Here is a 243,793-nt window from a genome sequence, read left to right as displayed (position 1 = left end):
TACTGTTTCTCTTTTTCAGTGTGCATTATAATTTTTCATATGCATTATAATATATTTTTCATATAATTAAAAGAAAGTTTGTATTGGTATTATATATTGTGTGAATTCTTGGAAAAGATCACATTCAAAAAGGAGAGGTAGGTTCTAAGTATGAAAGGAAAACCTTAATACACAAAGCTAAATTAAACCTGAAAATCCTATTTAGACCACAAAAATTTAAATCTAATTTTTTACATCTTGGGACTACTTTAGCTAAATAATACAATTTTTTGAGATGGTAATTTCTAGCAATGCTAGAAAATAATTGAATTGAGGTATGTGAGTGATATGTAGTTTTAAAAATACATAAGATCAAAACTTTTGGGCGGGCCGCGGTGGCTCAGCGGGCAAAGTGCTTGCCTGCTATGCCGGAGGACCTCGGTTCGATTCCCGGCCCCAGCCCATGTAACAAAAACGGAGAAACAGAATACAATAAAAACAAGAAAAAAAAAAAAAAGTTTCCCTTTCTTCCTTCCTTCCTTCCTTCTATCCTTCCTTCCTTCTCTCTGTCTTTCCTTTAAAAAAAAAAAAAAAAAAAAAATACATAAGATCAAAACTTTTAAATCAGTTATGATTGTAATAGTGATAATGAAATAGGGTTGGCCACACAATAGATAAGGTATATATTTTTGAGTGAGTGAACTGTTAACTTTAAAGTAGTTTTGGCTTGCACTGGACAAACACACTTTATCTTTAGTTTGTAGAAACAATCATAGAAAGCATAGAGCCCTCCTCCAACCCAACTGGCCTGTGATTTCTATTTTCAACTCCAAGAGGATTATGTGCTTACATTCTCAGCTCTGAAATCAGCAAAATGTAGGGTTCCTGTGATTGAAAAAAATGATGTGGCATTTGTTCACTGACCTTGAGCCTACCTTGTTAAGGCTGTCAACACAAGACAAAGCTCATAAATGTTTCCGTTTACATTTTATCATTCCTAATGGGCTTTATTGTCTCAGTAGTAAAATGGCCATTTATATACCTGCCAGCTTAGAGGACAATTACAGATTCCAGTGTTCCTTATTTAAACATTCTTAAACTTTTTATTACAAATTTCATATGGTATTTAGATTGAAATGTGGTGTGATAGTTTTTACACTTGGTTGGAATGCTCATTTTTCTACTTATGCAAGAGATATTAGAACAAACCAACTTTGAGCCATTATGCCAAAATAACTGGCAATTCCACTGAAGCTTAAGTTGGTAGAAACCTTTCTGAATATGTCCCTACATTTTCCTTTTAATAGTTAGGTACCTGTTTTCTTACCTATTTTTCTGTAGTGGACTTACTCTCCCAGTAAGTTTTTTCTTTTTTTCTTTTTTCTGATCTGTTCTCATGCTCCAGTTCCTTCTTAATCCCATTCCATCATTTTTTAACCCCTGATTATTTATTTCTCACTGCACGCATATGAATACTGCTTTAAGATTCTATCAATTCCACTTTGTACATTTGTGTGTAAGTAACCCATTATTTTTATTTTTTATACACTTCATAAAAGGTCTGTCTTTCAATAATCAAAGCAACACATTGGGGGGCCACGGTGGCTCAGCAGGCAGGAATGCTTGCCTGTGATGCCAGAGGACCCGGGTTCGATTCCCAGTGCCTGTCCATGTTAAAAAAAAAAAAAAAAAAAAAACAACAACACATTGGGATCCACTTCCATTTATGATAAAATGATCATGAATCCCATTAAATAAGAAAGAAAATACTGTCATTAAAATGTGGTAGACGCATTAAAGTGTAAATTCCAGCCAGGAATAAGTTCTTCATAGACGGTTAAAGAGCACTAGCTTTTTTCATACCTGGAATCATTGCCTAGTCTTCTTACTGACAGAAGATAGTAGATCTGCCTTAAACAGAGAGATTTTGCTGGATAAAGAGAAGCAAGCCAAAGTTTTAATGGCAAAATGATCTGGCATGATGGGTAGGAGTGTAGGAAAGCCTAGACTCGAAAATTAAATTCTCATTCTGAAAATCCTTACCCTCAGAATCTTATTAAGTAGTAGCCAGGGAATAGTAGGAAAGCAGGTAGATCTCACATCACAAGTAGGAGTGGAGTTAATCTAGAGGTGAATCAAAATTAACCCAACCTCCTTTTAGTTCAATTTCTGATAAGGTCAAAGATGTGGGTCCTTCAGAGGTCTTATGGGTAAGCCAGGAGTTGGGCTATAAGGCACAGGAAACTTGATGTAATTTCATTTGAAGCCAGATGTAAACTGAAATTAATTAAAACTGTGGCCAATGATGGGATCTAAATGGTCAGCCTTATTGTAACTGTCTTGCAGAGGAACTTGCTTATTCTTTCTGGGAAAACAAAACAAGGCAAAATGAAAACATATTACCTACTTCAGCCTCTACTGATAATTCCTACAAAATGTTTAGCATACAATGTCAAATTATTGAATTTAAAAATAAACAGGAAAATACAACCCATGATCGATAGAAAAGACAATCAATTGAGGTGGCCTCATAGATTGCTTTGCATTTAGCAAATAAGCAAATAAGAAATTTAGAATAATTATCATGTATTAATTTTAAAAATGTAGGAAATGGTTGATAAAATGCACATATAAATACGAGACTTCAGTAGAGAAATGGAAACTTTAATAATTAACTAAATATTAGTTCTAGAACTAGAAATTATAGCATATGAAATTAAAAATTAAAAATTCACTGGAAAGGCTTAATGTAACTCTGGATAGCAAATGAAGCAATGAACTCAAAGGGCATCCAATAGAAAATCAGAGTAAATATATAGAGATCACATCTAGGCCCATCATAGTAATACTCCTGAAAACCAATGAAAACACAGAAATAGGAGAAATAGCCAAAGAAGCAGTGACATTTTGTTCAGGGGAACAGCAATAAGAATTGCTATTCTACTGGTTTCTCATGAATAACAATAGAAAGGAGAACAGTGAAAATGGAAAAAAAAAGATTCACTAGTTCAACATTCTACATCTAGCAAAAATATGAACAAAAATGAACATAAAATAGAAACATTTACAGATAGACAAAAAGTAAGAGAATTTATTGCAAACAAATTTGTATTATAAGAAATGCTATAGGAAGATAATACGAATGAAGGTAGATACTGTCAAAGGAAACCTGGATCTCCAGGAAGAAAAAAAGAGTACCAGAAATGGTAAATATGTAGGTGAATACTTATTATTATTATTTTGCCTGGGCAGGTACTGGGACTCGAACCCGGGTCTCTGGCATGGCAGGTGAGAACTTTTCCTGCTGAGCCACCATGGCTTGCCCCACCCACCATGGCCTGCCCTGAATACTTATTTTTAAGAGATGATTGTTTGTAAGGTAAAATAACAATGTGGTGTGGGGGAATCAGAGGAGAAAAGGAGAATTTTTTTAAGTTCTTAAATTAAATGTGAGTTATGTAATAATTAAGGTAGAATGTGATAAGTTAAGATGTATATGGTAGCCCCTAGAGAAACCATTAAAAATGAACACAAAATGGTAAGCCTAAAAAGTTGATAGTGGAGATAAAATGGAATAATAAAAAGTGTATGATTAGTGTAAAAGAAGTTAAGAAAGGTACACATACTTGATGTGAACGACAATGAACAGATAGTAAGATGGTAGATTTGAAACCAGCTATACAAATAACATTAAACGTAAATGAACTAAGCACTTCAATTAGAGGACAGAGATGTGTGTACATTAAAAAATACCCAAATATATATGCTCTTTAACAACCAAGGCATTTTAAAACAAACACGTCAAATGTAAATGAATGAAACACTCCAAATAAAGGGCAGAGATTTTGTGAGTGGATTAAAAGATCCCCAAATATATATGTTCTTTATAACAGAGGCATTTAGATATAAATATATTTAAACTGGATGTAAAAATATGGTAAAACCATGCAAATCATAAGAAAACTGAGATTATTTTAATATAAAACGTAGTAGACTTCAAGTCAAACAATATCATTATTTTAAAAGGAGGTAACACCTGTAGCGATTAAAGGAAAATTCACCAAGAGATTATAAAAATTCTAAATGTATATGTCCCTAATAACACAGCTTCATAAAATGGAACAACATTTCATAAAACTAAAGGACACTACACAAATCCCCAGTCATACTGAAGTATTCTTATTTCAGTAATTGATAGGCAAAATTTCTTTAAGAATTTCAGCAACACTTTTAACCAAATTGACACAATTGAGATTTATATAATACTTCCCATGTGGAATAGAAATTCTTTTCAATTGCTTCTGGAACATTTACCAAAGTAAATTTAGATCAGCTTATAAAGCAGTTCTCAATAAATTTCAAAGAATTGAAAACTGCACAGGTTTATATTCTGGCACCAATAGAATTAAATGAGAAACCAATTAAAAAAAAAGGATAAGTAAAAATTCCCCAAATTTGGGAAATTAGAAAAAAAACTTCTAAATAACCCATGAGTCAAAGAAGAAATCTGAAGGGAAATTAGAAAATATTTTGAACTAAAGAGTAATGAAAACTCAACATATCAAAGTCTGTTTGATACAGTTAGATCAGTGCTTAGTGGAGAGTTTATAGCTTTAAATGTGTATATTAGAAAATAATAACATTAAAAATCAATGTTCTAAGCTTTTATTTCAGGAAGCTAGAAAATGAAGAGCAATTAAACCCAAATAATTAGACAGAAGTGAATGGTAATGAATAAGAAGCAATTAAATAAAAAGTATGAGTGGAGAAAATTTTTTTTTTTTTTTTACATGGGCAGGCACTAGGAATCGAACCCGGGTCCTCGGGCATGGCAGGCAAGCATTCTTACCTGCTGAGCCACCGTGGCCCAGAAAATTTTTTAAAGGCAAAAACAAAGTCAATATTTGGTTCCTTGAAAATATTAATAAAATTGATAAGTCCCTAGCAAAGTGATCAACAAAAAAAAAGAAGAGAGAAAATATGTCACCAATTTCTGTAATGAAAGAGGAACCTCATTACAGAGTCTCAAGACTTTAAAAAGATAATACGTTGCTATTATGAACAAATTCATGCCCACAAACTCAATAATTAAAAGTAATGAACAAATTCTTTTAAAACTCTCTTATGAAGCTATTGCATAAAGAAATGAAAAATTTGAATAGCTTTATATTTTAAGAATATGGCATTAGTGATTAAAAAACTTTTCCTCAAAGACAACTCTAGGCTCTGAAGATCTAATTACTAAATCTACTAACCATTTAAGGAAAAAGAAATACCAAGGAAATATTACCAATAAACATTTTCAGAGAGAGAAAATGTGGAAATACTTCTTAACTATGAGGGCAGCATAATCCTGATGCTAAAACTTGACTTATGGTTTTATAAGAAAGGGAAATTATGAGCAAGGACACTTTTGAGCATAGATTAAAAAATCACTAACAAAATGTGTTCTCAAATTGAATCAAGCCAACATCTAAAATGTGTAAAATAGTATAACGAAGTGGGATTTATTCCATGCATGCAAGTTTTGTTATTATTGATGTGGTTTTTGCAAGGTTGTTTTAATATTACAAAATCAATTGGTTCCAATCACCACACTGACACACAGACATACATACACACCACAAAAAAGATGAGAACAAAAATGTTATGGTCAATTGAATAGATGCAGAAGAACTATTTGGTAAAATTAAAAATCCATTAATGTTGAAAAGTCACCAGTAAAACGTAAATAGTTGGGAGTTTCCTCAATCTGGTAAAGCATATCTATGCAAAATCTACTGATAATAGCATACTGAATGGTATTAACACTTTTCATCTAAGGTCTTTAATAAGGCAAGGATATCTGCTCTCACCAGTTTATCCAACATTGGATTGCAGGTCCTAGCCAGTTCAGTAAAACAAATAAAAGCAATAATAGGCAAAGTGATTAAAAAGGATGAATTAACTGTATTTATTTGTAGACCACATAGTTATATATGTAAAAAATCCAAAGTAAAGTGTTAAGAAAAAAGCCTATAACAAGTGAATTTAGTAAGGACAGGATACAAGGTCAATATAAAAAATGTATTTCTATATGCTAGCTATAAACAAATTGAAAAAGTTATGAAAACAAAACCATTTGCTGTAACACAAAACATCAAATTCCTAGGGAAGAATACAGTGAATGATGAATAACAACTCCATGTTACTTTATCAGGACTATTATAAAAAATACCACTGATGGGTTTAAACAACGGGAATCAAAGATTCCAGCACTCTTTTGTAGTGATTGATTTAAAATTTCATGTACAATTCCAAAGGGTTGAGATAGGCAAGACATTCTTAAAGACAAAGAACAAAGTCAGAGTGGCACAACCTGATTTACTGTGTGATTCTGTTTATATAAAGTGTATAAATGCATATAAACAAGAAATCATCTGAGCGATTGCCTCCAAAGGAGGGATTTTCTGGGATGGAGCAAGAAGGAACAGTGTGATGCTTGAATTTTGCACTTCAGAACTGTGCATACTACTGCATGTAAATTCTACCTCAATAACAAAACAAAACATAGAAAAGGTGACATTCTAGTTTCTATTACCCATATTTCCTTAACCAAAGTGACAAACACTGCAGTTAGAGGAGCTGGAACTCAAAATCAGGTCATTTCACTGCATTCAAAGTTCTTTCCACCACTTTATCGGTCTTTCCATGATTCAGTATCCTTAATTTTATTAACTCCTCCTTTCTTCTTTCTGTCTCCCAACTAATTCATTCAGTGAAACAATAAAGAACCATAATTGTTTCAAAATAAAAATGTCAGCAAGTAATTTAAGAGTGCTCTGCAGAATGAGTCTTCTGGGTTAATGGCAGCCATGAATATTAAAAATTCACAAATGCTAAGAACGTCCCTGTCTTTCTAGAAGCTTCAAATCTCATTAAAATTTCCTTCTTTGGTTTCAAGTTTTGTTTTGGTTAAGCAAAGCATGAGACATCTTCTCAGTCATTTATAGTTCAGTGAGAACTGGTTTTAAGGATATTAAGGATATTAGACTGCTGGAGTTAGCAGGAGCGAAGGTAGAGACTGTAACTTAAAATATCATGTGGCTACTTGGGAAGCAAAGGCGCATAAAATATGATGGCTATGAATTTTGTGATGGCAGCAAAGCCCCGATCTTCTAGAACAATGGTTCTTAAGGTGTAGTCCCCAGCGTGTTGCCGGTCAGTGAAATGTTTTTTACCGAAATGTATTGCAATGAAACAGAGATCTTGCTTCAAAATGAAAATCAGACATTTAGCACTGAAATATGCTAAGGACACTTAGCACTAACTGCTAAGGACACTTAGGACGCTAAGGACACTGTTTATTTTAGCTGATATATTGCTTTCTTTATGGGTAAAAATTACCGATGAAAGAGGCAACACCGTGATACAGATTTTGGCACACCCTCCAGTGTAAGTTTCTCTGATTGGCATAACTTGTGCGGTGCTGTGCTACATAACACAGCCCCAGGCAAAGATTAGAATGTTTCCTCTCCATTCGGGAGAGCAAGCCCAGCACAGCAAGGAAGAGGGCAAAGTGAAGGGAGGCAAGGAAAGATGCAGTCAGCTTCTTTAATCTGTGGGTTTATGTCTTTTGTAAAAATCGGATACATTTTCAAGCATTGTTTAAGTATTTTTCAGCATTGCACACTTTCTCGTCTCCTTTTGAGACTCCAATGATGTGAATCTTTATATTTTTTGGCATCATCTCTGGGGGTCTGCTCATTTTTTTTTTCTGTGTTATTCAGGTTGGATGATTTATACTGAGCTATCTTCAAGTTCACAAATCTGTCATCTCCATTCTACTCTTCCAAGAATCCAGTGATTTCTAAATTTCAGCGTTGTATTACTGAGTTCTAAAATTTCCATTCTTTTTCTTTTTATGATCTACTTTTCTTCTGAAATTTTCTTGATTTCGTTTGTTTCAAGAATGCTTACCTTACTTCTTAAAGCAGTTTTGTAATGGCTGCTTTAAATCTTTGTCAAGTCATTCCCATACGTGTGTCTTCTTGTCACAGACATACACTGATTGTCGTGTGAGTTGAAATTGTTCTGGCCCGTTTCATGTTAATTCATTTTAGATTGTAACCTGGGCATTTGGATAGTATTTTATGAATCTCCAGCTCCTGTTAAATAGATTTTACAAGAATTTTAAATAAATCTTAGATAACACAGTCTGAGGCAAAGATGAAAATGTTTTCTCTCCATTTGAGAGTGCAAGGAAGAGGAAAAAGTGAAGTGAGGAGAAGGTTGATATTTTTGTTTCAGCAGACAATTGAATCAATTGTGCTCATGTGAATTCCAAGAAGCCATCTGTGGGTTGTGGTTTCTATGTGAGTCCCATGTTCAAAGCTTTTCCAGTACTCTTTGGCCGTGTCTCAAATGAGCACTTCCCAGTGGCCAGTGTGGGATCTCTGTGGTTGTCTGTTCCTTAACCAGTTCTCAAAATGGTAGGTATTCAGTTTAGTGTCAGATCTAGGGGCTCACAGGTCAGCAATGAGCCCAGGACTTTGTAGCCAGTCTATGGGGTCAATTAGCCAAGCTCATTCCTCTCTGTAATCTTCCTGGTATTTTCCAATTCCCTGGGTTTCCTTATTTAGGTTGGGAATTTAGTTCATTTGCTTGTCACATACATCCCTGCCTCTGCCCACATTTGGGCCAGCAGCAGCAGAACAGAAAGATGCAGAAAACAAAGCTCACTTGATGCTATTGAGATCACAGCTCCTTCGGTTGGAGAGGGAGTTCTTCTCTCTAAGAACATTTGGCCCCCACAGGTCCCTGCTGTCACTGCCATCCTCTGGGACTGGGATTGAGAGAATGGGGACAATAAAAACAAAGAGACAGTCCTTATACTACTCTGTAGCAGGAGCCCTTTTCTCCTGCTCAAACCGGAAATTAAAGAGCTCCTTCTGAAGCCCACTTCTAGCTTTCCAGCTACCTTGAGTCCAGGCTGGTGGATACCAGCAGGAAAAAATGGGGACTCACCAACAGTTTGGTAGTACTTCAAATTATATTATTTTTACTAATCCACCAGCTTTTCTTTTCAAATTATATTCTTCTTACTAATCCACCAGCTTTTCTTTACTGATTCATGTATTCTGTCCAGATTTTATAACTGCATTTAGTTAACAATACAGGTTTAGTCCATTTTACCTCATTACTTAATCCATTTTACCTGAAAATGAAACCCTCATATCACTTTTTAAAGGGAATTGTTTGGATAAAAGCACTTAGCATAGGCATTAAGCCCTAAGTACTCAACACATGTTCTCCACTATTGTTTTTATTTTTGTTACCTTTAAATGCATGGCTGCAGGCTTTGATTTGGCATATTCTAGCCACTTCTTATTGAATGAATGATTCATTCCCAAAATCAAATGCTTTCCACTTTGTAATTTTGCCTGGGATTCTAGCCACCATATAAACTAAGAAAACCTAATGTAGAAAAAGTAACCAGAATACATTAAGTCCCCAGTTGGTGCTGATCAGGTGGAAAAAATAAAATAAACACTGCTCATTCCACAAAAGAGTTAGGGAAGAGAGATGATCCATATCAATTTACAGTCTTTTTTTTCAATTAAGACTGACCTTTTATTCCTCTCTTGGACTAATCCAGTAGTTTAAAATGAGTTGAATAAATAATGAGGAACAAGCACAGTCATTAAACAACAGAGATTGAGTGGAATCCTTGTTCTCTTTCAAACATGTTTCTAAGATTACTTTCTTTCTGCACTCACCCAGCCTCTTTTAATGTTCTTTTGCTGCAATTTCATGAAGAAGAAGAGAAGTTTCTCTAACTTTCTGAACTATTTGTTCCTCAGTGTAGCAGTTTCAAAAGCAAAGTAGGTGTTTTAGTTTCTTAGCTGCTAAAACAAATGGCATTTAATGGGTTGGTTTGACAACAGGGTTTTTTTGGCTTATGGTTTTAGAGGCTAGAAGGCTTGCTTCCTTGTGGGGTTGGTGGTGTTTCCTGGATGGCAGAACTTCTCTGGGGCTCCTGGCTTTTCTGCCACATAGCAATGCACATGGTGATATCTTCTTCTTTTTCAGGATTCCATTGACTTCCAACTTCTGACTGCTGCCCGGCCTCTCTCTGTGGCCTTCCCTATAAGGACTTCAGGAGCAAGATTAAGTCCCATCCTGATTACTTGGCCCACACCTTTACTGATGTAGCCTCTTCAAAAAGTCCCATTTACATTGGGTTTCCACTTACAGGATTGGATTAAGATTGCCGCTGATAGCTTCAGCCGGGCCGCGCGACCGGTACACTGGGTGGGTTTGGGGCGAGCTCGCAGGGAATTAACCTGGGTAAGCTGAAGCCGGCGCTTTCCCCAGCCGGCGGTCGCGAGAAGTCGTTACTCAGGCCAGATGCGGGTTTTAAGCTTTTATTGTTACACTCCGGGATGGGCCACCCGGGAACCCGAGGAGTGAGAAGTCTGGGGTTCGAAGACCCCGGGGCTCGGACGACCTAGAGCGGGGTAAGCGTGGGGCTTAAGTACTCTCGGGGAGGGGTGGAGTCTTGGGCGCACACGTCAGGAAGAGACAGCCAATCACACAAGCCAGGCGGCAGTTGCTAAGCTTTAGGCAGGTGTGGAGCTAGAATTAGACATAGAGAAGCGAGGAGAAAAACAGGAAAGGCTGCGGGTTTGTGGCGAGCTACGGAAATGGGCGGTCTACAACAAGAGGGGGAAGGGGGGAACAAAGAGGGGGGTTACAGGTACGGAGGGCAGAGAGTGGATGTAGAGAGGGAGAGAAGGATTAAAAAATTTTAAGCATGGCTAGGCTCCAGTCCCTGAGAAATATGCCACAAAGATTAAGAGCATGTTTTTCTGGGGTAAACAACTCCAAACCACCACTGTAGGATTTTGTGAATTCTACTGATGAAACCTCAACTGAAGACAAGTTTCATTTATAGCAGACTGGATACTAATGACCAACTGGTGCTAAATATAATGTATAGAATAGTTGTTATCTATTGTCCCTCTCAAAATGTAAATAGACACCACTTCTACATCTTGTGTCTTCTCATGAATCTTGTGTCTCTTCTGTGTTAAGTGGTGCCAAGCATTAAGGCTGGCTGAAGGAAAAGCCAGAGTTTCAAGACCTAAATGCACTGGACAAATCAGAGGTTGAAACATTGGACTTAACTCAAAAGTTAGAACAGAGAGGTAGATAATTAGAACAAAAATTATGTTTGAAATGAACCACTAACCAAAAAGTATGGAATGTACTGAAGATTTAAAAACTTTTTTAAGAAAAGAATTTAACACAGTTAAAAACTTATATTGGCCTGGCAGTTGCAGAAAAATTCCTGGTAATGTTTCATTATTTAATGCATCTCATTGGTGCTAATCAGATGTTATAAATTACCCACCAACATTTTTACGTCTGGCCTGTGCCTATTTGTAGCAATATCCCTAAATCATAGTTATTGGTTTCTTAATGTTTTTCATCACAAATCTTGTAAGGAGAGAGCACAGTTCATTGACTTCCACCCATATTTTCCTTTTATCCATTCTGATTCCAGATTAGACTTAAAAAACTATATCACAGGAAAATTTTGGAAGTTTTGCATTCCATATATTTTGCCAGGGAATATTTACTTGGGTCATAGACAATCTGTTATTTGATCCCTGTTGTTGTCATTTCTTCTTAAACTATCCAAGCACATCCATTTGGGCATTAAGGATCATATCTAAGCATCATGATCAGCCTTGTGTTGCATTTTTTTCATGCAACTGCTGATATAGAATCTCAGTGATCAAGATAAAGGTAAAAATTAAAGAAAAGCCTAATACAATTCATACCTTGAATTCTAAATACTGGGACCATTTGACAGATCTTTTCTAGTAAATTCATATCTAGATTATGTACTCAGTGAATTCCAAGAAAGGAAAGGAATTGTGATCAGTGCCACATGAGTATTGGAGAATGTAGGTGCTGTAGTATAATTTCAATTTTGCATTTAAAATACCTCCCAATTTGTATTATCTAGTGGTATGCTTTTTTCTCTCTATGTGCCCTGACTTCAGCTAAGACTGCAATAAAGCCTCTGTTAGACAAGAAGTGAAAAGAGAAAGCTCACCTTTTCTCGGAGTTTTAAGGAGAGAGACAGAGATAGGAAAGAAAGGGCAGATAAAATATAGTTGGTACCTCTAGGAGACCCTCCATGTGGCCATGTCCAGCATGGAATGGGAACATTAATCTGGGGACAGTGGCAGGAGGTGGTTGAGTATGAGACTGAGATGGGACTGCTGACTTCCCCATGGCCTGTTTACTGGGGGAAATCACGAATCTAAAATGTTCTGACTGTTCCAGTGGGAAGATACAGAGGAAGAGAGAAAGACGACAGACCAATAGGAGCCTGGGCTCAAGACAAAGCAATGGGGCAATTGACCAGAACCACAGAATCCAGTAATGCATTCCAAAGAAAACTCAAAGGCCAGCCCTGGCCATTGAATCTTCCAGTGTTTACCATTCCAGAGAGCAAACCAGACACACTGCTCCATAGCATCCATCTGTGAGGATGTAGAAAAGGCCAATGAGGGCAAAGAAAGACTTCTACTCTTCAGTCCCACCACAGGTGACCTTAACATACAGCCAGACATCATCTTGGAGATGACTACTAGGGACAAGATAGAAACACCAAAAAATTGCTTTAGATTGAAAAGAGATTGAAAGATGATTATACAAGAGGACAATGAGATAATATACATTGATACATATATTTTTTATTGTTTAGTAGCATAGGGACTTGTGAAAAATATCAGAACAATTATATGATTTTTCTAAAAGCTATGTTTTCTTTGAGCAGCTAAGAGTAGCGTAAGTCAATTTGTGACCTGACCACATAAAAATAGAAAAAAAAAATAAAACAAAAAAACCGCAACAACTTCAAGGTAATTGTCTATAATATTAACTCTAGGAGTCTTTGTCCTATAGGTCAATAAGAATTTTCTTTATTTCTTCAATTGAGAGGCAGTGCAGTGTAATAGTAGGTGAGAGTATGGATTCTGGAGCCAGTTTCCTCATCTGCGAAATAAGGGTAAAAACGGTATTTATTTCTATAAAGTTGTGAAAATTAGAGGAGCTAATTTTCTTAATTTTCTTAATGCACATAAGATATAAAATACAGTACCACCATGTAAGCACTCCAGAAATGTTGGTGATTCCCATTTAAAAATATAAACAAAATAAATGCTCTAGGGGTTGAGAAACACAAAGAAAGATCAACGAAGACTTCATTAGGAATTGGGGCTTAAGCTGCATTTTCAAAGATAAGAAAACCCACGGGGCTAGAGTTAGCAGGAGGGGAAATTTTCCCATTTATTTGAAGAGCTTAAGACATAGGGGTTTAGATAGAATTAAGAATTCAGGAATTATGCCAACTCTTAAAACACTTCAGCATTTCAAGGCAGGCCCCAGGAGCATATATCACCAATATGATAAGAGTCAGCCAGACTTTGTCCTAGATTGTCCTCAGCCTTGGAGTGTAAGAGTTAAAATTCACCACCCATTAAGCTTTGGGTTCCCACCACTTCCCACAATGTAGATGCCGGGCTTTGTACATCCGTCAGCAGGGCAAGTTCACAGGGAATAAGTCATCTTTGCTTATGATTCAAGGCATGCATGAAAAGACTAGGAACAAAAATGTAATAGATGCATTAAAAATATGTATCTATTAAATACATAAATAAAAATACATATTTTGGAAGAAAAGGATTTCTTTTTGCTCATGTGTCTTTTTTGTTAAATTTCATCCTTCAAATTGTGTGTTGGTACAACCCAATCACTCTTTATTAATGAGTGAATGAAAGAGTAGAAAACAAGGAATCAAGTTAGGAAATAGAGATCTCATGAATCCAGTACAATAAGTAGTCTTTATTTTTAATTCAACCTGCCCTTATGAATATAGGCTATAGATGAGGTTAATAAGATAAACCAAGGTTTGACCTTCAGTTTGGTCCTGCTTGCCCCCAGTCCTCTAAGGGGACATTAACCACACTTGGAATGAGTAATAGCTCTCTTTCTCTAGAATCCACCAGCTGACCTTTCCATTAGCCTGATTGTCCCCCGGCTTCTTGAGTTCATTATTCTGCCTATCCAGGCATCTTTGGCTTGTACTTTGGCTCCTTCACATCCATTTGGTGGTCAATTTGGATCAATTTCTCCAAAATCCTGACCTTATTTCTCCTGCACTTGACTGCTGATTTTAAGAGAACATCCATTGAATTAAGGCTGTAGGAATGGAGGAAACTGTGAAAGACAATTTTGACAGTACAAACTGCAGGACTTAGCAACTGATTGGATGTGGAGTATAAAGGTAAGGTGAACACTCATGATTAACAGAGGATTCTGGTTTCAAATCAGGGAAAGTGTTTAAGAGTAGGAAGAAATGATGATCTAGTTAGAGAGGGGGGCAAATAGCAATCTGATATAGAGAAGTGAATAATCTCTCTGCCATATTTTTGTCAATGCTTTCACATGTATAGCTTATAATATTTGTGTGAATTAAACACTATCATTACCACTTTATAAGGGACAAAATTGAGGTTCCGTGAGCGTAAATGATTGTCCAAGATTCAAAGACAAGTAGGTAGTATATGCAGATTTTAATTTCACACTGACTGAATTGTCCAACTTATTAAAGTCATTTACTGTACATGGCAGATAAAAGGAGTGAGCAGCTTATAGTTCTGTTACATTAATTCAGATATGCTGTCCACTAATTCAAAGAGGCTCAAGGATGTATTGGAAAGAAGAAAATTCCAAGTGTTAGGAAACCCACTTACTTTTTTAGGTTCACTTCTTAAATATGTGATCTTATCAGTGTACTCCTTTCTTTGTGTAGGAAAGTCTTATTCACAATTGGTGATGTGACCATGCCATACTCTCCAAACTCTCCCTGCTCTAACAGTTCAAGATTCATTAAACATGATGTCCAATAAAAGTTATATATAGGGCAATTGGCATATAAGACAGAAGGACTCTGAAAAGGCTCTGAAAGATGTTCTTTTAGTCTTGACATTTTCAAAGTGCTAACAAACATAAGAAATCTCTAAATAACATGGAAACACATGAGAGGTGAGTGTTTTGTCCCAAATTACACCAAAGTCCAAGGAAGGGCCTGGCACACAACACATCAGAATTCAGAATTCCCCTTGTAACTACTGGAACACTCTACTACTGATGTATTAGCCATCAAAATAAAAACAGCTGGAGTCTATTGATATTTGGACCCTGTTTGGAATTCCTTTGCATCTAATGTAGTCTAAAAGTATATTTAAAAAAATCTTTCTTAATTCAGGGCACTGGCAATGTTTTCTGTGGGCTGTTTATAGATGTGGTATTTGATACACATCTGCAAGATACATGATGAATTATGTTTGCATTGTTTGCTCCACATTTATCACCTTCTCAATCTGATGTTTTGGAAAAAGTCTGTATCCTGAGGTCTTGTGTGTTTGCTAGTGTTGCTCAGCTTGTTTAAATTATCAGATGTTTTCACTAAATTATAATTATCTTTTATTAAGGCCAAAGCATAATTTGGCTTGAAGCAAGAATCATCTGCCTGGTGAATCATGAGGGCATGATTTTGACTCTTCAATGGATTACAGAGAAGGCATTACTTTATAGTTTTCATAGCCAACATGTTTTAGTTTCCTAGGGTGCTCAAGCAAATACTATAAAATGGGTTGGCTAAAACAATGGGAATTTTTTAGCTGAGAGTTTTGAGGCCAGGAGAATGTCCAAATCAAGGCATCATCAGGGCTATACTTTGTGCTGAATGCCAGCTGCCAGCAGCCCACATGATAAAGCTTATGGTGGCATCTGTTGGTCTCTCCCTTCGCTTCTGGGTTTCATAGATTCAGCCTCTTGCTTCCATGACTTTTCTCTCTGTCTGCATCTCATTCTCTTCTAAGAATTCCAGTAATAGGATTAAAATCCATCCTGATTGAGTATGGCCACACCTTAACTGAAGTAGCCTCATCCAAAGGTCCTGCTTACAATGTGGCCACACCCACAGGAATGGATTAAATTTAAGAACATGTTTTTCTGGGCTAAATGCAACTCAAATTGCCACACAACACTTTTGGTATTTCATCATAGCATTAATAAATTGATATTTACAAGAGCTGATGAGGTGCCAATTTAACCAAACCTTATCTAAAACACTTGCACTAACTAGAAATTATATTTGATTTAAAAATCTAATGATTTTTAGAAGTATTAGGTGAGTAATGAAGCCATTCATATCTTCAACCGAAGAACAGGTCTGCAACTGAGAGTCTGTTTTTGTTTTTGATGAGGAGCAGCTTTCTGAGATATATAAAGATCTCCAGAACATTTAGTGAAGGAGAGAGACAAAAACCTTTCCAATCAGCTCAACTAACTGAGTTGGTCCTTGCAGAAAATGGGGTCATGAAGTCCAGCCATTGATCAATTCTTGTACAAGCATGTCTTTTGGAGAAGTCTTTCTATGCTTGTCATGTAATCTTTATTGCATGCACTTAGTAGAAACACATTGAGGACAAACTATAGGAAGGGCATGGTGATAGGTACATCGCGTAAAAAAGTGTAAGATGTCACCCTGTCTTTAGGAGGTAAGCTGACAGTGACTGCAGTAGGTGGCAATAATGAAAAGAACCAAATGGGAATGGGGATAAAGTAACAGACCTAAAGAACAGTCACACATCAGAAGGGTACAGAAAGCAACGTTTTATTTTGTTTACAGATCTCAAAAACAGCAAGTGCCTATTCTGGCTCAGCGGTAGAAAACTTTCAGAGCATGATCTCAGATAAAAATTCGATCTATTTCATGTATTTATTTTTTCCAGTCTACTTCAGCCCACTGTTCAATTCCAAGCTCTGTGGCCCGTGCTGGTGTTGTACAGCAGCCCATGTACACTGGAGTTTCCTTGTTTGGCCCAGCAGATGACTGATTTCACTTTTTCATAGGAAGGGCGAGCTGGTCTTCTGGCACTCATCAAGCCTCTGATCAGCTTCCTGGGTGGGTGCTACCCCAGAGGCAGAATTGCTTCCTCTTTCATTCCCAGCAAACAATGCTTCCCACGACCCCCTTATACTAAATGAAGTCTGTGACATGATCGCGCTGGACTTTCCTATCTCCGTACTTTCCTGCTCTAATAGTCCATGTTTCATTAAACATGATGTCCAGTAAGAGTTAGAGGTAGGACAATTGACTTATTCAAGACAGGATAAGAACTCATCTCCAAGGATCTGAAAGATGTTCCTTTAGTTCTAACATTGTCAAGACTCTAACAACCATCAGAAATTCCTAAATTACAAAGAAACCCGTGAGAGGTGAGTGACATGTCCTTGATGACACCCCAAGTCAAAGGAAAGTCTTTACACACACCACTAATCAGAATTCAGAATTCTGCTCGTAAGATGGTTTAGGATCATAACCAAACTCATCTACGGAAGCTCAGGCACCCGCATGCTGACAACACAGCTCTGGGGAAAATGTAGCTGGACTTTGTCTTTTCCCATCTAACTATGTTACTTTCCTATTTCTCTGCCATTTTTCTCCACACCCAAGCAACAGTGGCTAGATTTGCATGCTTTGTCACTCTCTGCAAATTTGAGCCATGAAACAATCCTGAGTCACTTATGTTCAAAGTTGTCCTAAAAGGGACCTTCTTAGTTGCCCTCCCATGCTCCCTTCAGCTAGGGGTGTGTTCACGGTTTCCTTCACAGATGCCCCTGCTCCTCTCTTGCAGTCTGCTTTTATAGAAGCTTTTCCAGTGAGAGAAATTATTTTTGATGATTTAAAACAACTGGATAGATCTCTATTAAATGTAGTAGTTTTCATTCTTAGTTGCAAGCTGTCTCCATAGCAATCCATGAACGTGTGGCAGGTAGGTGGAAGATTAGATAAGTGGCAGAAAGAATGGACAGGTCTATAATTTAGGGAGCAAGAAAAGGAATGCTCCATTATATTTTATGTGATTACATCACAATAATGATTTCTTGATGTTTAGAAGGTGGGCAACCTTACATTCTAGTTTGTTTGGGAGAGACCCACTTTCCACCTTTTGCTCTTGGCTATTCTTAATTCACATATCAAAATGTCTTGGATTGGATGATGAATTACATGAAGACGCTATTCAGTGGGTAACTTCTTGAAGGAAATGGAATTTGGATATAGATCAAGATGAGCAAATTGTTTTCAACTCCTCTACCTGCTCCAAACAGCGGTTAAGGGATCTGTAGAGGGCAGATGTGAGAAGATTCCGAGGCTGTGTTAGGGCACGACAGAGAAGATCAGAGCTTTCTTCCATTGATGTGAGAGAGGTGAGTGTATAAATTATTCCTGTTTTCCAACATTATCTAATTTTCCAGGTCATTCACTGTGTCCTCCCAATTTAAAATTTGCAGGACTTGGATCCTTTGATGGTAAACACTAGGACAGATTGATTTAAAACATATCACAGTCAAGTAGAGATCGATTCACTTGTACCCTGAGGTTCAAAAGCTCAAAAAGTACACAGCCTAAATTTTAATCTCTCTCTTTTCCATCTCTCTCACTATCATTTATGTACACTCTCTCTCTTCTGGTTAAGGTCAAAATGTTGCTCTAAATAGTGGGACTACGTAGTGAATGTTGTTCCTGTCCCTCGAAAATCTCTTTCTCCCACCCTTGTTTCATAGCAGACATTGCCGGGTGGGTACTGGAGAAGGAGGAGGGGCCCAAGTCTGTTGTCAATTATTGCCAAACTGTAGTGGTAGAAGAAATTTTCTTCATTACCATTACTCTTGTGAACCCGTTATGTCCAATTTTTGGTCAAACATTCACTTCTTTGTTGAGGGAAAATCACAGTGCATAGATGATTACATGTGTCAGGACTAGAAAAGAAACGTAGAATCAATAAATGGAAAATGGAATGACAGTTTGGAGAGTTAGGCAGGAGCCAGATCATATGAGCATCGTGGGTCATGGACAGGGAGTGGGACTATAGACCAATGGGAAGGCACTGAAATTATTTCAACAGGGCAGATTGCCATTTCTTTTTCTAATGTTATAGAAATCAACCTTATTGAGATATTATTACATATAATTAAAGCCACTTACTTAAGTGGCTACTATGTAGAGTGACACTATTTCCCCTGCCTCCTTCCTTTGTTAGTTTTATTTAAGAATGTCTTTGCCTATCTCAAAAGTGAGAATTAATATCTTATTTCAACGAGCATTTCTCCAACTGCGAGACTGATCCCTTTTCCTTTTCTCATCTTGATTGGTGACTTAAGTTTATTTTTCTCTGCAATATCTGCTTCTGGCCTTTGTCCAATTCTCTGTAGGATGTATGTATGTGCACACATGTGTACATACATGTTCATTTGTAGCGCTTACTTTTTGTAGTACATTAAAGAAATACACTTATATGTGTGTTGGACACATTTTCCCTAGTACAAAATTTCTCTTTTAATTTTGGCTTTAGTATTTTCCTCAAAACTTTAAAAAATTTTGATATAAATGAAACAATCCTTTGCTATATGGCAGTGGGTTTTGTGCACCATGTTAGAGTAGTCTTATGCAGATATCTGTGGTTGGGGGACTGCCCAGAATCAACCTGAATCCCCTCACTGTGTTTGGTAATTCTGTGTCATCTAACTTGTGCTGTCAACCAGAGGTCCGAGCCCACTTCCTAATCTATAGCCGTAGAGACGACATGCTTGCTTTTCCCACCCCCCTTGCCACCAGAATACTGGTACATGGACCTAGAGTTAATCAGCGAGAGCCTCCCACCCCGGACATTGCATCAGAAGCCAGTGAAGTAAACGCATACCCTGAGGTAGTAGCAGCTGCAGCAACATTCTTAGCTCGGAGTCATTGATGGCAACTGTGCCCATGGGAGACCCTGCCCAGTGCTTGAAGCCGGGGGCTGCAAACATCTGAGGCTCAGGTGGCAAACGTAAGCTCACAGGCTGGTTCTGGTGTGTGCCTATGGCTGTGCTTTGTCTGCCTGGTTTTCCTTTATTCTTGCTCATTTGCCAACTCTGCTTCTCCTGCCCACCCAGTTAGTATGTGAATTTCATTTATTATTTTACAGTTTCCGTTGAGCAGTTACTTTCTTTTAATTGCGAAGGGTTCTGGCCAATACGTTTCTCCAGTCAAGCTTTTCAGAAATGTTCCAATATTTTCTCCCATTGTTTTTATGGCTTATTTAAATACCTTTAAACTCTCTTACCATTTTGCTTGACTTACGATTTATTTGGAATGCAAAGTCGGATAGGGACTCCAGTTTCAGTCTTCTTCTTCTTTTTTTTTTTTTCGCCCTAAATAGTCCCAGTACTCTCACCGAACAATTTATTTTTTCTCACAATTTTAAAATGCAAACTTAGTCGTATAGAAAGTCTCAGATGTATTTCTGTATTCAATTTTGTTTCATTGATCACTTTGTGTTATTTCTTCAAACATGTCTAAATTTTAATTGGTAGGGTTTTCTCTCATTTTAATAAGTGCTACCACCATGTGCTGCTCTCTTTCTCTCATTTTTTAGAATTCTTCAAGTGTTAATAATAGCTCATTTTCCCCGGTAAACTTCAATATCATGCTGCAAATTCCTTTATGAATTCTTGAAGTTATTTGGATTGGAATTGCCTTATTATTATAAGCTAAAAGAATGAGGATTTGAAGAATTGACCTATTAATAATATTGTGTCATCCTATTTCAGAGCAAGGCAAATCTCTTCCTATTCTCTGTGAAGAGGAACATTCTTTCCACCTCTCCCTCTTTCTGAGTAATATGATTCACTCATGGTTTTCTTTTTTTTTTTTTTATTGTGCATGTTGTGATTCATCACTGTCATTCTGTTTGATGCTCATATATTTTTCCATTTGGCCAATGGGAGCCCCTGCAAGCTGGCTCCTGTGTCCTTTTGACATGACTCCATTAATCTTTGAACACTGCACCCATTAATCCTTCAAGCTGCATTGCTACCATGGATGGGAAGGTGAGTTACATGTGACTAAATTATGTAATGGGGTAAAATGAAATTGGTTCCTGTTGTCACCTTACTTTATGCAATGCTACACCTTATACTCCATGCATGTCTTCCAAGATTGCTTTTTCCTATTCTGCCTTAATAACCTCAGTTTATTGCAGGCTTGAGATTACACTTCTGCTCTTACTCTGATCCAATATATCTAAAGCATTCAACAATAATGCTAGCTGTTCATTCTGAAGATCTTTATGACTTATCGCTCCTCAGGCTTCACTTCCCTGGGATTTTGCCTGATTTTGAAGTCAAACTTTATCATCTGCTGCTCTTCTCAGAGAGGTTTTGACTGGGATAAACCAAAGCTCTAACTTATATTTGTACATGATACAGAGATCTATTTTACAAAAATTGAAATTCTGGTTACTTGAGATTTAGTCTGAAATGTTGATTTAAAAAGATGCTGAAATGAATGGTATTTTAATTCACTTAAAAATTTAGTCAAAGTAATAAATGCCATGATCAAAAAAACCTATTAATATGAAAAGACATTTAGTGAAAAGCAACAGTTTTCTGCTCCATTATTTCCCACCCACTCACAGTCCTGTCTTCAGAGAAAACTAATTGTGTCTGTTTCTAATTTTTCATAAAGTAGTCCTATCTCTATAAATATGCATTTAACACGGTTTTTAAAAATCTATATTAGACATTATCTCTTGGCTTCTTGCTTTGAAGAAGCAAGAAAAAGGTCATGTGGATAGAAAGTATCTTCTCCTCCCCTCCAACTTTTTGTTTTTTATTTTGCATGGGCAGGCACCAGGAATCAAACCCCGGCATGGCAGGCGAGAACTCTGCTTACTGAGCCACCATGGCCAGCTCTTCCCCCCTTTTTTTTCAATATAGGGGTAACACTATTTTCAGGGTCTCCATTGATTTACATTTGTAATCTCAAGAAATATGATTATATATTTATTTACCAAACCAACAAGATCAGAAGTTCTCACTGCACACTCCACTTTGTAAAAGGGCACTTTATAATCCCTCCCTTTCCCTTAAGATTTCCTAAGCCCTCCATCTCTTAATATCTGTCTTCTCTCTTTTTACTTTTAAACTGGCAAAGGTGATGAAGCTCATATCCTTTTCTATAACCATATTGGAACTTCCTAAGATGTTTCTTTAGCTTGAATCCAAAATTTGAAATTCCACAAAGATTTTTCATACTACAACTGTGTAAAAGGCATTCACTGTAGAACCAGGTAATGTACTCCAATTACACTTCCCCTGAGTTTTTCCTGGATTTTATAATTGATCTTGCAGGGTCTGCCCTTACTGCCTTCTGACATTCTTCTCGAGGTGCTCACATATAAGAAGGTAGAAGCTGCATGGCTTAAAATCCCAGCTCCACAAGAAACCAGCTCTGTGACCTTGGGCTACTGATTGACTCCTCAGTTTCTCAGTTTACTCATTTTAAAAATGAAGGCAATGATTTTAACAGTAGCTAACTTGATAGGGTTGAATTGTTAATACTTGGGGTGGCTTGAAGCTGTATGTATCCCAGATAATTATGTCCTTAAATTTAATCCATTCCTGTAAGTGTCACCCCATTATAGGTATGACTTTTGGCAAGGGAGATCTTAAGTTAATCCTCTTGCTAGAGTCCTTTGTAAAAGGACGAAATTCAGAGAAAGAAACAGAGAAAGCCACTGAAGCCAGAAGCTGGAAGCAATGAAACCCGGAAAGGAAGGGAGGGACCAGCAAATGTCATCATGTTCCCTGCCATGTGACAAAGGAATCCTGGACTGCTGACAGCCTGTTTTCTGAAAGAAAGTACTGTCTTGATGATGCCTCAATTTGGACATTTTCATGGCTTCGGCACTGTCAGCTTATAGACTAATAAATTCCCATTGTAAAAGTCAACCCATTTCTGCTACATTGCGTTTTGACAGCCAAGTTGATTAAAATGACACATATACATAGCTGTGAGAGCAGTACAGATGCATACTAAATCCTCGACATGTTTTAGTTAATAGTTTTTAAACTTTTCGTGGATAGTATTAAATCTCTAAAATGCCCCTTTAGCCAGACTTCTGATGTGGGACCTGTCCACCTCCATTCCCTTAACCTGGCTCCACTCTGACCACATCGTCCTTCAAGTCTGTGACGTAACCCACATGGGGTGATTGTCCTTTCTCACTCTCTGGCACTAGAGCTCTCATTTTCTGGATCGCATCTTCTATCTTGGTTTCCTTACTAATATTCTGACATACAATCACAAGTAGCTTCTGCAGAGGGTATTTGCAGGCAAAATTTTCTGAGTTTCTATTCTGTCTTCGTAATTTATTCATAGATTGGCTAAATAATTCACAATTGAAAATATTTTTCCCTCAGAAATTTTCCTCAATTATTTAGGAAACATTAAGATGCTTCTTTCTTATTATTTGATGAGGAATCTTCTTTTTTTTGCTCAGAGGTTTATTTACTATTGTTGTCATTAATCTGGAAGGATTTAGACTCTTTTCTTTCTATGTTCTTAGCTCACGGTGTCTAACATAGGTTTCTGTAGCTATTTTTCTACCCATTTAGTGTGTTCTCTTAATCTAAGGACATATATCATTCATACGAGGAGTTTGTAAGGGCTCCCAGAAGCCAAATTTAGGTTTGAGTATCCAAAATTATAATGGCAATAGTGGATAAAATTACACTGGTTAACAGTTAAGAAATACCTATGACTTCTTAGTAAAACTTAAAGAGAGAGAGGAGGGAAGGCATGGGGGGGGGGGGGGGAGAAAGAGAAAGAGTAGGAGAGAGAGAGAGAAGGAAAGAGAAAGAGAATATCCCAGATAACAAATGTTACAGGACCGAGTAGAATTTGAAAATCACCATTTTGCCACCTTCAACTTAATGACTGATTCAGGAAAAGATCACCAATGGATGCTAAAGTCCCTGATTGGAGGAAGATATTTGTAAAATAAGATAAAGCTACTCCATTCACCACTCCTCCAGCCACTTTCCCTGGTCCAGAAATTATTAAGACTTGTTATCCTCACATGGCCTTTCTCTAGCTCTTTTGATTGTTGTGGGCTCGTAGATTCCCCCCCCCCCCTTTATTGTTGTTTGTTCAGCTGGCTTTCACTGCTGTAACCACTAACCACATTAACTCAGTGGTTTATGACAAAGGCTTATTTCCCGTTTACATTGAATGAGGACTCTGGAGCAGCAGCTGCTCTGCTCAGCAGTGATGAGTTTAGCTGGGCTCAGCAGTGGGCTGGGCTCCCAGCGTGAAGGGATGGGCCCCACCTGAGCCTCGCTGTTCTCATAGCAGAAGGCAGGCACCCAAGAGAGGCAGTGTCACACCACCTAAGTCCATTTAAAATTTCTGCTTGGAATGTGACATTAAAACTTCCATCCATGTTCTCTTGGCCAAGGCAAATCATGTACATGGCCAAGCATGAAATTTCCAGACAGCTCAGCACAGTCCATCTAGATGGAAGCATGCCAAGGATGGGGCAGGAATGAATGAGTGTGAACGAATAATACAGCCTTTCACATGCTTTCGGTGGATTTGGGGAGGAAGGGAAGAGAAGAACAGTTCTCATGTGTGATCATATCATGTCAATGAAGCCATTTGATTTCTCTGTGCCTCCGTTTCTTTGTCATTAAGATGAAGATGAAAATAGTGTTTATATCAAAGGATTGCTGTGAAGATGAAATGAATAAATGTAGAGAAAGGGCTTAGATCTGTTCCTAGCACAGAGTAAACAATAATTTTTGATACCACCCATTGTGGCTGGCCATGACTGATTTCTTAAAGAAGAACAACTTTATGGAAGATTTAAAATATTTCTTTGTGAAAAATACTCCTCCAAAAGAACTGAGAGATTTTATTAACAGAAAACTATGTCACATGAAATATGTATAAAGCCTGCATGCATGCTCACACTTCCAAAGCCACTCCACTTTTCATCACCACTGAAATTACAGTGAGAAACACTCAAAAGAGCTGGGGGAACATGTAGATTCTTTTCTATTTTCAGAAAATACAGGAATCAGTTAAAAATGATTTAAATTCAGAACCCCCAGCACTGGCAATGCTTTTTGCTTCTTTAGTTTACATTGTATGAAACTTAAATGTTAAACAAAGTTGACAGTTTGGTAGAGAAGCAAAGCTTTATTCTGCATCTGGTTTCTCTGGACCAAAGTATGTAGAGGAAAAGGAATGCAATTCTTTTTACTCCATTATTCCAAAGATAACATCAAATAAATGTTTGAGAGTTAAAATGATTTTTCCCAGCTTGAGGATGTATTTGTTCCTTTTCATTTCTTGTTGGCTTTTGTTAAATGAAATTTATTTATTGTAGTTTAATGAGTTTACTATTTTTAGCATGTGTTTATCATGTCTGAGTCTTTATGTTATGCACCCAGATTATCTGACTTTGTGATGTCTCTGGGAAAAGGTTTGCTCTCACTAAGACCCATTTCTAAAAAACTCAAAGAGCTCATGAAGTTCATAACCCAAAATGTATAGCATCCCTAATTCCTGTTCCAGAAGGAAGAAATATATATTTGGGGATGCAAAAATATTTTTATAGAAAAATATTTAGAAATTTAAATGTCAAATCACTCCTGATTGTTTGTTCCTGATATAACATTACTTTCTCTTGGTAAAAAATGGCAAATTATTTGTAAATATTTGAGGATAATAATTAACCAAAATATTATTAGTCCTTTAGCTCTGGGGGTCTTAGTGGACAGGGCTAAAATTATGGTCCAGGTATTTAAAAATCCAGTAGAGTTTTCAGAAGACTTGGAGGAAGGGGAACTGAATAAACATAACCACTTCTAATATGGGGGAAAAGGATCTGAAATGGGAAAGAAGCAAAAGTCAATCCTAATTTAGAAATTTCTAAAGTCCAGAGGTTATTTTCATTCACTAAATATCTTGGTGAATTAAGCATCTAATGATGACAGAAACTGTTCATAATATGCAAATCATCTGGTCATAATGCAATTTCTGTGAACTTGCAATCACTTATCTGGGAATAATGAGTGGACTGGAGCTCAGCAGAAAGGAGTGCAAAAACTTTCTGTTCTAAAACACAGAAATAGGGGAAGAGTCAAGGATTATGTTTGGGTCAGGACAGGCAGGGTCTGCCTCGTATATGAAGTGGCATGCTAAGTGACACAAGTCAGACTTCAGCTTGCCATCAAATATGACCATGGCAGATGTTTAAAATGATTGCAATAGTATTTTCCAATTACGCCACATGGTATGTGGCGTAATTGATCATTATGGATTTGAGTTTCACTTTCTAGAGGAAAATCCCAGAGCTATGCAAACATATAGCTTGACCAAATTCACAGCAGTAGCTAGTAGATATTGTTCCTCTAAACTCATTTACATCTCAAGTTTGCATTTCCTGACATGAAACGTGCACAGCTTGCAAGCTTAGTCTGTTACAGGTACTTAAGTCAATCTAGGTTAGAACCCTGCAATTATCACATTTTCTTATACACCCACCCACTCCTCCCCTCAAATGAAAAGATACATACATAATCACAGTAATTGCAGTCAGGGAGTCTACCCTCCTTCGAGGTTTTCCCTCAGTTTATAGGGACAGGGAAACATTTGAGTCAGTTGTGGACATCTGGTAGTTCACAGGGTCTTGAAACAATCACATTAGCCTTGCAGCAGTGTAATTGAATGCAGACAGAGGTCTCTCACTGCATAACTATGCATCCTGCAGTAAAGTTTTCAGAAGAGAGATCTGGCAGCTTCTGTCCCGGATGAAGCATTTCAGCTGCACTTGTCTCTGAGCTTTGGTAAGAGACAGAGTGTCTGCCTTAGAGGCTAAGGATGTGGGAAATCAAAGGGGAGAGAGCTACTGTATTTAAAGAACATAGGACACAAAGTGCTCTTGGAATGGAATAAACTAGAGCAGGCTTCTGGGTTTATTTTATATTCTGCTGGGCCTACTTGAGAAACAGTCTGCTTGTCTGTTGCATGGGTCACAAAGAACAAGGAAATAAGCCACATGCCTGCACTTGTAAAGCATGACCACATACAGATGCCCAAGCCTCAGGCCTGAGGTACGGCAGGGAATAGGTATTTGCTGCAGGCCATCAACACTGTGCTAGGCACAGCAGGGCACAATGAAGCAGAAATAAAACCTGACAAGTTAGAGTAAGAGGGAAAGGGCCCTCTTATGCTCAGCTGGGAAATTGGCGCATACAATTAGAGAGCATTTTGACTACACCAAGAATGTGCATGTACAAAGATCCAGAAATTCCATTTTGAGAATTTACTCTAGAGCAGTTATTGCAAACAATTAACTAGGGAGAAATGAGCAAGGATGTTCATTCTATCATCATTAGTATGGGTGACCAATTGGGAACAACTTAAATGTCCACGAGTGAGAAATGGATAGATGAGACATGGCATATAAAAACATAGAACACCTCGCCTGCCATGCAGGAGACCTGGGTTCCGTTCCTGGTCCGTGCACTTCCCAAAAACCAAACAAACAAAAAATTCGACTAATGGTGCTGCACTGATGGAACACTCACGTGGAGAAATAATGAAATGTGACCCCGCCATACAACATACAAAAATAAATAAATAAATAAAAGAATACGGAACAGTTTAAATGAAAATGTTAGGTGGCAACATAGAAAGATATGTTTTAAAAAAGGATTCTGAGTTCAAAAGAAAGTAAGACACACACTAATATTATTCACATAAAGGAAACCCAAACATATCAAAACTGACTACGGTTACAGATGCATTTTTTGTGAAAGTATTAAAAACAGCTGTAAAGATGACTACTTGGTTTGTTATTGTACCTGTCTTTGGGGTAGGAAGGAATGGAATAAGATAGAATTTAAAAGCTTTGATTTTTCTGGAAGGTTACATATTTTTAAAACATAGAGGAGCTTTAATACCTCATAATTCTGTCATGGTTCTGTGGTTTTGGTGACAGCAGGCTTTGGCATCCAGAGTCCCTGCCCTCTTGGTATTTACAGTCTAGGTCAGAAGCCATGTCTACTACACGTAAAACAATCAGAAAATCACATGGTAAACTCTGCCGTGGGGTTTCCTAATACAAAAGCATTTCAGAAAAGAGAGGGACCCCTGGACGCCCCCAAGACCCTTTCAAGGAGTGCACAAATTCAAAGCTCATTCCATAATTTTAACTCTCATGACTTCACAAGTATACAGCGGAGTTCTTCAGAAGGTATACAATGTGGGATATTGCAACAAATTGAATGTCAAATCAGTTAAGACAGTCCAGCTGTCTTCTTTTAAGCCAGACATTAAAGAGAATTGTGAAAATGTAAAACAATGTCATTTTCTCAATAAAAGCATTTTTGATTTGTAAAATATAGTGCTTTTTATAAACATATTTACATTAACATGTGATGTATTTGTTCTTGCTATTTTAAAATGAATTAATAAATGCATTTTTAAAAATTTTTTCGGTTTTAGTTTCTTTTATAGTAAACATAAATAGCTAATCATGCAACTAAATCAAAGTTTTTTCAGATTCCCAATAATTTTTAAATATATAAAGTGGATCTGAGACCCACAAGGTTTGAGAATCACTTGGTCTAGATTAAGTGTGGATATGATCCTGGAGGAACTGGGATCAACATCATCAGTGGAGAGAAAGGGGTACCTTTAAAATGGGGAGACCAGTATAAGCAAACACCTTCTAGGCTGTGGCATCAAATTAAATTAGAAAGGAAAGGAAATAAGGATAATACTCATGGATAGAGTTTTGCATCTGAAAGAGTAGAATAGCCTGGAAGAAGAATAATTAGTAGTTACCAGTAAACACTTGTTTTTAAGTTCTGTGCTTGGCTTTGGGGCACGTGAAAAGAAAAGTAAGTCTGGCCCCCTGTCTGCAAAAGCTCATACTTTATTGCATGCTTAATTACAAAGTGCTATGGCAGAGGGAGGCTTCATGTGAAATGAAAGATGCAAACACATTATAAATTGGTTTTCGATTTCTCCACATGTATTTTGCTACTTTTAAAAAAAGTTCCTAGGAAAAGAAAACTCTGTGCTATAGCTTTGAGGAAAGATGTAAGTATGAAGGTCTATGTCTCTTGCTGTCCATTTGCTGCAGCCCCCATAACTAGTTCTGTTGTACTCACACCAGTGGGTGACAAGCACTCTAATGACAGGCTAGGCTAGGTTAGCTCTGTTAGAAAACAAACCCCAAATCTCAGTGACTTATAACAGCAAATGTTTATTTCCCCCTGATTCCACAAGCTGGTCACTGCAAGGCTTTGCTTCAAGTATTTATTCTACCTCCAGCCTCATTGTACATTTTCAGGGTTCCCTGCGGCAGGGGGAGAATGGGTTGGAAAGTGAAGCATTAGTGATAAAAAGTGATATAGTGATATAAAGCTTTATATATATATATTTACTTTACTTATATATATATATATAGTGATCTAAAGCTTTCCTGAAAGTGAGTTATATAACTTTCACCCATATTCCATTGGCCAAAACTGGTTTTATGACTTTACCAAACTACTGAAGGTGAGGGTGTGGGAGGCATAGCAATTCATCTAACTGGAAATAGAAGCGAGTCAGATACGAGGGAAATCTAGAATTGCCCATCCCAAGTACTACTTAAAGAAAAATAAATTACAGTAAATGTCTCATGGGAGGAGAGAATCAAATTCAAGAAAGAGATTTCTCCAGTGACTGACATTTCTTCCTGTGGAATCGAACTTCCTTTGGTGTCGGTTTCTCCTCGCCCCCTAACCCTTTCAGCTCTGTTTCTTTGCTGTCTCTTGTGGCCTCACTGCTCTTGGATTTATTAGCTCAATTCAGACTATTTACCTTTATTCCAAACAGGCAAACTGGTAGGGCGCTGTTTATGTTCATTGCCTGTCTACTCGGCATATTAAAATTGTGGACAAACGTGCTGCACTCCTTCACCCAGACGGGCCCTGCTGAGCTCCAGAATCACCACAGACCGGAGACTTAGGGCTCAGTCTCTTCTTGGACTGGAGATTATGCAGTTTCTAAGATCATTGGTGTGTGTGCCTGTGACTTCCAACTGCAGGTATGCAAACGCAATTACAATATGCTCAATATGCACATTTTTGAAAATACAAAAATGATGGCACATCCAAGATCTAAGCACATCTACAGCCCAAGACCCCTAAAGTAGCTGCAGCTTATATAGATGGAGAGCTCAGGGATTGCGGTAAATATTGGTAAGCCTCGCTTTGCAGAGCTCTATTAGCAGAACGTTTTTCCATCGCTGTACCAAAGCCAGTCTCACATGTGCATATTTGGAACACTGTGTGGGGATTCAGGACAAGGCTCTGGAGTCAGAAGGACCTGGGTTTGGTACTTGGATCTCTCTCTGGTCAGATGCAAGGTTGCCACATAAAACTGCCAATGGTTGATGGATATATTCAGGTTAGGGAAGACCTGAGACACATTCTTTTGCATCTTTCAAATTCATATCTGACCGTATCAGAAGGTTTCACAGCCTTCTCCTGAGGACTTAGGCAGGGAGTACAGGTTGGTGTTGTTTTTGCTTTTGATTCACTCTAGGGAAATAATAAAAACTTCATCCTGGAAGACGGCGTAAAGGCATGAATAACCAGAAAAAATTAAGAGAATTAGAGCATTGGATCTTGAAAATCAATTAGTCTAGTGACTCACCTAAATGATTATTTGCTTAAAATTCCCCTTTGGCAGCAACCATTTATTCTGTCTTTGGAAACATCTGCCTGCCAGAATTGTATCTTATATTGTGCCAGTATCTATGATTTAGTGATGGGAATCTACTTAGTTGAAAGGATTATGCCATTATGGTTCCTGGAAAGATCCTGTATTTTGTTATTCCATTCTCCTCATACCAGCTCCAGGGGGTAAGAATTACTATTGGTCCTTTTTTACAGATGAGAAAACTGAGGCTTGGCAAGATTAACTGACTTGGTGAAGGTGACTGAGTTGCATCTAACTATGAAAGAATGGAGGATTTACATTTCAAAATCACTGTGCCAGAGAAAATAGATATCACCTACCTACTTTGCATGATTACAAACACATAATGCATGACAGTGCTTTTTTTTTGTTTTTTGGTTTTTTTGGTAGTGCATTATTTTATCAAGAATGTGTGGATAATGGTCGGAAGTAAATCATCAATAAATACCATATTGTTTTATATTCATATTAGATTTTAAATTCTGTATGGATATTGCTCTTTCTGTTCGATTTTTTTGGTTATGCCCAGTCCCAGGCACATAAGTGCTCAAAAAAAATTGATGAATGAGTATTTGCATGAAAAACTCCTTCTAGAAGCTTTGATGAACAGTGTGATTTTTGCAGAAAAATATGTTCTTTCTTGAAATCATAACATACACATTGTGAACGTACCCTGGAGGCCAGTCATTTTCAGCTATTTTTAATTAACTGATCAACCCAAAACAATAAAATAGTCAAGCTCCATGCATCAGTATTTTCAATCTGTAAACCTTTTAACCAACTTTCAGCTGTTGCATGCATATAGTAGTGGCCTCTTGCATTCCCTGAACCCCTGTACTAAATTGATATTCCCATATCAAAGAGGTTAAAAACAAACAAGAAGAAAGGTCGAAAATTTGAACCTTAGCCTATTGTTCTTGGGACAGAATCATTTCTCCCCATGTAGGGTTAGAAATTGGATCACTTTGGCTGATTCCCCAGGAAAGCAGCCACAGGTGTGGAAGGGACCCACGGAAAAAAAGAAAGTAACACACATCTCCTTTATTCTGGCATGCAAGGAAAGCTCTGGGATTCTCACTTCATTTCTTCTTGCTTTTATTACTTCTAACATTTCTCTTTTTCAAATTCGGGTCTCTGCCATGAATTCCATACTCTGGCTGCTTCTATGCAGAGAGGTTTAGGGTTACCCCAGGGTAGTGATCCAGTGTTTCAATTTAAACCAGTACAATGTGAACTTGGTGAATGCCCATATTGTCTGGAGATTTCTGAGCCCATGGATGGAAACAGCCCGTTTTTCCCCCATCATTCTGGGACTAGAAGCACACTATCCAGTAAGGACGTGAGGTCACAAATAATCTCTTCAAAAAGTGCCCTTTTGCCCCTTGAATGATCCAAATTCAATTCCGCAAAGTCCCAGGACTGTGGGGTTTGGATACATGCCAAGCTCATTAGAAAATAAGCATTTTAGTCCTTGTCAGACTAACACCCCTTTTAAAAGGGAGGTTGACTCGGGTTATAGAAACCTGTAATCAATAACAATAGAGACATTCCATCTAAACACTCATTCAAGAAGAATTGACACAATGCGTTCTAACACCCATATGATCTAAATGCAAATTGGTGTTTTTGTTTCCACCAATATTTTTAAGAATATATTTGAAATTCACATAGCCAATTATTTTCTTTAGATGACATTCGTTCAGTAGGAAATATTTTGCATAATTCCACTTCTTTAATTATTATTATCAGAGCACTTTAGATTCCAATCCTGGCTTCCTCCTTTTGCCGTGTAAATAATTTATCTGCCTTTCATTTTATTCTTTGGAGATTTTTCACATTTTCCCCTCTTTTTTTTCTCATCATTGTGTGCTGAGAGAATGCTATGGGACAGCCAGGATTCACTGATAGGCCCATTAGAGAAACAGCAAGGGCTCAAATGAAGAGATTTGCCTTTGCATAGCCAAATTACTCATCTTCTTTATGCCTCCGATTCCTAGTCTGTAATTAAACTAATAATGTATATATCTCAAGGGGCTGTGAGGCTTTGCTGATTTGTATCAAGTGCTTTGTATAATACTGAGCTCACTGTAAACTCAATAAATATCAAGCTTATTGCTAACATTATTTTTGTCATTGTTATTCAATAACTGTTGTACAAAGCCCTGAGCTAAGTGCTGTTAGGGATACAAAAGATTAAGAGGCTGAGATTCTCGCCTTCGAGGATCATACCATCTAGTGGCAGACTTGAGACCTATGTGCAAATAGCTCAGATGAATAGCAGAACATTCTGAGAACGGTTTCATTGAAGAGCTTCAGTGATTGGGAGAAGGGTTAGGATTTTTCTCCTTTGGAGGAATCATCAAAAGCTTTAGTAAATAATGGCATTATTTATGTGATCCTAGGCAGATAGTTTGAGCATATCAACAAATCACTTGATATGTTGGGTGAAGAAAAGAATGTGAAAAGTGACATGCAAATGTGAACATATGAGACATATAGTGGGAAAGGTTTGCATATCCTATCCCCGCAAATTAAGACGCATAGAGTTGAAATTGGAGTAGCATTGTAGAGGACGTTGAATTTGAAGCTAAAGCCCTTGGAAAAGCTCATACTTATCATTATTACAGTGGAATGACCATTTTAATCATTGAAATGAGGCTGCTGTTGTGACAAGAAATAGCAGGAAATCTCTGAGTTATGGCATCAAGAGAAGAGCTTGAACAGGGCATGGAGAGAAGGCATAAAGTTGTCATTTACTTTCACTCTATCAAGTACACCTCATTGCAAATGTCATAATTGTTTTCTTTTTTTGACAGTGTCAGGTGTTGGTGTGAATGTTTTACCTATCTCTTAAAACAATTAGGAAACCTTAAATATCTTTGTGTTATCCTTGAAATTGTGATTGAATTCACCATGCAACTCACATCCCGTGGGATGTAAAGAGGATTTTGGGAGGCAGGCAATTGAATAGCCTGCCTTGATCACCATTTTGGACAAGAAATGTGTGTTCTGGCTGTTTTTGTTTAATCTTTTCCGTCTACAGGATCCACAGTAGATTTCCATGTCTCTGGCAGAGTGCTGAAACCATCTGTAGAAATTGGCTTTTTTCATTTATAAAACAGGCCCTTGGATGGGGCAATGGGGAGCTGGGATCCATTACTTCTGCTTATATTGTCAAACCTCATTTTACAGATGAGAACACTGAGGTCAAAACATTTTAGTGAATCTCCAAGGATATTTCCTGCGGAGCTGTGATAACAACCAAGGCCTCTCCACCTCCCCTGCCACCTACAGCTTTTATGTTGCATCGTATTGCATGGTACTTTCTTAGCTGGCACATTTTAGGTGGTATGGTTCAGTTACTTTAGCCCAGATAAAGAAAGTGATGTCGGCTTTGTGCCAAGCATGGAACTCAGTACAGAACTTACTTTCCAGTGATACATCCTTTCAGCAAGTGTCTCTTGAATACCTGCTTTGTTCCATGCACTATTCTAAGCACTGAAGATGCAGAAACAAACAAAATAAAGACCTGACTTATTTTGGAGAGGAGATAGTAAGCAAATGAGTAGAGAACAGACTCAAGGTTATGAGGTTGGAGCCATGCGGCTCTCTAGGGAAGAACATTGCAGGGCAGGAGACATAAGCCCCAAGGTCTTCAGACTGGAGCTTCGGCTGCCTTCAAGAACAGCAGGGAGGGCAGGCCAAAGTGGTTCAGCAGGCAGAGTTCACGCCTGCCATGCCAAAGACCAGGGTTCGATTCCCGGTGCCTGTCCATGTAAAAAATAAAATAAAATAAAATAACAGCAGGGAGGCGAATGTGGCTGAGCCAAGTGCAGAGAGCAAGAAGGGGCATGGGGGGAGGTAATAGGAGATGATGTGCAATGGGAAATTAGGAGTAGATCATATAGGGCCTTCTATCTTACTCTGAGTGAGGTGAAAGCCCTAGGATCCTTCAGAGCCAGGAGAGATGGAGCACAAAAGGTAACCCTAATGTAAAGTGGCATTATAATCTAGGAGCACAAACAATGCCAAGTATCTTTACAGTCTTTTTCAATAGGGAAATATCGGAGTTGTGTGTTAATAGAAATACTTATAAATAGGGGCTCAGCTTGAGGACATACAGTGTCTTTGCTTATACATTAAGCCAATGCTGAGGTTTAGTCATGGTTCCTTTGTCAAAAAAAATTCATCCTTCAACACACTCCCTAAACAATCTCTCTGCATTATTATAACGCATTTCATTACTTAAATGGAACTTGTCAGAAATTCAATACTTAATTAAAAATAAGTGAATTAGCATTGAAATCAATATTAATATTCTATATGGCCTCAAACACAAAGTTGTAAGATTATTTAATTTCAAGATTGATTGCTATTGCAAAACAAAGCAAAATAAAACAGAAAATGATTACATATTGGAACCTGTTCACCTTGACCATGCTTTGGAATGAAATCAAGCCCTGAGTTTTCTGTTTAATTTTGGTTTTTAGAGTACAGTCCTTGTAATACCAATTGCTCCACATGGTTTGAAGGGGAAAACGTAAGAGGCAGTCTACCCAAGTGAAATTTTTGTGATCAGATGTAATTCTCTCACCTGAGACCAAGGAATTCAGGTGGCATGCTGTGATAGAACAACTAGTTGACCAGATTGTACTACCTGCTAATAAAACGTGAACTTTGCCCTCCCTTCTGTTTGAGTGCTATATGTATCTTCAGCAGCACAGTTTTTCTTTGTCATCTTAAACCCAGGGGAATTTGAAGGGAATTGTGAGGTCATTTAAGGAATAAAAAAGAAGAAAAAATAAAGTACTGCTTCTTTGATGATGTAGAAATACATGATAAATAAATATATGTCAGGAAACCTGTTTTATTTTTGATTGGTATATTACATTTCATCTATTTGTAGCAAGTTTCAATCATGTCTGATGTCTGATCATTTTTTCTTCTTGACTACAAATTCGATGTATAATTCTAAGAAAAAGATGACAAAATTCAGAGGCACTCCTCCACAAAAGCACTGACTAAATTAAATCATTCCCGTAGTCAGTCAGCTACAAATCTTGCAGATATTCATTTCAGATAGGTTATTATTTTATCTGAGGGAAAAGTGGTGGCAAGGCTTTGACTATGCACCAAATAGTTGAGGAAGTGGTTTCCCAAAGTACCGACAATTCAGCCGCTCTGTAAAGGAAGCATTCAGGGCTCTGGGGAGAAATCGGTTAAGGATGAGGTTTTCTACTCCCCAAATGGCAAATGTATTCAACAAAAAGGAATTACGTTTTATTTTTATACTTTATCTTCTTTTATATTTTTGTGTGTCAAAATTGTTTTCCCCATGTAAAAAATAAATAAATAAAATAAAATAAAATAAATGTTTTCCTGGGTGGTGAAACAGTGGCTCAGAGGCAGAATTCTCACCAGCCATGCCAGAGACTCGGGTTCGATTCCTGGAGCCTGCCCATGCCAAATATATATATATATATATATATATATATTATGTTTTCCTTTAGGAAATGATTTGTCAGTGTTTTTTTTTAATGGAAATTTCTCTCAGCAGACTTCCTCCAGGTTCTCAAATTTGCTGAGCTTATCAACGAAGGTAGCTTCATTGATAAAGTAGCACTTGGGCTTCCATTTTCATTTCTGATCTCTTCTGCTCTTCTTTCCAGCCTGTTTCAGGTAACTTACCCATAGGAAGCAAGAAGAGGCAATGCTCTGATCTCTGTTATTCTCTTATCTCTTTGGAAGATGATATTTCTCTTGGCCAAGTATTCATTTTGCTCTCCTTGCTTAACTTCTCTGTAGGAGGTTTAAACATCCCTCCCCAGTTGGATTTGGGAGGGGTCAGATGACATGAATATGGGTGGAAGTGCTGTGTGCTATCATTTCTTCATTCCCCATTCTCTCTCTTGTTATAGTTTAGATTACCCATTTTTTTCCATATTGTGTAAGACATATTTGCCTAAGTTGAGGTGGCAAAGATATTCTCCCATGTGAATCTAGAAATTTTAAGTTGTATGTTTAGTCTGGGATACATTTCAAAATTTACACTGCATTTTAATTTGATGTTGTACAGGTAGGTGCCATGTTTTCATTTTTAATATGGATATCTGGTTGCTCCAGCAGTATTGCTTGAACAGCATTCAAATTTTGGTTATTTCTTGCTCTAGACATGCAAGGAAGGGTACTCTAAAAATCCTCACATATTTTAGAGCAATCACATTTTTCTCATGCTTAAATAACAATACACAACTCAGTATTAATGTCTCACTCTTGCATCCTGCTGATTATGTGCAAATATTAATGTACTGTTTAGTTAGGAATGGGAGGTTGGGGTGAAGGAAAAGGTAGGGGAGAGGAATTGTGTAATGGAATTAGGGGTTTAATGGAAGTTTGTACATAACACCTAAAATGACTAAATAAAAAATAGTTATTTAAATGTATAGTTTAGAAATATGGACTTCAAAGACAGAAAGTACAACTAAAACTCTCATCCATTATCTAGGGGGACCATTCTGCAACTTGGAGAAGTGAGGGGCAGAGTTTTATTTTTTGCAGTGAAAGTCTTATAGCACATTACTACTTCTAACTATTTGTGTTTGCATGCATTAGTTTAATTTTGTTTTCAAAAACAAGGGAAAAAACTTCTGGAGGGATCCACCCCAATCTGTTAGGAGTGAATCCAGGTAGGAAGCGAGGTAGATGGAGGAGAAAATTTGACTCCCTGCTGTATAAATACCGTACTTTTGAATTGTTTTCAAAGTGAAGAATTATCATTTTTATGGTAAAATTCGCATAGCCTGAAATTCGCCATTTAAATCTTTTTAACGAGTACAATCCGGTGGCATTAAGTACATTCACAATCTTGTGCAATCATGATCAGTAACTACTACCGGAACATTTTTATCATAAAAGGAAATTCCATACACATTAAGCAGCCCTTGGCAACCACTCATCTGCTTTCTATCCTGTGGATTTGCCTATTCTCGATAGCATGTTTCATTTTATGATGAAAAGATATAATTGTGGGGAAAAGAGTCTATTATAAAAGTAGCATCTTCTCATGAGAGAAAACTTGGAACGTTGTCAAGAAGAAGAGGAAATCCTAGATTTCCTTTTAGTCCTTTGTCTGTACACATTTTATATAGCTGTAATTATATTCTGTATATAATGTTTCACCTAATATCTTATTTATAATAAGGTAAATATTAATTTTAGTATGACACTTTTAAATTAAATTATAATTTAAATTGCTGCATAATTTTTAGTTGAGATTTTTTATTATAGCTTTATTATTCATTTTATTTATGGCTGAACATTTTTGTGGTTTATCATTTTTGGCTATTTTGAAAACTAGTATGGTGGCCAGGCATATGGCTTTCAAAATTTAGATTTATTTCCTAAGAATAGATTCTCAGATTTGAAATCTGAGAAAATAATAAAACGTTTTAAAAATTCTTGAAATATTTTGCCAAATTGCAAATTTGAGTGTTAGCCAATTCACAGTTCTATCAGCAATGTGTGGGAAAGCCAATTTTAGTTTACTTTTGGCAACCATTAGGCATTATTTGTTTAACATTTATCCTTAATTTATAGACAAGATTGGATTTCATTTTGTTAATTTTATGGCTCTCCAAAGCAGTTAAGATTGGAGTTTCTTAGAAGTTAGATTTATGGTTCTCAATTTGTTCCCTGGCATAGATCATTCATGAATCCATATCCATGTAAATGCTCACTAAATCTGAGGTTTGTGTTGTACGTGGAGGGGTAGCTATCTGTTTCATTAATCAATAAATGTTGACAAATGTCATGCATCTAAAATCCTAGAAAGCATTGTGAAAGAGGAAATTAGAAATAACAAGGGAAATACAGCTTTTCTTCTTGGCAGTCCCTCCCCTGAATTACCTGACATTTGTTCTAGTTGGCATCACTTCCTTCCCTATCATATTCCATTCTTTCTTTCCTGGTATAATAACTTAAGGTCATAAAAACAGGGACTCTTGTAGATAAGGGAAAAAGAGATCATCAAGAAACTGGTGTTTGGAGGATTAGGGAATGATTAGGGAAGTGAAGTTTAAAGAAAACTTACTAGCATTTAGGATATCAGGAATGATGGAAACATAGGATGCTGCTTTTAATTTCTTCTGCTGCCTGTTGATGTGGGAAATTCACAGAACTTCTAGAAGCTACTGAACTTGAAATATAGGGGAGAGTTGGAGGATAGGCATGGTACTGAGTTGGCAACAAATTTGTAAGTATAGTTGCTTATTTATTACTATTTTCCATTTCCTAGTTTATAACAGAGCACTTATTGTGTCCATGCACCCACCTCATCCCTAGCTCTAGAAAGAGGTTGTATCTGGTTCGCATGAAACATCACCCTAGTGATGGCAAGCGGTCTAGGGATGGGCATATAATTTGGAGCTTCATAGTTAATGTGTAGGGAAGGGGTTTCTATAGTTCTGTCTTCTATTTAATATGCACGAGATAACTCAGATTTCCACAGGCAGTCATTTTGAAGCCATGAAGAGACCAGGATGAAGTACATATTAAGGGAAAAAAAAAAAAAAAACAGAAGGAACAAAATTACCCATTACTTTTAATAGCATATTTTGACAATTCTTCGTATTATGCTTGAATACTGCCCTCTCTCTAAGTTCCTTAGGTGTTGTTGGAAGTTTCCTTATTGTTTAGGCTAGTATGTATCCTAGTATTTTGTTTTGTTTGGGTGCATGGTCTGGGAATTGAACCCGGGTCTCCTTCATGGAAGGTGAGCATTCTGCCACTAAACCACCTGAGCAACCTATACCCTAGTTTTGGTTACTTGTTAGTAAAAGCATCATTTCAATAACTATGACTAAATTCACACAATGTGGAACCTTTTAAACTACACTCCAGCTGACAAAGGGGATGGTAGGTGAATATTTTCAAGACTTTCTCCAGAAAACTCTATCAGTGGTGGAAATATTAGATACTACAGCAAGCCAGTACTTATTGGAGCTATTGAGTCCCTTGGTAGACTGCGGACTGGATCATACAGGCAACTACCCACTCTGTGCAGACTCAGAGCCCCACCTCTCTAAAACTTGGCACCAAGGAAGTCTCTGCTCTAAAATCTCCATATGTCCCTGCTGCATGGACTGAGTTGGAAGGCAAAAGGACCACAAGGGTCAGATGTGATCATAAAAGCTACCAGCTGTGCAATAAGACCCAGTCTTTCATGGAGTGCTTTCACAGATGCCATCTGCCACCAGTGGGTATAACAATGGTACCATAGTTTTATGGTACTTTGAAGTGGTCTAAGGAGGCAAAAATGAGATAAGCTGGGTCTACAGTGACCAGCTCATCCTGGTTTGCTCCATACTTTGCTGGTTTTAGCATCGAAAATAACATGTCTTGGAAAATCCCTCAATTTTCTGTACAACCTGGGATGTTCGACGGTCTTACCCAGGCTATGGACTTATCTATTCCTTGCCAGTCATGATTCCTGCATCCATTCCTTCACCTCTCTGGACCTTTGGGTTGAGTGAGTTGCTGTAACTGCGTATCATGAGGTCACAGGGTCAGGGCACAACAGAAACTTCCAGCAAATCATCCCTTTATCACTTGCCTGGAAAAAAAAATCCAAGAAAGTCACATCTCCTTGTGACTTACTCAGCACAAAGAATCCACATTTGCTGGGGAAGAAGTTCCATCATGGCCCATCTCTCAGGGTAGCTGAAAACTGCTCCAGGTCCAGGTGCTAATGGGATAGGAAGGAGGTTTAAACATCTGAAGTCATTGGCAAACTCAAATTAAAGAAAACACAGGTAATGGACCAAGCTTCAGATGTTCTGTAGTGTGCAATTGGCCAGCTTCACTTGAATTGCTTTCTCCTCCCCTCTCACTCTTCGAATCTGTACCTCATCTGCCTCATTTACATTTTGGGCACATGGGCAGATGGATTTCTAAGCCGGAGTGCAGAGTGATCTCTAGTTTTTTCCTGTTACTCGTGTATGATCAATAACAACAATAATGAAAAAAACCCAGCAGGAGGCATGTTTGACGGCCATTCCTTATAATCGCAAGATGAGTGCTCAGCTGTTTATGATACAAGGCTGTTCAATTTGGGGAAAATGCAACACAAAAGGGATGTCAAAGAGGAGAAATCTCAAGTGGGAGGAATTAAGGCTTTTGAACATTTCTTAAAGTAAAACTCTGGGGCTTGGTCTCTTTAGATTCATAAGCGCCAAATCTTTTATCAGGCTCCTTTTAGAAACTAGCAAAATCCCAGGTATGTTTTGAAATGCATCTAATGGGAATTCTAACTGTATTAGGAACACTTCACTCTAATAGCCCTGCCTCTGGCAGGGTATTTCTTTCCCAGATATTCCGGCAATTACTGACTCTGAATATTCTATTTTCTTATGTAAAGCATCCTTCTTCTTCAGCTACACATATTTATTAATTCCCTGATTCCTAGCTCAAAGTTAAATTAGCCCCCTACTCTTTCATTCCCTTGGAGATTGCATATTTCCTGACAGTCTGCTCTCATTCAGAAGACAGATACATTGTGATAACACATGAGATTTGTACCTCCACGGCCTCTTCTCCAAAGTCCGTCTCTTACTTTTTGATGCGCATCACCTGGAGAGCTTGTTAGAGACTGTTTCCTGGGTGCTGGCTCCAGAGATTCTGCTTCGTTAGGACCAGAGTGGGGCCTGAGACTCTGCATTTCTGCCCTATTCCCAGGTGACAGTGATGCTAATCGTTTATTAACCATGATCTTGGAGGACATGGAACTGACTTTCCATCCTGAACTTGAAGTTGATATTAAACTAACAGATCCAGAGGGTTGGTGAAATTCTATTCCAGGTAGTGTTATGTTGTACCTTGAGCACACCATTTTTTTTCTGTGACATATAGCATTGCAGGGGGCAGGAGCCAGCAGTGTTATCTTTTATCTATTTCCTCCATAGCCCTCGTCAGATAAATCCCAGAGCTCATGGTGTATCATTGGGGTGCTTTAGGCTCACAGCGGGAGGCAGGTTCACATTTTTATTTCATTAGTCAAAGAAGAGACCAAGTGCAGGAATAAGGTGGCAGAATGCTGGGGGACCCAAGAATTCACCAATTATAAAATATGAAATTCTTTATCAACATACATATACACAGAACAATCATATTTACATGTACACATATATGAATTATATATGTATAGTCATTTAAATATATATACATATGCAATCATATATATATAAATACTCCTATATATATATAAATACATACACACACACACCACACAACACACTCGAACCACGATTACACTTTCACACACATCTTTAAGTGGATGGGACTTTTCTCTTTTTCTTCTCTTTCCTCAGAGTGCTCATTTGTGTCTTAATTTTCCTTCAAAGTTATCTCTGGTATTCCTTTTTACAAATGCTTCTTCCAGTAGGAAAAGGCTGAGGAATTGGTGGTTGGAGAAGCCCAGTAGTATGATTTCCTCCAGCTGGGCACTCGTTAGTGGGGACAAACCTCATCAGGGGGGATTGCCCACATTCCTACCCAGAACAAGAGGAAGCTGAAGGGAAGAATCTGTTCTCAGAATTCTCGATGCTGCCTCTCTGCTCTGTCCTATTAGAAACATTTTCACCGAAGGGAAGTTCTCACTGAAAGCACTGCCCTTGTCTCTAGGTATCTCATTAAAGGCGGATGTGGGGAACCCTTACTTATCTTTTGTTTAGAAAGTGTACAAAGGGACGTTTGTCTGAGGGTCCTGTATCAGAGAGATGATTGTGCTCGACGATACTGGCATCAACACTCTTCTTAGAGTGTACACAGTGCCATTTTTATGGGTTCTCAGTGTACACTGTGCCATAAGGCCAAAGTGCAGTTTGTGAAAGTTGTCCTTTAGACGGCAGAATTAAAAAAGAATTGCTGAGATTATTACGATTCTTCTATTTGTTTCCATCTTCTTTGTGTAAGGTCTATTTCTGTAACAAATGTGAAACTGTGGGCTAGTTTTGGTCTTTTCTTGACATTTATAAATTGGGCTGCCTTGGGTGAAGTTCAGATGGCCTTCTCTTCAGGTATATATTCTTGTCTGACATCTCTCATTAAGAAGCTGTCAAACCAGCTGTTAGCTCTGCTCTTTTCCAAGTGTTTGTGGGGGGCTAAAACCACAACCTCTCTGCCTCCCAATGTCCGGTTAAGAGGCATCTTCTCTGAGGAGAACCTTTTGATGAATATGACTTTTGGCCTTTTCTCTAGACTCTTGAAAATCTCTCTGTGATTCAGCAACACCAACAGAGAGCTGTTATTAGATCAAGATGCTGGTAAAAATATTTTAACCTGGCCGTGGTTGTTATTTGCTAGATATTACCTTGTCTGATTTTGGAAGTGTCTCTAAGAGAAGAGGTCCATGATCCTATCAATTGCATCAGCATCAACAAGAATAAAAAGTTCTGAATCGTATCCTGGGAACTATGAAATCTAACATGTTCTCAGGATTCTCAACATTAGAGTGAATCTTTAACTTAATGAGACTTAATTTGAAACTTACATTTCTAAGTCCATCAAGTGAACTTCTATTAAGGCAGATCAACTTACTTAGGGCAATGAATTAGGAATTTAACTAATAGTAGGTGTATCAGGTTACTCATAATGAAAGTCAGAGCTCCACATGGCCCTGATTTGTAATGAAATCAGTCATTGAAAATGCAATATGGTTTAAAACATATAATTGTAGAAATGCAAATCTTTTCAAAATTATTTGGAAAAATAGACTAATAGCAATTTATTCTTAGTTCTCAATTAACTTTCCCCTAATCTTTTCTGTCTCAGCTTTCTCGATCCTTGAAGGAAATGTCAATAAAAAACTCGCTCTACTGTTAGCTTCTCTCTACTTCCCCAAACCTCCTCCAGCCCAGCCCTGAGGCTCTTGTCCCTCTTTTTCCCATATAGACCTTTCTCTCCTGCTGCTCCTCATTCTCCTTCTCAAGAAGGCTGGTGACTACTGGCTGGTTCCAACATCTGACCTTTCCCATTGTGCACAGTGCCTGGGAATTGTTCTCCTGTTCCAACTGCTTTTCAGAAAAGAAAGGCACTCTGTAATTCTGGAGAACAAAATTTTCCCTGGAACATTTTGCTCTCCCAGCCTGCGGGGCTGATTCCAAGGGGTTATGACTTTGCGATTGCATAGGCCTCCAAGCTCAAGAGAGCCTGGCTCTTGTTTTAAGGCCCTGCTGTCACCAACTTGAAATTTGTAATAATTCTTGAGCAAGGAGCCCATATTTTTATTTTTCATGGGGCCCAGAAAATTATGTCGCAAGTCCTGCCAGCATGATATCCTTTGATCCTAACAAATTTAGGGAGTAAGTTAGCAACCAGGGGTATGAGGGAGGAAAGGAAGTTTGGTTAAAACATCGGGAACATCACTGGCTCTGAGTCCAAGGGAAAGGGAAGAAGAAGGAAAGGAAGGGGAGAGGGAGAAGTTTCTCAGTGTCTGTTTATAACCCCATCCCCATAGGTTGCCTGTGCATGCTGTAGGGCTTCAGTGCTAGAAGACTGCCATTCTGCATCTGAGGCTGAACATTTAGACTTTTATCAAGAATCATTAGGGCTTGATAGCGACTTGTAAGACTTTGAAGCTCTGATGAAAGACTGGAGGAAATACTGGTTTGAATGCACACTGAAGAGGCCACAGAAACACAGCCCCCTTCAGAACTCATCCTTCTTGTTAACATTTCAAAGCGCTAAGCATCGTCATAAATTCTCTGTAAGGTTCCTCTGCTAGGAAAAAATGAGTATTTCCTTCAAACAAAATCGACTTATAATTTATTTATTTGTGAGTTGAAAATGTTGTTCCTGTTCTTTTGTTTTTTTTTAAAAAGTGATATATTTGTTTTCTGTTTTACTTTCTTTGTCTTTGATCCTTTAGAAATGGTTGGGAACTCTGTGCAGACCTGCAGAACTCAGGCGAGTGGAGTTATTCCTTCTAGATCATTGCAGTGGATTGATGGAGAATTTGTACCCCGAAGAGCATTCCCGCTAGAACAATGTTCCTCAAGAGCAGGTCCTTGTTATTTCTTTTTATAGTCACCCTGCAATACAAGGCTTGGTGCATGCACACACACACACAACATTCAATACTAGTTTATTGAAAGCAGGACATTCTAAAATTATACTTTGGAATTTTGACAACGTATTTTAAAATAATTTCAAAAATAGTTTGTTTTATAGTAACGTACTATTAACTGATGAGTACCAGACTTTTACATATATTTTCTATACTAAGCCTTATATCAAATATATAAATTATTATTATTATTAACCCCATTTCATAGATGGAAAAATTGAGGTCCAGAGAGTTTAAGAATCTTTTCCAGTTTCTTCTAGATGAAAAAAAAAGATTCTTAATACACTTTGTTTTGCAAGTATATATTATGACTATGAAAAATTCCTTTTTCTAAACAGAATCAGACCGTGGACTAATACAACATTTTACACTCAATGTAGTAAATTTAAAGCCCTGTAAGCAGATTGTAAATGATGACACTCATAGGAAAACTTATTTCCTTACCTTCAGAGAAGTACAAATAGAAAGGGAGGAAATAATGAGGAACTGTTCTTCCAAGGTATTCACTGAGTTCAAAGTTTACCTGAATCCATGGAAACACTGGCCTCAATATTCCAGGAATGTCAGAAATTAAATAATTTGGAGGAAAAAAATGACATTAATCACAATTTAAGATGTGTAGTGACTCCAGTTTGAAGTTAAGAGGTGGAGTTGATGCATATAGTGACTTCCTTCCGAAGAGTATAAGGGGGAGGAAGACAACTCTCCAGGGGATAAACCTGACTGATACTGGCTCAGTTAGGTGACCAAGGTCAATGTCAACAGTGATGAGTCATGCTGATAGGGTGTGCCCTTGACAAGCTGTGATGAGAAGGGCATGCTTCCTCCATGGTCTTTCTTCAAACAAACATCATTACAGTCTAATCATGACAAAAACATCAGCCCAGCTCAAGCTGAGAGATGTTCTACAAAACCCCTGACCAGTACTTCTCAAAACCATCAAAGAAACTGTCATAAAAAAAAGCGAGGAAAGTCTGAGAGATTTTCCCAGCCTAGAGGAGTCAATTAGAGACTAGATGTCTACATGCAACATGGCCTCTGAGATGGGATCCTGGAAGAGAAAAAGGACATAAGGCAAAAACTAAGGAAACCTGAATAAACATTAATTAATAGTAATGTATTAGTTCTGGCCCACTGCTTATGACAAATGTTCCTTACTAATATAAGTTGTTAATAATGGGGAACTGTGTGGCATGAACTATTTCTACAGTTTTTTGTAAATCTAAAACTATTCTAAAATTTTATATATATATTTTAAAAGCACATGTAAACCTTACTCTCTACTTAGTTATACTAAATTACTGGAAAGTTCCTAAATTGAGTTGTTTTTTGGATGAGGAAAAGAAAGGCAGGCTTGGTGACTCTATCATACCAATTTAATGATGACTGTCTTCTATAAAACAAGGAAAAAGCATTCAGTCCTATAATGAGCCAGCTGTCCTTAGCACACGCTCACCTGAGATTGGAGTCAGGGAAATAGAGATAGTTGGAACTTGCAAATGATGCCTGATGACCGGGCTACAACCTGAGGTCCCTAGCGCACCTGGCAGTGAGGTGCACTCCCGCCTACGTGCCTACTCCTTTCAGAGGAGAGGCTGAAACTCCTTTCAGAGCAGTGGAGTTTAATTCAGTGTGTTTCAAATTAGTTAACTTGTGACAGATATCCGTGAATATTCACCATTGCATTAATTTTAATGTATTCAACATGTCTGACATTAAAGACTCAAAATGACCTCCCAGTGTTCCTAATTAGTGCTCTCGGTACAATTTCTTTACCATTTCTTAGAAGCTAATTTTTCTTGGCAAAAAATTATAATTTATAATTTTTCATACATAACTGAGGCATTGGATGTGCAGATTTATATCTAAGTGGAATCACCACACATAAAAAATGTAAATAAAGGTAATAATGTATGAGGAAACGTTTCATGTGACTTTCTTGAAGATGAGTTGTGTGAACCACAAATCTGTGACAGAGGTGTTGGTATTTATTTTACTCACAGAACAGTGATTGAAAGATCTATGATGGATAAAATTCGAGGCAAAATGGAAAACAGGAAAGCTATTCATGTTTTTAGTGTCAAAATATAAAATTAACTGTATTTATGAATCTATCCATTTCAATTATGAAAACTATTCAAATAAACATTTTTTTTTCCTGGCATTTGAACAGTTTCAGAATTTCAGTGATATCTGAACTCCCCATATTACTATGCTTTGGATTTCTTTCCAAACCATTGGTGTTTTAGTTTGCTAATGCTGCTGGAGTGCAATATTCCAGATATGGAATGGCTTTTTTAAGTTACAAGTTTACAATTCTAAGGCCTTAAAAATGTCCAGACTAAGGCATCCAGAAAAAATGCCTTGACTCAAGAATGGCTGAATGACATCTGGAACACCTCTGTCAGCTGTGAAGACATGTGGCTGGCGTCTGCTGGTCCTTGTTCCCAGTTCTGTTGCCTTTAGTTTCTGATTCCAGTGGCTATCTCTTTAGCTGTCTATGGGTCCTGACTTAGCTGCTCTGGGGCAAAACTCTGGGTTTCATCTCTTAGCTTAGCATCTCGTGGAAAGGCACATGGCAATGCCTGCTGAGCTCTGATTCCTGTCTAGCTTTTGTCAGCTCTCTCAGCTCCTGGTGTCACCTGGAGTTTCTGTATTTCCAGTCCTCTGCATCTAAGCTTTCACTGTTGGAACTCTAAGCATCTCCAGATGTCTGTGTCTGAGCTTCCTCTGTGCTTTTCTAAAATGTCTTCACCTTTAAAGGACTCCAGAAAACTAATCAAGACCTACCTTGAATGCATGGAGTCACATCTACATCTTAATCAAAATGTCACACCCACAAGTCAGTGTGTCAACCTCCATAGGGTCAATCTCCATAGAAACAATCAACCCAAAATTTCCACCCTAAACAATAGGCCTGGCCCCACAAGATGGGATTAGACAAAGAACATGACTTTTCTAGGGTACATAACTTTCAAACTAGTACTATTGGGAACTGGTTTTCATCATATTTCTTTTAGCTAAAAGAACATTCATTTTAAAAAATCTAAAGTGAGTTATGAACATGAGCTTTTGCATGGCCTGGTGATAATTGAACTCTCAGAAAACAGGTCTGATCTTTCCCATTTTCTATGTGCTTATAACAATAAAGCATAAATAGAGAAAATTCTTGAAGGTTATACCTCAATATGTTGTTGATAACCGCATATGGATTATGAGGTTAAGAATTATTTCAGTTTTATTTTCTTATATACTTCTCCTATGTTATATTAATTTTTTTTACCTTAAATATACATAACTTTTATAATTGGAAAACAACGCTAGTTCCAAAAAGCGTAAAACATCACAACTAAATTTGTTCTGTTTAACATTTACTATTTAACATTTTTACAGTGAGGTATAATGTGAACTTGTTAACTGAGTAATAATAAGGTAAGTTTTCTTATTGACATAGTAATGATTATTGCTAAGATAGGGTTAAAACTTTTATTAACTCTGTATCTGGTAATTACCAATCAGTGGGAAGATTATCTTTGCCTTGTTTTTAATAAATAAAAGGATTTTCTAAGCAAGCTGATAGTGTTTCCAAGCTTATTGGAAGATGTTAATATACTCAAGAGGATATTGGCTTATTGAAACTCTTAATACTTTCATTTGCGTATGATTATTTTACATACATTTATTTTGTATTCTGAAGAATATGTCAAAGCACATTCCAAATCTCATTTTACTCATAAATTTCCTTATGATAGGGAAATGTGACAGAGATGACTTGTTGATTTGGCATGGATGGTGATGGGAGACTAGAAGACCAGACAGACTTTACATATAGGCCAGGGATGGTTGTTAGATTGCGAGAAAATTCCCCTTGTCTTCAGAGTTGTCCTCTACCTCTGTCTTATACTTGGGACTCCTTTGGCATGCTATATGGCCTTCCCTCTAGAACTAGAACTGTAGTTCCAAATACAAGTATAACAGGGGTGGAATTGCATGATCTAATCACATTAAAGGAGAATTTACTGATTGAAAAATTTTCTGAGAATAGTATTTACTTGTCGATTTTTTGGTTACTTGGGTCATGAGTGAGGTAGGGGAAAGCTCCTTAAGTGGATGGGTAGGAAGAATAGCAAAAACACAAGAGGGAGAAATACACACACACACACACACACACACACACACACAAGAGGTTGTTAGGCTTTTGCAGGCATTTACTTGGATCGGATTCTGATGGTTAATTCTTGAGTCATTGTGCTCAAGAATGTAAAGCAACTTCTAAAGGAAGATGGTGGAGTAAAGACAGGCTTTCTTCACTTATTCTCCTATTTAAAACCTACCCCAAACAATAAATAATGGAAAAATAGTAGAAAAATAATATATTCAATGAAATAAAGAAATGGTCATGACCTAAATTCATACCCTCTTTGAAGCATTTCTTCCAAGTAATGGGAAATGAACACTAGAATATGTGAAGAAACTCAGAGCGCACATATATCCTCAGCTCAAGAGCAGGAACCAAAATTATATTTCACAGTCTGATTGCCCATTGTGGTAGTTAGATTCAGTTGTCAACTTGGCCAGGTGAAAGCACCTAGTTCTGTTGCTGTGGACATGAGCCAATGGTAGGTGAATCTCATCTGTTGCTAATTACATCTGCAGTTGGCTAGGAGGCGTGTCTGCTGCAATGAGTGACGTTTAACTTAATTGGCTTGTGCTTAAATGAGAGAACGCAATGTAGCACAGTCTAGCAGCTTGGCATTCCTCATCTCAGCACTTGCAGCTCAGCCCGGGCCCTTGGAGATGGAGAAAGAAATCACCCCGGGAAAGTTGTTGGAACCCAGGGGCCTGGAGAGAAGACCAGCAGAGACCATCCTGTGCCTTCCACGTAAGAAGGAACCTCAGTGGAAAGTTAGCTGCCTTTCCTCTGAAGAACCAACAAAATAAATCCCCTTTTATTAAAAGCCAATCCGTCTCTGGTGTGTTGCATTCCGGCAGCTAGCAAACTAGAACACCCATACTACACTCCTTTGATTGGACCTTGGGGGTCCAGAGTCACTGTCTTCCCATGAAAGATTTGGGAGGCTGTCCTTTCAGCAACGACAGAATTGCACAGGAGTTGGAGCTGATGGTAGAGCCACACTGGCAATGCCATGTCCACTGGTCTATGACCCAGGTGCCCAACATGAGAATGCCAGAAGTCAGGTAAGGAAGAGAGGGGAGCCTGTCACCCCAAACACTTTGCTGGCTCGAAATCTCAAAATGGAGGAACATGTACTCACAGAACCAAAGAAGGAAAATGAGGGAAGATGTATGACCAGTATCTTATTTGATGAGCTGTTTGGGACAGCCAAGCCCAGGAGAGCTATGAACTGTTCCAGTTTGATTCTCCTTTCCAAAGCATAGAATGAATCAGCAGAGGACCTGTGACAGAAACAGTGAGGAAAAAGTACAAAAGGAAGGAACATAAGCAAAAGTCATAGTAAAAGATGAAACATGCATAAAAAAGGCTCATTCATTTAAAAAATAAGGAAAGTTAAGAAAAATGGTGGTTCATAGTTTCACAGTAATAACAGAAAATATGATTTCTTATTCTGACTTTTAACAGAAAAGCTCAAAGAAGAAACTCAAGGATTCAAAAGACGAGATTATAAGACAATACCAAGAGACAGAAAGCAAGCTGGCTGTGCACAGAAAAGCCAAGGAAACATAAAGCAAAAAGAATTAGAGAGATGAAAAGCACACCAGAAGCAACAGAAAATAGAATTAATTATAAATAAAACCTCTCCCCTTGGCTTATCAAGGCAAACTGAGAATAAAGAACAAAGACATAAAATGAATATGGAGAACAGGTGGATATATGACACAGGGATTCCAATACAAAGGAAATAAGGGAGCAGAACAATGGAACTAAATAAAAGTACAGTACTGAAAGGTATAATAGAAAATCTTCCTGAAGTAAATTCATGAAAGTGCAGATTGAAAATGCAGTGTCAGGGAGGGGAGGGGGGAATAATTGAAAATGAATGTTCAACAATGAGGCATGTCCTGATACTCAAGAATAAGGAAAGAATTTTATACGCATGCAAGCTAAAAGGTCACCCACAAAAAAGGAAAATATTCTCCACAGCTACACTCAGTGTTAGAAGACAATGAGTTAATATTTCTAAAAAAAATCTTTAGATCTTGGGTTGGGAATATGTGAAAGAATAGTTAAGAACTTTATACACGAACAAGCTTTATCTCAAACATGAAAGAGATCAAGGAAAACAATACCAAAGAGTTCTTTATAAAAAAAAAATACTGGTTGATGAATTCCAGTTGAAAGACTTCACACTGAAATAAATAATTGAGGAATGGGGAAGATAAAGTAAATTGAGTGGGGATGAGAATTCCAATATAACCCTAGGATTAAATCACTTCCAGAGTTACGAGTTACAAAACACAACTTAAATGTTATAAACCAAGGAATAATAATATGTGCATTAAAAATCAAGATTGGAAGTGAAAGAAGTATGCTCCTCTCTTCCTCATTTCATAACAAGAAGTCAATTGATACGTACTAAAGGAGTAAACATATTTCAACCTCTTAATGGTGTCAAGAGTCATTTTTTAATTTAAATTTGGGAGACACTTTCAGGAACAATCATTTTGTTTTATAATGAAGAGAGATGTGTCTGAATATTAGCAGTTCTTTGAGATTTACTAGAATTTGTCTCCTGTTAATTCTGTTAAATTCAAGTACAATTAAAGGTAATACCCTGTAAAGTGAGAAGAGCAGGTATCCTGTCATCTAAGTTTCTATATATTTGGCTGTGAAGAATAATGGTCTAGGGTATAGACTCTGGAGATGGATTTCAAATTATACATCCATGGATGTGTGACCTGTATCTCCCTTCACAGGCTGTTTCACCTTGCTGGGCTTCAGCTTCCTTGCTAGGAAAATGAGGATCCAGATAATGTTTACATTAGAGAATTATTCAAAAGTTGAAAATGTCCTTTTATAAAAAATGCGTGCTGTTTCATCTTTTTTTTCTTTTAATTTAACTAATTTATATTTGGAAAACAACACCATTATTCATTAAAAAATTTTTAATTGAGTAAGAGGCAAAGCTAAGATGCAACCAAATTTCCTGATACTTGGTCTTCTGCTCTATTTATTGAATAAATCTTTTTATTTATTAAATAAACCTTTTTGTTTTATTGAATATGAAATATCAAGACAATCTCTAAGATTTATTGATATAGAGCAATTCAGCACGGCAGAAAGATGTAAACCTATTGGGTCCATAAATATTTGCTCTACTTCTCTGCGTGGTTGTGGATTTAATGGAATGTCTGTGCTTGAGTTCCAAGTTACTTAGAACTGTCTCTATTACAAAGCATTGGTTTGTTCTCTGTGGGGCCGGATCCCTGACTGCCTCCCTCTTTGCCACCAAGCACATTTCCCTAAAGGTTTCTCTTAATGGGTCCCATTGCATTTGGTACTTTATCTTATTCTCTTCTCATGTCACCCACTGAAAGGATGCCAAGTGTATTCCAAAAAGGGAAGGTAAATTTCCAACAACAAAGTAAATAGGAACATTCTAGCTCTTACTGAGAATGAAGATGGATAATTCCATAGATTTACCTGGTTTATAGAGAACCTAGTTGATATGATAATGTGATAATGAAAACAATATTGGAATTGAGTACAGATACTGCCTCATTCCACAAATATTTATTAAGTGTCTACTTAGTTTAAAGTATATTCTTAAGGCATAAAGCTGTGAACAGGACTGCACAATTCCTGGCTCATGGATCTTATATACTGTTGAGCAAAACAGGGCTTAAATAATTATTTGCTGTAACAATACCTTAAGTAAATTAGCTACCTTGTAAATCAGTTTATTCATCTATAAAATAGGTGAATAATATCTACTGAATAAGGTTGTTTAGAAAAGCAAATGAGACATCATATGTAGTCTTGACATATATTTTATATGTTCAATATATGTTCACCCTCCCCTACATATATATATATATACACATTACCTGCAAGATAGGTAATTAAAGAAAAAACATTCTAAGATAATAACTTAAAGGTCATTTATAGTTCAAGAATTTTTTTTGAAATTAAATGCTACTTGGAGATCAGTTCAAATGTACAGAAACTTCCATCTGCTTCTCTAAACAGCATAGGCTCAAATTACTAACTCTTTATGACTACTGGCATTTCAAGAACAGTTTTTGAAATTAATTTCATGCTGTCATTCAGTTGTTGATTAGATATGAAGCAACTCCAAAGTATTTGGCCCTTGCAGGTGTCAGCCCATCTCATGAGAAATTCTAAAAGTAATGATTCATTCTTCTTAAAAAGTGTAGTTATATTGGCTAATGGTGTAAATAAACAATGTTCTGGGGATGTAGGCTTGCTAGCCCAACAATGAGACTATGAAGTTCTATATTAAACTGAAATTTGAATGAACAAACCATACCATTTAATGTTCGATTTCCTTCTGACTCTGAGCTCTAAAAGGGGGAAATATCTTAAGTGTATTGGTTTAGTCCAATTGTACTAATAGACTAAAGCTGAAGAGGCACAGTTAATGAAGGGAAAGATTAAAATAAGACAAGGGAAGATGAAATAAAAATAACAGAAGCAGTTCAAGATACTAAAACTGCATATTTACCTTTTCTACTTTCTCCACCCTCTAGATATTTAGGTGGGAAAATCATGACTAAAGTACCCCAAGGATCTCTCTGCTTCGGGGAAAACTAGGAGAAAATAGCAGAATGGTGGTCTTGAAAAAAATAATGGAAGGCCCATGTGGGAAAACAAATCCTTGGGAATTTGAGTTTTTCACAGGAGTGTTGAGGTTCTGAGCTGGCTTCCGTATGGAAAAAGGAATGACTGAAATGGATTCACTTATTTTTCTTTCTTGAAACTTTTCAAACCTGAGCTCCCCATCCAGTGGGCTTCAAGACTATTTCCTTTTGTGTCATTTCCTAAAAGGGTAAGTATTCAGAAACCAACCAATTCATTTAACTTGGCATAGTTCATCAAGAAACTGAACCATCCCCTCCCGGGGCCAGGAGATGGCAACTTCTCTCAGACTGTCTGGAAATGTCTATATATAGCTTTCCATCAGGTAGCTTCTTCTAATATCTTTCATGCCCATATGGTATATTAACAACAAAATAAACCAGCCACCATCTCCATGGCAACAAGCACAGATGTTTTTAAATATGCCTACAAAATGTACCCACCACTGAACAACCCTATATTTGCCTAATTAATTCAAATATTTTGCTGTCAGCTTTTTCTCTTTGAAGCCACAGATTGTTTTTTGTTCTGAGATTCATTTTCTTCCTAATAATAGAAACAGATAGATTTCTTTAGTGCTACTGTCTCAAGATTCAGAAACAAGATTCCTCTTGAAAATCCCAGGTTAGAAAGTAATTCGTCTGTAATCACCATTTGGAATATTTTAGCCACTCTATTATTAAAGGTCACATCATCATCATGTGGATGTCATTGCTTTTCTTTTGCTATAAAAAGTGTTTTCTTCTGGAAACATTTGTCCTGGCTGGGCCAAAATATATATTTCAATTTAACAAGTGTTCAGAATCTTGCATGGCTCTCTTCTAACTGTGCAAACACCACCTACAATTTTTCTTACATTCATCCAATATTCACATTTTGGGCCCCCAAATTACTGGGAACCAGAAGACCATGGATGTTCTTCTTCATTTTATTGTTCATACAGATATTATGTCTGTAAATTGATCTGGGAAATAGATTTTACCACTTGGAATCCTAAGTTGAGAATGGATTATATGTTTGCTTTTTTTGTCCTCACCCTTAGGCTTTGCTGAAAGTAATATCAATCAAGCCACAAGACAGTAGACTGAAGTTTAACATTAAAATAAATTAGCATATGGATTCACTTGATAGTATAAAGAGATTATTTGGGATAGAGAATAGTTTTATTAATAGCCTATTAAAAATTAACACATTATTGGTTGATCTTTTTAAAGTTGACCTGGTAAAATTCCTATGAACTTGAATGAGTTTGGTTCCTTAGGAAGTCACATGGATGGGGAGGGAGAAGACTCAAGGAAAATGTAGAGGGATGCACCAGGTAAGGGTGAAATTGTAATAATGCTGTCCTGTCTGCCAAATGGCAGCTCTCCAGAGAGTTCAGGGATGGGAAGGCAAGTTGGTGGCATGCATTATTCATTCATAATGCTGCCCTCCAAAAGTGCCCATTGCAAAGGAAGCTATTAGAGACCACATGATGATCTCAGGAGAAGTACTTGATAACAAGTGTGTGTGTGAATACAGACAGGAGAAGACATTACCATGTGACACGAGGCAGTGATACAAGCCAAGGGACCCCAAGGATTGCCAGCAAGCATCAAAACACTACTGACCCCTGAAAGAAACAAATCTTTTTGCCTCTGAAACCATGAGACAATAAATTCCAGTTGTATACACTAACCCATTATGTGGCATTTGGCATAGCAGCTTGGCAAATTAAGATGCTGAGAAACCCTGAGAACCTGGTGTTTAATAATGGAAAGGAACATAAGCAGCAGTCAGGTGAATGAATGAAGGAATGAATTGGCTGATGATTACACAGTGAGGTATGTGGCAGAGTTTTTATTCAAGTTGCTTTTCACTATATGTTCAGTAGATGAAATAGATGCAGAATGAACTAGTGAATTTGGCACTGGATGGAAAAGAGACCTAGGGTTTCACCACTTCTGCTGACCCTAAATACAGCATTGGCTACAGAAAGGCCTTGAATCCTTGACTTTCAGATTAAAAGTGTATTAATTTACAGATTGAAGACTTTATTCTTATTTAAGAGGAGAGTTTTGATCCCCCCTTGGTCCTTCTTTGGGCCTTACTTGAGGCTTATTAATCAGAAGAAATTGTCTCCCTGCAACTCCCCGAGTCACCCTTGTTCAAAATGCAATAATAAAATTCTCTTCAATGGAATTCTGTGATTCAACCGCTATTCTGTGATTGCCTTTCCTTCCAGTGTCTGCTGGTAGTTGGGTCAACCTCCATGATCTCTGGTAGTGATGGTGGGGGCGGGAGAAGGCAATGGACTAAATTAAATCATTAACCTTCATCGCCAGACTCTTTTTAAACTAAGGTGAAAAAAATCCGAAATGTAATTTGGTATTAATAGGAAATACAGATTTTTAAGACTTTTCATATTCCATTTTTAGAACACAGACATAATTGCCATGCCTAGCTGAGCATGCTCTAGAAGGTGAATTAATTGATAGCACTAGAAGGCATGCATAATTGGGATTAAGCCCTCTAAAGAATGTGAGGATGATTTTTATAATTCTGCCCAAATGCAAACCTCTCTCTATCGACCAGTAAGTCCAGCATTGCTTTGCATTTAGTGAGATTACTGGATCATGACAGCCCATGACTTGAGTTACTTAAGTCATATGCAGATACTTCAGTCAAGGTCATCACTGAAAATGGACTTTCACCTAATGGGAGTGGTATCTAGAGCTTAGGTAAGAGAGTGAAAAAATAAAACGAGTGGTCACCAAAGCAGCCCTGCTGACTCCGTGACTTGTAGGAGTCAGAGCTTGCAGCCAGGATCCTTCAACCTATAAACAAAGCAAGTCCATTGTGGTAGTTAGGTTCAGGTGTCAACTTGGCAGGTGATGGCACCTAGTTCTATTGCTGTGGACATGAGCCAATAGCATGTGAATCTCATCTGTTGCTGATTACATCCATGGTCGGCTAGGAGGCTTGCCTGCTGCAGTGAATGATGTTTGATTTAATTGGCTGGTGCTTAAATGAGAGAGCTCAACATAGCACAGCCCAAGCAGCTCAGCATACCTCATCTCAGCACTCACAGCTCAGCCCAGGCCTTTGGAGATGCATAAAGGAATCACCCCAGGGAAAGACATTGGAACCTAGAGGCCTGGAGAGAAGGCCAGCAGAGATCGCCCTGTGCCTTCCCATGTAAGAAAGAACCCCAGTTGTAAGTTAGCTGCCTTTTCTCTGAAGAACTATGCATTTACTAAACAAATCCTCTTTTACTGAAAGCCAATCCATTTCTAGTATGTTGCGTACCTGCAGCTAGCAAATTAGAACAGCCATCAACACCAGCTTTTCTTCTTGCCTTCTCCAAGTAATTACTCTAGGAATCTATGCTGATGGCGATTAATTTGTCTATGATATGCCGTATACCTTCCCAGGCCAAATGATGGTAGAAAAATGAGATAGATGAAACCAAGAGAAGGCATATTCCTAGTCTTGACACACCATTTACAGCAACACTTAATATGTCTTACGGTTCTATTCTGGCAATGGTTTTGAATGAGGAAGTCCTTCTTTCCCATGCAGACTCCTTTTCCTGAATGCTGATGTTAGTATGAAGAAAGGAAATGAACTTTGACAGGACACCTTTATAATCCACTTTTATAGTTACCTCATTTAATCCTCACAAGAATTCTGTGAGGCAGATATTGGTACTTCTAAATGTGTTAGAATAAGGGCTCAGAGAGAAGTTAGGGAAGCCTACCTGGTCTTCCATAGGAAGCTGGCTCTACCCACACTTCCATCTTCCTAGGAAGAGCTCCAGGAATTATGCCAGATGCCTTTTATTTCCTCAGATTGTCACCTTCACCCTTGGCAGAGTTTATATTTAGAATGTACAAGGCAGAAGTGAGGAATGTTATTGCAAAATCCAGTGTTCACAGAAGCTGTCTAATTTACAATTAACTTAAATACAAAACAGATTACCCTGCTGTAGGGTAAATCATGCAGAAAATATAGAGTTTTGAGAAATTGTGAGCTTGGAATAGAGAGACATTTGCAGAGGTGAGAGCAGTAGAAGGAAAGATTGGCCTGCCCACCTGTCTAAGCTCTATTCTCTCATATCCCTGAACTGACAGGGATTTCTTAGTTCAATGCTTCCATGTTCTGAAGCTTCAGGAAACAGAAATTCATTTAGGTTGACAGGCATCCACACTGGAAAATGCAAGCATCTGGGCAGGCGTTTTAATGGGCTATCAGTCACTGATCCATTGTGATTTAATTTTAGGAGATTGCTTTCAACCTCATATGAGAAATCAGCTGCCCTGAGGAAGCTGGAGTCAGGTTTGAATAGGAAGGGACTCAAAACATGAAATAGATTGAATCTCAGCAGGGCTAACTGCCTAACTGCTGGAGGGCTCTGGCTGCCTAGAATAATGGAGGTACACAATGCTAGTAGGAATTGTGAGGTCAGGGAAGAGGGTCAATGCTTATTTAGCCTAGAGATGGTCTGATCTGAGAAAAAGTGAACTGTCCTTATGAAATGATACAGTGAAGAAGATGCATATCCTTGGATCTTTTGTGGAGCAGTTCCATCCATGCATTGGAGTGATGACTGGAGAAGCATGAGACACCTGCAACAGCCCCTGCTCTTCTGGCACTGGTCCAGGCTACCATCTTGCTTGGCCACTCACTTGTCTCCTATGTTAAACCATCCTTGCTTTCCTCTGTCAATCTTCAGTCCTGCTCTTGAACTCAGGTGCTTGGAGCCTACCTCCTTATTTCAGAGCCTATTAAATTCTCCTCTCTGGCTCATGGATTTGACTAGCTCTTCCCAGATCTTGATATATGGTCCCTTGATTTCAACACACCCTCTATGCTGGACAACACCTCAGGGCAATCTTTAGGTTCACTGAATCTTTGGTGAATCACTGAGCCTCATCCCCCATGCCTTTAGAACTAGCCACTTCCTGGCACCCAGCCAAGCCCCAGCCTTTCCCATGTAAGGATGAAAAAAAACCACATACCTACTCTACAGTTTTTCTTTATTACTGTTTCTCCTTTGTCTTGCAGTGTTTGAATATGGCTCCCCTGCTAGTTCCATAAATTCACCTTAGGGTTAAGTGGATTGTCATGGCTCACCTTGAACCAAGCATCCATGTATAATAACGTTTCTATGGGAAACTGTGTTCTGAGTAGAAATAAATGGCTTGGAAATGAGTTTTTCTAACACAACTCAAATATAAGTCAAAGTAATCTGTTGGTGATACAGACATCTTCGCTAAATATCTTGAATCTGTTAATGAAAGGGGAAGGTGACCTGTGGATGACTGCTCTGGAAACTCATCTTAATACACTGCCATATCAAGGTGTCTCTTTATGTAAGGATGGCTGCGATTCTACATTTTTGTGGAAGCAAAGATTGTATGAGTGCCAAAAATAAATATCCCAAAATTTTGACTATAAAAAATAGAATGGCTTTTTCCTCTTATTTTGAGATTTTCTTATTTGGAAAGTCTCTTACAAAGTCTGTTCAGAAGTCTCTCTATGGGGACAGGGATATTCCTTTTAGCTTGGTACCTGAGGGAGAATTTAATAAATACAGACTTCCAGAGATTCTGATTTAACTGGACTGTGGTGGGGTCCAGTCATCAGTATTTTTAAAAGCTCCCAGGTGATTCTATTGTGCAGCTAGGATTGACAGTGTAATTCTTAAAGCCATGTAATTCTAAGAATGAGACACGAGTAGAGGACCAAAAAAAATTTAATCCACTCCTAGCATGTGAACATAAAATGTGAAACATATTTCCTTTAGCCAAGGGAAGAAACATCACCATTGCTACACTTGGATAGGAGGGAAGAGTTGGTGCTTTCAGAATGCAAGAGGTGGTAGCCACTGCCAACAAATTATAATGGAGGATGTTGGGGCAGATGTGCTTTTGACTGGACTGCATTTTCTAATCATTGGGTGGAAATTGTGTTCAACAGACTGTGTCTGACTATATCAGAGGATGGAATGGTGTGCAGAATGAATATGTGCAAAGGCTGGCTCTAGGAAAGCTGAAAAAGAATGAAAGTAAATTCAACATCTCTAGGCCAAATGTGAACAGTAGTGAGACAACAAAAAAAATAAAGCACAGTTACCAAGGGTTTATATGGGCCAGGCAGTGGCCCAGGCCCTAAGGCTCTAAAAATGATTGGGGCACAGGACATGATGATGGAGAATCCACCTCAACTGATGGATAGACAACTACACAACAAGACTCCCACATTTGTGGGATTTCTTTCAGATCTGAGGGGTTGGAGAGAATTTCACTTGGCTTGCCCTGTGCTGACAACCTCCTGGGTTGCAGTGAAGGATAAGGGGAGAGAAGCAGGTCATAGGAGGGTGCACCCATTGCTAAAGCAGATCATAGGATGCATTACTAAAATGTCCGCCCCATTTTCTAAATTGCAAAAGCAGAACTTCAATGTGAATGCACTTCCAGACATGTCTCTGCAAACCAAGCCTGGAAATGTGCTCTCCAGCAACAATCAGATGGGACAATTCATCAATGCAGGATGGTTTGGTAAGTGGGATGTGGGATTAAGGAAGTGTGAATTTTCCTTTGTTTTGTTCAAGTCAGGGACAGCTTCCTGGAAGAGCAGGAGATTTATGAAATCTGGGGGAAATAAAGAGGTTGTTTTGGTGTACTGATAGAGTAGGAAGGACACTCCAGAAAGGGTGAGGTGATTGCAAAATGTAGAGCGAAGATTTCATTATTTGTAAAGACAAATTTAAGTAGATTATCTCAGACAAGTTTGAAGTCTAATGGTGATCTAGAGTAAAACTTCAAGTAATTTATTGAATTACTTGAAGAAGGGCATTGGATTTCTGGTCACCTCAAAATAAAGATGGAAAAAAATGTAACTTAGTTATTAAATTTTTTTTTTTAATTTTTTTATTAATCAAAAAAAAGAAAAGAAATTAACACAACATTTAGAAATCATTCCATTCTACAAATGCACTCAGTAATTCTTAGTATCATCACATAGATGTATGATCATCATTTCTTAGTACATTTGCATCGATTTAGGAAAAGAACTAGCAAAACAGCAGAAAAAAATATAGAATGTTAATATAGAGAAGAGAATTAAAATAATAATACTAATAATATATATATATATATATAAAGGAAAAAGAAAAAAACAAAAACAAAAGATACAAACACACAAACAAACAAACAAAAAACCATATTTCAGGTGCAGCTTCATTCAGTGTTCCAACATAGTTACATTACACTTAGGTATTATTGTGCTGTCCATTTTTGAGTTTTTGTATCTAGTCCTGTTGCACAGTCTGTATCCCTTCAGCTCCAATTACCCATTATCTTACCCTGTTTCTAACTCCTGCTGGTCTCTGTTACCAATGATATATTCCAAGCTGATTCTCAAATGTCGGTTCACATCAGTGGGACCTTACAGTATTTGTCCTTTAGTTTTGGGCTAGACTCACTCAGCATAATGTTCTCTAGGTCCATCCATGTTATTACATGCTTCATAAGTTTAGTCTGTCTTAAAGCTGCATAATATTCCATCGTAGGTATACGCCACAGTTTGTTTAGCCACTCGTCTGTTGATGAACATTTTGGCTGTTTCCATCTCTTTGCAATTGTAGATAATGCTGCTATAAACACTGGTGTGCAAATGTCCATCTGTGTCTTTGCCCTTAAGTCCCTTGAGTAGATACTTAGCAGTGGTATTGCTGGGTCGTAATCCATTCTGCCATTCTATGTCTTTTGATTGGGAAATCCAGTTCATTAACTTTTAGTATTATTACTGTTTGGATAATATTTTCCTCTACCATTTTGGCTTTTGTATTATATATATCATATCTGATTTTCCTTCTTTCTACACTTTACTCCATACCTCTCTCTTCTGTCTTTTCGTATCTGACTCTAGTGCTCCCTTTAGTATTTCTTGCAGAGCTGGTCTCTTGGTCACAAATTCTCTCAGTGACTTTTTGTCTATAAATGTTTTAATTTCTCCTTCATTTTTGAAGGACAATTTTGCTGGATATAGGAGTCTTGCTTGGCAGTTTTTCTCTTTTAGTAATTTAAATATATCATCCCACTGTCTTCTAGCTTCCATGGTTTCTGCTGAGAAATCTACACATAGTCTTATTGGGTTTCCCTTGTATGTGACAGATTGTTTTTCTCTTGCTGCTTTCAAGATCCTCTCTTTCTCTTTGACCTCTGACATTCTAACTAGTAAGTGTCTTGGAGAACGCCTATTTGGGTCTATTCTCTTTGGGGTGCGCTGCACTTCTTGGATCTGTAAATTTAGGTCTTTCATAAGAGTTGGGAAATTTTCAGTGATAATTTCTTCCATTAGTTTTTCTCCTCCTTTTCCCTTCTCTTCTCCTTCTGGGACACCCACAACACGTATATTTGTGCGCTTCATATTGTCATTCAGTTCCCTGATCCCCTGCTCAAGTTTTTCCATTCTTTTCCCTATAGTTTCTGTTTCTTTTTGGAATTCAGATGTTCCATCCTCCAGTTCACTAATTGTAGCTTCTGCCTCTTTAGATCTACCATTGTAGGTATCCATTGTTTTTTCCATTTTTTCTTCTTTGTCCTTCACTCCCATAAGTTCTGTGATTTGTTTTTTCAGATTTTCTATTTCTTCTTTTTGTTCAGCCCATGTCTTCTTCATGTCCTCCCTCAATTTATTGATTTGGTTTTTGAAGAATTTTTCCATTTCTGTTCGTATATTCAGCATTAGTTGTCTCAGCTCCTGTATCTCATTTGAACTATTGGTTTGTTCCTTTGACTGGGCCATATCTTCAATTTTCCGAGCGTCATCCATTATTTTCTGCTGGTGTCTGGGCATTTGATCAGATTTCCCTGGGTGTGTTACGCAGCTGGTTGAAAGGTTTTTCTGTGAAATCTCTGGGCTCTGTTTTTCTTTTCCTGCCCAGTAGGTGGCGCTCGTGGCGCTCGTCTGTCTGCACCGCAGTCGGCCCGGGAAACCGCGCGTGGAGGTGGGGGTCGCTGGCCGCCGGGGCTTGGGAGAGTGCCGGTCCTAATTGCCCAGCTGGCCCGAAACGCCAAGCGTGACGGGAGGGCCCCGCTATCCAACGTCCCCAGTCAGGCCGGTGAGCCACGTGCGTGGAGGGGACCCCAGTCGCCAGCCGCCCCGGCCGGGAAAACGCGCGCCCCTCAGGTAGCTCACCGCAGCAGATTCTCCCTGCCCGTTCAGCTGTTCCAGAATGGGGTACGCTGTCTTTTTGGTCTCTGTCGTGACTCCGGGAGCTGTTTCGTATTGTTTCTGTTTCTTTAGTTGCTTTTCTGGAGGAGGAACTAAGACCCGCGCGTCTTACTAAGCCGCCATCTTCTCCGAGTTATTAAATTTTAAACTGTTCCTGCCTTGGGAAGTATATTGTAGTGGAAGTCATAAAAAGCTATTGTATTTAAGGTTTACAGGATATATTTTAGAAATTTGGTAGGGGGCTTTTTCCTAAATGTCAATTCCGAGAAACAGCACAAAACAAAACTTGATTAATTAATGGTGTTGATTAGTTGAGTTCTAGCTGATGGAAATTTTACTTTTGATTGTTCTTTACATTTTCTACCCCGTTCATAATTCCACTTTCTTGTATCAGCCTCAGCCCATTTCATAGGTCCATGCGGACCTCATGGTAGACAGGATATGGCCAAAGAATTTCTCTGGGTTTTCTAACTTTGATTTGAATAGAGGAAATTTCACACGCACTGCCTGATTTAATTTTCACAGAAGCTGCTTGCCTTTAGAAAGCATACCTCACTATCCCCATTTTAGAGGCAAGCAACCAGAGGCTTGGGTTTAAATAAGTTATCTAAGGTCACATCACTACTTTGGGGCAAAATTAGAATTTGAGTCCAAGTATTTTACCTCTAAATTCAGAATTCTTTCCTCATCTGGTACAAAAAGTCTAATTTATCTTGGGCGGTCCTAATGTCACATAACTACCTTCATACTTGCAAGAAAATGTGTAGATTATTTAGAATGCAGAAGTGCTGTGGTGATATCTGCTCTTTTCCTTGTTAAATTGTGGAAGGACTCCCAAAGGAGAAATCAGGGAGGCACTTAACTAATGGCTGCGTTGACTACCATCGCGTCCTCCCACCTTCAGAACAAAGGCTGGGGATGTCCTTGAAAACAGAAGAATAGCCGCAGCCCTGCACAGGGGCCAAGGCTCAACCTTTGGAATCATGGAAGCTCCAATTTCTGCACCTACTTCTGCCTCCGCAATGACTCTGGATCCTGAACACCTCAACTAGCTGAGGATTTATCCCCACAAAATTCGTCTAATAATCGCTAACATACTTTTTGATTTACAATATTCAACAAACATAGTTTGCATATTGAAAGAAGAGAATCTAAGCAAACAACCTAGCCTCTTACCGCATAAACAATAAAGAAGTTATCAGATATAAATTCTAATAAAATCAACGGACTTACTTGCTGTAATGGGCTTTGTACCCCAGGAAAACATATTCTTAAACTTAATCCATTTATGTGATGTGAATCCTTGTAAGTAGGACCTTTTGATAAAGTTACTTTCAACTAAGGTGTGGTACAACTGACTCAGAATGGCCTCTAATCCTATTACTAGAGTCCTTTACAAGCAGAACGAAATTCAGAGATAGAGAGAGAAAGCCAGAGGGAGGCAGCCAGAAGCTGAAAAATCAATGGAACCTGGAAAAGAGGGAAGAGGGCAGGAGAGGCTGCCATGTGCATTCCCATGTGACAAAGGAGAAATATACAAATTACTAATGGAAAACATGTTTAAATGCTTAACCATATCAGGTTAAAGTAGAAATCATTTTGTCAGCAGCATGATAACCCAGACTCCAAGTTCTGCTGCCACTGGAGGACTCAGCACACTTCATAATTAGCAAAGAAGTTTGATCATTGTTGCTTGACACCCTATCCCTTAGCTGAACAATATGTTTTGGTTTGTCCTCAGTGTGCTGACTTAGCACTGGCCATCTCAGAGCTGCTTCTGGCCAAGTGCTTTACCAGGCTTCACGAAGATCATCTTTGGTCTGCTGTGGGGAGAACTGCACACACCGGGTTTTTCTTTCCTCCCAGGTGCTCTGCAAAGGAGTAAACCGCCAAAGCAGAAGGAAACCGGTTGTTTCTTCGGGAGTGACTGGCACGAAGGAGTTACAGACCCTTCCTTCAGCCCCAGTTCAAGGGCTAAATTTGCCAGTGAGAATGAGCACTGTAGAAATAGGAAAAACAAAAGATATAGAAGCAGGAATGATTAGAGGGTGTGTGTGGTGACTGGCCCAACCCTTCATGAATGATTGCGACTGTACTTGAACCTGCCTCTTCAATTCACAGCAACAGCATTTTCATCTATTGGCATTCTAATGATAATGCATCCTTATAGTGCTCTACAGCTTGCAGACAATGCTAACATGTGTCATTTATTTCATGCTTACAAACACTATGATACCAGGGAACTGAGAATCTGAGGAATTAAAAGACTTGCTCCAGTGTGGCAAAGTCCCTTGACTTCAGAACCGAAACATTAATTGGAAGCTATGGAAAGTGATGGACTGTACAAGATACCAAATGGGTAAGGGAGGCCAGAGGACTCATTGGGATTCTGTTCTCATAAATGACAGGTTGATTAAAAACTAAAGAATAGCCAGAAAGGGCAGGGAAAGAGTGAAAGTGATCAGAGACCTAGGGGAAAGCAGGATGAAGAACAAGCTCAGGATATGTAAGGGAGTAAGGAAAATGACAAATGAACTATATGCCAGAGAGAAGGAATGCCAGCTTAGCCATCACTCACGGGGAATAACATGTTTCAATTATCCAATATCAATTTGGCCTTCCTCTGCTTCGCATGGCCATGTGGTAACAACAACCTTTCAAATCAATCCAGCCCTCCTGTGGAACTGTCACAGTCTCCTCACAGGTGGTTCAGACCACATTTCTAGCATTTCTGGGAACTTGACGCTAATGAGCCAAAGCATCAGCCCTCCCTTGGCTTCAGTCTCATGCAGCAGCTGTTACAGTGAAAGGACCTCAGCATCCCAAAGAGAGGCACTGCCCTCTGCGTGATCTGAGCAAAAGTGTTCGAGTTCTCAGCCTAAGCATCATCTAAGAGTGGAACTGAGTCCTCAAATACTGTGTCAAATATTCCCCCAGCTTATGTCCAAAAATGACAGCAGAAGGGAATTATTTATAAATATATATATATTTTTTAACATGGGCAGGCACTGGGAATCAAACCCGCCTCCTCTAGCATGGCAGCATTCTTGCCTGCTGAGCCACCGTGGCCTGCCCTTATAAATATTTTTGAAGCAAAGCTGCTTCCGAGAGTGAACGGAAGGAAAGAATGGATAGAGGCTTACTTGATATATTTGTGTGTGTGTATCTGTGTTTGTGTGTTAGATTTTAGTCCTATTAAGATTTTTTAGCTCAACATATGTACTATTTTGAGAAAAACTTGAAATAAACTTAATAAATTAAAAAAAGAAGAGTGGAATATGAGACAAATGAAAGGTGAGATGAATTACAGAAATATGTCAGAAGTCAAATTAATACTGGTCCAAACGTGAATCTAGGGAACTATCTATAGTACTGCAATCTTAAAAGAGAGGAGGATTGGCATTGTAGGACTTTTGCTATTTCCTTATGGGCAGCATATGATGAAGAGTACTCTATTAAGAAATAGAAAATCTGCATTTGAATCCCCATTCATGCACTCAAGCATTCATTCATTCACTCAATTAGAGTTCCCTAATCAGTTGGCTAAGTTAAACAAAAGGAAGATTACCCCGTTGATCAGAATGTATCACCTAATCAGGTGAGCCCTTTAAAAGGGTTCAGGTCTTCCCAGAAGTCAGAGAGAGACACTGACAGGCACTCTCCTGTCCACCTGGAAAAAGGCACAAGGCCTGGTTTTGAATTGGCCATGTAGGGAATCTAACAGCTAGGGCCTGGGGACAATCGCTAGTTGGCTGAGAGCAACTCCTGGCTGACAGCCAGAGAGAAAATGGCCTACAATCTCAGCCCTACAACCGGGAGAAACTAAATTCTTTTAACAACCTGCATGAGTGTGGAAGAGGACCCCATTCTCCAGATGAAAACGTAGCCAACATTTTGATCTCTATCCTGTGAGGCCCTGAACAGAGAGTCCAGTTACGCTGTGCTGGACTTCCAAGCTACAGAATTTGTGAAATTATAGAATATTGTTGTGTTAGGCTGTGAAGTTTATGGTAATTGTTTATGAAGCAAGAGAAAACTAATGTAGCATTATGTTAGCAGTCACCGGTTTTGCTTTCCCAAAAGTCAAACTATCTACTCAACATCTTTTTAACATTCCTTCCTAAGTCTCGTCTCCAAGCTTCAGAATTTCACGTTCGAGGGAAAAGGGTTATAGGTTATATAAACCAAAGAGAGAGTCATATGGGATTTTCTTTCCATAAGCGTGCTGGGAGCACCAGGCTGCTTGGATGATGGCTGTCCACTGGAGCAGAACCCTGTCCTTAGTCAACAAGCCTTGGCTCACTACTTCTTGGGGAGTGGCTGCTTAACAAACACTTGGAGCATAATAATGTGGCAGACGCTAACTGCTGACTTGAGAAGGGGAATGAATTGTCTTCCTTTGTCTCAAAGCTCCTTAGTGTAATGATGCTGTATGGCTCTTTATGATAGCTCATTACCCCAAAATGAAAGGAGGATAGCAGAAAATGAATATTTTATTGGCTTCTGTACAGTGGGCATGGCCTGAAGTAAAAATAAATGTTCTATGACATTCATCTTCATAAAATGCATTCTCCCCAGCCATAAAATTGGATCTAACGATTCATCTCTTTGTATTTTTCTCAGACATAATGTAAAATTTTGTGGTCATTTTTTCAAATGCTCCATGTGCTGGGGAAAGTCATACCCAGATAGTAGCAATTTTCTCTTGTAAAAAGGAAAATTATGAACACTTTGTTTAGGGATCCACTTCATTTCAAAATGGCTGTTACATTTCTCTTAATCATTTAAGGACTACATCTTTTTTGAGGAATAGTCTAGAGTTCACTGCAGAATAATGACTTTAATGTCTGGGTTTTTCAGGAAAGAATATAAAATAACCAGTGAAACACCCCAAGCATTAAAAATTTATTTTACTACAAGTGATTGTGGAAAGGATACAAATGTAATTGCAGGAGTCTGGAAAGGGTTCCAAGGAGATTCCCTAATTACAGTGAAAACACAGAGAAACAATAGAACAGGATCAAGTTAAGGGAAAAACCGTTTATCAGAAAGGATGCATTCATATCACAGTATGGGTTGAAGGTTTGATTGGGACAGATTTTGATCTTTATCTGACCAACTTATTAAACTCTCCTGTATATTATATTAATCTTTCTATGTTTATCTTGGATTTTCTATGTGAAAAATATTTATTAATTTCTCAATACCATTTAAAATGATGTTTATAAACCATTCCTCCTTATTGTTCTCTTCTCTCATGTATTCTCTTGCCACACTGTCAATTTTGTTTCAACGTCTCAGTTTATTTTTTGAACACTTCCTTCCCTAATTAGCTATTAAATTTAGAAGCTGCTTAGGATTTGTGTTAAAAGTATTCATTTCTCTCTCTCTATTCTCCTTTTCTGTTTCTCCAACTCGTATCTGCTCCCAATTGCTTCAATTGACACATCAGTAATGTGATTGTCTGTAAATAGGGAAAATGATAAACATTGGCTTTAAAAGGTGTTTAATTAAAAAAAGACAAGAAAAGAAGCAGCCCAGGTCATAAATGGCTGCAATGGTAGAGCAATGACCTGGAGCTCCTTCTATTATCCTCATCTACCACACTTCTTATGTGGTTTAGTTCTCGTAGTTGCAATACAGCTTCTGTATCTTCAGATAAAGCATGGTTTATAGGCGGGAAGAAAAGGGAAAGCATGTGAGCAAAAGAGGGATGATGCATGTGTCATGAAATAAAGACCTTCCCTGCAGACCTTTGAAGAGTTCCTCTGAAGCAAGTGTCACTTGACCAACCATATATTTGGAAGGGTTGCAGTTGAATGTATTTTTACTTGAGTACATGACCTCTTTGAACAAAATTCAGGCCCTGCTACCAATGGAGAAGAAAATAATTAATATTGGATAGGCCAATGATGCCCAAATCTACATCTTCTGTCTCCATATAATTTCTGAAATCCAAACTCATATCTCAAATATCTATTTAACATGTTCAATTGGTTTGGTAGTCGAAAGTTGTATGCATCCCTCAAAAACAAACAAACATGTTCTTAAGTCTAACCATTCCTATGCATGTAAACCCATGGTATGTAGGGTATTTTCATTAGGCTACTTCAGTTAAGGTGTGACTCTCATCATTCAAGATGGGTCTTAGTCCTGTTACTGGAGTCCTTTATAAACTAAATGAAGACAGCGAGAAAGAGAAATAGCCATAGAAGCAAGATGCTGAAAAGAAACCAGAAAGAAAAGGGAGAGACCAGCAGACACCACCATGTGCCTTGCCCTGGGACAGAGAAGCCGGGATTACTGACAGCCAGCACCAGAATGCCAGTCTTGGGAAAGAAAGCATTGCCTTGATTATGCTTTGATTTGGGCATTTTTCAAGTCTCCAACTATAAGGGGATAAATTCCCATTTAAGCTGAACCATTTCATGGTGTTTGCTTTGAGCAGTATGGGAAACAAAAACAAATGGATACCCTTGAACACCACAAAATGAACTTTTCCACAATGGTATTCTCTGTCTAACTTTTCCTGCCTTCAGTTTTTCCAACATCAGGAAATGGTACTATTGATCATTTAATTACTTAAAGCCAAAATTTAGGCATCATCTGTACTTCTTCCTTCTTCCTCAGCAGTTTCCCCCATCCACAGGAACATGCCTACTTCTCTCTAATTGTAATTTGCCCTCCCTACTCCAGGTTACCATACTCTCTTGCCTAAAATACTGGAATAGCCTACTTACTAATCTCTTTTCAACAGTTTTTGCCCATATCCAAAAATTTTTTGCATGCTTTTACTTCTAGCAATTTTTTAACAGTATAAATATGATCATAACCCTTCCCTGGTAAAAGTCAATTAATAGTTTCCAAAATCATTGACATGGTTGTATTAGTAAGGGTTTTCTAGAGAAACAGAACCAAGGGAGATATCTGTAAATATGAGATTTTATAAAAGTGTCTCATGCAACTGTGGGTGGGGGTGCATGAGTCTAAATTCCACAGGCCAGGTCCCAAGCTGGCAACAATGTTGAAGGTCTTTGATGAACTCCCAGGAGAGGCTGGCTGGCTGAAATAAAGACAGAAGTTCTCTCCATTGACTCCTGAAATTGTCACTTCTCCCTTAAACAATTTCAACCAATTGGATTTTATCCAACTGATTGGATTAAATCCAGCTGATTGGATTCTCTCATTGCAGAAGACACTCCCCTTAGTTGATCACAGATGCAATCAGCCATAGATGCAATTAACTGATTGATGATTTAAGTTCACAATATATCCTTGCAGTAACAGCTAGCCCAGTATTTGCTTGACCAGACAACTGGGCACCATCCCCCGGCCAAGTTGACACAATAGCCTAACTATCACAATGGCCTAACACTCCTATGTAACCTGGACCTTACTTTCCTTTCCCAACTCCTATTGCACTATGATTCTCTCTCCACTTTAGCCATATAGGATTTTTCTGAATTATTTGAAAATGACATGCAATGCTTTATTAGTAAACAGTTTATTATGGGAATTAAGCTAATATATGATTATACGAGTCACCGTGAATATTGCTCTTGATAACTTACTATTATGAAATTTTCTTTACTTCATATATGACTTTTCTTTCATGGGTAGTCTTTAGGTTAGTCCAATGTTGAAGCAAAACTCAGCCCTTTTCATACTAACCACCCACCCTCCACATCATACCACTGTGTATACAGACATATATACTCTCATTTCTCAAAACAGTAGTAAGTAAGGTAAATTTTGACGAGTATTTGTGGGGAAGAGGAAGAGAAGACTTACATCGACTACACTACACAATAAGCTACTTAAGAAATCCACCTAGATTCATCTTTTAGTTAAGAATATTATTTCTTTGAACAAAATTGGGGTCATGTCATCAAGGGATATAGGGGGAATGAATATTAGCTAGGCAAAGACTTCTGTCATCAGCTATCTAGGTGTCCTCTTCTCCCTGACCATGAGACCATGCAGCACTCACCTCTTGTTCCTTGATTGCTTGTGGCACTATTGTTTATCCCACATTAGGATTATTAACCTTTCAAGGAAACTCCATGTTGTTGCTATGTGTTCATAGCCTGGCTCTCTGGACTTAAAAAAGATGTTCAAGCTTTTATCTTCAATAATTAAACTATTGTGGATCAAACTCTTTTTGATGCTGTTCTACATGCATTACTTTAGCTGATATATTTCTTCAAACGAAGTGGTGAGGGTTTTTTACTTTTAGTACTCACCATCAGAACATTACATTTTTGATTGTCAGTTTCTACTGAGACTTCTGAAGTTTATTCAGAAGGGGTAGACCATGATTTTCACCCATGTCTCTAATTCTAAATCCTTTACTTTGCTCCCCATACTGCTACAAATCAAATAATTAATAGTGGCAAGTTAAAGAACATTTGCTACTTTCTGAAAATAAAAAGGTCATGTGCAGTGGAGGGAGATCATCTCTACCCAGTAGAGTCCATTCCTATGCTGTTGAAAGAAATATTAACTCGATTATTATTAGTAATATTTTAGATAAGAATAACAGAACTTTTAAATAATGTTACTTGTAAATTTATCTCATATATTTTAGGTCAAGTGAATAGATTTCCTTTTTTAAGATAGCGAGAAGCAAGTAACAGTAGGTTTCAAATCAACATAAAGGTTGGAGAAAGTTTACTGGCAATAAAACTTAACTTTTATCTATGAGTTTGAGGTGGGTTGAAGAAAAACCATCAAGAATGGGTAAACAAGAGATCTAATTATAGATTACAGTGTGGCACCAAGGATATTTTAAAGCAACTTTTAGAGAAAAGTAACTCAAATAAAGATGCCATAAAATATCAATGTTGAAATTGATGGTTTTTAAAATATTGTTTAAGATCAACTAATTTGATTAAGAATTCATCTTTGCTAAGGAAGGTGTAGATGCTCAGGACTATAAATTTCTAGAGCTTGAGCAGAAATCTTATTTACAATGTAGAGAGTACATATCTATTGCTCATCCTTTTAAAATCCAGATCAAAAGGTGCAAACAACATGTTACTACATTTCAAACTCAAAGACCTTGATCTGGAAGTAAATTTCAGTAGAGAAATGACAACAAATAATATGTCATTTTAACTGTTCTTTCCTCTGCTGCATTATTGTCAATGTTTTATTTTTCCAGTTATCTAATTTGCTCCACCAAAATTGCTCATATGCAGCTAAAAGTTAATGTGTAGATTGAATTCCATACCCCAATTTAGAAATATTTTTCATCTTAATCCACATTCCTATGGGTATGAACCCATTGTGAATAGACTCTCTTGATTTTTAATTAAGTTGTGGCCCAGCTGAATCAGATTGAGTTTTAATCTGGATTTTCAGAGGCCTTATAAAGAGAAGAAACCAGAAGCCAGAGTCAGAGAAGGAAGATTCCAAAAGAGTAAAAGAGAGGAAGTTGACATTTGACATGAATGGGGAATACAAGGATCTCTGCAGCCAGCAGGAGAATATTACAGACCTGGAGGAGAAAGCACCACGCTGCTTACTTATGCCTTGACTCTGCACCTCTCCTAGCCTCAGAACTGTGAGCTAATACATTTCTATTGCTTGAGCCACCCATTGTGTGGTATTTGTCAGTGCAGATTTGCATTAGTCGGTAATATTTTCGGATGTTTTTACCCATATTTAACATTATTGCAGCTGAGATCCTGATATTCTTCCCCAGAAGCAAACTTTTGCAGCTTACCCATTCTACTCAACCAGATGCTCAGACCAACAGCCTTGGATTTCATCATTGACTTTTCTTTTTCTTCTACATTCCACATCTTTTCCATCAGTAATTATTTTTTGTTCTGCTTTCAAAATACCACTTCCCATCATCCTCACTTATGCCATTCTGATACAAGCCACCTCTCCCATCAATTATGCTAACAGCTCCACACAATCCTCCTTGCTCCTGACTTGCTTCCTTAGAGAAGCCAGAGGATACTGTTAAAAAGGAAGATGGGTTACAAAGACTTCAGGGAAGATGGCAGAATAGGGAGCTCCAGAACCCACTCCTTCTCAGAAACAGCTAGAGAACAGGCAGGAATTGTCTGAAACAACTGTAGAGTATATAAATGAATATTGTTAGTAAGGGTAATTAAAAGTATAAAAAGAGAGACAAAAAATGTATGACATATGAAACCAAAAGATAAAATGGTTGAAGTAAGTACAGCTTTCCAGTAATAACATTCAATCTTATTGGATAATACTCCCTAATCAAAAGACACATATTGGCAAAATGAATGTTTTTTTAAAAAAAAGGTAATCTAACTATTTGCTGCCTACAAGAGACTCATCTTAGACCCAAAGACTTTGATAGATTGAAGTGAAAAATTGGAAAAAAGATAGTCCCCACAAACAATAAGCAAAGAAGAGGTGGGGTAGCTATGTTAATATTATACAAAATAGACTTTAGATGCGAAATTGTTGTAAAAGAAAAGAAGGACATTATATATTAATAAATAGGACAATCCACCAAGAAGAAATAAAAAACTTAGATATTTATGCATTTAACCAGGGTGCCCCAAAATACACAAAGCAAACACTGGCTAACTGAAGGGATAAATAGATGCCTCTATAATAATTGGAGACTTCAATATACCACTCTTATTTATACATAGAATATTTGAACAGAGAATCAATAAGGAAACAGAGAACTTGAGTAATATGATAAAAGAATTAGACCTAACATATATATACACAAGATTGCAGAATATATATTCTTCTAAAGTGCTCATGGATAATTCTCCAAGTTAGACCACACGTTGGGCCACAAAAAAAGTCTCAACAAATTCAAAAAGATTGAAATTACACAAAGTTTTTTCTCTGACCATAATGTAATGATGCTGGAAATCAACACAGAAGGAGAAATGGAAAATTCACTAATTTATGGAAGTTAAACAGCACACTCTTATACAATCAATTTGTCAAAGAAGAAAGTTCAAGAGTATTCAGTAAATATCTCAAGATGAATGAAAACAAGAACACAACATGTCAAAATATGGGATGCAGTGAAGACAATGCTGAGAGGGAAATTTATAGCCGTAAAGGCCTACACTAAAAACAATAAAGAGCTAAAATAAAACATCTAACAGCACACTTGGAGGAACTAGGAAAGAACAGCAAACTAATCCCAAAGCAAGCAGAATGAAAGGAATATCAAAGATTAGAGCAGCAATAAATGAAATTGAGAATAAAAAATCAATAGAGAGAATTGACATAACCAAAAACTGGTTATTTGAGAAGATCAATAAAACTGACAAATCCTTAGATAGATTGACAAAGACAAAAAAAAGAGAGAGAGAGAGGCAAATAAATAATTAAGAAATGAGAGGGGAGGCATTACTATTGACCCCACAGAAATAAAAAGGTGCATAAGAGGATATTATGAACAACTGCATGTTCACAAATTAGACAACTCAGATGAAATAGAAAAATTCCTAGAAACATACAAACAACCTACAATTACTCTAGAAGAAATAGAAGAGCTCAGCAGACTAAATGCAACTAAAGAGTTTTGAATTTATTTTCAAAAACCTTGTAACAAAAGAAAGGCCCAGGACTAGATAGCTTCACAGGTGAAGTCTCACATTCATTCCAACAATAACTACCAATACTGCTCAAACTCTTCCAAAAAAATTGAAGAGGAGGGCACATTCTGGAACTCTTTCTATGAGGCCAACATCATCCTAATACCAAAGCCAGACAAAGACACAACAAAAAAAGAAAATTACATACCAATTTCTCTAATGAATTTTAATGCAAAATCCTCAACAAAATACTAGAAAATCAAGTCCTACAGCATATAAAAATAATTATATTCCATGATCAAGTGGGTTTTATCCCAAGTTTTCAAAGTTGATTCCACACACAAAAAATCAATTAATGTAATGCACCACATTCACAAATCAAAGGGAAAAATCATATAATCATAATTGACACAGAAAAGTGATTTGACAAAATCTTGCATCCTTTCTTAATAAAAACACTTCAAAAGTAGTTATAGAAGGAAACTTCTTCAACATGATAAAGGCATATATGAGAAATCCATAGCTAATATACTAAAAGGCAAAAGACTGAATGCTTTCCCTCTAAGATGGGAACAAGACAAGGATGGTCACTGTAATCACTGTTATTTAGCATTGTACTAGAATGCTAGCTAGAGCATTTAGGCAAGAAAAAGAAATAAGGCATCCCAATTGAAAAGGAAGAAGTAAAATTCTCACTATTTGCAGATGTTATAATCCTATGTTTAGAAAGTCCTGAGAAATCTACAACAGAGCTACTGGAGCTAATAAATGAGTCCAGCAAAGTGGCAGGATATAAGATCAGTAGTGTTTGTAGACAATAGTGTGCTGGTTTGAATCCATTATGTACCCCAGAAAAGCCATGTTTTAATCCTGATCCAATCTTGCAGGAGCAACCATTTCTTTTAATCTTAATTCAATACTGTACGTTGGAATCTTTTGGTCAGATTTTTTCCAGGGAGATGTGATATACCCAGTTGTGCGTATTAACTTTGATTAGATGGAGACGTGAATCCACCCATTTTAGGTGGGTCTTGATTTGCTTACTGGAGCCCTTTAAAAGGGAACCATTTTGGAAAAAGCTTCAGACCCACCAGAATTAACAGAGCCCACAGAGTTGGAGACCTTTGGAGCAGAAGCAAAATGAACCTGGGGAAACCTAATGAAATGAGGAGAGAAAGCCAGCAGACATCATTGTGTGCCTTTCCAACTAAGAGAGAAACCCTGAATATCATTGGCCTTTTTGAACAAGGTATCTTTCTATGGATGCTTTAATTTGGACATTTTCAAAGCCTTGCCTTAATTAGGACATTTTCATGGCCTTAGAACTGTAAACTTGCAAATTAATAAATTTCCCTTGTAAAAAAGCCATTCCAGTTCTGGAATATTGCATTCTAGATAAATAAAACAGAAAATGTTAAGTGTTGGAAAGGATGTGGAGAAAGAGGCACACTTATCCACTGTTGGTGGGAATGTCAAATGGTACAACTGCTGTGGAAGGTAGTTTGGCATTTCCTCAGGAAGCTAAATATAGAATTGCCATATGACCTGGCAATACCATTGTTAGGTATCTACTCAGAGGACATGAGGGCAAGGACACAAATGGACATTTGCACACCAATGTTTATAGCAGCATTATTTACAATTGCAAAGAGTTGGAAACAGCCAAAATGTCCAAAATGTCCAGACGAGTGGCTAAACTTGTATTTACATACAATGGAACATTATGCAGCTGTAAGACAGAATAAAGTTATAAAGTATGTAACAACATGGATGGACCTTAAGGACATTATGCTGAGTGAGATTAGCCAGAAACAAAAAGACAATTACTGTATGGTCTCATTGTACCTATCATTTCATACCTACTAGAATGGCCACGATTTAAAAAACAGAAAACTATAAATGTTGGAAAGGATATGGAGAAATAGTAACACTAATTCACTGCTGGTGGGAATGTAAAATGGTGCAGCTGCTATGGAAGACAGTTTGGCAGTTCCTCAGGAAGCTGAGTATAGAATTGCCATATGAACTGGCAATCCTTCTACTAGGGATATACCCAGAACTGAAAGCAGGGACATGAACAGACATTTGCACACCAATGTTCACAGTGGCACTATTCACAATTGCCAAAAGATGAAAGCAACCCAAGTGTCCATTAACCAATGAATGGAAAAACAAATGTGGTATATACGTAGGATGGAATATTATTCAGCTGAAAGAAAGGAATCCTGATGTATGGACAACATGGATGAACCTTAAAAATGTTTTGTTGAGTGAAATAAGCCAGACACAAGAGGACAGATATTGTATGATCTTACTGATATGGACTAATTATAATACACAAACTAATAAAGTTAGAATATAGAATATAAGTTACCAGGGGATAGAATAGAGGGAGAGAATGGGGAGCTGTTGCTTAATTTGTGTAAAATTTTTAATGAAGTTGATTGTAAATGTTTGCATATGGATAAGATAATGCTAGCACATTATTGCAAATGTAATTAGTAGCACTGAGCTATGTATGTGAATATGGTTGAAAGGGGAAGTGTGGGGTCGTGTATGTTACTTGTATGAAAGTTAATATTAAAAACATGGGACTGTATAACACGGTAAACCCTGTTTTGGACAATTGACTGTGGTTAATAGTAGAAATATAAGAATGTTCTTTCATGAATTAAAATAATAAAAAAGGAAGGCAGGCCATTAGAGGACTCCCCCATCCTACAGGAAGGAGCAGCCACAGAAAGTGGGGCCCCAGCATGAACTCGGTGGTGAATTGGGAGGGACGGCAGAGGAGGCTCTAGCCAGCTGGTGCCCCCATAGCAGGGAATCTGCGCAGCACGTTTCCAAGGCCACCACACCTCTTAACAACCCACACCCATAAGCACTCCTATCGCAGGGCTTTTGCTCTTGCTATTTGTTCTGCCTGAAACACTCTTCCACACTCTCTGCAGGGCCCTCACAGCTGAAATGAAAACCTGTGCTGGTGGAGCCTCTTGTGCCCCTTGTCTCAAATGCTACCCCACAGACATTTTGCATCCCTGTTCCCTGATGCATTTTTTCTCCTTAGCACTTATTACCATTTACTTTACCTTATATTTTATTGCTTATAATCTCTATCCCCCTACTAGAATGTAAGAGATTTTGTTTTGATTGCTACTATGTTCTCAGCCCCCAGGATGGTGCCTGAAACATAGTAGGAGCTTAATTAATACTTACAGAATAAACTTATTTTAAGAAAGGAATATGACCATAGACTCTCACCTCACCACTCTCTATTCTTCCCTTTGTAACTTTGAAAAGTAAAGTGACGTCTTCTTGTAGAACTCAAACATTATCGGTACAAGGGTGATTTATAGACTAAAAACATTTGTCTAAGCCCAAGGTTTTCTTTTTAATTTTAATTATTTAATATTAAATCTGCTACACCAGTAAAATAAATGCTATCCTTCCACTTAAACAGCTAAGTATCAGACAATTTCTATCATTGAGGCTATTTGGAGAAAAACCCTCAAAATTCAAGCCTACTTCCACCAAGGATCTTATTCTAGAATAATTCTAGGATTTGTCTTCTTACTCTGATGTGAGGGGTTGGGACAAAATAGGAAGTTTCAGAATGCTTTCTCATTCTTACAATTGGTTTGTGCCTATAGATCAATAGAGTGTTTGAAAAGAACTCCTACAGAGACCTGAGAAATTATTCCATGGAGGTAATTTTTTATTGTTTATTGCTACTTACCATGTTAGACTCTGTTGCCTTTTAGTGTCATGGAACAAATTATTGTACCATTTGGAATTCAAAGACTGCTCACATAGCTGACTTACTAAGATAACTGATGAGAACAATAGCAGCAACAAAAATTCCCAGACAGTTGCAAGAGCTGCTTTCTTTTCCTGGCTGCACGATTTCCAGCATGAAAGACACAAGGAGAAAATGATCTCTGCCGGACCAATGAAGATTTAACAATGGTCTCTGGAAGAAAATATTTTCCTTTCAGATCTTATTTTCAACTTCCGAAGGACAGCTGAGCCAAGACAATAAAGAAAGTCTGACATGTATACTGCCAGTCTGTTTACGAATCCCAGTTTTATCACAACACAAATAGATAAATAATGGAAGCCCATAATGCTTGTCTCTGAAATAGTAGTTCAACAGAAACTCAGCACACAGGAAACAAAAGATGAATGGTCTTTTGTAAACATGTTTTTATAACATAATCCAGTCATATAAACAACTGGCAGTACATCCTTTCGGGATTCTTGTTAGCCAGGATTTTCAAAGCTGCAATGAATGGATTGAGTTTCAGAATTATTTCCCAATTTTGTGCCATTTGGAGGAAACATCTGTTTACTGTAGGTAAATGAACAAGACATTCTGTTCTTTTAGGGACCCAACAAAGAGCTCTTAAAGTAGGCCAACTTGGCAAATAAGGAAATATGGTCTCTTTAAAGAACTACAAATGAAGTCTAACAGGAAATATAAAGATAGCAGTTATTTTTTCACTTGAAAATTTCAATATTTGGCTCAAGTGAGGGATGGGTACTTTCTTTTGATTAAAAGTGTGCCTAGAGATATTTTTCTCTCCACTTCTGGTCATCAGGCAGATTAAAGTTAGAAAACAGATTTGTCTCACTGAAGAAGAGTACAGCAGACAGCAAGGAGTGATGAGGGCAGTAAATCTTTGTTCGGTTAATACTCACACATGCTTGATAAACATCCTTTGATAACCAGGAGTTCAGATAGTTTTAATTCTTTTCATTTTCTATTCAGTCTCTTTGTACTAGATTAACGTTGCCCATCTTGTACATTGTAATTTTACATGAGCTGAGCTTGGCTTAGGGCAAGTGAGTATTCCTTATGGGCTGTGAGCTGGAGACAGTTTGAGCAGCTGTGAGAGTAGTTGGATACAGTCTGTAAAGACAAATAGAAAACTCTCGCCTTACAAAGAGCTTATGAATGTAGTTTTGTGACTCACAGAGCACTGGGTATTACTCATATGCCTTTCTTAAATTCTAACTCTCAGAAGAAAACAAAAATAACATTGAAATTATTAGGATTATTTCCATAGAAATTCCTTAATTATTATTCTACTTTCTTGCATCAAAATATAGGTAAAGGGTAAACAGACAAAATTAGACAGAGAGTATTTCAGCATTCCAGTAGATTCACTGGATATGTCTTTCTTAAGAGTTCTATTAGTTATCAATTGTTTTACAAAGAATTTGCATCAATAATGATGCTTAAGAATTTTGATTTTTATTCATTATACTTAAATTTCTCAATTACTCCTTACAATTTGATAGGCATACACTTCTATGTTATAATAAGAAAATGCCACTGCTCCTTGTACAGAAAATATAATACACCAACACTATGAAAAATGTAGAACACTTTTTTCAACCAACATCATTGGTACTTAATTGATAGAACTCCATCTTTTCCCATTAAAGCAGTCACATTGGCTAGGCATGTCTTAGAATAACATTTGATTCATGGATTCATTTAAACGGAAGATGATACATTTTATTGGTGCCATGTGAATTTTATGAGCACTTCTGATGAATGTCTCTTGCTCCTTTCTTCCTGCCCTTCCTGGCTGTTGTGACCCTTGGAACCCACTGTATGAAGAGCCCTGCTTTGTGAATTTCTGAATCCACACTGTTTCCCCTGTGTCAATATCAGTATTTATGATGGGGCAGTGGAGACTCTTCCCAAGTTACATTCTCTTTGTGTTACTGAAAATATTAAAGGCACTCTATATTATATATCCACACGCCATGGTGCTTAAACTGAATTTTGGTCTTGCTGTTTCGAGTTTGTAGTTTTCCGTTCAGAATCTCCTTTCAGAAGCAAGCATGTGAATGGCCTTAAAACAATGCAGACATGAATGATGGAGCTAGTCAAGGGAATGCGTGTGTACAAAGTAAATAGTGTACACACACAGTTGGTGCAAGGTTGTCTGTAAGGTGCATGTGTATGCATGTGTGTGTGAATAAACTTAAGATTTTCTTCTTGGAATGTCTACAATGAACACTGGCTGCTCAGAAGTGCTGGGAATAAGAATCATCTTTCTCTGCTTTCCTGAAACTACCTACCCGTTTCATGACAGCATGAAGACCAGTGTTAAAGGTGGTGCCACCCTTGTTTTATTTGTCATGGTCTTATTGCCAGAGGTGGCACTGGGTGGGAGGCTGACACAGAGCCATTAGCCCCAAATGAGTAGAACTCATTTTCTTGTCTGTCTCATTTACTTCTGTCTAATGCCTTGGGTGCAGATTCTGGCATCTTTATAAGGAATTAACTTCCTTCATGTTTCCTCTTTTTATTCAGAATTTTGGATACCGATCTTGACACCACCTTTTACACTCCTCTCCCTTTTTTTGGCACTATCTGATTGTTATAAATGATAAGATATTGATGCCAGTCTGCTTATAAAATATCATCTTTTTGCCTTTTCCCTCTTTTGCTTTATAATACTAAAAGGTCTTTGATTTACAACACATTGATTTTTGGATTTTATGAACATAGCTCCCTCTACATTAATTGATCTGACTGCTAAAATCCTTTGCTTTAACATCTTGTTCATATGGCATCTTCATTAGTCCAGTAGACCTTTATGATTTATTCTGTAACCCAGCACAATGGCAAAGCATATTCTGTGAACAGGCAAAACATCATACTGGCTTCAGTGGCAGCTCTATCCTGAGGAGTGATAGGGGTTTTGATTAGTGCAATAACCTCAACCAAATTGTGGTCCATCCTGAATGCCAGGCTTAGAATCCCAGATTTGACCCTGGAGGTAAGATGGACAACATTATGAGAGGAATGGTATGGGAATATTGACCTGTCTGGAGAAGGAAGGCAGCATAGCATAGCAGAGGCATCACGATAAACATTAGATGATTTATGTTCTGCTCCTTACTACAGAATACAATTTGGGAAAAGTCATTTCTGTTGTTCTAGTGTCCTAACCTCTAAAATTACAAGGTTGAATCAGATTTATTTCTAAGGTCCATTTTTGAATCCAGTGACTGTATCATATTTTCTCTTACATAAGGCCATAATATAATTAATGAAGCTCATAATGTCAACTGGATAGAAATAAATTAGTATAATGAAACAATGAGGGTGGAAGGAGAAAAGGGGGCCTTTAGAAAGTAGAAAAAACACATAAAACCCATTGGACTGAAATATTTTGTTGATGAATTTCGATGATGCAATAATTTCTGCCTCCAAAATCATCACCTCTAAGTTGGTTTAACTTCAGGGAAATTTTATAAGCAAAAACTAAGTGTGTGATTGTAGGAACAGTGACTACTTAGAATAACTTTTTCAGGGATGTGTCATAGTGATTACAGATCCCAAGAGTATTTTGTCTGGATTTGAGCCGCAGCATAAAATACGTTTTCTCACTGCCATTTTGGTGACTGTTCAGACCTACATGCATTCTGTAATTATTATTAATATTATTTTGCCTGTTACCATTAGCAGATGTTTTGAAACACAAATAACTCACTACATGACACTGGGCATATTACTTATTTAGTTCCTCATTTCCCAGGACATTTTAGACTAAGATATTTCTTAAATTATTACAGTGTTATAAATTCTAAATTGTGGCATTTATTTTCATATATCATAAAGTATAAACTTTTCAATGAATAATCTGATCTTTAATATTGAATGTTAAGCCTTTATTTGTCCAGATTTATCATGAAGCGGCTCTGTGTCACTTTGTGGCTTCATCACTGGGGAAGATGCACAAAAAACACTCATCTTGTTCTAGTACTAATAAGTGAAGACTTTACTTTGTGTGAACCTGATCTTTAAAGTATGAATCTAATAACAATCTTTTTAATCCAATAACATTCCTTTACTTGTTTGTAGAAAGCTCTGATTTTAGAAGGAGGTGTCTGTGGAGTGCCCTCCTTACATGGGGTAGGAGTTAAGTTTTGTTGCTTCCTTGAAAATCCTTTCCCATGCTTAATAAAGCACATACGTTCATCAGTACCACTTGGGTATCAAGTTTTATAGACACTGCCTTTTGAGAACCATGTTGCTAAAGTAAAGACAAGGCAAATCTGTAAGTCTTAAAATGACTGTAAAGTCTCTAACAGCAAATGGGAGGTAGGTGTAAAAGCAAATTTTCTACAACCTAATTAGGCACAGGATTCACAGCTCCTCACTTGCATGAGGGGCCTTCCAAGGCCCCGGAAGGAAGCATAGTAATTTATTCCTAAGGATATGGACAATTCATAAAAATGAAGTATTTAATTCCAATTGGTTAAGACCAGCCACTGCCTCTTTTCACTCTAACTTCAGCTCTATCCCACTTCTTCGAACATTTAGAAGTATTGGAGGGGTGAAGTGCATTTTCTAAATCTAGCTAAGGACAAATTAAGAGGGAGGGAGACACATAGAGTTTGGGTTTGGCACTATGTAAGTATTATACTTCTTAGCCATTTCTGGGGTAACATCAAGTTATGTCTAGTATTCTAGGGCAGAAATGGCTTCCAGGAATTTTTTGACTATCCACTGTGCCGACTCACCTGACTCCAGGTTATGCATGTGCCAGACCAGAGGATGTACTGCTATCTGAGCACCTGGCACTGCAGAAAAGTTGTTAGAGGTGGGGGTGTAGGTTTGAGGTTTACCAAGCCTGGAACTAATCTGGGTAAAAGTTTTCCAGTCATTAGACATGCAAAGACCTTAATGAAGGATATATTACTCATTGATACATGGTCAAAATGGAAATTCTTTTGTTGTCAAGAATATTTTTAATAATGCAGCTTGTTCAATTTAAACTATACCATAAATGGAAATGGTAAGAAATCATCTGTAATGGCTCAATATAAAAGAAACCTGACAGAGGTTTTCTCAAACTTAAGAATAGTAAACATTTTATCAATAATGAGTTGTGAAGCTGAAAGCATGCTTTCTAAAACACAAATTTTGATTATTCATACCAGATAAAATACTAAATTATCTTTTTATTCTTCCCATAAAGAAAATCTTACTAAATTATTGTCATATAATTAGGTGATCAAGGGATTCAATTAAAAATCTAGCCAAAAAAAAAAAAAAGGAGCAACATGCAGTTGTGTCAGGTACTTAATTAAGGCTACAATATTTCCTTTAAAACTGCAATATTTGTGTTATTTAAAGGCAATTTCAAATTTGTTGTGATTTCTTATTCTAAAAAAATCACTTTGTGCCCTTTCTGTCATAGAAATCACCCCATCCCTGGAAACTGCCTAAGATTCAGGTCAAGCAAAACTTGTATCTGCTCTTGAGATTCAGTAGTTTGTTGCTATTAACCTATCGGGCTTTCTCCATTTGCTAGGCTTTCGTCATCCTAATGTATGGGGTATGTGATCTTGCCTCACCTCTACTCACAGCTAAACTAAGGCTGGCTCCCATCTCATGTACCATCAACACTGAGGTCCTTACGAAGGCTTACAAAACTACCATCTCTATTTCCTGCTCCCAGTTTCCTTACCTCTTGACTTCCTCTCCCTCAACTGCTCTCCTACCTACCCTCTCTATTTTCATGCAGTGTCCAGACAGGCTGCCCCTGACTCCAAGACTCTGCCCTCACCATGCCTTTTCCTGCCCTGCTCTCTCCCCTGTTATCTGCAAGGCTATTGCCTCACATCCTTTAGATTTGTGCTCAAAATGTAACCTCATCCAAAGGTGATATTTGAACAACCCCATGACTGACACCCAAAACCAGCCCTCCTTTGCCTCCCCCACGACCACCTTTATTTTCTCCATAGGACTTACCACCACAGGACAGTGGTGACTGAGTAGCGTGTATGGTCTTGCACTCCAATGGACTCACCGCCATGCGTGCAGATTTCCATTTTGATCCCTACCACTTTCCAGTACCTAGAAGAGTGTCAGGTGCATGTGAGGGGCTTAACAAGCAGATGTTGAAGACTGAGTAATTAATTTTGTTATGGTTGTTGTTAAACCATATGTGGAAGACTCCTCTTACGAACAGTCTAGAGTCAGAAAATGGGTTAAGTTGAGATGTGATATAACACAGCCTCATTCATCTAGTCAGACGACATGAAATTGGCAGCGATTGGGCTGCTACTCTTGGCTAGATTATGTTTTCTCTCTTTAGTGATTTTAGTAATCTTTATTGTTATTATTATTTATTAGTGTATGTGAGTGATGTCTAAAGAGAAAGTCTGAAACAGAAGAGGGTCCTGATCCTTCCTGAGAGCTAGGAATTCATTACCAAGATGAATATTCGTCACTGTTTGACCCTAGACTCACACAGAGAGTTGGATTATACCTCCTTCATGCTGCTCACACTCCACAGGGAATCCTTTGTTGAGGATTTGTGGCTGAGCTGCTTTAGCAGACACAGCTGGATGAAGCAGCAGACTCCTGTAGGTGTGGTCCCCTTGTTATTCTCCTATTGGCTTGAATCAGTATTAATTGCTTGGAAAATGAGGCTTCAATTTGAAGAGATACCTGCAGGGTCTCTAATGCTCATTTTGGTAACAATTCAAGCTGTTTTCAACCATGGTTCCCAGAGAATGGCTACGCTCCCAAGCATGACCAGATCTCACCCTCATTCATAATTCAAGGAAAGAGGCACAGCATCTATTTTTATAAACACTTTTCATCCCAGTGGAAAGTTGTCTGTTTTTTAAGCACTGTCACATAAAACTGAAATGAATTTTTTTGTGTTATGGTGAACACTCAGCCTCTTGTGATGTTTTCAGTTTGGTTTTTCTCTTAAGATATCTTCATACCAGGAGCATAGATCTTTATTGCCTGTGAAATGAGACAGGGTTTGCTTTTATTTTTTACTAGAGTCAAGTTACTTAGTTTTCACTTCTTGCACTGACACAGAGTTAGTTTGAGTTATGTGGTCAGTAATCTGTGTCTTATTTATGAGCATGTCAACTCTAATTCCAAATTTTAAATAGTAACATTTTTGAGGGAGTCACACTGAGATAGGACCATAAAATATGGGAAGGGGGCAGGCCACGGTGGCTCAGCAGGTAAGAATGCTTGCCTGCCAAGCCCGAGGACCCGGGTTCGATTCCTGGTGCCTGCCCATGTTAAAAAAAAAAAAAAAGAAAAAATATGGGAAGTGCACTATAATCGTGCTATAAAAAAGACAGTTTGGAGGGGGATTGTGGGAAGATGGTCGAGTAGGAAGCTCCAGAACTCAGTACTCCCTCCAAAACAACTACTAAACAGGCAGAAATTGTCTGAATCAATTACTTTGAAACTCAGGAGGGAAGAAGAACATTACAGCATCCAGGGAAGAGTGGGAGGAAGAGATCAATAAGTTACTATGGAGAACAATAAACTGCTCTTTCTGTGCTATGGTTACTGGTTCCAATCCCTCACTATCACAGCAAGCCACCTTGGAGTCCAACCCATGGTCAGCCCATTGGTGACAGAATGGGGCATAAAAATCCTCTTCCCCAAGAACAGGGGTGAGCAGGGCTGATTGCTGATCATGGTTTTTGTTTAGCAAATATGGGTTCCTGGGACACAGCTGTGAGGACAGCTATTGCTTCAACCCACTCTGGACAGGGCCAGTGGCAGTGGAGACTTGAAGATGCTGTGCTTCCTCTGGGCTACAGGGGATAGTTAACTGATGGGCTGCATCTGCTGGGCAGACAGAAAAGTTCACCTTTGGGGAGTTGTTGAAGTAGCTATACAGGATTACAGTCTAGGACAAAGGCCTGCCCGCTTCACACTCCAGGGAGGGGAAGGTCTGTCTCCTGGGCAACAGTGGGACAACTCCTGGAAACAGGAGAACTCCAACACAGCTAACAAGAAAAAGCCCAGGACAAGACAGAAGCCCATAGAGATGGGTAAGCCATGAGCACTTCATTGGTCATGGGCAAAACTTCCTGACAGGAGGACTGAAGCTCAAGAAAATCTCTCTTTATCACCAGCTGGTTACAAAACCAGGAAACCGACATCTAAGGGAATTAATACCAGAGTTAACATTTTAAAATATTGAAATACACAATGGGCCACAAAAGAGTATAAGACAAAGAAACAGGAAATGATGTCCCATCCAAAGAAAGAGACTGAAAATCCAGGAAATACCTTTGAAGAAGGCAATAATGTGAGCATACTAAAGAAAACCTTTAAAATCATCTGGAAAATGCTCAAGGAGATGAAGGAAACAACAGAGAATGAACTAAAGAATATCAAGAAAATAATGAATGAGCAAAATGAGAAACTTAGTAAAGAGATAGAAATTCGAAAAGGGGACTAAAAGGAATTACTGGATTTGAAGACCACAGTAACTGAAAAGGAAAATCCCTAGGAAGGCTTCAAGAGCAGACTGGCACTGGCAGAAGAAAAATTTAGTGAACCTGAAGACAAGATACTTGAAATGAATCAGAATGAGGAACAGAAAGAGAAAAATAGATATATTACAAGTAAAATTTCTTAAGACACCTCTGGGACACCATCAGGTGCACTAACATGTGCATTATAGGAATCCCAGAAGAGAAAAAAAGACAGAAAGGCGCAGAAGGAATATGCAAAGAAATAATGACAGAGAACTTCCCAAACTGAGCAAAAGATGTGAATATGCACATCCAAGAAACCCAGAGAATACCAACAATCAACATGAAGAAAAATATGTCCCATAATATATTGATCATGCTATCAAATGCAAAGGAGGAAAGAGTTCTGAAACTGAAAGAGAAAAGCAACATGTTACATACAAGGGAGTCCCAATTCGATTGCGTGCCAATTTCTCATCAGAAATCACGAGGCAAGAAGGTTGTGGGTTGAAACACTTAAAGTGCTAAAAGATAACAACTGCCAGTCAAGAAGTTTATGTCTAGTGTGACTCTTTCAAAAATGAGGGAGAGAGGCCTCTCACCTCTCACTCCTCTTTTCTTTTGAGAGTCTCATGTCTTCTTACATGTGTATCTAATAAATTTTCTTCCTACTTACTCTATGCTGTGCTGTGCCCTTGAATCCTTTCTTGTAGCATGGCCAAGAACCTAAACCCAAATCCAGCAACGTACCAACCAGCCAGGAGACACTTCTCTCTGACTGTCAGGACTGGTGTTAACCAGGAAGCTGGGTTGTGTGCTTTCACTTTTCCTTCTCACTTGGCTCATTGTTATTCCCTCCTATCCTTCATGTAACTCTGTGTCTCTAGGAATATGGGGACTAGAATATGGCTTCCCCAGGACATCAACTCAGCCTACTCTGAGTCCTTTGGCTCCCTCCTCAGAGGTGGCAGGAGCCCATTTCCATGCCACACAGATCCAAGGAGGCTCAGACGCAGGTAATATTGCTTTTGAGACCTGATGAGGGGCTTTTCCCAGGGTTGAGCAGGAGTCCAGTGGAAGCCAAATCAAGTTCCCCTGCTCCTCTCTCTCTCTTATTCCCTATCTCTGTCTCTTTTCTTGGTTCTCTAAGATTTCCCCCCAAATTCTTTCCTTCCCTCCCCTCTGGAGACCACCTCTTGATCCTTGCTTGCCTAATAGGGGCTTTATTGCCCCTCGAACCTTCCTCCTACTGAATCTCTTTTTCTTTTTACCTCTTTGACCCTGCCTCCATAAGAGCCTCCTTCTCTCCTCTGTCTGGCTTTCTATATCTTCTAGCACATTCCATCTCCTGTAACACAGGACTCTGGGTAATGATTCTTGTACCACACAAGGCATTCTCTGTACTATTTTAGGGAGTCACTGCTGGTCTATGCTAATAGGAATTGAGAGTTTTCCAATGGGAGTATCTCCCCTCCAGGACTTGAACCTTTAGTTTCCATTGCAGACAAATATAAAGCTTCCCTTCTAGAGTAAGTTCACGTTTTAGCCCTCAGGAAACAGGAATTTTAGAGGACAAAAGTATTTTTGGGAGCATTGTTCTAGACTTCTCTCAGGAGATGAGCATAGGACTAGATATTTCGTAGGAGGAACATCCTGGGGACACCCAGTGACTTTACTCCCACACTCCCAAGAGGCTGGGATGGCAAGAGGAAGGACTCCTCAGTAGCATTGTCCTGGAATTATTCTGAACAAGGCCCAGGAAACTCCTGAAAGCATAGGTCCAGAAATCACTCAGGAAAGGTGTTTCGGGGATGCCCAACAGTTGTAATCCCCATGTGCCCAAGAGATTGGGCCAGCAGAAAGGGAAATGACCAGTTCTGATGTGTGTTGGGAAGCCACATAATCACACTGGCTCTATTTCCTTTTCCAGAGAAAATGGGAAATGCCAACAGTCAATACATGCTAAAAAATGGGGAAGCATAGCCCTTCAACGGGACTCTCAATGACAACATCATCCTCCAGTCTGTAAAAGATAGGGAAGATAGTCAGAAAATCTCTATGCCCAGGTATTCGCAGTTCTCTATCAAGACAACAACCTGAGATGAACTTGTTGCTTGTGTTATGCCCATGCCTCAATTTCCATGAGGAGAAGAGATCTTCTTGATGATCCCCTTTTAAAACTTATTTGCTAAAAGTCATAAGAAAATATACCACCAAAAGCAGTTAATTATAATAAGCTAAAGCAAAAGAGAAAGACGAAAACCTGGCCCTGCTCCAGGGGAGGTTAGTAGAAGCCCAAAAAAGGTATACCGATGTCAGCCCAGACTCCCAGGAAGGTCAGAATTTGCTAGGTACCTATTTATCAGCCAATCTGTCCCTGATATTTGAAGAAAAGTTGCAAAAGCTCCCCATGGGCCTGCAAACTTCCACCAATGACCTAATGAAAACTGTCTTTTGTGTCTTTAGCAATCAAGACAAGGCCAAGGAGGAGGAGAAGGCAAAGAGATGTAAGCAAAAGATCAGGAACAGCCTCAGCTTATTGCAGTTGCTGTTGAAAGCACACTGTCCCCTCCAGGTCACCCAAATCACGGCTCCAAACCTCAAGAGCCTTGCTTCAACTTGGGTCAGAGGGCCACAGGCAGAGAGAGTGCCAGAAACCTTAAGATAATCCTTAACCTCAAGATCCACTGGGGCCTTGCCCCAGGTGCCACCAACATAAGCACTGGGTAGGTAATGTACTATCTCCTGAAGTGGGGGTGGGATGCTAACAGCAGGTGAAGAAGACTGAGGGTGCCTGAGGCCACTTATAGTTTCTCTGACTTCACATCTGATGGTCAACCTAGAAAAGCCTCAGGTAACAGATTAGAAGCTTTCATAACAAATTTCTTACCAGAGGCTAAACTCCTGTTCCCTGTGCTCAACCAGTCACCCTTAATAGCATAGCCAGAGATATCTATGCTCCCACAAGTAGGGCCTGAGACCCACTGACAACTTGAAGCAGCTACAGAAGACAGACCATGGTTCCAAATTCCCTTAAGATTAAGGGAGCTAGAAATCTTTTTTTGGAGAAATTGAGGCAGGATTAGAATTAGGGCAGTGGCTGACTAATGACCAAAGGGTAAATTCCAAGAAGGGGTCAGGACAGAAGGAGAAAGATATCTCTGAGAATAACACCTGGGGCCATTGGAACCCACCTGAGTCATCTGTGCTCAGGCATTAAGGAAGAAGAGAAAAGGGGAAGGTAGTAAAATAGTTCATAAAATTTACAAAAGGAACAAAAATCTGTAGATGTAGATGGCCCTACAGTGTCAGGGTCTTGCATCTCTCACCTCTCTTTTCTTGCAAGAGTGCCTGCATGTCTTCTCACATGCATACCTAATAAATGCTCTGCCTGTTTACTTTCAAAGAAAAAGAGGGAGAGAATAAGACATACTCAGATAAACAAAAGCTGAGGGAGTTCATCATCTCTAGACTTACCTATACCTATAAGGAATGATTAAGGGAATTCTTCAGACTGAAAGGAAAAAGAAATAAATACCTGTGGTAAAGGTAATCATTTGGATAATTATAATGCCAGTATCATTGAGGTGTGTTATTTGGTATGTAACTGCATTACTTGCTTCTCATAGATGCTAAAATGCAAATCCATAAAACTAATGATAAATCAAGGTTTTTGGACATACAATGTATGAAGACATATGTGGTAACAAAGTACAAAAAAATGGTAGAGGTTCAGAGAAGTATAGGAACAGTATATAGCATGTTATTGAAGTGAAGTTAGTATCAAACCAAATACGATTATTATATATTTAGTTTGTTAAATTTTAACCTTATGGTAACCACAAGGAAAACTGATGAAAAAATATATCCAGATAGAAATGAGAAGGCACTCCATATGGCACAACATAAAAAAGTCAAATAAATATAAAAGCAGGCATTAACGGAAGTGATGGACAAAAAACGTATGACTTATAAAGGCTAGGTAGCAAAATGCAAGAAGAAAGTCTTTTACTATCAATAGTGAATTTAAATGTGAATGAATTATATTCTGCAGTCAAAAGGCAGAGATTGGCCGAATGGATAAAATAAAGCATGCTCCAACTGTGTAGTGTTTGCAAAAGACTCACCTTAAATTCAAAGAAAAAATTCAAATTCAAAGTAGGGTGAGGGTGAAAGGATGGAAAAAGTATACCATATACATAGTAACCAAAAGAAAGCTTGTGTGGCTATACTAACATTAGTATAGACCTTAAAGCAAAAACAGTTATGAGGAACAAAGATGGTCATTATATACTAATAAAGGAGGCAAATCAACAGGAAAATGTAACAATTATAAATGTATATGCACCTAACAGCAGAGTTTCAAAATATAAGAAGCAAATACTGATAGATTTGAAGGGAGAAATTGAAGTTTCTACAATAATAGGAGATGTTAACACACCATTCTCAATAATAGATAGAACATGAAGTCAGAAGTTTAATAAGGAAGTGCAAGACATGAATGATGCACTAAACCAACTAGAACTAACACACATATATAGAACATTGCACCTAAAGAAAACAGAATACGCATTCCTCTCAAGTGCACAAGGATCATTTTCCAGGATAGACCATATGTTGGGTCATAAAATAAGTCTCAATAAATTAAAAAATATTGAAATCATGCAATGTATATTCTCCTACCACAATGGAAATGACTAACCGAGGGAGAAATGAAAAATTTACAAATAGTGGAATTAAACAACATATTCTTAAGCAACCAATGGGTTAATGAGATATCAGAAACACAATTAGGAATTATCTTTAAGAAAATGAATAAAAACTTATGGGAAGCAGTGAAGGCAGAGCTGAAACAGAAATTTATAGCTTTAAATGGTGACATTAAAAAGAAGAATTCATCAGAGACATAATCTAAAAGCTGGAAGAACTAGAAAAAAAGAGTACGTTAAACCCAAAGCAAACAGAAGGGTGGAAATAACAAAGATAAGAGTGGAGACAAATGAAAGAGAAAAAAAATAGAGGGACTGAACCATACTAAATTTTGTTGTCTGAAGTGACCAATAAAATTAACAAACCTTTAGCTAGGCTGACTAAGAAAAAAAGAGATAGAATACAAATAACTAAAATCAGAAATGAAAAGCAGGACATTACTACCAACGTGTTCTAGTTTGCTAGCTGCTGGAATGCAATATACGAGAAATGGAACAGCTTTTTCAAAAGGATAATTTAATTGTGAGTTTACAGTTCTAAGGTCATGAAAATGTCCTAATTAAAGCAAATGTACAGAAATGTCCAATCTAAGGCATCCAGGGAAAGATACTTTGATTCATGAAGGTCAATGACGTTGAGTTTCTCTCTCAAGTGGAAAGGCACATGGTGAACATGGTCAGGGTTTCTCTCTCATCTGGAAAGGCACATAATAAACATGGTGTCATCTACTTAGTTTCTCTCCAAGCCTCTTGCTTCATGAAGCTCCCCCAGGGGCATTCTCCTTCATCTCCAAACGTTGCTGACTGGTGGACTCTGCTCCATGGCTCTCATCATTCTGTCATTCTTCCTTGCTCTAAGGATCTCCACAGGATGCTGGCTGGTGGACTCTGTGGTTCTCTCAGCCTCATGGATCTGCTCAGCTCTGCTGTGGCTTTCTCATCATTCTCAAAAGGTATCCTCTCCAAAAATGTCTCCTCTTTTATAGGATCCCAGTAAACTAATCAAGACCCACTAGAATGGATGAAGACACACCTCCATCTAATCAAGTTTAATACCCACAACTGACTGAGTCCCATCTCCGTGGAGATAACTTCATTAAATTTCCAACCTATAGTACTTAACAGGGATTAGAAGAAACTCTTGCTCCCACAAGATTGATTAGGATTAAAACATGACTTTTCTAGGGTACATAAATCCTTTCAAACCAGCACACAACCCTGATGAAATAAAAATGAGTATGCAAGAATATTATGAATGGCTGTATGCTAGTAAATTAGATAACCTAGATGAAATAGACAATTCTTAGACACAAGCTACCTATATTGATTCAAGAAGAAAAAAAATCTCAAAAAAATTACATATAGATTGAATCAGGGATCAAAAACCTCCCAACAAAGTAAAGTTCAGGACTAGATGACTTTACAGGGGAATGCTACTAATCATTCCAGGAAGACTCCAATTCTACTCAAACTCTTCCAAAAAATTGAAGAGGAGGGAAAACTTCCTAATTCATTCTACAGGGCCAACACCACCCTTATACCACAAGAAAATAAAACTACAGAGTGATAACTCTTATGACTATAAATGAAAATTCTCAAAAACAAATACTAGCAAACCTAATCCAACAGCATATTAAAAGAATTATGCACCATGATCAAGTGGGTTTTAGCCCAGGTATACAACAATGGTTAGACACCAGAAAAGCAATTACTGTAATACAACACATTAACAGAATGAAGGCAGAAAACACATGATCATCTCAATTGATCCAGAAAATGCATTTGACAAAATCCAGCACCCTTCATGATAAAAACACTTAGACCATTATAAATAGAAACAAACTTCCTCAACATGATAAAGGGCATAGATGAAAAGCCAACAGCTACCTTCTACTTAATGGTGAAAGACTGAAAGTTTTCCCTCTGAAAGGAGGAATAAGACGAGAATGCCCACTGTCACCACTGTTAGTCAACCTTTTACTGGAAGTTCTTGCCAGAAAAATTAGGTAAGAAGAAGAAATAAAAGGCATCCAACTAGGAAAGGAAGAATTCATACTTTCTCTATTTGCAGATGACATGATCCTATACATTAAAAAAATCCTTAAGTACCCATAACAAATTCTTGGAAGTAATAAATGAATTCAGCAAGAGGATGGGGTACAAGATCAACACCCCAAAATTAGTAGGGTTTCTACACATAATTGATAAACAATCAGAAGAGGAAATCAAGAAAAAACTTCCATTAATAATAGCAACTAAGAGAATCAAATATCTAGGAATAAGTCAAACTAAGGATATGAAGGGTGTGTGTGTACACAGAAAACTACAAAACATTGCTAAAAGAAAGAAAAAGATTTAAATACATGGAAGGATATTCCATGTTACTGGATTGAAAGACTAAATAGGGTTAGAATGTCAATACTACCTGTGCCAGTTTGAAAGTGCTGTGTGCCCCAGAAAAGCCATGTTCCTTGAAGCTGATTCAGTATTGCAGAGTGGGATCTTTTTTATTAAGTTGTTTCCATGGAGATATGACTCACCTAGTTGTGGGTGGGACCTTTTGATTGGGTGGTGTGCTAGTCTGAAGCTACTATATACCCCAGGAAAGCCATGTTTTCATCCTGATCCTATCCTGTTGGGGAAGTTCTTTCTTTAAATCCTGATTCAAGATTGTAAGTGGAAACTTTTGATTAAATTATCTCCACAGAGATGTGGCATGACCAGTTGTGGAGTGACTCTTTTAATTAGATGGAAATGTGACCCCAGCCATTGCCGGTGGGTCTTGCTTAGTTTACTAGAGTCTAAAAGGGGAAATATTTTTGAGAAACCTCAAAAATGACAGAGCTGACAGAAACTTCGGAGCAGAGCTGACACTTGGAGAATAGAGACATGGATGTTTGGAGATGCTTGGAACTCAGCAGATGTCACTATGAGATATTAAGCAAGCCAGAACCTAGAGAAAGTCAGGGGAAGCCAAAAGATGAAAGCCAGCCCCAGAGAAGCAAAGTGAGGAACACCCACAGGAAGAGAGGCTGAAAGCAACAGAGCCCAGAAGCAAGGGGCTAGCAAATGCCAGCCACATGGCTTCCCAGCTGACAGAGTTGATGCAGACCTTTTGAGCTTCCTTGAATTAAGGTATCTTTCCCTGGATGCCTTAGTTTGGGCTTTTTGAGGCTTAGAACTGTAAACTTGTAACTTATTAAATTGCCTTTTTGAAAGTCATTCCATTTCTGGTATATTGCATTCTGGCAGCTGACAGGTGGCTTCTCTGGGGACATGTCTCCACTTCTTCAAGGTAGTGTTGCTTATTGGAGTCCTTTAAGAGGGAACCATTTTGAAAAAAAGGCTTCAGAGCCAACACAGAGAGATACTTGAAAATGCAGAAAGAAAATACCCCCAGGGAAGCTCTCTGAAAACCAGAAGCCAAAAGACCCCAGCAGATATCAGCCATGTGCCTTCCCAGCTGAAAGAGATGTTCTGGACCTATCAGCCTTTCTTGAGTCAAGGTAGATTTCTTTGGATGCCTTAGTTTGGACATTTTTATAGCTTTAGAATGGTAAACTTGCAACTTATAAATTCCCTTTTAAAAGCCATTCCATTTCTGGTATATTGTATTCTGGAAGCTTTAGCAAACTAACACACTACCCAAAGCAATTTATAGATCCAATGCAACCCCGATCAAAATTCAAGCAAAGTTCTGGGCAGAAATGGAAAGGCCAATCATTAAATTTATTTACGAGGGTAAGGGGTCTCAAATAGCTAATGTCAACTTGAAAAAGAAGAATGTAGCTGAAGGACTCATACTTCCTGATCTTAAAATTAATTATAAATACACAGTAATTGAACAGCATATTACTGGCACAAGGACAAACATATAGACCAATGGAACAGAATTGAGAGCTCAGAAAACAATCCTTACTTTGTGGCTAAAAGATTTTTGACAAGTTGGCAAAGATCACTCATTTGGAAAAGAATACTGTCTTCAACAAATGCTGCTTGGAAAACTGGATCTCCACTTGCAAAAGAAAAAGGAAGGAAGACCTTTTACCTCATACCATATAAGAAATCAACTCAAGCCCGTCCAGAGAAGATGGCGGCTTAGTAAGGCACGCGGGTCTTAGTTCCTCCTCCAGAACAACTACTAAAGAACTAGAAACAGTACAGAACAGCTCCCAGAGCCACGACAGAGACCAGACACAGCATACCCCATTATGGACCGGCTGGACCGGCTAAGAGACTCCGCTGCGGTGAGGTCCCTGAGAGGCGCGCGCTTCCCTGGGCCGCGGCGGTTGGCGGCCGGAGCCCCTCCCTACCTCCTTCCTGGGCCGGCTGGGAGCTTTGGATCAGCGGTTCCCCAAGCTGCGGAGGCCGGCGCCCCTCCCTCATGTGCGGCTTCCCGGGCCGGCTGGGAGCCTCGGAGCGGCGGTTCCCCAAGCCACGGTGGCCGGCAACTGGAGCCCCTTCCACACACGCAGCTTCCCGGGCCAGCTGGGAACCTTGGATCGGCGATTCCCCAAGCCGCGGTGGCCCTCCCACACGCAGCTTCCTGGGCCGGCTGGGAGCTTTGGATTGGTGGTTCCCCAAGCCGCGGAGGCTGGTGCCCCTCCCCCACGTGCGGCTTCCCGGGCCGGCTGGGAGCCTCGGAACAGCGGTTCCCCAAGCCACGGTGGCCGGTGACCACAGCCCCTTCCACAACATGGCTTCCCGGGCTGGCTGGGAGCCTCGGAACAGCGGTTCCCCAAGTCGCAGCGGCTGGAGACCCTCCCCCACAGGTGACTTCCCAGAGGAAAAGGAAAGAGTCTCCAACAGTAGTAGAGACTGAGCCCAACCTAATACCAATAGTGGCATTAATGAACAACTTCTGACTACTAAAAATAAGCCATCAGCTCAGGGGAAACTGATCAAGGCAGAAGTCGCCAATTGGGCTAACTGAAAAAGAGGAAAGGGGGAGAAACAGAGCCTTCTGCAGCTGTTTCTATGGAGGCTTCTTTGCCTCTGGGCTCAGCACTGGGATTACACAGGTTGCAACTGCCCGGAACGCAGAAACAGACTGCTTTCAGGGCTCTCTACCACCTGAACCTTCCCCGCGGGAGAGGTGAAACACAACTCAGGTGGAATCCCTCTCTCAAGGAATTCAGATCCCAGGACTTCACAATTTGAAGCCATTAAAACCAACCTACAACCTTTCCTCTGTCTCCACCACACACACAGCAGCGAGAGTCTTCCAAAGTTAAAGGAGCCACAACATCTTTTGCTGGTGGGACCCGCAGACAGACAAGCACCACATACTGGGCAGGATAAGAAAAACAGTGCCCAGAGACTTCAAAGGAAAGTTTTTCAACCTGCTGGGTCCCACACTCAGGGAAATCTGATTAAATGCCCAGACACCAGCAAAAAATAACAAATCACACCAGGAAAATTGAAGATATGGCCCAGTCAAAGGAACAAACCAATAGCTCAAATGAGATACAGGAGCTGAGACAACTAATTCTGAATATACGAACAGAAATGGAAAACCTCTTCAAAAACCAAATCAATAAATTGAGGGAGGACATGAAGAAGGCATGGGATCAACAAAAAGAAGAAATGGAAAGTCTGAAAAAACAAATCACAGAACTTATGGGATTGAAAGACAAAGTAGAAGAGATGAAAAAAACAATGGAAACCTACAATGGTAGATTTAAAGAGACAGAGGCTAGAATTAGTGAACTGGAGGATGGAACATCTGAAATCCAAAAAGAAACAGAAACTATAGGGAAAAGAATGGAAAAATTTGAGCAGGGGCTCAGGGAATTGAATGATAATATGAAGAGCACAAATATACGTGTTGTGGGTGTCCCAGAAGGAGAAGAGAAGGGAAAAGGAGGAGAAAAACTAATGGAAGAAATTATCACTGAAAATTTCCCAACTCTTATGAAAGACCTAAAATTACAGATCCAAGAAGTGCAGCGCACCCCAAAGAGATTAGACCCAAATAGGCATTCTCCAAGACACTTACTAGTTAGAATGTCAGAGGTCAAAGAGAAAGAGAGGATCTTGAAAGCAGCAAGAGAAAAACAATCTATCACATACAAGGGAAACCCAATAAGACTATGTGTAGATTTCTCAGCAGAAACCATGGAAGCTAGAGGAGAGTGGGATGATATATTTAAATTACTAAAAGAGAAAAACTGCCAACCAAGACTTCTATATCCAGTAAAATTATCCTTCAAAAATGAGGGAGAAATTAAAACATTTTCAGACAAAAAGTCACTGAGAGAATTTGTGACCAAGAGACCAGCTCTGCAAGAAATACTAAAGGGAGCACTAGAGTCAGATACGAAAAGACAGAAGAGAGAGGTATGGAGAAGAGTGTAGAAAGAAGGAAAATCAGATATGATATATATAATACAAAAGGCAAAATGGTAGAGGAAAGTATTACCCAAACAGTAATAACACTAAATGTTAATGGACTGAATTCCCCAATCAAAAGACATAGACTGGCAGAATGGATTAAAAAACAGGATCCTTCTAAATGCTGTCTAAGGAAACACATCTTAGACCCAAAGATAAACATAGGTTGAAAGTGAAAGGTTGGGAAAAGATATTTCATGCAAATAACAACCAGAAAAGAGCAGGAGTAGCTATACTAATATCGAACAAATTAGACTTCAAATGTAAAACAGTTAAAAGAGACAAAGAAGGATACTATCTACTAATAAAAGGAACAATTAAACAAGAAGACATAACAATCATAAATATTTATGCACCGAATCAGAACGCCCCAAAATACGTGAGGAATACACTGCAATCACTGAAAAGGGAAATAGACACATCTACCATAATAGTTGGAGACTTCAATTCGCCACTCTCATCAATGGAAAGAACATCTAGACAGAGGATCAATAAAGAAACAGAGAATTTGAATATTACAATAAATGAGCTAGACTTAACAGACATTTATAGGACATTACATCCCACAGCAGCAGGATACACCTTTTTCTCAAGTGCTCATGAATCATTCTCAAAGATAGACCATATGCTGGGTCACAAAGCATGTCTCAACAAATTTAAAAAGATTGAAATCATACACAACACTTTCTCGGATCATAAAGGAATGAAGTTGGAAATCAATAATAGGCAAAGTGCCAGAAAATTCACAAATACGTGGAGACTCAACAACACACTCTTAAACAACGAGTGGGTCAAGGAAGAAATTGCAAGAGAAATTAGTAAATATCTCGAGGTGAATGAAAATGAAAACACAACATATCAAAACCTATGGGACGCAGCAAAGGCAGTGCTAAGAGGGAAATTTATTGCCCTAAATGCCTATATCAGAAAAGAAGAAAAGGCAAAAATTCAGGAATTAACTGTCCACTTGGAAGAACTGGAGAAAAAACAGCAAACTAACCCCAAAGCAAGCAAAAGGAAAGAAATAACAAAGATTAGAGCAGAAATAAATGAAATTGAGAACATGAAAACAATAGAGAAAATCAATAAGACCAGAAGTTGGTTCTATGAGAAAATCAATAAGATTGATGGGCCCTTAGCAAGATTGACAAAAAGAAGAAGAGAGAGGACGCAAATAAATAAGATCAGAAATGGAAGAGGAGACATAACCACTGACTTCACAGAAATAAAGGAGGTAATAACAGGATACTATGAACAACTTTACGCTAATAAATACAACAATGTAGATGAAATGGACAACTTCCTAGAAAGGCATGAACAACCAACTTTGATTCAAGAAGAAATAGACAACCTCAACAAACCAATCACAAGTAAAGAAATTGAATCAGTCATTCAAAAGCTTCCCAAAAAGAAAAGTCCAGGACCAGACAGCTTCACATGTGAATTCTACTGAACATTCCAGAAAGAATTAGTACCAAGCCTGCTCAAACTCTTCAAAAAAATTGAAGTGGAGGGAAAGCTACCTAATTCATTCTATGAAGACAACATCACCCTCATACCAAAACCAGGCAAAGGTATTACAAAAAAAGAAAACTACAGACCAATCTCTCTAATGAATATAGATGCAAAAATCCTCAACAAAATTCTAGCAAATCAAATCCAGCAACACATTAAAAGAATTATACATCATGACCAAGTAGGATTCATCCCAGTTATGCAAGGATGGTTCAACATAAGAAAATCAATTAATGTAATACACCATATCAACAAATCAAAGCAGAAAAATCACATGATCATCTCAATTGATGCAGAGAAGGCATTTGACAAGATTCAACATCCTTTCCTGTTGAAAACACTTCAAAGGATGGGAATACAAGGGAACTTCCTTAAAATGATAGAGGGAATATATGAAAAACCCACAGCTAATATCTTCCTCAATGGGGAAAAATTGAAAACTATCCCCCTAAGATCAGGAACAAGACAAGGATGTCCATTATCACCACTGTTATTCAACATCGTGTTGGAGGTTCTAGTCAGAGCAATTAGACAAGAAAAAGAAATACAAGGCATCAAAATTGGAAAGGAAGAAGTAAAACTATCACTGTTTGCAGACGATATGATACTATACGTCGAAAACCTGGAAAAATCCACAACAAAACTACTAGAGCTAATAAATGAGTACAGCAAAGTAGCAGGTTACAAGATCAATATTCAAAAATCTCTAGCATTTCTATACACTAGCAATGAACAAGCTGATGGGGAAATCAAGAAATGAATTCCATTTACAATTGCAACTAAAAGAATAAAATACCTAGGAATAAATTTAACTAAAGAGACAAAAGACCTATACAAAGAAAACTGCAAAAAACTCTTAAAAGAAATCACAGAAGACCTAAATAGATGGAAGGGCATACCGTGTTCATGGATTGGAAGACTAAATATAGTTAAGATGTCAATCCTACCTAAACTGATTTACAGATTCAATGCAATACCAATCAAAATCCCAACAACTTATTTTTTGGAAATAGAAAAATCAATAAGCAAATTTATCTGGAAGGGCAGGTGCCCTGAATTGCTAAAAGTATCTTGAGGAAACAAAACGAAGCTGGAGGTCTCACGCTGCCGGACTTTAAGACATATTATGAAGCCACAGTGGTCAAAACAGCATGGTACTGGCATAAAGATAGATATATTGACCAATGGAATCGAATAGAATGCTCAGATATAGACCCTCTCATCTATGGACATTTGATCTTTGATAAGGCAGTCAAGCCAACTCACCTGGGACAGAACAGTCTCTTCAATATATGGTGCCTAGAGAACTGGATATCCATATGCAAAAGAATGAAAGAAGACCCATATCTCACACCCTATACAAAAGTTAACTGAAAATGGATCAAAGATCTAAACATTTGGCCTAAGACCATAAAACAGTTAGAGGAAAATGTAGGAAGATATCTTATGAATTTTACAACTGGAGGCAGTTTTATGGACCTTAAACCTAAAGCAAGAGCAGTGAAGAAAGAAAGAAATAAACAGGATCTCCTCAAAATTAAGCACTTTTGTGCATCAAAGAACTTCATCAAGAAAGTAGAAAGACAGCCTACACAATGGGAGACAATATTTGGAAACGACATATCAGATAAAGGGCTAGTATCCAGAATTTATAAAGAGATTGTTCAACTCAACAACAAAAAGACAGCCAACCCAATTACAAAATGGGAAAAAGACTTGAACAGACACCTCTCAGAAGAGGAAATACAAATGGCCTTAAGGCACATGAAGAGATGCTCAATGTCCCTGGCCATTAGAGAAATGCAAATCAAAACCACAATGAGATATCATCTCACACCCACCAGAATGGCCATTATCAACAAAACAGAAAATGACAAGTGCTGGAGAGGATGCGGAGAAAGAGGCACACTTATCCACTGTTGGTGGGAATGTCAAATGGTGCAACCACTGTGGAAGGCAGTTTGGTGGTTCCTCAAAAAACTGAATATAGAATTGCCATACGACCCAGCAATACCATTGCTAGGTATCTACTCAAAGGACTTAAGGGCAAAGGCACAAACGGACATCTGCACACCAATGTTTATAGCAGCATTATTTACAATTTCAAAGAGATAGAAACAGCCAAAATGTCCATCAACAGACGAGTGGCTAAACAAACTGTGGTATATACATATGATGGAATATTATGCAGCTTTAAGACAGAATAAACTTATGAAGCATGTAATAACATGGATGGACCTAGAGAACATTATGCTGAGTGAGACTAGCCAAAAACTGAAGGACAAATACTGTATGGTCCCACTGATGTGAACGGACATTAGAGAATAAACTTGGAATATGTCATTGTAACAGAGACCATCAAGAGTTAGAAACAGGGTAAGATAATGGGTAATTGGAGCTGAAGGGATACAGACTGTGCAACAGGACTGGGTACAAAAACTCAAAAATGGACAGCCTAATACTACCTAATTGTAATGTAATTATGTTAAAACACTGACTGAAGCTGAAAAAAAAAAAGGAGAAGAAGGAGAAGAAGCTGATCTCATGGCTCTTAGCAAAACAGTAATTAGGAAAGAAATACTGTCTTCAATCCAGCTGAGAAAAATGGATCAAAGTAAACCTATCGTGTACCTAGGGGGAAAAATGACTTGTTTCTTGCACTTAGCATGTGTCTGCTTTTATTTTGCATTTTTGTATTATTTATGGTTGATATATGTCTTTTGATTGTATAAATTCAATCTTTTTCCCTCTGTGTCATTCATATTTGATTCCAGAAGCTCTTATGGCATGTATGTTATACAAGGTGCTGCAGTTTGAAAATGAGTAGGACATGGTCCCTTTCCATATGGATCTAGCAGCCTCCTGGGTAAGCACACATCTCATGGTAGTATTGGAGGACTAAATACACAGGCTTTGTAATGAGATGTATTCAAGTTTCCATTCTGACTCTGTTACTTATTCTTGATAAGAACTAAGTAAGTGTGGTAGATTGAATTATATACCCAAATTTGGACATGTTCCTGGTCTTGTTGCACATTCTGGTGGGTTTGGACCCATTGTAAATAAGACTTTTTCAAGCTGTACTTAAGTTAAGGTATGATCCAACTGAGTCAGGTGGGACTTTAATCTGGACTACTAGAGTCTTTTATGAGCAGAGTAAAACTCAGACAGAAAAAAGCCACAGGAAACAGCCAGGAACTGGAAGTCAAAGGAACCTGGAAAAGAAAGGAGAAAATATTGCCATATTCTTTGCCACATGATGGAAAAGCCAAGGAACCCCAAAGATTGTTGGCCAGCCAGAGGATACCGATACTGGGAGGAAGCACGTCTGCTAGCTTCTGGAACAGCAAGTCAATAAATTCTTGTTGTCAAGTCATCCCATTGCATGGTATTTGTTTTAACAGGAAGGGAACTAAAACAGTAAGCAAAATAAATTCTAATATTCAGTTCTCTTATCTCTGAAATGTAGATTTGTCTCATGGTTGTTGAGATGCATAAATGAGATCATATGTGTGTGTATATGGGTATATGCAAAGGTACAACTGTATAACAAAAAACAAAGTCGTGCCTAGTGCATAATATGTCTACAATAAATATTATTGACTACTAAAAAAAAAAAGAAATCAACTCAAAATTGACTTAAGGCTTTAATATAAGAGCTAGAACTATCAAACTCCTAGAAGAAAATGTAGGGAAGCATTGTCAGGACCTTGTGTTAGGCAATGATTTCTTAGGCTTTATGCCCAAAACGCAAGCAGCAAAAGAAAACATAGGTGGGACATCATCTAAGTTAGAAAGTTTTGGTCCTCAAGGGAATTTATCATTAAAGCAAAACAACACCCTACACACTGGGAGAAAATATTTATAAACCACATATCTGATAAAGTATTAATATCCAGACTATGTAAAAAAATCTTTCAACTTACAACAGTGGTTATTGAGACAACTCTCTTCACTCGGGGGAGAGAAGGGATGGTCATCAGATTTCTTTAAGATCAAAATGTCATCCAGCATGTAGTTCTCTTATTATATTTTTTATGAGGAAAGAGAAAAGTAAAATTGGGTCATAGTGATTATAAGGGACAAATGCTTTAAAGAACTCATAGAAATAAGCAAAATGAGAAAATCTCTGTTCTGAAATTGTCCAACAAAGTTAGAAAGAATCGAATATTCTCTGGAAAAATTACTGGGCTGTCTTGAAAGTGTTTTACACCCCAGAAAAACCATGCCCTTTAATCCTGATTCAATACTGTACAGTGAAACTGTGATTGGATTGTATTCATAGGGATATGTCACAGCCAATTGTGGATGTGACCTTTTGATTAGAAGATGTGACTTTGTCCATTAGGTGGGTCATAGTTTACTGGAATTCTTTCAAAGGGGAAACATTTTGGAGTTGCTTCAGAGCTGACAGAAAGGCATACATTTGGAGATGTTTGGAATGCTGACAGGAAGAGCAGATGCTTTGACATGGGCATTTGGAGATGCAGAGCTCAGTAGACATCACCACGTGCCTTCCCATGAGAGGCTAAGCAAGCCAGGACCCAGAGTTCTATCCCAGAGGAGCTAAGTTAAGACCCACAGACACTTAGAGAAGAAACCACTGGCATCCGAAGCTGGAAGCAATGGAATCAGGAACAAGGACCAGCAGATAACAGCATGTACCTTCCTCGATTGGCCTTTCTTGAGTCAAGGTATCTTTTTATGGATGCCTTAGTATGAACATTTTTATGGCCTTAGAACTATAAACTTGGAACTTAATAAATTCCCTTTTTAAAATCCATTCCATTTCTGGTATTTTGCATTTCTGGTAGCATTAATAAACTACAACAATCATAAACAACTGTCAAGGTAAAAAACTGAAAAGGAAATCTAGCTAACAACTCAGAGCCAGGAGCGTACCTTACTTAAAAGTTATGGCTTTGAAACAAAGAAAGCACATATGGAGGTAAGTTCCAACACAGTTCTTGAAGGGCTCAGTTTGGCTCATCCCCAAGACCAAAGAACATGCTAGGCACAGAGTCAGACATTGAAGTTTATTAGGACTAACAAACAGGAGAAGGTCTCCAGTGGTTGCAATCTGGAAAAATATGGAGAGTAGCTCCCAGCAAAGGTGGGAATACAAGGGGCAGCTTTTAAGTGTTTAGGACAAAGACATTCTGTAGGGATTGAGAACAAAGTTTCTGCAGGGTCTCATGACACAGAGGTTTGGGGATTTGTTATCAACAGTGATCAGGGGAGAAGAGTCTTCATGCTTTAAAAAGATATATGGTTTATGTTCCCATCTATACATTCTTTACCCCCTGAGGAAGTCTGTTGACATTTAACTTCTGTCCCAATCATGTAGGTGGCTATGTGCAGCAACTTACTCTCAATATGGAGGGGGAGCCCAGGGTTTGGGTCTTCACAACAAGTTATAAATTTTCTCCAAACCCCAAAAAAGAAAATCAAGAATTAATGTAAGTACTGATCAATAAGTTAGCCCTGGGTGTGAATAGTTAACATTTATAGTATTCTTTTAATAAAACATCTAAAACTTATAGAGCAAACTTTCTTAAATAGATGGAGTGCTAAATTGCATAGGGCTTATTTATCCATATCTGAGGAATACCTAGCCATTTACCTAAATTTCCATATTTTGAAGACTGTTCACCTGGTGATAGATACTTGGGTTAGAAAGAATAATTGCTAACTGGTCACCTCCAATCTTATTTGGAATACTTATACCTATTAATATTGGATATAGCACAGAGATCCTAAATTCAGTGACTTTCATGATTTGAGGCTGTCCTGTTAAAACCTTGCTATTCAAAGTATGGTCTGAATTCCAAAAGCATCCATAGAGCCTGGAAGCTTATTAGAAAGAGGAATCTCAAGCCCCACCCTAGCCCTACTGAGTCAATATCTGCAGTTCAATAAGATACCCAGGTGATTTGTATATGCTTTAAAGGTAGAAAAGCATTGTTCCACTATGCTACTATGCTTTTCAAATATTTCCTTGCTTAGCCTCTAAAACAATTTTTACTCTATGTTCCTCCTGGCAAATTTTTAAATGATGCCTAAAAATTTCCCAACATAAGTTTAAAGTTGTTTTAGTAGTTAGGTTCAGGTGTCAGGTACTTGGCCAAGTGATGGTGCCCTGTTCTTCTGTTGATGTGGACTTAAATCATCAGCATGTGAAATTCATCTATGAATGATTATATCTGGGGTCAGCAAAGGGGAGTGCCTTCCACAAAGAGTGACATTTAAAATAATTAGCTGTAGGCTTAAAAGAGAGAGGTCAGAAGAGAGCTCAGGAGCTCAAACCCAGACATTTGGAGAAGCAGAAAGGACATGCCCTGGGGAAAACCATTGGAACCCAGAAACCAAGCAGATTCACAGTGCGCCTTCCCATGGGACAGAGAAACTCAGATGAAAGCTTGTCGCCTTTCCTCTGAGAAACTCTAAAATTGTAACTAAATAAATTCCCTTTTTGAAAGTCAATCAAACTCTGATGTGCTGCATTCCAGCAACTTTAGCAAACTAAAATAGTTGCAAAAAAGTAATTTCAGCATATTGTAAACATTTTAGCTACTACAATAAAGTCACACTTTCAAAAGAACTTAAATGGGCGGCGCACGCGCCCTTCTTTCTCCGCCGGACCGCCGCGCGGCGCACGCGCCCCGCAGCAGCCGAGCCGCCCGACCTCCCTACCCCCTCTCTTTCTCCGCCGGACCGCCGCGCGGCGCACGCGCCCCGCAGCAGCCGAGCCGCCCGACCTCCCTACCCCCTCTCTTTCTCCGCCGGACCGCCGCGCGGCGCACGCGCCCCGCAGCAGCCGAGCCGCCCGACCTCCCTACCCCCTCTCTTTCTCCGCCGGACCGCCGCGCGGCGCACGCGCCCCGCAGCAGCCGAGCCGCCCGACCTCCCTACCCCCCTCCTCCCCCTCCTGCTCCGGCTGCTCTCCAACCAACACGGTGCCCTCTTCCCCCGCCTTCACCGTGCTCCTCCGCCACCAGCCTCGACAGCCTTGCCGCCCTCACCTTTCCTCCTCCAGAACAACTACTGGGGGAGTGGAGATAATACAGAGCAGCTCCCGGAGCCACGAGGGAGATCAAAGGGACAGCGTACCCCATCCTGGAACGGCTGACTATCTGGGAGAACCAGCTCCGGTGAGATCACCAAGGGGCACGGGCTTTCCTGGGTGGGACAGCAAGCGACCGGAGTCCCTCCCTTCCACCTTCCCAGGCCAGCTGGTAGAATTGGACAGGCGGTCCCCTTAGGCCGCGGCGGCTGGTGCCCCCACCACACGAGGCCCCCCGGAACAACTGAGATAGTTGGGTCGGAAATCCCCAGACTGCGGAGAACAGTGACCGGGGGATCCCTTCCAAACACGTGACTCCCCCGTCGGCTGGGAGCAGTGCACTCTCCCGGGCTGCGACAGCTGGCGCCCTCCCGCCACGCTTGGTGCCCCGGGCCGACTAGCTAATTTGACCGGACGCTCTCCTGTGCTGCGACAGCCGGCGACCCTCCCCACGTTTGGAACCCCGGGCCGGCTGGCATTCTTCCAAGACGCTTCGGTTGCCGAACCTCCCCTACGGCGAGAGTTTTCCAGAGTTGAGGGACCCACAGCAACTTTCGCTGGAGGAACCCACAGACAGGCGTGTGCCACGTGCGCCACATACTGGGCAGGATAGGAAGAACAGAACCCAGAGACTGCGCAGAAAAATCTTTCAACCTGTGGGGTCGAACACCCGGGGAAATCTGACTAAATGCCCAGACGCCAGCAGAAGATAACGGATCACGCTCAGAAAATTGAACATATGGCCCAGTCAAACGAAGAAACCAATAGTTCAAATGAGATACAGGAGCTGAAACAACTAATGCTGAATATACGAACAGAAATGGAAAACCTCTTCAAAAACGAAATCGATAAATTGAGGGAGGACATGAAGAAGACATGGGCTGAACATAAAGAAGAAATAGAAAAACTGAAAAAACAAATCACAGAACTTATGGAAGTGAAAGATAAAGTAGAAAAGATGGAAAAAACAATGGATACCTACAATGACAGATTTAAAGAAACAGAAGATAGAATTAGTGATTTGGAGGATGAAACATCTGAACTCCAAAAAGAAACAGAAACTATCTGGAAAAGAATGGAAAAATTTGAACAAGGTATCAGGGAACTCAAGGACAATGTGAACCGTACAAATATACGTGTAGTGGGTATCCCAGAGGGAGAAGAGAAGGGAAAAGGAGGAGAAAAACTAATGGAAGAAATTATCACTGAAAATTTCCCAACTCTTATGAAAGACCTAAAATTACAGATCCAAGAAGTGCAGCGCACCCCAAAGAGATTAGACACAAATAGGCGTTCCCCAAGACACTTACTAGTTAGAATGTCAGAGGTCAAAGAGAAAGAGAGGATCTTGAAGGCAGCGAGAGAAAAACAATCCATCACATACAAGGGAAACCCAATAAGACTATGTGTAGATTTCTCAGCAGAAACCATGGAAGCTAGAAGACAGTGGGATGATATATTTAAGTTACTAAAAGAGAAAAACTGCCAGCCAAGACTCCTATATCCAGCAAAATTGTCCTTCAAAAATGAGGGAGAATTTAAAACATTCTCAGACAAAAAGTCACTAAGAGAATTTGTGACCAAGAGACCAGCTTTGCAAGAAATACTAAAGGAAGCACTAGAGTCAGATACAAAAAGACAGAAGAGAGAGACATGGAGAAAAGTGTAGAAAGAAGGAAAGACAGATATGATATATATAATACAAAAGGCAAAATGGTAGAGGAAAATATTATCCAAACAGTAATAACTCTAAATGTCAATGGACTGAATTCCCCAATTAAAAGACATAGACTGGCAGAATGGATTAAAAAACAGGATCCTTCTATATGCTGTCTACAGGAAACACATCTTAGACCCAAAGATAAATATAGGTTGAAAGTGAAAGGTTGGGAAAAGATATTTCATGCAAACAACAACCAGAAAAGAGCAGGAGTGGCTATACTAATATCCAACAAATTAGACTTCAAATGTAAAACAGTTAAAAGAGACAAAGAAGGACACTATATACTAATAAAAGGAACAATTAAACAAGAAGACATAACAATCATAAATATTTACGCACCGAACCAGAATGCCCCAAAATACGTGAGGAATACACTGCAAACACTGAAAAGGGAAATAGACACATATACCATAATAGTTGGAGACTTCAATTCACCACTCTCATCAATGGACAGAACATCTACACAGAGGATCAATAAAGAAATAGAGAACCTGAATATTACTATAAATGAACTTGACTTAACAGACATTTACAGGACATTACATCCCACAACAGCAGGATACACCTTTTTTTCAAGTGCTCATGGATCATTCTCAAAGATAGACCATATGCTGGGTCACAAAGCAAGTCTTAACAAATTTAAAAAGATTGAAATCATACACAACACTTTCTCGGATCATAAAGGAATGAAGTTGGAAATCAATAATAGGCGGAGTGCCAGAAAATTCATAAATACATGGAGGCTCAACAACACACTCTTAAACAACAAGTGGGTCAAAGAAGAAATTGCAAGAGAAATTAGTAAATACCTAGAGGCAAATGAAAATGAAGACACAACATATCAAAACTTATGGGACGCAGCAAAGGCAGTGCTAAGAGGGAAATTTATTGCCCTAAATGCCTTTATCAGAAAAGAAGAAAAGGCAAAAATGCAGGAATTAACTGTCCACTTGGAAGAACTGGAGAAAGAACAGCAAACTAATCCCAAAGCAAGCAAAAGGAAAGAAATAACAAAGATTAGAGCAGAAATAAATGAAATTGAAAACATGAAAACAATAGAGAAAATCAATAAGACCAGAAGTTGGTTCTATGAGAAAATCAACAAGATTGATGGGCCCTTAGCAAGATTGACAAAAAGAAGAAGAGAGAGGATGCAAATAAATAAGATTAGAAATGAAAGAGGAGACATAACTACTGACCTCACAGAAATAAAGGAGGTAATAACAGGATACTATGAACAACTTTACGCTAATAAATACAACAATTTAGAAGAAATGGACAGGTTCCTGGAAAGACAGGAACAACCAACTTTGACTCAAGAAGAAATAGACGACCTCAACAAACCAATCACAAGTAAAGAGATTGAATTAGTTATTCAAAACCTCCCTAAAAAGAAAAGTCCAGGACCAGACGGCTTCACATGTGAATTCTATCAAACATTCCAGAAAGAATTAGTACCTACTCTCCTCAAACTCTTCAACATAATCGAAGTGGAGGGAAAACTACCTAATTCATTCTATGAAGCCAACATCACCCTCATACCAAAACCAGGCAAAGATATTACAAAAAAAGAAAACTACAGACCAATCTCTCTAATGAATACAGATGCAAAAATCCTCAATAAAATTCTAGCAAATCGTATCCAACAACACATTAAAAGAATTATACATCATGACCAAGTAGGATTCATCCCAGGTATGCAAGGATGGTTCAACATAAGAAAATCAATTAATGTAATACACCATATCAACAAATCAAAGCAGAAAAATCACATGATCATCTCAATTGATGCAGAGAAGGCATTTGACAAGATTCAACATCCTTTCCTGCTGAAAACACTTCAAAAGATAGGAATACAAGGGAGCTTCCTTAAAATGATAGAGGGAATATATGAAAAACCCACAGCTAATATCATCCTCAATGGGGAAAAATTGAAAACTTTCCCCCTAAGATCAGGAACAAGACAAGGATGTCCACTATCACCACTATTATTCAACATTGTGTTGGAAGTTCTAGCCAGAGCAATTAGGCAAGAAAAAGAAATACAAGGCATCAAAATTGGAAAGGAAGAAGTAAAACTATCACTGTTTGCAGACGATATGATACTATATGTAGAAAACCCAGAAAAATCCACAACAAAATTACTAGAGCTAATAAATGAGTACAGCAAAGTAGCAGGCTACAAGATCAACATTCAAAAATCTGTAGCTTTTCTATACACTAATAATGAACAAGCTGAGGTAGAAATCAAGAAACGAATCCCATTTACAATCGCAACTAAAAGAATAAAATACCTAGGAATAAATTTAACCAAAGAGACAAAAAACCTATATAAAGAAAACTACAAAAAACTGTTAAAAGAAATCACAGAAGACCTAAATAGATGGAAGGGCGTACCGTGTTCATGGATTGGAAGACTAAATATAGTTAAGATGTCAATCCTACCTAAATTGATTTACAGATTCAATGCAATACCAATCAAAATCCCAACAACATATTTTTCAGAAATAGAAAAACCAATAAGCAAATTTATCTGGAAGGGCAGGGTACCCCGAATTGCTAAAAACATCTTGAGGAAAAAAAACGAAGCTGGAGGTCTCGCGCTGCCTGACTTTAAGGCATATTATGAAGCCACAGTGGTCAAAACAGCATGGTATTGGCATAAAGATAGATATATCGACCAATGGAATCGAATAGAGTGCTCAGATATAGACCCTCTCATCTATGGACATTTGATCTTTGATAAGGCAGTCAAGCCAACTCACCTGGGACAGAACAGTCTCTTCAATAAATGGTGCCTAGAGAACTGGATATCCATATGCAAAAGAATGAAAGAAGACCCATCTCTCACACCCTATACAAAAGTTAACTCAAAATGGATCAAAGATCTCAACATTAGGTCTAAGACCATAAAACAGTTAGAGGAAAATGTTGGGAGATATCTTATGGATCTTACAACTGGAGGTGGTTTTATGGACCTTAAACCTAAAGCAAGAACACTGAAGAAGGAAATAAATAAATGGGAGCTTCTCAAAATTAAACACTTTTGTGCATCAGAGAACTTCATCAAGAAAGTAGAAAGACAGCCTACACAATGGGAGACAATATTTGGAAATGACATATCAGATAAGGGTCTAGTATCCAGAATTTATAAAGAGATTATTCAACTCAACAACAAAAAGACAGCCAACCCAATTACAAAATGGGAAAAAGACTTAAACAGACACCTACCAGAAGAAGAAATACGGATGGCCAAGAGGCACATGAAGAGATGCTCAATGTCCCTGGCCATTAGAGAAATGCAAATCAAAACCACAATGAGATATCATCTCACACCCACCAGAATGGCCATTATCAACAAAACAGAAAATGACAAGTGCTGGAGAGGATGCGGAGAAAGAGGCACACTTATTCACTGTTGGTGGGAATGTCAAAGGGTGCAACCACTGTGGAAGGCAGTTTGGCAGTTCCTCAAAAAGCTGAATATAGAATTGCCATACGACCCAGCAATACCATTGCTAGGTATCTACTCAAAGGACTTAAGGGCAAAGACACAAACGGACATTTGCACACCAATGTTTATAGCAGCGTTATTTACAATTGCAAAGAGATGGAAACAGCCAAAATCTCCATCAACAGAAGAGTGGCTAAACAAACTGTGGTATATACATACGATGGAATATTATGCAGCTTTAAGACAAGATAAACTTGTGAACCATGTAATAACATGGATGGACCTAGAGAATATTATGCTGAGTGAATCCAGCCAAAAACTAAAGGACAAATACTGTATGGTCCCACTGTTGTGAACGGACATTCGAGAATAAACTTGAAATATGTCATTGGTAACAGAGTTCAGCAGGAGTTAGAAACAGGGTAAGACAATGGGTAATTGAAGCTGAAGGGATACAGATTGTGCAACAGGACTAGATACAAAAACTCAAAAATGGACAGCACAATAATACCTAATTGTAAAGTAATCATGTTAAAATACTGAATGAAGCTGCATCTGAGCTATAGGGTTTTTTTTTGTTTTTGTTTGCTTGTTGGTTTGTTTGTTGTTGTTGTTTTTTACTATTACTACTACTTTTATTTCTTTTCTTTATATTAATATTTTATATCTTTTTCTGTTGTGTTGCTAGTTCCTCTAAACTGATGCAAATGTACTAAGAAACAATGATCATGCATCTATGTGATGATGTTAAGAATTACTGAGTGCATATGTAGAATGGTATGATTTCTAAATGTTGTGTTAATTTCTTTTTTTTCTTTCCGTTAATAAAAAAAAAAAAAATTAAAAAAAAAAATATTAAAATGCAGAACAAACAGAATTGCTTATGCAGTAGGAGAGTGCACGGTATTCTGAAGTCTGGCCTGATCTTTTTATGAGGGCATCTATTGTGAAAGCTGTGTTCCTGTTCAAAATGTAACTCTTTTGAAAACTCTCTCTTCAATGAAAATACTAAATTGCTGGTCTCTCTTTTTAATTTCAAGTTACTAAGTATGTAACTTCAGACTTATCACATCTGTTTATACCTCTTACATGTAAAAGTTGAAATGCTGTGTTTTGCATATACAGTCATCATGATATTTGAAGAGGCCATAAAGAGAAGCAATTATATAATTGTTTTAAAGAACCTAGAAGCAAAGAAAAAGGCTTTTAAAAACTACAGAGCAGTATCAACAATTGTAGCACCTGAAGTCAGGCTCCAAAATATGTCCTAGTTGTTGGTGATGATCAATTAAGTATAAAGTTACAAGCCTTGAAAGACTTTCAGAATTATTTTTCTTTGATTTTTCTAAACGCACACACAATACAACAAAAAACACCCCATCATTTTCTATTTTAGCAGTTTCCACAACTTAAACATTAAATTCTTATTGTTTGATTTCTGTTAAAAAAAAAAAAAAAAAAAAAAAAAAAAGAACTTAAATGAATCCAAGTACCAGCAATTTGATACCATCATTCCTTAAAGCAACCATAAATGCACACACACATGGACATACACACCAGCTCTTCAACAGTAGAATATGTTTACCTTGTTTCCTTTTTCTCCTTGAAAATGTATTTTCATTCTGTTCCTGCCATGGATATTTATGCTAATTGGATAAATTTTGATGTTAATGTGTCCTATTTATTTTCATTCAAGTTTAATATAAAAAGCATGAATTATTATAATTTTGATAATTTTTAGTCATAAAAGGACCATTTTAAGTGGCTATGCATGTTTTCAATGAGCCAGATAAGATGGAGGGCTAGGTAGGGTACTTGATTAAAGAAGTCTTCCTTGTGCCATACTGCAGTGGTTGAAGAGTCCAGACTTGGGGGCCATAACTCCAGCTCCAACACAGCTCAGTCATTGACAAATTACTTAACCTCTCTGTGTCCCAGCTTCAGTATCTATAAATGGGGAATGAAACTAGTATACATCTCATAGAGGTTTGGGAATAAAGTGGGCTCTATTTATAAAAGCTGAGAATAATGCTGAGAACATAGTAAATGCTAGTTTTTAAAAAGAATAAAATTATAAAAATAGAGTTAGAATTGTTCTCTTTTGGCTCCCCAGAAGATTGTACACCTTCGGGCAGGACATTGCAGTAGGATCTGAGGCAGATCAGAAGCATGCTGTTCTAGTTTGCTAGCTGCCGGAATGCAATATACCAGAAACGGAATGGCTTTTAAAAAGGGGAATTTAATGAGTTGTTAGTTTACAGTTCTAAGGCTGAGAAAATGTCCCAATTAAAACAAGTCTAAAGAAATGTCCAATCAAAGGCATCTAAGGAAAGATACCTTGGTTCAAGAAGGCCGATGAAGTTCAGGGTTTCTCTCTCAAGTGAGACGGCACATGGCGAACACAGTCAGGGCTTCTCTCTTGGCTGGAAGGGCACATGGCAAATATGGTGTCATCTGCTAGCTTTGTCTCCTGGCTTCCTGTTTCATGAAGCTCCCCGGGAGGTGTTTTCCTTCTTCATCTCCAAAGGTCGCTGGCTGGTGGACTCTCTGCTTCGTGGTGCTGCAGCATTCTCTGCTCTCTCTGAATCTCTCTGAATCTCTCATTCTCCAAAATGTTTCCTCTTTTATAGGACTTCAGAAACTAATCAAGACCCACTCAAATGGGTGGAGACATGTCATCCAGTTTAACAACCATTCTTAACTAAATCACATCAACCAGGGAGATGATCTCATTACAGTTTCAAATATACAGTATTGAATAGGGATTATTCTACCTTCAAGAAATGAGATTTATATTAAAACATGGCTTTTCTTAGGGGGCATACTTCCTTTCAAACCAGCACACATGCCTTGATAGTGTAGAGTGGGTAAGCACTGTTATGAATTGGGAGGTGGAAAAGGACAACCTTTAACACAGCTCCAGAGCTTGTGCTTTCTTGGGGAGATCAGCTTTAGGAAATACATAAAGAAGGGTAAAAGATCTGGAAATTGATTCCTGAATGCCTATCTGTGCCTCTGTCCACATTGCACAGTCATTGGGTAACCCCCAGAGAACAGGAGCCCCAGTTTGTAGACCCCTGCTCTAGCAGCATTATGTCACCTAGTTTGTAAAAGTATAGACTTTCACTTAGCTGGATTTCAACTAGTCTCTGCCACTTTCTAGTTCTTAGATATTGGGCAAAGTATTTAATTCCTCTTATATCAGTGAAAGGAGGAGAGTATTACTCAGCCCCGAGTCAAAGGCAACAAAATAAAGTAGTACTGGATTATAACCCAAAGCATAAAAATAATTATCCATGGATTGATACCAATATCTGACCAATCTATGCATCTGACCTTTTTCAGATCTCCAGAAAAAATGACACTGCTGGAGAATCATTCCTCATTTGTTGCCCAAAGGACTGCCAAGAGTAACAGAATCACCATCCTGGCCAAGCTGAAACTGTTACCAGAGACATGCTCCCACAAATTACTCCAGTATTTTTGGCTCCTATACATTTAATGACTTTCTGTCTAGCTCCAAAAACATACCGAGGCCATTCCACTGAATCCTACTTTCCAGAACCCAATGTAGTTCTACTGTATCCTCTTTGAACTTGCAGAGATCTCTTCATTCTTTTCATGGTCTTCTGATCTTGCGGCATCCAATGTCCAGTTACAGCATAAGCAGTGGTGCTGGTGGCCTTGTCTCATGGCAGCACATGGGGTGAGAGCTATGTCTACACAGTGGGGATGACAATGGTTTCAATCTTGGTGGACTTCTGGAGCAAGACCTGGCAATAATTCCTACTATGGAGCTCTGCTTGATTCCTTATCATTTCTCAAACCTGGTTCTCCAACTGAGTAGTGCCTAATAGCCTTCCAATCTATTACTTTCTGCTTAATTCTTTGCTGCCAAGAAGTCCAATATGTAAACATTTGGTGAAAGTAGAAAGCTTAAGGAAGTCTTCATTGATAACAGTTGAGTTTAGTGACAAACTAACAATTTTACCTAGGCATTTATTTTAATCATATTTGAACTTGAGTGCCATTTTAATGTATGCTATGCTAAATAGTTAAGCTATTCTGTTAATTAGATAAAAGTTTAATATAAATATATAAATATCTGCAAGGATGTATATTAAATTGTGGATGGTAATTACCTTTGTGTGATGGAATTATATGTAACTTTTTTTATTTGTCTGTATTTTCCAATTTCCTAAAGTAAACATTTATACCCAGGTAATTTTTTAAAGTTTGAAAGTTGTATTTTTGTAGAAAATAACATGTGTGATTTGAATATTGCTACTGTTTTTTAATCAAATATTTATAAATGTGTACACTATTAATATAAGCTGTTATTGGCAGCTGCCCAAATTATAGACCTAAAACCTGGGATAATTTAATTGGCATCTCTAAGCCCAACGTATTAAGAAAGTATATTTAGATTTCAATGGCTTGACCTTAATGCCAAAATCTCATATAAGACTTTGAAATGATAAATTGTCTGGTTCCATTATTACAAATTATTTCAAATTTTCTTTGTACATTTAGACAGTGGTCATTATGCTTCTTAACTATTGATATGTACTGTTTAAATTTCTAAAAATACTAGAAATACCACTTAAAAAAAAAACTTATACTATTTTAGCCTGTATTTCATTGTTTATCCCATAAGCTGTAGTCATCAATATTACTTGGGTGTAGTGTTTACCTTGGGCATTTAACTTGAGAAATTAATGTTATATGGTAAAATAGACTGATATTTAGAGGCATTAGTAAATAAAAATAAGCAATCATTGTGGGAAATAGCTCAGGAAAATGATACCACTAAAACAGCATTTAATGCTACAAATTTTTCTGTAAGCCCTATATTAGCTGGATCTCACAAGTTTTGATATGCCAAATAGTCATCATCATTCAGCTCAAAATATTTTATAATATTTTCTCATTTTAATTGTAATTCCCTGCTTGACTCATGAATTATAGAGAAGTGCATTGCTTCACTACCAAGCAGCCAAATATAGGAAAACATAATATGCATAGAATGACTAGATACCAAATTTCTCAGAAATAATTTATAGGTTTAAGGAAATTCTAATTAAAACCCAGTAGGGATTTAATATGTCATTCCAAAAGTAATTGAATAGTTCATCTGAGACAATAGAGGTAAAAACAGTCAAATCCTGTTCTCTCTGTCAGTTTCACATTTTTTTATTAGAGAAATTGTGGGTTTACAGCACAGTCATGCATAAAATACAAGATTCCCATATACCACCTACTATTAACACCTTGCATTGGCTACATCATTACAATTGCATTTCTGGTTTAAAACCAGGTGTGTCTGGGTCTTACATCCCAGTGGTGGAGCTGTTAGGACCCTGTGTTCTGCTTACAGCCTGGCCACTAGCTAACTAGGCAACCCCTGGTAAATCACTTCTTCACTCTGCTGTTTCCTGCGCGGTAGGTGAGGGGCTAGTGTAGAAGATTGCTAAACTTCTGCCATCATTTTAAGCAAACTCCTGGCAGTGTCTTATGCTGGGATTTGCCATTAAGGAGAGAAAGGGAAGCCAAGGACAGGGTGGTGTGGAGACTGAAAGGAAATTATCCAAGGTCTTCTGGGTTACCCGTACTGGGGAAGCAGCCTGTAGTCCAGATCACATGTCCATTGGGACTTTCCCACCATCAGGAACCCACCACTCTGAGGAAACCCAGCTGAGCCCCAGCAGGCAGGTGTTTTGGCAGCAGTGGACCTCGGTGTCTGGGAGAGTATGAATTCTTTAATGAGACACTTCCTGGTGGAGGCAAGGAAATCTGGGAATGGATGCAAGCCCTGGATGTGGTCAGCCCATAACTGACCCTCTTTGCATTTCGGCCACACTGAAATTCAGCACAGCACGGAAGTAAGGAATCTACACATTAAGTATTTGGAGTATGTGTAACATGAAAGAGACTTCAACCAATTAGAGTAAATGTTTAGCTTTGTAGTTCTTATTCAAAATACAGAATTGAGTAATCATTTGTCATTGTTTTTTTTTCTATAAAAACCTTTTTGTTTTAGAAGAAATTTAGATTTACAGAAAAATGGTGAAGATAATAGAGAGAGGTCCTATATACCCTGTGCTGGTTTGAAAGGATATATGTCCCCTAGAAAAGCCATGTTTTAATCTAAATCCCATTTCATAAAGGTAGAATAATCCTTATTCAATACTGTATGTTTGAAACTGTAATCAGATCTTCTCCCTGGAGGTGTGATTTAATCAAGAGTGGTTGATAAACTGGATTAGGTGACAGCAGGTCTCCACCCATTTGGGTGGAGTCTTGATAAGTTTTTGGAGTCCTATAAAAGAGGAAACATTTTGGAGAATGAAGATTCAGAGAGAGCAAGAGAAGAATGACATATTCACTAGAAGCAGAGAGCCCACTAACCAGTGACCTTTGGAGATGAAGAAGGAAAACGCTTTCGGGGGAGCTTCATGAAACAAGAAGCCAGGAGGGAAAATTAGCAGATGACACCATGTTCGCCATGTGCCCTTCCAGCTGAGAAACACTGAACATCATTGGCCTTCTTGAACCAAGGTATCTTTCCCTGGATGCCTGATTGGACATTTCTATAGACTTGTTTTAATTGGGACATTTTCTCGGCCTTAGAATTGTAAACTAGCAACTTATCAAATTCCCCTTTTTAAAAGCCATTCCGTTTCTGGTAGATTGCATTATGGCAGCTAGCAAACTAGAACATATTCCATGTCTTCTACTGCTAATATGTAATATTAGTGTGGTGTATTTGTCATAACTCATGGACCAATACTGATACATTATTGTTAACCAAAGCCCATACATTTAGATTTTCTTGTTTTTTCACCTAATGTCCTTTTTTTCTCTTCCAGGATCCCACACAGGATATCACATTCCATGTAGTCATTGTATCTCCTTAGTCTCCTATTGGTTGTGACAATTTGTCAGACTCTCCTTGTTTTTGATGAACTTGGCATTTTGAGGAATACTGTAGGATGTGCCTTTATTGGAAATCATCTGATGATTTTCTCATGATTAAACTGAGGTTATGGAGTTTGGAGAGAAAGGTCACAGAGCTTCCCCACAGATGATAATGTGCTCAGTTGTCATCATACCTTATCAAAAGTGCATACTATCAATGTGAAATTGCCATAGATGTTGACCTTGATCATCTGGCTAAGGCAGTGTGTGCCAGGCTTCTCCACTGAAAAATTATTTTATTTCCCCATTCCCAACTGTATTATTCAGAAAGAAGTCATGATGCACAGTCCACAATCAAAGAGTGGCATGTTTTGTCCCAACATCTTAAAGGATGAGTACCTACATGCATTATTTGGCATTCCTCTGCAAGGAAGATTTCTCTCTTCTCCACCATTTATTTATATTGATATCAATCCATGGATAATTATTTTTATACTTTGGGTTAAAATCCAATACTACTTTATTTTGTTGCTTAAATTGCTTGAGTTTTAGTCACTGAAAGTTCTTTCATGTGATTAACTCTTTGACATAACCCCCATTATTGTGGGATAATTTTATTTGGGGGGGGCTTATTTTCTTTCTCCCTTTTTTTTTTTTGGAGCACTTGCTTATTTTCTGTTGCTACAAGATGTTCCAGGCTTATCTTGTATATTTTCTGCCTCAACACTAGAATCAGACATTTCTCCAAGGAGCTCTGGTTCTTTTTTTTAGAGGATGTTATTAGAAACCCAGAATTGATCATTAGGTGTGTTCAGGTCACTGTTTATCAGCTTTTACACAGCCAAATGCAGTCCTCAAAGGTTACAACCACTTACTAGCTTTGTGAAATAATGTCGGCCAAGTCACTTTTCTTTTGGGGGCCTTGGTATCTGGATATTATGGTCCCTTGAGGATCCTCCTACTGTAAGATTTCAGGTCAGTAAATGACATCTGTCATCAGGTCAGTGCTTCTTAATGCGAAAGTATCTTTTAACATGGATAGAACAGTATGTTATAGAAAGACATTTAGAAGAATAAAATCTATAGTATTTGCATTTTTTTCCTAAAATATAATTCTGCCCAAGTAAGTATGTTAAGTATTTATAACTATCAAAGATCATTTTCTCTGACAGAGTAAATCAAATCAAAAGTGTTTAATTGAGTAATTTGCTTGTTTGTGGTTTTAATGAAAATTTTACCAAGGTTATGAATGACACTGGGACATGCATATTAATTCAATTTGCCATCTTGAAAAGGAAGGTTGTCCCAATCATGAGTCTAGGCAGAACTTTGCAGTATAATGTGATAGGTAGCCCTTTCTAGGGGCTAATTATTAACAGAAGATTTTCCTGATAGACATTAATTAGCTTAAGAATCTCTTCTGAGAATATCCCAGCTGACTTTCTGCCTTGCAAAAAACCTCAGGACCTTTAATCAGTGTTTATTCCATCTTGCAATGTCTCCCTGGCAAGAATTTTAAAAATCCAGTCTAAAATGATTATCTACTACTTTTTCCCCTATAACACGCCTCTACCAAGAAGAGTCTTTATTTGCTCAGAAAGCCTGTTCCCTTTAATAAAACTTTGACCCAGGCTCTGAGTCAATTTGTCTGAGAAGTTACTTTGACAATATTCATGTTTCATTTATTAGATTGTGACAGTCACCATGGTATTTGAGATATTTTTGTCAGTCAAAAAAAAAATAGTACTTAAAGAGAAGATTGGCAAAGCTAAATTTAAAAATTAATCACAAATGTTTCAAAGAATGTGGTGGGTGATATTTGTAAATAAAACCAAAAAGATACAAAATGCTCAAAATTACTAAAACTTTGTTGATAAAGAATAATTGCATTTGTAATCTGAATTTAAAGTTTAAGGATGAATCCTGTCTTTGGAGTTGGAGTTCTAATAATTAAATATTAATTCTTAAAAAAACGGTATCTTCAGAAGAATCCTTTCCACAACACAAAAGCATCCTTCAAAGGCATCAAAGAAAGCTCACAGGGATCCCACCAAAAACTGCATAATGAGAGAGTCTGCAAACAAAGTAAGGGAGCTCAGATCCTGAAAAATTAAAATAAGTAATGACTGTGAGAAAAGAGATAAAACAAAACAGAGATAAAATAAAATGGAGTCCATGGACTATTCAGGAAGTTACTGTTATGCACGTCTCAGCCAGGTATCACAATCTGCCAAGATATCCAAAACCAAAACCAACCATCTTTCTGAGGACACTCTGCCTTACAACTCAGTCTGTAATTTCTCAGTCACAGTAGAAATAAAACTTCTGAAAACAGAACCATCCAATGTACTTATGTCTCTGTTTTGAGTAATCCATTGTACTAAATTAAAAGTCTTGCAGAAACAGAGAGCACAACATTTCTCCCCTGCTCATCATTGTATCCCTACAATCTAGAACAGCACAGTCACCCCATAAGTACCTGTTGAACGACTGAATGACATGAAGAACTACTTATTAGAACCCGGCGGTAGAAGGAGTGTGCTGGCAGTGCCTGACAGCATGTTTGATGCTGAGTCGGGTGGAGTAGCAGGTAGGGGGTGGAAGTGCATACTTGCAGTGATGGTGGAAGAAGGAAAGGGAAAATCACTTATAAAAGGTACTGATGCAGGACCCAAAGCCTAAATTTCAGGAGGGTGAGGGGTGCTGTGCTTTCGTGGTCCCCTGCTTTATGAAGCAAAGTGTGTAAATGTTGCCATAAAACACAAATGAGTGAAGCACTTTGTATGTTAAGTGTTTGGAATAAAAACTGGGATAAATGGGTTCCAGAAAGCAGAGTACTCAAATACGTGGACATTAATCTGTAGAAACAGAGAGAACTTCAAAAAGCCAGTCAGGAGCCATAGGGAGAGTGAAAGATGAGAGGAGCTGCCCCAGGAAAGAAGACATCTGGTCAGCGGCAGAAAAATGTTGAGGTGAAAACAGAAAAGGACAAACAGGTGCTTGGAAATGATGGTACCTGCGAGGCACCCCAGCCTCACTGGAGGAAATGGGTCAAAACAGATCCTGCCCTTGCAAACCAGGAAGCATTCGTGAACAGGGCTGAAGCTAAAGAAAGTAGACTCCTGAAGAACTAAAGCCATGGCTTCCTGATGACTGGGGCTTAATTACCAGGCAAAACCAGCTCATTTACCTTCCTGCCAAGAAGAATGTGCATTCCATTCTAGTGCAAATTATAAGACATCTCGGGGAAACACAGACAATAAGGAATATGCTTGCTGTTAATGAAGTTGTGGCAAGAATAAAAGAGCACTTGATTGCAAGGTTGGGCACTCGCTGTACAGATCTGAGAGCACAGTTTGCTGAAATCCCTGCAGCTCACCCGGAGGCCCCCGCGACCCAGGTGTATGGAAGGTCTCGCCTGCTGAGATGATTTGCGTTGAATCGGATCCATCTTGGCCTGTACATCTCCGGATGAGAAGAGCCTTGCTTTATTACTAAACTATCTTCGTGATCGCCTACGGCATCGAGCAAAGATTCGGTGACTTGGTTTAGTGCGATTATGAAGCATCTCCTCTCGAGCCCCGTCGGAGAGCCCTGGGAGATGGCCGGCACTCACCTATGTCTGCATCTCTCTTAACACATTTGTATCCCTAGTCCATCTCTTGTACAGATGATGTGCTTTCAAAATGTTAGTGTATAAAAGAATCAACACATGTTTGTTTTCTGTTTAACTTTATACTGAAAATTAAAAGGATTACACTCCTTTTCCTTTTAATTTTTTTTCACTACAAAATTGCTGCCACTGTATTCAGTGACAGATAACAGAGAGACATGCTGTACGATGTTTTATGGCCTATTTGACAAAGCTGCTCTTGAATACTGGCGGTCCTATTCCTTTGATACTATGCGCTTTCATGATATTTATTAATTCTATATGGCAAAATGCACTGATTATTGCCAAAGTTTCAATTCAGTGTATATTAATTGAACACACTCACCCATTTGTGCTTTTTTTATAGTGCTGAAAGTACAGAGCCTATCCTTCGTAAGTGATCCATGTTGTACCTTAGGCATTTTATCTGTGCTTAGATTGTTAAAGAATGGTGGCGTGTCTCATGATTTTTTGGAATTTGTCTAACACATGTTTAACATTGCATTGCATAGCTACGGTTTTCTAGAAAGGTCAATTTTTTAAAGATTATTTTTCAGATCTTCAATAAAATGTTTTTTTTTAATTTCAAAGAGAAAAAATAACTACTTATTAAAAGTTTCCCTTAACTGCTTCCATCTTCCATCTTCCACCCTCACCTGGTCTAGTGCATTATTTCCACCTCTGTGGTCACCTTACAGACCAGCAATGAACACCTAAGATCCCTGAGATCTGCACTGGCCTACTGAGTAGGATTATTTCTTTGAATCCCTAGAGCAAAACTCAAGTAGATGCATCAAGATGCAGCTAGAGAGGCTTCCAGCAAGGTTGAGCCTCTGTCAGTGGCCAAAGTTAGACTTCAACAGGGAATGAGCTGGGTGGAGGTCAGAGACAAGGGCAGGGTTCTCTCTGGGAAGAAAAGTCTGCAGATCTGAGTGCAGATTCAACAATTAAAAGGGGACTTTGGTTTGGGGTAACCACAGGCCAGAAGAAAGAGGCAAGGGACAGGATAAGCCTCAGATTGTGGGAAAGAGATATGGGAAGCTGGAACGAATAAATCACACATTCCCACAAATGCACAATGGGCCAGCGGGTGGATAAATACCTTTTGCTCCTTTATTAACCACCTGTCCTGCCTACTGAGGGCATTTTCTGGAAAGCCAGAATGGATGCAGTCTAGACAGAAGGCTGCCCTCTCCATCCCTTCCCATGAACCCATCACGCTTCTCTTTCTCAACAGCAAAGGCAAAGAGAACAACGTCTAGCATATTTTTTATTACCTTTGTAAAGTGGTCGAAACCACAGAGTAGGAGTTCTGCCTGGGGTGTCATATGAGCTCACTGCGGAGGCTAAAATGACCATGTATATGAACTGAAATTTCCTGCATCTCTAGCCTTTAAAATGAATTGCCGTCTTGACTTTCATACATTTCCAAGACTTCAGGAACACGTTTTGCTCCACTTACTGGAGCTGACGGGAGGTTCCTCTGAACCTAAGAGACACGTCGGCAGCGGTGGGAGGCATGAGCCCAGGTAAGATAGTGGGAAAAGGTAGGTGACCCTGCATACCAGTCACATGTTAACTTTCCACATTTATAGACAAGAGAAAGTGTGTGGAAGGCAGATAATGCCTGTCTGTAGATGTTTAGGATAGCATCTCTTTAGAACTGCTTTGCAGCAGCAGCACAGCCCTTCCTTCATTTCCTAAAATAAGCTCCCTCTCCACATGTACCTCTCTCTAAGCCAAGAGGAAATTTTAACTTTTCTCACGCTGGTGTAGAGAGGTGATTTTAGGAATCAGTTGCCCTGTAATTGCTGGAGAAGCTGAAATGTGTCTGTCCTTCTGAGTAATGCCTCTCTATTGATGACTTGCTGATATAACCTATAAATATTTCAAAAATCAAAACATGGATAAGTCACCTTTCCAACAAAGCAAGATCATAAAAATAAGAAAAAAGAAATCAGTAGTTAAATGTATCAGATGAATGACCTATAGGTACTCAAAAGACTGATGTTAACAATAATGGCTGACATTTATTTAGTGCTTACACAGTATTGTGCTTTTCCTGTATTCATTCATTTAAACCTCATATAAATCCACTGATGATCTTACTTTTGTGTATGTCATTTTTTAAAAAAATGGATTTACAGAGTCACCGAGAAGTGAAGTAACTAAACCCAAAATCCTCCAAATGGTGAAGGTAAAAGTCAGCCTGTCAGACTCCAGGGCACCCTGCCTCAGTACTGTGTCTTCTTACTTCTGGCAAAGTTTCTAGGTGGCTGGTGCTGCAAAATGCAGTTGAATTGTTAATATAAACGTTACTACTTCAATTTCCAATTTAAATACCACTCAAAGGTGTTAGGCAACAAAGTATGTTCACCGAAAGAAGAAATTTACTGACATGTTATTAATAACTATAAATCACTTCATATCCACATGATGGAACTAGAGATATGAGGCCACAGTAAAACTCTGACTGGGCAGAAAAGAGAGATTATGGTTTATACTGTATATCTCAGATTAAAATATCTTTAACGCGCTCTCCCACCTTAAAGCCAACAAAAGAAAAAAAATCATCATAACATTAGAATTTTTAAAGTTACTTTGTATCTTCTAACCTGTCAAGGGATGATGTAAAGGAATTCATAAACTACCATATAAATTACAAATATATTCTTAGGTTTCCAAATAGATTGCAGGGCAGGCCACAGTGGCTCAGCAGGCAGAGTTCTCGCCTGCTATGCCGGAGTCCTTGATTCCTGGTGTCTGCCCATGCAAAAAAAAAAAAAAAAAAAAAAAAAAGCCAAATAGAATGCAAACAGCACTTAAAATACATATGTGTGTGTGTGTGTATGTGTATGTGTACATTTATCTAGCACCTAGAAAACTGCTTGATATATCTTTTAAAAATTGTTTATGAGTTAAATAAGATAATTGGATGCTAATTATTATGCATAATATAGCTAGAAAGGAATACAATGGAACTTAGACTGAGTGCTTTTATTACTACTGTGCTCAACAAAAAAGGAAATAATTTAGAATATCAAGTTGGTTTCAATAAATATTCAAAATGAAGAAACAGTAATATGAACTGCAGACCACAGGAAGGTAACTATTTGAAAGAATTAAGATTTAAAAATATAGGAATACCAGAATATGTAATGAAATGGAAACGAGTTTCCCTAGGTTGTAATGGATAGTGTGCGAATACATACTGAAATTTTGAGTAGCTTGATCCAAAGTAAATACAGTCATAAAATGTTACTAAGAAAAAATGAGCTTCTCAAAATGAAAGATATTCTTTACGGCTATGATATAAAACCCTAATAGTGAATAAGAGTGCTGCCTTGATATTTTTAGAACATCACAGAATGTTTTCCTTGTATGTGCCATACACTTATTCTCTCTTCAAGTAAATCAAAGATTATCAGTAGCAGGGAAAGACCCAATTTATAAATGGATTGAAGGAGGGTGTGTTTCATTCTTGATGGTGAAAATACGATATTTCGGAGCATAAATAACGTTCAAATGGTAAAGTTATTTTAAAACTTGCTTAAATAGTTTACATTCAGTTATGAATCATTATGGTTTTTAATTTTAATTTCTTCACTTTATGTATGGGATAGCCATGTATATGTTTCAATACATACAACTCTCTTTATATAAGAGAAAATATTAACGTTTTATGAATCTCAAATGCCATATATATATATATATATATATATATATATATATATATGCAATTTTGTATTCATTTGTTCTTTTTGGTACATATTTATGTTTATGAAAGTAACATTTAATTTATTACCCATTGTAGAATTTTCAAACATGTTAGAGAAAAATGATTTGAGATGTTTTGACAAAACTCTTATAGATCTTTTCTTTATCAGTTGACATGTTACTGTTTTTTGCTACCATATACAATCTCTTTTATCTCTCTTCACCATAACAAAAATGACTTCAATACTTTTCAATAGCAAGCAACTTCCCTCCCACTCAGTTGTATAAAAAATATATATTCTGTCTTCCAAAAGCCTAGAATGGTGAAAGCACAGTTCTTCTGAAAGAAATATTCTTCTAGTTCTGGTTTTACATTCCTGTTTAAACAGCAGCTAGCTTCAGACCTAATGGAATGGGGAGGCTTATTTAAAAATCCTACTCAAGAGAATCACTGAAGTAAAACAAGCTAAATCTTCAGAAAAAAAAAATCTCATTCAAAACTTGGAATGTGATTCGAATGTGATTCGAGAATGAAACTTAGGCCAGTGTCCCACAGGGTTCCATGAAATTACAACTAACTCAGGGTGCTTTTGAAATTTATTAAGAAATGCATACAGGAGATAGAATAAGACAAGTTTACAAGTTATAATGGTATAAGAAAGAGACTTGAGTTAGGGTAGGATTCTAAAACTCTATAACCAAGAGTACAAGAATTTCACATTTACACTCTGCAATGTATCTCAGAATTCTCTAAAAGGTAAAAATAAGTCAAGAAATACATAGTAAAACTGTCAACCTGTACTACAGACAAGAAGATATCCATAAGTAGGATGAGATCCCAAGGCCATGCTGTTTATGAGGATCTTGTTGCCCAATCTGTAGAATGAAACCTGAGCTCAAAGCAGGAATCAGAGATCTCTACCCACAGGTTGCCTTGAATAAAGAATAGAGGAAGGGCTCAGGAGTAATTGGGAATAGCTTTGCTTAAAGTTAACCAGGGGTCAAAGGGAAGGAAAGAGAAGGGATGAGCAAGGTCCTACATGTGAGATGCAGGCCAGTTAACTATGACCAATTGTACAGGTTTGAAACTGTTGCATATCCCAGAAAAACCATGTTCTTTTAATACAATATTGTGGGGGCAGCTCTATTGTTGGGTGGGACCTCTTGACTAGGATGTTTCCATGGAGATGTGACCCTCCCCATTCAAGGTGAGTCTTAATCTGCTTACTGTAGTCCTTTAAGAGAGAAATATTTTGGAGAAAAGCACAGATCCTTGAAGAAAGAAAACATCCCAGTAGAAGCCAGAAACCCACAGGAGCTGAGAGAGCTATTTTTGAAATCAACCCAAGAGACAAGGGCCAGCAGATGTCTCCATGTGCCCTCCATGAGACAAAAAACCTAGGACACTATCAGCCTTTTTTCAATGGAGACATCCTCTTGTTGATGCCTTAATTTGGACATTTCTATGGCCTTAGAATTGTAACTTAAAACTTAATAAATACCCAATGAAAAAGCCAACCCATTTTTGGTATATTGCATTCCAGAAGCTTTAGCAAACTAAAACATTTATCTCGAGTTGTGAGAAATCACTTCCTTGTCCCTCCACGGAGATTCAATGTGAATGAATTTTGTTCCTAGACAACATGAAATTTAAATTTTTTACTAATAATATCTTTATTTCTTTTATTTTCCCAGTTTTAAAAAAAAAGGCAAACACCAGCTCAGAGTGTAATGGTGAACTATTTATTATAGGAGATTTGGGACTGATTTCTCAGACTGGCATGAATTTCAACATTTTATTGAAAGTAATACATCATTTATCTACTAGTCCCTGGAAAAGAAGTTTAAAGATTAATTTTCTTCACCTTTAAAATGGCTTTATTATACTTTAACCTACATAATTTATAAATATATAAAATACAGAAAATGATGTTTGATTTTAACTAATAAAGATAGCTCAATAACATGTTTAGAGACATTGGCAGTACATTCAAATGAAATTAAATGAAAGCAAGACCATTTTTGTAATCCGCTTTATGACATAGAATTTCCTTTTTTAGGTCTTGTAACATAGAACCTACCTTCTCTTTCAATGACTTAAATGAATTGTCTAGAACAGTGTGGGGGACAAAATTGTAAACCTTCGATAAAAATGTCTTGACTGAATGACACACAGGAATAACAAAAGATGTCGAAAAGTTATAAATGCTCTATACCAGATAGACATTTATTGCTACAAAATTAGCTACTTCTCTCTCCAAATCACTGGAACATCCATATCACAGAAAGACCTGTTCAAATGTAATATACCCCTCCCTTCTGCTACTCTCAAGTTTTACTTATTCTCTATCACATCCCCATCTCCTTTGTGACAGAATTCTAAAACAAAAAGATCTTTCTTAGAAGTAAATGCTACTTTATATTAGTTGTAAACAATGACTATAGTAACTTTAAAACCTTTTGTTTTTAATAGATAAGACCTTTTTGTGAACACAGTTTTTGAATGCAAAAGAATTGCATTAGTAGTTTTTTTGTAGGTAGATTCATAGTTTGTTATCTCTAAGATCACCCAATATATGCAGCTGCCTTCTCTTTGCACCTAAATAACTATCCATGAAAAGAGAGATTAATCAACATCTCAGGAGCAAAGGAAAATAAATTACACAAATGTGAATGATTTCATTTTATTTTAAAAAATGGTTTAAAAGTTAAAGCAATGAAATAGACTCACCCAGAAGCAAAATATTAATTCCTCTTCTGTGCAACTTTTCTTTCTGTGTGATCTACTAAGACACTGAAATTTATAACCTACTTAAAACATAAGATTAATGACTATATTAAATTCAGTTGGATCATGAACTTTAGTTGTATCATGTTGAAGTAGCTAGCTGGAATTGAATCAATTCTCCCAATGATGCCGTCGTAAGAGATGGACACAATACAGCAAAGCAACCATCAATGGGACTGGTAAACAAACACAGCAAACAAGAACTGGATGGAATGCAGTCCTTACAAGTAGGGAAACACAGAATATGAACTCAACATTTGCCTATCTTTTCTCTGCAGGTATTTTCCAGTTCACCTCAGCAGAGGGGGAATAGACCCAAATAAAAAATATCAGTCTGGCTGTACTGAAAACACAAAAGTTTTGGGGTTTTGTCAGAGTGGCTAGATATTGGGGATAATATCATGGAAAGAAGGAAAGTATAAGGATAGGGCTGAAACATCTGCAAATAAATTTCTTTCAAGCTTAAGAGCAGATTCCTAAGCTGTTCATATGTGCAGGGTAAGATTTTAAGAACCAAATGAAAATGAAAATGTAACTTAATAAAATTCATGAAATGCTGTAAAAGCAGTGCCCAAAGGTAAATGCATAGTATTTATTGCGTATGTTAGAAAATAAAGGAATCTAAAATTAGTAACCCATGCTTAAGCCTTAGGAAATTAGAGAAAGAACAAATTTAATTTAAGAGAAGCAGACCAGAGTAAATATTAAAATTAGAGTAGAAGCAATCACAGATCCCACACACACTCAAGGTGAAGGGGGTTTTGTGGTAACTCCACAAAAGAAAGATAGACCCTATCCCAGTGATAGGCAGTATTCAAGGTTGAAAACACTCCACACATCAAGAGAAATGAGAGAAAGTTTATTAGTCATACAAGGGACTCCTGGTGAGAGTAAGGAGGGCACAAGCATATCTGGATTGGCTTGAGCAAGCCTGCGTGGATTGGGCTTTTATAGTGCTTTAGAGGATGGGGGTGGGAAAAGTTTCCTTTTTCTGTGTTGAAAATTTGTAAGGTTTGAATTTTCTACTGGTGCCAAAGGAGAGAGCACACCAGTTTTCTTCTTGGCTTGCCTAGACATGGGGTGGATGGTGAATGGGGGATGTGGAGCTTGAAAACCATCAGTGGTCAAATACAAAAAAATGGAGTCATACTCTTTATTACAAGGGGATTAGACAAAAGCATGAAACCAGTATAAAAGCAATAATCAGCGGGAGAATCACCTTAGAGTCTGCCCATCACCAGGAAGAAGCAAAATGATACTAGATGGATATACAAAACTGGAGATAGGATTGAAGAGCATCAGAAAGGATACATATGATGGCCAATAAGAAATCATTCATTGTCTAAACTAAATAATAATAGTGTCTTGTGGTTTTAAAAACATTCATAGAAATGCAATTTATGATAAAGTACAAAGAGGGGAGTAAATAGAGTTCATATTAGGAATTTGCATTTTTAAGGAAGTGATAAAGTTGTTAGCAAAAGACAGGGCATAATAAGTCAGGATACATTCTCTTGTTTCTAGGCCTAGAACAACCACTGTTGGAATAGTGTCAAGGCAAAAAAAAAAAAAAAAAAAAGTTAATTGAAATAAAAAGAAACAACAAAAATATTTGACATATCCAAATGAAGGCAAGAGAGAGGAAATAAATGACCAAGAATATGTGTAAGAAATACAAAACAATTAGAAAATAGACCTCGATCTATGATATTGATAATTTTAAATATAAATTTTAAATATAAAAAAACAAATACTCTAATTAAAAGAAAATTTATCAAAATAGATTAAACATGGCCCAGCTATTTGTTGTTTACAAAAGGTAAACTTTAAGAAATATGGATAAAGTAAATTAGATGTAAAGTAGAAACAAATGATAATATATGCAGACATTAACCAAAAGAAAATTATGAATGGCTATTGTATTAGTCAGGGTTCTCTAAAGAAATAGAACCAAAGGGAGAAATCTGTAAATGTGAAATTTATAGAGATGTTTCATGCAACTATAGGGATGGAAGAGTCTAACATTGTAGGCCAGGCTCTGAAGCTGACAGCTTTGATGAAGGGTCTGGACAGACTCCACAGAAGAGGCTCACTGATTGAAGAAACACTGAAAAAGTCTCTCTTTTTCCTTAAAAGTCTTCAACTGATTGGATGATTTTGCTGGTGGGGGGGGGGGGGCAGCTTAGCTGATTGCAGATATAATCAGGCACAAATGCAATCAGCTGACTGATGATTTACTACATCAGCCTTCTGGTTTATTTAACCAGCCGTGAAATGTCCTTGCAGCAATAGTCAGGCCAGTGCTTGCTTGACGGACAACTGGGCATAACCACTTGGCCAAGCTGACACCAGAACTTAACCATCACAGCTACATTAATATCAGAAAAATTGGATTTTAAGGCAAAAAGTATTTTTAGAGGTGAAATTGGAGTATTCGCAATGAAGGAAAGAGTCAATTAAAGAAGTTATAAAAAAAAATCCTAAAACGCAAGCACTATTTACATAACTTCAAAATATATAGGGCAAAAGATATCAGAGCTAAAAGAAAAAATACAGAAGTCTACAACCAGTGTTACAGATTTTAAAACATTTCTTTCAGGTTTGTTATAGCAAGTGATATAACAATAAGAAAAACTAGGTAAGAACATAGAAGATTTAGGTAACGTTATTAAACAACTTGATGCTATTGATGTTATAAAACATGAAGTTCAATGACCACAGAATAAACAGTCTTTTCAAGTGTACATGGAATAGTTATCAAATTAGACCTTTTGTTGAGACATAAAGCAAATCTTAGCTAATTTCAAAGGATTTAGTCATATATATTATGTTCCATGACCACAGTGAAACTGTTAGAAATTAATGATAAAACATTAATTGGAAAATCCTAAATGTCTAGAAATTATCCACACTCTCTAGATATTCCAAAAGTAAAAGAAAAAATAACAATGTGAATTAGGGAATATTTGGAACTTTAGCATAATGAGTCAGTAGCTGTGGAATACAGCTAAAGTAGTGCTTAGAGGGAAATTTATAACTTCAAATGCCTATTGTTCTACTTTGCTAGCTGCTGGAATGTAGGAGATAGGATTAAAATAAGACCTGCGGAATTAGTTGGGAGCAGATGGCATTAGGGTGGTGTTGGCAGTAAATTGTGGAGATTGTAATATGTTTTATGTTATCTGATTTATGTAAAACAGTCTGGGAGGAAGAGAATGTTTGTTTACCCTAAATGGTTATCTTAAGTATAAAGGAAGAGCACTGAAAGATAAGCACTCTGTTCCCTCAGGAAATGCATGCATGCCTTTTGCCATCCTACAGTATATAAGCAGGATCTGGTTAAGAATAAAGTTGTCTGTTGTCTGTTATTGCTGACCTTCAGACTCCCTGATCCCATCCGTCTCATCATTCCTTAAGATCCTTCAAACTCCGGTACCATAGGAAGCAAAACCAGAATGCAAAAAAAAAATATATACCAGAAATGGAATGATTTTTAAAAAGGGGAATTTAATAAGTTAAAAGTTTCCAGTTCTAAGGTCATGAAAATGTCCCAATTAAAGCAAGCCTATAGAAATGTCCAATCTAAGGCACCCAGGGAAAGATACCTTGATTGAAGGAGGCCGATGAAGTTCCAGGTTTCTCTCTCAAGTGGAAAGGCACATGGTGAACACAGTCAGAGTTTCTCTCTTGGCTGGAAGGGCACTTGGCAAACACGGCGTCATCTACCAGCTTCTCTCCAGCTCACCGGAAGGCATTTTCCTTTTTCATCTCCAAAAGTCATTGGCTGGTGGCCTCTGCTTCATGGTTCTGCAGCATTCTCTGTTGTGGTTTTCTCATGGCTCTTTCAACCTTCTCTGTTCTCTCCGAATCTCTTGGCTTTCTCTCTTGTCACTCTCTAGCTTTTTCCAAAGTGCCTCTTGTTTTAAAGGATTCCAATAAAACCAATCAAGACCCACCTGGAATGGGAGGAGACATGCCTCCTACTCCAGTTTAATAACCACTCTTGATTGAGTCACATCTCCAGGGAGATAATCGAATAAAGTTTCAAACATATAGTACTGAATAGGGATTAGAAAAGACAGCTGCCTTTACAAAATGGGATTAGGACTAAAACATGGTTTTCTAAACTACATACATCCTTTCAAACTGGCACACCTATATTAGGACAAAGAAAAAAATGTTTAAGATTAAAACAAAACACTGGAACACATAACAAATCAAACCCAAAGAAAGTAGAAAGAATGTATTAATACATATAAGAGCAGAAATCAGGCACACAATAGTGGGGTAAAAAGGGCTTAGATCTCTAGCTAGATTCAACAAGAAAACAAGGGAAATGTAACTTAACCATATCATTGACAATTAAAGGCTAATAAAAGAATTTTACTATATTGGTTAACTATTGTAAAAACACAGTTTAGTGACTTAAGAATCCTTTATTGTTGCTCATATGTGTGTGGGTTTGCTGGATTTTATCTGATTAGGCTATTCCTGGCTAGAAGCTGTACTACACAGTGCAGAACTGAGGTGATTTTATTTCTGGGTGTTACAGTTGGAATTTACTTTCCTCCACATGTCTCTCATCCTTCTCCTGGAATTAGTGGATTCACCATGACATATATATACCAATATAAAATGTATATTTTATAATATAATATAATATAATATAATACAATACAATACAATACAATACAATACAATATAATATAATATAATATAATATAATATAATATAATATATATTTTAAAGCAATATCAGACTTCAAAAATACAAATGCCACATAGGAGGTCTCATGTCCTAGCTCAAAACCAGAATACTGTCATTTCTATCCATATGCTGTTGCCTCTAAACAAATCACAATGCAAAGCCAGAAGACAGAAAGTGATGACAGTGAGGTCATGAAACCATATGTACAAAAGGATAGAGGAAGAGTGGGGGAAGCAATTCAATCCCTCACAATTATGGACAATTTATGCCCATAAATCTGGACAAATAATTCAGAGATCATAACTTAGCCAAAAAATGAGAAGAAATAATAAAATGGAATATTCTTATACGTATCAAAGAAATGGAACCCAAAACAAAACTTTTCTCCCTCAAAAAAATCCTTGGCACATACAGCTTCACTGGTGATTTTTTTCCAAATATTTAAGGAAGCAAAACAAAATGTTATAAAACTCTTCCATAAAATAGAATAAGATATATGCCTCTACATCTCATTTTAGAAGTTTCCTTGTTCCTGACAGCAAAATCTGTCAAACACATTGGAAAAAACTTGCTGGCTAATTCTTTTATGGACACAAGCAAAAATCCCAAAGTCTTAAGTCACTTAAGTAAAAACAAGTACAAAGTCTCATCCAAATTGCTAAAAGGTGTGGTCTGTCTGGGGCACAATTTTGTTCTCTGTGGACCTGCTTCCAACATAACACAGAGGAAAACTCATCGGAAAACATTCCCATTCCCAAACGGAGAAACTGAAAGGACAATAGGGATACAGGCCCCAAACAATTCCAAAACCCAGCAGAGCATACTTGTAGGTTTTAGGTCTGTAAGTCATTTACAGAATGATGTTTTGTCCTCCAGGCCTAAAAGAGCAGCAGCCCCCTCCACTTCCAAGTACTTGCACATTCCCACATCTTTCCATACTCTACACAGACACTGGGGTGAAGGTTCCCAACTCCTCAAGCATCAAGGTGACAGCCAGACTGTGCAACCCCTGGGAAATATGCTCCAGCCTCTCTGAAGACTGAGGCTAACTGAACAATGGGGTGCAAGTCCTGCCCTCTCCAAGCTCTGGGACAGACTCACTGTTTTCACATATATGGATTGGTCCACTTTCTTGGCCCAAGAAGATGTCGTCAGTCTAATTTCAACTTCCATGGTCCTGCGTCTTTGAAGTGATTTGTCCTTCAATCTGTCCCTTTTAGTCCACGCTGGCAGTGGTTCTCTTTGTATGGATCTCAGAAGAAACTTTTCAGCTTTGCAAGTAGCTGACAGGTGTTCAAACCATCAGACAGTAGCACTTCCTGCAGATCTTTCCTGCAAACTTGCACCTCCAATCCTGATTTGCACTGAAAAGTTTGTCTGGTTCTATGCTCAGTTAAACCCTTCATGGAGCACTACTCTCTAGGGGCATATTTTCTGGAGGCTCACAATTTTCTAAAATATCAAATTTCTGGTTTCTTTGTGCCCAGGAATTCAGTTCTCAGTTTATCCATTTCCTCTCACATTTTATATAAGCTACAAGAAGAAACTAGGCTGCACTTTCTACATTTAGCTTGAAAAATCTCCTCAGATAAATATTCAAACTCATCACTTTCAAATTTTGCCTTCTATCTGACATTAGAACTCAATTTTGCCAAGTTATCTGACACTTTAAAACAAGGATCACCTTTCTTCCATTTTACATAGCATGTGTATCATTTCCTCCTAAGCTTTATTAGAAGTAGCTTTAGCATCCATACTCCTACCAAGCAATCGAGACCTTTTCTGTCAAGCACCACTCAATTCTTCCAGTTTCTACTCATTACCCAATTCCACAGCCATTTCTACATTCTTGGTATCTGCACTAGCAGCACCCCACTCCCAAGACACCAAAATCTATTTTAGTGATTCTGATTGTTTAAAGCAAATACCATGAAATGGTTCTGCTTAAATAATGTGAATTTATTTGCTTAGATATTTGAAGCCAAGAAAATGTCCAAATTAAGATGTCATCAAGGGCAGGCCATGGTGGCTCAGCAGGCAGAGTTCTCGCCTGTCATGTCAGAGATCTGGATTCAGTTCCTGGTGCCTGCCCATGCAAAAAAAAAATGTCATCACAGCAATCCTTTCTTTCTAAAGACTGGTTGCCAGCAATCCTTAGCTCCTCTGTCACATGACAAGGCACATGATGTGTCTGCTGCTTTATCCCTTCTCTTCCAAGTTTTGTTTCTTTTAGATTCTTGCTTCCATGACTTTCTCCTTCTCTCTCTCTTTGTATTCATTCCATTTGTTAAGAATTCTATTAAGACCAGTCCTAAATGAAGTGGGTCATGCCTTCACTGCAGTAGTCTCATCAAAAGATCCTACTTACACTGTGTTTACACCCATAGGTATGGATTAAATTTAAGAACATATCTTTCTGGGTACATACAGCTTCAAACCACCGCAATAACAATAAATACATAGTTCTTTAATTTCATTGTAACTATTAAGAATGATGGTTATGTGAAATTATGAAGTATTATTGTATTTATTTCTTTATAAATCTCTTAAAAATTAATAAATATTCTCATGAAAGAAAGGGGTTGAGGGCAGATCCAAAATGATCTCTAAGTAGCATTTCAATGGTGTTATCACTAAACAGTCTTATACTTTGAGGGCGTTAGTAGTGGGGGTAATCTGTGTGGTATATAAAACGCTTAGTGAATAAAATGTCTAAAAAATCAGAAGTATTTTTTTTTCTTATTTGGATTTTTAGTTTTCATAAAGGGATTTCATTTAAAAGGGTTTCACTCCTGAGTTCTTTGAAAGTTCTTTCAGAAAGGCTGCACTTGGCTCAAATACTATCAGTAAGAGCTAAAGTTCTTTGCACCCAGTGTGAATGTGCTTTTGTGACTAGTGTGTAAGAGGAAATTTGAGAATTTGAGAATTCTTTACCAACATATTAAATCAATTCATCATTGGAAGGCATCTGTGTACTTTCATATTCCATCAAATAGCCTGGTAACTGAACAGGAGCAGGAAATGAATTAAAATCATAGAATGTAATAAACATTTCAAATGAGTTTTCATCTCTGGGCTCAGCCTGTGGCAGTGTGGAGTCCTGGATCTTCTGCCAGAAGACGTTGCATGACTCAAACTATCTCCTGGCTGCCAGGCAGGAAAGTCACTGGAATGAGACTTGATGGGGTTCAAAACAAGAGCCTTTGCAAATAGAATGCTGAGAAGCATTCGAAGAATGCAATCCTTTAGCTAAATTACCTAAAAGGAAATTAGTTAACAAGAAGCCACATCCTACTGGAAACTCTTGGCCAATCTGTGGTGACATTAGCAGTTAATAAAATGTTAATTCCAGGCTGAATATTTTTTTTATTGTGAAAGTTTTATTGTCATGACGTTAGATGGTAAAGGTGGAGTAATCCTTCAAGAATTATAACGAATTTCGTGTTGCTTCTTTGTTTCCCTTTTTAAAACATTTTAACTACCATTTTAATGAATTTTAGAAGACACTAGTTGTGGCTGTTTGAATCTACTATATACCCCAGAAAAACCATGTTTTAATCCTGATCCAATCTTGGGGGCCAGCTGGTTTTTTTAATCCTATTTCAGCACTGTAAGGTGGAAACTTTGATTAGATTATCTCCATGGAGATGTGACACACTGAATTGTGGGTATGACCTTTTGATTAGATGGAGATGTGACTCCACCATTCAAGGTGGATCTTGATTAGTTTACTAGAGTCTTTAAAAGGGAAAACATTTTGGAGAAACCTTAGAAAAGACAGAGTTGAGAGGCAAAGCAGATGCAGATGTCATCATGTGCCTTCCCATGAGATGCTAAGCAAACCAGAACCCAGAGTTGTGTCCTGGATGAACTAAAGTGAAGGCCCACAGATGCCAAGTGAGTAAACTACACAGGATATAGAGGCTGAAAGCAAACGAGCCCAGGAACAAGGGACCAGCAGATGCAAGCCACATGTCTCCTCAGCTGACAGAAGTGTTCCAGACCCATCAGCTTTTCTTGAATTAAGTTATCTTTCTCTGGATGCCTTAATTTGGACATTTTATAGGCTTAGAACTATAACCTTTCAACCTATTAAATTCCCTTTTTAGAAGCTGTTTCATTTCCGGTACGTTGCATTCTGGCAGCTTAAGAAATGAATACAGTAGTTGAGTCAGAAAGGACCTGATTCAGTTCAAGACGTACCGCCAAAACAGGGTTAGAAGTCTTAACTCTATCTCTTATGTCATTTACAGAGTGAAAAAAAAATATTTGTACTTGTTTAAAAGGGAAGCAGACATAATAAAAACAGAACAGGTAGTCTTCACGTTTCAAAGACAAGTTCTGCAAAATACATGAGTCACTATCTAAAATGAATTAATTTTTCTTATAGAAAGAAGCTGAAATTGTGTTAAGTTCACAGAAGGAACTATTGTTTTTCTATCACCATTAAATATTTTATTTTTATGGATTTGGGAAAATATATCCTAGAAATCTTAGTCAAGATTCTTACATGCAAGTAATAGAAACTATCTAGCTAGCGTACTATGAAATGAAAATTCATTAAATCAATACAGGGTTGCCTCCCCTTCAGGAATGCAGCTGGCTTCTTGTGTACTGGGACCAGGGACTGACTAAAAAGCCATCAGCACCTCTGCCTCCTTGATCCAGCTGAGAGGTTTTTGCTGTTTTTCCATATATGGCAGTCAGTACGTGACCACCACATTCTGAGGATCATTTAGTCCCTTTGAAGAATCCATATCTGTGCTGGTTTGAATCTGTTATGTACCCCAGAAAAGACTATACTCCTTTAATCCATTCATGTAGGTACCGACCTAGTGTGGGTGAGACCTTTTGCTTAGGTTGTTTCCATGGAGATGTGACCCAGCCTGTTCAAGGTGTATCTTATTCCTTTTACTGGAGTCCTCTATGAAAAGAATAAAAGACAGAAAACACAGAGGAAGACAAACAGAGCCTAGAGAGATGAAACCGGTGAAGGACACAGAGAGAGAAAAATGCCCCAAGACTTTCTGAAGAGAAGGCCCAGCAGACATTGCCATGTGCATTCCCATGTGACAGAGGAAACTTGGATGCTGGTAACCTTTTCTCAGTGAATGTACCTTCCTCTTACTGCTTTAATTTGGGCATTTTCATGGCCATACATGATTTACAAGTGTACATTTATAACTAATAAATAAAGAGCCAACCCATTTCTGGTATATTGTATTCTGGCAGCTTTCTCAACCCTAAACAATATCAAACTGACCAGACTGCATCTTAGTTCTGATTTCAAATATCCATTTAACTGGTGTACTTTGGGTCAGGTGTTGATACAGAATGCAATTGGTTGCCAGAATCCGAACTTGTAGGAAGGATGCAGTTCTTAGAGAAAGAAGTCTTAAGCAGTACAGAAATCCTGATAGACATTTTCCAAAATGAGTTTTAACTCACATCAACCAAAGACGATAGCATGGTCCAAGATGAGTGACAGTAGGTGTTGTCATTGGTGATGTGCGGGGACAAAGTCAGTCTGACTCTGGACAGGTGTCAATAGTTACATGGAACCTCATTCACTCTTCCTATTTACAGAAAACAATATATTTTTCAACACTTCTGGTCCTGCACGTCATTTTAAGTGTGCTGAATTGGACAATAAGGGCCAGGAGTACTACAGTCAAGAAGAATTTGAAATGGTCCCTGGTGTCTCTTCTCTTGTTTGTGTTATATAGAGATATGCTCTTTTGTACTTGGGGTCTGCTAGGCCTCCAGCAGATATCCTTTATATGTTTTCATGCTTTATTTAAATGCATTAGTTCATGCAATCCCTACTTTCATCTTTACTAGAAGCAGATTATCCCACTTTAAAGGATAGAAAACTAGGGGTCAGAGTTAGTGCTGAGTTTGAGAAATCATGATGATAGACATGAAACTTTTTGTAGCTTCTGGGATATCTCATGCATTCTGAACTAGTACTCCCTTGCTATAATGTGGCAGTCATTTTTAAAAACACCAAATATCTATTAAGATATCAGATAGTGACCACAATCTTTACTATCTGTGGGAAAGCATCCAGACATAAGATGGCACCAAATAATGGCATCTGATGATGTTCTAGCCTACCAAAGCTGCCAGAATGCAACACACCAGAGACAGATTGGCTTATAATAAAAGGGGATTTATTTAGCTAAAAATGTATAGTTCTTCAGAGGAAAGGCAGTTAACTTTAAACTGAGGTTCTTTCTTGCATGGGAGGCACAGGGTGATCTCTGCTGGCCTTCTCTCCAGGCCTCTGGGTTCCAACAACTTTCCCCAGGGTGATTCCTTTCCACATCTCCAAAGGCCTGGGCAGAGCTGCAAATGCTGAGATGAGGAATGCTGAGCTACTTGGTCTGTGCTACGTTGAGCCCTCTCATTTAAGCACCAGCCAGTTAAATCAAACATGACATCATTCACTGCAACAGGCATGCCTCCTAGCCGACTGAAGATGTAATCAGTGACAGATGAGCTTCACATACCATTAGCTCATGTCCACAGCAACAGAACTAGGTGCCTTCACCTGGCCAAGTTGACACCTAAGCCTAACTACCATAGATGGTAAGCAAAGCCAGCTGTCAGTGTCCTCTCACTGCCTCTTTCAGTGATCCTCTCCGACTCTTGTATTTCCTGTGGTTAACCCTTTAAATAATGCATTGATACCATATACTACCTCACCAAAGCTGTTTTTTTCTAGAGTTTCAGGTGGGAAGCAATTTTTTTTTTAATATTTCTGGAATGCAGATTGTCATCTAAGCCATTCTGACTGGTTCCAACCTATTTCACACACGAGTCCATAAATGCAAGTCTCAAATGTCCTATGTGCAAGGCAACAACTCCAGAACCTTTTGAACTTAATGATTGTGTGTATTTTCAATTTAATGTTCATGATTCCTTTTGATTTAGTTTATCCCTTTGGGCTCGTTTAAAAGGATATATGCCCCTAGAAAAGCCATGTTTTAATCAAAATCCCATTTCATAAAGGTAGAATAATCCCTATTCAATACTGTGTGTTTGAAATTATTAACAAGATCATCTCCCTGGATGATGTGATTTAGTCAAGAGTGGTTGTTAAGATGGATTAGGTGACAACATATCTCCACCCATCTGGGTGGGTCTTGATTGGTTTATTGGAGTCCTATAAAAGAGGAAATGTTTTGGGGAATGGGAGAATCGGAGAGAGCAGAGAACGCTGCAGCACCATGAAGGAGAGCGTCCATCAGCCAGAGACCTTTGGAGATGAAGGAAAATGCTTCCCGGGAGAGCTTCATGAAACAGGAAGCCAGGAGAGAAAGCTAGCAGATGACACCATGTTTGCCATGTGCCCTTCCAGCCAAGAGAGAAGCCCTGACTATGTTCGCCATGTGCCTTCTCACTTGAGAGAGACTCCCTGAACTTCATCAGCCTTCTTGAACCAAGGTATCATTCCCTGGGTGCCTTTGATTGGACATTTCTATAGACTTGTTTTAATTGGGACATTTTCTTGGCCTTAGAACTGTAAACTAGCAACTCATTAAATTCCCCTTTTAAAAGTCATTCCATTTCTGGTATATTGCATTCTGGCAGCTAGCAAACTAGAACACCCCTTTACTCCAGAAGTTCTTTGTGCTTCAGGTAAGAACATTTCTCTTCAGTCACTGTCTCAACTAAGGCACCCAGGTAAAAATACCTTAATTCAAGAAAGGCCAATGGGTTTGGAACACCTCTGTCAGCCAGGAAGACTTGTGGCTGGCATCTGCTGGGAGTCTTTGGCTTCTGGTTTCAAACAGCTTTCCCAGGAGCATTTTCTGTCATTTCCAAAGGTCTCTGGCTGTGTGGGCTCTGGTAGTTCTTGTAGCTATCTCATCATTTTCTGTGGCTCTGTTGCAGCTCTCAAGCTTTTTCCAAAGTGCTACCTCTTTTAAAAGGTTCCAGTAAATAATGGGTGGAGCCACATCTCCCTGTAATCCATGGTTAATACCCACAATTGGGCAATTCACAACTCCATGGAGATAATCTAATCAAGACATTTCAACTTAACATTGTTGAATAGGGATTAAAAGAAAAGTTTGCTCCTGCAAAATTGGATCAGGGTTAAACCTTGGCTTTTCTAGGGCACATAATCCTTTCCAACCAGCACAGATGGGAAACAAGGGTGATGGGTTCCAAACAATTCCAGACCTCAGCAGGGCAAACCCCATTAGATTTCAAGGTCTGAGGGTCATCTATCGATCAATGTTGTGTCCTCTGGGTCTGATGGAACAGTAGCCCCACTCCTTCCAAGCACTTGCGCAGTGGCCATGCTCTTCCTGAGCACTGAGGTGAAGGCGCCACATTCTGCAAACATTGGGAGTGTGGCCAGTGTCTCCACAAATGCTGCGACAAGCTTTCTGAGCTTGGGAAGCAGCAGACTCCCCCCAACAACAAGGTGGAAGACACACCTTCTTCATGCATCAGGGCAACTGGCCTACCCCTTCCAAATGCAGGGGTGAATGTGCCCTTTCCACACACATGGGTGGTCCCTCTCTTTGAGGAGGTCTCTGGTCCAGACCTCAGCTTCCAAATTTCTTCCCTTGAAGTAATTTTTCCTTCATGTATCCTTTCTGTACCTTTCAGTCAAGGTTGGCTGTGGTTCTGCTCACATACATTTCACAATAGCTTTAATGATTTTGTGTGCAATTCACAGGGATTAAAACCATCAAACAGAAGGACTTTCCACAGATTCTTCCTGTATAGCTGCATTTCCACTCTTAACTTCCACCAAAATGGCTGACTGGGCCCAAGTTCAGTTAAATCCTTACATGGAGCAGTCTGTGTTCTCTGGGAACTCACTTTCCAGAGGCTCAGGGAGGTCCATGTCCAGAGCTGCTTCTGGCCCTTGTCTCAGACCACATTATCTAGATAAAATCAGAACTTTCCCAGCAATTTTTGGTTTCTTTGTGCTAAGGAGTTCATTTATTGCTTTATTCTTTTTGTCTTGTATTTTACTATAAGCTGCAAGGAGAAACCAGGATGCATTTGCACTTAACATCAGGATTACCATTAGCTTGGAAATCTCCTGAGTTAAATATCCAGGTTCATCACTTTCATCTCTTCCATGCAACACCAGACCTCAAGTTCACAAAGTTCTCTGCCACTGAAAAAAAAGATAACTTTTCCTCCAATATCCAATAATGCATTCTTCATTTCCTTCTAAGGCCTCACTGGAGGTGCCTTTAGCATCCATATTTCTACCAGCAGTCTCCTCAAAGCAATATAAGCTTTTCCTATTAAGCTCCTCACAATTATCCCAATTCCAAACTGTGTACACATTTTTTGGTATTTGCAATAGCAGCACTCAACTCTCCTGGTACAAAGTCTGTTAGTTTACTTGACTGTTTAAGCAAATACCATGCAACCAATGGGCTGACTTAAACAATGGGAATTTATTGGTTCATAATTCTGATGCTGGGAGAAGTACAAAACAAAGTGTCATCAAGGTGATGCATCTCCCTGAATACTGTGGCATTCCAGGGCCAGTTACTGGCAATCCTTGGTCCTTGGCTGTTCTGTCACATGGCAATGCATATGAGGACCTCCCCTGGGCTCTCCCTTCTCTTTCAGGATCCACTGACTTCCAGCTTCTGGCTGCTCTCTCTATGGTTTTCTTTCTTTCTTTGAATTTCATTCTGTTTATAAAGGGCTCCAGTATTAGATTAAGATCCATCCTGTTTGAATTGGGCTGCACATTAACCAATGTATCCTCATCAAAAGGTTCTACTTACAATGGACTCACACACACTGAAATTTATTAAGTTTAAGAACATGTTTTTCTAGAGTACTCAATCCAAACCGCCACAATGACACTTCCAGCTGATTCCAATTTCTACTGAATTGCTTTTTCTCAACATCTGAAATAAGTAAAAAGTGAAATTCATCTACTTTTTGTAGCTGTACTAGGTAAGATAGTAACAAATAAAGGCTCAAAAAGATTGTGACACTCTTGATACATATAGACCCTTTTAGATTGCTTTCATGCTTGTGAATCATCAGGAACATCCTGCTATAAATTATTATGGAATTGGGAGTCACTCAATAACTTCGAGGCCAAATTCTTCAATTCATTTAGTTATTTACTGCTTTTATTATCTCTGGTATAATGTTCTAAGCACTTTAAGTATTTCAAAATTACACATATTTCCACCAGAATATATTAACTAGAAATAATTTTCTCTCACTCCCTTCCTGGTCAAGACGCAGATATAACATAAACAACTCACTAAATTTTTTTACTTGTCCCAAACATATTGTTCTGATTATGAGTCACAACATCCTAGTGTACTAAACTACCTCCCACTGGCAACTTCCCCATTTGTTTTTCCTTGTGTAAAATTTAATCTCTATGATGCGTAGCATGTAATGTCTTGTTCTCTGCTGTCACCGTGGTACCTGGAACAGAAGCTGGGACTGACGTATTTTTTCATGACGTAAGAAATACCATCAAACATACATTTGCGATGAAGAAACAAAGGTTCAGAGAAATTAAATAACCTATAATACGTCAAGCCTTGCTTGCAACCCAGGAGTTTGAATGCAGATCAGTTGCTCTCAAAATCAAGATATTCCTCAAGCAAGAAGTTGCATTTTATGGATCAATTCCTGAGTCCTTAGTAGTGATTGCATCTGGCAATCCTGAAGTCTTCTGGGCTCCCTTTCATGGTTCCTTCAAGAAATAGGTTCTACCCTGGGGTAAACTCCTGTGGGTCTTATCTTAAAGGAACTGTCTTTTTGCATTTCCTAAGTTACTTTCCTAGGAAAGAGGTGAGAGGCATTTGGCTAAAGTACCAGCAAATTAGTGTTAGTGTGTTAATTGCTCAAAGTGAGCACTAGGCAGTATGTCTCTCAACTCCATTCATGTCACATCTGTTCTAGTTTGCTAGCTGCCAGAATGCAACGCACCAGAGATGGATTGGCTTTTAATAAAAGGGGATTTATTTTGGTAGTTCTTCGGAGGAAAGGCAGCTAACTTTCTACTGAGGTTCTTTCTTATATGGGAAGGCACAGGATGGTCTCTGCTGGCCTTCTCTCCAGGCCCCTGGGTTCCAACAACTTTCCCTGGGGTGACTTCTTTCTGCATCTCCAAAGGCCTGGGCTGAGCTTCGAGTGCTGAGATGAGGAATACCAAGCTGCTTAGGCTGTGCTACGTTGTGGTCTCTCATTTAAGCACCAGCCAATTAAGTCAAACGTCCTTCATTGCAGCAGGCATGCCTCCTAGCCGACTGCAGATGTAAATCAGCAACAGATGAGGTTCACCTACCATTGACTCATGCCCATAGCAACAAAACTAGGTACACTCACCTGGCCAAGTTGACAACTGAATCTAACTACCACATGTCCACCCCTTGTCAACTTGGCAACTACAAGCATCACCTTAAACAGGTGCAAAAAATTCTCTTCTTGCTGTGGACCTGTGAATCTCAAAATAAGTCCGGTGCCAATATGCAAAGGAGGATATTCACAGGATACAGATGTTCATTACAACAGGGAGAAATTGGAAGAAACACAGATGTAAAATCTGCAGGGCAAGAACCATGGGATTTCAAAGTCTGAAAGTCATTTATCCTTCAGCTTTAGAAAGTGGCAGTCCCACCCCTTCCAAGGGCCTATGCAATGGCCCGCCTCTTTCCAAATCAAACTCGGGGAACATCGAGGAGACCACCTCTCGGCTCCACTCTCTCCAGGCATCAAGAAGATGTTTTGGAAATGAAACATCTATGGTGGCTATGGTAGAGATGATAGAATTTTAAAAGGATGATACAAATATTTAGGAGGTAGAAGCAACTTGAATTTGAAGAGGAGAGAGAAAAAAGAGAACTGAGGCCCAGTGGTGTCATTTTGTAAAATTATAGGACAATATCACTACCAGGACAGTGACATAAAGAGTCAATCACCACAAGGTTGGAAACCCCTTGTTGCCCTTTTTCAGCCACACTCACTTCCCTCATACCCACTCCTATTCAACCTCTGGCCACCACAGATCTGCTCTCCATCTCTATAATTTTGTCATTTCAGAAATGTTATATGGTGAGACTTCCGGAGAAGATGGCGGCTTAGTAAGATGCGCAGGTCTTAGTTCCTCCTCCAGAACAGCTACTAAAGAAACAGAAACAGTACAGAACAGCTCCCGGAGCCACAATAGAGACCAAAAAGACAGCGTACCCCATTCTGGAATGGCTGAACCGGCTGGGAGAATCTGCTGCGGTGAGATCCCCGAGGGGCGCGGGCTTCCCCGGGCCGTGCCGGCTGTCGGCCGGAGCCCCTTCCTCCCTCCTTCCTGGGCCAGCTGGGAGATTTGGACCGGCACTCCCCTCAAGCCGCGGTGGCCGGTGCCCCCCGCCATGTGCGGATTCCCGGGCTGGCTGGGAGATTTGGAGTGGCACTCCCCCAAGCCGCTTCGGCTGGCGACCCTCCCACACAGCGAGAGTCTTTCAAAGTTAAAGGAGCCACACCATCTTTTACTGGTGGGCCCCGCAGACAGACGAGCGCCACATACTGGGCAGGATAAGAAAAACAGAGCCCAGAGATTTCACAGGAAACTCTTTCAACCTGCTGGTTCCCACACCCAGGGAAATCTGATTAAATGCGCAGATGCCAGCAAAAAATAATGGATCACACCAGGAAAATTGAAGATATGGCTCAGTCAAAGGAACAAACCAATAGCTCAAATGAGATACAAGAGCTGAGACAACTAATGCTGAATATACGAACAGAAATGGAAAACCTCTTCAAAAACGAAATTGATAAATTGATGGAGGACATGAACAAGACATGGGCTGAACAAAAAGAAGAAATAGAAAGTCTGAAAAAACAAATCACAGAACTTATGGGATTGAAGGACAAAGCAGAAAAGATGGAAAAAACAATGGAAACCTACAATGGTAGATTTAAAGAGACAGAGGCTAGAATTAGTGAACTGGAGGATGGAACATCTGAAATCCAAAAAGAAACCGAAACTATAGGGAAAAGAATGGAAAAATTTGAGCAGGGGATCAGGGAACTGAAAGATAATATGAAGCGCACAAATATACGTGTTGTGGATGTCCCAGAAGGAGAAGAGAAGGGAAAAGGAGGAGAAAAACTAATGGAAGAAATTATCACTGAAAATTTCCCAACTCTTATGAAAGACCTAAAATTACAGATTCAAGAAGTGCAGCGCACCCCAAAGAGAATAGACCCAAATAGGCAGTCTCCAAGACACTTACTAGTTAGAATGTCAGAGGTCAAAGAGAAAGAGAGGATCTTGAAAGCAGCAAGAGAAAAACAATCCATCACATACAAGGGAAACCCAATAAGACTATGTGTAGATTTCTCAGCAGAAACCATGGAAGCTAGAAGACAGTGGGATGATATATTTAAATTACTAAAAGAGAAAAACTGCCAACCAAGACTTCTATATCCAGCAAAATTATCCTTCAAAAATGAGGGAGAAATTAAAACATTTTCAGACAAAAAGTCACTGAGAGAATTTGTGACCAAGAGACCAGCTCTGCAAGAAATACTAAAGGGAGCACTAGAGTCAGATACAAAAAGACAGAAGAGAGAGGTATGGAGAAGAGTGTAGAAAGAAGGAAAATCAGATATGATATATATAATACAAAAGGCAAAATGGTAGAGGAAAGTATTACCCAAACAGTAATAACACTAAATGTTAATGGACTGAATTCCCCAATCAAAAGACATAGACTGGCAGAATGGATTAAAAAACAGGATCCTTCTATATGCTGTCTACAGGAAACACATCTTAGACCCAAAGATAAACATAGGTTGAAAGTGAAAGGTTGAGAAAAGATATTTCATGCAAATAACAATCAGAAAAGAGCAGGAGTAGCTATACTAATATCGAACAAATTAGACTTCAAATGTAAAACAGTTAAAAGAGACAAAGAAGGACACTATCTACTAATAAAAGGAACAATTAAACAAGAAGACATAACAATCATAAATATTTATGCACCAAACCAGAATGCCCCAAAATACGTGAGGAATACACTGCAAACACTGAAAAGGAAAATAGACACATATACCATAATAGTTGGAGACTTTAATTCCCCACTTTCATCAATGGACAGAACATCTAGACAGAGAATCAATAAAGAAACAGAGAATTTGAATATTACAATAAATGAGCTAGACTTAACAGACATTTATAAGACATTACATCCCACAACAGCAGGATACACCTTTTTCTCAAGTGCTCATGGATCATTCTTAAAGATAGACCATATGCTGGCTCACAAAGCAAGTCTTAACAAATTCAAAAAGATTGACATCATACACAACACTTTCTTGGATCATAAAGGAATGAAGTTGGAAATCCATAATAGGTGGAGTGCCAGAAAATTCACAAATACGTGGAGGCTCAACAACACACTCTTAAACAACGAGTGGGTGAAGGAAGAAATTGCAAGAGAAATTAGTAAATATCTCGAGGTGAATGAAAACGAAAACACTACATATCAAAACCTATGGGACGCAGCAAAGGCAGTGCTAAGAGGGAAATTTATTGCCCTAAATGCGTATATCAGAAAAGAAGAAAAGGCAAAAATTCAGGAATTAACTGTCCATTTGGAAGAACTGGAGAAAGAACAGCAAACTAACCCCAAAGCAAGCAAAAGGAAAGAAATAACAAAGATTAGAGCAGAAATAAATGAAATTGAAAACATGAAAACAATAGAGAAAATCAATAACACCAGAAGTTGGTTCTATGAGAAAATCAATAAGACTGATGGGCCCTTAGCAAGATTGACAAAAAGAAGAAGAGAGAGGACGCAAATAAATAAGATCAGAAATGAAAGAGGAGACATAACCACTGACCTCAAAGAAATAAAGGAGGTAATAACAGGATAGTATGAACAACTTTAGGCTAATAAATACAACAATGTAGATGAAAAGGACAGGTTCCTGGAAAGGCATGAACAATCAACTTTGACTCAAGAAGAAATAGATGACATCAACAAACCAATCACAAGTAAAGAAATTGAATCAGTCATTCAAAAGCTTCCCAAAAAGAAAAGTCTAGGACCAGACGGCTTCACATGTGAATTCTACCAAACATTCCAGAAAGAATTAGTACCAACTCTCCTCAAACTCTTCAAAAAAATCAAAGTGGAGGGAAAGCTACCTAATTCATTCTATGAAGACAACATCACCCTCATACCAAAACCAGGCAAAGATATTACAAAAAAGAAAACTACAGACCAATCTCTCTAATGAATATAGATGCAAAAATCCTCAACAAAATTCTAGCAAATCAAATCCAGCAACACATTAAAAGAATTATACATCATGACCAAGTAGGATTCATCCCAGGTATGCAAGGATGGTTCAACATAAGAAAATCAATTAATGTAATACACACATATCAACAAATCAAAGCAGAAAAATCACATGATCATCTCAATTGATGCAGAGAAGGCATTTGACAAGATTCAACATCCTTTCCTGTTGAAAACACTTCAAAGGATAGGAATACAAGGGAACGTCCTTAAAATCATAGAGGGAATATATGAAAAACCCACAGTTAATATCATCCTCAATGGGGAAAAATTGAAAACTTTCCCCCTGAGATCAGGAACAAGACAAGGATGTCCATTATCACCACTATTATTCAACATCGTGTTGGAGGTTCTAGCCAGAGCAATTAGACAAGAAAAAGAAATACAAGGCATCAAAATTGGAAAGGAAGAAGTAAAACTATCACTGTTTGCAGACGATATGATACTATACGTCGAAAACCTGGAAAAATCCACAACAAAACTACTAGAGCTAATAAATGAGTACAGCAAAGTATCAGGTTACAAGATCAACATTCAAAAATCTGTAGCATTTCTATACACTAGCAATGAACAAGCTGAGGGGGAAATCAAGAAATGAATTCCATTTACAATTGCAACTAAAAGAATAAAATACCTAGGAATAAATTTAACTAAAGAGACAAAAAACCTATACAAAGAAAACTACAAAAAACTGTTAAAAGAAATCACAGAAGACCTAAATAGATGGAAGGGCATACCGTGTTCATGGATTGGAAGACTAAATATAGTTAAGATGTCAATCCTACCTAAATTGAATTACAGATTCAACGCAATACCAATCCAAATCCCAACAACTTAATTTTCAGAAATAGAAAAACCAATAAGCAAATTTATCTGGAAGGGCAGGGTGCCCCGAATTGCTAAAAGTATCTTGAGGAAAAAAAACGAAGCTGGAGGTGTCACCCTGCTGGACTTTAAGGCATATTATGAAGCCACAGTGGTCAAAACAGCATGGTATTGGCATAAAAATAGATATATCGACCAATGGAATCGAATAGAGTGCTCAGATATAGACCCTCTCATCTATGGACATTTGATCTTTGATAAGGCAGTCAAGCCAACTCACCTGGGACAGAACAGTCTCTTCAATAAATGGTGCCTGGAGAACTGGATATCCATATGCAAAAGAATGAAAGAGGACCTGTATCTCACACCCTATACAAAAGTTAACTCAAAATGGATCAAAGATCTAAACATTAGGTCTAAGACCATAAAACAGTTAGAGGAAAATGTAGGGAGATATCTTATGAAACTTACAATTGGAGGCAGTTTTATGGACCTTAAACCTAAAGCAAGAGCACTGAAGAAAGAAATAAATAAATGGGAGCTCCTCAAAATTAAACACTTTTGTGCATCAAAGAACTTCATCAAGAAAGTAGAAAGACAGCCTAAACAATGGGAGACAATATTTGGAAACGACATATCAGATAAAGGGCTAGTATCCAGAATTTATAAAGAGATTGTTCAACTCAACAACAAAAAGACAGCCAACCCAATTACAAAATGGGAAAAAGACTTGAACAGACACCTCTCAGAAGAGGAAATACAAATGGCCAAAAGGCACATGAAGAGATGCTCAATGTCCCTGGCCATTAGAGAAATGCAAATCAAAACCACAATGAGATATCATCTCACACCCACCAGAATGGCCATTATCAACAAAACAGAAAATGACAAGTGCTGGAGAGGATGCGGTGAAAGAGGCACACTTATCCACTGTTGGTGGGAATGTCAAATGGTGCAACCACTGTGGAAGGCAGTTTGGCGGTTCCTCAAAAAACTGAATATAGAATTGCCATACGACCCAGCAATACCATTGCTAGGTATCTACTCAAAGGACTTAAGGGCAAAGACACAAACGGACATTTGCACACCAATGTTTATAGCAGCATTATTTACAATTGCAAAGAGATGGAAACAGGCAAAATGTCCATCAACAGACGAGTGGCTAAACAAACTATGGTATATACATATGATGGACTATTATGCAGCTTTAAGACAGAATAAACTATGAAGCATGTAATAACATGGATGGACCTAGAGAACATTATGCTGAGTGAGTCTAGCCAAAAACTAAAAGACAAATACTGTATGGTCCCACTGATGTGAACCGACATTCGAGAATAAACTTGAAATATGTCATTGGTAACAGAGACCATCAGGAGTTAGAAACAGGGTAAGATAATGGGTAATTGGAGCTAAGGGATACAGACTGTGCAACAGAACTAGATACAAAAACTCAAAAATGGACAGCACAATAATACCTAATTGTAATTTAATTATGTTAAAACACTGAATGAAGCTGCATCTGAGCTATAGTTTTTTTGTTTGTTTGTTTGTGTTTTTTGTTTTTTTTCTTTTTTATATATTTTTTATTTTTTATTTTTTTCTCTGTATTATCATTCTATATCTTTTTCTGTTGTTTTGCTAGTTCTTTTCCTAAATCGATGCAAATGTACTAAGAAATGATGATCATACATCTATGTGATGATAGTAAGAATTATTGATTGCATATGCAGAATGGAATGATTTCTAAATGTTGTGTTAGTTAATTTTTTTTTTAATTAATAAAAAAAATGTTATATGGAAGAAACCTTCTGGGAAGACATCATTGGTATGGCACTGTATTGGCATCCTCTGGAAAGGTCTTCCTGCCAAGTCTGCTAATAAAAGGAAAAATTCCAGTAACTTGGGAAGAAAAATAAAAGCAACATTACACACCAATATCTCTTATAAATGAAGATTCAAATTCTTCAACAAAATACATGCAAATCAAACCCAACAGCACATAAAAAATATAACTTATAAGGGTTTAATATCCAGAATATCAAAAGTAATTCTATGACCCAACAATAATAAGATAAACAGCACAATTTAAAAATGGGCAAAAGACTTGAATAAACGTTTCTCAAAGTAGATATACAAATGGCTAAAAAGCACATGAAAAGATGCTCAACATCACAAGTGATTAGGGAAATGTAAATCAAAACCACAATGAGATACCATTTCTCACCCACTAGAATGGCTACTATAAAAACAGGAGATAATTACAAGTGTGGGAGAGGGTGTGGAGAAATAGGAACACTCATTCATTGCTGGTAAGAATGTAAAATGGTGTGGCCACCGTGGGTGACAGTTTGGTGGTTCCTCAGGAAGCTAAGCATAGAATTGCCATATGACCTGCCAACCCTGCTTCTAGGTATATACCAAACAGAACTGAAAGCAGAGACTTGAAAAGATATTTTCACATCAATGTTCATAGCAGTGTTATTTACAATTGCCAAAAGATGGGAGCAACAAATTTTCCATCAAACCAATAAGTGGATAAACAAAGTGTGGTGTATATATATATATATATATATATATATATATATGTAATGGAACATTATTCAACATTAAAAAGAAACAAAGTTCTGGTTCATGCAACAACATGGAATGGGTAGTGGAAGAAGGTAGTGATAAATATGAACTTTGACCACATGATCAGTTACAGAAACGAGGACTGTAATGCTGTTTTGTTTATGTTATACTGTTTAAGTTGTAAGATATCAAGTTTAAGAATGAATGTTGCCTAAGGATTTGTACCCTAATCTGGAGAGATTTAATGTGTTTCCAGTTATATGCAGGACAGTTGAGTATTGTCAGGTAAAAGAAAAAAAATGTGTGCTTATTTGTTTTCATTTGGAAATTGAGTATGGTTTAAGATGATATATATATATAGATGCCAAGTTGACAAGGGGTGGACTGTCATGGTTAGGGACATGTGTCAACTTGGCCAAGTTGTGGTAGCTGTTTATCTGTTTGGGTAAGTACTGGCCTGTCTGTTGTAATGAGGACATTTCATAGGATTGGGTCATGATCACGTCAGCTGCATCCACAGCTGATTCCACTTGTAATCAGCCAAAGGGGAGTGTCTTCTACAATTAGTGATGCTATATCTAATCACGGGAAGCCTTTTAAGGAGGACTCAGAGGAGACAGGCCGCATTCCTGCTTGGTGAGCCTCTCCTGCTGAGTTCATCCAGACCCTCCATCGGAGTCATTGGCTTCACAGCCTGCCCTGTGGATTTGGACTCTGCGTTCCTATGGTCACGTGAGACACTTTTATAAATTTTGTATTTGTAAGTGTTACCTGTTGATCCTGTTCCTCTAGAGAACCCTAACTAATACAACATCACTCCTTGTCTGTTGCAACAGAGCACTGGGATTTCTCTTTAAGTGTGTCCCTAACTTCACATCCACTAGTCTCTCTTATAAATGTTTTGTTCTCTTCTAATGTTCTGGTCACATTGACAAATTCTGTTTTGTCTTAATTTCGTACTAGATGCTGTTAAATCATTTAGGGCCTCAGAGGTACAATACAAAATTACAAAATTGCAGAATTTTCTACATGTAAGAGAAGTAAAAGACATATATTTTAACTAATTTAGACCTTTAATTTTACTCATAAAGAAACTGTGGCTTGAGGAGGCAAAAGGAACCATGAAAGGCCTATCTGGTAGCTAATCCCACTCCTTTGGAAGGCAGGAATTCTCTTTCCTTGTCATTATGGGACTTTGAAAGTTGTATTATAGTTTGTTTTCATAGACTAAATAATGGATTTTGATCCATAAAGCAAAACCACAGTTGTGTAAAGATCAGGTCTTTTCTCCAAATGTGTTAGACCAATAGGCCATTTTGGAATACAATGGTTCACCAGAAGCAGAATTACGGACAGGAGGGTGGATTAGCCCAGGCTGCTAGATTCTCCACCCAGGATCAAGACTGGGAAAGCCATAGAAGGAATCCACAGAAGGAAATGGCCAAAGGCCACAGGAACCCCCTGGGGGAGACAAAAGGCTGATGTAAACGTGTATGTAAGGATGGAAGGGGGTAATTGCACAACAGTTAGCAAAGGGCCCCAATAGAACTGTGACTGAATAAATTTTAAAATCACTTCAGAGGGAGCACAGTCTTGCTGATGAACTGAGTTCAGACATCTGACCTCCAAAACTAGAAGAGAATAGGTTTCTATGTTTTTAGACTACCAAGTTAATGGTAATAGGTTGTGGCAGCCCCAGGAAGTGAATATATTCATCTGAAAAGCAGAGATAATAATTCTAAACACATGGTATGGGTTGGGCTGAAGGTTAAATAAGAAATATATATATAAATATACACCCATAATCACACACATGCATGCATACAAGATCTACATGCTTGATAAATGGAATTTAAAAAGAAGACCTTAATTTATCTCCTAAAGCTATGTTAGTTATGGGCATTTCTTTTTTTTTTTCTTTTTTACATGGGCAGGCACCGGGAATCAAACCCAGGTCCTCGGGCATAGCAGGCAAGCACTCTTACCTGCTGAGCCACCGTGGCCCACCCAGTTATGGGCATTTCTTAAGTCTGAAACCCTTAAACCTTTGCATTCAGTTTGATTTTATTTTAGTAGATTGCCTTTCAACTTTTCCCTGGATATTTTGCTTGTCTACCCCCAAATTCTGTAACTTTTCCTTCCACTTTCCATCAGCCATGAAAATCGGTAAATCTGCCTCCATGTGGCTGGCCATTCCCCAAATGACCAAATCTACTTTTCCAGCCTACTTTTCTCCTGTATAAAGATAAAGCCTAACATTTATCTCAAGTCTTTGTCAGAGCATATATGTTACTTGATTTATTTTAAAAAATGGAGACTAGATCTGGGAAGATGGCAGAATAGGAGAGGCAGAGCTAACTTCTCTACCATAGAAAAACTAGAGAAAAGGCAGAAAATGATGGGGACAGTAGTTCTAGGGTTCAAGGGTTTCCCTTGCTCACCTAAGATTTTATAGTTTCTTGGGTTTGCATTGAAGGTTTACATTGAAGAACTACTAGTTCTAGTTCTAGTAGTTCTAGTAGTTCTAGGCCAGAGAGGGACTTCTGCATGATATAAGGAAGACCTGGATGGAAAAGCAGAGAAATGATGACTAAAAGGAGGGTGTGAGTTTATTTGCAACCACCTCTGGGGCTGGCTGCAGGTGAGGGAGGAAATGTGCACTCCCACATGTCCATCTCACAGCCTGTTGGGGAGTCATCTCAGCCCCACAGGCAGGAGCTCCCATGTGGGAACTCAGGAATCAACAAATTTATTTTAGCCACACAAAGAGACATTGCTGCAATGTGCACTGCCTACCCCCAACCCTGAGGCAGGATGTTGTAGGTGACTGATTTGGGGGAAGACTGGAGCCCTCCCCTCAGGAAGATAAAGGATGCAGAGTAGAGCCAATCTGAAAGTTAACAGGAGAGAGAGACACCTAATTTCTGTGGCCTGTATCCTTTCTCCACAGAGGCCCACAGCACTCATGGCATGCATGGACACAGAGGTGGGGTCAAGGGAGAGAGCCACACAGCAACACCAAGCACTCCTCCCCCATCCCAGTGGCTCACAGGTGAAGGGTTGACAGGGATCTTATGAACTGCCAAATAGCCGGGCACTTCCAAGTTGGCTGAGGGCTGGGAATGGTGAAATGCTCAGCCCCAAAGCCCAAGATTATTCCAAGCAGAAGCTGGGAATCACCAGACCCATTGTGCCCTCACATGGATTCTTCACTGAGGTGTACTGTGCTCACCCCCCACTTCCAGTGCCGGTGGTCTCCAGCACGCAAGGAGACCTGCTGCATTGATTGGATTTTCAGCTGGTTTGGACCATGCCCAGCTGTTTGCCAAAGTCAGAGAAAAGCAGACTGGAGGGGAAGAAGAGACCCCAGAACATCGTCTGCTGGGAAGACAGAGGCAGTGCACACTGGCACATTGCTATTCTGGCAAATCCTCTACAGATGGTTACTTAGGCATGCTGCTCCTGCAGGAGGCCTTGGACTTGGAGTGGCCAAGAATTACTAATAAGCCCTGTGCCAAAGGAAACCTTCAATGCAAACCCAAGAAACTATAAAATCTTAGTGAGCAAGGGAAATCAACTTTCAAAAAACCTTATAAAAAAATCAAATGTGAAGAAATCAGCAGAAAATTACAAAGCACACAAAGATGTAAGAAGGCATAGCCAGACCAAATGACCAAATTAAAAAGACAGAGACAACACATAATTTGGAATGACTAATCAAAGGAGTACATGCAAATCTCCAAAATAACTTCAGTGGGTTGGCTAAAGACACAAAGGATATTAAGAAGACATGAAAAGAACATAAATAAGAATTTGAAAGAGTAAATAGAAAAATAGAAGATCTATGGCAATGAAAGGTACTGTAGGTAAAATTTAAAGTATACAGGGACACACAACAGGAGACCTGAGGAAGTAGAAGAAAGAACAAATGAACTATAGGTTAGGCAAATTGAATGTAAATGCACAAAAGAACAAATAGTGAAAAAGATGGAAAATGTGAATTGGATCTCAGAAAATTATGGAAAACAAGAAGCACACAATATGGGAATCACTGTTGCTCCCTAAGGAGAAGGAAGATTAAAGGACTAGGAAAATTATTTGAGGAAATAATTGGGGAAAACTTCTCAATCCTTATAAAAGACATAAATATGCAAATCAAAGAATTCCAATGAACTCCAAATAGAATAATTACAAATAGAGACACTCCAAGACACATATTTATCAGATTGTCAAATGCTAAAAAGAAGGAGAAAGTCCTGAGGGTAGCAAGAGAAAAGTGATCCATTACATACATGGGAGGCCACATAAGACTAAGTACTGATTACTAAACAGGCACATGGAAGCAAGAAGGCAGTGGTATGACATATTTAAGATTCTGAAAGAGGAAAAACTGTCAGCCAAGAATTCTTTATCCAGCAAAGCTGTCTTTCAAAAATGAAGAGTGTAAAATTTTCACAACCAAATGCAGAGAAAATTTGTTAACAAGAGGCCTGCCCTGCAAGAAAACTAAAGGGAGTTCTGTTGGCTGAAAAAAAAAAAAAAAAGACAGGAGAGAGAGGTCTGGGAAATGGCACAGAATTGAAGAGGATTAGTAACGGTAACTTAAAGGATAAAAAAAGAGAGAGAGAAAGATAGAACTGACAAATAAAAATCAAAAGATAAGATGGTTGGTTCAAGTACTGCCTTTACAGTAATAACTTTGAATTTGAATGAATTAAACTCCCCAAATAAAGACAGATTGGCAACATGGGTTATAAAATATGATCCATCTATATTCTGTTCACAAGAGACATCTTAGACTAGACTTAGGGAAAAAAATCTTATATGCAAGCTATAACCAAAAGAAAGCAGAGTAACTATACTAATATCATACAGAATAGACTTTAAATGCAAAGATGTCATAAAAGACAAGGAAGGACACTATATATGAATAAAAGGAAAGGCAAGTCACCAAGAAGAAATAATAGTCATAAATAAACATTTATGCACCATTCAAGGAGCTCCAAAGTACATGAGACAAATATTTGCAAAACTTAAGGGAGCAATTGATGTTTCTACAATAATAGTGGGAAACTTCAATACACCACTCTCCTCTATAGATAAAACAACCAGACAGAGGGTCAATAAGGAAATAGTAAATATAAATAATGTAAAAAATGAATTGGGCCTAACAGACATATATAGATCACTGCATCCTCAAACATCAAGGTATATGTTCTTCTCTAGTGCTCATGGAACTTTCTCCAGGATTAATCATATGCTAGGCACAAAATGGGTCTCAAATTTTAAAAGATTGAAATTATTCAAAGCACTTTCTCTGAACATAATGGAATGAAGCTGGAAATCAATAACCTACCAAAAAGAACAGAATTTTCATAAATATATGGAAGTTAACACACTCTTAAACAACCTGTGGGTCAAAGAAGAAACAGCAAGAGACATTGGTAAATATCTGGAGATGAATGAAAACGAGAATACGACATACCAGAAACTATGGGATAAAGTGAGGGAGGTGCTGACAGGGAAAGTTGTAGCTCTAAATACATACACTACAAAGGAATAAAGAGCTGAAACCAAAGACTTAAACTGAATAACTGAAAAAGTTAGAGAGAGAACAGCAAATTAACCCTAAAACAAGTAGAAGAAAAGAAATAACAAAGATTAAAGCAGAAATAAATGAACTGGAGAACAACAACAACAACAACAACAAAAAATAGAGAGAATCAAAAAAAAAAACCAAAACTTGGTTCTTTGAGAAGAACAACAAGATTGACAAATCCTAGATAAAGTCTAAAACAGAGATGTAAATAAACAAAATCAGAAAGGAGAGAGAGATCATCACCATGAACCCAGAAGAAATTTTTAAAAATCCCAAGAGGATACTATGAATAACTATGCAAACAAACTAGCCAACTTACAGGAAATGGATAATTTCCTAGAAACACATGGACAAACTATACTGATCCAAGAAGAAATAGAAGACTGCAACAAACCAATCACAAGTAGAAAGATTTGATCAGTCATCAAAAATCTTACTACCAAAAAAAAAAAAAAAAAGAAACAAACCAGGGACAGATGGCTTCAAAGGGGAATTTCACCAAACATTCCAAAAATAACTAGCACCATTCCTGCTCAAACTCTTACAAAAAAATGAAGAAAAATGAACACTACCTAACTCATTTTATAGAGTTAACATCACCCTAATACCAAAAACAGATAAAGATATTACAAGAAAGGAAAACTACAGGCCAAACTCTCTAATGAATATAGATGCAAACATTCTTAACAAAATACTTACAAACCAAATGAAAAGGCACAATAAAAGAATCATACACCACAACCAAGTGAATTTCATTCCTGGCATGCAAGGGAGATTGAACATAAGAAAATCAATCAATGTAATACAGCACATTAACAAATCAAAAGAGAAAATCACATGGTCATCTCAATTGATGCTGAAAAGGCATTAGATAAAATTCAGTATTCTTTTATGATAAAAATACTTCAACAGGTTGGAATCAAAGGAAACTTCCTGAATATGATAAATGGTATATATGAAAAATCCACAGCCAGCATCATGCTCAATGACAAAGATAGGGAACTATGGATGCCCACTGTCACCGCTATCATTCAACATTTTATTAGAAGTTCTAATTAAAAGTTCTTAAGCAAGAAAAAGAAATAAAAGGCATCCAAATCAAAAAGGAAGTAGTAAAACTTTCATTATTTACAGATGACATGATCCTATATTTGGAAAATACTGAGACATCTATGACAGAACTACTTGAGCTAATAAATTCAGCAAAGTGGTGGGATACAAGAGCAATTCATAAAATTCAGTAATATTTCTATACACTGGTAATGACCTAACTGAGGAGGAAGTTAAGAAAAAAAGTCCATTCATATTAGCAACTAAAATAATCAGGTATCTAGGAATAAACTTAACCAAGGATCTAAAGGACCTCTACACAGAAAACTACAAAACTTTGCTAAAAGAAATCGAAGAAGACCTAAAAAGTTGGAAAGATATCTGTATTCATGGATAGGAAAGCTAAATGTTGTTAAGATGTTAATTCTACCCAAATTGATCTACAGAAACACAATACCAATCAAAATTCTAACAGTCTACTTAGCAGACTTGGAAAAGCTAGTTATCGAATGTATTTGGGAGGGAAAGGGGCATCAAATTGCCAAAAACATCCTAAAAAAGAAGAATGAAGTGGGAGAACTTACACTTTCTGACTTTAAAGCTTTCCACAAAGCTGCAGTGGTCAAAACAACATGGTATTAGCACAAAGATAGATATATTGACAAACGGAATTCAATTGAGAGTTCAGAAATAGAACCCCAGATGTATGGTCAACTGGTTTTTGACAAGGCCCCCTAATTCACTGAACTGAGACAGAATGGTCTCTTGAATAAATGGGGCTGGGAGAACTGGATATCCATAGCCAAAGGAATGAAAGAGGACTCCTAACTCATCCCTTATAAAATTAATTTAAAGTGAATCAAAGACCTAAATATAAGAACAAGTATGATAAAACTCCTAGAAGAAAATATAGGGAAACTCTAGGTCTTCAAGACCTAGTAATAAGAGTTAGCTTAAATTTTACACCCAAAGCATGAGCAACAAAAGAAAAATAGATAAACGTGTTTTAGTTTGCTAATGCTGCTAGAATGCAATACACCAAAAATGGACTAGCCTTTACAAAGGGGGTTTTGTTTAGTTACAGATTTACAGTTCTTTAGAGAAAAGGCAGGTAGCTTTCACCTGAGTTCCTCTGTCACATGGGAAGGCACATGGTGGCATCTGCTGGGCTTCTGGCTTCTGGGTTCAAATGGCTTTCCCTGAGGTGGTTTCTTCCTGCATCACCAAACTGCTGGGTCTGAGCCAGCTCTGAGCTGCACTGTGCTGGGCTGAGCTGCTCTCCTTAGTGCTGTGCTGAGCTGTTTCTCTCTCGTCTGACTCTTCCTTTTAAGCCTTGATATTGTGAAAACAATTCCCCTTAGCAGACCACAGATGTAATCAACCCTATATGAAATTCACATACTGATTATTTAAGTCAATAGCAACAGAACTGGGCACCATCACCAGGCCAAGTTGACACCTGAACCTAATTACTAAATACTACCAATGGGAACTCCTCAAAATCAAATGTTTCTGTTCCTCAAGGGACTTTGCCAAAAAGGTGAAGAGAAGGCCAACCCAATGGGAGAAAATATTTGAAAACCATATATCTGATAAGAGCTTGATATCCAGTATTTATAAAGAAATCCTGTATCTCAACAATGAAAGAGCAAACAACCCAATTATAAAATGGGCAAAAGATGTGAATAAACATTTTTCTGAAGAGGAAATACAAATGACTAAAAGCACATGAAAAGATACTCATCTTTATTTGTTAATAGAGAAATCCAAATCAAGACTATAATGAGATATCATCTCAGCCTATAAGAAACAAACAGGAAACTACAAATGTTCTAGAGGATGTGGAGAAATTGGAACACTTATCCACTGCTGGTGGGGATGTATAATGGTACAGCACTGTGAAGACAGTTTGGCAGTTCCTCAAAAAACTAAGTATCAAGTTGCCCTATAACCTGGCAATTCCACTACTCAGTACATAACCAGAAGGTCTGAAAGCAGTGACATGAACAAACATTTGCATACCAATGTTCATGGCAGCATTATTCACAATCATCGAAAGATGGAAAAATCCAAGTGTCCATCAGCAGACACGTGGATAAACAAAATGTGGTATATACATACGACAGAATGTACGTTCCATCAGTAAGAAGGAATGTGGTCCTGAAGCATATGACAATATGGATGAATTGAGGATATGATGCTGAGCGAAATAAGCCAGACATAAAAGAATAGATACTATCGCTTCTTGGCCTTTTGGTTAAGATCAAGTGTAGTATCTGTTCTTATCAGTTTAATATCTGATACGCCCTCTATCCGAGGACAATATAGTAAATGGATTTTTGGAATTAGGAGATGGAATAGGAGCTTGCTCTGTCCACTCCACGCATCGACCTGGTATTGCAGTACTTCCAGGAATGGTGCACCCCCTCAGGGGAACAATAAATGTATAAAAAGTTTAAAAAAAAAAAGAATAGATACTATATGATTTCACTGATATGAAATCTCTAGAAAATGTAAATTCAGACTCTTAAAATGTAGAATATAGGGGACCTAGAGACAGAAGCTAGAGGAGGGGGAGTGGCTACCTAATATGTACAGAATTGTTAACAAGGTTGAACTTAAATATATGGGAATGGGTAGAGGGGATGGTAGTTCATTAGTAGGGTTATAAGTAATAGTGGCATGCTGAAGGTGAATATGATTGAAAGAGGTAGTTTTAAGTCATTTATCTCATCAATTAGCACTACAAGTATAAATGCGTTCTTGCATAAACTACTTCAAAGGTATGACGCCTATAAAAAAGCTAATAATAGAGTGGTATACGGGAAAAAGTACCTCTTGCATGCTATGGACTACATTAGCAGGGATATCTCACTAGTACCACAATACTAGAGGTAAATGACGGGGGGGATGAGTTATGGCATGTTTTGGTTTTTCTCTTTGGTTTGGCTGCATCTATCCATTATTTTTCTCTTTTGAGCAATGAAAATGATCTAAAATTAAGAGTGATGGTGATTGTACACCTAAGGGCAGATACTGTGAGACCCTATTTTGGATAGAATATATCTCAACAAAATCTGAAGATTAAAAATAAGTAAATAAATAAATACATAAATAAACAAGCAGAAAGCTTCAAATTCCAAGAAAATGTGGAAAGAAAGGTATATCAATTCAGTGTGGGTAGGGTAGCAGAGTGGTGCAGCCCCTCCAGAAAGTAGTGCAGCAGATTCACAGGAGGCTAAATATCGGGTCATAATATGATTAGGCAATCCCATTACTGGGAATATACTTAGAAGAACTGAAAGCAGAGACTTGAATAAATATTTGCACACTGATGTTTATGGCAGCATTATTCATGATAGCCAATGGATGGAGGTGGCTGAAGGGTACATTAGCTGAGATGGAGAAGGCAAACTGTAGTGAATATATTTGATGGAATATAATGCAGCTACAGAAAAGAATGAAGTTGTGAGATATGTAATGAGGTGAATGAAACTTGAGGACATTATGTTGAGCAAAATAAGCCAGAAACAAAAGGACAAATAGTATATAGTCTCATTTAGAGAATACTTACAAGAAAATTAGGGCCTAGATTGTAAGCTCTTACAGAAGTCACATTTATTCCTTGAGATTTAAGCGTTATTTCTAAATTCTGAGATGCTGTGCTCTACATGTGTAGCACGGTATTTCCCTGAAACTTTGAGTACCTGTGTGATGCTGAGACTCAGAGTTCTGCAGCTCTGAAAGTCAGCATTACTTCATGCATCAACTGTTAAAGAAATTGAAAAAGATATCATATTTAAATTAGAGGTACGAATGAAGCTGATAGGTTGGGACTAAGGTAAATCAGAATACAGAGTACAGGATGAAATTGTATTGACTGTATTTTAGAACTTCATCTTCCATATGAGACAAAAGGAAGAGATGTTTATTTTGTCCAAAACTTAAAATTTTTGAGGCACACATCTAACTTGAACCTGTCTTGCCAGGTCAGTTAAACAGGATAACACATGCAGCCTAGGATAGGGAATGAACTCTTGTAATTCTGTATAGCTTAATATAATATCTTGAAACATTCCAGAATATGTTAGGCAGATTACAAAAAGTATTGGCTAAGTCTCTTGAGGGACTGGAGAAAAAAATATGAAACTATTGAACTTCCTCACCTGTGAATATCCTGATACTCTGTCAAGCATTAGGGACTCTAAAGTTAATAAGCCAAGCCCTCAAACTTGAGGCTTGCTCTTATGAAACTTATTTTTGTACTGGGGAAGCTAAGCCTTCCTATAATTTTGCCTGAGTCACTTCCAAAGAATCTCTTTTGTTGCTCAGACGTGGTCTATCTATCTCTAAGCCCAACTCAGCAAATAAACTCAGTACCTTCCCCCCTACATGGGACATGACTCCCAGTAGTGTAAGTCTCCCTGGCAATTTAGGATGTGGCTTCTAGGGATGAGTTTGGCCCCGGCATGTGGGATTGACAATGCCTTCCCGACCAAAAGAGGGGAAAGAAATGTAACAAAATAAGGTATCAGTGGCTAAGAAATTTCAAATAGAGTCAAAACACCATTCTGGAGGTTATACTTATGCAAGCTTCAGCTAAATATTGCATATTGCCATGGTATGCCAAGCCCCAACCAACAGTATTCCTGAAAATCTTATGGAATCTTTCCCACACTCAATGTTGCTAGGAAAAATTTTCTCATTTCCCCAATCCTAGGTGAAATGACAGCTGTTCCATGCAGTCCTTTCCCACTGGAAGAACCTCTGTATCCCAATGATGCAGCCTTGCATTTACTCTCCTTTCCCAACACATTGAGTTGGGATTATTTGGGCATATAACTCACTTAACATTCACATTCAAATCAGGTTTCTTTTCATTTTCCTTAGAAAGAAAATGCCTATTGCAAAGACTTGTCCACAGTAGGTGCATAACAAATCTTTACAGAGTGAATCATTCTTTGATGGGTTTTGGGTTTCTAGTTACATATTTTTATATTTTAAAAATTTTCATGAAAATTTTGGAGGTGCATTAGGTATGAGACAATATAGTGGCTTATCTGTCAACACATTATCCAGCTTAAATAATAAACATTATCAATCAAATTTATTTTATGCTCCCTATTGATCCACCTGCTCTACAATTCCTGAATTTGATGTTTCTCATTCTCATTCACTTTTTATTTTTTCTGCCTGTGAATGAACCTCTAAATATTCTTATAAATACACTCTCTAGAAAAAGTAAATTTGCAAGGAAGCAGAAGAAAAGAGTGATACACTTCTTTATGGCTCACTGACATTCTTGGATCTGCAGATGGATGTGCTTGAAGATTTGCTGAACTAATACTCAGTTGAAGCCTAAAGCTAATATTTATTTTTAGTCTAAAAAAATATATGATCAGTATACGGTGCGACAGTGGCTCAGTGGTGGAATTCTTATCTGTCATACTGGAGACCCAGGTTTGATTCCTGGTGCCTGCCCATGCGAAAAAAAAAAATTATATATATAATTTTTCTCTCTCTCTCTCTCTATATATATATATATATAGAGAGAGAGTCAGCTTCACAATCCCCGAGAGGAAAATGTCTGTGGTACCAGCTATTTCATTGAATCTAAGAAAGCTTACATCAGTTAGATTCCCTTCTTTCTGTTCAATGCTAACAGATACTTTTATCTAGAAATGAAGTATCCTTTGTAGATTAATGTAAAATATCCCTTCCACCAGAAATCAGACATACCATATAATAAAATTTTTTTGAAAAAGTTACTTCTCCTTGTACTTTAAGGATATATTTTGAAAGTAAGAGAACATATTTTATGGACTATAAGATACTATTTACGAAATTAATTATGGTATATGAATGGACTTTGTGGTATACAGAATATAATGTGAGACTTTTCTGCATTGCTATGTTTTATTTATATGATAAGTTTGTTATAGACCCCTTTAAAATAAAATACTCATGCTCATTTAAAACAATGTTTTATAAAGATAATAAGATGAATATTCATGAACTCACTACCCAACTTAAGAACTAAATTGTTACTAATAAAATTTATAAACCTGTGAGCTACTTCAATATGTTATTTCCTTCTTTCCTCTTGTTTTTTGTTTTCATGGCTTTATTTTATTTTTATAGTTTAGTCAAATTTTACTTTTAGAGTTTAATCACATTAGGGTAGTTTAATCCTAAAACACTCTATTGTGAAATTTTGCTTGTTTTGAGCTTTATAGCTGTTTGTAGTTATCTACAACTTTCTTTTGTCACTAGCTATTATGATCTGATACATGTAGCTCATAGTTTATCAATATTCATTACTCCATGATTTCCATTTGTAGATTATAATACTTTATGTATTCCTTCTTCTGTTAATGAAGTTTGATATTATTTTAATTTTTGATGTATAATTAATACTGCTAAGAAAATTTTCCACAAGTATAAAACTTTTTTCTGAGAACAAAATAGAGATATATTACTGACTAATAAGGTATTCAGATGTTTAATTTTACAAGATAATGCTTTGTTGTATTCCAAAGTGGTTGCAGCATTTCATAATCCTGACAGAAACATATGAGAGTTCTTTTGATCAACATCCTCATCAATGTTTGATATTATCAAGCTTATTGATAATTAAGAAGTGGGATAAATTTAACATTTCCTGATTGCTAAAGGAAAAAGAAACATAAATTCATTTATTTATGGGCAATTTATGTTTCTTTTCCTGAGAAATATATGTACACATCACTTACCCATTTTCCTATTGGGTTATTCATTGTCCTTTTCTCATTGATTTCTAGGAGTTCATCAGATATTTTTTATTCTATGCTTTAGTTACTTTTAGGTGTTGTAAATACTTTCTCCTAATTTGTGGATTGTCTTTTCACCTTCTCTGTGCTGTCCTTCGATGAATGGAAATTCTTAATTTTAATGTAATCAAATCGATCAAATATATTTTCTGCACCCAAGTCATAAATATTCTCCTATATTTGCTTCTAAGAGCTTTTACATTCCCCCTTACATTTCTAAGTATTTATTACATCAGAAACTTATTTTGGCCTATGGTATAAGAATGTAATTTCATAATTTCCATAACCAATGCTCCCAGCAGGATTTATATTGAATTGTATGTTTTTCTCATTACTCAACTGTGCCACAACAAACATAGTCAACATTACATATTTATTGGTCCTACATACCTGCTCCTACTTTTCTAATTAACTCCTACTATATCAGTCAAACTCTGATTAGAGAATTTGCTCCTTAAAAGAAGTTGATTTCTTCTATATTTCTGTTCTTGGACTTCTGTTTATTTAGTTGAACCATATATTATTGCTAGTATTTGACTGTCTTTGACTTACAAAAATGGCAATTTCAGTACTTCGACCTAAATGGTGAATCCCTATATGACATGCATTCTAAAGCTTTCAACTTTAATATCTATTATTGATATACACACATAAAATTCTCCCCTAATATAGATCCTTGGTTTCAAATTTAAATTTTAATCTCTTTGGTATAGGCTGCAAATCTAAATTTTACTGTCTTTGGTATTGGTATGAAACCTATACCAACGATGCTGGCACCTCAGAAACAATTTATTCTGACTTTAATCCATTTTTTCCTCATCTCCTTCAGGCTTGGGCAAAGCCCATGCTTTCTTTTGAACTTTCTCAGGCTGATCTGTACCAGTACTTACTGTTTTAACATAATCATCTTCACCCCTCCATCATTTCATTTTGCCAAGTCCTCTTCACCCTGTCTTTGCACGGCTTTTCAACTCTGCCATTCATAGTATTTCTTTTGAAATTGTTACAACAGCTTAATAACTGGTTCCGATTTTAGACTGCTCAATAATACAGACATATAGAGGATTTAGGAAGATGGAGATCAAAATTGCTACAAGTTTAGTTTCTGATGTCGCTACGTTTTATAAGACTGACCCAACAATAAATAAAAATCATAAACTCTGGAAAATATTTTTAAAAATCCAGCTATGTTCGATTCCAGGTCCTGCCCATGCAAAACAAAAACAAAAACAAAGACAAACAAACAAACAAACAAAACCCAGCTATGTAAAGGCAGTAGAGACTGCACAAAGTAGATGAATTCCAGAGGGAGGTCAACTCTTGAAAGAAGAAAATAGCATGGATGGATTTCCCATTTGTATGACCTTTTTTGGCATGAAGGCAGATTGCAGTTAGTAACAGGAAGTTGAAAAACATTGTATTAAAAAGTTACAGTCGACTTCCGGAGAAGATGGCGGCTTAGTAAGACGCGCGGGTCTTAGTTCCTCCTCCAGAAAAGCAACTAAAGAAACAGAAACAATACGAAACAGCTCCCGGAGTCACGACAGAGACCAAAAAGACAGCGTACCCCATTCTGGAACAGCTGAACGGGCAGGGAGAATCTGCTGCGGTGAGATACCCGAGGGGCGCGCGTTTTCCCGGCTGGGGCGGCTGGCGACTGGGGTCCCCTCCGCGCACGTGGCTCCCCGGTCTGACTGGGAACGTTGGATAGCGGGGCCCTCCCGTCACGCTTGGCGTTTCGGGCCAGCTGGGCAATTAGGACCGGCACTCTCCCAAGCCGCGGCGGCCAGCGACCCCTGCCTCCACGCGCGGTTTCCTGGGCCGACTGCCGTGCAGACAGATGAGCGCCACGAGCGCCACCTACTGGGCAGGAAAAGAAAAACAGAGCCCAGAGATTTCACAGAAAAAGCTTTCAACCAGCTGGGTCCCACACCCAGGGAAATCTGATCAAATGCCCAGACACCAGCAGAAAATAATGGATGACGCTCGGAAAATTGAAGATATGGCCCAGTCAAAGAAACAAACCAATAGTTCAAATGAGATACAGGAGCTGAGACAACTAATGCTGAATATACGAACAGAAATGGAAAAACTCTTCAAAAACCAAATCAATAAATTGAGGGAGGACATGAAGAAGACATGGGCTGAACAAAAAGAAGAAATAGAAAATCTGAAAAAACAAATCACAGAACTTATGGGAGTGAAGGACAAAGAAGAAAAAATGGAAAAAACAATGGATACCTACAATGGTAGATCTAAAGAGACAGAAGCTACAATTAGTGAAATGGAGGATGGAACATCTGAATTCCAAAAAGAAACAGAAACTATAGGGAAAAGAATGGAAAAACTTGAGCAGGGGATCAGGGAACTGAATGACAATATGAAGCACACAAATATACGTGTTGTGGGTGTCCCAGAAGGAGAAGAGAAAGGAAAAGGAGGAGAAAAACTAATGGAAGAAATTATCACTGAAAATTTCCCAACTCTTATGAAAGACCTAAATTTACAGATCCAAGAAGTGCAGCGCACCCCAAAGAGAATAGACCCAAATAGGCATTCTCCAAGACACTTACTAGTTAGAATGTCAGAGGTCAAAGAGAAAGAGAGGATCTTGAAAGCAGCAAGAGAAAAACAATCTGTCACATACAAGGGAAACCCAATAAGACTATGTGTAGATTTCTCAGCAGAAACCATGGAAGCTAGAAGACAGTGGGAATGATATATTTAAATTACTAAAAGAGAAAAACTGCCAACCAAGACTTCTATATCCAGCAAAATTGTCCTTCAAAAATGAAGGAGAAATTAAAACATTTATACACTAAAAGTCACTGAGAGAATTTGTGACCAAGAGACCAACTCTGCAAGAAATACTAAAGGGAGCACTAGAGTCAGATACGAAAAGACAGAAGAGAGAGGTATGGAGTAAAGTGTAGAAAGAAGGAAAATCAGATATGATATATATAATACAAAAGGCAAAATGGTAGAGGAAAGTATTACCCAAACAGTAATAACACGAAATGTTAATGGACTGAATTTCCCAATCAAAAGACATAGAATGGCAGAATGGATTACGACCCAGCAATACCACTGCTAGGTATCTACTCAAAGGACTTAAGGGCAAAGACACAGACGGACATTTGCACACCAGTGTTTATAGCAGCATTATCTACAATTGCAAAGAGATGGAAACAGCCAAAATGTTCATCAACAGACGAGTGGCTAAACAAACTGTGGCGTATACCTACGATGGAATATTATGCAGCTCTAAGACAGACTAAACTTATGAAGCATGTAATAACATGGATGGACCTAGAGAACATTATGCTGAGTGAGTCTAGCCCAAAACTAAAGGACAAATACTGTAAGGTACCACTGATGTGAACCGACATTCGAGAATCAGCTTGGAATATATAATTGGTAACAGAGACCAGCAGGAGTTAGAAACAGGGTAAGATAATGGGTAATTGGAGCTGAAGGGATACAGACTGTGCAACAGGACTAGATACAAAAACTCAAAAATGGACAGCACAATAATACCTAAGTGTAATGTAACTAGGTTGGAACACTGAATGAAGCTGCACCTGAAATATGGTTTTTTGTTTGTTTGTTTGTGTGTTTGTATCTTTTGTTTTTGTTTTTTTTCTTTTTCCTTTATATATATATATATATATATATATATATATATATATATATATATATTATTAGTATTATTATTTTAATTTTCTTCTCTATATTAACATTCTATATCTTTTTCTGCTGTTTTGCTAGTTCTTTTCCTAAATCGATGCAAATGTACTAAGAAATGATGATCATACATCTATGTGATGATACTAAGAATTACTGAGTGCATTTGTAGAATGGAATGATTTCTAAATGTTGTGTTAATTTCTTTTCTTTTTTTTGATTAATAAAATAAAAAAATAAAAAAAAATAAAAAAAAAAAAAAAGTTACAGTCTTTCTGGTCTGAAACACCAGAAGAAAGAGCTCAGGGAAAATAGCTCCTGGTAAGTGAGTGAGGAGAAGCCCAGAGAAGAAGGGTCAAATTTAATTCATATACTCTAGCAAAATCTATAGGTAACCCCCTCAATAATTAATACACGGAAGAAATTCAAAACAGCCTAGTTCAGGATAAAAGAGTTTAACTGAGATTGAGGGTGTCACTTAAGATATAGCTTATATTTAAATTCAACCAAGTGAGTTACCCATTAAAATCAAGTGAAACAAAAATAAATTATTTAAAGGATTATAACATAATTTAAGGCCCAAATGCAATCCAAAATTATTTGACATTCTAAGAACTAGGAAAATGTGACATATTTCCAAGAAAAAAAATCAATCACAAACATAACTCTCAGATCACCCAGATGTTGGAATAGCATTCTAGGGTTTTACAAGCAGCTATTAGTATTATGCTCAATACGTTAAAAGAAAATGTGTTTACAATGAATAAAAAGACAGAAAACTCTCAGTAGAGAATTAAAAACTATAAAAAGAAACAAACGTAAATTCCAGAATTGAAAAATAATAAGACATCGGTTATAAAAACTTCAAAGGACAGGCTTATCAGCAGAATGCAGTCAAAGAGGAAGGAAAAGTGAAAATGTAGCTGAATTGATAGATATTACACAATCTGAAAATGTCAGAGAATAAAACCTTTTTTTTTAATTGGCAGAATTTCACATATAAGGAACTATGTTAAAGACATATACATGTACTTGGAGACCCAGAAGGAAGGGAGAGAGAAAATGGTGCAGAGGTGTATTTATAGAGAAACAGTGGTCAACAATTTCCCATATTTGGTGAAAGGCATAAATTTACAGATTCAAAATTTCAGTAAATGCCACTCAGGATAAATATGAAGAAAGCCATTCCCAGTCACATCATACTCAAATTGCTAAGAATCAAAGATAAAGATAAAATTTTGAAAGAAACCAGAAAAAATGCAGTATATAGAGGACGAGCTTTTCAAATGAACACTGACTTCTCAAAAGAAACTATGAGGTCAAAAGAGAATGGAATATATGTTGAAGTGCTAAAAGAAAAAAGCTGTCGACTCAAAATTCTATATGCAGCAAAAATATTTTTTCAGTAATGAAGATGAAATAAGAAAAATTAGATAAAATAAAACTAAGTGAATTCGTCTTCAGTAGACCTGTACTCCAAGAAATGTTAAAGGACACACTTTGCAGGCTGAAGGGAAGTGGTATCAGAGGGTTACTTGAATGTCAGGACAAGTGAATCCCATCTGAAATGGTAAAATGTTTTCCTTTTAATTTCTTTAAAATACTGGACTGCTTAAGAGGAACAATTATAATAATGCTCTATGGAGTTTATAATATATGCATTTAATATATGAGACAGAAATGGCACAAAGGATAAGGGAGAAATTGGGTTATACTATTTCAAAGTTTTGACATTTAACATGAATTGGAATAAGATTAAGTCTATGTAGACTGTAAAAAAAAGCTAAAGAATAACTGCTAAAAAGTAATGTAAATAAGTATAGCTAAAAAAAAAGCAATTAGATAATAAATTGGGATTCTAAACATATCCAAATAACCCAAAAGGAAAAGCAATAAAAGAACAGAGTATCAAGAAACAGAGGGAAGAAACAGAAAAAAAAACTAATAAAATGATAGACTTTATCCGAGTACATCAATGTTACAGTAATTGTTATGGTATTCCAATTAAAAGAATTGTCAGCTATATGTTGTCTATTAAAATGTACTTTAAAGATAAACACAAGTAAGTTAAAAGCAAACAGATGGTAAAAGATGCAGCATCCAAACAGCCTAAAGAGATTGGAGTAGCCATAATATTATTAGATAAAACAATCCTGGAAATAAAAAAAAAATTTCCAAAGATAATGTGGGACATGTCATAGCGATAAAAGATTTGATTCTTCAGGAACATTATATATAACAAACATAAATACGTATGAACCTAAGAAAAGAGTTTCGAAAGAGCATGAACCAAAACCAGAATTATAAGAAGAGTAAAAGAAACTTCACGAAAGAGATTTTAACTCATCTCATGTAGCAGTTGATAGAACAAGGAGACAAAGAAAGTCAGAAAGCCATGGGTCATGTGGACAACTTTATCAACCACTTGACTCGTGGTATTTTTAGAGCACTGCACCCAACAGTTGCAGAATACACATTCTTTTTATGATATATCCACCAAGAGAGACTATATGCTAAACCATAGACCATGTCTCATTAATTTAAAGTAATTGAAATCACACAGGATTTCTCTTACCAAAACTTGATTAAATTAAAAACACAACATAATAAAATGCCTTAACAAATTTTTGTGTTAAACCATACACATTGGCCACTGAAGAAATCACAAGGGAAATTAAAAATATTTCTGACTGATTGCTAAAATAGAATATTTCAACATTTATTGATGAAACTAAAGAAACGCTTAGAGGAGAATATATTGCTACATATACTTTTATTTGAAAAGAAGAAAATCATAAAATCAATGGCCTTAAGAGACCAAAAAATAAGTACAAAGTGAACATAAATATAAAGTAAGGAAAAGGAAGGAGATTAATAATAATATAAGATAATGATAATAAAATAAGTCAATGAAATGGGAAAGAAACAATGAAGTATTTAAAGTAAAAATTGTTTCTGTAAAAACATCTAGAAAATTTGTCACCCCCCTAATTAGACCAATGAAAGGAAAAAAAGAGAAAGAACACAAACTACCTATATCAGAAATGATGACATATCATATAGATATTACAATAATAATAAAAATAGAACAACATTATGCCAATAGTTTTGACTATACAGGAAAAAAACCAAATTCCTTGAAGAACAGCACTAATCAGACATAAGATATAAATGAACATTAAACAACTATTTAATAAATTGAACTCATTTCCTAAACTCTCACACAAATAAAACTCCAAGCCAAGAGGGTGTTACAGTGAATGTTATTAAATATTTAAGAAATAAATTATACCAACCTTATAGAAACTCATTCAGAAAATACAGGCAGAGGGAATACCTTCCAAATCATTTTATAAAATTAGTATAATTATCACACCATAACCTAACAAACATTACAGATATCCAGTCAAATACTCCTCAGAAACATAAATATAAATAAATATGTAAAAAGGATAATAGTTCATGACCAAGTGGAGTTTTTGCAGTAATGCAAAGTTGGTTCAACATGCAAAAATCAGTCACTGTTTTCCCCTTTCCCCCAAGTTTTTTACCATAGATAAATAAAGCTTACTTAAAAAAACATATATTTATATATATTTATGTATATAAAGTCAATCATTGTAAGCCATCATATGAAAGGACTAAAAACAAAACAAACATATGATGATGTCAATAGGTACAGGAAAACATTTGACAAATTTTAACACTCATTTGTGATTAAAAATGAAAACAAACAAAAAAACTCTCAGCAAACAAGTAACATAGCCTGAAAAGGACAGATATGAAAAATTATCCAGTTTAAAAAGAACAGCTTGAAATGTCTACTGTAAACATCATGCCTAAGGCTATTAGGTTGAATGTTTCCTCCTAAATTCAGGAAAAGGCAAAAATGTCCACTCTCACTATTTCTATTTAGCATTGTAATGGCAATCTGGCTTATGAAATAAGGCAATAAAAAGAAATAGAAAATGCAAATATCAGAAAAGAAGCAAACACATCCTCTGTTTGCAGATGACTTTACTTTTGTGTAAAATCCTAAGGCAAAATCCAAAGGCATCTACCAATAACTTCAAAAGCTAAGAAAGGAAGTTAGCCTGTCTGCATGATACAAGGTAAATGCTTAAAATTAACTATAAAAGCTATATATTAAGAGCAAACATTTGAAAAATAAAATAAGCAAATAGTACCAAAACCATTACATTTCTAAAGAATAAGTTGAACAGAAGATGCACAATAACTCTATGCTTAAAACTATAAAATATTTCTGGAAGAAATTAAGGAAGACTTAATTAAATACAGAGATAAACCATGTTCATGGATGGAAAGATTTAATATTGTTAAAGTATCATTTCTCTTCAAACTGAAATACAGGGTCAATACAATCCTAATCATTATCTTAATAAGTGTTTTTGGTAGAAATTAACAAGTAAATTCTAAAATTTATATGGACAGGCAAAAGGAATAGAATATCCAAAGCAATCTTGAAAAAAGAGAAAGTTTGAACATTTATGCTGCCTGACCTTAATATTTTAAGCTACAGTAATTGAAAGAGGACATTTCTGGCCTAAGTATTGACAAATTGATGACTAAAACAGCATAGAGGTCAGATATATGCCTGCATATTCACAGCCATTTGAGTTTCATTAGAGGTGCCAAATGAATCTGGAAAGTCTCTTTAACAAATGATGCTGGAATAATTGGATATCCATTTGGGGGAAAAAAAGAACTTGACCACCTAGTTCTCATAATATATAAAAGTAATTAGAGATGGATCATCTGCCTCAACTAAAATAAATTACAAAGCTTTTGGAGGAAAACATAGAAGAATATCATTATAACTTGGGGGTAGGCAAATATTACTTAACAGATCTCACAAAGCAGCTACCATAAAAGAAGACTGATAACTCAGATTTCCTTAAATTAAAAAAAAAATCTTCTTATTAAAGACACCTTTAAAAAATAAATAGGCAAGCCATAAATGGGGAAAAAATATTCACAAAAGATATTGCAACAAAGGACTACTTTCCAGGATATATAAATGGGATGGTTTGAACTTCAGTAAACACATAACAAAAATGCAAACATTCCCATAAAAACATGAACAAAAGACATTCACAAAAGAAGATATATGAGTGACCTATACACTATAAAAAGTGTCTGAAAGCCATTAATCTTAAGATAAATTCAAATTAAAACCACAATGATGTAAAATTACAAATATTGATATCAATTATTGTCAAGGAGACAGAGCAACTGGAATTCACATACGTTTTTGGTGGGAATGTGAATGGTACAACTACATGGACAAAATTCTGACAGTTTTCTGTACAACTAAATATACACCTACTCTGCAATTCCAATCTGATGGAGTTACCCAAAAGAAATGAAAACATATGTTCACGAAAAGACTTGTACAAGATTGTTCAGAGCTTATTTATTCATAATAGCCCCAAATTGGAAACAGTCTTGCTGTCCTTCAATAGAAGAATGGATAAAACATGGTATATTCCTATAATGGAAAACCACTCAACCATAACAAGAAGAATGAACAACTAAGGTGGGCCACAAATAGATGAGTCTCAAAAGCATTATGCAGAACGATAGAAACTTGATACAAAAGAGTCCATTATGTCTGGTTCCACTTATATGAAGCTCAGAAATAGGCAAAACTAATCTATGGTGGAAAAAATCCAGGACAGAAGTTGCTTCTGAGGGGTAAGGGGAAGAAGTGACTGAAAAGTGACACGAAATGACTTTCTGCAACTCCATGAGGGTTTCTGTTACCTCGGTGTTACACATTCATCAACACTCAGCATATGTATACTTAAAGCCAGTACATTTTGTGGAATGTTTATTTTATAGCAGCACAAAAATAAACTGCAATGATATGCATGCTGAAGAGTCACTTAGGGGAGGGTTTAGTGCTGTCTTCGCTGCATACTCACATACCTCAAAAAATAAGATGGATCAATAGAAGACAGAGACATGGATACACTTATCCACGTAGTTACGTGTTAAAGCATGGAGAGTAAAATCTTAACAGCATATTGGTATATTTGCTAGAAAACTTTTTCAACTTCAGTATTATTTGAAATTTTTTATAATAAAATGTTGCAAAAAAGAAATGAAATATGTATAAAATTAGAAATGGGAATGATATCTAAAATAAGTTTGAAAATTAAGAATTAAAGGAAATCAGCTGGTTCAGATGTTGTAGAACCTAACTCATTGTATTTAACCAGATGGAATTGCTAATGACAAATCTCCTATGTAGACAATCTGACCAGCTTCTCAGGCCAACCAAGGGCTTCTTTTTGGGGTAGAGTTTACTGCATGTCTGGAAGCCAATCAGGTAGATCCTAAAAGAAAAGAGGAGGTGAGGCTCAGTTGCACATTCCCTGTTTTGTTTTTTTGCTTTTTTTTAACCTAAACTCAGATACTCTTTCTCCCCTGGAGAGAGGACAGCCAGGGATGAAAAGAAGTCAAGAGAGCCTTCTAAGTAATTTTCCTCCACATTAAAGGAAATGACAGGAGTAAGGAATGGGGTTCCACAAAAATACTGAAGACATTGGATTAGGGAAGGAGGACTTACTTTATTAAGGAAATGAAAGATTTCGTTGACGGCTTTCCTTACTTGGGGGCTCATGGATTCTACACATGGATATTACCAGAGACCATGGCCGAATGGCATTTCCACTGCTGTGACTACACTTTTTCAGTTTTCTTTGTGCATCAGACAGTGTTGAGTGCACCCACACTCTCACATACCATTCAGCATGCAACCTCAGACGTATGGACCCTTCTAAAGGCCAAGGTAAGATTTTGCGGCTCTCAGGTTAAGTAGTCATACTTTAAATGAATAGTCCCTGGCTCCATTCCTGAGTGGCTTGTGTTCACTTTCCAGACACTATGCAGACTGACAAACTCTCTGCCAGCCTGAAGGTGGCGCTCCAGAGCAAAGTTAGTGACTTAAAAATTAATTTTTTAAAAAGAACTGATTTTTAATAGATAGTAGGAAATCTTGATAAAAACTCAACAGGTAATTAGGAAAGAGGATTTAAATTCCAAGATACCAAAGGACAAATAGTGTATTTCACTTATATGAACTACCTAGAATAAGCAAATTCATAGAGATAAAAAGTAGATTACAGGCAATCAAGGGCTGGGGGCAAAAGACATGGGGATATTTTTGCGTATTATGAATAGTTTCTCTTTTGGGTGACAAAAAAGTTTTGGTAATGGGTTGTGAGGAAGGTAGCACAATATTGACAATGTAATTATTATTACTGAATTAAACAAACTTAAGTAGTTAAAATGGGAAATTGTGTGATTAATATATGCTGTCACAATTTTAAAAAAATTAAAAAGGATTGGGAAGCCGTGAGAGTAAATTCCTATGAACAAAGTAATTACCCTGAATGTAAACCTAGAAGATACTTATTATTAGATTGTAGAAGGTGTGAAAGACTTCAGACTGGGGAGAACCAAGATAGGATAATACCATTCTAGAAAAGGTAGGAGAGATTTTGAATTAAATGCTAAGAGCGAATAAATAAATGCATCCATAAATAAAGCATAACATTGCTGGATTAGGTATTAGGTGGCCCTTGGTTACATAAAGTGTTCACTTTCTATAGTAGTAAATGACAGAAAGGAAAGGTGACTGGTAGACAGAACATGGAAGTATTCATTACACGGAGATTTCCCCTCAAAACCAGAGGACTAGGCTAACCATCAAACTACCTAAATCTCTCACCGAACAGCCTCCTAATGAATAAGGAGAGAACACCACTTTGCAAGGAAAATACCCCCTGTCATCATCAAGAAAGTCTAGTCGTTGCACCAAGGGCACCTTGTGCATGCACCTTACCCAGAGAAACCCTTTTGTGTGTGGGAATCTCAGGCATTCATCTGCGATTTGCTAGGCTGCACGTGCCCCCGAAAGAGGAGGGAAATGTCCTTACTGTTTCAGCAAGTTGTGTTCAAAGGGAGAGAAACACACACCTAATCTCCATTTGTCATGACTGCCAAAACACATTACAATACATAAAGAAGGCAGTAAGCTGAATTATAAATGAATCCCTTTCTTGGAAAATGTCATTTCAGCATAGTCTGCCAAAGGGGCTGCAGAGACATGAAGTCATGCCAAGGAAGGAGGAGGCACAGAGGGGCCTTCTTTCCTATGTGAAGGCAGGAGGGTTTCAGCAGCCAAGCATTTAACCTGAATTTACCTGGGATTTTTAAATCAGTATGATGATGCCTAAGCAGTAAAAATGCAGGTACCTTCAGGCTGTTATACACACATATATGGTTTTATTTTGGGTGCTGGTGCATAAAGAGCATATTAAAATAAAGAACAAAACTGATGCAGCCAAAAGATGAATTTTGGAATTCTGGAATACACGATACAAGAATGCTTAAATTGACAAACCCTTATTTAAAGGCTATTATATGCAGTTTCTGTGTGAGATGAAGAAGGTTTGGTCTCTGCCTTCCCGTCACTTTATCGCTGACTCATGATGTGGAGGTTTTAACATGGGTTTTACCCCTCAGTTAAGTAATTGTTCAACTGATTGTGCAGATAACAGCTGACAGCAGGTTAGGTTCACCAGGAAGTGGGTAGCACCTATGACAGACAAGTTGCAGATCTCAGATTGGAAGAGCCCTCTGGAGCCACCATGCTGACTGGCAATGCCTCTGCCAGCCTGAAGGTGGCGCTCCAGCGCAAGGCCTGAGCCTTAGAGGTGACTTGCCTTGAGCAGAAATAGCTCAGTCCTTGCTCAGCGATTGGAGGCAGCCCTAAACTCAGTATAACCAGACAGATCCTAAAGGAACAAATAGCAGGAGGCTACCAGCTGAGCACAGTCTTTGCAACTAGGCAGCTGGTCCTTTCTGAAGGGATATCGGGGAGGCACGTCTCTGTGTCTGCACAGCAGCAGCATACAAATAAGGGCGGCGTGCATCAGCTCCTCCAGAGTCTGATGAGACGGCATAGGCTATATTAGAGCCAACTATGTCTGTTTATGGCCAGAGACAAAAGGAGACCAGGGTCTGTCCCCGGAGGTCATAAACGAACATGAACTTGAGTGATTTCTGTAGGCCATCACAGACATTGGTTTTCCACCACTGAGAAGTTGGACATATTTAAGGATGATCACTGGACATTGCCCAGACTGGGAAGGAAAGGACAGATTGCCTCTTCACCCTGAGCCTAGTTGGACGTTGTGGACTCGGAGAGCTCTAGGAATTGGGGGCTTCTGGTATAAAAGCTGTAGGAGTCACTCTTATCCACTCACGTGAGGAAGGTGGCAGGTGGCCTTTCTCAGTGGGAGAGGCTGTAAGTGTAGCTTACCTTAGAAAATGCAGAGTTCTGATAACCCTGGGGAGCTAAGGAGGCCAGCCCACAGACAAGGAAAAGTGTTCTCTTCCCCACCTCAGGGGTCACTGAGGGGTAAGACCCAGGTTAAATCTCGGGGAAGATTTCCAGGGACACCCCCTGGGAACCCACAGGATCTGCCTGGAAGGAATCAAGTGGAGAAGCTCAGAGAGGCAGCACTTTCCTGGCAAAACAGCTGATATAGGTAAGCAGGACTCCTGAGGATTATTTGCCTCTACAATCTCCCAAGTTTAAACAATTCTTACTCAAGTCCACCATTGTTGGAAATGTGCTGTGTTGAGATTCCATTAATCATGATCCATAGTATTTGACGAAATTGAAGAGGACTGTGTCACTTTGAAATGTAATTTTTAGAGATAGAACTGATGGAAAATCAGGGCAAAAAGAGGGTTGCTTGGGGTTGAAATAGCTAAACTATTATCTGCTTTCCTATTGCTATGTTTATTCCAAAATGATTAGGCTAATTTCTGAATTATTAGGGATGAAAAATAGAAATTAAATATTGTCCCTGATCTATTGACTTGGGTGATGGGAGAAGAGACATCTAAAAATCACCCTGGGTGCCAAAGGAAACATTTTTCTATTTCACACCCTTAAAAAAAGAGGATCTCACATTGTGAGGATGGAACCATGTTCTCAGAAACAACTGCTAGTTTGGGTCATGGCAAAATCTCCCCTTTCTCCTGCTTCTTCCTTCTCCCGTACCTTCTCCTCCTACTCTTCCAGCTCCAACCTCCGCCTCATCCTCATTCTTGCTGCTTCTTTTCCTTCTCCTTCCTCTTCCATCCCTTCTGTTTCTTCACATTTCTCTTTTCCCTTTTTCTCTCCCTCCTGCTCTCTTCTCTCTCTTCTTCCTCTTCCACTTTCCCTCTCCTTCATTATTACGGAGTGCCTTCTCCCTACATCACATTTAATTCTCATGAGGAATTTGCAATGCAGTGGGAGACACAGGGTCCCACATCTCTTTTCACCATGTTGTCTTTTCTGTTATTTAGTTAATTTGGCTTTATTTTTCTTTATTTATAAAAGTGGAGCTGCTGAGAATTAAGTAAAATTTTGTTTCACTATGGAAATTTTGTTGAAATATCTTGCTGACATGGTTTTGCTTTTTAATTTTATTTTTCAACTGATAACGCGCATTAGTGAGGGGACCCGTGAGTAGTGAAAAGAGCAAAATCAGAGGAGGAAGAAATAGAAGAAAAGAGGATGAATTGGTCTGAGTTGAAAGATGTGCTCAAGGGAATTAAAAGCTGGTACAGGAGAAAGATTGGCCAGGGGCAGATGTCAAAATATACTCTGATTTTAGAGCATATTTTGAAGTTTTACGTAGTTTGCTTGCTAAAATGTCTGAATCTCAATGAATAGATGCCGAGTGGCTTTAAATTATGAACAAAGAACAAAGAGAAACGCTTCTAATATAAATTTCCATTTTTCTCTATTCTGTGCAGACAGTGTGCTCATGCCTTTAAGTTGTGGACAGATGGTTCATTGACAGGCAGTGGGTATTCACATGTGCAGGATAGAATCTCATTACACTCTAACAAGAGGATCATAATGGAGATAATCAAAACCAAGCCTGGCTAATTATATGCAAGAGACATGGATTTTTTTTTTTTTTTTAACTAAGGGCAGGGACATTTTCATGCAATCTGAGAAATCTCAGAATGAATGTTCCTTTCATTATCTTTTATTTCTTTTGTTCTTTGAAAATCTAAGTAAACCAATGTAATTTAAAAACTGATTTTTAATTTCAGTTACTGTTCTCATGATTGTTTTCCATAGTATTACTATAAGATGAGACTATATTTTTCTGTTGCTTATTGGTTGTTATTATTAATTTGCCAGAAGTCCATTAAAACAGCTGTCACAAACCACTTTCTAACAATTAAGATACATGCGGTCAAAAATATATATATAAAAAGCTTTCTGTTACAATCCACCAGTATCATTAACAACAAACTCACCGCATTTCAATATGTAGCAAATGACACAGATTTCTTTTTCAGTTTCTAATGTATAGCACCTAATATGGTCCAGACCATAGCTAAAATACATGCAATCTCATGTATTTTGCAGAACTCATTTAATTTAGCATAAGCAGACAGGCAGGCCTTTTTGTGGAGTAGAAATAAATAGGGAAATGTTTGTTTTTGTTTTGTTTTTTTTCAAAATTATTAACTAGTTCAAAAATTGGGCCTGTAAGCAAGCATCCTGGGTAAGATGGGATTTCAAGAAACACTTTCATTCATTAAAAGTAACAAGCTGCAATGTTAAACAATCCCAAGTTCTGTGAATGTACATGAAAATGACTGAATGAATAAACCACGAAAGAGGTAAAGGGATGATGAATGTTTCTCAGTGTGACCAACAGGCCATTGAGCTGATGAGATAAGTTACGCCAGATAGGAACTGAAATCAGAAAATACTGTTGAGTATCTACATAGATAGTGTGCTAGGTTGGGTGGGATGAGGCAGAATTGGTTTAGACAAAATAGAAAATTAATGTGAAAATTCTCTTGCGACAAATCCATAGGCATGTCAGATGAAGTAATGCAAATATTATTTTTAACACTTAATTGAGGTCTCAAGAGAAAAGGGAAATCCCTGTATGGCAGAAACAAGCCACAGGGAAAGACTGTGAGCTGAGGTGCAGCTTCGGGAGGGACTGTGACCAAACAGTGCACTCGTCTGTCACCCCTTTAGGGTTCCAAGGTTATGGAGTCCTTCATCCTGCATGAATCAGGAAGCTGGGAGTAAGAAAACAGCCGCATTCACAAGGAAAAAAAATCTACCTGACAAATCTGTTTAACCACACAACGAAGTTAAGGAGAATATTTTGCAGTTTAGGGAGAAAAATCCTCTACTGAGAATTCAAAACTCTGGGTTTAAGGTGGGCTGGAACTGAAAAGTTCAAAACTGACAAGATTGAGGAACACAGAGTACCAGAAATTTACATAAAACCTGTTTCCTGAGCTCGTGAAGACACTACGGGGGCATCTGGCGAACTGCCCTGGAGGGAGAGGTAGTCACTGAATCCAAGGCACCAGGATTCCCAGATACAGCCCTACATAAGTTGGGTTCACAATGCAAAATTATAAAGCATGCAAGGAAACAAGACTCCATGAGTAAGAGACTGCATGTGCACAAAAGCAGGAATAGAACCTTGAGAATTTCCAATAAGATAAAAATCCATAGAAAGCAGAAAAAAAAAAGATTTTAAATAATTAAAGGTATAAATGGTAACATTTTAAAATATGGAACACCACAAATTTGCAGAGGCCATGCTAATCTCTGCATCGCTCTGATTTTAGTGTATGTGCTGCTGAAGCCAGCACTGTATTACTTAGTTTTATCGGAAAGAAATACTACAACAAGGTCACTACAATTATTGGAACCTTTCTCTTTTCTGTTTTTAAAGCAGTCTTATTAATATTTTTTAAGATATATGGACTGTACTGTACAAAGATGGACAAGTGCCAAAAAAGAACAAAAGTGTTTTAAAATAACCAATTGATGTTCCAGAAATTAAAAGAAGACATAGTCATGCAAATTAAAACCTCAATGAATGGGTAAAATTCCAGAGTAGATACAGCTGGAGAAAAAACTGATAAGGAGGAAGATTAGCATAACATAGTAGTTCTCAATCTTGGTGCCTTGTTAGACTCTCCTGGGAATTAAAAAAAAAAAAAAAATCTCAGTGCCCAAGTTATACCCTGGAGCAAATAGATCAGAATCTCAGAGAAGGAGAACCAAGCATTTTTAATACTTGTGGGAATTAAAGTCCCACAGATAATTTGAACGTGCCATTATTTGAGCAACAGCTGCCTCCAGAATAGCAAGAAATAACAGAAGTAGCATAATTCAGGAAAGAACATAGAAAATAGGTTAGTTTTAGTTTCACGCTCCAGGTACCCTCACCAGGCATTGGAAATAAAAAGGTAAATGAGACCAATAAACTAAGAATTTCAAAGTGCATCCAAACCTACTAACAGCTACTTTTAATGGGAAATTAGGTTGCAGTTGAAATTTAGTTATAACACAGACAGTAGTATATAAAATAGCATTGTGGTAGTTAGATTCAGTTGTCAACTTGGCCAGGTGAAGGCACCTAGTTCTGTTGCTGGGGACACAGCCAATGGTATGTGAACCTCATCTGTTGCTATTATATGTGCAGTCAGCTAGGAGGCGTGCCTGCTGCAATGAATGATGTTTGACTTAATTGGCTGGTGCTTAAATGAGAGAACTCAATGTAGCACAGCCCAAGCAGCTCAGCATACCTCATCTCAGCACTTGCAGCTCAGCCCAGGCCTTTGGAGATGCAGAAAGGAATCACCCTGGGGGAAAGTTGTTGGAACCCAGAGGCCTGGAGAGATGGCCAGCAGAGATCACTCTGTGCCTTCCCGTGTAAGAAGAAACCTCAGTTGAAAGTTAGCTGCCTTTCCTCTGAAGAACTAATGAAATAAATCCCCTTTTATTAAAAGCCAATTCATCTCTGGTGTGTTGCATTCCGGCAGCTAGCAAACTAGAACAAGCATATTCAGGAATCTCAACTCAGTGGGGCAGGCTTGTGAATTCACTCCTAGCTGAATTCACTGTGCATTTCCACCAGTAACCTCCCCCAACTGCCAAACTGAACCTGCATCACGCCACAGCCCTCTGCACCTGGTGCTGGGGTTGAGTCCCCGGCCTCATCTGTGGCCAACCTGACCAAGTCTTCACCAGTGAATCTTTTGGATTCAAATCTCCATGGCGAGAGGAGGCAAAAGACTCTCCATGAATGCTGAACCATTCAATATCACCGCCTTCCCAGTCTCCCTCTAATGTGGCTATGGATGCAGGGAGGGAGCAGGAGACTGGTGGCTGCTGGTGGGGTCTGAATTGGAGGCTTTCAGGAATCTGGGAGAAGGTGGATGAGCCTCATTTATGGTGTTTCCGTGGTTTGAGAATGTGTTGCTCTCTGCCTTGGGCCATCACCTCTGGCTGGAAAACAGGAAATACCTCATTTCACATCATGCACGGCCAGGAGGGAAGCGCTATTTCACCATTCCAACTTTAAAAATAAATTTAAAAATGAATACATTAATAAACTGGTGCCTGTTGCCTGACCCTTTTCCAACAACTTTTAATTCATAATGCCTGCTTTTAAAAAACATCAGTGTACTTGAGTGGTATGCTTTTTCATTAATTCTGCAAAGTTCTCGAAATGTGGGAAAATCCCAACATTTCAGAATTATTTCTTGGAATGAATTACACCATAAGGCCTATAAATTAACCTTCTGAAAAAGTAGTTGTAAAGTGTATTATTTTATTCCAACTCACTAGTTTGCTATAGTTTATACGATTCAGTAATTCAAATTAAAGATGATGTGACCCAATCAAGCACACATCTCAAGTAAATTGTGCAGCCCTGGTTCCTAACATTTTCTGCATTTTACTGCCACCCAGTGGTTTATGTTGTTATGCCACACTGGCCGGAATCATCTCTCATTTGCCATCACCAATATTATTATTTAAAAAAAGAAATCACAGCGATGGCAACTCAGACTTTAGCAGCTGTCCATCTTTGTACAGTCCAGTCCATATATCTTAAAAAATATTAATAAGAGTATTTTAAAAACACAGAAAAGAGAAAGGTTCCAATAATTGCAATGACCTTGTTGTAGTATTTCTTTTTTAATAAAACTAAGTAATACAGTGCTTGCTTCAGTGACGTGTTCCAAATATCAAAAAAAAAAAGTAAGTAATACAGTTTTAAGATATTTTGATGAAAAATTATAGAATCAGAGATGTATAGGTGTCTCCATAAATAATTTCATTAAATTTTCATCCTATAATCTGAGAAAATGTAAGCCCATATTATGAGCATCTGTTGAAGTCCTATAAATTAGTTGTACATTTCAGATTAAAACCTCGGGAACCGTGACTCACAGCCAGGGCTTTTTCTGTCATTTGGCTTTATTCGTTAAGGACTGCCTCACTGATTTATTGGAGAGAGCATCAGGAAGTCATGGGAATAATCAGCAAGATGAGACAAACTCAAGCATCATTTTATGGAATAAAATTAAAGGTCACATGAAACAACACTGCATGTATAAAGTGAGGTTTGCTGCCTGGACAGTGAAAAAAATTCTTAGCGGACGAAAACTCAAGGCAGTGTTTCAGCTTAAAAAGCTCTTATTAACTAGCACGTCCGCTCATTTCATATTAATTAGCACCTTTACTGAAACAGAAGAGATAGAGCTGTTGTGCCTTGTAGATATGAAAGAAAAATATTCTATCACCCCCAATGTAATATTATATGGAAAGAAAATAGAGCTGGGTTGAATTGTCTCTGGTTTTGATACCTGACCCTACGCTAAAAAAAAAAAAAAAAGAAGAAATTGCCAAGAATAGACTTTAATTTTTTTTTTTCCCTTAAACCTTTGGGTTCATTTCCATATCACCACTTCTCAATGCAAAATAAACTGGTATAGTTTCTTGAGTTTTTAAAAATTATTGTCTTGTGTTAAATCATGTGTGAAATTGACAATTCCAAGTCATATTAGAAGTATGAGCAGAGCAGTCATTCTATTAGAATAATAGAGAAAATATTAGTGCAGTTATTACTTGTCCTTTCTTTAACCTGCTCAGAAAATCCTAATTAAAAAAAAATCAATCAAATATGCAATTGGGTGAGACTGATCTCCCTAAAATAATTTCAAATATGTGCCTTTAGAATGACCAAGTTTCCATGCTTCTTAGATATGATATGTGAATTAGAAGAGAAAATGTAGACTAATGCAAAGCTACTCAAAATGTGGCTTTGGTGGTAAAACTGGGTGTTAAAAATAATTAATTTTTTATTAAGTAAAAATCCTTATGGACAGCAAATCTTGGGCAACTCTTAATGTCATTCTGATTGGTCCATGCTGAACCCTTACTGGCATCTAATCATAATAATAGCTGCTTATTACTCTATAGTTCTTTGTAGTTTTCAAAACAGGCTCCCATTTATTATATGATTTTGAAGGCAATTCCTATGGTAGAAATACACTTGGGGCGGCAGCACTAGCAAAGTTTACCATCCAGGTGAAAAAGACAGTTGTAGAGAAAGCGAGATGCTTCACCCGTGGTCACAGTGAACAACTGGTATTAAATTCATGGTGAGCACACTGTCAATTCTCCTTCTAAGCACCGATGCTGTAGGAAATTTCATTATGAAGTCTCGGTTACCCTGGGCCCTTAACGAACAATTCTAGTTTTTAGAGGAAAGCGGAGAACAGTTATCGATCCCAGAATTCTTGACCTTTTTGGATAGCACCACAAGATGAAAATATGAAAGACAACAGCTGTTTCAGCCTGGAGAATTCCTAGAACATCTGCTTCACCTCCTTCTGTCTGCATCCCATCATTGGCATTTTAGGCTTTCCAAATCTCTCAGCTGATTCAGGAAATACAATTTTTGAAATTTTTTCAGTTCAAAAGAAAGCACTTCTCCCCTGGCAATTCTGCCCTGCACCTGCTAATTTCAGCACAGCCTCCCATTCCAAGACATGGCACCCTGCCCTCGGCCTCAGGACGTCAGCCTGGGTGCTGCCGGCAATTAGAGCCCCGCCATGGACGTGCTACTCCTTTCTTCTCTTTTCTCTAAATGAAGTGCTTTCTTTTTTCTCAATGGCTTGCACTGTTAGGTGACATAGTATGTTTCATTAATTCTTTTCCCGGTTATCTGTCTCCTTACTCTTAAGATTGCCACACGTCCAGTTAAATTTGAATTTCAGATAACCAGCAGATGATTTTATCATTTATTTTTAGTATAAGCATGCCCCATGCAATATTTAAATTAGAAAAATGATTCATTGTTTAGCTGAATTTCTAATTTCCACCGGTGGAGGGGTAGGGCCTGTGGGGCTGCGCCGTATGGACGAGGGGAGAGCATGCTGCCCCCTGCCGGGCGCCCCTGGCTAGAACAGCCTAAATGGAGAGGGAAAGGGGTTGCTCATCTCACAGATGACACTCATTTCATGTTTATTAACCACCTTCCACGCAGGCATGCTCTGTGTCCAGCAGCTTGCGAAGTGTTTCTTTCTGGTGCGATCTCACAGCCATGTACTGTAGGAAATGTATGTCCTTCTTCTTAACAAGGACACAGAGGTTCAGAGAGAGGCGGTCATTTCCCTCAAGATCATGGAGCTGCTAAGTGGTGGAGCTCCAAGTCACAGGCAGGCCTGCCTACCCCAGGCCACCCCAGGACGCTGTTTCCATCTGAAGACTCTGCAAGGTGAGCTCTCCGCAGCCCTGGCTTCTCAGCTGGGGCAGCTTTCTCCCCAGGGGCCAAGTGGCAATGTCTGGAGGCAGTGTTGGCTGACATGACTTTGGATGTGCTGCTGGCATCTAGTGACTAGGCCTGGGGTGCTGCTAAACATGCTACACAGCACAGGACAGCCCCCACAACCGAGAAGTATCCCACCTGAGTGTCAGTGCTGCGGGGTTTGAGAGACTCGGCTCTTAAGGGCTTCCACCGCCCCCTTTCCACCTCTCCAGCTCCGGCTCCCTCCAGCCATCATCTCTCTTTAAGATGGCTGTAGGACCTCCTCCCTGACTCCCCACCAGCACTCCACCCCTGCCCATCTTTTCTGCACACAGCGATCAACAAGTGTTTTTTTGTTTTCTTAGCAAGTTTTTATAAACACAATTTGAATCATGTCCTCCCCAATTTAAAGACCTCCCCGGTTCCGCTTTCCTCTGGACTGGAGCTGGGCGCAGGCTCAGGCTTTTTTGGCTTCCGGCCCCTCCTCTCACTACTGCCTCGCCTAGTTTCTGCTCCTGCAAAACCAAACGGGTGCACCGTGTCTCTTACCTCCCCCGATTCTTTCATCACACTAGACTGTCCTGTCAGTCCTTCTCTCCTGGCTCCCCGGATAAATCCTGCGTATTCCTCAAAGCCTCGGGGTGCAGGGGTTAAAATTGCTACCTCCAAGGTCAGCTCCACGGCTACCAGACGGGGTGCGCCGGGGCTAAGCATTTAGCCTCTTTGTGCCTCGCTTTCTGCATCTGACAAATGGGGATGGAGGGTGCTGAGTGGTTATGCAGCATTTAGCATAGTGCATAGTGCATTCTAAGATCTGGGCAAAAGCGGTTTAATTATTTTAAATGTGGTTAATTTATCCTAATGACTATGGAGCTTTGCAAATCACTCTGTGATTTAGCACAAATGTTGCCATAAAGCAGAAGTCTCCCCCATTATGGCGGCCTGGTAACGGAGGACCTGGCAGTTTGTGCAGAGGGAGCCGGGGTGGACGTGATAAGTAGGCTCAGGCCGACCTCTAGTGGCAGCGGCGGGGAAATGCGGGCGAAAGCAGCCTTTGTTCTTGCCGCCTCCAAAGGCACCCACGGGGCTCCACCCCAGTGACTCTGGGAGCCGCTGGACTACAGGGAGATCATAACTGGAAATGGGCATAGAGTGCTCACTGTGTTAGGGAAGCCGCCGAGGCTCTCTTCCCCAGCTCTGCATTGCCCAGTCAACATTTACTCATTCATTTGAGACTGAGCTTTAAGGGTCATCTTCCTGTCCCTTCCCAAGCTGAATTAGGTGCAACTCCTATATGTTTCTAAAGACAGGGAATACTCTTTTTGAAGCCGGTGCATATTTCCAGAGGACTGTTTACATAGTCTTGCCCAAGGCTCCAGGGAAGAGGGAGACAGACACAGGCCAGAGCGCTTGGTCTGTGCCAGCACGAGCCCGAGGTGCGGGAGGACCAGGGAAGGCGTCGAACTTCCACAGCGTGCGGAGAAGGGAGGGGTGGCGCTCTGGATTCAGGGATACCTCAAACAAGCCTTAAAGGTGAGCAAGGCCACAGAGGAGGAAAGAGAAGAGCAATTCAGGAAGAGAGACAGCCCGGGATGGGAAACCCAGAGGAGAGAAAGCAGGTGTAGACATGGGTATGGGGCGAATTGAAGGACCTGGGGCCTCTTCAGTCTGTTCAGACGGCCGAGTGCCATCTCCCAAGCCCCTGAAACACATCTTGCTGATAACAGTTACACAATAAGTACTTGTTGAATGAAATGTTCGGCTGTCCAAACACTCTGAAGCATTACACAGGGAAGGAGAGGCACTCGATTTCGGAGATAGAGCACTCAGCTGGCCAGCGCTACCCTTGTCCCCTGCCCCATCATTGACCTGGTCCATGTGGGAGTGTGTAGAGAGGCAGGAAAGTCTCTGAAGATGTGCCCTGGGGGGGGGGGAGGGGGGAGATCTGTTGGACCATAAGAGAAAGCTTGTAAAAAAGGAGTTTACAGCATGCATGGATGTGGAGATGAATGGGCGCCCCAAGAGACCCAAGGAAATGTATGGCGTTGCTCAAGTACATGAGACATTGGGATGACTCCAGTGACATTTGTTTAGCAAACATTCAATGCCAAGATGAACAGTTGCGTGTCTGGACTCAGCTTTTTGCTCTTCCTATCACAACAGGTTTACCCAAAGTGAATTGTGATTGCCTATCTTTTGGGAAACTCACTCCTTCCTTCCTCTCTTTTCCTTCTTTCATTCCTTCCTTTAGGAGTTACCCATGTAGATACTTGGGGAAATAGCATTCCAAGCGGAGGGAAAAGGAAGGACAAATGCCCAAAGTTAGGGACATGCTCAGCTTGACAAGGCGCAGCAATGCGGCCGGCGTGGCTGCTGCAGAGATCTATACTCGTGCACAGAGTAGCTTATTCGGGGCTTTCCAGCTCCCACCCCAGTGTTATTCCCGTGATACTGATCAAATTAGTGAGAGAATGGAGGACAAATTACTCAGAAGAACGAGTCGACAGCAGAGCAATTCCTATGATTATTATTAGGTCAGAACAATAACAAGAGAACATTTGGGAGAGGAGGATATTTATTTGCTTGTTTGTTTTTAATAAGGACATTTTCCCTCTAGGTCACTGCATCTCTGGGCACTAGATCATCTCTGAAGTCCCTCCCAGCCCTGAAAGCAGTGAGGAACCCAGGGTGGGGTGACTTAGAGAACAGGAAGCACTCACTGAGTCTATTGCCTACCGTATCAAAAAACAGTTGAACACTACCGAAACATTTTCAGGTATCAGGTTTGTCTTGGACATTTTCCGGGATGGCTGTAATAAAGTACCACAGACTAGTTGGTTTAAACAACAGGAATTTATTATTTCACAGTTTGGGAAGCTAGAAGTCCAAAATCAAGGTTCTAGCCAGGCCATGTTTTCTCTGAAGTCTGCAGCATTCTGATGGGAATCCATGACTCAATCTCCGCCTCTGTTATATGGCCATCAGTCTCCCTCCCTGCCTGTCTCTTAGTTCTGACTGTGTCTGATTTCCTCTCCTTATAAAGACTCCAGCCAGATCGGGATAGGGTCCATGCTATCCCATGTGACCTCTTTCTTAACCAATGATCCTATCACAAATAAATTCACATCCACAGGACTGGGGCATAGGACTCGACATGTCTTTTGAGGGGACATAATTCAATTCATAGCAGACGGATTGAGCAGAAACTATGCCTTCTTCATCTCTGAATGCTCAGTGCCCAGCAGAATGGCTGGGCTTAAGATAGCTCAATAAACTGGAATTGATCAGGACTGGGTTGCAGCAAAAGTAACATTTTGTTAAACCAAGATGAGGCAGATAATCCAGCCAAGTGTTCCCCAGTTAGCGATTCTGGGCAGGAGTGTCAAGGAAGTTTTCTTGTTCTGGAGCACCCTGCTTCTTTACAAAAACCTTTCAATGCGGTTGCAGTCATGGCCATTCTTACCCACTGCAGCTGGAGGTTGAGGCTTGGAATTCTTGTCCCACCCAGATCTAATCCACAGTCTTACAGCCCGATGGGCTCAACTCCTTGCTTCTTCTGTTCCCCATGGTAAACACCAACAGACGCCTCAAGAAGAGTGTTTTGCTGATTCTCTCAAATGATAATTACCTGTGAAATTGGCTCACAGGACAAGAACACAATGCTTTATCTGTCACTCTAAAGTTTTTATTTTATCCAAGGAAATAGTTAGGGAAAGACTCACCAATGATTAGGCAGTCCACAAAAATCATTGTTTTCATACCACTTACTTGAGTTTTTAGGTAAGCTCTGGGAAATGGAGTCAGTGTTTTGACTTAAGTGTCCTCTGACACAATGAGTTCTCATACCATTTCAGTGGTGTTTAATATTTCTTAATCTGAATAAGCCAGAAATAATATTCTCAGCACAGAGGAATATAAGTGAGTGAAATCTTTAACTTTTCCTTATAAACCTTTGTGATTATTTAAGAATTATTGAGAGACCAGAGCACTGGAGTAGGATTCAGGGCTCAATTACTTGGCCTTAATTTCCTCATTTTAGAATGAGGGAGGCAGACTCAAATCGTAAGGTCCCTTTCAGTTCTACCATCCTATAATCTTTGTAATGTGTGCTTGTGTTAAACTAACATGTGAAAGTGGCCACCAGGCATAGGAATGTAGCTTAAATGAGTAAATGCTTTGGTTTTTTCAGAAAACACAATGAACTTCTCTTTCCAAAGATGGGCTGTGGTAAATACTGAATATTTTGATTGTGAGAAATATAGTTTCTTTGACGTTTTAGCTGGGGGTACAACAATAGTGTGGTGTTCCTAAAAATATTTCAGGTAAATATTTTTCTATCAAAAAACATTTTTGTAAAAGCTGTCTGTGCTTTTATTCAACTTGTGATAATAAATGTTATCTTTATTTTAGAATTAAAAAAAAAAACAGTGCTTTGGTTTTCTAGGTTGCTTGAGAAAATACCCCGAAATGGTTCAGCTTAAACAGTGGAAATTTGCTCAGGTCAAGGCACCATCAAGGTGATGCTTCCTTTCTGAAGACCAGTATTCTGGGACTGGTGATTCTTGGTTCCTTTCTCTCCTTTACCTGAATTTCATTCTCTTATAAAAGGCTCCTGTAATTGGATTTAAGACCCATCCTGAGTGAGGTGGGACACACCTTAACTGAAAGAGCCTCATCGAAAGGTCCTAGTTTAATGGGTTCACACCCATAGGAATGGATCGACTTTAAGAACATCTTTCTCTGTGGTATCTACAGTTCCAAACCACCAAAGTCCACCCTCTGGACTCCAAAGGACATGTTCGTTCTACCTGCAAAATGCATTCATTCCTTCATGGCATCTCAAAAGCCTTAAGTTACTTTAGAAACACTGTTTCATATAAAGTCTTATCAAAATTGGTTAAGGGCATAGTCTGTCCTGGGGCACAATTCTCCTCTGTCTATGGATCTGTAAAACCTAGAGCACAAGGTATCTGCTTCTGAAATACAATGTATGGACAGGTATGAAATAAACCGTCCCATTCCCATAGGAAGAAATCGGAAGGAAACCAGAGGACACAGGTCCCAAACAATTCTGAAACCTTGAGGGACATACCCCATTACTTGTCAAGGTCCGAGAGTCATCTATGAAATGTTTCATCCTCTGGGCCTGAGGAAGTGGTACTGGGCACCCCTGCCAAGCACTTGTCCAGCAGCCATGCTCTTCCTGAATACTGAGGCGAAGGCTTCATCCTTTCGGGCATCAGGTTGGTGGTCAAGCTCTTGGCAAATGTAGGGGTACAGACTCCACCCCCTCAGAGCACCAGGGTGGTGATTAGACTCTCTGCAAGCCCCAGACCACAGGCTCCATCCTCTTGGAGCACAGGGGCATCAGCATTATTCCTGAGCAATGGGGCAAAAGACCCCCATCTGCAAAGGCCAAGGCAGCCTCTCCCTTTCTACCTCGTGGGTGGGCCTGAGAAGATGTTTTGGTCCAGATCTCAGCTTTCATGGTTCTGCCCTTGAAGTGACCCTTGTAGTCCAGGCCGGCAGGGGTTTTGTTCATACATTTCTCAGAAAAATGGTCAATTCTGTATGTAGTACACAGGGGTCTAAACCTTCAGGCAGTGAAACTTTCCACAGATCTTTCCTGGATAACTGTTTCTCCAATCCTGACCTGCACTGAAATGGCTGATTGGTTCCATGTTCCGTGAAACCCTCACATGGAGCACTATTCTCTTGAGACTTGCTTTCTGGAAGCTAAGAATTTTCTAAACCATCAATTTCTGGTTTCTTTGTTCTCAGTTTGTCAATTTCCTCTCACATTTTACTATAAGCTGCAAGGAAAAACCAGGATCACTTTGAACATTCAACTTGGAAGTCTCCTCAGCTAAATATTCAAATTTCTCACTCTCAAGTTCTGCCTCCCATCCAACATCAGAACTCAATTTTGCCAAGTTCTCACCACTGTAAACAAGGATTTCCTTTCCTCCAGTTTCCAATAACACATTTATCATTTTCTTTTAAAGCCTCATTGGAAATACCTTTAGCATCCATATTTCTACCAAAATCTCTCCAAAGAAATATGGGTCTTTTTTTTTTTATCAAGTACCTCACAATTCTTCTGGCCTATACACATTACGCAAATCCAAAGTTATTTCCACATTTTTGGTATTTGCCATAGCAGCACCCCACTCTTCTGGCACCAAAATCTACTTTGGTTTCCAAGGCTATTTAAGCAAATATCATGAAATCGTTCAGCTTAAACAGTGGGAATTTACCTGCTTATAGTTTTGAGGCCAGGAAAATGTCCCAATCAAGGCATAATCAAGGCCATGCTTTCTTCCTGAAGACCAGTGTTCTGGGGCTAGAGATCCTTGGTTCCTCAGTCACATAGCAAGACTCATGGCAGTATCTCCTGGTCTCTTCCTTCTCTTCTTGGTTCCATTTCAGCTTCTTGCCTCCTGTGGCTTTCTCTCTTTTTGTCTGAATTTCACCCCACTCATAAAGGACTCCAGTAATAGAATTAAGACCCATCCTGACTGAGGTGGGTCATGCCTTAATGGAAGTCACCTCATCAAAAGCTCCTTCTTACAATGGCTCCAGACCTACAGGAATGAATTAAGTTTAAGAACATGTCTTGCTGTGGTATCTACAGCTCCAAACCACCACAGAAAGATAGCATGTTTGGTTTGGTAGCAAGCTAAATTGGTTTCTTAGCTTTCCTTTTCCTCCTCCTTCTTTCCCTCACACAGGAAACCTGATAATCCGCTACGTATTGAAGAAAACAAGTAGCTGCAAATGGCTTGCAGAACTACAGTTTATGGTCGGAGCTACCACAGGAAGCCTTGGAACAACCAAATTAGTTCCAGACTTACAAACAGGGAACTCATGGTTAATATAAATCCCAGATCTAGTTCTCACACTTGCTTCTGGAAATGACTAGTAAACGTCACTGCACAGAAGGTCTTAGGCTTTTTCATTAGAGTCTCATTATGTTTCATACAATTTTTTCCCTTCAAGTTGTTCATACTGGATACTGATGTCCATTTGGCAGTCCCAGCAGTGCTTGGAGTAATGGATGAGGGAGTGGGGGGACTCTGCCAGATGGCATCCTGCTCTGCCTTTGCCATTCATCACTCATTACCCCTGCACAGGTTACTGAACCTTCCTGATATTGGCTTTACTTGTCTGAAAAATGAATGTAATAAGCCTCCCCTGTCTTCCTTCCAAGGTGATATTAAGCATCTATGTATACATAGGAACTTTATTTTTAACTTAGAATCTATATATTTATATACAGATTTGTAAGATGCTAGCTATACAACTGTGGAGCATTTCTCTGGCTTTTCTGTCTTGTTCCTTTTAAACCTTTCTTGCCTTTAGACACTTGGTCATGTTTTTATCATTGCTTAGAGCCCCAATGCATAACTAAATAAATAAACCAATGAAAATAAATACTTTACATGTGTTCTTAGCAAACAGAAAAGAAGTAAATCACTAAAATCAAGGTTAAATTGCATTCCTTTTCTGGGGCTCAGTTTCCTTATCTATACAAAAAGAAAGTTGGATCACATGACCTCTTAAACCTCTCCCAGTGCTAAAATCATCTAGTTCTGTGAAGAAGCAGCTATCTGATCCTAACTGCCACAGTCATGAGCACACACATCCTGAAATCATGTCCAGTGTTTCCCAAACATAACCACAGAATTCAACTGTTCTTAAAATATCCGGTCTCTGCCCCTGACCTGCTGAGTCCAAAGCGCCCCAGGTACTCTCACTCTCAGGTGAGTTTTGGGAACGGTGATTTTATTTAGTCTCATAGCAGTCACATTTCAGGAGATACCTGCATGCCTTCCATGTGCTCACCATCGTGGAAGATATCCTGGGAAACTTCGATGGGTTTCAAATCTTCCCTGCCAAACTTCCTTTCTGCTCATGTCTACCACTCACGTTTCAAGTCATTTTTTTCTTTCACATTGTTTTAAAAATATATACCTTCTCATTAAAAAATATATGACCCAGCATATGAGCAAGTGAGGTTATCCGGGAATTTAGGTATATGTGCCTTGATTTTGAAGGAGAATGAAAGAATAACTTTGTTGTCTCATCCCCTTGTACCAGCCTTCTTGGATCAGCCTCCCTCTCTCCTAAGATGGGAAAGCATTCATCACTCTTTGTGTGAATGATAAGTATTAAAATCTAAACTTTCAAAAATTACCTCAATGTTGATGTTAAGACATTCTCACAGGCAACTGCATGTGATTTTATGTTTTTTAAGAGGTTCTATAACTTTGTGAATAGTTAACAGACCCCACAGGCAGAGGACAGACTTGCTGCTTATTTATTCTGTGGCTTTGGACAGTTTACTTAAACTCTATAAGCCTCAGTTTTATAAACCTCAGTTTTAGCATGTGTAAGTATGAAAATTGAATCTTTCCCTCATGACCCAAGGATTATATGAGATAAAGATGCTTATCAAGTTTGAATGGTTTCATGGTGTTTGCACACAGTGTTCATTTCAGGGTAATCTTGTAATTTTAAAATGTATTAATGTTCAGTGGTATTTGTAACTTATGGTACAAATTATGACATTAAGGACGAAGCTAAGCATTTGGGCGACTGTTACTTTACTTCCTTACTTCTGGTCCTCTCCTTGGATTTAAATAAAATAGAGGCCAGTTTTGAAATCAAGCAGGAGGTTGACCAAAGTGCAGTGTCAGAGCTTTACCTTCTATTTCTCTAGCCAGGGACGGGCGAGCTTACGAAGCCTAGGGGAATAGGCAGGGTCCCCTTTGTGCCCCCCACGCCACTGCTCTGATCTGGTTCCAGGACCTTTGGACAGGTCCTTCACACAGCTTCCAAAACCACCGGACCTGGTGGCCAGCCCGGCCCACACAGACTTGCCCTTCCCACGGCCCGGGACTCAGATCTCAGTTTCAGCGGAAATCTGCAAGCTGCCCCTCAGCTTCCCCGGCAGAGCCACCACCTTCGTGTTTATCATCTTAACCCCAGACACACACAGCGCCCAATCCGCCGCCTCATTGCCTCGTCCTCGCCCTATTGTTTGGCCCAGAAGGTCCCCCACTAGGGCCAGCGGAGGGCTTTCTGCAGAACCACAGAAACATTAGTAAGCAGTGACCCCAAATACAGAAGACAGAACAAGAACAGCCAGAGGAAAGGGTGAATTTGGGGGCAGCGGATGCAGATTAGTCCGTTCCAACAAAATTAGATCAAAGCAGCAAAACCCACTATGCTCAAGTTAATCTCTACATTATACTCCGAATACCTGCTACCTTTGTTCCCTATTGATATGTGACATAGGCTCACGGTTAGGCTGTTGGGTAAGTCCTAAGCGCCTTATTGCGGTTATCAGAACCTGCCAGGCCTGTGCTGTGGGTGAGACCCTCAGGAGCGCCCCTCTCAGGAGCGCCCCTCTAATGCTGACAGCCCTCCTTTCTTCACGCAGTTGGCGTCACTTACTAGTGGACCGTATATGCCGCTCGTTTTCCTTCCCTCTTGTGTTCTAAGCCAGGTGCTTCCCCCTTCGGTGCTTCCAAACACTAGGGACAGCTTGTAATCACAAAACTAAAAATGCTAAGTGTCATCTTTGATATCATTTAATTCAATGTTGCATTTCAAGATGTCAGAAAAGTTAAATGACTTGCTGGAAAGGCAGATGTATTAGCATGGAACGCTGTATTATTGTTGCATTAAAAAAAAGGCCCCATCTTGTTGCATTCCCTATCTTGTGTCTGTTGCTGTTTTCTCTTTTGTTTTCAGTTATATTTGCAAGCAGTTTGTTCTCATTTTAACTCCCAAACTAGCTCTTAACATTACTTGTCATACCACTGCGTTTATGTTTACTCATTTATCAATTTAAACGTAACAATTTTATTAGGATTTTAGACTGCCTCCAAGTTTGGAGGAGTGAATGCTTAGTTCACCCTTTCAGGAAGAAAGCATAAATGATACCAATATACCTCTGAGTGCAGCTTTGGTGATGACACTGGAATCTTTATATGAGCCATTCAAATGAACCAAGTAGATAGAGTGGTTATATTAATCTGTAATTCACAGGGTTTTCTTTATTTATCCATTCCCTCTTATAAAGTTTCTATTTAAATCTCACTGTGGTCAAAGCCTATAGTGTAAAAATTTAACAATTTTGAACTTTGAGTACTTATCTTTGGTCTAGTATCTTCTATGAACTGCTTGAAAATTTAAAAAAATAAGCTGACTACAGAAGGTTTATATTCTATCTACAGAATTCAAAGACAGATTTCTATCGAATGACTATTATAATTTACATTATACATATCTTCTATGTTCTTATTTATCTTTGATCAGCTTGAATATATAAGGGCTATTATGTGAGAGTTAGCTTTTCTTCTATTTTCCAATTTTTCTCATTTATTTTCATATTTCACTAAAGTGGTATATATTCTGGAAAATTTGGAAACTAGGATAGCATGCATACAAAAAATACATTACCTATAATACAAAGTCAAAATTAGCCTTTCAGAAGTTTGCATTTTCTTTTCCATCACATAATATCTATGCATGTATTTGTATCTGTATGATATTGAGCATGTTGCTATGTAACCTTATTTTTATTCTTAATAGTACTGTGAATTTTTTCTCATATCATTCAATGTTCTTTAGTTTTAGGGTCAAATAATATTACTATTTATGGCCCTATAAATATATTTTCTTCCAGTATGATTGTATTAATTATACTTTCACAAGCTGTGTATGAAATATCCATATTCTCACACCTTTGATTAAACTGGATATTGTACTTTTAAAGCCTTACCAATTTAACTGATTAAAAATGATCTCATTATCAAATGATCTCATTATCATGGGCTATGTGTGATTAATAGTGAGGTTGAACATTTTTCACCTATTTATCGACTATTCATTTCTTCATAGAACCAATTTTTTTCGCCAATTTTCCTGTTAGGATATTCTTGTTTTCCTGTTGATTTACATATGCTCTTTATATATAAAATATAGCATGCCCAATAATAACAATGAATTCTATAAACCCAAAGCTGCCAGAAATTGAAACAAATACAGACTAAAATCTTATATCAAGTGTGAGTAGTAAATGTATCCTAACCAGTTTTTAAATGATCAAGTAGTCAAAAATAATGGGCATAATGGATTTGAATAATATGAATAATGAAGTTTATTTATTTTTTTTTCTTCTTCTGAAATACCAGCTATCAGTATATGGGATCTCTGTTGCTTGATCACAGTACCTATTTTTTGTTGTTTATTTGTTTGTGTTCATTTCTTTATTCTTCTCCCCTTCCATTTTGAAAGAGCCTTTCAGCCTTGTTCTTTATATCATCTTTGGGTTTTCTGCAGCTGATTCCTATCTATGAAGCACCTAATACTGCTTATAATTTTGCTATTTGTATCTTCAAGTTATTGCGTTTTTTCCTTTTTTCCAACTCCCCTTTCTTCTCAGTTTGCTATCTTTTTTCATTTTTTATCTATTGATTGATGAAGTCCATCTTTGATTTCATTTCTTTGAGACGCACAGTGATGCCCTCAAAAAGTGCTTTTGCTTTCCTAAGGTAATTCATAATTTCCCTTTAACTTTCTCAAGCTCAGTGTCTCTCCTTTTATATTATAGACTATTCTGAAATCTTATTCTGTGGTTATTTATACCTGGATTAAGTCAGCTGGTTCTTTGCAGACTATTTGACCAAAAGATGGTGTGGTTCTGTCATTGCTTCTTGGGCCCTGTTGGATTATCTTCATATAGCATCAGCTGACGAACTGAAGAGTACAAATTATTATTATTAATCCATTGCTCAAATGGGCTAGGGTACACTGGAAGTAGAGAATTCATCTATAAATTCTTTATGTGGAAATATCTGTGTAAGAGGCTAGTTTTGTTACCAGACAAAGGCAGTGGATTCTTTTGCCCACGTGCTCAAATGACCAATTCCTGAAACTGGTGTTTAAAGAGAAAAAGTTTATTGCTAGTTGTGAAGCAGGAGATCAAATGGCCTATCAGCTCAAAATTTGTCTCCCAGAACTGCAGTAAGTCTAATAGTTTTATAGTATTAAAGAAAGGTCAGGTTTTAGGATAATGAGCACAATGGCCCCAGATGATGTAATTAGAGAGTATCTAAAATTATTGAACGTGTACACATTGATTACATGCTTAGTCAAAGAATGTATGTAAGAAAATGGTGAACTTAATACAATGACGGGCATGATTTTTAGTATTATCATGAAGTATAAATGACTTGTAGGTTAAAGTCTAAGCTACTGCACATGTCAGGTTGAACCATTTTGGTTAGATCCTGTGGTTTGTTTTTTTTTTAATCAAGATAATTTTGGACTTGGGGTGGGTTAGTTCTTGGCTAACCCTAGACCCTTCATTAATAAACACTAGGGGCTGTCTTTACTGGTCATAAGATTCTAAAGTTGAAAAATTGTATAAATGGGTCAAGTGAAGTTTAGTCACACATTTTTTACAAATCAGGAGAGCACAAGATAAAGGCTATTCAATTATTATCAGACATCAAGGCAGCTGGATTACAACTTAAATTTCCTTCTGTCTACTCCAATTAACCACAAAGGAAAAAGGAATATCTATATAATAATTCAGTAATCATAATTATCCCTTAAATTCTAAATTCTTGGTTACAGTATCTCCAGATCTGGTCGTTTGTTCAGGCCCAACTTCTTCTCTAAGCTCTGAGTTGGCTGTATCTGGTCTCCCTTCTGTTGCCATAAACCGAGTTGTCAGAGTTTCTCAACCCATTAAGGAAGTCCCATTACATCTATTGGATCTCCACAATGGAATAAACCTATCAAAATAGTGAGAACTTCAATAATATCCACAGCCCAGACAATGAGGTGTGATTTATACATAACACTTCTTAGCCTTCTCATATGTGCCCCTGCACTTTCTAATCTTTGGCAATGGCAGGGACTCCAATTTGAATAGCATCTCTTTCTGCTATGGTCTTCTGTGATTTTCATCCCCTATGACTATACTGAAATCTTTTTCAGCCTTTGCCTTATTTGCAGTATCTCTTCATAAACTTAGCTGCTTTTCTTATTGCTAAGTTTTTCCATCTGTCTACTCCACTTAGAATGGAAGAGACATACCCAGGCCTAGCATTGGTCACTGCACAGCATTGGAGGAGTTTCTTTATTAATTCCATAGTTTCTTTCTTTCTTTCTTTTTTTTGCATGGGCAAGTTACCGGGAATCGAACCTGGGTCTCCAGCATGGCAGGTGAGAATTCTGCCACTGAGCCACTGTTGCACTGCCTCATAGTTCCTTTTTGTGCTGCCAATTCCCTTCCCTAGATCTAAATCTGAAGAGTCAGCTTAATTATAGCCCTTAGTTCGCATTATAATGCGTAGACTTTTATTCCTTTAGGGTAGGTCTTTTACTCTAATGAATATTCTCCACTCTGACTCTCGGTTTCTATGATGGGTCTAGAGAGTCACTTGTGGTTCCTTTCTGAAGAGTGTAGTAAAGGACAGCCCTGCAATGACTAGCTATTATTCCTAAAATGAATCCAAACACTGGCCCAACCCTTCAAAGTACTGCAGAATCAGGCCTCTCCCTGCATCTCCAGTCCCAACACATGCCTCTCCCCACACGCTCTGCTGACCACACTGTCCTTCCAGTTCTCTCTGACCACAAGGACTGTATTTGTGGCATTTTAATTACCCAGAGCACCAACGAATAGCAGAAGGAAAGACATTGCCCCCACTCCTCACACAGCCAGCTCCTTGTCATTTTCAAGGTTTGTGCAGAAATGTCACCTTATTAGAGAAGTGTCCTTTGATCACACTATCTAAATTAGGCCTTCCATCTTGTTATTTACCACAAAACTTGTTTGCTTCCTTGATGACATCTATCAAAATTTGGAAGCACAGGCATCCCGTGTGGCCTGAACTCTTGTCCTTCCAACTCTTGATATCAAAACTCAGGATCTAAATAGATTCAGACATATCCTTTGCTTGCAAGCTCTGCCTTCTCATTATTTCAAAGGCAGAACCAAATATATTCTGATTAAATAATATCGCTTACTAAAAAACTCATGAACTGAATGGATTTGATTCTAAGGGATGCTTGTAATTATGGTTCTGGTTTACTTTTAAATTTTCTCTCCCTACTGTGAGAACAAGATCTCTCATTTACTTGTGTACCCTGTATCTTGCAAAATAAATACCCAAATGTATGAATGATGCACTCCCAGTACAAACTTTTCCCACCACTCTAACTTTTCCATATGTAACCGATGAGCTTTTCTAATTTCCTTAACTGCCTATTGTGTTGATTTGGGTATTGATTACGTAATGTTGCAAGTATTTTCTCTGTCAGAATGAGCTATTTTAAAAAGGGCTCAGCATACATAGATCAGACATGTCTAGTCTACTATCACACAAGCCCAAAATTCCAGATGCAGCTCTGAACTGAACTGAGTTAGGGGTAATTTTAAATTGTGACCTTATAAAGCATTTAGCCTTTCTTATTATCCAATTAACTTAAATAAGCTCCCAGATTGAATAGGAGAGATGAGATGACATGCTTCACTGCCAAGTGACGTTGACCAACAACACACATCAGAACTGGCTTTCTGGGGAGTGAAGGTTGAAATGCAGATGGAGCTTATACACAGCTGCAGAAAAGGGAATATAGGCCAGCTGGCTTGTCCAGAAGACATAGAAATCAGCCAATTATATTGCTCCCTTAAAGTTGCTACAAGCAGAGGGCTATTTGGGATTTTCTTAGATGACAGAACCATGGGGAAATAAGGAGTCCAGACTGTTAGATCACAATGATGGGTGAATAGAGTGACACCAAAAAAAAAAAGACAAAGCCCTGAGCAAATGGGCATCCTGGAGATCTTTATAGTCATAACATGCTCCAGAATTATGCTATGGAGTATGTGTAGGCCCCAGAGCATAAAAGGAATTCAGGCAGAAAGGCCAGCTGTAAAAGCAATAGGCTTTCACTTGGGTAAATACATCATTTAGAGAAGTGTTGAGTGGAGCTCACCAGATACTCTTCTGAATATCAGTGGTAGTGGGATGAGGCAGATACGCAGATCTCCTTAAGTGTCTTCACATTGGACAGTGGGCTATGTTACAAGAGTTGGAAATGTGGAGTCACCTAGATCTTCCAAAAAATATTGGAAAACAGCTCAAACTGAGTAATAAGAAAGTCTCGTTTCTGCTTCATCAGGACCAGAGAATTTGTTGGTTTGCAGAAAATAATCTAAAACAGTTAAATTTGCATTCAGATCATGCAAGTTTGGCTGTAAAACTTACTTGGCTATGTAGAAGTTACCTGGTGAAATTGTTTAAAAAATACCTAATATTCTCGGTCCTATCCATTCCAACTGAACAGGAGTTGCATGGAATGTGGACCTATTACCTGTATTAAAAAAAAAAAATGTCTTTCATATCAGTCTGTTTTATAGCCAGGTATGGAGGTTTCTGATATAGTACACAGGAATATGTAAGAAAATCTTTAAAATGGTAGGTTACATTTTATGGATGCATTTTAATAGAATATTTTTGAATGTTAAGTTTCGAAATTATGTTAAATGTAAACTCCTTGAGGTTGGAGTTGACTTTTGTATTTTGCCCACCATTTTCAAACCAGTTTTTCTAAAATATTGCTTCCACCATTTCCCCTCCTCTCCTTAAAAGTCTATCATGATAGTTTCAACCTTAGGCTATGATGGAATAAAATGCACCAGAATTATGATCTTCCAGAGACAATTTGAAGACATGACAAAACATACAGAACAACTGTTTCCAGATACTAGATAACATCATAGAGCTGTGACCCCTGGTAAAGGAAACAAATGAGGTGAGCCCTTTCGCCCTGGCTTTCTGTCTGCACTTGCCTTCTGTACTGTGGTTTAGGATGGTGACCCAAAGCTGAGCGTATCTGTCTTGTTGAGTTGAAGAGACAGAACTCAGAGTTCAATGAGGCTGAGGAGACTAAATGTTATGGAGAAGAGTTTAGGATAGAAAAGAAAATATTTTCTCAACTCTCCACAGAGTTACCCTTGAGTCTTTGGTTGAATACAGACCTAACATGTGAAAGGTGAAACTCTGTGAAGACTGGAATGTTATCAGTTGGGAGATATTTGCTAATCTTTGGGGAATTAAGAAGAGATCCCAAAGGTCCATAACTTAGTAGTAGGGTTAAATATTCCTAAAGGAAGGGCTACTTTAGATTTGAATTATCAAAGATTAAACCTGAAGCTCAAAATGATCAAGCTTTTCTTTAAGATATTCAACTATCATCCAGAAAAAATGCCCAACAGTCACTTAAAAGAGAAATCCAGGTACTCAAACACATAATATTTAGAATGTCTGGCAAGTAATTAAAACTTCAGGGGAAGATGGTAGAGGAGGGAGGTCCAAGACCAAGTCTTCCCACCAAAATAACTATTAAACAGGCAGGAACTTTCTGCAACAACTATTTTGAAACTCCAGAGACCAGAAGGCCACTATCTGGGGAAAAGCAGGAGGGAGGCAGATAAGCTACTGTAAACAACTGCAAATTCCCTCTGTGTGTGGTGTAGCTGCTGGTGACAGAAAGGGATGTAAAACTCCTCTCCCATAGAATATGGGTGGACACAGATGATCACAGATTTTTTTTTTCTTTTTTCATGGGTAGGCACAGGGAATTGAACCTGGGTCTCCGACTTGGCAGGTGAGAATTCTGCTACTGAGCCACCACTGCACAGCCCCTGATCATAGCTTTTGATCAATGAATTTGGAACTTGTGGCCAGCTTTGAGGTCAGCCATTGTTTCAACTCTGTTCTGGACAAAGGTGGTGGCAGACATTGTTTCAACCCTACACAGTGACAGAGGTGGGGAAATTTAAAGATGCAGCACTTCCTTAGGGTTTCAGGGGACAGTTAGATGAAGGGCTGTATTTGTTGGACCAGCCAGGAAAGCTCAGTTTTAGGGAGTTGTAAAAGAAACTCTTGGTACCCTTCCTGATCCCCTCTTCAGGCCACTTTGGAGCTGACCTGTGCCTCATTCATGGGTCCCAGGCCCTGTTTTGGCTGGGAAAGACTGGCTTGGGAAAGTCCTCTCCAGGGTGAGTCTCCTCCCAGAATTTGCCCTCCAGGCAAAAGAAGTGTGAGACAACAAAAGGAATATAAAAAAACTACAGAGAAAGTCTGGGAGAAGGCTTGCCAGTGTCAAATACACAGGGAGGAAGGTCCGTCTCCTGGGAAACAGAGGAGACAACCAAACTCCTGTAAATACAGGACTTTAAAACAACTGGAAAAGCAAAAGCCTAGGACAAGACAGGGAAAACCCTACAAACTTCAATAGCCTTTGGCAGAACTCAGGGACTAAATCCTAGAGTTACTCCCATTTTAAAAACAAAGAAATAGGAAATAATGGCATCCAAAGCAATGGAGCAAAAATACAGAAAATACCAATGAAAAAAATGAGAATGTAGACATCCCAAGCAGAGCCTTTTAAAAAAAATGATCTTAAAAATGCTCAAACATATGAAGGAAACAACAGAGAAAGAAATAATATCAGTAAAACAATGAATGAACAATTTGAGAGTCTAAGTAAAGAGAGAGACATTTTAAAATGGAACCAAAGAGAAGTACTGGAGTTGAAGGCCACAATTACTGAAATGAAAAAGGGCCAGGAGGGTTTCAAGAGTGGATTGGAGCTGAAAGAAGAAAGATTTAGTGAACTTGAAGACAAGATACTTGAGATGAATTAGGCTAAGGAGCAGAAAGAAAATAAATATTAAAAGCAAAAATAGCCTAAGACACCTCTGGGATACTACTGAGTGTGGCAAACTATGCATTATGGGGTTCCTAGAAGAAAAAAAAGAGAGATAGGGGCTGAAGGAATACTCAAAGAAATAATGACAGAGACCTTCCCAAACTTAGCAAAAGGCATGGATATACACATTCAAGTACCTCCGTGAAAACCAAACAGGATACACATAAACCAATATACCCCACCATACACTGATTACACTATCAAATACAAAGGACAGAGTTCTGAAAGCTGCAAGAAAAAAGCAACATATAATGTATAAGGGAGACCCAATTAGATTGTGTGACAATTTCTCATTAGAAACCATGAAAGAAGGCAGTGGGCCAAAATACTTAAAGTGCTGAAGGAAAACAACTGCCAGTCAATAATTTTATATCTGGTGAGACTTTCTCAAAAATGAGGGTGAGAAGGCAGGCCACAGTGGCTCAGGGGCAGAGTTCTCGCCTCCCATGCTGGAGACCCGGGTTTGATTACAGATGCCTGCCCACGCAAAAACACAAAACAAAAAACAACGAGGATGAGATTAAAACATTCTCAGATAAACAAAGGCTGAGGGAGTACATAACTATTAGACCTGCCCTACTAAAGGGAGTTCTTCAGACATAAAGGAAAGGGCACTAGACAATGGTTCAAAGCAGTATAAAGAAATAAAGACCTGAGGTAAAGGTAACCATTTGGGTAATTAAAAATGCCATTATTATTGTGTTGTTTGGTATGTAACACCACTTCTTACTCCCTAAAGGTGCTAAAATGCAAATGCATAAAAAATAATCATAAATCTAGTTTTTAAAAAAATATACAATGTATAAAGATATAGTGATATTTAGAATGTTAATTTTAACACTATTGTAACCACAAGGAAAATAGATAAAAAATATATCCAGATAGAAGTGAGAAGACACCCAATATGATACAATATAAAAAAGCAAATAAATATAAAAGTGAGGGAAAGAAGATCAATAAGGAAATACAGCACTAGAATACTGCACCCCAAGAAAATAGAATACACATTTTTTTTTTGAGAGCAAATGGGTCATGTGTTGGGTCACAAAACAAATCTCAATAATGAAAGAAAAATATTGAAATCATGCAATGTATATTCTCCGCCACAATGGAATGAAGTTAGAAATCAATAACAGAGGGAGAAATGGAAAATTCACAAATATATGCAAAGTAAATAATATACTCTTAAACAACAAATGGGTTAAAGAAAAAAAATCAGAAACAAAATTTAAAAATGTCTTGTGATTGATAATGGAAATTAAAATGCAACATTACAAAACTTATGGGATACAGCAAACACAATGCTCAGATGGGAAATGTACAGCTCTAGGTAGTGTATTAAAAAAGGAGAAAAAGTTTCAAATCGGAGATCTAGTATCAAAATTGAAAGAAGTAGGAAAAAAAGAGCAAACTAAACCAAAAGTGAGCAGAAGGAAGGAAATAACAAAGATTACAGCAGAGATAAATGAAATAGGAAACAAAACACAATAGAGAGAATTAACAAAATCAAATGTTTATTCTTCAAAAAGATCAATAAAATTGACAAATCTTTAGCCAGTCTAACAAAGAAAAAAGTGAGGATACAAATAGCAAAAATCAGAAATGAAAAGGAGACATCTCTACCAACCCCACTGGAATAAAAAGGACCATAAGAGGATACTAGAAACAACCGTATCCCAAGAAATTAGATAACCTAGAAGAAATGGACAAATTCTTAGAAACATACAAACTAACTACACTGACTGAAAAAGAAATAGAAAATCCTAACAAACCAGCTACTAGTAAAGAGATTGACTAGTAATTAAAAACTTCCCAACAAAGAAAAGCCACTAGGAATAGCAAGAAACTTCCTCAACATGATTAAGGGTATCTATAAAAGGCCACCGATAACATCTTACTTAATGGTGAAAGACCGAAAGTTTTCCCTCTGAGATCAGGAAACAAGAGAAGGATGACCATTGTCACTACTGTTACTCAACAATTTCCTGGAAGTTCTTATCAGAGCATTTAGGCCAGACATAGAAATAAGAGGCATCCATTGTCAGTGCATTTAGGCCAGAAATAGAAATGAGACATCTAAATAGAAAAGGAAGAAGTAGTACTTTCCCTATTTGTAGATGATATCATCCTATATACAAAAAAAAAAAAAAATCCTGAAAAATCCACAACCTCATATAAGTAACAAATAAATTAATCAAAGTGGCAGGGAATAAGACCAACAACCAAAAATCAGTAGTATTTCTATACACAAGCAATGAACAATCAAAAGAAGAAATCAAGGAAAAATACATTCAAAATAGCAACTAAAAGGATCAAATATCCAGGAATAAATCTAAGCAAGGACATTAAGGATTTAAACACAGAGATCTACAAAACATTGCTAAAAGAAATTAAAGCAGACCTAAATCAATGGAAGGAAATTCCATGTTCATGTATTGGAAGACTAAATATTGTTAAGATGTCAATATCGCCCCAAACAGTTTATCCAATGCAATCCAAATCAAAATTCCATCAACCTTCTGCACAGATATGGAAAAATCAAATAATCAAATGCATATGGAAGGATAATGGGCCCTGAATAGCTTAAACCATCTTCACAAAGAAGAATGAAGTCGGCAAACTCACTCTTTTAAGCTTAAAGCTTATTATTAAGCCACAATAATCAAAACAGCATGGTACTGGTATGAGGACAGACATATAAACCAATGCAATAGAGCTCAGAAAGCATCCCTTACATTTATGGCCAAGTGATTTCTGACAAGATAGTAAAGATCATTCAATTAGGAAGGAATAGTCTCTTCAACAAATGGTACTGGGAAAACTGGATCTCTAGTGCCAAAAACAAAAGAAAAGAAAAGAAAAAAGAAGGACCACTGTTTCACATCATATACAAAAATTGACTCAAAATGGACTGAAGACCTTAATATAAGAGCTAGAACTATCAAACTCTTAGAAGAAACCATAGGGAAGTCTCTTCAGGACCTTATGTTTGACAATGGCTTCTTAAACTTTATGCCCAAAGCACAAGCAACAAAAGAAAAAAAATAAATAAATGGTACCTCACTAAAATTTAAAACTTTTGCCCTTCAAAGGACTTTATTATTAAAGTAAAATAACAACCTACACATTGGTAGAAAATATTTGGAAACCACATGTCTGATAAAGGATTAATATCTGGAATATATAAAGAAATCCTTCAACTTAACAACAAAAAGCAAACAATCCAGTTAAAACATGGGCAAAAGACTTTGAGACATCTCTCCACAGAAGATAGACAAATGGCCAAATGCCATTCGATACCTCAATGAGATACCATTTCACACCCATTAGAATGTTTGCTGTTAAAAAAAACAGAAAATAACAAGTGTTGGGGGTGCAGAGAAATAGGAACACATTCATTGCTGATGGCAAAACAAAATATTTAGCCACTGTGGAAGACAGTTTGATGGTTCCTCAGAAATCTAAGTATTGAACTACTATATGACCAGCAATCCCAGTAGGAGGTATATACCCCAAAGAATCAAAAACAGAACTCAGACATTTGCACACCAATATTTGCACACCAGCATTATTCACAATTGCCAAAAGATGGAAACAACCCAAGTGTCTTTTAACCGATGAATGAATAAATAAAACGTGGTATGTAAATATGATAGAATATTATATGGCCATAAAATGGAATGAAGTCCTGATACGCGCAACAATAGCAAAACTTGAAGACATCATGTTGAGTGAAATAAACCAGACACAAAAGGACACATACCGCGTGATCCCACTGCTTGACACAATTAGAATATGCAAACTCATAGAATCAGAATGTAAAATATAGGTCCAGGGGATGGGGTGGGGATAGAGAATAGGAAATTAAGTCCAAAAATGTACAGCATTCCTACTGGGAATGATGGAAATGTGGTAGCAGATAGTGGTGATGGTAGCACAACATTATAAACCCAATTAACAGCCCTGAAATATATGTCTGATATGATTAAAAGGGAAATGCTAGATTATACCTATGATAACAGAATAAAAATTAAAAAGAAATCCATAGAACCATACTACATAAATACTGAACCCTAAGTTAAAGCCATGGACTTTAAATAATATTGAAATTATAAAATTGTGCTATCATCAATTGTAACAAATGTTCCACACCAATGCAGTGTGTTGGCAGTGGGTGGTATATGGGGATCCTGTATTTTATTCATGATTGTTCTATAAGCCTACAACTTTTCTAAAAATTAACATGGAAAAAAATGACAGAGATGATAGAATTAGCAGCCAAAGTCTTTGAAACCGTTAGTATAAGATGTTACATATAATCTAGGATTTAAAGGAAAACATGAATAATAATGAGGGGAGAACTGAAAATTTAAAAAAAGATGAAGAAAACTTTCGGAGATGAAAATTTAATACCTGAAAAAAAAAAGAGGAAAAAAAATTAACCAGATGTTTTACAACAAATGAGGCCTAAAAAAAAAAGATCAGTGAACTTGAACCCATAGTAATAGCAACTAGCAAAACTGAAAAAGTAGAAAGAAAAAACTGAAAGAAAAATGGACTCCTGGAATGACAGGGTGAGGAACTCTGTGGGCTCTCATCCCACTGAAATAACAAACACTCGTGAAAAATATATATATATAAAAATAGGCATTACATGTCACTGGAAATTGCTCTAATGGCATACATAAAATGTTTATTTAGGAAAATCTAAGTATCAATAAGAACAGCAAGAATCTATGGTATTTGAGTGACTACCCGACCTCTCTCCCCCAGCTCAGTATAAGAGATTCTCTACTCTGGGTGAATTTGGCTAAGAAGACTGAACTCTCTCATTCCCAGCTCTTAGTCTAGAGTTATGATTTCCATTTAGGAACAACAGGCTGTTAGCAATCTGAAACCCCAGTCCCTGTTGCAGAAGATCTGTTCCAGAAAAATTTGTCCAAGAGGGCAGGGGCTCCTTTCCTCTAAGGAAATCCCACTCACAGGGAAGACACTCTATCATTGGCTGGCTGGGAATACTGATTCATCGTTGCCCTTGTTCCTGCTCACTAATAGAGCAATGTTTCCACACAGGGAGGAACAAGCCAAGCAGGACTGTCATCCCCAAAGACTGTCACCCCAACCCAGGTCTCACTCGTAGAGCAGAGGTGTCACTCTGAAAGACTGAGGTGGTTGGTCCTGCTCCAGACCTGGAGAAGTAGAAAATGACAGATAAGTTCTACCCAGGGAGAGAAGTAGACTTTAGGAATAGAGATTTCCATCGCTCTCCTTAAGGGGAGTGGCTTTATTTGGAAAAGAATATGGGGAAGGTCAAGTCAAAAGTCGCTGGCAAAAAACAATGGAGAATTCCATGGATAGCAATTAAGAGGAGGGTGATAGCTTCATGATAAAAACATGTGAAACAGTGAGTACTTAGAAATGTAACAGAGAAAAATAGGGGGAAAGGTGGGTAAGATGAGCCCTCCAGATTTCAAAACAAACCTTTAAGGCTGCCCTCCTCAGGCTACCAACAAAAAGTGCCCAATTTTAATTTGATTCAGAGTACAAAGCAGTTTGGGTACCAATAAAAGAGAAAATAGTAGAGAAATCAATAGAAAACTAAAGAACAGAGAAATCAACAAGCGATTAGTGGGTAACAGTTGGGTGTGATACCAATAGAGGCAGAAAAGCCAACAGCTTAAAAGGAATATAAGGGAAAGAGATCTAGAGAACTAGGATAAAATCACTGTTGTCTATGTGGAAGAGTGGTTTAGGGTGCTTTTTCACAGACCCAAGACTGTGCCTTCTCAGAAGCAAAATCAGAAGCAAGATGCAGAGGGACAAGTGGACTTTATTGCACTAGGCCAAGTCTCTAAACAAACCCATGTTAAATATAAGCAAACAACAATGATAAGCTCTGGTGGGTAGGTGGATCAATATCCAGAGTTACTACAGCACGTCAATCTAAAATGTTCAATTTTCAACAAAAACTTATGAGACATGAAAGGGACAAAGAAAGTGTAAACACATACAGAAAAAAAGCAGTCAAAAGAATGTCCCTTGAGAGGGTCCACATGATGGATTTAGTGGACAGAGACTTCAAAGTAATGTTTATAAATATGCCTAGATATAAAAGATGCCTATATGTGACTAAAGAACTAAAGAAATGCATGATGACATTGTTTCATCAAATAGTGTATATTAACAAAGAGATAGAAATTATTTGTGAAAATGGAAACTATGAAGGAGAAAAGTACAATAACCAAAATAGAAAATTGTACTAAAGGAGATCAAAAGTAGATTTAGGGTAGGAGAAAAGTCAAGAAATTTGAAGATAGAGCAATAGTGGTTATGCAGTCAAAAGAACAGAAAAAAATGAATTTCACATTTTTTAAAAATTGAAGAAATAATGACTGAAAGACTTCCCAAGTATGATGAAAAGTACTGTCTATACATTCAAGAAGTTCAATGAACTTTGTTTGGGTTTGCAAGCTGCCAGAATGCAATATACCAGAACTGGAATAGCTTTAAAAAACGGAATTTAATAAGTTACAAGTTTACAGTTCTAAGCCAATAAAAACGTCCAAGCTAAGGCACCCAGGGAAAGATACCTTAATTCAAGGAAGGTCAATGGGTCAGGAACACCTGTCAACTGGGAAGTCATGTGGCTGGCATCTGCTGGTCTCTTGCTCCTGGGCTCTGTTGCTTTCAGCCTCTGTTCCTGTGGAGGTTCCTCAGTTTGCTTCTCCAGGGCTGGCTGTCATCTCTTGGCTTCCCTTGGCTCTCCCCAGGTTCTGGCTTGCTTAACATCTCATGGTGGCTTCTGCTGGGCTCCAAGCACCTCCAAATATCCGTGTCTCTGTTCTCCAAGTGTTGGCCTCTGTGTCAGCTCTGCTCTGAAGTTACTGTCACTTCTGTCATTTCTGAAGTTTGTCGAAAATGTTTCCTATTTTAAAGGATTCCAGAAAATTGATTAAGACCCACCCTAAATGGACAGAGTTACATCTCCATCTAATCAAAAGATCACACCCATAACTGGGCATGTCTGATCTCCCTGGAGATAAGTTAATCAAAAGTTTCTGCCCTACTGAATCAGGATTAAAAGAAATGGCTGCTCCCACAGGATTGGATCAGGATTAAAACATGGCTTTTCTGGGGTACATAATCAATTCAAACCAACACAAACTTCAAGTAGGAATAAATTTAACAATTGACAAATTGGAAACAACCCAATTTTCCATTACCTTATGAATGGGTAAACAAAATGTGTTATATTAACACAATTGAATAATATTTGGAAGTAAAAAGGAATAAACTTCTTATATATGTTACTGCATGGATGAACCTTGATAAAATTGTCAAATTAAAGAAATCCATCATAACAGACCACATATTGCATGGTTCTGTCTATCTGAATTGGTCAGCTTAAGCAAATCTATAGACACAGGATGTTGATTAGCAACTGCCTATGGATTGGGTGTTTGGGGAAATGGACATAGATTGCTAATTGGCATGAGATTTGTTGGTGGTTATGAAAATTTTCTAAAATTTGAACATGATGATGATGACATAACTTCATGAATATACTAAAAAACATTGAACTATACACTTTGAGTAGGTGAATTGTACAGCATGTGAATTATAACTCAATAAACTCTCCAAAAGTTTCAAGTTGGCACCATTATGAGAGCCTTTGATCTATTATGTTTTTTTATTTGTGTATATGTAAATACATATATATATATATATAAAATTTTTATTTTTTGTATCTAGGGTATTTAATAAAGTGAAATGGATCTTAAAGAGTTTATAGAAAATGCTTATCTCTTTTTTTTTATTTTTTATTTTTTATTTATTTTTTAATTTTTTACATAGGCAGGCACTGGGAATCGAACCCAGGTCCTCTGGCATGGCAGGCAAGCACTCTTGCCTGCTGAGCCACCGAAAATGCTTATCTCTTACTTGAAAAAAAATTGGTGCTATATCAAATTTTAGGGTTGTTGTTGTAGTTTCCTAGGCTGTTACAGCAAATACCTTGAAATGGGTTGGATTAAACAATAGGAATTTATTAGCTTACAGTTTTGAGGCCAAGAAAATGTCCAAATCAAGGCAATGCTTCCTTCCAAAAGACTGCTGGTGATTCTTGGTTCCTCTGCCATGTGCCAAGGCACATAGAGGCATCTGATGTCTCTCCTTTCTTTTCCAATTTCATTGATTTCAGTGTCTTGCTTCTCTCTCTCTCTCACTTTTCATTTAATTAATGAAGGACTCCAGTCATAAGATTAAAACATGTCATTAGTGAGGTCTGTCGCAGCTGAACTGATGTTTTCTCATCAAAATAGTTACAATGGGTTTATAGCCACAGAAATGGATTAAATTTAAGAATATGCTTTTCTGGGGTATACACAGCTTCAAATCACCACAATGGTGATAGAAGACTTTTTATTAATACTTCAAGTTATGTAATGGTAAATTATCTCATCTTATTTCTAATTCTCATGAGATTAAACTTGATGAATTTTCCTAGAACTTTCTATTTTATCTTGTTTGCAAATATTTAGTAATTTATATTTTTATTTTTTCAATCATCTATAGTTACAGTATATTAGATATACCCATATTAACTGTTAATATTGTTTAATTATCTCAATTAACCAATTTCTGCTTTTTAATTTTTCCTTCCGTCTATTTCTTTTCTGTTTATTCTTCTCATTTTCTCTTTAATATCAATACCATGTTCATTTATGTTTAATATGGAAAGGTAATGTGCTGGTTTGAATTGATGTATGTGCCCTAGAAAAGCCATGTTTTAATCCAAATTCCATTTTATAAAGGCAGCCATTTCTTCTAATCCCTATACAGTATTGTATGTTTTAAACTGTAATTAGAGCATCTCCCAGAGATGTGATTTAATCAAGAGTGGTTGTTAAACTGAATTAGGTAGAGGCATGTCTCCACCCATTTGGGTGGGTCTTGATTAGTTTCTGAAGTCCTATAAAAGAGGAAACATTTTGGAGAATGGGAGATTCAGAGAGAGCAGAGCAAAATGATATAGTCATGAAAAGCAGGGTCCACCAGCCAGCAACCTTTGGAAAAATTTTATTTTTCTATTGTATATGGAAGTATAAGTAAAATGCCCAATTTATTGAGATGATCATGGACTCCAGAAGTAGCTAGATATGCTAGTGTTTGCATTTCTATCTGCCAAGTTATTATCTTTCAGTTTTCTCATCTCTAAAATGGAAATAGCATCTCCTTTGGAGATGAAGAAGGAAAATGCATCCCGGGGAGCTTCATGAAACAGGAAGCCAGGAGAAGAAGATAGCAGATGATGCCTTGTTTGCCATGTACCCTTCCAGGTGAGAGAGGAACCCTGACCATGTTTACCATGTGCCTTTCCAGATGAGAGAGAAACTCTGACTGTGTTTGCCATGTGCCTTCTCACTTGAGAGAGAAACCCTGAATATCATTAGCCTTCTGGAACCAAGGTATTTTCCCCTGGATGGCTTAGACTGGACATTTTTATAGATTTGTTTTAATTGGAACATTTTCTCAGCCTTGGAACTGCAAACTAGCATAGCATCTGATTAAATTCTCCTTTTTAAAAGCCATTCTGTTTCTGGTATATTGTATTCCGGCAGCTAGCAAACTAGAACAGGTCAATAAATGCCTGATCACACAGAAATTTTTAGACCAGCATGTTCTAGAGATTTCAGAATTTCAACTCTTTGGGATTTGAAATATCTTAGGATCTTTTTGATTTTCTATTCCCAGATTACTTTTTGAACATCACAATCATCATTTCAGGATATGGTCAGAAATAAATTGCATTTATGTCTGGTCTCCCATGTTAATTTTGTAATGTAGAGAAAATAAATTGCTGATATCACATTTTTCTCTGGCCATACATCTTCTTCTGCTACATAGGCAAGGAAGTTTGTTTGTAACCTGGAAAAAGTTATTCTGCAGGAAATGGGGTGGGGGAAGATTGGTTCAGTAATTGACTATGAAAATTTGTGTTTGGTTTAAGCATTTTTCAAAAATCATTCTGAATAGATGCAGTAGGCACTCTTATTTGGCAAACATCTTCTTAAAATAGCTTAGAATAAGTCTTGATTCTTGAAAATCTTTATTATGATTTCAGAATAATCAAAACATCACATTTTGATAGTCCACATAGATGAATCATATTTTGCCCAGATGCTGGTAGGATGCAGACAGACAGGAAAAGGAAGGCATGTATCTAGCTACAGCCTAGATGGAACCCAGCAGAAACACTCACCACGCATTGGAGACTGCTTCAGTTTCCAAAGACTTTGGGAAAAGCCAGCTGCCAGTTTAGAAGTACAACTGAACTATTCATAGAAGCAGAAATAGTGAGGATTTACTCACATGAGTTATAAGTTTCCCAGTACAGAAATGATGCCTTGGCCACAATCCCCACCCATTAGCAGTCTAAACAAGATTCTTAGTATTTCATTATTCTAGTGCTGGAATTCTTACTGTGATTACTATTGATGATGAATTAAATTATTCAAAATGATGCTCATAAATTACATGGTCCCTGATCTCAAAATTTGGATGAAGAAATTTTATTTTTCTATTGTATATGGAAGTATAAGTAAAATGCCCAATTTATTGAGCTGATCATGGACTCCAGAAGTAGCTAGATATGCTAGTGTTTGCATTTCTATCTGCCAAGTTATTATCTTTCAGTTTTCTCATCTCTAAAATGGAAATAACATTTGCTGAATTGTTTTGTAAACTCTTTTGTAAGTATCACGCAAATGTTAGCTAAGGGAAGCATATAGATTCCCAAATCTTATTATTCCAAGCAGTAGATGTCTTCACTTAGTTCACACTGAGTATCCAAAGCCAAAACTCTCACAAATGACTCCTTTTGCTTTGTTAATTTTTCAATAACTAGATTCCCATGCAAGAAAGCTCTCCTCTTTTTCATTCCCTCCTTTCTTAGTCTGTGGCATCTGTAGGGGTTTGAAGCTATACTTACCCCAGACAAACATATTCTTAAATATAATCAATGACTGTGGGTGTGCATCTATTGTAAGTAGGACCTTCTGGTGAGGTGACTTCAGTTAGGTGTGGCTCAGCCCAATCAGCATGGGCCTTAATCCCATTACTGAAGTCCTTTATAAGGAGAATGACATTCAGACGAAGAAAGAAAAAATCAGAAGGAAAAACAAGGAGGTGAACCTCAATGGAACCTGGAAGAGAAGGGAGAGACCAGGAGATGCCACCATATCACTCGCCATGTAGCAAACTAAGGACCGATACTCACAAGTAGCCATCTCCAGAATGCCACAGTCTTCGGGAAGAAAGCATGGCCTTGATGATGCCTTGATCTGAACTTTTTTCCAGTCTCAAACCATGAGTGAATAGATTCCCATTGTTATACTAGACCAATTTTGTGGTAATTGCTTGAGCATCCTAGGAGACTAAAGCGTCCTTTCTCTTAAATTCCTTTCCATTGCATTAAGGTTATTATTATAATTATTGGGTCTTTATGAGGGATTTTGGGAAAATCAGTCAGTAATATTTTAGTGGCTAAGGAAAAAAAGGACAATCACTTAGCTCATTATCTAAATGCAAATTACCAAACCCCAGCCCTTCATTTTTAAGAAGCACCATATTTGTGATTTGACTTTGTCCTCACATGCAATTCAAAGAGCAATTTGTCCCACCTGTAAATTTAGCCTCCAGGCCAATGAGGTCAAACCAGCACCACGGTGCTGTTATCCAGCTGACATATTTCATCCAGCAGATAGAATGTCCTCAAATTGCTTTCCTAATTGAAGCAATTGTCTTAATTAGCAGCTCTGACATTATGATCTTTCCAGGTCAAATATACTTCATGTTAGCTTTAGTAGCAATATTTGATTTTTAAACATATTTATGGAAGTTAGGAGAAATACCATGAAAGATCAAGTTATTCTGAGAGATTTTGTTGTGCTATTAATGTCTGGAATATTTTTTTCAAAGTAGCCCAGAATTTGGACACAATACATCTTCAGAAAATGATGAAAGGTCAGATTCCAATGTTTTCTTCCATCAAAATATTGATTACCTAATTAAAAGAACAGATTCCAGATTAAGGCTACAGGATATTTTTTAAGGCCCAGGAATAAGTCCTGTTTAGTTGTGAAACCAACTCCTCAGGTCTGAGGACTGAGTGAATATGCCACTCTTCATTACCTTGGAAGGTGATTTGATCCTAACTCACAGAGGGATGCAAAAGCTTTAATGGAGGCTTGAACATTGTGGCTTCTAGGCTTGCTACTCAAAGTGTGGCTTAAGGTCCAGCATCAATTGGGAGGATGTGCATCAATTGGGAACTTGTCAGACATGCAGAAGCTAAGGCCCCATCCAACCTACTGAAATCAGAACCTGTATTTTGACAATAGGACTTGCATGCATATTAAAGAATGAGATCTACTTAGACAACATGCTTGCATGAGACACCATGGGAAATTCTCAGAAATTTGGGAATAGAAAGGGATACTCTAGGAAAGGCTGACAGTCTTGAATTAGATAGTGGTGCTAGAAACCTTTAAATATGTATTACTTCAATTAATATCACTTAATTTTGATCCTAAGTATCCAGCTTGATGTCTCTCATTTGGAAAGTAAGCATGGATTATGGCATTCAGGTATTTTTAAATTCAAATTTGGGTCCATTTACTTCTGTTTTTAAAAGAGGGTTTGCAATAAAATGGAAAGAGTAGTACTCTACATATTAATAGGGCTATTAATTTAGTAACCATAATTTATTGTGGTCTTATTATGAGCAAGATACAGTGTTAGGCATGGACAATGATGAACTCATAGTTTGGACAGGAAGTCAGAAACACAAACAGAAAATTAAAATATAATATTCATAAGTGCCCTTCTAGAGGGAATCACATGGTACTTAATATGAGACCATGAAGGAAAAGTCCTTATAGTCCCATGCTGAGGTGGGGAGATTTATGGAGGTCCATATTAAATAGGAAAATTTTCTCTATTCAAAATGAAGACCATACGCTTTTAGAGCTAGAAGGAGCTTTAGAGATATGGTGATGATGCTTTTTAAAGCAAAAAAGTCAGGACATGTACTTTTCTAAGTACAACTTTATGTCCGGAGACAACAGAACAGTATATGTCCAATAAAAGTCCCTGAAAATCAAAGTATACTTACTACATATTGAATTTGGCCCTGTCACAAAAAAGTCTTATATATCTTTGTATATAATATTAGAAGAGGGTGGTGATTTTCTAGCTAGAGTTAGCACTTTAGTCAAAGTCAAGGTATTTGAGAGAATATTCATTAATTCTATTAATCCAACACTGATTGAATGAGCCCTTACTATGTATTAGACCCAGAAATTAGAAAACAAAGTAGTGTCTATGCTTCTGTGGGGAAGTACAAAACATTAGTGAGTATATAGCATGACAAGTGGTGATAAGTGTTGCAAAATATTTTAAAACACCAAGGAGAGAGAGAGAGAGCATTATGGAGGAGGCGGCACTACTCATATATGGAAGAGAAAGCCTCTGGAAAAGAAATAGTGTGATTGGACATCGAGAAACCCAGAGGAAGAATATATGCAAGTAGGAGTTTTCCTGGTTTATTTGAGGTATTGAAAGGAAGCCTGATTGGCATGATCAATGTGGAGCGTAGCCAGGATGAGAGAGAGAGGAAGTGGGGGTAGGCAATAGGGCTCCAATCACAAGGAGCCTGGTTGGCTGTGCTAAGGACTTTGAATGTTACTACTTTACTCTAAGTGAGAAAGGAAATCATTAGATGGTTTTGAGCAAAGGAATGAAATAAGTTGTCTTAAGAGAATAACTGGTTATTATGTGGAGGACAGATAGTGGTAGGTCCTAGATGGAAGCAGCAAGACCAACTGCATTGCAAAGTGAGCATGGGCTCTTCCAGGCCCAGAGTGAGTTCATGCAAAGCATGGGCCAGCGCTGCCATGAGACTGAAAAATATGCCAGGCATAGAAGTAGACATAGATTTATTTATTTATTTATTTATTTATTTATTTATTTATTTATTTATTTATTTATTTTATTACTATGTAGATTTATTAGGACTTACAAACAAGAGAGATTCTCCCATGGCAGCAGGTCCAGAGGGATAGCACTTTACAAAAGGACAGGAGTGCAGGAGGCATTATGTATATGATTTTAAAACAAAGACATTCCATATAGTATGAGGATATCAGGCCTGTAGTACAAACATTAAAGGGGCTTGACACTTGATGTTTTACTGAGACTAATGATTAAGACTAAGTTACAATCACTGCTGTTTTACATTTGTGACTACATCTCCCTTTGGGGAAATTGTTTACTTTCTTGACCTTCGTCCTGATTAAGCAGGCTTTTACATGCTCTGGGTTTCGTTCCTGTTTAGGAGTGTTGCGGAGCCCTGGGCCACCACAGACTCCCACATCCTTTGTGCCAAGGATTGTTTCAAACAAAGTTTATTGGGTTGATTTGTGGTTAGGGAGACTCAGAGTGGATGAACCTGGTCCTCTAGCCATTTTGCAGAAAGACCTGCTTAGGCAAACACAATTGTATTCATTACAGAAAGTGCTCCAAGAGAAGGATCAGGCTCTGCATTGCTCTACATATGAATGGAGAGAGAGAGGTTGAATGTATATTGTACTGTGTAGTGGGTAGTGATGAGAGTTGCTTGGCTGTTGAAATAGCTTGTTAGAAAGAGGGACTCTGAAATCAGCATCATTTGCCATTGAGTTAATTCAGACCTTCTACCAAAAGGAGAAGGAGGAAGTGGAGAAGGAGAAATGAGCCTCCCAAAACTATCTGCATGTGTTTCTTCTCAGCCAGTTAGGAAGCAATTGTGATAACTTAGGAAAAAGAAAACAGTAAGCAGTATAAAATGATTTCAACTTGAGGAAGGTGGAGAGGCTGAAAGGAGAGATTGAGGGAAGGAAGGCTGGGATCAAACTGCAAAAATCTTCACTTCTCATGCTAAGAGGTGTGGGCTACATTACTCAAAAATAACAACAGATTCTACTGGATACAGTAACAACCCGCAGCATCACCAGGCATTAGGCATTAGAACACTGCTAAGTCAAGTGGGTGACAAATCAGTATCCTGAATTTGAAAAAGGTGGATACATGGTGAATTGCTATGCAAACGTGAGGAATGATGACAAGTGTGACACTTTTTATCTTCTCAGGATCATTAGATGTCCAAAAAGTTAAATTCCACCTAATTCTCACCAGTACATTTGGCTTGAAAAGGTGTTACATGTTTAATCAGAAAGAGGAGAGAGGCAAGAGGTAGAGAAATGATATGAACATAGTTTGTTGAACAAGCAGGCACACTCGTGAGTGAGAGCAAGTGTGAAAGCAGAGTCACGGTTGTGAGTGGATACAGAATACAGGATGCCTATAAGAACACTTAACATAGTTAGAGATTTTGTGACGAGGTGCAGTGGGGGATGAGCTTAGAAGACTTTTTTTTATGGAAGAAATACAACAGTGGAGGCTGAATGTTGAGTATTGGTGAACCAGTAATAGTGATGTAGACTAGGTATCAGTAGCCCCCCAACCCTGCTGCTCAAAGGTTTGTTAGAAAAAATTCTTGAGCTAAGTTCATTCAAAACGTCTGTGATTTCTTAAGGATATCCCATTCTCACAACTTTTTCTCTTTCCTGGACTTCTTTGCATAAGTTCTTTGTCCTACAGTGTGCCAGTTTACATGGAAAAATCAGCCATTCCACCAGTTTTGCTCACATACTCACCAAGGCATTTGTGAATCAAAGAATTTACTTTGGCCCTGCTGCTTTAGGAAGAAGCACATTTTGTGTACCGAACAATAAAAAAAGCTTATTCTGCTTTGCAACTGTCAAGTAAAGCTACATCATAAACAAATGGCTTAAAATAAACATTTACTTAATTCACAATATTGGGGAACAAGAATTTGGAAAGGGCTTTGTCAGTTGTTTCCCAAAATGTTGCCAAGGTATTTCATCCTTTCCCCTTGGCAAATTTGTACAAAGCAATTGACCAAGTATGTATTTGCATCTCTTTCTGAGCTCTTTTCTTTCTAGTTGAACTAAATACCTATCTTATTGCTGGTAATGCTATCTTAATTATCTGCCTCTATAGTAAGCCTTGAAATCAGATAAAGAAATTCATTAACTGTTATTTAAAAAAAATATATTGTGGATATTTTAGGTAATTTCCAATTCCATATGAATTTTAGAATCAGCTTATCAAGTCCTATACAACAAATCTGCCAGTATTTTGATTGAAATTGCATTGGCTCTGTGTATTAATTTAGGGAGAATTAACATATTAACAATATTAAATCAATAAAGATGGTATAGCTTTCCATCTAGTTAGTTCTTTAACATCTGCTAGCAATGTTTTGTAGATTTAAGAGTATATCTTTCACAGGTTTTGATTAATTTTTTGAGACACTGGAAATGGTATTTTTAAAGTATTTCCAATTGTTTATGGTGTGCAGGAAATGCAATTGATTTTTACATATCAATTTTTTATCCAAAGACCTTGCAAAATTCACATACTATTACTAATTATTCTTAAGATTCCATTGGATTTTCTACATAGAGCTTTGATTAGGAATGGTTATTGAATTTTGTCAAATTTATTTTCTGCATTTATTTGAGATGATTATATGATTTTCCCCTTTGTTCAGTTAATATGATAAACTATATTGACTTTTGAAAGTCATAAAACAAACTTGCATTACTGGAATAAATCTCCTGGTCATCATATATTATCCTTTTATATATTATCAGATTCGTCAACTGATAGAAGTTTTGGAAAACTAGTAGCTGGTTGTAAATTAAATGAGATTTTCACAATCTTTCTACTTGAAGGGAAATTCATGGTCCCATCCTGAAAACATTTTGTTCTGGTGGTGAATTAAATTTACAGAGGGCTGCCATAAAGCACAAGCCAGCTGAACTATAGATTAAGCTGTCTCAAATCACCACTCTTGCAGTATCTTTTCTTGGGCTAAATGCTATTTCAGGTATGAAATGCTTAATTACTAGACACTGTATTAAGAGGGGAAACATTAAAAAGAAATAGACTAAGAATGCCAAGATAATGGAATTATCAGAAAACAATTTTAAGATAATTATAAAACTGTATTAATAAAACTAACAGAAAATGTGGGGAGCATGCATGTAAAGATTAGAAATTTCAGCTAAGATGAAAAGTATTAAAAATCAAAATGGAATTGATAGAAATAAACTATATTAAATAAAAAATGAAGTTTGCATTTAATGAGTCTTAAGAGCAGTTTTGGAATAGTAATGATACTGATAAACATTTTAAAGGTTGATTAAGGAATAGAGAGAAAACAGAAATTATAGTAGCAGTAATAAAAGGGTATCATTGAATAACTCTGAAAGCATTATGGGACATAAAAAATATTATATAATGCCTTATGCCAATAAATTCAACAACTTAGATGAAGTGATCAAATTCCTTTAAAACACAAATTATCAAAACTGAGAGAAGAGGAAATAGAAAATCTCAGTAGTCTGCTACCTATTTAAGAAATTGAATCCCAAATTAAACCCCTTCTCCAATGGAGGCAGGGCAAGATGGCAGCATAATGAAGTGTGGAATTTAGTTCATCCCCCAAAGAAGCTAGTAACTGGTCAGGAACAGTACATGATAACTGCTAAGGAGAGATCATTGACTGGGCACACAGTGTACACCAGTCTGGAATGGGTGGAACAAGATCTCACACAGAACTGTGAGTCTCCCAAGCCATGGAGCCTGGTGCCAATCCTCCATGGGCACAGCAGGCTGGTTCCCTGAGGGGACGGGAAACAGAATTTACTACTAGCAAGGAGTTAGCTAAACCAAGATCTAATTGTGGAATTAATTAACAAATTCTGACTACTGAAAATGGGGCCTGAGTACAGATAAACCTGGAGTAAGCACTAAAGGAACTAGAAGATTTTGCCCTGCAGAGATGGGGTGAGTATGATGGAAAAAAAAATTAAAAACTTTTTTGAGTTGGAAAGTACAAAATTCTGGAAAAGGGCAGGACCCCAAGAAAAAGGGACACATAGAGCCTCGGGACATGTAGAGCCACATACCAATTCAACCTCTTGCTTAGCAAACCTGGGGAGCAGGGTCTGAGTCAGAAAAGCCTTCTTGATTTTTTTGTTTTACTTCATATTAGCTTATTAGATAGAGCTGCTAGCACTCTCAGGTTCCAGCACTGCCACAGGCAAGGGAGGAATTAAGGCATGTCTGAGAGACAAAGAAACTAGTCAGGTGAAAGGGGTTATTTCCCCAAAGGGATTATGAGCTCCAAGAAAAGGAGGCCAGGGCTCAGCTCAAGTGGAACCCTCCTTCAGGGAATTAAGGCCCCAGGCGCTGGAAAACAGAAGCAATCAAAACCTGCCTACTACCTCAGCCTCTGTTTCAGCCACACCTCTGGCAGGAGGAGGCTGCTAAAATTAAAGACACTGCATCACTTTACACCAGTAAGGAGCTGTGGGCTGACAAACACCACATGTCGAGCAGGATAGGAAAGGTCTAGAGGCTTTATAGGAAAGTCTGGCAACCTGCTGGGTTTTGCCTTTAGGGCTGGCTATCATCTCCTCCTGAGATGTGAGCATGTATAATCTGGGAAAATCTGACTGGGGTCAATAATATCTGAGGACACCCTCCTCCAAAAAGAAAAGGGGGCTTCATATAGGCAGGACAAGAAACAGAAAAACAAGAACTGAAAAATTCTGATCAGTAAAACAGAACCTATGCTAGAGGTCTAGAACTGAATGACAAAACATTCCAACAAGAAAACCCAACAGAATTAACTAATTAAGTGAACCAAATGCCTACATGCCAGAAAAAATATTGAGTCATACCAGGAATATTGAAGATATGGCCCAGTCAAAGGAACAAGCCAACACTTCATATGAGATACAGGATGTTTGAGCAGACATGCAAAATTTCATCAAAAATAAAATCAACAAGTTGAGGGAGGATATAAAGAAGACATTTGGCACACATAAAGAAGAACTCAAAAGTTTGAAAAAAGAAATCACAGAACTTATGAGAATGAAAGGCACAATAGAAGAGGTGCAAAAACCAGTGGAAACCTACAACAATAGCTTTGAAGAGGTAGAAGAAAGGAGTAGTGAATTAGAGAACTGGACATCTGAAATCCAACACAAAAAAAGAAAATATAGGGAAAAGAATGGAAAAATATAAGCAGGGTCTCAGAGAACACTATGACAACATAAAGTGCATGAACATATATGTTCTGGGTGTCCCGGAAGGAGAAGAGAAGGGAAAAGGAGGAGAAAGACTAATGGAGGATACAATCACTGAAAATTTCCCATCTCTTATGAAAACATAAAATTACAAATCCAAGAAGTGCAGCATACCCCAAACAGAATAGATCCAAACAGATCTAGTCCAAGACACTTACTGATCAGGTTGTCAAATGTTAAAGACAAAGAGGGAATTTTGAAAGCAACAAGAGAAAAGAGTCTATCACATAGTAGGGAAGTTTGATAACACTATCAAGTGGATTTTTCAGCAGAACCATGGAGGTGAAAAGCACCTCCATATATTTAAGATTCTGAAAGAGAAAAGCTGCCAACCAAGAGTTCTATACTCAGCAAAGTTGTCCTTCAAAAATTAGGGGGAGATTACAATATTTTCAGACAAACAGTCACTGAGAGCATTTCTGACTAAGAGACTGGCTCTACAAGAAACTCTAAAGGGAGCACTACAGGCATATAGAAAAATACAGGAGGGAAAGGTCTGGAGAAGAGTATAGAAATGAAGACCGTCAGTACAGGTAAAAAGCAGAAAAACAGACAAAACAGTAGAAGAAAGTACTGCTTTTATAGTAATAACATAAATGTTAATGGATTAAACTCCCCCAATAAAAAGATAAGCTGGCAGAATAGATTAAAAAACAGGACCCATCTAGAGGCTGTCTACAAGAGATTCACTTTAGACCCAAGGGCAAAAATAGATTGAAAATGAAAGGTTGGGAAAGATACGTTATGTAAACAACAGCCAGAAAAGAGCAAGGGTAGCTATACTAATATCCAACAAATTAGACTTCAAATGCAAAACAATTAAAAGAGACAAGGAAGGACACTATATACTTATAAAAAGAACAATTCAACAAGGAGCTATAACAATCATAAATATTTATGCACTGAGACAGAGTGCTCCAAAATATTTAAGGTAAACGCTGATGACACTGAAGGGAGAAGTAGACACATCTACCATAATAGTTCCCTGCTCTCATCAATGGATAGAACATCCATCTAGACAGATGATCAATAAGGAAACAGAGAGTTTTGAATAACAAGATAAATGAACTAGACTTAACAGATTTTCACAGAACATTACAACCCACAACAGCATGGTACATATTTTTCTCAAGTGCTCATGAACCATTCTCAAGGATAGGTCATATGCTGGGTCACAAAGCAAGTCTCAATAAATCTAAAAAGATGGAAATCATACAAAACATTTTCTTGGATTACAATGGAATAAAGTTGGAAAATGATAGCAGGCAGAGGGCCAGAAAATTCATAAATATATGGAAGCTAAGCAACACACTCTTACACAACCAGGGGGGCAAAGAAGAAATTACAAGAGAAATCAGTAAATATCTTGAGGCAAATGAAGATGAAAACATGACATATCAAAATGTATGGGATGCAACAAAGGCAGTGCTGAAAGGGAAATTTATTGCTTTGAATGCCTATATTAAAAAAGAAGAAAGAGCAAAAATCAAGGAATTAACTGTTCATATCGAAGAACCAGAGAAAGAACAGCAAACCAACCTCAAACAAAAGGAAAGGAATGATGAAGATTAGAGTAGATAAATGAAATTGAGAATATGAAAATAATTGAGAAAGTCAACAAAATGAGAAGTTATTTCTTTGAGAAAATCAGTAAAATCGATGGACCTTTTAGATGGGCTGACAAAAAAAGAAAAGAGAGAGAGGATGGAAATAAATAAACTCATTAATGGAAGAGCGGGCATGACCCACTCTTTATTGCTGACCCTGCAGCAATAAAAGAGGTAATGAGAGGATACTATGAGCAACTATACATTAATAAACTAGACAATGTAGTTGAAATGGACAAATTCCTAGAAAGGCATGAACAACCAACATTGACTCAGGAAGAAATAGACAACCTGAACAAACCAATCACAAGTAAAGAAATTGAATCAGTCATCAAGAAGTTCCCAAAAGAGAAAAGTCCAGGACGATATGGCTTACATGTGTGAATTCTCCCAAGTAGTCAAGAAAGAGTTAGTACCAATCCTGATCAAAGTCTTCAAAAAAAATTGAAGGAGAGGAAAATCTACCTAACTCATTCTATGAAGCCAACATCAGCATCATACCAAAGCCAGACAAAGATACTACAAGAAAAGAAAATTACAGACCAATCTCTTTAATGAATATAAATGCAAAAATCCTCAAGAGATACTTGCAAAGTGAATCCAGCAGCACAGTAAAGAATTATACACCATGACCAAGTAGGATTTATTCCAGGTATGCAGGGCTGGTTCAACAAAAGAAAATCAATTAATGCAATACACCATATCAGTAAGTCAAAGTGGAAACATCACATGATCATTTCAGTTGATGCAGAAAAGGCATTTGACAGAATTCAACATCCTTTCTTGATTAAAATATTTCAAAAGATTGAAAGAGAAGGGAACTTCCTCAACATGATAAGGGAATATATGAAAAACCCACAGCTAACATCATCCTCAATGGGAAAAGACTGAAAGCATTCCCTCTAAAATTGGGAACAAGACAAGCATGTCCACTGTCACCATTGTTATTCAACATTGTGCTGGAAGTTCTGGCCAGAGCAATTAGACAAGAACAAGAGATAAAAGGCATCTAAATTGGAAAGGAAGAGTGAAACTGTCATTGTTAGCAGATGACATGATACTATATTTTGAAAGTCCTGACACATCTATAGCACAGCTACTAGAGCTAATAATGACTACAGCAAAGTGGCAGGGTACAAGATCAACACCCCAAAATCAGTATATTTCTATATACAAGTGATGAGCAATCTGAGGAGGAAATTAAAAAATATTCCATTTTTTTGGAATATTTTTTTTGCCATTCCAGCAACCAAAATAATAAAATATTTAGGGATAAATTTAACCAAGGATACAAAAAACCTATACACACAAATCTAAAAGAAACTGCTAAAAGAAATTTTGAAGATCTAAATAAATGGAAAGGTATACCACGTTCATGGATTGGAAGACTATTTATAATTAAGATGTCAATTCAACCCAAATTGATTTAAAGATTCAATGAAATACCAATTAAAAACCCAACAACTTACTTGGCAGAATTAGGAAAACCAATAACCAAATTTATTTGGAAGAGCAGGATATCCTGAATACTTAAAAATATCCTGAGAGAGAAAAATGAAGTGGGAGGTCTCACACTACCTAACTTTAAAGAATATTACAAAACTACATGGTCAAAACAGCATTCTACTGGAATAAAGATAGATATACTGATGAATGGAGTCAAATTGTTCAGAAATAGACCCTCTCATCTATGAACAATTGATCTTTGATAAAGTGCTCAAGTCAACCCACCTGGGACAGAGCAGCCTCTTCAATAAACAGTGTTTGGAGAACTGGATATCCATATGCAAAAGAGAGAAAGAGGATCCATATCTCATATTCTATACAAAAATTAACTCAAAACTTAACCCTCAAGAATTAAGGCCATAGGACTTCCAGAGAAGATGGCGGCTTAGTAAGATGAGCGGATCTTAGTTTCTCCTCCAGGACAGCTACTAGGGGAGTAGAAACGATACAGAACAGCTCCCAAAGACATGACAGAGACAAAAAAGACAGCGTACCCCATCCTGGAACAGCTGGCTGGCTGAGAGAACCCGCTCTGGTGAGATCGCCAAGGGGCGCCGGCTTCACCGGGCGGGGCGGCAAGTGGCCGGAGTCACTCCCTTCTCCCTTCCCGGGCCAGCTGGGAGAATTGGACAGGTGGTCCCCTCAAACTGTGGCGGCTGGCGCCCACACCACGCGCGGCCTCCCGGACCAACTGAGAGAATTGGATCGGAAATCCCCAGGCCGCGGAGAACGGTGACGGGGGGGGGCCCTTCCAAACCCGTGACTCCCCAGGAACGTGCACTCTCCCAGGCGGGCCACTGCGGCTGGCGCCCTCCCGCCACGCTTGGCGCCCCGGGCCGACTAAGAAATTCGGACGGGCGCTTTCCCGGGCTGCGGCGGCAAGCAACCCTCCCCGCGTTCGGACCCCAGGCTGGCTGGAACTCTTCCAAGCTGCTTCGGCTAGCGAACCTCCGGGACGGCGAGAGTTTTCCAAAGTTAAAGAACCCACAGCACCTTTTACTGGTGGGACCCGCAGACAAATGTGTGCCACGAGCGCCACCTACTGGGCAGGATAAGAAAAACAGAACCCAGAGATTTCACAGAAAAATCTTCCAAACTTTTGGATCCAACACCCAGGGAAATCTGTCTAAATGTGCAGACACCAGCAGAAGATAACTGTCCACGCTCAGAAGATTGAGAATATGGCCCAGTCAAAGGAACAAACCAATAGTTCAAATGAGATACAGGAGCTGAAACAACTAATGCTGAATATACAAACAGAAATGGAAAACCTCTTCAAAAACGAAATCGATAAATTGAGGGAGGACATGAAGAAGACATGGGCTGAACATAAAGAAGAAATAGAAAAACTGAAAAAACAAATCACAGAACTTATGGAAGTGAAGGACAAAGTAGAAAAGATGGAAAAAACAATGGATACCTACAACGATAGATTCAAAGAGACAGAAGATAGAATTAGTGATTTGGAGGATGGAACATCTGAATTCCAAAAACAAACAGAAACTATCAGGAAAAGAATGGAAAAATTTGAACAGGGTATCAGGGAACTCAAGGACAATATGAAGCGCACAAATATACATGTTGTGGGTGTCCCAGAAGGAGAAGAGAAGGGAAAAGGAGGAGAAAAACGAATGGAAGAAATTTTCACTGAAAATTTCCCAACTCTTATGAAAGACCTAAAATTACAGATCCAAGAAGTGCAGCACACCCCAAAGAGAATAGACCCAAATAGGCATTCTCCAAGACACTTACTAGTTAGAATGTCAGAGGTCAAAGAGAAAGAGAGGATCTTGAAAGCAGCAAGAGAAAAACAATCCATCACATACAAGGGAAACCCAATAAGACTATGTGTAGATTTCTCAGCAGAAACCATGGAAGCTAGAAGACAGTGGGATGATATATTTAAAGTACTAAAAGAGAAAAACTGCCAACCAAGACTCCTATATCCAGCAAAATTGTCCTTCAAAAATGGGGGAGAAATTAAAACATTCTCAGACAAAAAGTCGCTGAGAGAATTTGTGACCAAGAGACCAGCTCTGCAAGAAATACTAAAGGGAGCACTAGAGTCAGAAACGAAAAGACAGAAGAGAGAGGTATGGAGAAGAGTGTAGAAAGAAGGAAAGTCAGATATGATATATATAATACAAAAGGCAAAATGGTAGAGGAAAATATTATCCAAACAGTAATAACACTTAATGCTAATGGACTGAATTCCCCAATCAAAAGACATAGATTGGCAGAATGGATTAAAAAACAGGATCCTTCTATATGCTGTCTACAGGAAACACATCTTAGACCCAAAGATAAACATAGGTTGAAAGTGAAAGGTTGGGAAAAGATATTTCATGCAAATAACAACCAGAAAATAGCAGGAGTGGCTATACTAATATCCAACAAGTTAGACTTCAAATGTAAAACAGTTAAAAGAGACAAATAAGGACACTATATACTAATAAAAGGAACAATTAAACAAGAAGACATAACAATCATAAATATTTATGCACCGAACCAGAATGCCCCAAAATACGTGAGGAATACACTGCAAACACTGAAAAGGGAAATAGACACAAATACCATAATAGTTGGAGACTTCAATTCCCCACTCTCATCAATGGACAGAACATCTAGACAGAGGATCAATAAAGAAATAGAGAATCTGAATATTACTATAAATGAGCTAGACTTAACAGACATTTATAGGACATTACATCCCACAACAACAGGATACACCTTTTTCTCAAGTGCTCATGGATCATTCTCAAAGATAGACCATATGCTGGGTCACAAAGCAAGTCTTAACAAATTTAAAAAGATTGAAATCACACACAACACTTTCTCAGATCATAAAGGAATGAAGTTGGAAATCAATAACAGGCGGAGTGGCATAAAATTCACAAATACCTGGAGGCTCAACAACACTCTCTTAAACAACGAGTGGGTCAAAGAAGAAATTAGAAGAGAAATTAGTAAATACCTCGAGGCGAATGAAAATGAAAACACAACATATCAAAACTTATGGGATGCAGCAAAGGCAGTGCTAAGAGGGAAATTTATTGCCCTAAATGCCTATATCAGAAAAGAAGAAAAGGCAAAAATGCAGGAATTAACTGTTCACTTGGAAGAACTGGAGAAAGAACAGCAAACTAATCCCAAAGCAAGCAAAAGGAAAGAAATAACAAAGATCAGAGTAGAAATAAATGAAATTGAAAACATGAAAACAATAGAGAAAATCAATAAGACCAGAAGTTGGTTCTATGAGAAAATCAATAAGATTGATGGGCCCTTATCAAGATTGACAAAAAGAAGAAGAGAGAGGATGTAAATAAATAAGATCAGAAATGGAAGAGGAGACATAACTACTGACCTCACAGAAATAAAGAAGGTAATAACAGGATACTATGAACAACTTTACGCTAATAAATACAACAATTTAGATGAAATGGACGGGTTCCTGGAAAGACATGAACAACCAACTTTGACTCAAGAAGACATAGATGACCTCAACAAACCAATCACAAGTAAAGAAGTTGAATTAGTCATTCAAAAGCTTCCTAAAAAGAAAAGTCTAGGACAAGATGGCTTCACATGTGAATTCTACCAAACATTCCAGAAAGAATTAGTACCAACTCTCCTCAAACTTTTCAAAAAAATCGAAGTGGAGGGAAAACTACCTAATTCATTCTATGAAGCCAACATCACCCTCATACCAAAACCAGGCAAAGATATTACAAAAAAAGAAAACTACAGACCAATCTCTCTAATGAATACAGATGCAAAAATCCTCAATAAAATTCTAGCAAATCGTATCCAACAACACATTAAAAGAATTATACATCATGACCAAGTAGGATTCATCCCAGGTATACAAGGATGGTTCAACATAAGAAAATCAATTAATGTAATACACCATATCAACAAATCAAAGCAGAAAAATCACATGATCATCTCAATTGATGCAGAGAAGGCATTCGACAAGATTCAACATCCTTTCCTGTTGAAAACACTTCAAAAGATAGGAATACAAGGGAACTTCCTTAAAATGATAGAGGGAATATATGAAAAACCCACAGCTAATATCATCCTCAATGGGGAAAAATTGAAAACTTTCCCCCTAAGATCAGGAACAAGACAAGGATGTCCACTATCACCACTATTATTCAACATTGTGTTGGAGGTTCTAGCCAGAGCAATTAGACAAGAAAAAGAAATACAAGGCATCAAAATTGGAAAGGAAGAAGTAAAACTATCACTGTTTGCAGATGATATGATACTATACGTCGAAAACCCGGAAAAATCCACAACAAAACTACTAGAGCTAATAAATGAGTACAGCAAAGTAGCAGGTTAGAAGATCAACATTTAAAAATCTGTAGCATTTCTATACACTAGTAATGAACAAGCTGAGGGGGAAATCAAGAAACGAATCCCATTTACAATTGCAACTAAAAGAATAAAATACCTAGGAATAAATTTAACTAAAGAGACAAAAAACCTATATAAAGAAAACTACAAAAAACTGTTAAAAGAAATCACAGAAGACCTAAATAGATGGAAGGGCATACCGTGTTCATGGATTGGAAGACTAAATATAGTTAAGATGTCAATCCTACCTAAATTGATTTACAGATTTAATGCAATATCTGCCGTGTCCTCTTTTTCCTCCCCGGTTTGACACAGTTCCCTGGAAGGAAGGGCGGTGGCAAGGCCTTCAATGCCCCAAAAGAGGACGAGGCATAAAATGGTGTAATAGAAAAATACTGGGATTAACGACACTAATTGTGTGTTTCTTGTTGCTGGTTGTGCTCCAAGCATTATATCAAAACGAATCAGAAAGCAAAAGAATTGGAAAAAATGATACAAATTGTACAAATTGTAAAACCTTATTAATGACTGTTTGGAAAAAATTAGGTTGGGATGCCCCCAATAAGCAAGTCATGCTGCAGATGCAACAGGTAGAAGTGCTTTTAGAACTAGTCACAGAAAAGTGCCCCATAGAGAGTAAACAATTACAATTAAAAAAACCCTGCATTGAGCCATCCTAGAAATTTACTTCCCACCACGCAAGGACCAAATAATGTGAAATATAAAATTGGAGACAAATGGTGAGAACCCACTAAAGGAGCTAATGTCAATGGGAAAAGATTCCCTGACCCTCCATTACCATACACAGGAGTTTACAATGAAGATAGCCATAGAATTGTAAATGTTAATGGTAGGCACGTTAGATTTAACTCTTTATCATTTATAGAAAAACTTAGAAGAGCAAGCCCCCCTTGGTGTCTTTTTGGGGCCTAAAACAAAACGAGATCTTTTACAACAGTTAGTAAAATCACAGTTAAAATGGAGTTTAACATGCTGCCCCTGGTTCAGGGAACCTGTCCAAAAACTTCAAGAGGAAATAAAAGAATTAGAAAAACTGATACCTATCACCACCCAATCTCCCCCACCATGGCACCGGTCCATTGCTATGAAACAATAAAAAATCTAAATAAACAATGTAACCTTTTAATCAAAACAAGCTAAACTTTAACCAGATTAAAATAGGTCTTGACATATAGCCTCACCTATAGAATAATAGAAACAGAAAGTCTAAACTCAGATAACTGCAAACACAATGTCTGCGGTTTAAGCCAATATCTTGCTGCTATTGAAATCTTGTGTAAATTTTCCTAAGAAAATCAGAACGTGTACTTTCACTTTGCTTCCCTGAACCTGTAACTTTACCTAAAACATAAGCCATAACACAACCATGATCCTGTGATACCTGTTTCCTTGCCAAGAATAAGGGTATAAAATCAGTTAAGCAAAAATAAATCTAAGCAACTCTTCTCAGAAGAGAATTCTCTAAGCTGTCTCTTGGTGTTCTTCTCGCGCCGATGACCCTCCACACCTTCAAGCCCCTTCCCTCTGCTGCAGCTGGACCGCGGCAAATACCAATCAAAATCCCAACAACTTATTTTTCAGAAATAGAAAAACCAATAAGCAAATTTATCTGGAAGGGCAGGGTGCCCCGAATTGCTAAAAACATCTTGAGGAAAAAAAACGAAGCTGGAGGTCTCGCGCTGCCTGACTTTAAGGCATATTATGAAGCCACAGTGGTCAAAACAGCATGGTATTAGCATAAAGATAGATATATCGACCAATGGAATCAAATAGAGTGCTCAGATATAGACCCTCTCATCTATGGACATTTGATCTTTGATAAGGCAGTCAAGCCAACTCACCTGGGACAGAACAGTCTCTTCAATAAATGGTGCCTAGAGAACTGGATATCCATATGCAAAAGAATGAAAGAAGACCCATCTCTCACATCCTATACAAAAGTTAACTCAAAATGGATCAAAGATCTAAACATTAGGTCTAAGACCATAAAACAGATAGAGGAAAATGTTGGGAGATATCTTATGAATCTTACAACTGGAGGCGGTTTTATGGACCTTAAACCTAAAGGAAGAACACTGAAGAAGGAAATAAATAAATGGGAACTCCTCAAAATTAAACACTTTTGTGCATCAAAGAACTTCATCAAGAAAGTAGAAAGACAGCCTACACAATGGGAGACAATATTTGGAAATGACATATCAGATAAAGGTCTAGTATCCAGAATTTATAAAGAGATTGTTCAACTCAACAACAAAAAGACAGCCAACCCAATTACAAAATGGGAAAAAGACTTGAACAGACACCTATCAGAAGAGGAAATAGAAATGGCCAAAAGGCACATGAAGAGATGCTCAATGTCCCTGGCCATTAGAGAAATGCAAATCAAAAACCACAATGAGATATCATCTCACACCCACCAGAATGGCCATTATCAACAAAACAGAAAATGACAAGTGCTGGAGAGGATGCGGAGAAAGAGGCACACTTATCCACTGTTGGTGGGAATGTCAAATGGTGCAACCACTGTGGAAGGCAGTTTGGCGGTTCCTGAAAAAACTGAATATAGAATTGCCATACGACCCAGCAATACCATTGCTAGGTATCTACTCAAAGGACTTAAGGGCAAAGGCACAAACGGACATCTGCACACCAATGTTTATAGCAGCATTATTTACAATTTCAAAGAGATGGAAACAGCCAAAATGTCCATCAACAGACGAGTGGCTAAACAAACTGTGGTATATACATACGATGGAATATTATGCAGCTTTAAGACAGAATAAACTTATGAAGCATGTAATAACATGGATGGACCTAGAGAACATTATGCTGAGTGAGACTAGCCCAAAACTAAAGGACAAATACTGTATGGTCCCACTAATATGAATGGACATTCGAGAATAAATGTGGAATATGTCATTGGTAACAGAGTCCAGCAGGAGGTAGAAACAGGGTAAGATAATGGGCAATTGGAGCTGAAGGGATACAGACTGTGCAACAGGACTAGATACAAAAACTCAAAAATGGACAGCACAATAATACCTAATTGTAAAGTAATCATGTTAAAACACTGAATGAAGCTGCATCTGAGCTATAGGTTTTTGTTTTGTTTTGTTTTGTTTTGTTTTTACTATTATTACTTTTATTTTTTTCTCTATATTAACATTCTATATCTTTTTCGGTTGTGTTGCTAGTTCTTCTAAACTGATGCAAATGTACTAAGAAATGATGATCATGCATCTATATGATGATGTTAAGAATTACTGATTGCATATGTAGAATGGTATGATTTCTAAATGTTGGGTTAATATCTTTTTTTTCCGTTAATTAAAAAAAAAAAAGAGAAGGGGTAATTTGAGCTGAAGGGATACAAACTGTGCAACAGGACTGGATATAAAAATTCAGAAATGGACAGCACAATACTACCTAATTGTAATGCAATTATGTTAAAACATTGAATGAAGCTGCATGTGAGGTATAGGTTTTTTTTCTCTCTATTATCGTTTTAATTCTTATTCTGTTGTCTTTTTATTTCTTTTTCTAAATCGATGCAAATGTACTAAGAAATGATGAATATGCAACTATGTGATGATATTAAGAATTACTGATTGTACATGTAGAATGGAATGATTTCTAAATGTTTTGTTGATTTTATTTAATTAATAATAATAAAAAAGAATTAAGGCCATAAAACTTTTAGAAGAAAATGTAAGGAAATATTTTCTAAATCTTGTGATAGAAGGTGGTTTCCTGACCTTACATCTGAAGCATGAGCAATGAAAAAAGAAATAGATAAATGGGATCTCCTCAAAATTAAATACTTTTATGCATTATGAAGAGAGAGAAAAAAGTGCTAGAGTAAATGTGGAAAAAGAGATGTGCCTATTCACTATTGATAGGGAAGCTGAGAGGTGCAGCCCTTCCAGAGGGCAGCCTGGTGGTTCCACAGGAGGCTAGGGGTGGGTTACCATATGATCCTGAAACCTTGTTGGTAGGTATATACCTGGAGGAACTGAAAGTGGGAACATGAATGGACATTTGCACACTGGTGTTTATGGTGGCAGTGCTTGAAGATTTGCAATGGATGGAGGTGGCCTAAGGGTCCAATGACTGAGGAATGGAAGGGGGAACTGTGATGTATACATACAATGAACTACTGAGCAGCCGCAAGAAGGAATGAAGTTGTGAGGCATACAACTAGGTGAATGAACTTTAGGACAGTGTTTTGAATGAAATGGCAGAAACAAAAAGACAAATATTGTCATGCCTCACTCATATGGACTAACTATGATATAAAATCTTTGAGAACTGAAGCCAAGAGCATGGGTTATCAGTCCTATTTTAGATTATAAGCCTTTAGAGCAGTCATATATATTCAGGAGTTGTAGCCATTATTTCTAAATTCTAAGATACTAAGCTATTTGTGTATAAACTGGTCATTCCCTGAAACTTCAGGTATTTATGTGAAATCTAAAACTCTAAACTAGAGCACCGAAGCTATGAAAGTCACCATTACCCCATACAGCAACTGTTTAAAAAGTTGAAAAAGTGATCAGGCTTTGACTAGAGTTGTGAATGAAACTGATTTAGATAGCACTAAATTAAAGCAGAATACGGGGTAAAGGATAATATCGCCCATGTTTTAAAACTTCAAATTCTGTGTGAGACCAAAGGTGCAAAAAGTTATATTTTGGGTAGCACATTATCTAATTTAAATTGTATGGTCAGTTGTTTGAATATGATAATTACATGGAATCTTGAACAGGGCATGAGATCTTGTTGGTTTTTACAGGTTAGTGTGATGTCCCCATATATACCAGAGTAATTTGGGCAGAGAATGAAAAAGTATTTGCAAAGTCCCCTTGGGGGACTGGGGATAAAGAAGGTAATATTCAACTTCCCCATTTGGGGAATTCCTGATATTCTCACAAGGAGTGGGGACTGCCAATTCAATGTGCTGAGCCCTTGATCTTGGGGTTCAACCCTACGAAACTTATTCCAGCTAAGGGGAAGCTAAGTCTACTTATAATTATGCCTAAGAATCATCCCCAGAAAACCTCTTTTGCTGCTCAGATGTGGCCTCTCTCTAAGCCAACTTAGCAGGTGAACGCACTGCCCTCCTCCAATATGTGGGACATGACTCCCAGAGGTGTGAATCTCCCTGGCAACCTGGGCAGGACTCCTGGATATGAGCCTGGACCCATCATCATGGGATTGAGAGAGCTTTCTTGACCAAAAGGAGGAAGAGAAAAATGAGACAAAGTAAAGTTTCTGTGGCTGAGAAATTTCAAACAGAAATGAGAGGTTATCCTGGAGGTTATTCGTATGCATTATATAGTTATCTTTTTTTAGTTAATGGTATATGGTAGTGGCTGGAGGGAAGTACCTGAAACTGTTGAGCTGTGTTCCAGTAGCCTTGATTCTTGAAGATGATTGTATAACGATATAGCTTTTACAGTGTGACCATGTGACTGTGAAAACCTTTTGTCTGAAGCTTCTTTTATCCAAGGTATGGACAGGTGAGTAAAAAAATAAGGATAAAAATAAATAAATAATGGGGGAGGGTGAAGTGTAAAAAATTGGGTAGGTTGAAATACTAGTGGTCAATGAGAGGAAGGGGTAAAGAATATGGGATGTATGAGCTTTTCTTTTTTTCTTTTTACTTCTTTTTCTGGAGTGATACAGATGTTCTAAAAATGATCATGATCATGAGTACACAACTATATCATGGTATCGTGAGCTGTTGATTTTATACTATGAGTGGACTGTAAGTGTGTGTAGATTTCTCAATAAAATATAAAAAGAAAGAGTGAAAAAAACCCTTCTCCAAAATAAACTCCAGGTTCAGATAGCTTCACCTGTGAATTCTATAAAACATTTAAATGAACAAGAATATTATTATATAACCACACAGGAAAGAATCATACATTTTACTTCATCAACATAAAAATTTCTGTTTACTGAAGAACAGAAAAAAAAATTAACAGGGAAGCCAATGGTTGAAAAATATTCATTGCAAAATATGTATCTGGGAAAAGACTGGCATCTTGAATGTACAAAGAACACTTATGAAAAGTTTGATAGAATTCATTTAGGCTTGGAGTATTCTTTGTAGCAAGATTTTCAGCAAATACTTACCATATTAATCAGTAAGTCACTTTATGTACGTACGCAATAGAAATGAAAATATATAGCTACAAAAATTGTACAGCAGTGTTCATAGCAGGTTTTTCTTTTATAATAGTCCCAAACTGTGAATAATTCAAATGTCCAGAAAGAGAAGAATGAATAAGCAAATAGTGGTATATTCATAGAACCGAATACAATTCAGTAATAAAGAGGAATGAATTACTGATATATGTATGGGACAATATATCAGACGAAAGAATCAGACAAATATTACACTGAGGGATAGAAGGGAAACGTAAAAGAGTAATACTGCCTGATTCCATTTATGTAAAGTCCATGATTTATTTATTTGAAAACTAATCTCTGGTGCTAGAAAATAATATAATGACAGTCTGTGGTTGGGTGGAAATTAACAGAAAGGGAGCAAAAGGGAACTTTTAAGTTGGTGGAAATGTCCTATAGCTTAGTTTTGCTGGTGATTACATAATTTTCTACAATTGTCACAACTCATCTATCTAAACACTTAAGAGCTATTAATTTTCCTTTATGTAAATTGAACTTCAATAAGGAAAAAATTCCCTCTGTCTAACACAGAATCCCTCATTCTTCACCAACAATCCCCACTACTGTCTAATAGAATTGAAAAATGAATGAATTAAGTAAATAAATAAAATAAACAATAACAAAAGTTCTATGTGAATTTGGATCAACTATGAGAGCCAGCAGTAGGCACTGCCTACTGACTTAGATTACTGTCAGAATCTTTATTTTTTGAGTTGGCCAATTCAGGTTTTGGAAAAACTGGCAGGTTTTTTGGCTTTATTTGGTGATTTTGGGGAAGAAGGAAGAAGAAGAAATCGTTATGTGCAAAATTATGGGAAAACAGTTTATTCCTTCTCTTCTACCCTGTTTCCTTCCAGCCTTTGCCCAACTGAAGTATTATCACACACCTCAAGATGGAGCTAATATCACACGGTTTCTCACTAGCTTGTGTTTCATTGCAAACACAAAAATAGCATTGTATGTACTGTGTTTTATTTTTTTTTGGTTCACTCCCAAATTCACACTTATTATTTCATAGACAACATAAAGCGGTGGTCAGTTGTCTTCAAAATTTCAGATTGAAATTCTATTTTCTACTATGAGCCAGTACTCATTTTAACTCTTCTTATATGAAAACTCATGAAATACTATTTACTTCTACTATGTGTAAAGAACTCTGATATGACCTATCCTTTTCTTTTTGTAACGCTGACATGAATCGCCAAATCGACTTCAGAGTCCATTGATGCATTTTAAGCCATACTTTAAAAACATGCTGCAGGACTATGTTCCCTCATGTTGTGATATCTAAGGACATATATTTTCTATGCTGATCTTACCAGGAAATATCAGAGAACCCAACTGTGGCTGAGTTCAAGCCACATTCTCCAATTCAATTTTATTAGCAATAGGGAAGATAATTTGTTCCTCATCGAATTGGTTCCAAACTAAGGAGAATGGCCCTCACAAGGACTAACATACTTAATGGTCAGGAACCAAAGCAGCATGCTCAACTCTATATGTTTTCTATTTTATATCTTCTACATTTTTAATTTTTTTTGCATGGGCAGGCACTGGGAATGGAACCCAGAGCTCTGGCATGACAGGCGAGAACTCTGCCTGCTGAGCCACCGTGGCCCACCCTCTATTTTATATCTTAATCTGTGTAGCCACACGCCTCCACCTTCTGATACACCATTGCTTCCTATACAAATGATACTCCTCTGTGCTTTTCTCCTTGAACTGAAGACGTGTTTGGGGGAAGGGAGGCTTTTATTTATGAGAAAAGGAGGGCCCATTCTTTGGAGTGTAGACGGCTGTGGGATAGGGAGTTGAGGGAAAAAGCGCTTCCCAAGAGGAGACTTAGCTATTCAGTTCCATTCAGGATGGAAATAGTTGCCTGTGTCTCATCAATCCTTAAGTGAAGGGATGGGGCTGGTCATGTTGCTTGACTGTGTTTTCCTCATTTCTTGGCAGAAGGGCCCATTAATGATCGTATAAAACTGTGGGAAGACCCCAAAGGTAAACACACCTGACCCACGGCAGTAGCTGGAAGCACCACCTATTGGATTAGAACCCTCTGTAATGAAATGGCATTCAAAGGCACTGTGGTTATGTTTTTTTTGCTTAAAAGTATGTTGGCCTTTACAAAGCATGTGTTTATTTTTGTGAGTAGAGTGAGGTAGATACAGAGAAGAGAGGGTAAACCAGGGAGATATGAAAAAGTAAGAACCACAATAAGGACAGAAATGGCTGATAAGAACTTTTTAATCATATACAATAACTGCATAGAACAAAAGTGGGCTTTAGGATGATGGATTAGCCAAAAGTCTCAAGATGATAGTCAACTGTTCAGCCTCAACTCCTAAGCCCTGGAAGAGGAAATGTCTGAATAACTTTGCCAGTATGAAGGTCATGGTACTGAGCCCCAGCGGTGCCAGATAGTAAAATAAGGAGGCATGTCCCATGACCAGGATATAATCAACAAGGGGGCAGAGAGGGAGGCATTAAAAAGCAGATAGAGGCAAGGGAGGCAAAGAAGAAAGCATTTATCTGCATATTTTACAAAAACTACACTCTCCTTATAAGATCCAGACTTGTCTTGATTATAACATGTTTAAGTGGAAAACAAAAATGTGCATGAATGAAAATCTTCCTTCTGGTCATGTTACTGCAGTCTCACCTGAGGAAGTGAGCACAAAGCTTGTGTGAATTGCTTTCACTGGATCCCACCACGCAGGGGCCCTAATATCACCACCCTATACTACCACCTTCAGAAGTGAATTTCAATTGTAAGAAGGACTAAGCTTTAATCCAAGGCAACACCTCTGTACCACAGGAATAAGACAAAATCATTATAAAGCTCCATTTTGAAATCTATAGTTAATGAAGTTTATAAACAGAATTTGTTCAGGAGAGGAAGAGGGAACTAAAAATCATGTTCTCTAAAGATTTTTTTTAAAGGATTTTGGTGTATTTTGTCTGAAAAGAAGACTGGGGGGTGGGGGTTAGAAGAAATATCTTCAAATACTTGAAAAACTGCCACATGAAAAGGGAAGTTCAACTTGCCATCCCCAATAACAGTGGATAGAAATTATAGGGCACTTGCAGCAGTAAGATGAAATGAGGTTCTGAAGATATGACTGTGGGTGAAACTTGAAGACATAATCCTTGGTGAAATGAGACAGACACAAAGGATATCCTTATGATCTCGATTTTATGATTCTGATAAAGATGACAGTCAAGGCTTGGGCGAGCCGAATGAATTTCTCTGAATAATAGGCCAAGAAGTGATCAGCTCCTGCATGGAAAGTCAATGCAACTTTCTCTGATATTCTGCTCTAGTATGATCTGGATGAAGATTTGGGGAACAGATGGGGAATGTGCTCTCCTGTCCACATTACCCTCCCTCCTTCCTCCTTTTCTCCCTTCATTCCTCTCTTTTCTTCCTCTCTTTCTGTCTCTCTCTATTTCCTCTCTTTTTCTTTCTCTCTTTCCATCTCTCTCTATTTCTCCTTTTCTTCCTTCCTTCCCTTCTTAAGAACAAAAATGAAATAAAAAACCAAAGATAAATTTTAAAATGTTGATTGAGTTATACATAGGCTAACACAGGAAAATGTTCACAATATGTTAAGTGGAAAAGTAAATTTAAAAAAAAAGGAAATTAGAGAGAAGTAGACTTCAGCTCAGTATGAGGAGGGATTTTCTGTCAATTGCTTCTAGATCATGGTAAAACTACACCTGACATTGGTGAACATCTCTGTGACTTACACATTCAGCTTTCACAAATTTATCATTTCCTGAAAACTGCTCATATCATTGGTTATTGCCAAAACCTGTCTGATCTTATAACTTTTCACAGCCCTCATACAATTAAATATTAAATACCCACCAAAGTGGATCAAATAGAAAGCTGACATGAAATATTACTTTTTTATAACTCAGGCGAATATTGGTGCATAGCTGTTAGACTTCTGGTGTGCAGCTGAAAAATGCAGAGTCTGCTACGAGGGTAAAAGCTCCATTCTTTGACTTCTCTTTCTGGAGTAATATTCCTTGTACCTGAGACCTTAAACAACCTTCCAGCTAAAAACCCAAATCCAGGGCAGCTTTTAAAAAGTTAACATTGAGTAATTGTTTAAAACCATGTGTATAAAAGGTTCTTCCTAAGAGTGAAAATGTATTTTCAAATGTTGATGAATTCAACCTCACCGGAATCAGACAGGAAAAGTAGCCAGTGCTGAGAGAACCACCACGTCCACCCTTACTCTGAGGGCATTTCCTACGGGAATTGCTAAAAAGGATTCATTTTATAATGGGTCATCCCTCATTCTCATCTTCATTCTTTACGTAGGGCTATTTTGGCACAACAGTCACATTCTGTACATTTCAAACAGTAGCTCAAAGCAATGGTGTCTGAAAGCTTTACATAACAGCACCGATAAACCCACATTCCAGAACATAAACCCAATGCTTCTCATCTCCCATGTCCTCTGCAAAGGTTTATCAGATGGGCACTTCGCACCAAGCCCTTGCATCCTTGTCCTTTCCAGCAAGGAAAGTCACAGTCTCCTAAGCAGCAGGAAGTTTGGTGCAGCTTATCTGATTTCCAGTTCAGTGACCCATTATAAAAGAGAAGAAGAAAAGGACAGAAATCAATCTATTTTGTTTAAAGTCAATGCAGCTGACTGACATGAAGTGGCTGTTCAGTGCAGAATTTAGACTTTAATCAATTATTCAGAAAACCAAATTGATAGCTTCTACTGGGTAATCATAACGTGTATAAATATGTTTCAAGTATGCACATAGATTAAATATAGTTAACATATAGCCACATGTTGTATCCGCATGACACATATGCAAGCTATAAACACATTTTATGTTTACTTGATTCAGAGGCTTAATACATACAGCAATTTTGAGTCCAATTATTAAAAAATGCCAGAAGCAACTTTGGGGCCTTTTCACTTTGCAAGCACAATATATTCACCAACATTCTGTCACCACCTGCCCCTATATAAAAATATCAAATCATAACCAGTTTGATGAGATTTTATGAAGATTATATGAGGCAATGATATAAAACAGGGAGTTAAGTTGAACTTGTACTTAATAAACAGAAGCCATGCAATAATTGCACATTTTTTTTAAATATTAAGAGGTAGCCAGTGTCAAAATGAAATCTATACTAAGCAACTTCGATGAAAAGGAATATTTTTCATTTAAAAATGTCTTTTCAGTGGGCTTTTGAAAAATAATCTCTTAGTTTCTTTGCTTCAATTTTATAAATCCAATCTTTTGTATTTTCATGATTTATGACAATAATTTTCTCTGTTATTATATAATACTTCACTGTACTAATGACCTCATAATTCAACAATATTACATCAATTACTTTTGAAAAATCTAGTAGAAGAACTATGAGGTTAACATTTAGGCATGGGTCAAGTTTAATGAACGTTGGTGGGCACAGTTTATAATCCCCTCCAATATAGACCTGAGACAGTTTGTTCTAAAAACTATTTGAATTCTATATGAAAAGTAGTTTCTTTTCATTTCCACTAACATTTTCAATTTTAAAAATTTACATGGGAGTTGAAAATTGCCTTTTCTGATTTCAAAACATCGATAAAAGTCATAAATATCAAATACAGTCATAGCCCAAAGGATATCTAGTGAATACAAGTTCGGGCATCCTGCTTTGAGACCTGAAAGGTAAGTTTCAGCTATCGAAATAAAGCAATTTAGACTATGATTCAGCAATGACCTAAAACAGGGTAACTCTAGGGGAAACCATAAGGTACACAAGTTCTATTTAATACCTTCAAGGTTTGTGTCTTTCTCCAATTTAGATGACCCCATTCCTTCTCTTTCAAGGTCCTCATATGTTTATACTTTGCCCTTCCCCACCACCCAGTTTAATCTCAATGAAGGATCTATAATAAATTCCTTTCTACTAAGATTCACATTTCAGATTAAAAGCAATACCTTGAGAGCCTTGAATTTATGAGTCATTTTCAAATCCTGGTCCTACCACTCACTAATGGTTCCAATTATGCCTTTTTTCTTACAATGTTTTAGAGTCCTCAAAGAATACTCACATAAATTCTCTTAAAAGCAAAGAATTGATGCACCCATGATGATCCACTTTTGCTGCAAAGCATATTAAATTTCATCAG

At 37.9% G+C, this 243,793-nt stretch overlaps 2 long non-coding RNA genes, 1 other non-coding gene and 1 pseudogene across 3 annotated transcripts; all 4 read left to right on the top strand.

Moving 5' to 3' along the window:
- Positions 1–17,991: 17,991 nt before the first annotated feature.
- LOC143678187 (uncharacterized) lies at positions 17,992–78,457 on the top strand. The gene is made up of 3 exons (XR_013173100.1): positions 17,992–18,318; positions 44,619–44,753; positions 78,155–78,457. It is a non-coding gene; the product is annotated as an uncharacterized LOC143678187 (long non-coding RNA).
- Positions 78,458–87,572: 9,115 nt separating this feature from the next.
- On the top strand, positions 87,573–115,575 carry LOC143678188 (uncharacterized). The gene is made up of 3 exons (XR_013173101.1): positions 87,573–87,685; positions 89,136–89,395; positions 114,872–115,575. It is a non-coding gene; the product is annotated as an uncharacterized LOC143678188 (long non-coding RNA).
- A 5,754-nt stretch (positions 115,576–121,329) lies between these two features.
- LOC143675895 (mortality factor 4-like protein 1 pseudogene) lies at positions 121,330–121,986 on the top strand (annotated as a pseudogene).
- A 38,930-nt stretch (positions 121,987–160,916) lies between these two features.
- LOC143678605 (U2 spliceosomal RNA) lies at positions 160,917–161,107 on the top strand. Its single transcript, XR_013173384.1, has one exon. It is a non-coding gene; the product is annotated as a U2 spliceosomal RNA (small nuclear RNA).
- Positions 161,108–243,793: the final 82,686 nt, after the last annotated feature.

The sequence above is a fragment of the Tamandua tetradactyla genome, chromosome 3 (genome assembly GCF_023851605.1).
Source record: "Tamandua tetradactyla isolate mTamTet1 chromosome 3, mTamTet1.pri, whole genome shotgun sequence".
Classification (NCBI taxonomy): domain Eukaryota; kingdom Metazoa; phylum Chordata; class Mammalia; order Pilosa; family Myrmecophagidae; genus Tamandua; species Tamandua tetradactyla.
The sequence above is the reverse complement of the archived record's forward strand: the minus strand, read 5'-3'. Positions and strand labels throughout refer to the sequence as shown.